The sequence below is a fragment of the Xiphophorus hellerii genome, chromosome 16 (genome assembly GCF_003331165.1).
Source record: "Xiphophorus hellerii strain 12219 chromosome 16, Xiphophorus_hellerii-4.1, whole genome shotgun sequence".
NCBI classification, from domain to species: Eukaryota; Metazoa; Chordata; class Actinopteri; order Cyprinodontiformes; family Poeciliidae; genus Xiphophorus; species Xiphophorus hellerii.
In genome coordinates, this window is record NC_045687.1 from 18,033,942 (window position 1) to 18,283,222 (window position 249,281).

General features: G+C 40.4%; 13 protein-coding genes and 1 long non-coding RNA gene across 26 annotated transcripts; 10 read left to right on the top strand and 4 right to left on the bottom strand.

Annotated features, from left to right (window-relative positions):
- Positions 1-5,467: 5,467 nt before the first annotated feature.
- On the bottom strand, positions 5,468-13,234 carry slc2a6 (solute carrier family 2 member 6). Its single transcript, XM_032586317.1, has 8 exons — positions 12,548-13,234; positions 11,053-11,324; positions 9,849-9,945; positions 9,495-9,594; positions 9,053-9,246; positions 8,435-8,610; positions 8,071-8,342; positions 5,468-7,168 (listed from the first exon to the last, which is right to left on the bottom strand). Exons 1-8 carry the CDS (start codon positions 12,599-12,601, stop codon positions 6,840-6,842), a joined length of 1,494 nt encoding a protein of 497 aa, XP_032442208.1. The 5' UTR covers positions 12,602-13,234; the 3' UTR covers positions 5,468-6,839.
- A 2,347-nt stretch (positions 13,235-15,581) lies between these two features.
- Positions 15,582-31,885, top strand: clcn7 (chloride channel 7). 6 transcript variants are annotated; one of them, XM_032587622.1, is made up of 25 exons: positions 15,582-15,844; positions 16,995-17,072; positions 19,567-19,635; positions 20,198-20,263; positions 20,360-20,492; positions 20,774-20,883; positions 21,087-21,167; positions 21,282-21,344; positions 21,464-21,547; positions 21,673-21,766; positions 22,582-22,646; positions 22,764-22,880; positions 22,977-23,031; positions 23,388-23,448; positions 24,941-25,082; positions 25,573-25,666; positions 26,689-26,861; positions 27,545-27,596; positions 27,686-27,813; positions 28,630-28,715; positions 29,101-29,233; positions 29,934-29,993; positions 30,079-30,255; positions 30,350-30,430; positions 30,714-31,885. In XM_032587622.1, exons 1-25 carry the CDS (start codon positions 15,731-15,733, stop codon positions 30,798-30,800), a joined length of 2,403 nt encoding a protein of 800 aa, XP_032443513.1. In that variant the 5' UTR covers positions 15,582-15,730; the 3' UTR covers positions 30,801-31,885. The 6 variants fall into 6 exon arrangements, with proteins under 6 accessions (XP_032443513.1, XP_032443514.1, XP_032443515.1 ...); XM_032587623.1 differs by having other exon boundaries at positions 19,570-19,635; XM_032587624.1 differs by having other exon boundaries at positions 17,022-17,072.
- A 4,083-nt stretch (positions 31,886-35,968) lies between these two features.
- arhgdig (Rho GDP dissociation inhibitor (GDI) gamma) lies at positions 35,969-57,335 on the top strand. Its single transcript, XM_032588078.1, has 6 exons — positions 35,969-36,500; positions 46,380-46,553; positions 47,913-47,996; positions 52,788-52,864; positions 54,213-54,276; positions 54,362-57,335. The coding sequence occupies exons 1-6, from the start codon at positions 36,428-36,430 to the stop codon at positions 54,556-54,558; spliced, it is 669 nt and encodes a 222-aa protein (XP_032443969.1). The 5' UTR covers positions 35,969-36,427; the 3' UTR covers positions 54,559-57,335.
- Positions 57,336-61,173: 3,838 nt separating this feature from the next.
- Positions 61,174-64,369, top strand: rpusd1 (RNA pseudouridine synthase domain containing 1). Of its 3 annotated transcripts, none has more exons than XM_032588701.1 (6): positions 61,174-61,279; positions 61,750-61,987; positions 62,067-62,190; positions 62,758-62,860; positions 62,961-63,062; positions 63,482-64,369. In XM_032588701.1, the coding sequence occupies exons 2-6, from the start codon at positions 61,800-61,802 to the stop codon at positions 63,877-63,879; spliced, it is 915 nt and encodes a 304-aa protein (XP_032444592.1). In that variant the 5' UTR covers positions 61,174-61,279; positions 61,750-61,799; the 3' UTR covers positions 63,880-64,369. The 3 variants fall into 3 exon arrangements, with proteins under 3 accessions (XP_032444592.1, XP_032444594.1, XP_032444593.1); XM_032588703.1 differs by having other exon boundaries at positions 61,753-61,987; XM_032588702.1 differs by having other exon boundaries at positions 61,181-61,279; positions 61,745-61,987.
- Positions 64,370-65,382: 1,013 nt separating this feature from the next.
- Positions 65,383-70,003, top strand: slc25a17 (solute carrier family 25 member 17). The gene is made up of 9 exons (XM_032587740.1): positions 65,383-65,562; positions 65,823-65,883; positions 65,972-66,038; positions 66,115-66,266; positions 66,395-66,511; positions 66,988-67,136; positions 67,235-67,330; positions 67,430-67,515; positions 68,792-70,003. The coding sequence occupies exons 1-9, from the start codon at positions 65,506-65,508 to the stop codon at positions 68,943-68,945; spliced, it is 939 nt and encodes a 312-aa protein (XP_032443631.1). The 5' UTR covers positions 65,383-65,505; the 3' UTR covers positions 68,946-70,003.
- A 782-nt stretch (positions 70,004-70,785) lies between these two features.
- Positions 70,786-83,142, top strand: znf598 (zinc finger protein 598). Of its 2 annotated transcripts, XM_032587739.1 has the most exons (13): positions 70,786-71,050; positions 72,169-72,281; positions 73,864-73,993; positions 74,153-74,364; positions 74,445-74,662; positions 74,740-74,833; positions 76,177-76,374; positions 76,456-76,586; positions 76,679-76,754; positions 76,843-77,702; positions 80,225-80,381; positions 80,726-80,873; positions 81,746-83,142. In XM_032587739.1, exons 1-13 carry the CDS (start codon positions 70,877-70,879, stop codon positions 82,118-82,120), a joined length of 2,886 nt encoding a protein of 961 aa, XP_032443630.1. In that variant the 5' UTR covers positions 70,786-70,876; the 3' UTR covers positions 82,121-83,142. The 2 variants fall into 2 exon arrangements, with proteins under 2 accessions (XP_032443630.1, XP_032443629.1); XM_032587738.1 differs by having other exon boundaries at positions 76,177-76,586.
- A 7,970-nt stretch (positions 83,143-91,112) lies between these two features.
- Positions 91,113-114,685, top strand: LOC116735265 (uncharacterized). The gene is made up of 4 exons (XR_004342362.1): positions 91,113-91,123; positions 92,549-92,555; positions 99,094-99,105; positions 114,588-114,685. It is a non-coding gene; the product is annotated as an uncharacterized LOC116735265 (long non-coding RNA).
- Positions 94,422-104,289, bottom strand: syngr3a (synaptogyrin 3a). 2 transcript variants are annotated; one of them, XM_032587017.1, is made up of 4 exons: positions 104,034-104,289; positions 101,645-101,879; positions 100,263-100,408; positions 94,422-98,634 (listed from the first exon to the last, which is right to left on the bottom strand). In XM_032587017.1, the coding sequence occupies exons 1-4, from the start codon at positions 104,133-104,135 to the stop codon at positions 98,425-98,427; spliced, it is 693 nt and encodes a 230-aa protein (XP_032442908.1). In that variant the 5' UTR covers positions 104,136-104,289; the 3' UTR covers positions 94,422-98,424. The 2 variants fall into 2 exon arrangements, with proteins under 2 accessions (XP_032442908.1, XP_032442910.1); XM_032587019.1 differs by lacking the exon at positions 104,034-104,289 and adding an exon at positions 103,918-104,027.
- On the bottom strand, positions 104,764-107,040 carry gfer (growth factor, augmenter of liver regeneration (ERV1 homolog, S. cerevisiae)). The gene is made up of 3 exons (XM_032587020.1): positions 106,591-107,040; positions 106,099-106,310; positions 104,764-105,067 (listed from the first exon to the last, which is right to left on the bottom strand). The coding sequence occupies exons 1-3, from the start codon at positions 106,789-106,791 to the stop codon at positions 104,905-104,907; spliced, it is 576 nt and encodes a 191-aa protein (XP_032442911.1). The 5' UTR covers positions 106,792-107,040; the 3' UTR covers positions 104,764-104,904.
- drg2 (developmentally regulated GTP binding protein 2) lies at positions 108,068-113,109 on the top strand. The gene is made up of 14 exons (XM_032587016.1): positions 108,068-108,191; positions 108,395-108,487; positions 109,646-109,806; positions 109,997-110,086; positions 110,191-110,251; positions 110,424-110,514; positions 110,591-110,663; positions 111,110-111,200; positions 111,312-111,409; positions 111,488-111,564; positions 111,643-111,731; positions 111,822-111,880; positions 111,979-112,032; positions 112,824-113,109. The coding sequence occupies exons 2-14, from the start codon at positions 108,424-108,426 to the stop codon at positions 112,908-112,910; spliced, it is 1,095 nt and encodes a 364-aa protein (XP_032442907.1). The 5' UTR covers positions 108,068-108,191; positions 108,395-108,423; the 3' UTR covers positions 112,911-113,109.
- Positions 114,686-122,865: 8,180 nt separating the features above from the next.
- On the top strand, positions 122,866-167,033 carry myo15aa (myosin XVAa). The gene is made up of 66 exons (XM_032587015.1): positions 122,866-128,319; positions 128,638-128,720; positions 128,836-128,899; positions 129,789-129,898; positions 130,238-130,312; positions 131,496-131,586; positions 131,725-131,730; positions 132,468-132,571; positions 132,662-132,725; positions 132,805-132,918; positions 133,006-133,170; positions 133,876-133,989; positions 136,023-136,081; positions 136,168-136,291; positions 137,041-137,136; positions 137,279-137,410; positions 137,490-137,615; positions 138,372-138,449; positions 138,545-138,705; positions 138,824-138,869; positions 138,949-139,073; positions 140,175-140,292; positions 140,439-140,614; positions 140,949-141,033; positions 141,215-141,268; positions 141,433-141,514; positions 141,785-141,915; positions 142,831-142,926; positions 143,013-143,248; positions 143,670-143,860; positions 144,303-144,375; positions 145,252-145,443; positions 145,530-145,648; positions 146,442-146,536; positions 147,763-147,889; positions 149,102-149,464; positions 149,701-149,765; positions 150,698-150,835; positions 150,910-150,967; positions 151,051-151,198; positions 151,471-151,564; positions 152,724-152,847; positions 152,968-153,083; positions 153,230-153,289; positions 154,068-154,143; positions 154,236-154,351; positions 154,456-154,574; positions 156,071-156,212; positions 156,447-156,558; positions 156,716-156,790; positions 157,046-157,248; positions 157,346-157,470; positions 157,583-157,646; positions 158,071-158,143; positions 158,576-158,649; positions 158,737-158,819; positions 158,899-159,029; positions 160,327-160,421; positions 162,391-162,468; positions 162,664-162,760; positions 162,863-163,023; positions 163,848-163,981; positions 164,163-164,296; positions 164,517-164,650; positions 166,022-166,162; positions 166,300-167,033. Exons 1-66 carry the CDS (start codon positions 122,866-122,868, stop codon positions 166,399-166,401), a joined length of 12,801 nt encoding a protein of 4,266 aa, XP_032442906.1. The 3' UTR covers positions 166,402-167,033.
- Positions 167,034-168,137: 1,104 nt separating this feature from the next.
- On the top strand, positions 168,138-206,646 carry llgl1 (LLGL scribble cell polarity complex component 1). 2 transcript variants are annotated; one of them, XM_032587508.1, is made up of 24 exons: positions 168,138-168,545; positions 172,467-172,564; positions 186,156-186,237; positions 186,328-186,488; positions 186,573-186,719; positions 189,912-190,074; positions 190,187-190,322; positions 190,529-190,583; positions 190,962-191,116; positions 191,929-192,149; positions 193,146-193,213; positions 194,644-194,809; positions 196,264-196,368; positions 197,151-197,443; positions 198,287-198,437; positions 198,510-198,648; positions 199,153-199,466; positions 199,542-199,733; positions 199,808-199,880; positions 200,014-200,128; positions 201,963-202,027; positions 203,328-203,463; positions 203,541-203,623; positions 205,308-206,646. In XM_032587508.1, exons 1-23 carry the CDS (start codon positions 168,465-168,467, stop codon positions 203,617-203,619), a joined length of 3,195 nt encoding a protein of 1,064 aa, XP_032443399.1. In that variant the 5' UTR covers positions 168,138-168,464; the 3' UTR covers positions 203,620-203,623; positions 205,308-206,646. The 2 variants fall into 2 exon arrangements, with proteins under 2 accessions (XP_032443399.1, XP_032443398.1); XM_032587507.1 differs by having other exon boundaries at positions 168,139-168,545; positions 205,357-206,646.
- An 858-nt stretch (positions 206,647-207,504) lies between these two features.
- On the bottom strand, positions 207,505-223,942 carry flii (FLII actin remodeling protein). Its single transcript, XM_032587751.1, has 31 exons — positions 223,803-223,942; positions 221,805-221,915; positions 219,731-219,802; positions 219,542-219,622; positions 219,213-219,460; positions 218,998-219,101; positions 217,633-217,808; positions 217,384-217,541; positions 217,221-217,305; positions 216,486-216,633; positions 216,231-216,361; positions 215,530-215,637; positions 215,290-215,394; positions 215,019-215,198; positions 214,836-214,918; positions 214,578-214,652; positions 214,287-214,370; positions 214,019-214,190; positions 213,818-213,925; positions 213,536-213,727; positions 212,513-212,611; positions 212,346-212,435; positions 212,128-212,267; positions 211,299-211,542; positions 211,058-211,212; positions 210,916-210,976; positions 210,710-210,838; positions 209,840-209,946; positions 209,633-209,738; positions 209,476-209,541; positions 207,505-208,769 (listed from the first exon to the last, which is right to left on the bottom strand). The coding sequence occupies exons 1-31, from the start codon at positions 223,863-223,865 to the stop codon at positions 208,635-208,637; spliced, it is 3,816 nt and encodes a 1,271-aa protein (XP_032443642.1). The 5' UTR covers positions 223,866-223,942; the 3' UTR covers positions 207,505-208,634.
- Positions 223,943-225,286: 1,344 nt separating this feature from the next.
- On the top strand, positions 225,287-232,004 carry desi1a (desumoylating isopeptidase 1a). 3 transcript variants are annotated; one of them, XR_004342427.1, is made up of 7 exons: positions 225,289-225,474; positions 225,727-225,748; positions 225,901-225,970; positions 227,275-227,384; positions 227,492-227,614; positions 229,048-229,624; positions 229,662-232,004. XR_004342427.1 is itself a non-coding variant. In XM_032587855.1 (6 exons), exons 1-6 carry the CDS (start codon positions 225,384-225,386, stop codon positions 229,136-229,138), a joined length of 501 nt encoding a protein of 166 aa, XP_032443746.1. In that variant the 5' UTR covers positions 225,287-225,383; the 3' UTR covers positions 229,139-232,004. The 3 variants fall into 3 exon arrangements, 2 of the variants coding, with proteins under 2 accessions (XP_032443746.1, XP_032443745.1); XM_032587855.1 differs by having other exon boundaries at positions 225,287-225,474; positions 227,275-227,378; positions 229,048-232,004; XM_032587854.1 differs by having other exon boundaries at positions 229,048-232,004.
- Positions 232,005-249,281: the final 17,277 nt, after the last annotated feature.

Genomic DNA, 249,281 nt, shown 5'->3' on the forward strand with positions numbered 1-249,281 from the left:
ATGGCGTCGCATGATTTAACGTAAAGAGATCAGAGTTGCCGATTCATTGTTGAGCTGTAATTCCACCCAAAGGCGACGGAGAAACCAAGTGACACACATCTGCATGCTTTTTTACTCAAGAATTCAGAGAATGTTCATGACTACAGGCAAACCCTTTCCACAAATTACATATTGAATTTTACAAGCTGTTGCAAAAACAAACAAACTGCTTTGGTTCCTTCTCATAAGTTGTACCAAATTTGTGGAACGGGATAAACTACATTTTCTTGTTGAAAATGAGGGAAACGTGCAATTTGTGCAGGCCTAAGGAGGAGCAGCAGTGCAGGGAAATGATAAATGATTAAAAACATCAAAATTAGTACTTGAGGTTTGATCAGGATAATAGAGTTTTACACCAGCTCCATCATGTGAACTTACCTGAAATTGTATAAATGAAAAGAAATATAATTGTAATTTCAAAAATACAAATCATGCACTGAAACAACAGGCGTGTTGTTTCAGTGCATACACAACCAAGAGACCTCATACGTAACTGCCTTCACTTGACTGCAGAAAGATGATATGCGGTGTCCAATCAACTCCTTAAAGAACATTTTGGCAATGAATTTAATATTACTGCAGCCTACATGGAAAAGGCCACTGGTTGGCCCAACATTAAAGGTGAAGATGCTAAAGCATTTAAAACATTTCTACATGTTCTCATATTGATGAGAACATGTTATGAGACCAAACAGCACCTGTGAGGTCTTTTGACACCCATTCAGCCGAAGGAAGTTGCCCAAGAAATCAGTGCAAAGCGTTAGTCAGCAGTGTCTCTCCATCAGCCTGTGTTCAGTCGCCATGGCAACCCCATGGTGATTAAGGCAGATCTGCCACTAAATGAGCCATGAACCTACATTAAAGTTTGTGGTCATAATGTCCAAAAATATGAAAAGCATTCATAGGTGGAATAACTGTACTTTGTGTATGGATTGTGATTCAGCAACAATAGCAAGCCCTTCATTATGTTGCCTGTGATTAATCACGGCACTCCGATCCGCCCAGCCACATCCCGCGTTAGTATGTGGCCCACAGAACCAAAGGTGTGTGGTTTCATGGAGCACTATGGGTAAATTATGTGTCAGATATAGGCATAATGCCACTGCTTTAAAACAATGGTGATGGTGAACCAAAGGACAGCTCTCCAAATATATCTTGTGTATCAAAAAATCTAAGATGTTGACTCTTTTACGCTTTAATTAGGTTCTGTGAAAACTGTTCCTTGGTTAATCTCAAGTGTAACAACAGTGAGTCAGATCTAAGCCATATTGTTCCCTTTGTCGACATACTGTCGGAGCATGGAAAAGAAGAAGATGTTCGCTAAAAAGAGAGCTATGAAAATGACTGCTTATACCTACATGCTGTTGGTGATGGCAACCAAATATTTTGTATGTTGAACTGTGACACCCACAATCCCACCTTGAGTGGCATCTTAGATCTAAACGCCTGGAAATCTCAAAGTTTCAACCCTCTGAAGTCTTAAGACCTAAAAACTCAACTGTCTTGTCATATATGACTGAGCAGGAAACTCCCCTTTTCAGATGAGAGGCAAAAATATCACCAGGAAACTCACTAAAGTGTCAACACTTTTATAAAACTGATTTGTGAAAGTAGTTCTCATGTCTGTAATTTGGTTTGTACAGTGTGTTAGCTTACATGATACTTGAGACGATTAGCGTCTCTTGGAAGCTGAAAGGACCAGGCCAGCTCTACCACATTTTTCATCCATTGGTCTCTGGATTATACATTATTGTTATTATTGCTGCCCTTAGACTGAATGTTTTTACTGCTCTAGCTTACAGGTGTGTTTAGAGAGACTGCATTTGATTTACGATAGTGTTACAGATTTAAAACTTTAACCTGGGAAAAGTGAAACAATATCTAGGTCACACAGCACAGCCACTGAACTGTACTGAAAAATGACACACAAATAAAATTTCAAAACCATTACAAGGTTTTTATATTATTTTTGTTTTAACAAAGTTCAGTCTTTTTACTTTCAAGTCCCAGTCCCAAAATTAGGATCAACGGTACAAATGAAAATTCAGACTTGGTGATATCTAGGAGTACAAAAGGGATTTCTTTGGCTTTGATGAAATCCTACTCCAACTGAGAATTAATTTTGAGCCTGAGCTCAACTTGGGTCGCGGCTCACAGTAAGCTTATTATATGGGGCCCACATGAACTGACTAAATAAAACCCATAAGCAACACCAGATGGGTGACTTATGCATCGCTTATGTCTCCAATGTGTATAAGGGAAATGAATTAAAACCGTGCAGGATTTCTCAAAGGGTTCCACTTTGACCTGCATTAACACAATAACAAATTAACACATGAACATTATGTGACAATATACAGTCAAATCTGGGGCCCAGTTTTCCAACCGTATTCAAACTAAATGGTTTCCAAATATGAACGTTGACTGGGAGGCAGGATGTTTGCTGATGTCTTCTTGGATACACACAGGGCTTTGCATGTTTGTCGTTACATTATTGCCACTCACTGCCACCCAGAAGCACTGAAATTAAGCCAATGAATTCTACGTAAGGTCAAAATGGCTATGCAGTTATGAAGGTAACATTGCAAGCATCTAGAGGAAAGTTCGGTGGAACCAAGTAAACACTACTCACACCCTTGGACACCATAACCGTGGTGAAACATGGTGGCAGTAGCGTCATGCTGTGGGGGTGCTTAACTTCAGCAGGAAGAGGCGAGCTGATGAGAAGATGAATGAAGCTAAATGTTGGACAAGAAAATATTTTTTAGGCTAGTTCAAAGACTTGGAGTTGTAAATGCTGCAAGTTGTGGTTCTGCAGAATATTAATATAGCAGGGTGAAATGGAAACGCAGGACACACTCTTTAGATTTTTATTGGTACACATTTTTCTTTTTTTTCTTTTACAAATAAGAACAACTATTTGCTTATTTATCACTGAAAATTCCAATAAAATAATTTGGAGGTTAGTGCTTGCACCATGAGTAATTATAAGAAGATTCAGAAAATACTTTTGTGCAACACCCTAAGCCAGGGGTCTCAAACTCCAGTCCTCGAGGGCCGCAGTCCTGCAACTTTTAGTTGCCTGAACAGAATAATTAGGTCATTAAGGCTCTGGAAAACTGATCTACACAAGGAGGAGGTCATTAAGTCATTTCATTCCAGTGTTTTGTACCTGTGGCACATCTAAAAACTGCAGGACTGCGGCCCTCGTTTGAGACCCCTGCTAAGCAGTCTAAGTTATATTAAATTTAGCATTCAATGTGGGGTTTTCTTTGTCTTCTATCTCTTCAAATCACTTTGTGGAGGATCTACAGTAAAGAGGTGGTGTTGGGTGTTGTCTCCTCGTGACGCTAACAGGGCGAGGTTTTGGTGACTTGTTTCGATGAGCCAGATGGACGACATTCCTCGACAAGCTAACCCCCATGTAAGTTTAACTTTTAGCTTTCAAGACACTGGTAGGTTATCAATAAAATCTTTAATTCACTCTTAGGCCCAAGTTTCAAATCCCAAACAAGCGGTAGTCTGTGTGCTGGAGGCAACAGCAGCCATTATGAAAGTAGGTGTCTTCTTCCTGTTGAGAGATTCCTTTTCTCTTGACTTCCTCAAATAACGAGTGGTATCAGTTTCATTGTTTCATGTGGTTACATACATTTTATTCTTTAACAGTCCCAGAACATTTTTTAAATTGAATTTATTTCAGTTCCAAATATGTTCTGGTGCTGTGTTGACAAGATAAAAAGGATCTATGACAACATTTATGTAAAACAAGTTCAATGCAAACCAGGGATACTCATAATCTCAGCATTCTTGAAAGACAGAACACATTTTCCTTCCCTACTTGACTTTTAACGCAGGTTTATCTGTGTGAACCCCAGCACATGCCCTGGAGACTGAAATCCTTAATTAGCTATATCATAATAGCTGGTTAGAGCATCAGGAGAGAAGATGAACAAAATGTTTTTAATTTAAGAACCCTGAAGGAAGTAATATGTATTGTATATATACTGTATATCAACATTGACAAATGTCGCTGCAGAAAATAATGCTGATGAATTAGAAACATCTGTTTACTATGAATATTTTGATCAGTATCTTGATCACAGTGGATTGTAAAAGTATTCCTCCTCTTTTTGTTACCACAAACCTTCAGTATATTTAATTAACATTTAATGTCAGTAGTACATAATTGTGAAACATGCAGTTCGTAAAAGGGTTGAGTCTTGTTGTTCTTCTGGAAAGACCCAGTCTCAATTCTTTTCCTGCTTCTTTTAGTTTTTCATCCAGAATTTCCCTCTGTAATTCCCATGTAAGGCACAGCAGAGTATCATCTGCATGGCATCAGACCAACATGGACTTTGTTGTGGGATGTTCTGTTTTTGTTAGATTGGGAGTGGCAGAGAACTGGTTGTTTTCTGCTGTTGTGAAGATGTGACGTCTTCACAACATTCTTACCTTCTCTGTAAGAGTTTACTGCTAACCGATTAGCCGATCTACTGGTTCACTGACAGTGAAGAAAATATTCCAAACTATCCTGTCACTTCCTTCATTTAGTGTTCTCAGACAGGAAGTGTGCATCATGCTCTTGGCATCAACCAGTAAGGACTGATAAAGGCACTGTCTTGGTGGAGGGAGATGCAGGTCGGTAGGTGTGGTCGGACGTATAAAACAGTCTTTGACTCAGCAGGTACTGCGAGAAAGGAAGTGTCAGTACTAATATCTCTTTGTCTATCTTCTATCAGCTTTGTTGGCATCTGTGCCATTCTTTCTCTCCATCTGTTTATCTACACAGTACGTCTGCAGAGGTACATTTCTCTAAGGTTTGAGATAACACTGAAGCTGAACATCTGACATGTTGCTACATTTTGCGACAATGAACTCAATATTTTTTAAATGTTTTTGCTTTACGGGATTGGCGGGGGGGAAAAAATTATGTTAATATCACTGTTACAACCAGTTTAGCTTCTTCTGGTCTGATGTTAAACTAACTCAAGGGTTTTGTGACATATTTCAAAGAGTTTGACTTGAACAGGTGACCTATAGAAGAGGGAAAAACAAAAAAGTCTCATAGAATAATCAACTTTCTAATATCGCATGTGTATCAAATGTGGTATTGCAATATGCATATTTTCTGCAGCACCAGTTTTCAGACTGGCATGCAGTACTGGATGTAATTATTCCAGGAACATGTCCTGTTTCTTCCATTGGAATGTGTTCCAAACAAAGATGCTGTAGTTAATTGATAACTTCCATCAGATATAATATGTTGTTGTTAGTGAATGTAATTACTTGACATCTGGCTACTATAAACCAACTCTTGTTCAACACTGATCCCAAAATATACCCTATAATTAAGTTTTTGCAAAACAACTTGATGAAGGGATGCAAACATTGAAGAAATTTGGATTTGCTGCAGTTATTAAACAACACATACAGTTGAAATTAGATATTTACTTCACAGAATAACAATTTAGATGACCTTTTTTTTCTTCATTTGAACATAAAATCTGATTAAACAGTTTTTTTATCTTTCAACCAAACTCGGTATTACTTCATATCATGCGTACATATTCCCTTTTAGTTGTCTAAATGTTTACAGCAGCCATTTATCAACTATATTTTCATGTAGACAAATTTAATTTTCAACATTTACTAAAGAACAGAAGCTGCTGTGATTGGTCAACATGATGATTATTCACAGAAGAGAAGTTATGAAGTCACCAGACAGACCTGGCCGGCCCAGATGATCCGGTTGGCTCAGTTGTTTAGGTTTCCAACTGTCATGGTTGGCATAGTAAATAAATATAACCGCAATTTATACTGCATTTTTAAAATTACTACAGTTTTGTTTTCTTTTTTAAAAATATTTGTACAGAGTTTTCTTTATGATTTTTATCAGTGTAGTAAAATGAAATATACAGACAGTCATTTTGTTTTACCACAAAACGTGATAATTGTTGCTCTGGCAAATCTACATCAAAACCTCTCAAGTGTTATATGTAACAATAATTGCACACAAAGACAAATTCTAGAGTAATGATGTAAAGCTGTAAAAGAATAGAAAGAAGTCAGTCATTTTCTCATGCAGCGCCACAAGTTTTCACTAGTAAGGCTGTATCTACTTCAGTTTTTATTTAGCTAACAAGGCCATGTTTTGCTGTTTTTGGCCTGAGTCAATGTAACTGTTTAAGTTCCCCTATAGAAATTAGATGCGTTGGTCCGGTATAAATGCTTTAATCTGTATGAAGGAGCTTCATCATCGAGTTCTTGTTTTTTGTCTGCCATCGATCTGAGCTCCGTCTCTTCGAGGCCGAAACTTGAACTTATTCACATTTTGTTTGCATTACTTACAACCCGCAAATCTGGCTTTGGTGGAATAGTGATGTGAAAACATAGCTATTTGTCACAAGCCATAGGTGACAACACAAACGTGTGGCGGACATCACAACTGAACTTTTCGGCCTAGAGAATGAGGGTTCTATGAAGTTTTAAACTAATAGTTTAACTGCAAACTTTAAGACTTAAAATTTTTTTTTTTAAATCCTGCACTATCTTGTGTTGGTTTTTCACATCAAATCCTAGTAGGATGCACTGAAGTTTGTGGTTGTACAGTGATGAAATGTGAAAACGTTCAAGGGAGATGATTACCTCTGCAAGGATTTGTAACAATGATTAGAAATTATATTTTAAAAACCCTAAAATTGCTATCTCAGGTTCTTAAACTGAAATGTGCCACATTACGCTTTTATTGCTTCGCTTTCAGAGCAAGAATGGCTCCTTTTGATCGGATTGACCTCGTATTTTCAGCTGGACACCACGCTGGGATGATTTTGCCTGATGGTGAACGTGCGTCCAGTCCTGAAATAGTTCTCTATTTCCTCCAACGAGCGCTTGCGAGTCTCTGGGATGCACACGGCGTTGAACAGCAGGCAGAAGACGCACACCACCGTGAACATCAGGTAGGGCGCGTACAGGCCGTAGGCGTCTACCAGGAGGGTGAAGGCGTGTGTGAGTGCGAAGGCCGTCACCCAGCTCACTGTGACACACAGGCCTGATGCCACGCCCCTGGCCACCAGCGGCAACACCTCTGACATCAGCAGCCAAGTGATTGGTCCCCATCCCATGGCGTATCCTAGGAGACAGCCAACAATGTGATGACAGAGCACAAAATATATGCACATAATGTTGTTTTTTTTTGTGTGTGTGTGTGTGTTGTTTCAATGAAATGGGTGTGACAACATGCTGAACAGTTTCTACCTGCCAGGGTTTAATGAGTTTGAGGATATGAATGTAGACAAATAAACAGTGAACTGCCAATTTAACCCGAGGAGCTAAACATAAAAGTTACAGTAAATGAGAAAAATTAACATGCTGGAGCAAGACATGCAGTCGCTAACATCGACACGTGACTGAACACAAGCAACGCGCCTCACATGAGTGAAGATGTCTGCAAAATAATCTATTGTATTTGCTGTATTTGGATACTCCAAATACGACACACTTCAATGCGTGGGTTGCAGGACATAGACCAACCAGATCAGAAGGACGTTGTTTGTAAGCATAAAGTTCCTGATGTAGCAACATTTCTTTTAATATTATTATTATTTTTTTTTTTAACTTTTTATATGTCTTTCCAAAGAGTTGCTTGCTTGATCTAAAACAACTCTGGATGTTTTTTCCTGCTTGTTTATCTGTGATAATTAGATGCACCTTTTCTCAGTGTTTGAGCCAAAAGAATTACATTGCTTGGTTTTTTAGTGCCAAATGGTAAACAGACTTACAGTTTTTGTAGTGTGACAGCGTCCTCAGAGTAGTTCTCACAGTGAAATTACTGTTGTATATTTAGCTCTCCCTGTCCTGTTCTTCCTTTCTGTTAAATTGGTTTTTAAACCTTGAGATTTTAAACTCACATTCAAGCTAGAAACTTTGTTTCCATTATGTTTTGGGGGTGGTTTGAGAGGACAAATTGTGTCACATTTCCACCTTGGCTCCTGTTTTTCGTGATGTTAGAGAACGCCTGCTGTCAAAACTCACCGAATATAAACACCACTGTACTGATGAGCGGGACGAAGCTCAAAGCCGTTTCCTGGCTGGCCTGTAACGTGTTGCCCAGCTCAGAGTTCGGAGCCGTAATATTTACAGCTGGGCAAGGTGTGGTGTGGGAGATCATGGTCAGCGTCAGAGAGGACAGGAACATCAGCATGCTTGACGTGTACAGCAGGGCTTTACGTCCTGCCTTGTCCATCAGGCTTGCTGCCACAGCGACAGAGAGGAGGCGGACTGCACCCACGATGGCAGCATCGTACCTGAAGGCCACAGAGTAGGACGGGATTCTGCTTTGAGTTGACAGAACAAGAGCAACATTTTTAACAGACTTGTTGTTCTACGATGTCCCAACCTGGGCTCCAGGGAGACATTGCTCTTAGCAAAGATCGGCTCCAGGTAAACCAGAATTGGCGTGATTCCCGTCATCTGTTGCAGGAAACGCATCCCAACTGAGATCAGGATTGGCCGGTAATAGATGGGCTTGCCCAGCTGAGCCCAGGTGATCTTAACCTGTGTGTTAATGCTGTGCTGTGGAAACAAAACAAGAGAAAAACGCAATAATTCCCTTAAACTTGAGCAGACAGTTTAGCTCAGAGTAAATATTACGTCCTTTGAAACCTAAACGAATCTCTCCCGGTTTAAAACAAAATTCCACATTTTCTTACGTTCTACTTTGAATCCCAAGAAGTAGAACCCATAAAAAAAAAAAAAATAATAATTCAGTTTTTATGCACCACAAATCTGGAACAAACTTCCAGAAAATTGTAAAGACGCTGAAACGTAGATCCTCTAAATCAAGGCTAAAAACCCATCTGTTTACAGCTGATTAAAAGTAAGTGGAACATTGATCAACAGGTTTGATGTGTATTTGCTTGACTTTGATGATGTAATGTTCACTGCTTGTTCTCATAATTCGTTGCCGTGTGATGTTTTTTGAAATGTGCTACACAAAGAAACTTGACTTGGCTACCTGTATGGCGTTGAGCTCTATGCTCGTGTTGTATTTGCTTCCTCTCAGCCAGCGGAGGGCTTTTTCCGCTTTCTGCTCTTGGCCGAGGGAGAGGAGTCTCCTCGGGGAGGAAGGCATGAACACCAGCAGGATGACCATCAGCACGGCTGGCACGGACCCCGCCACCGCCAGCCACCGCCACGGCACCACCAGACCTGCGCGTCACGTGTTAACAAAAGCAACGCATGAAGGAGTAACAAAAGCACGTAGCCGACATAGCTTTCTGACATGTCACTGAAAATGTCCCGGTGTGACTCAGCAAAAAAGAGAACAAGGAAAAGAACGCATCTTGCATGACCCGTATTGTGTCTTCTTCAGATTTCAAAGATGTTGCTCTTTTGATGGTTATCTCTTTATTGTTTATTCGCAAAAGCAGCTTAGTGTAAGTTTAGATATACGTTACCAAGGGCGTAGAGCGTCAGGGTGCCAAACACGGCTGTGATCTGGGGGCAGGAGCCCAGGGCCCCTCTGACTTTTTTGTGGGAGACCTCTGAGATGTAAACCTGTTGCATAAACACACAAAACACCTTATATGGTTTAGCGCACTAGGCATTGTTTTGTTGTTGTTATTCTGCAGTCTGTATGTAAACATTAAGATTTGAAATTTTATAAGTGGATTCCAACCCCACGACAGAAGCAGAAATTACTTCCTTCTGGTGTAGAAGGTTTTTTGGGAGCTACAAGAATGAGCCAGAGAGTTTTGCGATGGTACTGGTTCCGGTACCAGTAGGGAAACTGGAGGGACAGTTCAACCTACTGGAATTGAAGCAGCCGTCATCCCCCCGGCAACTCCGGTTAAGAATCGGCCCCCGTGGAGCATCGACAAGTTCACGGCTCCTCCCATCAGCGTGTATCTGAAAGACAAATATAAAACACCGTTATTACTGAAACACGGCGGGTTCAGAATCCTGCTCAGTTATAACTTTGGGGCGAATAAAAAAGAAAAAGAAAGACATCTTCCTGTCCAGTTTCAAGCACAGAAATGTTCCATTTTGACAATCATGAGTCAGAAAACTGTTGCAAACAGGCCTAAAAATGCAATTAGGCAAAGTCAACAGTCTTCATTATTCAATTGTTGCAGCAGTTTTGGTAACAATAGCGACTGGGTCAGACTGGACTAGATTTCAGAGTTTAAATAATTACTCGGTGGTGAGATCAGGGCTCGTTTGTTGGCACTTTAAAGTCTGACCTCTTCTTTTGTTGTTGAGACTGCTCACACAGTAAAACACCCTTCCTGTTGCTAAACACTTCTCCCACTGAGTTTCCTATTATAACCACATCTTTGTTGTTACGATGTAAAACTTCTTTAGACATAATAAGCTAAATTTCTTGTATCACAAGTTGTTGTTGTTTTTAACAGTCTCTTACCCATTCTTATACTCATTCAGATAGACTTGTATTCATATAGTTTAATTCCTTACATAAGATCCACAGATTCTGTAGGGTTTTAAAATAAATGTCAATGTTAGTCAAACCTTGCTAAATGCTGGTTAGCAGCTAAAACAATTTGATTGTTGTAATTTATAATAAGACCTTTCCACTGTTTATTAAGGAGGATTTGAATAATTTTCCATTTGGAAATTTACAATAAAATCTAAATACATATATAGATTTAAAAAATCTTCAAAAATCTTTAGCCATTTTACATTGTTTCATTATCTGTCAACAGATATTGATCTCATTTCCAATTAGAAACAAACTTCTAATGGATTGAAAATTATTTTTAAATATATCAGGTGTACGAATAATTTTGGGATTAACTGTGATGTGAAAGAAAACTGATCAATATTCTCCAAGAAACAAAATATCAGGAGTCAGATTTGCACGTTGGGCCAGTAAAAGGTTTGCTACTGAAATTAATTGCTTGTAAATTAAAGTTCATTGTTCCTATTTTTATGCATATTTCATAATACACATAAAAGCTGCATGTCAGTAACTTTTGGTTTCACAGTCGGACCCACCCAGCAGTCGAGGGAACCGCTGACATCATGATGCTCATCTTCCGTCCAATCAGGTCGTTGAGCAGCATCGCCCCGAGACCCCCGGCTGCTGCACCCAGGGAGTAGATGGACCCGAACCAGGCGGCCTGGTTCGGGTTCATCCGGAGCCGAGGGTCTGCATCGGGACTTGTGAGCTTCGGCAGGACGGGGGACGGATAGACCAGGGAGTAACCAAAGCTGAAGTTACCAAGAACTGCTGAGAACACGGCTAGATACAATCTGGAGTTACTGATCTGAAATAAAGGCAGGTGGAGAGGATAAAAACAACAACAACAAAAAATATTAAAACAAAAATTATATGATTATATGATTTTTTTGGTTTTCTATCTTATTGCACGATTCAAGCATAAAACTGTAACTACACGGTGTCTTTGATAAAACTGTTCCACAGTATCAATACAATGTTAAAAACAATACCAGTTTGTACTTCGCTTTATCTGAAAATCTAATGCTTAGAAAAATGTTAAAAGCTGCAAGAATACACTTTTAATCCTGTTTGTGTACACAGTTCACTGCACAGTGTCCTATAGATGATTTAGATCCCATGAACTTAGATGTTTTGTTTCAAGTTTCAACCACAAACTGCTTTTTGACAAAAATGGATTGTTCATTACTGGTTTCACAATTGGTGAAACAACCACTACTATACGACGGATGCTGATGAAGCTGAAGTAAACCGAGACTACTAAGAACTTTACTGTAGTGGCGATTGTTTGTCAAACCAAACATCCAATAAACGTTCCATCAGCCACTATAAGGCACTGGGGTCAAGATTCTTCACGCAGGCAAAAGAAGTTTAATGTCCAAACTTGTTGATTATCTTGGTTGCTTTTATTTTCCTTTTCAGCAAAATTTTACTACGTTCAAACTTTCCTTTGTTCTCCTGTCTACTTCTGTCGCTCTGGTAAAAACCATAGGCCCCAAACCCAAATGCCTGCTGGTCCTTACCAGGTCCCTACACTTATAGAAAGTGGATTGATCCACCTCACTTCCTGTCTTAGAAAACAAATAAATAAGAACAAATACTAAAACAAAAGATAAATAGAATCAACAATTATTAACCTGCAAATAAAGTCAGCAAATAATACAAAAACTAGAAATTTAAGAATAAACTAACAAAATTCAAATGGATAAAGAAATAAAGAATAAATAGCTCCAACATTTACAGATCTATTTACAATGGTGTGAACTCGTCAGTCTCTCTTTCTGACTATAGGCTGATGTTTGATTTTCTTCCTCTCGGTTTTTTTTTTATTATAGTCTGAAATGATGTCAGAACAATCTGACTTAAACCTGAAACATTAAAGTTGGAGATTGTGTCGTTGGATGGAGCCTCACATTTCTTCAGCAACCCAAACAAAGAGTTGCAGAGTCCACACAGCGACCAGTAAAGTTTGAAGCAAAGCATAACCTAAGTTATCGAAAGAAGAGTTAAAAATAAAAAAAAATGTCCAACCTCGGAGAGAGATGATGCAGTTCTTCGTAGCAGTGGCGTATTCTCGGAGTTCATGTCTGTCTCAGAAGCGGCTCGATGGATAAATTTAAAAAAAAAAGTGACCGTTTGATTTCTCTGGTCTGTTTTAGGATCTGTAACCTTACCTTCCTGTGAGAAAATGAGCTATTGCATAACTTTATTTTTTTTTTAAAAAAAAAGTTAAACTGAATTTCCTGATACTCGCACAATATCCCTGTTGTGCGCTTGGAAACTGACCAACGTTAGAAAAACAGCAGAAAGCAAAATAATAATAATAATAAAAAAGATAATATCTCCTTCCTGAAGCGCTTTAGTTCTTTTTGTGGTTCGCTTGCAGGTCATGAATGACTCAAACTAATGGCCCGAGGCAACGGGAGAGATCACAGATGGTCAAAACAAAACTGAAAGTTAAATTTTTTTTTTTTTAAATCACAAAAAATCTGTTTATGTAGGATTTTTGGATGGGAAGCTGAACTGACCACAGTCTTGCTCTTCTTCTGCAGTGGAAAAAAAAAAACGCACAAAATGTTACTGTTTAAAGCTGCCACCTGAAAGTATTTCATATATATTGCACTGAGCAGACTCAATAACTTAAAGAGCAGAATCGTCTACTTCCGCTTTGCGCATGTAAATCAAGTCACATCAGTGATCATAGATAGGAAGCAGCAGGGAGAGAGATCAGCTATGTGATTCCTAGATTGGGCCATTCAGAAAACAAAAAGCAGAAGAAGAAGAGTTCAGGATCCTCCTCTAACTGAACGAGAGGAGGAACAAGGAAAGTACACGCTGTTTCAGCCACGACTCACGTATCATGAGGTTTAGAAAACCCGCATCACGCCGTCAAAAAACAAACTCTGAGCGCTTTGCAAAATGATTCACTTTATCAACGTTATTATAATCTATTGCAAAATAGCTTAAGATGCGGTCAGACTGGATGGAGAAGGTGCATCTTCCACAGATTCGCAACTGTATTTAGATCTTAACTTTAAAAGTGCGCGCTACACTTTTCAGATCTAAAACTTAAACCTTGCAGTTATGAACAGCTTTGTGTTGGTTAAGCAAAAGACAGAATCGCTGTAAAAAGCATAGAGGTTTTTGATCTTAACGGGATGAAATCAGAATTTATTTATTTTTTAAGGGATATGAATAGTTTCGCATTGGAATTTTGAGCCAAATTCACACCATGAGTTATAACTACTGTAACATAGTAAAGTACTTTAAACTCACAAGAAGAAATTGTTAGGTGTTAAAACTCATGAAAGGTTAATATGTTCCGTGTAAGTTGATAATAACACACCAAAGTCGTGTGACCAGATAAAAAGTTTAAATACTAGTTCTCATTTACAATTTCAAGGGAAAACCTAGTATTGCCAAGACGATGGCAGAAAACTCCAGATTTTGTCATCTTATATTTTTAACTAAATTGCTGACATACGTCCCGATAGCTCCCAAATTAGGAAATGTTAACTATTGTGTGGTTGATTTCACTTGCGTTTCCCCTTCTTGATTGCAAAGAAGGTGGAGATATGATTGTGTTGCACAATCTTGAAAATAATTTATATTGTAATGTAATGTAATTAACCTGATTGGTTTCTGCATGTCGACTAGAAGTAATTGTGAAACAAAAACTAATCACAAAACTTAAATACTTTACAAAATCTCACAAGTTAGCTGCAGTCAGGAACTAATAGATTCTATTTTAATTGCTGACTTTTTATCCGCTATACAAGAGGAGAGTGAGAATTTGTGAAAGAAATGTCTAACAGACATCTGTGAATATTTGATTGTAGATTTTGTTGAATCTTTTAAACATTCTTCTTTCTTCTCTTGTTCATTCATCTTGAAAGGAAGACAAAGCGACTGCTGTTTTACACTTAGGCTGTGTAGCTAAAGAGCAGAAAGGACCCTTTGTTGTGCTATAAGACAAAAGAACAACTCTCCTCTAAACCAAACAGAAAAAAAACTTTAATATGAGTTGTACACATGTGTCTTGTTGGGTGCTTTAAAATTGCATTTGATGTGAACTGTGCTGGACAAACTAGCGAACTGAATTAGTCCCCTACCTACTCACACACACATGCAAAGTTGGTTTATTGAACAGAAGAGCTACAATAATACCAAACTGTTCGTATTGAACTTTGATAGAAGTTATAGGAGAAATGTACGCGGAAAACTAAAGTATTTGGGAAACAAACATAAATGCAAGACTGCAACAAAGACATGTTAAAGCCCTGATCTAAAAAAACCCAAAAAAACAACAACGATGCAATACTTTTCTATATATTGATTTATTTTGTCCATAGATCTTGGACCTGATATTTGCGGACTTTAGTCCATTAATAATAGTAATAATAAAAATAATTAATAAACTGATATCCACATTTATTAATCAAATTTAGATATGTAATCATTCTGTGTTTTTCTGCCCTTGTTTACTTTGGTAAAAAAATAAAATAAAATAAAATAAGCACAAGAAGAAGAAGAAGTGAGACAAGTCCTTTCACAGCTTTGTTGGGAATGCTGAAATTTGCAATTGATTTCAAATAAATAGACAATGTTTCCAAAACAATACTCCTTTCACAGAGGAAGATCTGTGGAAACAACTGACCATGAAACTCTGGTACGCTTTGTTAGAAATTTCTATTGGGTAAATAAATATCACCATTAATGGATTAAAAAAGCAGTTGACTTACTTTATTGCTAGCTATGTATCTATCTCTGATTGGCTGCCCCACAGCAACTCAAATGCAGTCCAATGTGTCCAAAAATTAATACTAGAAGACAAACGTCCCACTTTTTTTAAACCACTAATTATTTCCAATTGTATTTGATTTATTAAATATATATGGATGCTTATTCATAAAAAAAATATCACAATTTTTGGTGATATTTTCGAGACACAACTAGATATATGAGCAAAAAAACAACTGTCAACGCTGGCTTTTGTCGTAACACTACAGTTCCCGGCATGCAACGCAGAAAAACACTTATTTTTGACCCTGCACGCGATCCGTACAGAGCATCACGAGTTGTGAGAGTGATCATGAGAAGACGGGAAAGTAGCAGCAGCTAGCCCCGGTAGGAGCTGCGATTAGTTGGGTGGTGGGGGGGAAACAAAGTAGAATATCTGTTTACATTCCCAGTGGCGAGCTACCAGAGTCCAACATGGCTAACATCACCAAGAAAGTGTCCTGGTCCAGCCGAGGCGACGAGTCCGGAGCGGCCGGGGAGGAAACCCCGCTGCTGAACGGCTCCGAGCAGTCCAGACCCCTCAGACAGGTACAGCTACCCGGCGGCTAACAGCTGCTCCCACTATAAGCTACATCAGGTGCAAAGTGAATGAGCGCTGTAATCATGTTTTGAACGCTGCATGGGGGGAAAATGTCTGCTAGCAGGAAACGGAATGCATCAGCAAGAAACCTGTGATGTGTTGTGGCTTTGGTTGCGTTTGGATGCAATAACAAGCGACAATAAGCTGGAAACTAAGCAGATTAGCGCCGATTAAATTATGTTATTATGGTGCATAATTAGATGTAGTAACCAGGAAGTGGTTCATATGACAGGGTTTAGAAATGTTTGTCCTTGCTATTGCCCCTAAACTAAGATAGTTTAATGAAAATAAATGATTAAAACGTGAAGGTAATTAAAATTAGTCATATCGACCCTGAAAAAACATTTATGCTGATAGATAATAACTTCTAATGAAGCCAGTTCCAGTATCTAAATGCAATGGTTAACAAATAATAAAAAGCATTTAATAGTCACCAAAAAGGTAATTTATTTCAGTGGTCCACTTTAAAGACATATATAGTTTAATTACACTCGGTGTGAATTTACCCCAGCGTTTGTGTCTGTTCATTATGATGACTGTGGCAGGTGTTTCTAGGTATGTTAATCTAAAGTTTAGTGGAAGAAAAACATTCAGAACACAATCTCATTGTTTTTGTTTTAAAAAATACTTATATCAGAAACAGTTTTTAAAAAAAACTCAAAAGCCTCTTTTAAGTTAAAAGTAAATTTTATATTTTAATTAGAAATTAAAGTTTTAAAAGCTGAAAGTTGATGCTAAATCAAGCTGAGCTTAACGTCTCAGTGCTGAGCACATATACTGTACGGTACATAAATGGAATCAGCTTTTACACATTTTTACCACACTTTTTCCTTCTTCCACTTAACTTTCCACGAAACTACATGGCCACAATGGGCTTCTGTAGCGGTGCGCATCATCATTCTCGAGGGTGTCGACAACTGTGCTCTGTGTTTAATGAATCTATATCATTCATTAATTTTAAAAATGTTTGAATTGTGCTACTGAAATAGAGAAACTTTTCAACAATGTTCTAACTTAGCCAGCTGTATGTTGTCACTTCAGTTTCAAATTCGCACACAAAGCCATCACTCTGTCTGTTGCTGTATGTGGTGTGTGTAGATGTCAAGTGGAAGCACTGTATTTCAGATAGGCAGACTGAGCACGGTGGATTTGGAAGAGGAGATAACCACGGAAGAGGTAAAGTCTTGAGATCCGGTCGCCATTGCTTTTTTTTTCCCTTTTCCGTGTCTGTCGCTCCCATTCGTCAAGTCCCGGCTTCATCTTTACCACCTAAGAAGAAACTGATTGTGGTGTTAAGCAGGGAGCTCAGATAAATGGTGTAATTCACACAGATTATCGTTGGTCTCAGCTGCTTTCCACTGGATTTGGTTGGACTGAAACCTGGAACAGCTGACACCGTGGCGGCCCAGTGAGTCATCCTGCGCGCTTGAAGGGCACATGTGTGATGGTTTCCACTGTGGAGCTCCTTGAGTGATGAATTAATGCAAGGCATGTGTTTCTTACTGTGACCACCCAGAGATCCCAACAGATAAAGCCACTGAAATGGCCACTTCAAACAAGCTCCAGCTGAAAAAAAGGAAAAATGATCCCTCATTTTTTAATCTAACTGGTCACACACGATATCTAAGCATTTCAAGCTTGTTTTAGATAGTTTTATGTTGCAAGTTTTTCCCGTTGGCTTTGTATGGTGGCCCAGAAGGGTCAAACGAAGTAAATAAAGAACAGATTTGGTCCATTGAGAAAGCTACAGCTGTCGACTTCGCATAAATTCTGTTGTGGTTTTTTTCATTTTGTTGACTCTTCTGGGCCACTGTAGTTCTGCTACTTTGTTAGATTTCCAAAGGTGATTTTCTTTTTTTCTAACATCATATCAGCCAACTGATCAGTTTTTGTTTTGAGTAGGTCCGTGTGTATTTTTTCTCTTTTCGTATTCACGTCTTTTAATAAAAACCCTCCTTCGTAGATGTTTTGAAACAAATTTGTAGTTTATTGTATTAACTCCGATTTCAAAACGTTTGCCAACATTTCCCAATTCAAAATGTTTCATTGACACAGAGGTAAAAAGTTCAAAAGGATAAAAACAGAGCGTCTTTACTGAACTTTGTTCATCCTTCCTGTTAGCTTTTGAAAGTGTTGCTCTCTCTTGCTGTTTTGCAGCCTGAAATTATCCACCCTATCAACTGAAAAGCGCCAAGTTCACCTCTAAAAACAATTTCGTGATGCATCTGAGTCCACTTGGCCTCACCATGCATGCAGCTGCAGTAAAGCTTCTTTCGGCATCACTCCAGTCTATAAAAAACGAGAGGAAGCAGATGAAACATCACCCAGCAGTCAGGAAGAGAGAAGTTGTAGGATGAGTGCAGACGAATGTAAATAGATTTGTACCAGCTAAAGCTCTTCAAACTATCAGTGTCCTCTTAGTCTCGGTTTGCTCCAGCGTCATCAGCAACAAGTTATGGAAATGGTTATTGATTGATTTTGTTCCAGTTTAGTCATTATTAATAAGTCTAGAAATTAGACAAGTACGTTGACAATGCTGATTGAATTGTAAGAGGAATTGAGTTTAGGCGCATCAAGAATTGAGGGAAATTCTTGATGTCGTCGTTGGCCGTCTCCAACACAAACATGTTCGGTTGAACTCCTTGCAACTCACATGAGACTTGAAATCTTTACAATCTAATGGCTGCTTTTTCCAGCTAACCACCGCGGTTCTGGTGCCTGTTGTGATGTCATCGATCCAAGTAAACACTACGTAGAACTAGCAACGTTTTCTCTCTTTATTTTGTGAGATTCTGCAGCGGAAACCCACTCCTTATAACCAAAAGGTGCTCTTATTGTCCGTGCACATTTTTTAGGAGGGGAAAAAAAATATGCCACTGGATATTATCTTTAAACATTAAATGATTTGTTTTAAAATGATGTTCAACAAAGAGTTAAATTATTCCGTGAACACAAACAACACAAACATTTTCCACTAAAGTCAGCGTTTGGCTCGACGAGAGAGGAGGGGAAAAATGAAAACGATCAGGCATCAATCAGCAGTCACAGGACGTGTTTCCATCACATTAGTTTTTCTTTCATTTATTAGATGCCGTTCATTTTTCTGGCTGAATGCGACTCCAAGCACGTGATGTACTTCACTGTAAACAAAACATTATTTCCAGTGTGTTTTGTTTGTTCCTGTGAATGAATCCTTTGACTTGTTTGCTGAGGCCTGAGGGGCCAGCAGGCCCATGCATGTTAAATCTACATGTAGCTGTGACTGGCTTGTTCACATGCATGCAAGTTTCATTTAACAAACCAGCATTTCCTCCTTTTCAAAACCCATATATATGTATGTAAGTGGAGATCCAACATGGCTGTATAAATCTTCTCTTGCACGCGTAGCTTTTGTGATGTCTGAATATTTTCACACCAGACAGTTTGGAGGAAATGCTGCTTTTTGCACCGTCATCACTACAGTTTTCATCAGGCGGTATTTTCTACTAGAAGTGACTTTTAAGTGTTTAAAATGTCCGTTTTGTTTGTCTATGATGTGTTTTTCCTCTTGCAGCTTTTCTGTGTAGAGTATTTGATGTCAATTTTTCAGCTCTCGGTTCTGCATTCCCTTCCACAGGCCTCTCTGGTCAGAGGTCAGTGTTGATATGTTTTTTTTATTTGTCACATCCAGCAGGATTCAGCGAGAGGGCGACCCAAAGAGATCCCTCACAATGAGAAGCTGCTGTCACTTAAGTTTGAGGTAAAACGAAACGCTTTATAGCGGAAAACCAACAATGCACTGGTTGTCTTTTGATGGCTGATATCGGTTTCCGGCTTTTTATTTTATTTTTTTGAGCTCTAATCTGCCTGACTTGACCTATTTCAGATTTCCCTTCACTTGTCTAAACTTTGAAAAATTAACATAAATGGAGAAATGTGCTGCAAGTCTACGACTAGATTGCTTTTTTAAAAAATTTAATAGAAACTCGAGAGCATAGACAATCTTTTCTGTTTATATAGAAAAGATTGAGGAGCTGCTTTTAGTATGAAGCGTGCTTTATAAATAAAATTGATTGATTGATATTATTGAGAACAAATTATAATTTTTAACAATTTATACCTGTAAATTATTGTGAAAACCATGTCCTGTTTTCCTTCAACTTTGGTACTTTTTTTCTTGTCTTTCATATAAAATCCCAGTAAAACATTGAACTTTGTGATTTAAAGTGTAAACGTTTGGAAGCCATGCAAGGAGAAATTTGTACATCGTCGTGTGATTCATTGGGGTAAATTAGATTTTCTATTGTTTTCTCTATTTTTAGAGTCTCGACTATGATAACATTGAAAACCAGCTGTTTCTGGAGGAGGAGCGGAGGATGAGCTTCATGGTGAATGCAGAAGAATGGTTTCCTCTGCATGCTTGTTTCACCTCTGGTGTTGTGCCTCTGGTTCCTGACTTCTTTCGCTCCGTTTCGTGTCTTCAGGCTTTTCGCTGTCTGGAGATCAGCCGCTGGGTGATCTGCGGCCTGATCGGCTTCCTGACGGGCCTCATCGCCTGCTTTATAGACATCATGGTGGAACAGCTGGCTGGACTCAAATACAGATTGATTAAAGAAAGTATCCTGACTTGGTTTAGAAGTCAGGTGATGAGAAGGGAAGTAGCTAAATTGAGAAGTACAATAAACATTTTTATGCCTTGATTTTTGATTTTTTTCCCCCTCCTTCACCCTTTTGTTTATAATTCACGGTCGGTTGTGTTATGAATTTAATTTTATCACTTTAGTGAAACTGAAATGATTTTTGCATGTTTTTGATGTTTTTCTGTTTTTTTTTTACTTTGTTAATGTGTTGTTGATTAGAGCCAGCTTTTAGTTTCCTTGACTCAGAACCTTTTACAGATATTGTAAAGTTTACAGAAGCAGGTGGACTGTCCATCTCCCTCCTCCTCTGGGCTGCCCTTAACTCTTTCTGTGTCATGTTTGGGGCCATCATAGTCGCTTTCATTGAGGTAAAGCAGAAAATCATTAGAGAGTTCAGAAATAATTGAGATTTCTTACTGGATTCCTGAAGAGTGAAAATGAATTTTGAAGAAGTGCGTTTAAGTCAGGTTGTGCAACATGCTGACATGGGGAACCACATCATTTTTTTTTGTGGAAACTGAATATTTCCAAGTGATGAAAGCTGTACCTTATAGCTTTCTGTGTCTTGCAGCCCATCGCAGCAGGAAGTGGGATTCCTCAGATAAAATGTTTCCTAAATGGAGTCAAGATTCCCAGGGTGGTACGGCTAAAGGTACAAACACCTGAAACACACACGTGCACTTTATTGGCTGGAATAAGAGGGGCCTTGTGTATTAATGTGTTTTTGTTGTTATTTTTTTCCTGGGGTGTTGTTTGGGTTCTGCAGACTTTGGTGGTAAAAGTGGTGGGTGTAATCTTCTCCGTGGTCGGTGGTCTGGCAGTAGGAAAGGTAAACAGCTTCAGTCTTTCTTATTTCTTGAATATTTCGACCTGTTAATTTTTTTTTTTACATAATTTAATGCAGTTTCTGTAATACACCTGTCCTGTTGTTTACCCACAATCCTCTAGGAAGGCCCAATGATCCATTCTGGTGCCGTTTTAGCAGCTGGCGTCTCGCAGGGCAGAAGCACTTCCTTAAAAAAAGACTTTAAGGTCAGGACTTGTGGGATTCTCCAAGCTAATCCATTATAGTTGTGGAAAACACACCTTTTCTTTTCAGTTTATTTAGTCTCATGAACATCCCAGTTGATTTCTGATGGGCGTCTTTGCACTTGCAGATATTTGAATATTTCCGGAGAGACACAGAAAAAAGGGATTTTGTTTCCGCCGGAGCTGCTGCTGGAGTTTCTGCTGCGTTTGGAGCCCCAGTTGGTAAAAAAAAACACTCAGTACCCCAAACAGCACAAGGTTCAACATACTTTCTAATTAATCAGCTTTTTTCTCATTTGCTGTTATGAGTTAGAAAATAAGCTCCTGGTGTCTCATTGATTTCCTTCCCCTCTTTTTTTGTGTTGTTTTTTCTTTCCATTTTCTCCTTTTCTTTGTGTTCCTTATATCCTTCCTTTTTTAGGCCCTTCTTTCCATTTCATTTTTCTTTCCTTATGTACTTCATCCCTTGCTTCATTGTGCCCCAACCTTCCTCCTTTCATTCTTTATTTTACCCCACCTCCACTTCTTTTCTTTTTTATGTCCAGCCCTTTTGTCCTGCCTCTCCTGTCTTTCCTTATTTGTTGGCTTGGTTTTGTTTTTTTCATTCTTTCCCTGTTCCTGTTCATTCCTGTGTCCTGTTTTTCTTTTTCTTACTTCTCCCTTAGTAATGTATATTTCGCTTCATGTATATTTTGTCATGAAGTTTTACTTGCATTTTGATTTCTCAGTCTGTCTTGAAACATTTGCCTGCACTGTATAATCAAAATATGCTTATCCAAATAATTTAAGTAATTCAGTACAAAAAGTTGAATGTATTATATGTTGATTTATTTTATGTTTAGCTAACTGACTGCGTACTTTATACAGAAACATTCATTAAAAAGCTTCACCAGTCGGGTATCCAATTACTTTCCATCATCATGTGTAAAATATTGTGTTACTTGATGGAGTAAAATCAGCCATTAATTTTACTCAGACAGATGGTTTATGTATAGAGCTGATGTCATTTGACTGATTCCTCTGTTTCCCTTCAACAGGCGGCGTTTTGTTCTCTCTGGAGGAAGGAGCCTCTTTCTGGAATCAGATGTTGACATGGAGGATTGTAAGTCATGTGGTCGCTACATGTAGTTCCTACGATGCTTTCGAATAAATCACATCATTAGCTTTAGATTTAAAAAGAAATCTCCTTGGTTGGTGACTTTCTTCCTTTCGTCTGCAGTTTTTTGCCTCCATGATCTCCACCTTCACGCTGAACTTCTTCCTCAGTATCTATGACAACAAACCGGGAGACCTTTCCAATCCAGGTCTCATCAATTTTGGACGCTTTGAGAGCGAAGTGAGAAACTTTAATATTTTACTGTTTTTTTTGTTTGTTTTGTTTTGCTTTGTGCAAGTCTAAGTGTAAAATATTAAAACATTGTCTTGTTCACAGGCGATGGAGTATAACCTCTATGAGATTCCTTTGTTTATTGCTATGGGAGCTATAGGTGAGAAATGTTTGATGCAAAAAAATCGGTGTAAACACATTTTCATCAATAATCAGTTCAAATAATGGATTGATTTGAAATCTTTGAGTTATAGCAATTATAGACCAAGCACTTTTTTTAAATATTGCATTAAAAGAGATTTGTTTGTGACGAGAGGTAATTAATATTCTGAATAGTGGAGCAAGGAGGTGGAAGTGTGATGATATGGGATTGTATTAATACAAACTAAGGGAAAATTACTCTTGCTTATATTATTGTTGCATGAAAATCAACAAGAATGCTGAAAACTCTAAATCTATCGGTTTTGTTTAAGATTTTAAAATAACAAATCCGGTTGGACCTCCTTTGTCGTCTAGGTGGAGGTTTGGGAGCTTTCTTTAACTTTCTCAACTACTGGCTGACCATCTTCAGGATCAGGTATGGATGGAAGACGGATTCAACGCTCGGGTTAAACATGAAGCATCAAGCGGGATAACACGTGCAAGCTGGGAGGTTTTGTTGCATTATTTAAAAAAAAGAAAAAAAAGGGCGTGGGTTAAAGACGAAGTTTTGAATAGAGGACTTACAAGAGCTGCTCAGGATATCAACAACATCTTGTGACTGAAGCGAGTCAGAAATAACGTGTTCAAGCGAGTACAAGCTCCCAGTACAACACTTTCCTGGTACGAAGCTGGATGATGGTAACAGTTTAACAAGCTGAAGGATTTATTAGCTTAGAAGGTTTTAAATCATTGCAAATTAACTGATTATGAAAATGATGGCAGAGGTCATTTTTCTGTACTTTTGCCTTTGTGATTTTTTAGAATTGGGGGGTTTTAGTGAAAACCAGTTATTTAACCAACTTAAAAAAGGACAACTGAATTCATTAAATAGATGCACATCTTAATTTTAATCCACAGAAAACCTTCTATAGCATCTCTGCAATATAAATATAAATCCTTTGTCTTCCTTTGCCTGTCACATTCAGCAGGCTGCGTTAAAGCTCCCAGTCGGGGAAAACCCCAGATTTAGATCGGAGCCGCCACGACGATCTACCGTAACACACCACACACTACAGGATGATCGGTTTTGAAATGCAAGCGACAATCTTGGATCGACCAACGTTCTAAGATTGTCATAAGGGGAAAAGTAGGGGCAAAAAAATCGTGTAGTGTGAACTATTGCATCAGGTAGTGGATGTGCCCATTTTCTCTATTTAAATCTAATTATTACTGAAGGGCAACATGATATACAGACTTCATAATCTGCACTCTTTTGGTTGAATGCAGTATTTATTTCCACTTTGGCTTTATGTTGTTTAGTTTTTATTCTAGTACATTTTTTGTTAATGGAGACTGAGAATCCATTTTATTTTTGTTTTTGGATGTTTTGTTTATTTTGTTCATCAGTTCCAGTGTTTAGTGTTCTTTTGAAAATAAAGTGTATCTATTTTTGGCAGGAAATCGCATGCATTATTACTTCATTTCCATTAAATCAGTGTGCAAAGGTCTTCAAACAATATTATCGTTTATCGCAATAATTTTTGAGGCAATTAATCGCTCAGCAAAATTTGTTATCGTGACAGGCCCTTAGCAGAAATCCAAATATAATTTATCAATTGTCAATAGTGTCTTTGTTCTGTGTTGTCGCTGTAATGAGTGATTAATTATGTGTTTATTTTTAACCTGACTGGGTAAACCTGTTTCTAAAAATACCCTCTCCTCTCTGACGCAGTGACTGTAAGGAAGTGAGTTTCTCAGTGACTTTATCTAATAGACATTCCAGTGGATGCTCTGCCAGATCGCCTCCAGTCAAACTGCAGTCCAGCTTCGTTTTTTCTGCCAGCTACTCCTGACCCGGGAAAGTCCAAACTGGTGTGGGAACATTCCTAGAAGCCCGATTTACGTTTTAATTTCTGCGTCTCTGTCAGGTACGTCCATCGGCCATGTTTGCAAGTGATAGAGGCCATGCTGGTCGCCGCGGTGAACGCGACGGTGGCTTTCATCTTGATCTACTTCTCCACTGACTGTCAGCCTCTGGGGCCAGACCAAAGCGAGGAGTACCCACTGCAGGTACACACCCACGCCCACCCCACACACACGCACACACGCCCACACACCCACACACACACACGCACACGCGCACACACCCACACACACACACACACACTCACTGTTGGGGAGATGCAACACACAACCCTGTTTCAGCTTCCTGAGGATTTAAGAACATTAATTTCTATAACGCCTGACGACGGAGCAGACGTCGGTTCAGATGAGATTTGCTCCTGTCATAGTGAATCTCTGCAGTTTCCCTTTTTGTCAGTTTCATTTCATTAAGCTTCGTTGGCGGTGTTGTTACAAGAACAACGTCGGAGAAGGAACTGAAGAGTAAAGAGTTTTTCTCACATCTGCTGTCATCAAGTTAACTTTTTGATGTGGTAGATGTCTCGGCGATTTACAAATGTGGAGATTTAATGCCGTTTCCTTCCCCCATTTTCCTATTTATTTTTATTTTTTTCCCTATAGATTTTTTCTATATCAATTCTTTCATTTTCTTGTCTAGTTGTTCTGTGCAGATGGAGAATTTAATGCCATGGCCACAACCTTCTTCAACACTCCTGAGAAAAGCGTGCGGAGTCTCTTCCACAATCCAACAGGTGAAAACCACACCAGCTAGCTGCAGTGACCACAATACTGTAATACGTTTCCTCTTTTAGCCTTTAAGTTAGCTGTTGTTGAGGAAAAGCCTAATCTATACATGATTACATGGCGTTCAGCAGACTGCTAGTGGGAGTTGCATGTGTGTCTACCAGTTCATAAAGGGCAGGTATGTGGGGTGTGCACAACTAGCAGGTCCTTCCACTTGAGCTGTGGATCTCTGCAGCTCCTCCAGAGTTAGCATGTGGCACTTGGCTGCTTCTCTGGTTATCACACTCGTGGCTCGTCTAGTTTTTTTTAGGCAGGCGTGTCCCATTATGTGTTAGGGTTTACAGTTCTTCCGTCAATCGAACAGTTCTCCATGAGATGTTTGCTCCTTGGTAAAGGGGATACATACAAATGCATGCCACACTTTTCAGATTTATATATATATATACAGTATATATATATTGAGAACCTTGCATCATTTTTCTTCCCCTTCATAATTATCCACTACTTTAGTTGGTCACATAAAGTCTTGATAAAAATTCAACTTTATTAGTTGTAATTAGACGCTCTGGATGCTCTACATAGCAAAACCTTCAGCTAGATTCTTTAAAGTTAAAGTTTAATTGATTTTATATATATATATATATATATATATATATATATATATATATATATAATTTGAGCCAATGTGGGGTTTTTTCTTCCCTTTTGTAGTAATTAAATTTAAGTTTTTCATTGTCTTAAAATATTTTGACTCCTCTTTGTGAATATTGAATAATGCAAATGTGTGAATAATAATTAAAAAAGCAAACTCCAAGCTTCAAGTATTTGTTGAACCATGCAGTATATAAATGATGCAGCACGAAAACGTCGTTTACTTTCCAAATGGTCCATCGCTCTAAACTGCAGGTCAGAAAAACTGACCATCGTTCCCATGAGACTTAATGAACCATCATATAAAACAACTTTTTCTTCTATCTGGGTTGTTTGTGTGCTATTTAACCTATTGCCTCCTGGTTTCTTGGCTTTTAAGGAACCTACAACTCTCTGACGCTGGGTTTGTTCACTGTGACCTACTTCTTCCTGGCGTGTTGGACCTACGGCCTGGCGGTGTCTGCCGGGGTGTTCATCCCGTCTCTCCTGATCGGAGCTGCCTGGGGGAGGCTGTGTGGAATACTGCTGGCCTCCACTACTTCTACCGCCTCAGTTAGTGCTCAACACACCTCCTCTTTGTTTTCTGGAACAGTTAAAGCACAGCTTTTACAGTGGCAGCCATATTTATTGACAAATCTGATGAAGATGTTAAAAAAAAACAAAAAAAACTTTTGAATAAGTCATCTTTAATTGCAGCAGTGAATTCTGTCTTCTCCTTTAGTTTGAGTACTTTTATTAAAATGTTAAGAAAAAATACACAGTCGTAATAGTAGACACTCTAAAATCCTCAAAAATACACACTGCTTCTAGGAGCTTCTAACTTGGTAATCCATCAATTTCTGTTTCCCTTGGTATAAATTTGATGTGACACAGAGGTCTCTTTCTTTCAGCCACTTCTGGGCCGCAAGTCGCCCAGATTGATCTTGACAATAGGCACGGTGTGCACGATTTTAAAGAAAGTCTGGGGTCTGAAGTCTCCATGACAACCCTTAATCTGTCCTACTATCACAAACGTATAGTTTGCTAAGTTTTACTGGGACTTTTTGATGGTCTCTGCTTGTATCAAAGGTTGAATAAGTGGGGGGAAAACACTTATTTTTATTCTCTCTGAATAACTTTAGTCAAATTTTATAAATAAAATCTGTTTATTTTACACATCTTTACCATGGAGGCTGATGAGTCACTACAGGAGGAAGCTTGACTTGCTTCCTTGTTTTTTGTTTGTGTCTTTTCAGATGTGGGCTGACCCTGGTAAATATGCCCTGATTGGAGCTGCTGCCCAGTTAGGTGAGAAGCTCACTGTTTTATTTAGTTCTTCTTCTGTGGCATTCACAAATGAAATGAGTTAAAATGTAGTAACACGCTGCCGTCTGCAGGTGGCATCGTGAGAATGACCCTCAGCTTGACGGTCATCATGATGGAGGCGACGGGCAACGTCACGTACGGCCTTCCCATCATGCTTGTACTCATGACAGCCAAGATAGTCGGAGACTACTTCCAGGAAGTAAGGAAGGGACGCATGCCGATTAAAAAACTCAAATCAACAGTTTTCTAAGTCCACATGAGGCAGTGGGGGGTTTGATTGTCCTGAGTAAAATTTTGACTACATTTTAATCAGGAAAGCCATGTTTTTTTGTAATAAAACACATTAATTTTGCCATTTATTTATTTTCACACATGAAAAACTTTGTGACAACAGTTAAAGGTTGCATCTCCTCCATGTTCCCCCCCCCTCACCATCACTGTGTTTTTGAGTATGGAAATGTATGCAAAAGTCTCCACTTCTCTGTCTTGAAGGGAAAGATGTAAAACTTTTCCTTTAACCAGCTGACCAGACATGTGCAGCACCAATTGGGGAAGGGTTCCTTGCTCCATTATTTAAAAAAAACTGAGAAAATTGAGGTCATTCTGTCCCGTTCTTTGACTAGAAGGACCTTTAAATGAAAGATAAGATGGAAAAAATTGGCTTTGAAACCATAACTTTCTTAAATCTTGATATATGTTCATACTGAAAACATCTTGTTCTGTAGCACTACTCTTAAATTTTGGTCAGCTTTTGAAAATCCAAAACAATTAATTAAGTTGTCATTGAGCATGCTTGCATGGAGATATTTAGGTAAAATACACTTCAGAGGAACCTGAGATCCAATTAGAGTTCAACTGTTCCCTAGAAACTAGCTATAAAAATGTGCTGTTTGTCACATTCTCTGTCTGCTTGTGCTTTTTAAAGCAAATTCTTAGCTGGCAGCTTTCATGGCATCTTTTCCTGTTACCGCAAACCACTCAAGTGTGTTTTAAAACCACTGTGTGTGTGCTTCAGGGTTTATATGACCTCCACATCAAGCTGGGAAGCGTTCCCTTCCTGCACGGGGAGGCGCCTGCCACCTCCCACTGGCTCACCGCCAGGTAGGTCCAGTCTGACTTCTTGAAGGCTTGTTAACACATTGCTAATGAATGACTCTTCGCTGATCTGTTACACATCGAAGAATGCGAGATTTTCTCATCCTCCCTCCTTTTTATTCACGCTGCCTTGCAAATATTTTCATTCCTTCACGCCAAACCTTTCAGATTTTTCCCTCCACTTTTCTTTACTTTAATGCCACTTTCTGTTTGTATGTCGCCTAAAAATAATAAACAATAAAGTTTGAGGTTGTAGCGTGACTGACTAAAAACAGTTCCAAATGGACGAATGCTTTTGCCTGCACTGTATATTCGTTTAATTCTTTTCTCAGAGGAGCCTTTGTCCTCTTCTAATTTGTTTGTCTTTCTGTGTCCACCCCTTCACACCCAGGGAGGTGATGAGCTCACCGGTCACCTGCCTGAACAGAATAGAGAAGGTCGGAACAATCGTCGACACGCTCAGCAACACTTCCACCAATCACAACGGCTTCCCTGTCGTCGTGCAGGTTTCTGGTGATGACGAGGTATTGCTTGATCTGGCGATTGACGAAAATATCAGATGCATGGTGCACATCTGACACATCCTTAAAACATCTTATATTCCTGTATCTAAAATTAAGGTCTTAAAATGTCTTAAATTTATAATATAACCTAGCTAGCTGGCAAATATAAAGTATGATCCATTGGTTCTGGTTCTTGTAGTGGAAATGGAGGAAGGCAAAAAAAAAAAACTAGCTAGCTAAAAAAAATTAGCTGACTAAAAAAAAGGTGAACTAGCTAGCTAAAAACGGTGAACTAGTTAGCTAACAAAACAGTGAACTAGCTAGCTAGCAAAACAGTGAACTAGCTAGCTAACAAACAGTAGCTAGTTATAAAAGTGAACTAGCTAGTTATAAAAGTGAACTAGCTAGATAAAAAAACAGTGAGCAAGCAAGCTAGCTAGCTAGCTCAAAAAAAGTGAGGTAGCTATCTAGCTTTTTTTGTGTCCATTATGGTTTAAATGTTTGTTTTCACCAATTGATCACTTCTGTCGCTAATCCTTACAATGCTACATTCATTCTGTTCAAAAAAACCTGGCAGTGTGGGGGTAAAGACTGTTTCTTTTGTACATTTCTGACATGTCACAAATCTTATATTTTGTTCAGAATAATGTTAAAAAGTCTTAACCTTCAATTGTTGAAACCCTGAGAGGCTAAATTATAAGTTACAAATTGTGTCTTCCAGCCGGCTAAACTCTGCGGCCTCATACTCCGCTCTCAGCTCATCGTTCTCCTCAAGCACAAGGTAAAAGTCAGATACGCTTGTCGCTGTGCAGAGAATAAGGCGGAAGACGTCCTTTAAATTTCCTGTGATTCGTCTTTTGTGTCAGGTGTTTGTGGAGCTCGCCCGCTCCCGGCTCACTCAGAGGAAGCTCCAGCTGAAGGATTTCAGGGACGCCTACCCCAGGTTTCCCCCGATCCAGAGCATCCACGTCTCTCAGGACGAGAGAGAGTGCATGATGGACCTCACCGAGTTTATGAACCCAACTCCCTACACCGTTCCACAGGCGAGAAACACACCACTCTCATTCATCTTCTCAAGCTTATGTGCGTGTTTTATGCTCCGAATATGAATCCTAACTTGAAATCCTTCATTTGCAGGATACGTCACTTCCTCGCGTGTTCAAGCTGTTCAGAGCGCTCGGTCTCAGACATCTTGTGGTGGTGGATGATGATAACAGAGTAAGTGTGTTGAGTATTTTAATCTGAACCTTTTCACATCAGCATTTTATTGGGATTTTAGAGCAACACAAAGAATAAATGGTTATGGAACAGAAGGGAAATTATAATTTTTAAAGACTTTATATACATGTTAAAAAGAAGTATGCATGCTTTTGTGCTAAACACAGGAAGCCATGTCTTCACTACTCTGCACTACGTAGCGTTTCTCTGTCACATTAAATTGCATTTCAGTTGCTAAGATCAGTCGTTCAGATGCAACGTCTTGATTTTTATTGCTACACAGGTGGTCGGACTGGTGACCCGGAAGGACCTGGCCAGGTATCACGTGGGTAAACACGGACTGGAGGAGCTACTTTTGGCTCAGACATAGTACACACACACACACACACACACACACTGATGGACATGAACACACCTGATGCCTCAGAGGCCACCAGCCTACCTGCATGCCTGAGGGATGTGTTGTGCTTCAGCACAGCGATTTCTCTCTCCATGTGAAATAGGTGTAAACAAAATGATTGTGGTTTGTCGTTTAAGATTTTTAAAATTATTCACTTGTTTGTGGTTAGGTTTATTTCCCTTTGCCTAATTTTTTTTTTTTTTTTTTTACTTAAATCATCCTTTCTTTTATCATGCCGGGTAGCTCCAGGTCACACTAAATCGGAACAACCGCATCACTTCAAATCGAAGCTGTTTGTATAAAAGGCTTTATTTCTACTCCTCTCTGCTGAAATGTAACCAAACTCGTCGCTGGTCAGGGTTAGTTTGGCTAAAGGGGTAAATCATAAATCAGGTTTCTGTCTGTCTTGTGTTTCACTCCATCACTTTAACATCAATGGATCTCCTGCTGTTGAATCCCAGAGTTGAAATCCTTTTTTAAAAAAAATTTAAGTTCAGATTATTGTACCTGAATGATGTATTGCGTGTTTTGAACTGAGAGAATGATGTTATTTATTCATTAACTTAAAGAGAACAGTCTGGACTCATACAAAGTCGAAGGTCTTACAGTTTTATGTCCCATTATTGCCTCTTTTTTCTGTTTGACAAGCACAGATTACATTACTACTGAGAGCAAAAGCTAAAGGTATGAACTCGTCTTCTTTAAATCACCTCTGAAGATTTGCACTTTCACCTTTTTTCTGTGAAAGACATTTTAGTATGAAGACCCGCATCATGAAGCTTTATGTGAATGTTGTTTGGAAGAATATTGTCAGAACCAGAAAATTCAATGTTTGATTTTTTTTAATGTCAGTTTGTGCATTTCCTTAGTCTTTCAGTATTATTTTGTGTACTTCGCTGTAAAACCACTTTGTTTTTTCTTTAATGTATAGAACATGAAAATGTTTACTGAGCTCTATTTTATAACTACTTTAAAAAAATGCCTTTTGTGAGATAATAAAGTTGGAATCTATTCATTATAACAATAAATAATAATCATTCTTATAAATACGAAAATGGAGATATTAATGGTGTTTGTGAAGAATTATCTATTACCACCAGAGGGCGCACAAGAGCCACCTGTTGTCTTATCGTTTGAGAAACATAGAACTAAAGATTTTTCCATCGCCTTAACTTTCACATATTTGTTGAAGCTTCAGGTTATTTAATCTTTTTTTGGCTTTTTTTCTTTTCAAAATGAAAATATGACCATAAACATTAAATGTAGTTCTCAATAACAAACAATATAATATTGTGCGTTAAAGCAGGTGAGATTCCTAAATTTATATGGTTGAGCTCCTACATCAAACAGCTTGTTTATATTAAAGTTTTTACAAAACATGAATGGTTGAATTAATACAATAAAATGCCTAAATGAGATCAACCACTATGGAGGGATTTCATGCATGAGAGTTATATTTATGTTCATACTGCAGTGTCTGAATTAGATTTAAGTCCAGACTTTGGTTTGGCCACTCCAAAATGTCATTTAGCATTTTTTTTATTAAGTCTAATTTGGATCATTGCCCTCTTACATCAGCCAAGTTTAATGGATTTAAGGTTTTTCACTGTTTGCTGGTCATTTTCTGGTGAAGATCAAAATGTTTGATGCATTTCCTGGGTGGAGCCTTTGATTCGTCTTATTGATGAGTCGGGTTGTGCTTTCCACATAAACAAAGAAATGCATTTCCTCACTCTATATGCTCTTAGAAAACCATTAGGCCGCTGCTAATGGTTTTCTGGCTTACATTCTGCACCCCAGAATGTAAGCACCCCAAATTTATAGCTCACATTCTCATTGCGTGTGTGTGTGTGTGTGTGTTTGAGATAAAAAGCAATTACCGTAGCTCACGTAGAGCCTAATGGAAATACACCACACCAAATCAATGCAGATTAAACCTGCATGTGACATTGGTTTGTGAATCCACTTTCAGGTAGAGATCATGATGCAGGAGGCCTGAATTTCCTCAGTTTACTTACATTTCATTTAACTGCTGTTTGATCAAACGACAACTACTTCGTTTTGGATTTTCCAGAACCAAGGAGGAAAAAATTCAGCAAGTTTCCTTTAAGCCTTTTGCACAGCATATCTATATGGCTAAAATTAAAGCTGATTTTGGCTTTAAAAGGCTTTAACATCCTGACTCGCCACACTAATAACCAGCACAACATTTTATATTTTAAGACAATTTCAAAACTATTACTCTATACTGACCCAAATGAGGCCGTCTTATGAAGACAGCGGTCCATTAAATCCTCCAGCCGAGGGTTTCGTTTGAGTTTCCCCGTTTTAAAGAGAAATGTGGTTATGAATGATGAGCCCTGGGGGGCCCTTACACTAAGGCACTATTTATAGCACCGTCTGTAGTTGGCATGTTCAAGCACATGTTTTATAGATCTCAATAACCCGCTTCGGGGCCCCACGGGGTCGGCTGATTTACGTTTTCATAATGCAACATGAATGCAATCACTTTACAGCATCGGCTGCGTTTTCGCTCGCCAGGGAATCGAGCGGAGGAGGACGATCGCTATGTGGAAATGGAAACGTGTTAATTCAATTTGACTGAAATTATTGAGATTCAAAACTGCAATTTTATGTAGCAGTGAGGTGTGACATTACACGGGACAAAAATGTTTAATCCGAATGTAAATCTGTATAAGACAAATGAAGGATTTTGTCCAGTTTGACAATGAAATTCTCTACATCTGGCAAAAAAAATTGTGTATTTGTTTTGTTTTATGTGTGCACCCAGTGGTGAAGTAGTTCGTACCTGCTACCTTTATCCTGACCAATCCAACCTGAAAGTTTCTGTCGAGTTCAGGAGGAAACAAGCCAACAGGAAGCTGAACCAAGACACAGCATTTGGCTTTGCGCTGCATCATCAAGCCTCATTTGAGAACATTTTGACTCTGACATCAGGCAGCAACTCGCTTTGGGAAATGACAGGTAGGGGTAATGTCTCAGGCGACTGAGTTACCATGGCGATGCATTGAGGAGAGGAGCCTGCAGTGGTGATCTGAATAGATGAATTTTATTAAGAGAAATTCCCCCTGCTGACTTTCTCAGAACAAAGAGAAAAAGGGATTTCACATCTGGTTTGGTGTGTTGCTGATCTGAACAGTAAAGATTTTAACTGGTTGGCGTCATTTGTACATTTTCTGCAATATCCTGCAACAGGAAGTAGAAAAGGAGATATTTAAATTCCCTAAAGAACCACTGTTATACATATATATACATAAAAGCAGCTTATGGTCAAAGTAGGTTTTACATTTACGATCCAGTTATTGGTTCTGGCCCCGAGGCAACCATTTACGCAGATAGTAATTACCGTAAGTGTGTTTCTATTTTAGCGTTTCTGAAGAAATTGCTTTAATATTAATGACTATTTGTGACTATAGTAAAAGTTCCTTCTGCAATAGTGCAAGTATTATACTGTTCCCTGATTCTTTGTGCATCTACAAGATTGTTTATTTTTTATTTTTCTCAAACGATCAAGGTTTTGGAAAAGTATGGAAGAAAATATTGTAATTAGATTTGGGTATTTTGCAGCTCTAGATAAGTATGGGGAGAAAAAATTATGTTATTTCCACTTTTTCCATCCATCCATCCTTGCTTCCTTCCTTCCTTCCTTCCTTCCTTCCTTCCTTCCTTCCTTGCTTCCAGTACTTCTGGCACTAGTGGCTGTTATTCAACAAGCAGGAGGAAGAGAAGATGCGGCGTTCCTGTCCTCTCTATCGAGCTCTTTTAGGATGCAGTATATCAATTAACATCGTTAAATCAAACAGTTAAAACAAATCTGTTCATTAGAACAATAAGTTGCTTTTGTCAGAGGCAAAATCACATTAAAATCTGAATAACTAAACTAATATGTTCACACAGGTGTTTTCTGATGAGAAAGAAAAGCCCCTATCTTACATTACATTGTAAGATGACATTACATAAAATATTGAACCTTTTGAACTTCTAGCAGATCTTTGTTGAATTCCTCATGAAAACTGAGGCGGAGCTTCACCTTTAACCCCAAACACACAGACAGAACTGTGAGGGACTAGGATTATAACATATAATGATGACCCAGTCACGTGATCTTCACATCCAGTCTCACTGAACTTGCACAAAGAAAAAAATCTCAGCCAAGGGTTGCACCTGCAACTATACATCACACTTCTACATCATTTTTCTTGTATGTGTGGTTTTTTTTTTTTTGTGTGCAGTCACATAAAATAACGTCAAAAGTTTCTGGTTGTGTAGAGTGATGATACAGAGGAAAAAAGAAAAAGTTTTAAGGCGTACGCGCCAAGAGCTCGGCGTCTGACTGCTGTTTGCCAGAGCCTGAGTGAGACGGTGAATTTACCTGCATTGGCATCCTACATGACAGCTGGATCACCTCTGGATGGTGAATTAATGAGGCGGGGGTGTGCAGACGTGTGTGAAAAGGAGTGTGTCTGGGTGTCAACGAGGGGGGAGAGCGACCCCCATTTTATATTCAGCAGCACCGCAGCCTCTTAACGCTCCGACGGGGGCAGGAGGGGAGCTTAGGAAAGGAAGGAGAGCGGAATAAAAAGTCAGAGAAAGAAATTTGATGTTCAGAGTGGGGGGAAAAGGGACGGGGGGACTGGAGGGGAATAAAAATCAATGTGAGACAGTCGTAGATGTTGTCGGGGTGTGGTCACGGGAGACATGAGGGAGATGGAGAAGAGGAAATATAGAGATGCAATGATGGATGTAAGGAGGAGAGAGTGGATGGCATAAGAGAAGCAGTAAAAAAAACCAGATGTGCACAAAGGTATGACTTGGAGTGAAGTGGAGAAAGATGGGAAGCAATGCGAGGAGTGAACTAGGGAGTGGACAGCGAGAGAGAGAGAAGAGGAGGGGGGTAAAGGATGAGCTCATTGCAGTCGCTGGGCTGATGACACGGGGAGCGGAGGGAGGGATGCAGGAGGGGAGGGGTCGCTGCTTGTCTGCGAATCGATAGCCGGCGTCTGAGTGCAGCACACACACACACACACACACACACACACACAGCTGCAGACAGCTCTGCCGGCAAAACCAGCATCTGCCTTCCTGTCTTTCCTCCCAAGAAAAAATGTTCAAATAAACATAAAATGACACCTGATTGTGTTGAAGTGTCTCTTATTTCTCCACCTACTGAACTTCAGATGAAGCAGCAGAGAGAGCCAGCTGATTCTCATGTCTGCTGCCTCCTCCCTCTCTCCATCCCTCCATCCCTCCCTCCTTCCTCACTCTCTCCAACTCACCCCTCCACACCCACACCCAAGGATACCCTCACTGCTCCACCGCCGCTGTTTCCCACACTCAGTTTTTTTTTCTCTTATTTCCCCCCTTTTCTGCCTCCACCCTCTCCAACTACTAACACACACACACACATAATTTTTGTTTTTTAGTGCTCCCTCGGTGGAGGAAATGCTGGTCTGACCCTGTTGCTGAGACTTCTTCGGATTTCTCCGTCCTTTTCTCTCCTACTTTGCTGCTACCTGTGGAGGTTTCCGTCGGCTCTCCGGTCCAGCCGTCTGAACAGAGCGCAGAGAGAGGGAGCCATGCTGGGTCTGGACGTGTGTGAGTTCGGGGGTCAGGTGCTGGAGCTGCTCTGGTTGACCATGTGCTACAGAGGTGAGGCGATGGAATAAGTTATGGAACAAATTCAGGTATTTATTTATTTGCTTCCATAAGATCATCTTAAGGGTGTGGACAGCTAAATGTTTGCCAAAATTGCCTCTTTTTTTATTAATTTCTTTCCTCTCATTTTCTTCTATTTGAATTTTTTGAATATTATAATGAAACAACAACAAAAAAAACCGTGTGTGTAAGCATGCTGATGCAGCATGTGCAGTAGTCAAATGATGTCACCAACATCTGCTCTCACATCTAGCGGTTATCCCTCCTTCTGTGTCTGCAACACACTCAACACAAGGCAGCTGCGTGGGTGTGTGTGTGGGTGTGTCCGTGTGTGTGTTTGTGTGATATACTGCAGCAGTTCCTGATGGAGAAATAATGCTGGGGTTCCCCCCCTACATGTAACGTGACACACTGTGACATTTGCTCCTTTAAAGACATAAGAGAGAGAGAGCGAGACATAAAAAGTGGGCAGGGTGATCCAAAACCCATCTGAGGTAATCTGAAGAAAGATTACCTTTCTTCAGGGAGATTAGTGTAAGAGGGAATGAATTGGAAAATGAATGTCATGAACGATGAAGTTGAAATTCAATCAAAATTTCCTTTGATTGAATCTCAGCTCTCTTCTCCCCCAGCCACGGCAAACACCTGCCTTTTGTGCGATCACAGCGGGGGGTGAGGGTTGTCCGGTTCACTTGGTGATGGAAGGAGAGGGCCATGTTGTAGCGCCATCTGGTTTTTTCGGTGCACGCTTTGAACAGAACGCAGCTTAAGAACACCTAATTAAAGCCCGCATGCACTCACCATGAAATAACCTTAATCAATCATAACATTAAACATTTGGTGCACAAATCTCTATTTATTGGAAATTGTTCCCCAACTACCACCATCTCAAAGCTACACAAACAAGCTCAAATATTTGCATTGAACCCCGTTGATAGTTGGATAAATGTGTTTTGTTAGCTGAAGGTACATCACATGCTTTTTGTTGCCAGTTCTGGCTAAATATCTGACAACTCTTCTGTAAAAAGGGGTTTCCAGAATCTCAATACTTGCCTGTTTAGTTCTTTCCAAAAACCGGATTTAGTACATGATTGGCATCAACATCATGTTGGAACACTGAATTTGACCCAAACTGTCACCTTGTGTCAGGTGTGGAAATCGGCATTCATGAACGACGTAGCTGTTACTGAAACTCAACCCAATCATGAACTGTAAGGTGCTTGAGCACCAAGCATGGTGGTAGCAGCATAATGCTGGGGGCTGTTTCATTACCTGTGGTATGATTTCTACAAAAAAAAAAATGCTCAATTTAAAATAAATGCTCCTTACTTTATCTTCCTTTGTCAACTAAAAAACATCTAAAGACTTTGTGCAAGTAAAGTTGAAATTTTTTCTACACCTATTATTGTTGAAAATCACAATTTAGAGATACAATTGCTACAAAACTTAATGTACAAACATTGCAGCAATGAGCCAACTGTGTTTTTACTTAATCTCATATTATGCTATGCACACCCTCTGTATCTGCCCCCTGGTGAGGACTCACTCACATCGGCATGCCAAATGCTTGAAGAGGCTACAATGGGTCTCTGTTGACAATTGAAATTGTCACGACAGAAGAAACAAACTCTGGAAATTTTTATGACATTCATCCTCATGCACATACACAATAAGAAACAGGGGCGCATCATAAGTGACTTACGTTTCTCAAATTTCACTTCAGCTTTTTTCCACATGTAAAACAGGATTTTAGAAATCCAACCATTCGTTCTGAGAGCAGAAACAGATTGGCAGCAGCTTTAATCAGTTTATCTCTGGTGCAAAGGAATTCTGCCGTGACATACTTACAGATGAGTGCACAAACATTGCCCGCGGCAAGTCAATTGAGGAGTAGTGGAGATCTATTCATCTATTGATCACCAATGACGTGAAAAAAACAATCTAATGTTTTGTTGCTGTTTCAAATTCTTTTTCTCGCAGAAGGTGAAACGTATAGCTCCACAATCTTTGCAGTGTTTAAATTTTTTTTTTTGTAGATTTGAATCAGATAACATCATGGACACTTGGCAAGAGAAAAAAATTGGGGGAAAAACAGAGAGGGAGCAGTGGATTTTGATTTGAACGTAGGAGGTGATATCAGCTGAAGATAAATGACACGACTAGGAGGCGAAATAATGAAGCCAGGAGAGAATGAGGGGGCAGACAGAGCTCTAGAAAGGTTTGGTAACAACAACAACAAAAAGAATAACTGGTTATGAAAAAAGGAGAAAGAAAAAGTGGGCAAGAGGGAAACGTTGGACATTTGGCAGAGACAGAGGACTGAGTGTGTGCTGCCGGATGCTGTCAGTCGTCAAGCACGCCCTGAAAGCAGACCGAGTGACATCTTCTCCTGCCCAATTTCCCTTTTCCATTGTTCTCATCTTCCCTCTATTCTATTTGTCGCCTCTTTCTTCACTCATCTTCACGCCATTGTCCTGCCTCACATTACCAACATTTACACTGCCCCACTTTGGCTGTCAGACGTGTGTTTAAGAATCCGCTTCCCGTCTCCTCTCCGTTCCGTCAACCTGGTCGAGACAAATGAGGCTGAGTGGGTGAGCGGACACACATGAGACCAATCAAGTCAGTTAATTAGACAACCTGCTGTCTCATCAAGGCTGACGGAGCAGCTGAGGACATGCTGCAGGTTGTGTCTGCGGGAAGCAGTCGTTTCCTTCTTTAGCTCAGTGATGCCGCCGATTGAACACAAGGGCTCAGTTGCACCAACATGAACATGGGTATTTGCAGAAGACTGACATTGTCTTAAAATCAAAGCAGGCTGAGTGAATAGCAACATTAAATTCAGGGTTGTTAATGTTTGTTTGTTTTTAGCAGGTATTACATTCTAGTTTTGAGAAACATGGTGTTGTAGCTCAGGTAAAAGCTAGTCAGAACTGGGCTAATAAATTATTTAACTGTCCCGCAAACCACACGCAAAGTGTACACCAGCTCGCTTTGGTATCTGACGGTTGTTTCCTTAAATGATTTATTCTCTTTTTTTACATATTAAAAACCACTATCCATCTTGCTATGAATTATTGAACGCGCAGTGGCTCATCAAACTGGCCTTCTGCTCACCTGCTCCAGTCAGGAGATGTAGCAGCTGTGGACTGAGGATCTAGGAAATAAAATAAAATCTACCAAATATTTGTTCATCAAGAGTTGCCCAAATACATTCTGTACACACACAGCCTTGTTGGATACTGAACTCTGAGTTTGTTGGTGGTTTCTGACTTCACCAGACAGAATCCCGACTCCAGGGAGCGTTGTTGTTCCTCTAACTGGGAACTTGGAAAAATCCAAAGAGAAATGAGATGGGAAGAAGTGCCTTGAATTTAACTTCCACACTTTAGATTAGCACTTCCCTCTACAGTTTTAATAAACTAATTAGAAGCATTTTCTGACTTTTCATTATTCATTATAAGTAGATAATAACTAACCTTGCAAACTGTGGAAAGTCCAAAGTCACAGGAAAACTTTGAAAGACTACAAATGTATGGGTGCACAGCGGGTTGTTTTCTAAGTGATTTAAAGTTTTTGTGTCTATTTTGATATGTTAGTACACCTTACTTACAAAAACAAAATTTTTCACAGGTGTTGATGTTTTTTTTTATATTATTACAATAAAGACAGTAAAAGGTGTCCATATATATTTACATTTTAATCTGACAAACCATTGAACAGATTAGATCACTGCAGGAACCAATAAGTTCCTGAATGTGCCATTACTCTCCCACCAACATATTGTAAATATTTCAAACACTGAATATGCTCTTTTGCAAAGTATGTCTTCTTTACTACTTTACCAGTATTGAATCGGCTGCGGGACAAAAAGCAAACACTGGTTTCTCACCAGCATGCTATAAAATAAGATGCAAAAACGAGGCTATAAAAGCATTTTGCTTTACTGCCTTTCTTGGGGTGTAAAATTTCACCATATAGTTTTATATCATCATGTCTGAAAGCATGTTTACATTTTAATTGTATTCTTTTTCTCCCCCAAAATGATTATCACGCCATACATTGTACAGTTTCACTTAATCTCTAAAAGAAAATTCTCATTGCTCAGGTTGTAAAGCTTTTAGCTTACGCTAAATAGTTTAATTTCTCAAATTTGAAATGTTTTTTACATCGCAATTGACTCATGGAGAATTTTGGTGATTGCAGTTGAAAAGGAAAAAAAAAACATCTTACTGTGCTGTATCATTTTTGATACAATTGTGATGTTCCTGAAGCCTCTACGTCTATAAAAATACAAAATGCTAAATAAGCGCATCTGCATAAACAAATCTATCTGCTTTGGAAGCATGATTTCATGACTGCAAAAGCATTACATAGTGTTTATGATGCAAAATAACTTTCAAGAACCAAATATTTTTGCTTGTTTGTTTTGTTTTTGCATCCAAATAAACTGCTCAATTAAAAAAAAAAACCACACACACACAAAACAGAACTTATTTCTTGCATTAGCCTTTGAAGGGTTACAATTTATTCCAAAACAGCAATCAGCTAAGTGTGTCCTAAACCCGCCACTGTGTATAAATATAGTGAAAATGTCATCTCTTTACGTTCAGCGGTGTGGTGGTGGGCTTTAGCATCGACAGATTGAACATTTCCTCAGATGTGCTGCAGGTTACACATCAATTATAAAGTCGTTCTGGCCGCAAAACGTTTGTATTCTCCTGCAATGGCGAATGTTGCGTCCATCAGTCTTCCTTTACTGCCGTTTCGTTCATCGTAAAGTTTGATAATGGCTTTGCAGAGGCCTTAAAAGCCTCCTCTTTATCTTCCACTGTGTGCCCTTTTTGTGTACGAGCGCGCGTCTTTCCTTTTCTCGGAGGTCTCGTTAAAGCATTAGAGCAGAGCGGTGACAGCGAGACTCCCAGGACTATAAAAAAACAGTACATCAGTGCTCAAGGCACAAACACACATGCACACTCCCGCAGAGTCCCGACATGAAGGGGGGGGAAAAAAAAGGCATTTTTCTGAAACAGTAAACCTTATCTGGGTTAAGGTAGGAGGCGGCTGACGGAAAGCAATCACGAAAACAAAAAGATGAGGACTGCGGGGGCGAAAGGAGGCGTTTAAACTTTGTGAGCTGACAGAAGGATTCAACCTTTTGTTTATTAGGATGCCCCACGGATGTCAGAGTGATTTAAATGAGGACTATTTCCACTTTCTTTGCAAACTTTTTGATAAACACTAAGATCCATTTTGCCTCTCCTCGGTTCCGGATAGAAACTGTAAACGGAGTTCTTCCTAAAGACTTGTCCAAAAGCAACGCAGCTTTTCCAGCTGTGACAAGCAGGAGCTTGTTCCTGTAATCCCGTACTGATAAAACGGAAAGAAATGGGACTCATCCTGGCTTTGAGCTGTTGCCAGGCAACAAAATAAGAAAAAAAGAAGAGAGAGAGAGAGAGAGAGAGAGAAAGCAAGCAGGAAGTGATCCAAAAAAAGGCAATAATCAAGCATGTGAAATGCAAACAAATGCAGTGCATGTTGCACCTTTGCTGCAATGTAGGACTGGAGGAAGGGACAGATAATAAAGAGAGATACATTGGCTTTTTTTTTTTTTTTTTGCCCGTCTTCCCCACAAGTGCAACAGAGTCAGAAGTGGCAGAAATGTCTATAGTAGGATTTGAGCAAATCCATTTAAGACACTGTTTCACATCATGAAGTGGAAGCCACATTCTGCGATGACAACAGCGCTGAAGAAGAAAAAAAGATCTGTAGTGACGTTTCTAACAAATATCTAAAGTAATGTGGAGAAACATTTTCTTGGCTAATAGAAGGCCTTTTTATTTGCTATGTAGTTGAAGTTTAAGTTGCTTAATCAACATTTTTAAACGTGTTAATGAAATCCTCCTGGCGACAGATTTTTGAAGACAAATGCTTTTTGATTTAACTGCTAACTTTGATAAAGTAGATATCCTAAAATCTAAAATAAAAATAATACAGTGTCCATGAAACTAAAACCTAGGTGACAGCAACAGTGTAAACAGTTTGTACGTTCTTCTTGTGGTTTGTGTCTTATTGATCCCGTCACACACAGAGAGTCAGTGTGGACAACATTAATTATTCCTCTTGTGTTAGAGTGTAGAGTCATGTGGCTGTTAGCTTTAAGCAACTTAGTAGTCAGCTAGCTTGGTCACAGACAACAATAATGAACAAAATGACATTTTTCCCCCAGTTGCATTTAGAATATGGTTAACAAATCCAAGTTTTGACTTTAGAGGCAAATGAAAGCAGCCATGCGTAGTCAAACATTTCATCTCAGGTTTGTATTTTCTGTCAGTTTCTACTTGGAGGAGTTCTGAAAATAGCTTTTGATTTCTAAAGCAAAGATCAGCGCTGTTGAACTGGCTGTTTGGACTTATTAGCTCTACATTCAAGCATTTTGATCAGATCATGTTTGGCTGTGTGGAGTCCCTCAGGGCTCTTTACTCGGTCCTCTGCTGTTTTCTCAGTGTCTCCAGCCTCTTGGTTTGATTATTTTTAGGGAAACTCTTAAGTTTTGTACCCAATATGGCTGCCATGCTTTTTGATACTGAGCATAGAGAAGGTTGATAATATTACCTACTTATTAGCTCCTCTGTCATTTAAAACAGTAGCACACATAAAGATATTTCTTGAAATGTTCCTTTTCTGTTTAAAATGGGGAATTCTCGATATACGTTTCCCTTTTGATTACTATGTATTTGATTGTTGTGGGAAAAACATTCTCAGTTATAATGCAGCTGGTATTTAATATTTAAAAAAAAGAATAAAGATTCAAAAGAAGCTCAGAATGAGAAGAACTATTGTTTTTGTTCTAATGACTTGCTTAAGTCAGAGCTAGTTGAGATTTTAGCTGGGATGATCGTGTTGGAAAAGTGGTGAAATTCTAGCTTTTTACAGCTGAAATAACTGGCAAATATAAAACATTTCCTTTTAAAAGACCACTTTACAAAATAAGCCATGCCTTCGTTACACATCGGTTGAGTTGCTGTAGCTTTATGTGTTGGTGTTCAGTCAAATAAGGGTCGCTTATCTCGCCTTATTACCAATAATTACCTGCCACTCTACGGAGGCCAGAGACGGAGAAGTCAACTTGAATAATTCATTCCCAACCTGGATGCGGACGTTTTATCTTTGACTTCTAATCAGGAATCGCTTGAGAGATTCTGCATTTGTGTGAAATTTCCTGTTCTCAAGTGAGCAGTGCTTCCTCCTCTCTGCGACGTCCCCTGAAGCAGAACAGATTGCTGTGTTGATTTTTCCCTAAATGTATTGGTTTAGCTGCAAATATCAGCACATAGGTGAGTGTTGTTAAATCTAGCACAAAAGTGGTGCAAAAATTGCAGCTTAACGCCACCTTTTGTATACTAACGTGTGGGAGATAACATTCGCTTATGTAAAACTGGGAAGAGGGATAAACATAATCACTAATTTATTCTTTTAACTTTGATTGCAGCTAGAGGAAATAATAACATGGAAATAACCACATTCGGGGCACAACACTCATTTTAGGGGTATCGATGTCTTGATTTGTGAATACGATATAATTTCCCATGTGCTTTGAGACATTACTGGGTCCATTATCATAGAAACTGCTGACTTGATTTTTTTTACAAGTGTGCTGAGTGATGCAGTAGGTGGACTGGGAAGTTAAAGAAGTAATCAAATAGGTTTAGGCAAATTATTATCATATTAATAAGTGATTGAGTGTATTATCAAATCCCAAATTGGGGTTGAAATTGTTTCATTGCACTGAGTCCAGGTGAAAAACTTCATCTGCATTTTGCAACATTTGTCAACAATGTTCCCCAACGTGCAACCTTTGTTGTTATTTTTTTGTTTTGTCTTTTTTTTAATAATCGGTATCAATGCACTCAAAGAGACGACAGACTCTGCCTTTCAAAATGAGCGGCAATAGATTCTGCTCATTTTCAGGTAAGAAGCCTTGAGTTCAAAGAAGGAAAAAAAAACACACACTCTTACTGGTTTGAAGCATGCAGTGTGTGTAAATGTGAGCGTTTGCACACTGGAGCGGGGGAGGACTGCAGAGTTTGATATGTAAATACAGGCTCAGTGAATCATTTATGAAGTCATGTGCTTCCCATATCCAATTTGGAAGGTGGGTTTTTGTGTCTCTGCGTGTTTGTGATACTTGTAGTCTACATCTCTTTCTTTTTTTTTTTCTCTGAATGGACAATAAGTGGATTTGTGGTGCTAGTCTGTCAATTATGATGTAAGTTGATGTTTCCCAGAACGCGTGGCCTTGAATTGAGCTTAATTGTGCTTTCTTACTTTGGAGAGTTGTGCTTAATGTTGTGTTTTTGAACGTGTTGTTGCGTTCAGTGACTTGTTGCAGCGGTTCAGGGCCACCATAGCTAGATCACTAATAGAGACAGGAACAATGGCCATCGTTGTTTGTCGTTGTTCCAGTCTGTGTCGGTGAATGCAGGTATTTGTGACCGGATGGTTTATCTGTTGTAAAGCACAGAAGAGTTCACGAGACTTTTTTTTTTTGTCCTCCTCCAACTCATCAAATTACCTCTCTGCACAACTGTGGGGTGACTCACACAGTGGCACCTCATTATGAGCAACAAAACAGAACCGGAGGATGTGAAACGGGCCTGTTGGAGTGCAGTAAAACATCACAGCGAGCGTCTCGTGTTCTCCAGATAATTAGCTTCTGCACATGCAGCTGGAATCTCTAATGAACCATGATGTACGCACTCTGAGCTGACATCGCACCGTTTTGGTCAAAAGCAATTCATGTCGACCTAATTACGTTTCTGCAGGAACAACAGAATTTACCGGGCACGTTATGGTAGTTCTGCTGTCAGATCACATTTCTCTAACCTGCTCAGGCCCAAAAGGTGCAGGTAGGAGTTAAACGTTGAATTACAGTTGTAGCTTGCAGAGCACATGATCGGATGTCTGTGGTTATCAGCACTGGATCAGATTCCCAGATGAAATCAATCCCGTGTGGCTGGAGTTGGCTTGCGTCAAGTAATGCGTTGTGCAGATTCTGAGATGTCTTTCACTTGCTTCCAGAGTACCGAGCCGCTGAAATGCAGCAGGGTTTCTATTATTACATTTGTTTGTATTTTGAGGATCTGAGAACTTGGGGGCAGGCTTTGACATGATGTTTAAATTGGTTCTCGATTAAAAGGTTCTCCATACACTTTCTGTCAATGTCTTAAAGGTTTTCTGTGGCTGCTTTTCACTTAAAAAAACAAAACAAGAATCAACTCAAACATTCTGCACAGTGTGCTAAATCCTGGCAGAAGTATAAAAATGAGGCAAAGCAAGCATTCGGCCAACATCGCTTAGTACGGTCTGCTAAGGTAATGTCAAAATTTACTTTGTTCACTCACTTGCTGTAAAGATTGTCCTCTGGATTATACTATTATTATAAAAAAAACACTTTAAAACAATTTTTTTAAATCAATAATGTATTGAAATAACCCCAAATGAGTTTTTGTCAAATGCAATTATGTCAACAAATTGGTTTTAAATTCTGACAATTTTGGTTGCAATCTTTTAACTATGGAGGTTTTCCTGAACTATGTGGTGCATTTGGCAACATCTTTGAGAATTAAATTTCTTCTGGAAGCTATAAGCCAGCAAGGGGCCAACAATGTTTGCTTCTGTTGGGCCTGTTCAAGCTCTGAAGCTGAGACCAAATGTTTATTTACTTCTAGAGTTTCTGTCCTACTTTTTCTTTTTAAGTATCAGAAAAATAACAAAATGGAAGCACACGCGGATTCACTGATAATAATAAGTCAACTGTTAAAATATACGATGTATGATGCAAAATAATTTATCCTCCTGTCATCTTCAAAGGTTTACTGGCTGACAAGAGTAATTTGGCCATCGAGGAGGAAGACGAGGACAGGAACCTGAACTACAATCCGCCGACTCAGAAGTCGCTGCAGGAGATCCAGGAAATGGACAAAGATGATGAAAGTCTGGTGAAGTACAAGCAGACCCTGCTGGGACCAGAGGCGATGAGTCCAGGTTAGCGAGCCTCTTTGCGTACCAGTTGTTTACTCTGGTGTCCGGCTCTACTGCAGAGTTCATAAAAAATATTCCCTCACTACAGGGTAATTGCTCTGGGCATAACTCACACGCACACACAATGCAACGACAAACCTGCTCGCCTCAGCATCTCTAACCCGGGAGCCAGGCTGCGATAGCGGATCCTTACTGGCTGCAACACAAAACGGCCTCCTCCGCGCAGCTCTGCGTTCAGTCGGCGTTACTGTGAATCAGAGAAAGACAAAGATGAGCGGAGAAGTCAAGCTGTACATCTTCTCCCCAGAAAATGGGGGTATATTTGAACTTTTGGACCTCCACTCAATTAGACGTAGACACATTTGGTTTCCATAGAAACATCAGATTCTTGGATAAAAGCTGATTAAAAAGCATTTTAGCATCTTAGCTGAGCAGGAAGCATTTTGAGTTTGCGGCAAAAGGGTTACGGAAGTACGGAAGGACAGAAGTCAGTGACAAGGAACCTACATCTAAAAGACATTGTATGGAGCTCTGGTAGTGCCAAAACAATTTTTTACATTTCTGTGATTTCAATGTCATTTTTTTCCCAGTAAAATGTGAATACATTTGTTTTAATTTTTCTATATATTTTTTTACACTGGATTTCCAATACTTTCACTTCAATTGGAGTCAAATATAACAAGTTCTTATTGTTTTCTTATAATTAGATGATAAATAAAAATGAAAAACAAGCAATTTTAGACATGTAAAAATAAGTTTAATAAGTTGCCAACCTCTGCCAAAGGCAAAATGTTTTTTACTAAAACCTCTGCAAAATTGGCTTTATTTTACCTCAGCTGCATCGATCTTTGCACAGGGAATGTGGATCTATGGTCTACAAAGATTTGCAGCTTTCCTTGTGATATTTCTAACAGGTTTATTATACACTATATATAGGGACAACATTTTTTTTATTATTTCATGTTCCATATTCATGTTTTCTGAAACTACAACAGCTGCTGTGATAGATATGCTTCTGGTGGAAGAGTTAGCTTTATTTTGATACCAAGATTAATGAAAATGAATTAGATTTGGGTATGATATTTTAACATGTCCATTTCAGAAACCACCACTGGCATCACTGTAAATCAGAGAATGGAAAAAAAACAAAGAGAGGAGATGTCAAGCTGTAAATCTAGGGGTCTTTTCAGTCTTTGTACAAACACTACACATGTTGTAAACAAACTGATTTAAACGGTGACTGCTGAACATTAAAGCAAGAACGCCTTTTAAGCTGTTGTTGGTTAATTTAAAATTAAAGCATCATTTTCACTTGCGCCATCATCTTAACGTGTAACTGTTTTCTCCTTTTGTTTCTACCAGACCCGACTGAGCCCAACGTCAGAGTGACCAGACTCATCCTGTTGTGTGACGATGCTCCTGAACCAATCACCATGGACCTCACAGGTACCCCGCCCCCTCCTCATCTTCAGCTCTTTGGGTCGGATTGTTTTTTTTTTTGGCTCAATGATCTAAGCTTGTTCACAAGCCACACTGTCAAATGGCAAGGCAGAAACCGTTACAGCTGCACTCTTTCATGTGTTTTATTGAGATTTTATGAGCTAAAAAGACTCATACCTCCAAGTAGTTTACAAAGCATTTGTGTGTGTTTGCATTCTGCCTCCCAATTACAGCTGCAAACAAAATGATTATTTTTTTCTTTCATTTATGGTCATTGCCAACCCCAGTTTGAAGTCTTCTGCAGCTTTCCATACACATAGAGTTTGCTTTTATTTTAATTATGTTTTGCTTCAGAAGAGTCATCCCCACAGCATGATGCTACCACCACCATGCTTCCACATGTTGATGGTGGGTTTAGTGTTGTTTATTGTTGTGTTAGTTTTATGCCACACATCAAGTTTTGTACGTAAGCCACAAAGTTCAGCTTTGGTGTCATCTGACTAATGCGCCTTCTCCGACATGCTTGGGAGAAGGGGAATGAATACAAAGGTACACCACACTTTTCAGATTTATACATCTAATTCATTTTTTTTGCTTGAGTTAAATGATTGTTCAGCTGCAGCATAAAATCCTCCCCAGATCAGACTGACGTTGGGTTTGTGAGAATGAGCAGAGTTAAATGTTTGCTCAGCGGACAGCAGCAGTGACATTTCCCTCCTCCTGGACGATGCCTTGCAGGGATTCAGAGGAATGTTTCACTTTCTGTCTTCATCGGACTTAAGGAATCGTTTAATTAGGATTTGAGCACAGTTGGTGTCTGCACCTAAGTTAGCAAAAGGTGTTCAAGGTCATTTCTCCCAGAATTCATACTGGTGAAATTAACCTTTAATTCCTCTCAGAGATTCGCCTCTTCAAAATCGCAGCCACACATAAGCACACGTTCACACGTTCGCTCACAAACGACACAGGCTGCAGATGGGAAAGGTCAGCTGGTTGCTAGGCAATACGAAACACTCTGATGGTTTTTTTAAAAAAAATTTTCAAAAATCAAAACGCAGAGCGATAGATGGGAAATCTGTACTGTATGGAGGGAACACACTGCTCAGGCCAGACTTTTCCACAGCCCTAAGATCTCGACTACATCAGATAGAGGATGTGACAGGTGGTGAGCGATCAGCAGCAGATAGGTTTTAGTTTCAGATCAGATTTTTAAGTCTGGCTGAATCATATGGACCATCAGTCTTATTAGAGCTGAAGGAGCTTTCTTTGGAGATGAAAGGTGTCAGGAGTTTTGGTATAATATATACTGCATATCTTTTCAAAAACAAAACTCAAAGTCTTTGTGAAGAGGCTGGATGAAGCTGGTCAGGGAGTATCATTATCCACAGGGAAAGATGCACCAACATGGACTGAAATGCTACTCAGAGAAGAAGAAGACAAAAATCCTGACTACTTTTGACAAATTAATTTCCTGCCTGAAGTTAAATTTTGACCCTTGTTACTTTGGGAGGAGGTAAGGGGAAGCATTAAGTTATTGGGATGTTCTGCTGCAGGAGGGACTGATGCACTTAAAAGCACTAAGCAAACCATTTCATAAAGCTTGTCGAAAGATATTTGCATGTTTGAATCAAGCTACATTGCTTAAAAGTTAATTCTACCAAATGGTAAGTGGGAAAGTAATCAAATTAAGAGCCATTATTCTGCCATAAAGTCATTTAACATAATTTTAGTTTTCTCAACTGACCTTAAACAGAAAATTTTCAGTCTTATTTAAATTCAGAAAGTTACATAGTTACATTATTTACATAGATTATGTAAATAATCTATACTCAAGTACATATAAAAAACATATTGGTCTAAATTAAGCCCAAGTAGTGCTATTGACTTTTATAACATCCACATTGGACTTTTATGTATCTGCCGAATGACGCACCAATTATCGACTGAAACATAATACAACTTGATCTCGTACCGAGTTATGCACACACTCCATCTGCACTAATGAAGATTGACTCAACTCGACATGCCAAATTCTGTTTTTGGCTGCAGAGAAGAGACCTGCCCTTTAATTTGACTAATTCAGATTAGAATTATTTGACCACTTACATCCTGTGAAACAATCATTAAAACAAACATGCAGACAAATAACCCACATGGCTTTCAACATGCACTTTACAAATTATACTACATATTAGAAGCACTAAACAATTTATAGACAGAACATGACTTGACAAAATTTACATCTCTTGCATGTTTTTTTTAAATCATCTTTAACTCCGCTGTGATTTTCTGAGTGATGCTACGTGCCAGATCAAAGCTTAACACATCAGGCTGAGGCAGGATAAAGGAGAAGAGAGAGAGCACTTCTCAGGTATTTAATGATTACATGTCTGCAGCCTCTGCATGACGGTATTATCAGGCTGACAGCCGTCCTGATGTGAGGTACGTTCAGCCATCAGGACGGATCCTCTGACTGTTTTCCCATGCAAGGAAAACATCTGTATGTCAGGAAGCATGATTAGGCAAACGATGAATGAATAATTGTACTGTGGTACTCCTGTATGTTGGTGCAGGTCGCCTCAGATCTGAAGGAAATGTTTCCGAGGCATGGCAGAAAAATCCCCCTGTAAATTATGCAAAGCACACCATTTATGTCTGAATGACATAATAAAAACCTAAATGAAGATTTTGTAGATGGGAAGCTGCGGTGTCTTTTGCATGCTTGTTGTTGCTCAGAAAAATCCTCCCAACTAATTCAGCAAAGAAAAGTGGGTCAAAATCCCTCCACTGCGATCTAAAACACTCGTTGGCAGCAGTGGCACAGCCAGTTGTTAGCTTTTGAACTTTTAATGTGGCGATAATTTATACAGCACACATCACTGACGCTGCGCGAGTCATTATCCTTGGACTGTGATGCATTTTCAGCCTGCTGGTCCCCTGAGGCCCAGCGATGACTTTGTTGGGTTCTCGTATAGCAGGGGTCGTTTTGCTGAATAAGGACGTTGCTGCATATCGATGTGTCCCAAAGCTCCTGACGCCAAGCGGGCTGAATGTCAGTCAGGTTTCCTATCAGGTCAATGGTGCTTTTCTTTATGCTATGTTGAAAAAAACTAAAGATTCATCATATAATTCATCCAAATAAGGCGGATGTTAGTCTCATATGTTTCTGCCGGTAGAATAAAATACTTGTAAATACCAGGAGGACGAATGGACATGATGTTGGGCCTGACACTTTGTCTTACAACATGTTTGGAGATTATTTTTAGATGCGTTCATTGGAATGAAACTGCACAATTTTTTACACTGCTTAAAATAAATAGAATGAACAACTTTGCAAATGCTTTCGTTTTGGTGTCTGTAGTTATTTAGTTAAGTAGTTATTTTGGTTATGCGTGCTCCACAGCTCAGGCCGCCATCAGTAGGAATGTCTGCTCTCTGTTCTGACTGACAAATCCTGAAAGCTGTTTGATGGATAACCAGAGTTTCTCCTGCAAACACTCAGCTGTTCTTTGACTTCTTAACTGTCTCGTCGACGGGCCTTATGGGACCAAAATCAGCTCGTTTTTATTGCTGATGTTCAGAAAATATTTATTCCAGAGCTTTTTTGTTGTTGTTGTTGGTTTTAATTTGCGTTTCTCATGTTTTTTGGAAGTTAAGTTCTGTGTCATGTTTTACAAATGTTTTAATAAAATCAAATATCTGCTTTGGCTTCAAAAAGATTGAGATTTCCCCTCCTTCTTCCACCAGGCTTTTCACCGTGTATAAGATTTTTGCAATCCATTACTGTCTGGTGCAAAAATCAGTTCTGTTCAGCATCTGCGCTGTAGAATATCACCTCCACTATGCGCAGTCTTGAGGAAAGCAGGTAGACTGCTTTCCCGACTGACCTACTTTCCGCCCTCCAACGCTCACTAGGGGGGTCGGCGTTTTTTCCTCCACCGTCTCTCTCCTGAAGCCAAGGAAAGTGGAGGAGATGAATCAGAAAATGAGGAGAAGGGAGTTGGTTTCAGCTCTGCGGTTATTGGAGGGAGACGGGTAAAATAAAAGGAAACGGCAGTAGAGATGATGAAGTGATTAAACTCCAAATAGTCAGGAAAGTCTTGATAGAGTGATCTCATCAGGACTACAATGATGAGCTTTGTTGCTGGAGTATTTCATGTTTTGGTATGTGATTGGAAATGACTAATTCCACATCTGATCGTCTTGCAGAGGTAACTAAGTTTAGGCTGTCCTCACTAAAACTGCAGCTGCTAAAGTTGTGAAACCCAATATTTGCTCTGCCAGAATGTAAATGTCTGTGTATATATTTATGTTTTTGGCAGACGTCTTCAGCTGTAGTCATCCACCCTCTCTTTCTTCTTCCTCACTTCAGATCCCTGCTGCTTTTCTATCCCCTCGTTTCTTTATCTCTTCCTCCTCTCCTTCCTTTATCTCTCTCCATTAGGGAGCACTCCGGACTCGGGACTGGCTTTAAATTGAGATATAAAGTGATTAGATGGTGGATGCATTTCTGATTGTGGTGTGTATGTGTGTGTGTTTTTTTCCTCCAGTGGTCCATTATGCTTTTTTCTTTTCTTTTTTTTTTTGCTGCATCAGTATAAACGCACTAAACCCGACAAAAGTCAAATCTGACACAGTCGGAAAGGACTAAAAAAAACAGGGGAGGGAGGGAATCACTTCCATGTTAAAATTAATTTCTCTGGAGTTTGCTAAAAAAAGAAGAGAAAAATCACCAGCATTTACATTTTGTATTTAACACAGACTGTGTGGCGCTAGTAACTCTGCGTCTGTGTGCAGGAGAGCTGAGCGCTCTGAAAGAGACCAGCTTCACCTTACAGGAAGGAGCCAAATACAGGCTGAAGGTTTACTTCAAGGTAAGCTGGATTCTTCACATTTGTTTGTGCATGGATGGAAAAGAGGAGGTCGAGTGCTTATTAGTTGGAGAAAAACAAGTTTAAACAATGCAGATCAAATAAAAATATTTAGGATTTTCTTTTGGTTCAGTTGCATTCATCTTTGACCAAAATTACCTGAAATGATTAGCTCTTGTTGAAGTATAGTTTCACTATTAATATAAATTTTTTTTTTCTATTTTACTTGAGTTAAATGGAGGCACTTCTGTGCAATTATATTAATCAGCGGCTCAAAGACATTCTTTAAGCTACAAAAAATTGTAGATCTCCACATGTCCGGTGCATCTTTGAGTGTTATTTTTCAAAAGATTCACTTTCTTTATTTTGTGTCTTTATTATATTAATATCTCAAATTAAACCTGACTCGGTTTCACAAGGTCTGTCACCAGGAACGGGCAAGACGCCCGACAAACTATTGTGAGAAGCTTTTAGAAAAATGCTTGTCTCACACTATTTATGGATGTTTATTGACTGTCTGTTGATATTTTATGCTTAGCTCTCTCCTGGTCAGGTTTCAGTCAGGTTAGGTCTGGACTTTGGCTTGACCATTTGCAACTCATTGAATGGGTTGTTTACCACAGGGCCTGTGATGCCCTCTTTATGCCCGGGGTTAGGTTTGTAATGCCCAAACCTAACCCCAGTCACTTCCTGCTTCACTGGGGTCTTATGTGATAGATACCAAGTAAACTGTAAAACTGAAAGAAAATAATACAAGGGTTCCAAAATTAAAATCTGAAACATACGCGGGCACATTCATATTAAATATTGTGATTAAGTATTTTTGTAGTGTGCAGAAGCACACTGTGGCTGCAGGTTTTTGTTGGGGTTTTTGGCCTCTGCTTTGAGATAGTCCACAGAAATGTATTTTAATAACAATAACATTAAAGGGAAACGACTTTGAGGCTGTCGAAACAAAAACCCATGGTTTATGCATATGTGGGGGGGGGGGGGGGGGGGGTGTGCGTGTGTGTGTGTGTGTGTTGGGGGGGGGGGGGGGAGCACAGCTCAAATCAAAGAAAAACTGTGCTGTGGGGACCTCTGCTGGACAAATCCAGCCGCAGCCGCAGCCCTTTGCAAAAACCCATAACTGGATTCTCTGAATTTTACAAATTTTTTTAGAGCCAGTTTGGGATGGAGAAAATGTATTTAAAAAAGAAATAAATAACATAAATAAGATTTCAACTAGCTAATACCACCTAAATCTGTGTGTGTGTGTGTGTGTGTGTGTGCGTGGGTGGGTGTGCGTGTGTGTGTGCGTGTGTGTGTGGGGGTGTGTGTGTGTGTGTGTGTGTGTGTGTTATTTTTACAGGTGAACAGAGATATTGTGTCTGGCCTGAAGTATCGTCAAGTGACCTACAAGAAAGGAGTACGAAGTAGGTTCCGATTAGTTTGTCTTGTATATTGCAAATATATAGTTTTATCTTACAAACTCACATGTATTCTGTGTTTGCCCCACAGAGAACACCGCAGTGTGCATGATGGGAAGCTACGGCCCACGAGCAGAAGAGCAGGAGTTCCTGTGTCCCGCTGACGAGGCGCCTAAGGGGATCATGTCTCGAGGTCAATATGCGGTCAAGTCCTGCTTCACTGATGACGACAAGAATGTCTCCCTATCTTGGGAATGGATCCTCAACATCAGCAAGGATGGGAATTAACAGGGGGAGTGTGAGGATGATGATGCTGAATGCTTTCCCTTCTTCCTCTCCTGCTTTTTATTTGCCATATCCTGCCACTGTGTCATCTTCTTCCTTTCTATAATCGCGCTCGCTGAGACAGGAAGTTCTGTCTGCAGGTGTCTTCCCACATTTTCTTTACACTTTCTTCTTTTCTAGGTTATCTCCATAAATCCTAACGTGGTTTATGCTTTTTATTAACGAGATTGCGTTCTCCTTTCTGCCTTATCTTGTCATGTGGCCTATCACAGGAAGTCAGTTTAGTCAGTTTTAAGCACATAATGAAACATGGCAGAAGGATATTTAACATGGGATGGTGTATAACTATAGAAGCTGCGGGTACCTGCAAGATCTGTTTGTTCTGATTTACTGAAACATTGTTTTTGGGACAGTCAATGTAGTGCAAAACACTGACAGGAAGGCGAACACACTGCTTAAAACTGGGGAGCTGATCCAATGAAATCCTCTTGGACACTGAGGAGGAACTCTGGACAGTAATTAGTGTCCTGCCTCAGATGCTTGGACACAGCTCTTGGACTCAGTAAAACATCCACCTCAGATAATAACACCACCCCCGGTGCCAAACCCAAACGAGTGCACACAATGATTGCAGGAAAAAGACGTGCTCCTTTCAGCTGTTAATTGCTTTGTGAATCATCGACCCGTTTTACATTTAAATACGTTCAACCGCAAGAAAGAAAAGGAGTTACAGTGATATTTTCTGTGATCATGTTTCTTAACGTGTCTTTTAACTGGTGTACATAGAGTCTTTGATAGGGTTCGATTGGTGTGTCAAGAGTTATGGTCAAAAGAAAAAAGTTTGTATGAGTTATTTTGTTTGACTCCATGTTTTTTTTGATGTAAAAATAATGACGTCCAAATCTTTTCTTTTTTTTTTTTCTGCAGAGGGTCTGAGATATTCTCAGTGGCAACAAACGTTTCCTAGAAGAAGTGGTCTGATTTGAATGCAATAGTATAAAAAGATAACAGATGTACACTTTATATGCATGATGAACACACATTTTATGGTGGGAAATTACAAAGTGCGGCGCAAATGAAAATTAGAAACAGTGGGTGGGTTAATCAATTAATTAGAAATTAACTCATCTATAACTCATTTCCGCTGTGACTCAGTGGAACCGAACTAGTTAAAAGCGTGATAGAACCAGAGACTGGACATGGACATCTAACATAAACTGTTTCCGTAATCCTGGTACCCCACCCAGCACCTTTGTGGTAAATATGGAGATCAGCAGTGGTGGGGGGCAAATATGTTTTCTTTGCCAGGAGCTGGTAGAAGCACATACGCTCTACTCTAATTGTATTTTTCGACTGGATTTTAATTCGGACTGTCAGAGTAACCGGGGACGTTCTGAAATCTATCACGCTAAAACTTGAAAAGTTTCAAGGGGTGTAAATCGTTATCCAAGCATCTTCCATATAGTAAACATTATAGAAACTTAAAACCTTTATTTCCACCCTACAAAGACAAGTATTAGACTATTTCCAACTTCCTAAGTCATCTAACACTGAGCTAAACACTGTGAAGCTCCCCAACCCATACATGTGTGCTGCCATTAACACCAGAGCAAAGACAGCTGTGTTTAGACGCACTTTAATGACTTTTGAACACTTGTAGTTTCATAACTTTCCATCACTATTCCTTCTAAGCTTTTGTTGTCAAAAGAATATGATTAAAAAGCATATATGTTCTCAACCAATATGCTGAATTGCAGTTTAAAGGGCAAATATAATCATATTTCAGAACCAGAAAACATTTTAAAAATTACTTTACAATTGTTTTCAAATTTTAAAAAAACGAGTATACTGAACCAACTTTATGCCACCACTAAAACAGTTAATCCGTTACATTTGATGTTTCCTTCTTTCAGTACAAAACCTCTTCTGATCTGTGAGACTTAACAGGGAGAACAGCGAGACCTAAACAATGACTGCACGGCTCTGTGAAATAAAACGGAAATAAATTGTGTTTTGTGACAGACTTATTTGCAGGAAAGGGCTGATGAATGCTCATGTCAGAGTAACAATGCTAGTCACAAGAGAAGCTGATATATCTAAATGCTGCATAAAAAAGTTTTCCAGTTACAGTTGTTGTAAGAGTAAGTTAATAATCATTTTTGTTAAATTAAAGGTAAACTGAAAATATGATAGAGTGCTTTTAAATCCCTGTAGGGTGTTGGTTTGTTAAGTCTCCTAAGTGTTGCACTTAGACAACATTTCTCTTGACTCCCTCATCCTCACTTGATAAATTGCTATATAAATCGTCACTTTATAGAATGAATTGGAACAGGAGTCCTTGGAATCGTTACTTTGTGTTATGAAGTGATGCCAACAATCTGCATTTCAAACGTGGCATCGTCATTCTTTAGTATTTTCTGCTTTCTCTGTTGCTTTCTGCTTGTTTGTTCCCATATCTTTTCACATAATTCTCAATTTCAGACCTGAAAAGGAATTCAATCAGCATGTGCTATAAGCCTTAGGACAACTGAAGAGGAAAAATTATCAAAATGATGATAAATGCCTTCTAACTGCCGTGTTTAATGTTTGGTCTTCTGCAACCAGGCTAACAGGATGAATAGTTTCTTTCTAAAATTATCGTTTAGTTGTTTTCATTCCAATTTATCTTAGGGGGTGGGGGGTTTTGGCACTTTTTGAAAGAGCACACAGGTGAAAACCTGTACCTGAACTGTGTATACTGTAGAAAGAAATGCATGTAGGTCCTTTGATACTATTCACATAAAAAAAAAAAATCTGAACCAAATCCTCTTTTCTCTTGTAGGTATCATGGATGTGAGATGTAAATAAAGTTTTGCTTTGAGGCTATGAGATCTTTGGAGTACATGGACACCTCGTAGAATATGCGAAATAACACTTCTGTGCTGTGTTTGAGTATGCTGTTGTTATTGTAGGTGAACATATTTTAACTTACTGATAAATGAAACTCCGCTTGAGTGAACTGTTGTGGTCTGAGACTAATTGTAAATGTTGGCTTGTTGGGTTTTGCATGATTCAGCGAGATTTTTTATTTTATTTTATATATATATATACATACATATATATATATATATATATATATATATATATATATATATATATATATATATATATATATATATATATATATATATATACATACAGTACAGACTAAAAGTTTGGACACACCTTCTCATTGAATTCAATGAGAAAGTGTATCCAAACTTTTGGTCTGTTTTGAGTACAGACCAAAAGTTTGGACACACAGTTGTGGTCTGTACTGTATATATATATATATATATATATATATATATATATATATATATATATATATATATATATATATATATATATATATATTGATATATATATATAATGCTCTTAAGGACTTAAAGTCACACAAAAATTAAGGAGAAAAACATTTATTTATTGTGATGTCAGCGCCTGCTAATAGAAGCAGGCATAGTTGGTGCAAGGTTAGGTTGAAAGACACAGAAACCTGGAAACTCTTTGTATCTTTTTGCCTCCTGCAGCTAACGAGCAAGAGCTGCATTGCTGTCAAATTTCAGTATCATGTATTGTTTAATAAAGGTAATTTAAAACAGCTGCTAAGGTGTCTTGTTTATCCTTTCTGAATCAAGAATAGAGCAGAAATATCATTACATCACCATTCTTTCCTAAAGCCATTAAATGTAGTAATGTAATTAGAAATATAAGTCCTGGATGGCTGGATTAATTTGTTGTAATTTCGGCAAAGTCAACTTATATTTTCTTACACTTTCAAAAAATTGAAAGCCATGGTATAAAATCCTTGAGCGACTCTGCATGAGTTAGGCCAGAAACCCTCCACTAGAGGGCACTGTAAGGTGGAAAGGTTTATTTTGCAAAAACAACTGAAAGGATTTGTTGGAAAGTGTACACGAATGTTCACAGTAATGCACTAAGACGATATCTTAAATGTGATAATATGCTGCCGAAGTGGGTGTGGCCTTTGAACACAAGGCAGTTTAATATAAAATATGTATAAATTAAAAACAACTTTTTGGTTTAATGAGCACAGATTTCCTTGAAATATGCCTTACATTAATTAACCTGTATATATAATATGCTGCACCATAGTCTAGTTTGAAGTCCTCTGTTTTGAGCATAACAACATTGACGCTTTTGTTTTGTTTTTTCTTTTCTTATTTTATTCCTCTTATTAAATAACCAGAAGAGCACAGTGGAGGATCAAACAACAACATACAAAGACAAACTAACAGAAACAAATGTCACATTGCATGTATTGGGGGAAAAATACAGAAATGACTAATCTGTTCAGAGGGAAATAAAACCAAACCAGAACATCTGCCAAACCTTAGTGTGCCCATGCTTAAGGTAAAACATGTCTGTGATAAAAAAAAAAGTTTAGTCACACATCCGTGCATTTGTAGTGAATTTGTGAAAACTTAAGTACAAAGACCTTCCTCACATTTTCAGCTCAGGAAAATCAGTCCTAATGGGTTTTGTACCTCCATCACATGAAAGCTAGCTGACAAACAGAACTCTTATCTAAAAAAAAATCCTACTTGATCCAGGGGATGGTCACACGATAACAAAGAAGCTTGCAATTGTCCATTCACAAATAATGTGTCCTTGTCAATCCATGTACTCATTTCAGCGTCGCTACGGTGGTGTTGTTGCCACTGAGCGCCTGCTCCAGCAGGGCTCGCTGGGCCGCAGCAGGAAGGTACAGGAAGGAGTAGAGGAGCGCCAGCAGCAGCAGCGCCAGCAGCAGAGGGAGGCCCCAGTCCGATATCACGATGGGCTCATCGCAACGAGCCTGTAGGAATGACTTAGGCATGGTGAACTCTTACAAAGGCACGCCTTATTTACAAAGCTGCATCAAAAGATTCATCCAGCGAGTCCTGGATCCAAAGAGTGAAGCAAAAATGAAGTGTGTTGGTTTAGCAGGCTAAGAGTCTGCAACACCAACACCACCCAGGACTCTCCTTAGACAGCAAAGCAACAAAAAAATAAAAAATTTCTCACAAAAAGTTGTTCCAGTTCCAGTTGGTGTCTGAGATTTACACAACTTGAGTATCCCATTAAGGACTGAGGTAGGATTTAACTACATCCTCTGTGATTGAATAGGCATGGTGCGACGCCTGTCACCTTCTCCTCTTCTTCTGTCATCTAACTGAAACTTTTGTGATTTCTAGTAATGACGTAGGCCTGCCGAGTCACATGCAACTCTTTATTTCTGCGAGTGCAAAGCTTTGCTGCAGGTGCGTCCCCCAGACAAATGCGCCAGTGAAACATTACGCAACAGCAGACAAAACACTGATGGCAAAGAACTCAGTTCTGATGAATGTACACACACAAACACAGAAAACCAAATTGAGTTATGAAATATGGCTTATATAATAATTGATAATCATCTTAGCTGGAGAAACAGACCCATACCTGCAGCGTAATGGGATTACCCACAGGTGGAGTGTGCTGGATATTCTCTGGTGTTTCAGAACAGTCTGCCATGAGCTTTGGACCATGTGAGGTCATCGCTTGACATTGGAATTATGTTTTTTCCTGAGAGCTTACGTAAAAAAAACAAAAAAACACACACACACATATGGGATTTAGTGCAAACAGTCCCAACTGTCTGTGGATTATTTCCAGGTGTTTAATCTCTTGTGAGGTCATTCACACTATGACTAGGACTGAGATCACGTGAACTTTGTTTATCTTCTCTCTAGGCGACCACCTGCAGAGAAGATACTGGTAAGTGACACTGAGCCAAGAATTAACAAAGCGGTTTAGTTAATCTGTGATAATTATAACATTGAATTACTGAATCCTAAAATGATGGAAAATTCACCAGCATTGTGCACCATTAGTTGAAACCAATTTATAACCAGATTCATGATAGTGTCTGTGAAAAAAATAGGTTCTTTAAATTAAGAGCAAATGAATAGGAAACACTTGGAATGCTTTGAAAACTAATTTACAAATGCAGATTTGGGAAGTCCTTTACGAAGAACCTGACATTAATGTAGCACATAACGCTTTCACTTTATTTAAGACTTGAAAAGACAAAAACTGGCCAATAATTGAAAATAACAGTTGTCAAAAAGCACAGGGAGCTCCTGCATCAGGATGGGACAACAAAATGCTTAAGAAATTAATTGTACTAGAGATCTATCAAATATAAAAGTAAAATAATCAACATTCTAAGAACAAACAGAAAAGTATATCATAATCAAAATATCAGAATATAAAATTATGTCATATGAATTTATTTATTCTTTTATCTTCCTTTTTTATGTAGAACCTCACCACCCCCTCCCAAAAAACCCAAAACAAAACAAAACGATTAAAACAAATGGAGACGGTTGAATTGTATCATATGTTATTCTAATTCCATGTTCATTATTTATTCTTATTTATTAAACAAAGCTGGAGATAGTCACTATTCTATTTTATCATTTTTTGTGGATCCACAGAAATGATCAAATAGAGCGATGCGCACTATTTTTCTCCTCTTTTTTTTGTAGTTTTTACCATGACTGTTGTAGAGCTCCATGACCTGAAGGTGGCGACATAATCCCGACGGACTAACATAAACGAGAAAAGAAGAGCACGCGCCTGCGCACAAGTGATCCATGAGACGTGGTTTTGTTTACATATTTTGGAAATAAGCTATTCACGTTTAACCTCAATAGGAGCCAAGGTAAATAATTACTTAAAGCGATGTAACAACGTGTTTTATTGCCGGGCAAATGTCCATATTTGGCGTGCTTATAGCTGTGAATTGTTTAATAATTTAAAGGTGAAACAACAGCGCTAATATGCTAACTAAAACTTCACTGCATCTTGGTGGTGCCGTTGAAATGTATTTTTTTGTTTGAATTCATAAACCATACCACTAAGCTATTAGTTATTACATTATATTGGTGGTTTAACGTAGCTAAAAACATTCTTACTTATTTATTAAAGAATTGCTCACAATGAGAGGATAAACATTTTATTGAGTACTTATCTATTAACTCGACATTCAGACTGCTGCTACATGAGATTTGACACGAGTTTATGGAGGCAAAGTCTTAATGCAGCCAGAAATGAAAAACCTGGTATTAACTGTTAAGTAAAAACTTTAATTACTCAATATGGTTGTTTTTTTTCTTTTCTCCTTTGGGTCAGAAGTCCCGATCCAGTCTCTGCAGTTTTGGATTGACTGACAGCTGCGCAGGATGAGTTCGGAGCCAGCCAGCATTGAGAGCCTGCGTGTGTTGTACCGGAGCGATGACTACATCGTTGTGGACAAACACTGGGATATCCGTATAGACAGTAAAATGTGGTACGAAAAGCAGACCGTGCAGATGCAGCTTCAGCATCACTTCCCCCATCTGGCAGACCCCAGCACCTACTATGGGTTCAGGTTAGCAACCACATTAATTCATGCACCCAGTTTCGTTATGAATCATAAACATTATTTTAGCTTTTATTTCTTCCAACAGGTTTTGTCACCAGTTGGATTTTTCCACCAGCGGAGCTCTTTGTGTCGCTCTTAATAAGGCTGCTGCTGGAAGGGCTTACCGCTGCTTTAAGGACCGCACTGTCACTAAGGCCTACTTGTCTTTGGTAAGACACAAAAAACATATTTCCAAACTTTGTTCTATTGTTGGTTTATTGTTGATTAGGGAAATATCTGAATTTTGAACTATAATCCAACCATTCATGAAGTACAGCAACACCAAGCCCTTCTATCACTGAGTTTGATAATACAGTAGCTATTAACTATTTGTAAGTTTTATCAAGCTATGTTTTCTTCAACATGAAACAGCAACAAACCCACACGTCCTTCCTGGTAGGAGTGTAGGGTAAAGTTAAAAATTTTTTCTTCTTTTTTTTTTTTTTTCCAAAATGTATCACAGACATTTTACTGATGAAAACCAAATTGAGCATATTTAAAGATAATGTCACCTCCTCCCATCAAAGTGGTTGTTAGTTTTAATTCACATAAGATTAACTTGATAGATAATATTTATACATAAATGGAAAAAAAAAGATTATGCAGATAATGATCTAAAATTTATGGAAGAATCATGTTTGCTCTCTGAATAAACCATACCACTACAGCTTGGCCCACAAACGTTGCTGTCTGCTACTCCTTTCCTTTTGTCTCAGTGAGTTTCTTTTCCATCTCAGCTTCGTGGGTGGGTGGAAAATGAGACACAAACTCTGGACTTCGCTATTGGCAAGAACTCCATGGAGGGAAAAACTCACATGATGTGCATCGAAGGAACCGAAGGTACAGGAGCCTGATTTAGTTTGAAATCAGCTTTCATGAAATGTAAGGACGGCAGCTAGCTTTAAACGGTTTACAGCATTTTCTCATGTTCACTCAACAGGTTGTGAGAATCCAAAGCCTTCCCAAACTGAGCTGATGGTGTTAGAGTACGGGGTGTATGACGGCGACCCCGTCACTAAGGTTCTGCTGCAGCCGCTCACTGGTACCTGATCTAATTTCTTTTCTTTCATTTACAAAGCCTTGCAAAAGTATTCTTTTTGTTTGGTTGGTTTTTAAAAACTTTTTTACATTTTGTCACAATCCAACAAATCGATGTATTTTATTGGTATTTTATGTGATAGACCAACATAAAACAATGTGTAGTTTTGAGGTGAAGCAAAAAGGACGCATTGTTTAATAATATAAAAAGTGTATTGTGCATTCTCTTTCAGGTGTTTTTACTACAACTGTTGATGCTTTAGTAAGACAACGTATGTGGGTTAAATTCAAACAAAGTTGTTGCAGTTTGAAAAAGCAACTTGATGGGTTGCAGCAGAAAATTTTCACCTTGAGGATTTCAGTCAAATTCTGTGGTAAAGAAACTTACTCTCTGACTGTGTGCTTTGACCTTTGTTTTTTCAGGTCGAACCCACCAGCTGAGGGTCCACTGCAGCGAAATCGGCCACCCCATCGTCGGAGACTTCACTTACAGCTTGGGAGCAGATGACTCTCCGTATCGCATGATGCTACATGCCTATCTCCTCCAAATTCCCCTGGAGCCTCAGCAACTTCTCGTCACTGGTGGAGACCCCTTCATCCCAGCGGTGGACCCTAAATGGGTCCCGCAGCGCTCACTACGGACACTGGAGGCCACTGCTGAGGCCGTTTTAGAGCACAGCAAGACTAAGGAGAAGGAACGAGTGGTGGCGAGAAGTGAGGGGGAGAAGAGGAAGAAGAGCAAGCAACGAAGGACTGGGGAGGAGAGTGAGGAGCAGAGGAGGGTTTGTCAGGAGTGGCTGAGTGAATGGGCTGGAGACTGATGGGTTTTTATTGTTTTGGTTTAATTTATTTATGCAAAAAAAGCATGTTGAGCATGCTTAAAAATGAGGGACCACACACAGTGCTTAGAAGAGCATGAAACATTAATAAGTGTCGTTAAAAGGCATGTCAAAGGATATTTTATGCACTTAAAATAATCATTCTCAGATCTTTGCCAGGTCAACCATCAAGTCATAGTAACTTAATTACCTCACTGCAGCCAAAGATAACGTGCCTTCCCTCAGGATCATAACTTCCCATTTTAAAGAAGGTTTTATTTTACTTTTATGTTCAGCAATTAAAAAAAATAAATAAATCACTTCCTTCTTGTACATGTATTTTAGTTGCTGCTCCAGTCATGTAGGTTTGAAGTCATAGATGTTTCCTTGACTCATGTTTGTCGTCATATAATGTATCTTGTTAAGTAAATCCCAACTAAAAACCTACTGTTGTTAGATATCCTGTGTCTATTAAAAAAATATTAACACCCGTCTTGGTTGCTCTCATGTTTGAGAAAACCTGAAACCTGTACTATGAATAAATTTAGGCTAAACGTACCAGCAACTGTAAAGTTTCTTTGCAGAAGCTGCCCAACAAGAAACAAGATTGAAAACGTTTACTGACAGTATGAAGCAGTTACCACATCTTAACACAATGTCTAAACAAGCATTTGAATATTGTATTCATCACAATAAATGCCTAAAGAAGTTGCTGATGTGGCCGTCATGAAAACACTTACAGTGTCAGGCTGTTTTCATTTTTTCCAGTTTACTATGATTTCACCAAAAATACCCTCTCAAGACACTTTACACACCAATCAAGTCCAGTTTGTAAACAGTTATATTGAATCTAGTTCATTCCATCCCTATCCAATGATTTAGTCAGATCCATTTACTTACAGTCCAGTCCAATCTTAATGATAATACACAGTTCATTAGTTGCCCCATCTAAATTTGCCTGGCTATTTGCATTTAGTTGTTGACTTTGCAGCAGTTCCTAATCCTGAGCAAACAAGTGGAAGCAGTGCAGAGGAACCACTCTTTTAAAATGATAACAAGACAAGAAGAAACAGCTGGTTGTGTTTTTTGTGAATACAAAGTTATTGCCATTGTCCTGGAGTGAAATATTTCAAAACAAAGAAGCTTGGGGTCAGGAGCCACTTTACTGAGTGAGAAAACCCCACTGTAAACTGACGTGAAGGTAACAATTGTTAGTTCTGACTTTGTTTGAGTTAAAGACGTAAAAACAGAGAAGGACTTGACAAAGGAAAACAAAAAGCACAAAGTTACTGGCATCAAAAACTATAAAGGACATGAAATATAATTAAACAGATAAACACCGAGCGAGGAATACTTTGGGAAACGAAACAAAGTAATCTCTGCAAAGGAAGCTATTCATATAACACAGTGAGAGCTGTATATTTATGAATTGTCCAAATTAAACAGTGAGCATTGAAATTGGGCATGAAACTATCGTACCCATAATCCCGTTCTGTGAGCTTTGAGGAAGTGTGAAGGGAAAAAAAAAAAAAGAAAAACCGCGAGCCGCTGGGTAGCTGAGCGTGTTGACAGCTGTTTAGCGGAGTTTCTCATCATTTGAGCAGCTTGGAGTGAAGAGGACAGCTGAAAATGACCGCCGAGGTTTTCTCCTATGAGAGTTTGGTTCACGCTGTGTCAGGAGCCGTGGTAAGTTAGCTTCACTTTCACTGCTTCTTTTATTTACTATGAAAGAAGCTTTCTTTGTCAGTTACCTACAGCGATATCGAACCCAGCCGAATTAAAGTTCATTTGATGAATATGTAGATATTATTATGCCTTTGATTTTTGAGCTGGTGTTGCGCTATAGAAATCTGCGTCGCTTTAAATTTGTAATTTTCTTCGCTGAGTTCGGTGTTGTCATACAAGGTCAGTCTTGTGTTGAACGCTGACTTCGGCCTGTGTTTTAGGGAAGTGTGACTGCGATGACGGTATTCTTCCCTTTGGATACTGCCAGGTTACGGCTTCAAGGTAAGACGTGGACGTGTAGTTTTCTTCGCAGATTGAGTTTAAATGCTAGATATTGACAACAATTTTTTTTCTTTTTCTTTGAGTTCAGTGGATGAAAACAGGAAGGCCAAATCCACACCTGCTATTCTGGCTGACATTGTGAAAGAAGAAGGAGTGTGAGTGAAAGGATTTTAACAAATCACAACTGAATTATGAGAGAAATTAAACGGTATTTCTGCTGCCTCCCTGCAGACTAGCTCCCTACAGAGGATGGTTTCCTGTCATCTGTAGTCTTTGCTGCTCCAACTTTGTCTACTTCTACTGCTTCCACTGGATGAAAGCTAGCTGGCTGAAGAGCAGGCAGTCAACCCCCACCACTGACCTCATTGTCGGCATTGTTGCAGGTAAACCGATCTCCATCTATATCACAGAAAGCTTTCTTGTGTATGAGTAAGCCATTGGTTAATTAAAAAGCAATATAAACTACAGACAGTGAGGTTAGCTTTACATTTTTTATCGATATGTTTTTCAGGTGTTATAAACGTGCTACTGACCACTCCTCTGTGGGTGGTCAATACCCGGCTGAAGCTCCAAGGCTCCAAGTTTCGCAATTCAGACATCCGGCCCACAAACTACGCTGGTATCCTGGGTAAACGGATTTGCTTTTAGTTCACATTTCCATGGAGAATCAGTTATATTCTTGAACTTTTTCAGATTTTTGTTCAATTAGTACCACAAACTCTAGTGTATTTTGTTAAGATTTAAAGTGTTTTTATACTGTATAAATAAAAAAATTAAAAGTTTGGTATATTTCGCTGTATGTGCCAAGAATGATGTGCAGTAAGTTTGTATAAAGCCCCAAAATGTCTTTTTTTTCTTTTTGTCTAATCTGACCAGCGCACTTTCTTTTTCTTGAAATGTGCGTTATAATTTTTACATTTACATGTGTAAAAAAATGTCCTTTCAGTTCCCAATTACGCACACTACTACTTTGTATTGGTCCACCACATTAAATGCTTCGAAACAGCATTGATGTTTACGGTTGTAACGCGTGGAAAAATTTCAAGGAATAGAAATATTTTTGCTTAGCACCATTTGTTATAACCTTCTCCATAATTTCCGCAGATGCATTTAAGCAGATCGTCCGTAAAGAAGGTGTTGGCGCCCTCTGGAACGGCACCTTCCCATCCCTGCTGCTGGTGCTCAACCCCGCCATTCAGTTCATGATTTACGAAGGTCTGAAGCGGCAGCTGAGGAGAGGGGCTTCCAGAGAGGTGAGCTGGAAGGTGGTAGCAGGATTCTTACGTTATCTGGATGGAAAGAGGCATGGTAATAAAAAATGCAACCAATCTTTTCTTCCTTACCCTCTAAGCTTACATCTCTGGAGGTCTTCATTATCGGGGCGGTCGCCAAAGCCGTCGCCACCACTGTTACGTACCCACTGCAGACGATACAGTCCGTCCTCAGGGTGGGTCTCACTTTTATATCCATCATTATTAGTTCATCGAAAGAACCGGAGAACATTTTAGCTCCAACTGTATGTTTCTCCATACTTTCCTAACAACAGTTCGGTCAGGTCAACACACCGACAAAAAAGTCGAAGCTGCTGTCCAGCCTGCAGACCCTGAAGGGTCTACTGGTAAACAGAGCGAGGTGAGTTTTCACAAACAACGCACATCTAAGGTGATTACCGTACTGTGAAATCATTTTAGAAGGAAGAATTAATGTAATTATTTGTTGCATTATTTTGAGATGGAGCACATGTATGAACTTGCAAGGGAATTACCAGGATTTTCCAAGGAAAGGTGAAAAAGGTGGAACAACCAGTCCACAACTGGTTTTAGCACTTCAAGGTTACGATATATAGGAAGCAGGAATTTATGTCTCTTTTTGTTTTTTCACGTGAAGAGATTATAATCCTTCCCGCAGTAACTTTTTATTTGCCGCTCTTCAATAAAGACCAGATTTGTTTTGAGCATGACTAATACTTTTCCAGTCAACAGATGAGCTCACTTGATCTGTTGATTCAAATTGGTTTCACTGGATTTGATTTTAGGACTGTCCGAGTAAAGGGAGCTAAGAACATGTTTATATATATATATATATATATATATATATATACACAGTACAGACCAAAAGTTTGGACACACCTTTTAATTCAATGAGTTTCCTTTATTTTCATGACTATTGACATTGTAGATTCACACTGAAGGCATCAAAACTATGAATAACACATGTGGAAATATGCACTAAACAAAAAAGTGTAAAACAACTGAAAATACCCCTTATATTCTAGTTTCTTCAAAGTAGCAACCTTTTTCTGTGATTACTGCTTTGCACACACTCTGCATTTTCTTGATGAGCTTCAAGAGGTAGTCACCTGAAATGGTTTTCACTTCATAGGTGTGCCCTGTCAGGTTAATAAGTGGGATTTCTTGCCTTATAAATAGTCATGAAAATAAAGAAAACCCATTGAATTAGAAGGTGTGTCCAAACTTTTGGTCTGTACTGTATATATATATATATATGTGTGTGTGTGTGTGTGTATTTTGTATTACATTAAAGGTCGTGATTGTAGCACCACACAAAATATGCAAAAGTTTAAGAAGTATCAAGGATTTTGCGAAGCACCGTAATTGTTCGCCAAACAGACTAGCAGACAGACTGTTGTGTCAGTCATGAATTGCAGGCCAAAGATATCCTATCTTCACAATTTTTTTTAGTTTATTCTGTGAATGTTGAAATTAAATAAATAAATAATTGATTAAATTATTATTTGAAACATTTTTGTGTGCTAAATCGAGAAGAAATGTTTTTTTCACAACATTTTATATAGATTAAAAAGCATTTTGTTGTTTAGTTCTCTGTTAAACGGTCATTATCAGTCTTCAGTCCTGTTTTGTGTTTTCAACCGGCTTCTCTGCTGTAGGAAACACGGCGTATTGGGTCTGTTCAAAGGCCTGGAGGCCAAGCTGCTGCAGACCATCCTGACTGCTGCCCTCATGTTCCTTCTCTATGAGAAGATTGCCAGCAGTACCTTCAGAGTTATGGGACTGAGCAGTGGCCACTACAAGAGACGCTAACCAGCAACCAGAAATGCAACCCTGGACACTTAACAGAAATGCACTGATGACGATGACTGGACGGGACCTGATTTTTAAGAGTATTTCGCTAAACAAATGATAAACCACTACTGATGTTTTATGGTGATTTTCTAATGTTTTTATCTTAAAAGAAATTAATGATGATTTAAGAAGTGTGGTAATGTTGCACATCAGATCTCCTCCTATAAGTGTCTTTATACTCATTCAATTTTCCCCTCAGTATTAACAACATGTGTACCTGCTTTAGGTAATTGGTTTTCAGTCTTATTGACTTTTCATTGTCAAATTGATAATGTAGAAAGAAAGATCAGAGACAGTGAAATAAGGTGTTTCCATTGGTGGTCCTACAGTAAAAGTAACTGGTTCGAATTAGATTTTAAGGCTGATTGTCTATGTGGTTTATGAATTTTTTCAGCAGCTCTCATTAAGCCATTAAGCATTGATACTGACTTCGTAATATTTTTTATCTTTTTTTTATGTTTGAAACTTTATTAACTATTTTTTCAGTATCTTTTGATATTTAGACAAGGACTCTGTTGACAGTTATGTTGATAATCCCCTCTGAATAATCGGAGACTTCAAATGCGTCCAAAGGCTTTCAAAGGTTTAAAATGTGAAAATCAAAGTTATTTACCAACATCAGGAGGTCTAGAAATTGGATACATATTTATCCAAAACCATTCATATTCCCTCAGATTTTTCTCTTATTTCCTGTACTATTTCTCAACAACTGCCTGACAGTTCTACCTGGCACCTGTAGAGCAAATTGAGAGTTTTTATGTAGCATTTACCTGTCAGGCTGTCAAAGAAAATGTGACATTTAGTGTGAAAAACTATGAACAGCTTAAAGAGCATCTGATATAATTTTAAAGTAGTTAGTTCAGGTTTAAGCATTTATTACAATTTTTAATGAACTTCTGATTATCCATTTCTATCTCTGTCTAAATGTACACTATGCTGTAATTTCAATAATGCTGCTGTTAAACCCATGTAATTTCTCCATTGTTGGGACAATAAAGGATATTCCCAATCTATTATAAGGTAGAAAAATGAAAGAATCTTTAAAAAAAAAAAAAAGAAATTAGATTGCTTCACACTCACTGGCCTTTGGAAACCTTAGAAGCAATTAATATCTTTGGACAATAGATCAAATTAAAGATGTATTTCACTCAACGTAAACAGCAGTTATTGAAAATGAACCAAATATATTTTTTTCTGCCACCTGGTAGACTGATTACAGATTTTTATCATTTTCATCAATAATTATAAAGAAACATACTGTGCCGCTTCTTTTTCATACCCCTTTCGTTTATATGATGTAATATAAATATATATGTAGTGCATCTTGTAGGCGTGGACTCTTCTTGGTCTTGGACATGTCTCGTGGAATCACAGAGTTTGAAGAATAACACAAAACAGTTATTTTTTAAATTATTCTGTATTTAGAAATGTCAATCTCAGCAGCGTAGAAGAAAATTGCCAAACGTTAACTGTTTAAAATAGTGTGCTCTAAGGGGTCGACAAAAATTAGAAAGGTACTATATTATTAAATTCATATTTAGCTTCAGATTATTGTTGTTCCAGTAGTCTCGCAGAGTCCGGACGTTTTCCAGAACGGTCACTGAGGCTTGTGAAAGGTTTTTACGGAAGCCCAACCGTGCCGGTGAACACCACAGCACAACACGTGGATCAGCCATGACAGCATGCGCAGATCCCACATCTGAAAGAGTCGCAACTAACGCGCTGTGGTCCTGATCTCGGCCCATCCATATACTATATAGATCTGTGTCACTCCAACCGTTACGTGACGCTATAACCGGCAGTACTTCACACTTTCATGGTTACGTAAGCACTTCACTGTCGAGACGCTCCCAAACAGTTCTAAGCTTCAGCTCCTTTTTTCCATCAACATGAACTCAACAACCGTAAAAGAGTCTGAGAAGACGTGCGTCTTGTGCTGCCAGGATATCGACATCTTCGCTTTGGGTAAATGCGATCACCCGGTGTGCTACCGCTGCTCCACCAAGATGAGGGTACTCTGCGACCAGAAGTACTGCGCCGTTTGCCGCGAGGAGCTTGACAAGGTGCGGGTTATTCTACTACTCTGGCCGGGGGCTGGAGCTAGCTAGGCCTCAACGTCATTTTAGCCTCCCTAAGTATTAAAAGCTGCTTCCGTGTAAAAGTGTCTTAAGTGAATTTACAATAACTGTGACAGAAAATGATATAGCGTAGCTTTATTGTGTTTAAATTACATTTTGTTGCTGTCACTCGCCGAGCAAAGCAGGTAATGCTAACATCAGCACAGCAGTATGTGTCCTTTTATCAAGTTAGGTAGTATTACGTAACAAATTGGCTTCAGTGTTTATCAATGAATGAAGACATGCTAAAAATGTTATCCAATATTGGTAGCAATGTCTTAATTTAGCGTCACTTCACTAATATTGTAATTAACTTGCTAACTGCTAATGCCCGGCTAGTAAACATTTGCATTTTGGACAAATGTAAGGGAAACGTGAGAGATTTCAACCCATACTGATGTTAGGTTCAAACTGCAGCTGGGGACCCAAAAAAGTAGAAAAACGATAAACAATTCAAAACCATTTAAAACGCTAAACGCCAGTTTACACATCAAATAAATCACTAAACAATATAAAGGCATTAAATCTTCTCAAACTGTGATATTAAACAATTTGTATTTCATGATTTGTGACTTGATTTAACTTTAAAAATTTTAAATATATTCAAGTACGTCCTTTATTACAAGGTTGGACTACAAACTCTGCATTGTATTCCTCCACGGTTTCTAGGAATTACAGACAACCAAGACAGAACATCCACTTACTGGAAAATCTTTAAAAGTTTAGCCTGGAAAGGTATGAAACCTGATTTAGGATTTCTGGATTTAGTCAGGATATAGAGATAATCATTAGTATGGAAGTGCTGAAATTTTGTAAAAAGAAATCAACTCATCGCTGTCTCCAAACTCTCTCTGTGTGATTTAGCCTATTTTAAATTTTAAAATGCAAATGTCATGGCTGCAGTTCACCTAAGGAAAATTTTTTTTGAATCAATTATTTTCCGTATTGGTAGCATCATGAACATGAAGTTGTTAGTTAAGAGCTTTTTTCTTTTTCTTTTTTTTAAAGTAAAATGTTACTTTCTGGGTGTCATTAGTTTAGCATTTCCTGTCATGCTCTTCCAGGTGGTGTTTGTTAAAAAGCTGAAGACCTTTCAGTCTCTGCCTTATCAGCAGTTTCCCTTTGAGAAGAGATACGACATATATTTCGTTGACGAAATGACCCACTCTCAGTACAGGTATGGAAAGACTCTGCTCTTACTGTTTTTAATGCCTTGGGTTATTATAGTGTTTTAAAACATAAGATGCTAGGGTTTTGCATACCTGATAATTTAGTAACTAAGATTTTGAAAAAGTAGTTGTAACTGGGATAATTGAATGGGCGGGGAAACGGCTTCACTGATGTTTTAGTTTCTCCCACAGAAGAAAATGTTTCTTTTGTAGTAGTATCTGGATAGTTAGCACATCTGTATACATGCCAAACAGACAAACTATCAACATTTCTTAGTTTATTAAGCATTTTTTTCTTTTAAAAGTTGTTGGCTGTTGACTCAGAAAATGCAGCAGAAAATCTCTGTTTTCTAAAGTGTCCATGTTAGAATCAGCTGTGTTCGGCAGGTTTGTGGACTGGAGTTTGACACCCCTGGTCTATAGTCTGTTACCAAAAGTCAAACTAGAACTTTGACTTTTGGTTTTGCTTTCACTGGAAAAATGTAAATTATAGGCAAATGAAAATCAAAGTTTTGTCCTTCTTAACTCATGTAATGCTTCTGCTGGTTATGTTTATGTGCAGATCAGTTTGCTGAATGTCAAGGCTGGGATTAGTATGTGTACTATAAAATATTTCATAACCTTTGCATTTAGTTTTGAATGTCATATTATTTTAAGACCAGTGTTTCAGCTGCTCTCTGTTAAGCACTTCCTTCTAAGTCAAGGGCTTTTTCTTTGTGCAGTCAGGTCACATGACACACGAAGCAGCATCGGCAGTTTCTATTTCACTGTAAATGTAACTGGAAGAGGTTGAGTCATTGGATCAACTAACAGGCATGGCCTATTGCACAGTTTTGCAGACCATGCACACAAATATCTGTGCAAAATGCAGCTGTTGGTCTAACTGGAGCTGCAGCTGAAATAGTAACAGACTATAGACCAGGTGTGATAAACTCTAGTCCTCAAGGGCCGGTGTCCTGCAAGTTTTAGATGTGCCTCTGCTGCACCACACCTGAATAGAATAATTAGGTCATTAGCAAGGCTCTGGAGAACTGATCTACACAAGGAGGAGGTAATTAAGCCATTTCATTCCAGTGTTTTGTACCTGTGGCACATCTAAAAACTGCAGGACACTGGCCCTTGAGGACTGGAGTTTGACACCTGTGCTATAGACTGACCCTCATTTGATTGAATAAACTAAACTATAGTTAAAAATTACAAACAAAAGTTTTTAGAACGGTTTATGAGATGAAACAGTTTTTTCACAGCTCTTATTGGAACGATATAAGGTGCTATCTGTTAGAAATACCTTATTTCCAGAGGGACTAAAAGCTTGATGTAATGAAGAAGCTGGTTTATGTCCCATGCATTCTAGTAAGTGACTGTAATATGGCAGCTGGTGACTCTGTGGTCACAAGGTGGCGATGAGTTTGGCAAGCTGTGGATTCAGAGGCTAGAATCCCAAAGACAACACTGATTTTTTTAAAAATTATTATTATTAATTGCTACAGAAACGGTACTTAAATCTACTAAAATAATTTGGTTTTAGTGCTCAGAGTAGTTTTCTTTTAAGTTAGCTTTTTCTTGATGTGTTTTTTTGTTTATAATCAGGCGTCTGCTGCTGTCGGAGTGCGTCCGATGTCCAGAGCCTAAAGTTTTCTCCAGATTTGAGGAGCTGGAGCAGCACATGAGGAAGCAGCATGAGCTTTTCTGTTGCAAGCTCTGCTCAAAACATCTCAAGGTATTTGAGCTCCTCCCTGATCCAGAGAAATTCAGTATTTCTGTTGTAAAATCAGATCAGTGACTGTAGTAGACCTCTGTTGTTGGTTGTGAAAAGTTTATCCAGAAATCAAATGTATTAAAATGTTAACTGTGTTCTGAAAACCTGCCACCTCTCCAGATCTTCTCTTATGAGCGGAAGTGGTATAACCGTAAGGAACTGGCGCGGCACAGAGCGCACGGCGATCCGGACGACACGAGTCACCGAGGGCACCCGCTCTGCAAGTTCTGCGACGAGCGTTACCTCGACAACGATGAGCTGCTCAAGCACCTGCGCAGGGACCACTACTTCTGCCATTTCTGCGACGCGGACGGCTCACAGGAATACTACAGGTGTTCGCAGAGGAAGAAAATCCACCAGTGTGTTTCATCGGGTTCCCACTTGAGTTTCTTACTGACCCGTCTGTCCTCAGTGATTACCGGTATCTAAGCGAGCACTTCAGAGAGAGCCACTATCTGTGCGAGGAAGGACGTTGCGCCACGGAGCAGTTCACGCACGCGTTCCGCTCCGAGATCGACTACAAGGCCCACAAGGCTGCGGCGCACAGCAAGAACCGAGCAGAGGCCCGGCAGAACCGCCACATCGACCTGCAGTTCAACTACGCTCCGAGGCAGCAGAGGAGGAACGACGGTGGGTCGATGTGGTCTTGTCGAGCTAAAAAGACGTTCTTACTTGCGGTGAGCTTGAATAGTCGTCTTCTTCTTTAGGCATGGTTGGAGGCGAGGACTATGAGGAAACGCGACATAATCGAGGAGGACGGGCAAGACTGCAGATGGGCCAGAAGAGCTGGAGGTACTCCCGGTGAGTTTGCATGATTGGCCCTGGGATCCATTGAAAGCTCCCTTGAACTTCAGCAAATTTCAACCACAAACTTGGATCAAACTTGTGCTGCGTCTTATCAGCATTTCATATGATATACCAACACAAATCAGTGTGTAATGGGAGTAAAGCAGTACTGCAACTCTCTTTTGATTTAAGTTAGCTTCCCTCTCCAGTTGGTACAAAATGCTGCTGCATGATGGCACATACCACCAGTTTTAGCGTCTCTTTACTGGCTTCCAATTAAGTTTCAAATGGGTTTTTTTTTTCTTTATTTTTTTAAAAATCTCTTAATAATCTCCCCCCTTATTTGTCTGAGCTGCGTCAACCTTGCATACCATTGATTGGTCTTAGATCAGATGAAAAAATACTTTAAAAAAAAAAAAAAAAAAAAACATTTTTCCTCCATTGGCTTTTAGCCAATGTGAGTTATTATATGTGCCTTAATCTGTACTTAATTTTTTTTAATTTTATTTAAATTTTTCATTCAGTTGAGTCTAGGGATGAAAACAATTTATAAGAGTAAAATTAGTTCTAATCGATAAACTGATAACGTCCACTTATAGAACTTAGTGTTGTAGTTTGGCCGCCATCCAGAAGAGGGCGCCGCTGGTCATCCTGAAGCCGAGGCGGCTCTAGGATGTTGAAACAAATATGGCGGCCGGCCATTCCAAAACGGGAAAGAGAAACGGTCCAGAGTCCGACATGAGATGCAAAATGCACTTTATGCGGTTCTGTTTTGAAATATTGACACTCGACAAACTCCTTTAGTTTCACCTTAGTAACTGTTCATTCTGAGGGCTGTCGTGAGTTAATGCACTTCATCTAACCAAGTCTTAATATTCCTTCAAAAGCAACCACACACAGTACTTCTGTATGAATACCTCTCTGTTAATGAGGAATCAAGTGTTTCAAATATTTTATTGTCTTCATCATTTGGTTTTCTATTTGGCAACCTAAGAGATTCATGTTTTGTTGTATTTTATAATTATGTCTAAGTTTAATAATTTGAGAACCACAATTTACAGTTTATTCAGTCAGTGTTTAATACAGCACACACAAATAATGTTAAAATTTAACGTGTGTTTTTTAATTCGGCATATTATGAAAAATGTATCCCTTTTTCTCATGTTATGAAAAGACGGTCGACCCTCTTTTTCTTAGCAACTTAAGAATATGGCAACTTATAAATGAATCTTTAGTGGATGGATGAGTCAGCCAACTTTAATTCATTAATCGATAATTTGCATCCTATCTCAGCCTATCCTGTCTTCACATTTCACCTCCAAAGCTCCATTTCTAAACTGTTCATCTTATCTGTGCAGGGAAAGAGAAGAAGAGGACAGGCAGGTCGAAGCAGCTTTAAGAGCATCGATGGCGATGCAGAGGCAGACGGAGCGGGCTGCCATGCTAAGGCAAACGGAGCGACCGGTGATGCAAAGGCAAACGGAGCGACCGGTGACGCAAAGGCAAACGGAGCGACCGGTGACGCAAAGGCAAACGGAGCGACCGGTGACGCAAAGGCAAACGGAGCGACCGGTGACACAAAGGCAAACGGAGCGACCGGTGACGCAAAGGCAAACGGAGCGACCGGTGACGCAAAGGCAAATAGATCGGCCTGCGATGCAAGAGAGGAACACTTCAAAACACTGTAGAGACGAGAGGATAGAGAGAATAGAGCCTGAAGAGCCCAGACACCTGACTGGACCGATCAAACCAAGCAACAAGCCTCCAGGTAGAAAAATAAAATCACAGTAACTTTATCTTCTTCTTCAGATTACCAACTTTGTCTTCAATGTTTTTTGTGTTTTGTTGTTTTTTTAACAGTAAAAACAATGAAGAGCTCTAATCCAGGAGATGAAGACGACTTCCCCGCTTTAGGAGCCTCCGCCGTAGCACCAATGTAATCCTCAGTTCACCAAATTAACTCATCATCTCATGACAGTCAGTTGTTGTGCTGAATTGTCTCCCTTGTGTTCTCGTCTCTCCAGCGCGAAGCCGGGTCTGGCAGCACCTTCTGCTGCGGCGCTGAAGGAAGAGGAGTTCCCAAGTCTTTCCAGCACTGCGGTTTCCTCCCCGATGACTCCTGCTTATTCCGGACAGCCGAAAAAGAATTCCTCCTTCCAAGAGGAGGACTTCCCCGCTTTGGTGCCCAAAGTTCGTCTTCTCAAACCCGCAGCGAACGCCAACTCGGCGTGGTCCAACAGCACCCCTGTGGCCAAACCGAACCCTCAACTTCCTCCTTCCTCCAGAGCTCCGCCTCCTCTCTCAGCCGCTCCCTCCGGGCCTCAGCTCCTCTCTTCTTCAAACTCGTCATCCTCCCGCAAGAAGAAGAAAGTCGGGGAAAAAGAAAAGGCGACGCCTCCTTCTCTGTCTGACGACGACGACGGCGGAGGAATGACGCAGCAGGAGTTCCGCTCGGTGCCCACCATGCTGGATATCTCCTCCCTCCTCACCGTCAAAGGAGCCAACAGCAAGCCCTCCGCCACCCCATCCTCTGCAAATCCGCCCCCTAACACGGACCTCCCCTCCTCCAAAGCCGGCAAGAAGAAAAAGCAGAAAAACTCGGCTGCCTCCTCCGCGTCGGCGCCCTCTGTTTCGGGCACGACGGTGCCGGTGAACGCAAGCTCCGTTGAAACGGCTGCGCAGAAGGAAAACGTCCCTGAGAAAACTTGGAGCAAATCGCTGTCCAGCGCCGTCACGGCAACCAGCGTGTCGGCCAGCGGTCCCACTGACACGACATCGGCTGTTTGCAGAGAATCTCCGAGGGCAACGACACCGCCTGTTGTGGTTCCGGCGCCGGAGCCAGAGGAGGAATTCCCTGCTCTCATGACCAAGAAACCTCCTCCAGGTGAAACTTAGTAGCCTAGTTAAAGTCTTCTGTCTGCAAAACAAGCAACTATAAACTTCAATTCATGTTATCTGGATTTTAATTGTGTTTTATTTTAATTTATCCGTTGGTTTCACAAAAAATGAGATTTAGAATCTAAATTACTGACAGCAGTAATATACAAACCTAAACAACTATACAGTTTCTAAACATTAAAAGGTCACTAAAAACAGAATAGGCAACCAAAATGAGTCCAACGTTGATGCAACTCAAAGGAAGCAATCAAAGAATGTTTGAGTAATTGGAATATTTAAAAATTGGTTTTATTCGTCCACCGAGTCAAAGTATAAAGAGTGAAATCCATCAGTACCTAAAAATGTAGCTTTTTATGTTCAGCCTTGTTGTTTATGTTCAATAGTGACTCTTTCACCAGTATAACAAAAGATTTCTGTGACAGGCTCAGTTTTATTAGACGACATAAAGCAGCTTCATAAATCAAGGTTAGGTTGTTCAACAATTTAAGGTGTGAGGATCTGAAAATGTAAAGAGTTCAGGAAAAGACGTACCAAGACATGGCCGTCCATCTTAAATGACTGGTTGGCAAATGAGAGCTTTAATCAAAGAAGCAAAATTGAGAGCAGTGTTAACATTTTTGACATTCCAAATGCTGTGTGTGGCAGAAAACTCACCTGTACTGAGAAACATGGTCGTAGCAGCATCATGCTGTGGGGATGCTTTCCTTGAGAACAGGGAAATGGATGCGGCTAGATGCAGGGCAAAAACTTTAAAAACCAGTGTTTCTTTTTTCTCTTATGCTTCACAAATATCTTGAACTTTGGTGTACCAGAGCAAATCCCACCAAAATACAATAAAGTTTGTGTTTGCCATGTGACAAAATGTGAAACATTGGATAGAGTTTTAATGGATTTGCGAGGAATAAACAAAAATCAACCAGTCTTTACCGCTGTAATGGTTTCTCCGACCAGTTTTTTTTTTTATGCATTCAAGTACATCTCGTATACTTGGGATGTCTTGATATCAACTTATCGTCAAAGTGATGTTAAACCTTTATTTTATTCTCAAATGTGTGCACAGTGAATGTGTTTCCATTGTAGTTTTGCAAAATACACTAGCTTTGATAACAGCCAAAAAAACATGTCACCCAACTGCAAAAGGTTTTTATCAAAAACATTTTCTTTTTAATATAATTGCCTTGTTTGAATTAAGCAGATTTATTTTTGCAATTCCAATTTGCTCAGTTGACAATGCAGCAATTCACCATTTTCAACTTGCTTTATTGTTTTATCCATCCAGTCAGTGGCTATACCTGTTCGTCCTTGTTATACATATTTGTGTCATTTTGTCGTGAATCAATTTTTGTGTAGCGAAAGGCTTTAGAAGGGTAGCTAAAGGGATTTTTTAAAATCAAAGTTTGGATAATCAAAGTGATACAACTGCAAGTCTAGAGGGTGAAACCTCTGTGCTCTTCATAATCGTTTTCATTCACAAGTCAAAACTCATAAGACAGGCGGCTCTGAAGGAAGTTGTTCATCAGTATTGAGCTGTAAAGTAGCCCAGTGTTTGATCTTGACATTGTTTGCATGCATGCGGTCACATGCAGGGTTATCAGTCAAAACAGCCTGAAGCGCCATACAAATGTATAAAACCAAAGGAAGGCTTGTTCTGCTCCGATGAGTAATATTTGGAGTATGTTGTGGATCACAGCTGTAACCACACGGTTGGTCCTGGTTAACCATCGAATGTGAATAAATCTTGAGTACCGTATTTTCCGCACTATAAAGCGCACCTTCAATGAATGGCCTATTTTAAAACTTTTTTCATATATAAGGCGCACCGCCTTATAAGGCGCATAGAATAGACACTACAGTAGAGGCTGGGGTTACGTTATGCATCCATTAGATGGAACTGCGCTAAAGGGAATGTCAACAAAATAGTCAGATAGGTCAGTCAAACTTTATTAATAATTACAAACCAGCGTCCTGAAAACTCCGTTCATTCCCAAAATGAATAAACAGCTGTTTGATTATTTTCACCATTGATTCGTTCATGTTAAATTCTCTCGCTGCTGCTCTATTCCCGTGTTCTACTGCGTGACTTGAGCTTAAACTCTGCGTCGTAAGCGTGTCTCTTAATAGGAGCCATTTTGGGGTCTTTACACAAAACCCAGCGTGCACCGCACGCTTCTTCTACGGGGGAAAATGAAGTCGGCAGCTGCTTACCGTAGTTGCGAGACCTGTTGTGGCTCAATATTGGTCCATATATAAGGAGCACCGGATTATAAGGCGCACTCTCGGCTCTTGAGAAAATTGAAGGTTTTCTGCCTTATAGTGTGGAAAATACGGTACTTGGTGCCAACGTAGAATAGGTAAGCACGTCTCTATTTTGAGGACAGATGTCAACAGATGTGATCGAACACCATAAAACGTCGGCAGGCTGCTTAAACTATCTGGAAGCTTCAGATCTGACACCATCTCCTCAGGTGGTCCGAAGAGCTGCGACTGTAATCTGTGTTTATCTGACAGGGTTCAAGACCTCCTTCCCAGTGAAAACCACAGCTCCAAGCCCAGCCCCTGCGATGCCCCCGCCTCCGCCTGGACTGGGAAGCTCAGCCCCGAAGCCGCCCCCGGGCTTCACAGGAATCGCCCTCAACAGCAACGTGGTGGAGCCCACGGTCAGCCTGTGAGTAGTAGTTAGACATATTGACTCTGATTACCGTAATATCTGGACAATCGAGTGCACCTGAATATACGCTGCACCCGCTAACTGTAAAAAAAAGAAAAAGTACATGTATAGGTTGCACTTGTATACAAGTTGCAGCTGTCCATGCTGACAAAAGATATTCATGTAAAAAACAATTATTTTTTTTTAGCCTACTAGAAAGTCAATGACTGCTATCTTAATCTTTCTCCTGCGCAATAAAAACCATTAAACTTGTCTTCTTCAGTGTCATCGTTGAAAATCCTCAGAATTGCTTTCTGTTTTATCGTCTCATGTTCTGTTTTGTTTTGTCCTTCTTCTTTCAGTCCCCCCAAAATGCCGACTAATGGCTATTTGGTGCCGGACGACTTCCAGCAGAGAAACCTGGAGCTCATCAAGTCTATTAAAAAGCATCTCCACCATGACGAGTCCAGTTTCAACCAGTTCAAAAATTATTCGGCTCAGTTTAGACAGGTAACGTCGGCATCTTCCCCATTTTGTAATCAATAGATTATATAAGTGAAATGACTTGAGAAGTATTAACATTCTTCAAATTTTCCACCTTTTTCTCAGGAGACAGTAATTTGAATTAGTCTTATTGGGTTTTTGTGTGAATATTCCATGAGGAGTAACTACTTACATTTGCTCAGTTACATTTACTTGAATTTAACTGAGTAATACATTCACGTACCCCTAAACACCAATTAAACTGAAATACAGAGGCACGCCACACTTTTTAGATTTTTATTTGACAAAAAAAGAAAGAAGAAAATAATCCAACCTCACAACTATACCCTAATTATATTGATCTGTCTCATAAAAACATGACGTTTGTGTTTTCAGTGTCACAAAAACAAGACAATAAATGGTACAGTTCACTGCAAAAACACAAAAGTCTTGGCAAGTATTTTTAGTCTAATTTCTAGTGCAAATATCTCAGTGCTTCTGAAATGAGATAAAACTAATTTACAAGTAGCTTTACAGCAAGGTATAAGAGCATGTTTTAGATCAATAACTCCTTAATATTGATGGAAAAAGTACTTGTTCCACTGGCAGATTGTTTCACTTATAACATGGGAAAAATGTCTTATTAAAAGAAATAATCTACCAGTGGAACTTGAACTTTTTCATCAATGTTAACAAATTATTTACCTTAAACAATCTCCTGTATCTTGCTGCAAAGTTCCTTGTAAGTTAGTTTTATTTTTATTTTTAAGTGTACTACGAAACTAGAAACTAAAGGAAAAATTCTTGGCAATATTTTGTGTTTTTGCGGTGTCATAGGTTAGGAAACCCTCACCTGACTGCTTTCCTGTTTCCTTTAACCGTCTCCTGTCCGTTTCCAGAGCGTGATCTCAGCGGCCCAGTACCACCGCAGCTGCAAGGAGCTGCTGGGCGACGACTTCAACAGCATCTTCAACGAGCTGCTGGTCCTGCTGCCGGACACCGGGAAGCAGCAGGAGCTGCTGACCGCCCACGCTGACTGCAAGGCGCTGGAGAAGCAATCCGGCGCCAGCGGGGGGAAGAAGAACAAGAACAAGAAGAACGCCTGGCAGATGCCCGCCACGACGGCCAACACTGCAGCCGAGCTGGACTGCCAGGTGTGCCCCACCTGCCGACAGGTTCTGGCCCCAAAAGACTTCAACTCCCACAAGACCCTGCACATCACCGAAAGCGAGGAGTTCCCCTCCTTGCAGTCCATCAGCCGCATCATCAGCTAGCCCCACTCCCCCCTCGTCCCCCGTCTGTTTACCGTTGCCGGGCGACATTTCAGCTGCAGCTCCGTGAAGGCGTTGCAGATGCCAGCGTGCGACAGCAGCAGCCCGTTTGCCGTTTACGCAAACAGAGGGAGCCTCAGGCCCTCCTCTGATGCAGATTATATTGATGGGTTGGTCCAAATGGTTTTCCACTTGGACCCGCTTCCTTCGAGGATGTCTCCAGCTGGCACTCACTGAGAGTGTCTGTAATCAGAACTGTGACTATAATAATAATAATAATAATAATAATGGAGGAAGGGAGTTGCGGTCTAAGAGAGAAATTCAAATGATTGACTTTTTTTTTTTTTTTTTTACGTTGCTTTATTGCTTTCACTTAAACAGAAAACTGCACTTTGTCTTGGTAACATGAGTCAGTATGAGCATGGCAGCGACCTGCTTGGTTAAACAACTAAGCAATTCAGTTCCAGTAATTAGCACCATATTTATTTAAATATAACAGATTAATTGCTTAGTTTTTGCTGCTTAATCCAGAAGGTGGTCGGCCAGCTCATGGTGCAAGGATTTTCTTTTTGTCATGATGTGACAGAAAATAAGCTGCTTCTGATTTTGGAACAAATTTCTGTTCATATTTAAACTGTTATGATTATTATTATTTTTTTTTAACATTCACACTCATTCCGTTCGTATCCCCATCCGGTAATCTTGGCATGTTCGTCGATCATCACCGGGGCTGTTGTACTGTACAGGGTTTCAACGAAACAAACTCATCTTCAATCATTTATTTCTCCTTGAGAATCACTGGGAAATGAGACTGATGTCGCTTAATTTTAGTCCCAGCTTTAAATTATTGCACGTTTTACTATAATTTGTCTGACTGAAAGAACATAACCTCCATCGAAGCACCTTAACGTGTCGACACAAGTGCCAGCGCTTCTCTTTCTGTTTTGAGATTTCTGGTTTTGCCTGGAAATCGTACATTAGTGCACTGTTTTCCATCCACTTCCAATAAAGCTGATCGCATTGTACATCTCTGTCTCATCACTATTTCTAGTTCAGTCTGTCATATTCCAGCTGTATTGGACTGAACCAAAAAAAAAGAAAGATTAATTATAATAGAAAAAAGCCTGTAATAGAAAAAAAGTTTGTAGATTTAAATGTGTAATGTTATTTTTCCTTTTAAAGGGGCAGTATTATGTTTTCCAGGCACATTGTGCAATTTCAGTTGTTATAAAAACGCTGTATTAGAGGTGTGCCTATCGATCGGCCACCGATCATAATCGGCCGATTTCCGTGAAAAAATGTATGATCGGTGATCGCCGATCACTGTCTCTTGCTGCTGATCACCAAAACCGATCACATTTATCTCACTTCTCAGCCTGCGTGTGCAGCTCGTCTCCTCTTTCCTTCACACTGCGCAAGCGCGCAGCAACAACTCCTGAAATTACCTCTGGGGTGAAGCACGTCAAAATGCGTCAACACAACGACTCTAATATGGCATTTAAAAAACAAACACTTGACGGAGTTCGGCTATATCGATGCTTAATGCAGGAATAAAAGGACATCCGCAGCGGCTAGAAAGCAGGTAAAGCCGCGCACAGCTACCAACACTCACCCGGATTAGCATCACGGTCAGAAAGCTAAACAAATAGCCTGAAAAATAATTCAAGTCTTCGAGCTGGCGGTGTAAGACGCTGGTTCTGCTCTCGCTTTTGGACCGCCGCTACACGCTACTGGTAGTAATATTTCAGAGGGAGCGCCGCTCTACCTCCACCAGACAGTGAACTCTCACACTACGGTAACTAAAAAAAAAAAAAAAGATTTTAGATGTGTATTAAAATATGTATTATGTCTAAATTAGGTGAATTTATTGGCAGATATTTTTTTTTCCCATTTTGCCAGATATCATTTATACCTAAAGCGAAAAATTATTGATCGGCAGAGATCGGCCTCATGGATGATCGGTATCGGAATCGGCAGCAGAAAACCTGATCGGAGCATCCCTTTGCTGTGTACTGTAGTGTTAAATAAATTTGGAGTTTTACAGAATAGTGAATTTTTGTTAAACAAAAATCTTTCAGAGACTGCTATTTGAATAGCAAAATCAAATAAATCCATTTTTTTAAAGCAAAGTTGTGTATAAAACACTGTACTACAAGTTTAAAACTGAGTGCATAAACAACTGAAGCAGGCACGCTTTTAGTAAACTCTCTGCTAACTACTCGAAATTGCTGGTGGCAACTGGCCATTCACTCTAACCGTCAAATATATTAAGACAGAACAAGTCCCACAGTTCTTCAGTCTGAACGAACTCCACAGTTCTTCACGGAAATCTTCTTTTTTTTTTAGGACAGTAGAAAACCGTTAGGCACGTTAGCATACCGGAGCAAACAGTACAAAGCTACTTCTTCCGGTCTGACGTTTTTCATCCGTTTCTCTAACGAGCCGGCAAAGCTCAGGGCTCATCTACACACAGCTCCCTCTGGTGGTCATTATGAAGCCATGCTTTTCCACTCAGCTACATACTCCCCTGCTAAAAAAGTCAACGTCCTCGATGACTTAATATGTTTTCTTTCATTACACTTCTGGCCTATCTGAATTTTTAGCCAAGTATCCTGTATTATTTGTGCCAACATCTAGTACCAACGCTGCTGCTGCATTCTTGTGATTCTAAATAAATAACTACCACTAACTACAGAGTAAAATAGGCTACATTATCACCAAACGTACAGTAAACATGATGAATTCCTGTGCCTGAAGCATGCAGAGCTGAAAGATTTTATTTATTAAAATTTTTTTCAGTAAATCTCTACAATTGATTATTGAGATAAATTGGTTTGCAGAATCAGATAGTCAGCTGCAAAAAGAGAAAAACATCTTCAGCTAAAGTAACTTTTCTCATTACTTACTCTCTGAAGCCACTAAAGAGAGTCTACGAGTGTCTCAGGTGTAGGATCTGAAGCTATCTACGAAGACCCGGATGCATTACTGGTAAAAAAAAAAAAAAAGTAATTAGATGGAACTTCATTCCTTAAAATTTTTTAAATTTGGAGAAATGGTAACTTAGACATGTGTTTCAGTGATATTAACCCATCTGCTTCAGAGACTTCTAACCCTACTCAATCTGGAGAGACTCAGACGGAGAAAAGGGAAACAATTAGAAAAGTTTATTAACAGCATGAATTAAATCGTTGGCGCTCGGGCCCCAGCTGAGGACATTGATTATCGCAAACTTTGCGATGGGCTCGGATAAGCATTCCATATGCTGTTAGGAACGTCATCCCCTAAAAAGAGGTCAAGGCCAGGGCCGAGGCCAGAGAATCGGAGGCAGAAAGCGCTAAAGGAGACGAGGTGCGCTGATTTAGATTGCGAGGTTAGAACCGAACAGAAGGTGAAACGACAGCGACAGCATTCCATATGCTGATAGGAATGTCATCCCTCAAAAGAGGTCGAGGCCAGGGCCTATGCCGGGGGATAGGAGACTGGAAGGTAAAGAGAAGAGGAGCTGCGCTGACTTGGATAGCGAGGTTAGAACCAAACAGAAGGAGGTGACATGACAGCAACCGCATTCATATGCTGATAGGAACGTCATCCCCCAAAAGAGGTCGAGGCCGAGACCGAGGCCAGCGAATCCGAGACGGAAAGCGTTAAAGGAGAAGAGGTGCGCTAGCTTAGCTTGCGAGGTTAGGACCGAACTGAAGGAGGTGATGAGACAGTGATGGGCTTAGGTGAACATTCCAGTTGCTGCTAGGAATGACATCCCCCAAAATAAGGCCGAGGTCAGGTCAAGGCTGGAGGATAGATGACGTAAAAGTAAAGAGAGGAGTCGCTCTGACTTAGCTAGCGAGGCTAGAATCGGACAGAAGGAGGTGGCTTGACAGTGACAGGAGGGAAGAGTGGGAAAGAAAGGCAAAGATCAGCGGGGGACATAGCAAGCCAAGGGATGGTAGAATGCACAGAGCGCATGGCATAGGGTGCACAGAACGCAGGGCAGGGCATGGGAAGCAAAAAATGCAGTGCAGGGCATGGGATGCACGGAACGCAGGGCATGGGATGCACGGAACGCAGGGCATGGGATGCACGGAACGCAGGGCATGGGATGCACGGAACGCAGGGCATGGGATGCACAGAACGCAGGGGAGGGCATGGGATGCACAGAACACAGACTATGGGATGCACAGAACGCAGGCCATAGGGTGCACAGAACGCAGGCCATAGGGTGCACAGAACGCAGGGCAGGGCATGGGATGCATGGGTTGCACGGGACACAGGGCATGGGTTGCTGGTAGGGTTCCTGCGACAATGCAAGTGTGAATGCTGAATGCTTTTGTTGAAGATGCCAAAATGTTTGAAATCAACTGCTGAAGACTTGCAGAAATGCAAGAAATAGGCAGACGCACCAGAACAAATTATAATCCTGCAAAGTGCCTAAATGGGATTATTATAACAGAAAAACTGTTGAAGAGGAGTAAAAGCTTTTGAATAATGGGAAAATTCCACCTAAACAGTAATAGAAATTTCTGGAGAACAGTGGCTCCTAACCTAAACCGTAGGGTCACCGCAGTTTATTAGGTAAAATTATACAAAAGGCTAAAAGTAGCTAAAATACTAATGGTTGCATCTAGGCTTCCACTTGCATGTAGAGTTACAGTAATATATTCTATGCAATGTAAAAAAAACTCATGTAAAACCTAAAATTTGAAAAAAGAGAGAAACGTTCCCCTATTCCCTCTGATAAAAACGGTGGGTGAATGAAGTCCATACCTTTTATGGTTCCTGATATATCAACATTTATTTGGAGGCATCATTTAGCACAGTGACTACAAAAAACATGCCACATGCAGCACGAAAAAACCAATGTCAAAAGCTCAAATTATTCCCAGGTGTTAAACAGCATAAAAGCTGTTAGACTGCCCAAATTCAAAATGGCCGCTGCCTGGTTTCCTCCATGACAGCCCTGAAACTGCCATGGAGTGACAGTTTCATTGATTGATCAATGGGAATCAATCAATGATTGATTGCCATTGAAAGGCACGACCTAAAACATCCACTGTGAAACACAGCGGACATTTTATATTGTAATTCTCAATTCTGCCACTGGATGGAGCGGTTTCCCCCATGGGGCGAAAAATTCATAAAAAGCTGAATATTATAAAATGTATGAATGTTATGAATACCAAGAGATGTAGCCGGGATTAGGAGAGCAAGCTGAATAGTATAAAAGTTGAATGGTGAAAATAGCGCAAAGTATGCGGGAGAAGAAGCGCGGTGAAATTTACGGAGCAACCAGGAAAGTGGAACTTGATATTAAAAAAAATGTGTAGGGCAGTAAAGTGGAGGGACCAATGGTTCCCTGGCTCCCTCTGTTCCGGCGAAGCTGTGCAGGTCACTTCCAGTTCAGACTTGTGAGAAAAATGTATTTAGTGCCCACAGATTCTCTTTTCTTTTCATAGTGCATGCTCACTGTGTGCTATTATTATTCCTAGCAACAGTTGCCATGCTGATGACATCATTGTCAGCAGCATGACTTCTAAGGATGCCTCTGTGATGTCATAAAGGCCATCATATGACCAACTGATCAGTTAATTCTCTGGTCAGTCAACAGAAAATTCATTTGGACGTTTTGGACCGATGAAGATGGCTGACCAAAGCTCAGAGAGTGACGTTTACGTGAGACCCAAGGTTTCCTTTTGGAGTAAAGTTAAGAAGACTTGCTCAAATAAAGTTCATCCTGGCCACACAACGCCAGATTATCAGAAGAGGAAATTCCTTAGCGAACTTCTGTGGAAAATTATTGAGAAAGTGGCAGATGATGCCACAATGCATCTGGTCAGAGAGACATTTTGCGAACAACATCGCAAAGCTTTGCTTTTAATTTCAAGAAAGACAGGAAAACTAAATGTGGACGTTCTATCAGAAGTGTCAGAGGAGTTAAGTGAGAGAATTTTTCAGAGCATTACAAGAGATGCATTCCACTTCGCTTCTGAACTTAATTTGATCGCGCTTCTTGATTACCGAGAAGGACACGAATTTATGGCGGAAAAATTCAAACACCACCTGGAGAATCCTGTTCCTCCAAAGGAAATGTTTTCATCGACAAAGCGAAAGATTAGAAAGACATTTTTTCCCAGCGAAGACTTGTATTCTGCTGAAAACTGTCTGAGTGAGGATTACACTCAGACAGGCATAGATCCAGAACGATTTTTGAGGGACGCGAATGAGCTGGGTTTCAAACGGGGAACTGAAGAAGAAAGGAGACATATGGTATATTTAATTCTTTGGCGGATAATTTATAAGACGAGCTACAGGTCTACCTATGGGGCTTACAAAAGGAAGGACACTGAGCCTGTCCACGGAAGGCTTGCCCCTAGACTCTGGGAAGAGGTGAAGGATATAGATTTTGTCATTTTTGAGGATATGGAAAGAAAAATCTGCAATGACATCGTTCAACTTCTCAGCGGCAATGACGATGTAGTTAAAGAAATGCTGTTTAAAATGATAAAAAGTGACAACCCTATAGTTATTTACAAACTTGTACAGTGTTTCAGAACCACCCTCACAACTCCTAGAAAAGTTCATTTTCAGCAAGACTACCTCAGAAAGACTTGGAAATGGATTCAACATGCTGTCTGCTGTGGAGACGATTCGGACGTTGTTCAGACACAAGAACCCTTTTACAGAGGACCAGACGTAGAGCCAACCTCAGTGTTGGGACCGGCCTCAGAGTCAGGACCGGCCTCAGAGTCAGGACCGGCCTCAGAGTCAGGACCGGCCTCAGAGTCAGGACCGGACTCCGAGTCTGGACCGACCTCAGTGTCAGGACCGGCCTCAGAGTCTGGACCGGACTCTGAGTCAGGACCTGCCTCAGTGTCAGGACCGGATTCCGAGTCCGGACCGACCTCAGAGTCAGGGCCTGCCTCCGAGTCCGGACCGACCTCAGAGTCAGGACCGGCCTCAGAGTCAGGACCGACCTCAGAGTCAGGACCGGCCTCCGAGTCAGGACCGACCACTGAGTCAGGACCGGCCTCAGAGTCAGGACCGGCCTCAGAGTCAGGACCTGCCTCAGAGTCAGGACCGACCTCAGAGTCAGGACCTGCCTCAGAGTCAGGACCGACCTCAGAGTCAGGACCTGCCTCAGAGTCAGGACCTGCCTCCGAGTCAGGACCGGCCTCAGAGTCAGGACCTGCCTCAGAGTCAGGACCTGCCTCAGAGTCAGGACCGGCCTCAGAGTCAGGACCTGCCTCAGAGTCAGGACCGACCACTGAGTCGGGACCGGCCTCAGAGTCAGTACCGACCTCCGAGACAGGACCGACCTCAGAGTCTGGACCTGCCTCAGTGTCAGGACCGGACTCCGAGTCCGGATCGACCTCAGAGTCAGGGCCTGCCTCCGAGTCCGGACCGACCTCAGAGTCAGGACTGGCCTCAGAGTCAGGACCGACCACTGAGTCAGTTCCGACCTCTGAGTCGGGATCTGCCTCAGAGTCAGGACCGACCACTGAGTCAGGACCGACCTCAGAGTCCGGACCTGCCTCAGAGTCGGGACCTGCCTCAGAGTCGGGACCTGCCACCGAGTCGGGACCGGCTTCCGAGTCCGGAACAAGCTCCGAGTCAGGACCTGCCCCTGAGTCGGGACCTGCCTCTGATTCGGGACCAGCCTCTGAGTCAGGACCTGCCCCTGACTCGTAACCATCCTCTGAGTCGGGACCTGTATCTGAGTCCCTCTGTGTCTGGAACACATCTGACAAGGATCCGACAGAGACACAGGGTACACTAAATACACCAGAGTTTATCAGGGATCAAGACACTCCTGGGAACAATCAAATGGAGGACAGAACAGCACAGCGACTCAAAGACACAGAAACTCAATATAAACACACAACTCAAGAACTCAAATCACGACAGTACCCCCCCCCTCAAGGGTGGCTACAAGATGCCCAAAACAAATCTGAAACAGAAAACACAACAAGGGTGGGCGGAGGGGCGCTGGACGAGGGGGGGGGGGCAGAATCCAAAAATCAACACAAAACGACCCACCAGGGTGGCCGGAGGCAAGAGTCCAAACACAAAAACAGAAAGCAACCCAACAGTGTGGGCAGAGACGCAGGAGGCGGGCCGTCGTAGGATGTCCGGCAGCCGTCCGCTGCGCTGAGGCCGGTCGCTCGGAGGCAGTGGAGAGGAGTCTCTGGTGCCGCAAGGAAGCGGCGGAGAGGAGTCCCTGGTGCCGCTCGGAGGCGGCGGCGAGGAGTCTCTGGTGCCAGACGGACGCAGCACGGAGGAGTCTCTGGTGCCGCCCGGAGGCGGCAGGGAGGAGTCTCTGGTGCCGCAAGGAAGCAGCAGAGAGGAGTCTCTGGTGCTGCCCGGTGGCGGCGGCGAGGAGTCTCTGGTGCCAGACAGAGGCGGCGGCGAGGAGTCTCTGGTGCTGCCCGGATGCGGGGACTCGGGAGGAGCAACCACAGGCGAGGATTCGGGAGGAGCTCTAGGGGAAGACTCAGAGGGATCACTGGGACTTCTAGGGGATGACGAGGGAACACGGGGACCACTAGGGGGAAGAAACTCGGGAGAAACACTAAGAACACTAGAAGGAGACAAGTCAACACTTCGGGGAAACAAAGGATCACTAGACGGCGACGAAGGAACACTGGGAGCACTAGGGGACTCAGAGGAAGTACTAGGGGACGACGAAGGAACACAGGGACCACTAGGGGACAAGGGAACACTCGGGTGCGACAGCGACTGCGAGAGGTGTGGCTGGTCCTGGAGACGACAGAGCTGGGGACGGATGTAGCACCGGTCCCGGAGGTGCAGGAGGCGCGGACGCTGGCGCAGATCCAACGGATTGTTTCCTCTGATCTATCTATCTATATAGATACATATATCTACAGTTCTGTAGATATCTGTAAATATATATATATCTATATAGAGCTATCTATCTATCTATCCATCTAACTGTCTGTCTGTCTGTCTGTCTATCTATCTATCTAGATATATGGTGAACAATTTACATAAATTGTAAATTGTTCTTAAAAAGCCATATATGTGGGCGTGCCGTGGTGGCGTAGGGGTTAGCACGGCCCACATTTGGAGGCCTCAAGTCCTCGACGCGGCTGTCGCGGGTTCGATTCCCGGACCCGGCGACGTTTACCGCATGTCTTCCCCCCTCTCCTTCCCCCTTTCCTGTCAGCCTACTTCATGAAAAGGGACTCTAGAGCCCACAAAAAGACCCCCTGGAGGGGTTAAAAAAAAAAAAAAAAAAAAAAAAAAAGCCATATATGTAAAAGCCATACATATATATATAAACATATATAGAAATAAACAAATATATATATTTATATATATAAATCTATCTATCTATCTATCTATCTATCTATCTAGATAGATAGATCTATCTACTATATATCTAGATATATGATGAACAATTTACATAAATAGTAAATTGTTCTTAAAAAGCCATATATTAATCTATATAAATATATCTATCTATCAATCTATCTGTCTATCTATATGGTGAACAATTTACATTAATTGTAAATTGTTCTTAAAAAGCCATACATAAAATAAATATACATACATATATATATATATATATATATATATATATATATATATATATATATATATATATATATATATATATATATATATATATAAATCTATCTATTGATAGATCTATCTATCTATATGGTGAACAATTTACATACATTGTAAATTGTTCTTAAAAAGCCATACATATATATATATGCATATATATATATATATATATACAGTACAGACCAAAAGTTTGGACACACCTTTCTAATTCAATGGGTTTTCTTTATTTTCATGACTATTTATAAGGCAAGAAATCCCACTTATTAACCTGACAGGGCACACCTATGAAGTGAAAACCATTTCAGGTGACTACCTCTTGAAGCTCATCAAGAAAATGCAGAGTGTGTTCAAAGTAGTAATCACAGCAAAAGGTTGCCACTTTGAAGAAACTAGAATATAAGGGGTATTTTCAGTTGTTTTACATTTTTTGTTTAGTGCATATTTCCGCATGTGTTATTCATAGTTTTGATGCCTTCAGTGTGAATCTACAATGTCAATAGTCATGAAAATAAAGGAAACTCATTGAATTAAAAGGTGTGTCCAAACTTTTGGTCTGTACCAAAAGTTTATATATATATATATATATATATATATATATATATATATATATATATATATATATATATATATATATATGACATATTTCCTGTTACCAGAATCTGTACAAGCAAACAGAATCTCAAACATTGCTATGGAATTTAAGAAACAACAAGGCATGCACCATGCAATCAGATCATTTTTCAGAAAATATCTTTCAGAAATTATAAAATAATGTTTCAAAAAGCACACATTGCATTTTAGTCAGCACGTTAAAACAAAACAACTGTAAAATAAAAATACTTTTAGTGAAAATGTGTTAAGGATACAGTTTAACTTCCTGTCACCTAAAAACGAAATTGAAGTAAAAACAAGGTCATTTGTGACAATTTAACTTCACTGTAATGCTGCTAGTTTTATTTTTTTCATTGCTTTGATTGTCACAGGTTAAGCTTGAACAAATACAACTTTTCATCCTTTGAGTCAGATCCAATTCATCCTAAATGAAGCTGCCAGGATTCTGACTAGCAGCAGGAAATTGGACCATAAGAAAAAGTTTTTAATTTACTGCTTTTTCTTACTGTTTGTAAGATCTTGTAAAACTTTTGAGTTGTATTAATAATTAGTTTTAAAACTATCTCATCAGGTATGAGCCGTGTGGACACCAGGCACCATGAGAGATCAGAGTCAACTTCCTGAAAACGTGAGATGTACAGAAACTGTTTATAAACCTTTATTTAATTGTTATTTTCATAGTTGACATTTTAATGTAGCCTGGTAAAATGAGGGAACCAGACACAAACTTATAAATGGGGTTTTATTTCTCGAATACTCTAATAAAGGGAGAGTACGTATATAAAATATGACTTAAAAGAAATTTGACTTTGATATTAAATCCCTTGAAATTGGGCCTCTGTCTCTTTAAAAAACTCCATCTCTTTCTGAAGCTCCGCCTTCCGGAAGTCATTACCACATCGCTCCTCTTTTAACCCTTTACCAACCCTTTTCCGATCGTTTCACTGAGACGTAGCTCGTATATTAAGCTCAGCAAACCGTAGTTCCACTTTGCTTTTTGCCACATATAGGCCTATTAGTTTAACACCATTAAAAACATTTTAATATCAGACAAAGATAGCTTGAGTTACATTTTTAGGGGGGAAAATGGCATTCCAAGCTAACCTAATTCTGTTTGGAAACAGTAACTCCTGTCGGCCATCGGATTTGCCTTAGATGATAACTTAGGTACATTAATGTTGCAAACTGATGCTAGAGAGGAGAATTTATGATTTCATTCAATTTGCCAAGTCATTCAGATCCTGAAGAAGCAAAGCGGCTCCATACCATTGTAGTACCACCACCATGTTTGCCTGCTGGTATAATATTATTTATTTCTAATGCAAAATAATATACACCGGTCAATAGTGTGTAAAAGTGGTTTCAGAATGATTCTGAAAAACTATCAGTTGTTTTTCCCCACGAAGATTTATTTTACATACCAAAATCTAGTTTGTTTGTTTTTTTATGTTTATTTTCCTTGAACTTGCATCTTTGTGTAGTCGTCCGTTTTGAAGGGACACAATCTTTAGAGTTCCTTGAAATACTTTATCTAAAATGGTATGTCAGATACATAATTGTGAGCTATAAGTAAGATATAAAGTGATTCTCAAAAATTACAGTCACAATTTTAGTTGTGCTATTCAATAATCGTGTCTCCTTTCAAATAAATTGCTCTGTCTGCAGAAGAATGTGCTCCAGCCAGATTAAACCTGAATAGCATTGCTTCCCCTTAACACAGCATGCTAACGCTCAGACATGGTGGTGGAAGCATCATGCTGTGGGGATGCTTTTTATTCAGCTGGGACAAAGAAGTTGCAGCATTGATAACTTAAGCAGCCAAGAAACCCACGGTAACTCTGGAGGGGCTTCAGTTGACACGACAACTATTGGTTGTGTCAATACTTAGTGTTCAGCATCATGGTGTGGAGACACTCACACCACATTTTTCAGAAATGTATTCTCAAGAAGAAAAAAAAAAGTGTCCTAATTACATCCAATTAGGATGTAATTAGGACACTAATTACATCCTAATTGTAATCAATTGACAAAATGTTTCTCTGCTGCTAACTCCACATCCTCTGAGTGTAGCCACCGCTGAAATAATGACAGAAACAGGCAGCCCAAAAGCGATTTTTGTCTTTTATTGGCGTGATGGTCAGACTGCAGTCCAGGTAACAGACAGTGACACACATCTCTGTACACAGCGAGTTTACACTGAAGAGACCATACAGCTTCAGAACAGGAGAAAACAACTTAGAAACATGTTAAAGGGCTGGCCCGCTACAAAAACCATCACCGCTTCGTCAGTCAGTGAGAATCCTTGTATTATTTATAGATTTATTTTAAAGGGGAGGGGCTGTAGGGACGGGTGTATTGTAAAATCCATGCAATGTATTGTTCTGGTACCACAGATGGCGCCAGCTGAACTACATCTAACAGCCTTTTCATCACTTCAGCTTCACAAAACAACAGAACGATGGCGTAAAACATCAACGTCGGCCCTGTTTAACGAGTTCTCCACAAAGTATTTGCAAAAAGGAGTGCAGTCTAGGTAATAAATAACTCTTATTGATAATATTTTCTTATTTTCAGGAGCACAGGACAAACCGGACCCCGGACAGCAACACACAAGAGTTCCATTTACTTCATGAACATACTGAGGTTTTTTTTTTTTTTAGACTTTATTTCGATTTTTTTTTTTTTTTCACAATCAACCAATACCACAATAGTGTACATAGGGCAGAGCACAAAACACAGAGAATGCTTGTATCAATTATTATTATTAGAATTATTAATAATCATCATCATCTACCACACTGACTGAATAAGAGACTGAAGCACTGAGAACGATAAAATAATCCTGACCTGACAGCAACCCAAATTCATTACATTAACCCAAAAAGGACTTAAAGCAAAAACAATTATGCTTTTTTTTTTTTCTCCCTCTTAAGTAATATCATTATGATCATTTCCCACCACAAGTAACAGGTGAATTTCTCTTGGGAGTGATCAGAAAGATAAATGTGTGTAAATGCATTCACCTCACTTTTTAAAGTTTAAATTCATTGAATTGGGCCAAACGCACCAGGCGGCCGGTCGCTGTAAACACGGTGAGAGTCAAGTCAGACAACCACTAGGGGGAGTAGTCGGGTTCAGATGTGCAACATAAATGAGCTGTTCACATGATCAGACGTTTGTTTTGATTCTGTGCATTGTTTGATAAATAGTTTTTCCTCATCGGAATTTAGAAATTAAAAATAAATGAAAAGTGATTTATTACTTTTATGAAAACATAAAATATTAAACTGAAGAACAAGCTGTTTTTTTGGGGGGTTTTTTTAAATCCAAAATGGACATTTAAATTTGTTTGAGTTTTTTTTCACTCGGCTTTCATTTCTAGCTACCTGCTGATGTTCCCTGATGCAGAAGTATCAGCAACCTGAAACTGTTTTACACAATTTAACACTCATTCAGCTATCTGTGTAAATTACATGAGTGATCACCAGGATCACAGTGATGGGAAAAACACTGAGCGAAGAGCCAAGAGTTTTGCTTTTTGGGGAGTTGGGGCATATTTTTTAACTCTACTGCCTGCTGGCAAAGCGCTGCAAAACGCCTCGGAGCCAACTTAAAAATGACTTAATTTTCTATATTTAATGAACTCTATACAAAAAGTTTAAGTGTTATTAAGTCCAACTTGCCAAGCTGACTTTTGAGAAAATATTAGTGTCAGAATATAGTTGAGCTTAAAGTTACATCTTGTATTGTAAGCCCACTGTTAAAAAAATTATAATAATAAATAGTTGAAATAACCGATTAGATGAGACTTCTGAGAAGAGCCTTCACATTTGGTGCTGCTTATTGAAAACAAACAAACCTCTCGACTTCATGCTTTGGACTTCGGATAACTTCAGTACAATTTAGGATGAATTATAAACAATCCAAGTTAGAGCAAAACTAAAACTGTCACAAAAACATGCGGAGGAAAAAAAAAAGGTCTATGTGGCAAAAACTCACACATCAGTTATTCTAATCCTGCATGCTAATCTCTGTGTGCACGCGCTCAGTTGCTCTCATGTGAACCCCTGATTACAATGACAATGACAATGACAGATCGACAAATGGCAAGTGTGTGTGTGTGCGTGTGTGTGTGTGTGTGTGAACCACAGCACAGAAGTGGTGGTACTATATACATCGGAGCAAACGGTGACCCACATCCTCCCGACATCAATCCATGTCACAATTAACCCACTCAGATCTAAACGCGGGGTTGGAGGATTGACGGATCAGACATCAACTTTAGATTCATTCTTCTTTCTTTTGTCTGAGACTTGACCCGACATTAATAAAAGCTCACCTGTATTCTAAAGAAAATGCTATGAACACTAACAGAGCAATAGCAACACAGGACAGTTTGGCAGCTTTAAAAAAATAAATGGAAACATAAAAGGACCCAATTTCTCCTACACACCTCATCTTACACTCGTACAATAGGATGCTGTCTCAGATTACACACCTCGTTTGCATTCTCAGCCACTGCGGATGGATTATGAGACTTTTTGCTCACATACTCCGAAGGCAGAAACTGACACAAAAGTTGCTTCAACAAAGTGTCTCTTCTTGGGTCTTCTTTTTGTTCATCCATGTTGTTGCAGCTTTTGGTTTTTCCTTCAACATATAGCATATGTGTAGGTCTTTCACTTGAATATTTAGAGGATTATGTCATTATCTTTTTTGATAATGTGAAAAATTAAGCATTTGGACAGCTGTGTGTACCAACTAGAAATGTCAGATGTTTATAGTTTTATCGTTTCTTCACTGTATGTAAAAATAAGAACAAAATCAATGAATATTAAATTGATGAAAATGATTAAAATGAGCACTTAACCAGAAATGTGGTCATCCAAAGCACAATACATCACAAAATAAAATTAATTTATAATTGGTTCATTAATTATCTGTATAATAAGAGGTGAATGCAAAAATGCAAAACAAACAAACAAAAAAAACTTGAGGGTTCCCCTAAAGAAAATTCTGACCATGGCCTAATTCAGATTTTGCTCGGCTCTGCAGAAAAGTAAAACACTGCGTTTATGAATTGAGCTATCGTTGTAATCAAACTTAACTACCTACATGAATGAAATAAAGTCTCATAATTCATCTACGGGGATAAAGCAGAGAAGAAATATTCTCCGTTGCGATGCTATTTTCATCTCTGAGGATTCCTAGAAAGACCCTAATTCTGGGAATGATCATTTCAATTTTGACAGCTGCTCATTTGTTATGCATGTTTGTATTAGAAACTTTCCAGGGTAAGGATTTTACAGGAATTTCAGAAGTATGTTATTTGAGGCAGAACCTAAAGTTGACCTGCCTTGACTATGACCTCTCTACCTCCAGTACAGTACAGTGTGTGCCTACCCTACAGTACATAAGAATGCGAGATATTGCACTCGGCCTCAAAACATTGCCGTCGTGTACACCATGAGGAAAACCAACTAAACTAAGTCACTTTCCGAACAATATGGCACTTAGTTGATCTCTACATCTGGAAACGTACAGATCCAGTGCAGATGATCACCAGCTGGGAGCTCAGGAGGAGTTATCAGTGCATTTTTTAAAAAAATATAGAAAAAGAAAGAAAACAAGAGCATTCCCTTTTTTTTGCAAGAAAAGGGGACACCTGAACGAATGAAAGCAACAAGATCAAGGTGCTGCAAGAGAGCGCCTTTAAAACGGCTTTGTTGTGGGGGAACTTGTTCAGCACTTCATCTCTTTCTTTGACAAAATGGTGTTGGAAACACTTTACTCGCGACCCGCTTCTGTTTTCCCTCCTCTGGTTTTGATTTCGATTTATCTGCGTTGATGCAGGAGGAAAGTCCTTTCTGCAGGTCTAGAAAAAAGGCAGATAAAGCTGGAATGTTCAGGAGGGGGCAGGAAACGAGAGGAGGAAACAAAGAAGCAGACGCCTGACTATTTTCTTTTCTTTTTTTTTTTTCTTTTGCTTTTTCTAACAGCGACTGAAAACTGCGCCCCGGATCAACTCATAAACAGCTTCACTTGAAACAGAAATCACAGAAAGCTATTTCCTCTCATCTGCAATTCTTCCACCGTCACGTCCGTCTGTCCTAGTAAATGGGAACCTGGTATGTGGGGGCCGTGTTGTTCTCGGTGAAGGGCGGGCTCTGGTAGGCTTCTGTGGTCTCGGCCGGGACGCCGCCTGGCGAACTGGACGGGTACGGCTGGGTGGGCGCGGCGCCGTCCATGTGCTCAGTGGTGAACAGGGTCATGTCTGTACCCAGAAGATACTTCTGGACTGCACGCACTGTTAGGCCAGCCTGCAAAGGGCAGCGGAGGGGGCAGGGACATTACAGTAAAGTAAATTATTCAAGATGCTGCACAGTCAGAGTGAGCTCATCAAAATCAATAGCCAGGATTTCATCCACATAAGAAAATCCATTAAACACGACTGGCTTAGCTAAATCATGCCGAATATGAAATATAAACAAACTGGTGTCTTCCTTGCAGTTTCTTTGAAATAATATGTCTTATTAAGAAATGATAAGTATTACTGTCTTGTCGTACCCAAGCATGGGCCTTGAACAGGCGCTTTAGCTAGCTAGTCATCTTAGGCAAGAAAACAAGTTAGCTTAGTGTTTAAGCTAAGCTGACTTAGCTTTGCTTAAATTAATTTCATCTGGGGTCTGTCCAAAATCCACGCAATAACTCAAACACTGTCAGCATAGAGAAACATGGTCCTAGTACTTAAAGTCACTCACATACTAAAGAAAAAAAAGTTTAGCATTTTGGTTTAATTTACTAGCACAGCCAATGCTAATCAATTAGCTTTAGCCTGGCTGCTAACCGGAAGATTGTCTGTTTGCAGTAGAGATTGAGATGTCTGAACTTTTTTTTGTACCCTGCCAGGGGTCTTTTTTTGTGGGCTCTAGTGTCCCTTATTTTTTGGAAGCAGGCTGACAGGAAAGGGGGAAGAAGAGAGGGGAAGAAATGCGGCAAATGTTGCCGGGTCCGGGAGTTGAACCCTCGACGGCCACATCGTCGAGGACTCAAGGCCTCCAAACATGGGTCGCGCTATTCCCCGCGCCACCACGGCACGCCCAGATGTCTGAACGTTTTAGCAAAATTATCAACCTTGACCACAAAAACATAGATTTTCGTTTTTTATTAAAAAGAATTTTAAAAATCAAAAGCATGCTTATTGATATTTGTTTTTGTTTTAAATAATAGGCTACATAAGCATTAAACCAGCTGATGTCAGAATCACTGTTTTCAAACAGTGGGACGTCAGGTATAAAAAGACGTCCTGCTTTATTTCAAGAGCACCGCTCTGATTTGCAAATCCTGACTGCCAAACGTTCCCAACCGACACCCCAGAGGGTAGGCTGATCTGGAAACAGGAAATGACTAAAATTCCCCAAAGCTGATGTGCAAGACTGATTAAAACCCACTAGAAACATTTTTGATTCATTTCTGGTGCTCAAGCAAGTCGAAGTTGCTATGAAAGTTGCTCTCATTTCACTGTTGTTACACGTTAAGTGTACCGAGTAGAGTTGCTTTTAATGTTGGCTGAGGCAGAAACTGATCCATAACTTGGAGGAAGTAGTCCACCATTTTCCAATTGATTTTAAAAACCCAGCAGGACCACATCATCTGCAAAAAGCCAAACCAGGCATCATCCTTTCCAAGACTTCACCTTGAGATCTTGTCAATCAACACCACTAATAGAATCAGTGAAAAGGAGCACCACCTGTTGGCGAACACTTTCGATTTTGTGCTGAGCAAATGGACACGGCTCTTGCTTTGGTTGTACAAGGACTTGAAGACGTGATAAAGGTCAGGAAACAGTCAGCACTGCTCCAAACCCTGTTTATAGAGCCAATTTGATCAATTTCAAAACCATTTTTTGGCATTTTCTTCTGGTGTGTGCGTGGTTTCATAGCCTTACCCATGTGATTATGGAGAAGAAGGAGAAGGCGATTGCTGCCCGTGCTGCATCTGCTCCCTGGTTGAGAGGCAGATCATCGACTTTGGTCCGAGACCACTGATTGGCTAGGAAGCAGAAACTTACAAAGTACAGAAAGGTCCAAACACCTACAGGAAACCAGCAGAACAAAGAAATGTTATTTCCAAGGAAACTCGTTTGATGCTCCTGACAGGAGCGACCTGTGGTCTATTATTTCTCATTTCCCACTTCCTTGAAGTGAGAATAAATATTTTAGGAATTAAAAAAGCTCTCATTTCTCTAACGGATGCAACCAGATTACAGTTTCATTTCTCCAAATGTATTGTTTTACATGATGTTTCAGCATTAGTAAGGTTTCATAAATTCTCATTGAATTTGTATAATGCTCACCTCTGTTTTCAGAGAAAAGCAACACCTATTACTGTCTTTTACACTGACTTAGGAAGGATTAATATCTCTTGAAATCTTTTTTATTTAGTTGCACTACAGCTGCAAACATAAATGTGTCAGGATCTGTGTTTTCTGTGTTCATTTAGAGTTTTTTGTGTCCTTGAGTCTCTTCGTTGTCCTGTCCTCCCCTTGATTGTTCCCAGGTGTGTCTCATTCTGTCATTACCCTCCCATGTATTTAACTCCACCTGTGTTCCTTGTCGGGTCCTCCTCAATGTCTAGTCTATTCGTGGTCAGTGTGTCGATGTGCCTGCTTCTCGTTGTTTGGACTGTGTTCCCGTCATTAAATACACCATTTACCTTACCTGGGTCTGCTGCGTCTGCCTCACCAACCCTCACCACACCGATTCATGACAAAATGTTTATTCTTCTTACCTTATGTAACAAAACGTGGTAACGTTTGTTTGTGAAACTGAAAAATTATACATGGGTTATATTTTTTTTACACACACATATATATATATATGTATAAATCTCTGGGGTTATGTCTTTACTGGGTTTGCATTTTTCTGTCCATTCTTCTTTGCAAAATAACTCAACCTCAGATTGGGTGTAAAGCCTCTATGAGTATCAATTTTAATGTCTTACCACAGATTCTCAATTGGACTTCAGTCTGGACTTTGACTGGGCCATCGAAAGACGTGAAGGTGAATCGCTGTCATAGTCTCAAATATTTTGCTAACTCTAACAGGTTTTCTTCTTCTGTGGTTCGGGTTAGTGACCCACAACACACCGCAGAGGACGATAAATTCAAGATAATGTGCAGTATTTGTTTTCCACCCGAAAACAAATATTGTTTTCGGGTGTTTTCGAGTTGCCAATGTTCAGCATGGCTTTGATCTTTCTTCCACACGTGTGTCCTGTCCCCTACATGGCTTGTGGTGAACTGTAATGTTTGATTTGACTTCTTCTCACCTGAGAAGCCAATCTCCAGCATCACAGCCTTCTTCCTGTCTTTGACCGAGCTGATGGAGGAGAACTTGTAGTCGAGAAGGAAGAAAAAGGAGCATGCCAGCAGGCCCACCAGGCCCACAAACACGCCGTAGTTGCAGGCGTCACCGTTCCTGTTGAAGACGCAGTGAAGGCGCTCACTGCCCAGGTTGACATAACCCTCGTTCACGATGGAAGCGAAGACCACCAGGGAGAATATCTGTAGGCAGGAAGAACAGGAGGTGGATGAGTTAAACATGCAAATTACATAAGAAATATCAGTATTATAGGATTAAAATTCTCTTGTTATGCTTAAAAACGTTTTTTTTTTCAGGCACATTGAAAGCACCATGCTCTAAATGCCCCTCTTTGGCATTAGCCTAATTTCTGCTTAGGCTTTTTTTTCTTTCTTCTTCTTCTCTGACTGACTGAAGATGAGGACGCTTCACTTCCTCTACAGAATTAAACTCCCCTGAATACCAAACACCGAAACAGAAGTGTGCCATCGGCTGCTGTGGCTACTGCCACCAAGTTGTTGTGTTCGTCTCACAGCGTTGAGTTAAGGCTTTTTACCATGAGGCACCTTTTTCCTCATCCAGCCTCTTCTCTTAGTTCAGAACCTAAACGCCAACATGCATCAGCTGACCAGCAGTCTTCAGCTTAATAAGGCCATGTGACACACCAACACAGAGAGAAAAATGCACTCGTACCGAGGGGGTCTGGGTCATATGATGAAGAAAGGACACACAATGGGATAATGTCGGGCCCACATTCTAACCTAATCACATGAGCGGACGTAATCTGAGCAGATAGACGTGCAGGAGCTCTGGGTGAATCAGTGGGATGAAGCGGCATTTAGCGTCACCGTGATGCGTCATTGAAGTTCAAAACAGTAGTTTTCTCAAGTTTCCTGTCCTTTCCACTTAAATATTATCTTTTTTTTTTTTTTTTAGAAAAGCTTTCACATATTTCAAAAAGCAACAAAAGTGAAAATCCTTGGCAAAAAATGAAACAGATTTATTCTGTTTTTGCTTCTTCTTTTTATTTTAAGCTGCACTTGAATGCTTCAGATTTTGAAAGAAATTCTGATATTATACAAACATGACCTGAGTAAATGGAAAAAATTAATTTTTGAATGGGGATTTCTTTTATCGAGGAATAAAAAAAAAACCCTACGCAAACAGACATGGAACAATGTGAAAATGCAATCCTCTTGCTAAATTATGAACTTATCAAATTATTTTTTTACTAGCCTTATCCGTTCCTGCAGAATCAAATAAAATAAAATAAATAAAAAATACTTAAACAGAACCTGTCTGACAAAATAAGCTACTATATCTCAAAAAGCAGTAAAGCTTCTGTAAAATAAAATAAAACAAAAATAATACCACAAAAAAATATTGTTGGCACACTTGTTCATTTAAACCAACTATGATAAACACACAACACAAAAATCTTTGCTGGACCCCCAAATTAAACTCTGCCCGGGGCTCCAGTCAGCCTTTTGCAGGCTCTGGATTCAGTATATTTCCATCTTGACTGATCTTCAGTATATCTGCTGAAAATATGTGTATTTTTGCTGTGTTACAAGGATCTAAATGAAAATGTTACGGTCCATCTATAAAAACACAAACACACACACACGACACTGTGTTGTCAGAAGACGTAAGATAATGAAACGTACTGCACGCACTTCATTGTTCCACAAACCATTGCGCCGCTAAAGACGAGCTCCTTCGCGGAACCCAAACGTCAGACCACGACGCATCTCCGTGGTCCTGCGTGCGTAATGATGCTGGCGGACCAATCACAGGTGAGATGGTGAACGACAACCGTGTAGGGTAAATCAGTAAAACCATCAGCTTTAAATTACATCGCAAATAAAGAAAAAAAATGGAAATAGCGTTTAACTATGAGAGAATCCAAAATAATAACATCTAGTGTGTAAGTAAGTTGGTTAATTTGATGGATAATTAGCCTGAATGTCTGATTCTCTGATCCGATCTTCTGGGTGGGGGTGTGCGTGCGTGTGCGTGTGCGTGTGTTGTGCTGTGTTTCTAAAGCGGTGCCCGGTGAGGTGTAACCTGGAAATAACAGCACCGGGCAACAATAGGTCAGTTTGTACCCCGGAAAGCATCTGTAGAGGAAGCAGTTGTGGACGGTGTCAACCAAACAGCAGGCCTGGTAACACCCTGCACCAGATTTCTTGAACACACACATACACACACACACACACACATGCACACACAGCAATTCACCTTCATTTTTTACGTTTCTATCCGCACATCCCGCTGACCAGCTTTTTCCCACACGCGCACGAATAGCCACACTAATAGCAGGCTGAAATGCAGAACGCAAACGGAACATCTCTCACCCAGGAGAGCACTCTCAGGATGGTCTGCGGCTGCTTGGCGAACGTGATCGGGTCCACAGCGGTCCCGGTTCGGCCCGCTCCGAACGATCCCACTCCGTCCATCTTCTGTCTCTCGCTCTCTTTCTCTCCCTCTTTCTCCCTCTCTCTCGGTGTGTGCGCTCGGTGCGGCTCCACGATCACCCGGCTCCGCGGCAGGATGGATGGATGCGCTGCTGAAGGGACGGGTCCTGCGCGCTCCCAGTGGCGCGGGGACGAGCAGGGGGGGGGGGGGGGAGAGAGAGAGAGAGAGCTGCCAGATGTAAATTTATTAATTTGTGTTTAAATTAGTGTAGCTTTAAAAATTGTTTGACTTCTTTTTTGTAAAGTATGATTCTGTAGGGAGGTTTTGAGCAGTTAGTATGTTAATTAATATCAGTAGCACATCCAACATTTTTTGCTTGGATAAGGAGAAAGTTATCCAAGTTGGGATGTGAGGGAATGAGGGAAGCTTTATGAGGCTTTCCGTACCAAAGAGTTAGTCCAATTAACTTTCTATTTTCTGTTCAACCAACCTGCAGATAAGACACTGACTGTTCATACCTTATTCCAGGTAACCAACCTAAACAAATCTGAACCGTGTTCTTCAAGTAAAATATTCAGACACCACTGTCATAGATGAGAAGAATGGGTTACAAAGAACCCAAATGTATATTTTGTTTTTCAAAAAATTTAAATACGTCTTTCATCGTTTTTTTTATTTTAGAATTACACTTGTCACACAAACTAAACATAAAACAACAAAGATGTAGAATTGATCATTCACTGTTCTTTTATATTAGCGTCTTTGCAAGTCTCCCGCTGAGGCTTGACGTCACGTCTGTCACACACGCGCTCAGTCACACGAGCCGTCCTTCCAGCCGTCTTTCCACCTCTCGTCCACCAGCGAGCAGTCGAACTCGGGCTTCCCCAGCCGAACGTTGACGTGGTTGTGAAGGCGGCAGAGCCACTGCGAGAGAGCGTGGCGGCTGCTCGTATCCGGACGGTTGGTCTTCAGTCTGCAGGGAGGAAATGGGGTTTGATTAGAGCCGTCATTGGTTTTACACTTTATGCTCTCATGATGGACATCATGACGCCGCCGAGTGTGTCGATAGATGTAATATTCAATGATCCCAGCCACACAGCTAAGCTGACCTTAAGAATGGATAAGGAAGGTAAACATTAAGCTTCTGGGATGACCCCAACGGAAACTCATTTAAAGAGGGAGCATTATGTGTTTTCTAGCCACAGAGTGTTGTTTTATAGCACAATCAAGTAACCATGTTGACTTCAGTTGTTATAAAGAATACTATAAGTGTGTATAATACAACTTACAAGAAATTTGACTTTGTAACTTAACGCCTTGAAATTGAGCCTCTGTCTCTTTAAAAACTCCTGCTCTTTCTGAAACGCCGCCTTCAGGAAGTCATCACAAAATGGCTCCTCTATTAACCCTTTAGCAACACTTTTAACCAGCGTTTCACTGAGAAGTAGCTCACTCAGCAGATGCGTAGTTTCGCCAGGTGTTTGCTAATTGCTGCAGGCTAGTCTAGAGGGGTTGACTGTGGGAGTTGCTAGAAACTGCAGCTGCGAGGAGGAGCTGCGTCTCAAAGGCGGAGCTCGGTCCACCCGCTCGTTTTGCACAGCTGAATGGTTGCCACGGGAGACAAAAAGATTTCTCTAACATGGTATGTTTTTGACTAGGGAATACCTTAATAATGTGATGTGAGGCTCAAAGCTATTTTACATAATTTTGCCCCATTAAACAAACCAGCTATGCCAAGAGCAAAGTTAAAAATCCAGATGAAGTTTTGCCATAATCTTGTAGATGACAAGAAGTTTGTGGTTTCTCTGCAAATTGCAACGTGTCTGATTGTGAAATCTAGACTGGATAAGAATAGACACACAAATTCGAGACTGTGTACCCAACTTATGTTATTTACATCCTTCAACGAAGCTTTAATAGCGCCAGATTTAGATGATATTCTTGTCCAGGATGAGAGTATGTAAACTCCCCTGGGCCTTTGACGGTAGTGATCCGTGGTCTGACCTGCTCCTGAGATCTTCAGCACATTCTTCACAGGGGTAGAACTTGGAGAAGAGGTTGATTAACTGCCCCATGTCTTGCTGCTGGATGGAAGACGGATGATCGGGATAGTACGCTGCCATGGTGTGCAGAAACGACCAAGTGCTCCGTCCCAACTCCTCTCTGTCCAGTGGGCACTGAGGATCTGGCTGCTCTGTTTCTGAACCGTGCTTCTGCTGCAGAAGAAGAGAGACAGTAAAACCCAGATAAGTCACTTAGTTACAAAACTTAGCAGGAATTATACGTGGATGAAGCAATGCTCTAAGGTCAACAACTCATGATAAGAGATAGTGGTAGTATGGGCTGGTTGTACGATTCTTCAGCAGGAAAAGTAAAGTATAGTGAAGTCCTGCAATATTGATCCACCGGTCAGTCACTAAAGAGTAATCGGTGCATCTCTCCCAAGACGACTCCACTCAAAACTAAAACCCCTACTACCTACACCCTTTTACCCACCTGTGCAGCAGCTGCTGTGCTCTGCTGCAGTTTCATCCAGGACTTAAAGTCCGTACAGGCTCTACACGGCTTCTTTTTGACCTCCGCACTTTGCTCATGTCCTTTCCCGGAGCTGTCCTGCTGAGGTACCGGGAAGGGAAAACCTTCAAACCCAGGCGGACTGGCGGATGACGGTCCTTTGCTTGCTGGCTCCTCGGCCATATTTGCGTTAGTTAAGACCTCTGACAGAGCTGCTGGATCGATAAATAACAAGGATGACTGTTGGACAAAACTAAGGTAGTTATGACTGGAGACATCGCTGGTTGCTAGTTTTCTCTGCGCGGTGAGTACATCGTTACGGTTAAGCCGGCGACTAATGCAATTCCGTGTAATGTATGAAGCGGTCAGGTTTTGTAATCGCGAGTTTCCTTGTTTCTACCGGACGTTTTACAGGAACGGAACTGTTTCCTGGTGTTGTGTCGAGTAGGAGGTTCCCCGACAAAATGAGTTTACCCACCAGATGCGCTTATACACGAGTTTTTACGGCCGCTTTTTAAACTTGACGGTGCATTCAAGCCAAACCTCCGACAGTTGATATTTTCAAGTAACTCAAAGGAATCAAGTTACGTTTATTCCTGAACTCACAACAGTCTAAAGATATGAATGATAATATGATAATGATCATTCATTTATTATAACATTTCTAAGCACTCTTAATTAAACTCTGCGAAGATGAAATGCCTAACTAGGTAAAGTTTTTTTGCACATCAGCTACTATTGTCAATATTTACAGTACAGACCAAAAGTTTGGACACACCTTTTAATTCAATGAGTTTCCTTTATTTTCATGACTATTGACATTGTAGATTCACACTGAAGGCATCAAAACTATGAATAACACATGTGGAAATATGCACTAAACAAAAAAGTGTAAAATAACTGAAAATACCCCTTATATTCTAGTTTCTTCAAAGTAGCAACCTTTTGCTGTGATTACTGCTTTGCACACACTCTGCATTTTCTTGATGAGCTTCAAGAAGTAGTCACCTGAAATGGTTTTCACTTCATAGGTGTGCCCTGTCAGGTTAATAAGTGGGATTTCTTGCCTTATAAATAGTCATGAAAATAAAGAAAACCCATTGAATTAGAAGGTGTGTCCAAATTTTTGGTCTGTACTGTATATAAATGTTTTACTTTAATTTATGTATTACTGATTAATTTTATTTGTGTCTACATGCTTTCTACGTCCCAGCCGAACAAGAATAATAAGACAGGAAATTGAATAAATATTTCTCAATCTCAAACATTTGTTTTGTTTTTTTATATAACATTATTGTATGCCTCAAGCTTTTAAAAAAGTTACTTATATAAAAGCGACATTGATTATATTTGATAATAACACTTGTTTTTCTCGGAAAATGTTATTTTACTTATTTTAGTAAAAATGATGTAGTATACGATGTGTACCTAAACGCACTATTAGAATTTTGTACGTCGCCGTAAACCTCAGTGTAGACGCGCAATGACTTGACAGGTCGGGGATACATTTTGATGGTGGAACTTTGCTCCTCACCCCACCGGCCAGCAGTGTGTGTATGCTGCTGAGTCCACCCTCTGTTAAAGTAAATTCCTCCTTTAATTTAACTTTGTAAATCACTGACAATATGGGGTTTTTTTTTAGTCATATGTTTGTTTACGTTTATACCCGTCTAAGGAGTGCTTTTAATGCTGTTTCTCAGCTGCTACCAGTTTGTGGTTAGCCCCGGCTGGCTAGCAAAGTTGACACGTTTCTCTTGTGATTTTTTTCCCCTCCTCTCCCCGACAGATTGGCTGCTCAACGCCTGGATTGCTGCAATGGGTATTTTGGAGAAAATCGCGGAAATAGAGAAAGAAATTTCTCGGACACAGAAAAACAAAGGTAACAGAAGGGCGAGGGGGGGAGCAGGGCTGCTAGCTGCTAGCCGCACAACAGACGTACACAGAGCCAGCTGCAGGTGTGGGTTTCTGTCCAAGGTTATACCGAGGTCCAGGAACTACAAGAGTACTGTGCTAATGAGGACCGGCAGCTTTCTGGAAAGCAAAAATGCGCTTTACGTGCTTAGGATCATGACTTGATGTTAATGTTAGTGTAGGAATGCCAGGTTTGCCCACGAACAGATTAATAGTGTTATGTCTCAGCTGTTAATGTGAACAGTCACGCACACTTATAGCTAATTTAGACACATCAATTAACCTAACAGCGATCGCCTTGGACTGTGGGAGTAAGCCATTTATCAGATTTAGCTCAAATGATGTAACTCGTGTACTTTATCAATGAGTTACAATATTATATATGTATTGCAAAAACACAAAATCTTGCCAAGTAGTTTTGGTCTAGTTTCTAGTACAAATATCAAAGACAAAACTGACTTGCAAGTAACTTCAGCAAGATATATAGGCTTGTTTTAATTAAATAATTAATATTGATGAAAAAGTACTAGTTCCATTGGCAGATAAATTTACTTATAACATGGGAAATATGTCTTGTTGTAAGTGAAATAATCTGCCAATTGAACAAATACTTTTTCATCAACTTAAAATAAGCCTCTATAACTTGTCAAAAAGTTACTTGTGAGTTTGTCTCATTTCAAGTTTACTAAGATATTTGCTCTAGAAACTAGACCAAAAATACTTTGTAAGATTTTGTTTCTGCAGTGTGTGTGTGTGTGTGTGTTCTTTCTTCAAATCATCAGGATTCAATAGGATAGCAAAGGCCAGATCATGTCCTAGTTTAACGATTCTGTATAAAATTTGTATTTAAATATTTATTTTTATGTAACACTCACGTTTTCTTAGGGACTGAAATTAATTATTTTAAAAGACAAAGTTAGAAACCATTTCATTAATGTGCTTCTCTACGCAGCCTCTGACAATAAACATTTGCAAAATTATTTTTTATTATTTTAAGTTGCATTTCAAAGCACTTCCACTGAATCCGGCGTAAACCTTTAATCTCGTCGCACCAAGCAAACAATTAGCTTCGTGGGAGCACGATTTGTATTTTACTAAATGCTTTTTATTCCTTTCATCTCTGCAGCCACAGAGTACCATCTGGGTTTGCTAAAGGCCAAGCTAGCCAAATACAGAGCTCAGCTCCTGGAGCCCTCCAAATCTGCGGGGCCCAAAGGCGAGGGCTTCGATGTCATGAAATCAGGAGATGCTCGTGTTGCGCTCATCGGGTTCCCTTCAGTCGGTAAGGTAGGTGGATGTAACCTGGTTTGGGAGCTGCTTTAGATGCTTATCGCAGCAACAATCTTCCTAAAATCATTCATCAAAGCATCAAAATCATCATCAGAAGTTAGCGAGTTAAGGGCAATGAGAGATACATTTGAAGATTTATTATTTCTTTTTAATCCCTAAAATGTTAACATTGATCTTCTCTGGGCAGTCCACCTTCCTCAGCTTGATGACGTCGACAGAGAGCGAAGCTGCGTCCTACGAGTTCACCACCCTCACCTGCATACCGGGCGTCATCGAGGTAACCTCCAGGAAACGTAACTTTGTTTTAAATGGTGTAATTTGTCAAAGTTACAAAGTGTTACTTTGCTTTCTTGTCTTCTGCTGTTAATTCTTGCTCTTCAGTACAAAGGCGCCAACATCCAGCTGCTCGACCTGCCAGGAATCATAGAGGGAGCCGCTCAAGGTGCAATAAGTTTCACAGTGAATCAGAAAAAGATTCAAATAAGAAAGAAATATTGAGTTAAGAAACTCAACCGAACCAGATGTCATTATTTTTTATTAGTTATCAGATTTTAGGCACGAGAAGGTCCTAATTTTTGTCAGAGATGTTGTACTGACGGGTAACTTTGTCGCAGGAAAGGGTCGAGGCCGACAAGTCATCGCTGTCGCCAGGACAGCAGACGTTGTCATCATGATGCTGGACGCCACAAAAGGAGAAGTTCAGAGGTGTGTGTTTTTGTATATGTGTGTAAAAAATGTGTGGAAGACGGTCATCGCTGACTTTGTGTTTTTTGTTTCGCAGAGAACTACTAGAAAAGGAGCTGGAGTCAGTGGGCATCAGACTTAACAGGATGAAGCCAAATATTTATTTCAAGGTATCACTTCCATTTACTCAGATCGACTCAACAGAGTTATTTAGCTTTTAAGATGAAAATAGGCTGATCTGTTGTTTAGGATTAATTAGCAAAATTGTTGAGTCCGTTTATTTAACTGATGCATTCAGCTTAATGAAACCATTTTAGCAATTTGCACGGTCAAAGATGACAAACACAGATGTGAAATGTCTATCGACATCTTCCAATGCTCCGAGGATGGAGGTTCTCCTTCCATCCTTGCTCTTTTTGATTTTACATTAAAATCTCGCCCACTGTAGAAAGAACAGCCATAAATTCATGATGAACTGTCGTATGTTCTATATTTTACAAGGATTTAAAGAACTAAAAGTTGGGAAAAATGAAAACTTGTAGAAGCGATTCGTTGTGTTAGTTTTGTGTTGCCAGATTAAAAATGTTATTTTCTCTCTCCCTCTCTCTCGTTGCAGCCTAAGAAAGGTGGCGGCCTCTCTTACAACTCCACCGTTCCTCTCACTCAGTGCTCGGAGAAGCTCGTCCAGCTCATTCTCCACGAGTACAGTATCCTTCGAGAGACGACGAGCAGAAAACAAAAGCCGTGCAACACGTATCAAACTTCCGAACTCACTTCATTCACTTCACCCGGTTTACGTCCTTAACTTCCCGTTTCAGAAATCTTTAACGCGGAAGTGCTCTTCAGGGAGGACTGCACGCCAGACGAGTTCATCGACGTCATCGTCGGGAACAGAGTTTACATGCCGTGCCTTTACGTACGGCAGATCTTCTTCACTCGAAATTAGAACGCAACTGTGAGACGCGAGTTCCCTGATGTTTTTCTGTGCCGTCAGGTGTACAATAAGGTGGATCAGATCTCCATCGAGGAGGTGGACCGCCTGGCACGCAGACCTCACAGTGTTGTCATCAGGTCAGACACCTCTCTTCCATCATCGTATGTGTTCATATATTTGTGAATCTCATCTCTGTCGCCATGGTTTTGTCCCAGCTGTGGAATGAAGCTGAATTTGGATTATCTTCTGGAGACGTTGTGGGAGTACTTGGCACTTATTTGCATTTATACAAAGAAAAGAGGAGGTATTCTGGTTGATTTAGACAGTTTCTGCTTTGCTTTGGATATACAGTAGATCCCTAAACAAACCTCCTTATTCTTCCCCTCCGCGTTAGAGCGACCCGACTTTGGTGACGCCATCATCATGAGAAGAGGAGCTTCAGTAGAGCATGTGGTCAGTATACATTTCCTCAAGGCAGCTGGAACATTTACACCTGTTGTAATAAGTAGTGAGAAAAGCGATTTCATGTGTTTTTATTTTGTAACCTGCAGTGCCACAGAATCCACAGAACTTTAGCCAGCCAGTTCAAATATGCCTTGGTGTGGGTAAGTCTGCTTTACTTTTTCCTTTTTTTCCAATAAACGTTATTGATTTTGTGGGGCTAACTTAGAAATATTTGCGTTTCTGTATGACGGTAAATGTGACTTTTTGTTACTCGCCACATCGATCACAGTTGTGTATTTCCACAACAAACTGGAGGGACCGATTGACGTAATTTGACAGTAAACAGATAAAAAGTGTTTTGTTTTGATTTGATTGATAAACTGATATTTAAGCACAACGATTTTCTTGAAGGTTTAATTTGTGTGTCACTCTTGAGTCTTGGGGCCCACATTAGAAGCTATGGTGGGCCAGATTTGGCCCCTGGGTTTTGAGTTTGACATGTGTGCTGTAACATGACCTTAAACATGCCGTTCATGCTGACAAGCACTCCAATGGGGCTTAATTAATGCAGTGCCACATTGCCTTGGATATGTTGTTCCCTTAAATGTGGCAAATGATAAATTTGTTCAATGATCTAAAACGTTCTGCGATGAACTGGCGACCTGTCCGGGGTGTACCTCGCCTCTCGCCCGAAATGTCTTGCTGGAGATAGACACCAGCACCTCTCCCGACAATACTAGGGACAAGGGTGTAAGAAAATGAATGAATGGATCTAAAATGTTTAGGTGTGATGAAAAAGATCAGGAGCAAAGATAAATTAGCAAATACTCTCTCACCCCCTGCACACTTCCTCTCTTCCTGTGTTTTATCAGATCTGTTGAGAATAAGAGTCTTTTTTTCTTCTCCTTGCCGTCACCTTTCACTCAGAGTCCGCTTTCTCTCGTCGTTTCAGGGAACCAGCACCAAGTACAGTCCTCAGAGGGTGGGCCTAACGCACATCATGGAGCACGAAGACGTCATCCAGATCGTTAAGAAGTAAAGCCGCTTCTGACTGAACAGAAAACGAACTGCGTAACAGCTATACAGCAAAGACGAGTAGCTAGCCTTCCTATTTTATATATGAAACCTAACAGCGAATGGAAGAAGAAGGGGGGAGAAGTGTCGAGCAGATTCTGGTCACAACATGTAAGATAAGGAGACAGATCGATGGAAATAAAGTCCATAAAACATTTTAGAAAGTTGGCGTGTTTGCTTTATTTCTTATACTTCCTCTAAGCGAGTCACCTGGACGGTCATGATGTGGTTTTGCTCAAGTTGTTAAAGATCCCTTTCGGTGCTCATCATGTAGAACATGATGCCCGGTCCTCTTTGACCCCCCACACACCCACCGTCCCTGCCGCCCTGCTGTTGGAGCTCCGCGGCAGGCTCGCCACTTTTCTGTCAAAGAATATGGGCTCCCATTGACTCGCGTGCACACACAAACACAATGGCGCCTTTAAATATTAACGAGCAGGTCTTCGGTCCAGGAGAGGGGGGCTGAGTGGGAGGCTTCGTCGGAAGAGGGAACGAGCGGACGCAAAGATGTCTTGAAGATGTCTCTTCTGTCCGTCCTGTGGATGAAGAGATGGTGTATTGATATAACCTGAAGCGGAAAGAAGAGATGGAATATTCTGGAGCCTGACAGCAAGCAAAGGTAGCGTTAACTGGGCGTGTATTGTGCAGAGCAGGCATGACACTTGATGCTGCTTGGCTCCATATGGCGTGGCCAAGCAGCAGCCTGTGCGGTCGGGTTTAAGAAAGGAGGAAAAACGTTCATCTTTATGAACAATAATTGCTTCCTGTAGAGCTTCAGGGTGGGATCTGTTTTTCTTAAACCAGTTCTAGCGCCTTGGGAAAGTGTTATATTGGCATATTCTAAGTGTGTGTCAAACTTCAGGCCCGGGGGACAAATCCAGCCTGGCATAGCTTTTTATGTGGCTCCCTAGAGTCTATGACTGTCAAAAATAACAGTGGTATGCTTAAATATTACTTGATCAATCAAATAAAAGCAGTTTTTGTGTACTGCCAAATTACATAATTTTGAAAAGATGTTCAGTGTCATTCAATTTATGCACTAGTTGAATTTAGAGACAGCTATTTATTACCGTATTTTTCGGACTATAAGCTGCTACTTTTCCCCCACGCTTTGAACCAGGCGGCTTATAGCCCGGTGCGGCTTTTCTGTGGATTTTTCTTCAACCGCTAGGGGGCGCTTTAGCAGGAAGTGAATCATTGGAAGTCAAACTTGGGAATCAAAGAAGAAAGTGCTAATTTTCATTTAGAACAAGCACATGCTAGCAGCAGGCATGACTGAGAACTGTTTTTAAACTCATACCCTCTCATCATGGAAACCACACGAAGAAGTTCATATGATGCAGCTTTTAAGGTGAAGGATATCGATCTGGCAGTACAGCTCGATCTGGCAGTACAGATCGATCTGGCAGTACAGATCGATAGCCGCTGCACGGAAACTCGGTGTGAACGAAACCATGGTTCGGCTTTGAAGACGGAGGGCTGCGTCCTTGTGGAAAACCGAGAGCAGCGGAGATGCCAACGGCTTATAGTCCGGTACGGCTTATATATGTACGTTTCCAGTTTAAAAAAAAAAAAAAAACCTGTGGGTGCGGCTTATAGTGAGGTGCGTTCTATAGTCCGGAAAATACTGTATATTTGTTAGCTTAAAAAATAGGTAGTTTTATCAATATAATCTGCCACAATCGGCCCTTTGAGGACATTCGTGATTTGATATGCCCCAAAATGAAAATGAGTTCGACATCCATGTCTTAGAAGGAAAACCGTAAAGGTTTTAGAAACATTTTTACTACAACAAAAAGCTGAAAAGTATAGCTCTGTCGAGCCCCCTGAATCAAAACTTTAAGGAATCCCTTTCAGCTGCAACAGACGATGTGTTTCTCTTCAAACTTTACCCACCCATTCTTTGCAAGATGGCTTACTTTCAGTCAAATTGGATGGGAAGTATCTGTGAAATAAATTTTTCAGCTAAAGACTAGCTATCAGTTTGATTTAAATCTGGACTTTAGGTCATTCAAACACATGATTAATGTTTTTCCTGTCAATATTGAACAGTTTTCTTGTTCCTGCTGAAGAAAAGCATTCCCGCTGCACGATGCTGCCACCACCGTGTTTCACTGTGCGGATGGTGTGTTCAGGGACATGTGCAGTGTCAGATTACTGCTGCGTGATGTGTTTCAGATGTAAACAAAACAGTTTAGTTTCTGCTTCTTTGGAGCGCCTGATGTTTCAATTTTACTCCCATGTGTGAGAAAATAGCTGCATCAAAAGTTTTCAATACCCAAAAGTAAAATAAAAAAATTACATTATATGATTTTTTTTTATGTGGTTGACAGCGGACCAAGTAATAGTATACATAGATTCAGATCCTTAAAAACGATTTGTATGTTTTTCTTGGTAAGAGAAAGGCATCCATGTTGCAAACTCTTTTGAACTTGTCCAGTCTAAAATGGGTTCTTTAGTGACTTGGAGACCTTTTTTTGTTTCACAACTTGTACTAATGTGTCCTAAATTAGATTATAACTACAAATTAAATGTGTAACAGGAAGTTTTAAGAGTCGGTCAAGGAGAATGAACACAAGAATGATCATAATATGAAAAATATAGCAATCATTTTGTACTGGTTAAACTATTAGAAAATCTAATGCTTTAACATACTATTAAGTATTATTATAATAATAATTACAGATTTTTTTAACTAATTACCCAAAATGTCTTAGAAAAGTGGATGAGAATAATAAAATGATCTGACAACAACTCAGTACCTCAAAATGTTTGTCTCTTCCGCCCCCTTGTGGCTCCTTCTGATCATCACATGGGGCTGCAGTTCCCACATTCAGCACTCTGGTCAGATACTTTACTTTAAGCAAGTCTCTGAAAAATAGACAAAGGGAAGTGAACAGTTTTCTAAATGCTTTATATATTTTCCTGGGCAAATACTGAAGATGTGACACTCATAATGTAAATTAGTCGGTGTACAGCTGTGGAAAGTGTAAATTTGCTCTCTCCTCAAAATAACTAATTCAACAAGATAGTTTTTTTTTCACTTCATAGCTTTTTTTGTTTTGTTTTGTTTTAACTAAATGTGTTACGTTTGGAGGTTAGTTTTTCCACAGAAATGTGTAAAATCACTAAACTTTCCTTAGGCAGATTTGACCAGATAAAAATATGCAGAGCAACAGTATTTAGATACTCAGCATGGATTCAATACAAACCATTAGTCAATACAAGAGCAGCAATCTTTTTGTTGTAAAGATGGAGAACGACTGGACTGAATTTCCTTTATGTTATACTAATGCAGCTTTAACTGGTAGGTTTTTGTGCTTACATTGCTCTGTACATTGTGTACATCCATCAGATGCTGTGGATTTCTGTGCAAAGTATATTTTGTCCCTTTAAAGGCACAGCGTGCAGCAGAAAAAAAAAAACATCTTGTAAAGACACACAGCTGTGACCCATATCGTAATTCTCCAGAGCAGATGGTTATTGCTGAGGAAACCAACTAGAAGATGATTTTTAGAAGAAAAAAATATCCCTCTTATATATAAAAAGTAAAGAATTTTTATGGAACTTTATATTTCCAAAAGCAACTATTTAGGATTTAACATGTCGGTTCCCTTGTTAGTGTTTTACCCAACCAAAAGTGGCTTTTAGGCTTTCGTTTAAACATGAATCCAAGATGCGCTGAATCTCCATTTAATCTGAAATCATTTAGACTTTTTTCAGGCCAAACCAGGAGTAGCAAACAGTGTGAAAATAAATCTCAGTCCTCCAGATGGAGCCCCCTACAGGCTGAAGATCACAATGCTATCGGAGAACAAGATGAGCACTTCACTTAAATCGAACCCCCCGTCGAGACAAAAACTGTTAGACACTACAAGGATTTGGCATACACTGAACGCATTGTAGCTTTTAACCCAAATATGCGCATAACTGAAGCAAAAAATAATCAATTAAAAATAAATAAATATAAAAGTATCAGGTAACAATAAAATAATTAAATTTAACCACAAATATTTATCTCATCATTAAAAAACCCTTTGCCTACTAGGCTTTACACATGCACACCTTACAACTGTACGTGTGTGTGTGTGTACCAGGTTTTCATATCCTTATGGGAACCTATTTCTGTCTACAATGTGGGGTTATGGGGACCATTGCTCCTTGTGGGGACATTTTCTTGGTCCCCATGAGGAAAATTGTTTTGAGTCAGTGGTTAGGTCTGTGATGGTTAGGTTTAGGGTAAATGTTAAGGTAAGGGTTAGGTATGTAATGGTTGGGGTTAGGGTTGGGATTATGGTAAGGGTGAGGCTGTAGAAATAAATGGAAGTCAATGTGAAGTTCCCCCAAGTGATGAAAACACGACTGTGTGTGTGTTTGAGCTGCACTGATAAGGTACACAAATGCCTCTCCAATCATTGTAAATCCAGGCCCTTTATAATAAATCCCTCTTTTGGGCTCTGACGTGCAGAGACAAGTGTTCCACGTTGATAGCACAATGCGTCTGTTTTTGTGCACATGAAATCCTGCCATTAATGCACAATAGGTACGTGAAATTGTTTGCTAGCGCTGCACAGATATAAAGAAGTGCAAGATGTTTTCTTAGTAACCCAATCTCTGCTACACTGATGCACGGATTGATTTGCAAACAGCTCAATATTGCACATTTGTTTAGATAGATAAACAAATGTTGAGTCCTTGTGAGGGGAGGAGGTATCTGTACTATTTGTGGGTCCATTGTGTGTGCAGATGCTTGTAATTGTGCTTGGTGTTCACATGAAGCATTAGAGGCAGAGTACAGAGAAGGACTAGAGGTCAGAGGAGCTGCACACCGGACCGTGTTGATCTGAGAGCTTTGATTTTTACCTTAAACAGGCGGTTGTCATGTTTTCATGAATGATAAATCTCTAAGTGTTGATCATAAAAGAATAAGGTAAGCAATTAAAGAGCTGATTTCTCATTGAGAGTTTTTAATCTGCCATATGCATATAGTTGACATTGTTCACATGAGAGCTAACTTGTCAGAAATAAAATATTTTAATAATTGATCAGTGCAGAGATACAGAAAATTGAATGTGATTACAATTGTTTTGTTGCAATGTCTTGCTTAAAACAGTGTCAAAACCAAAGTGCTTCCAAACAGCAGCTATATGTTTATACATATATATATACATTAAACTTTAGGTCTGTTTGCATATTAAGCAAGAATAATATGCATTTTACGTATGCTAAGGAGTATGGTTAGTGATATGAGTAAAACTGTAAATTTGTCAGCAGTTTTCTGTTGAAGATATACTTGCTATCATTAATATCATTAATATGATTTTATGTAAATATTTATATGTATTTTAATGCAATCTCAGCTTGGTGTGTTCAAAGCAGAGAGCTGTTGTGGATGAATCTTCATTCCTTATTTAAATTTTGCAAATATAGACACTGGGCATGTGTACTACCGTTGTGTTTCTTTGTGGCAAACAGTTTGAATCTGGCATGCTATTCATAAAATGTAATTGAAACCAGGTGATTTATAGTATTTTTTCAGTGACGGTGGAACTTTGCTGAGTTAACGGGATAAAGTTCTTTATTCTAGCTGGCTATTAATCTGAACACCCTCATAAACTCTAGCATCAGCGACATTGGCGCATTTTGGCGAACATGGCAACCAGCCATCAATTACATCATGTCCTAAGTGGATGTTTTTAATCCATTTTCCTTTAGATCAGATGTGTGTCAATTTGCTTTGGCAAATTTTGAATCAAGTTCTCAAATATTCAAGCAGGTTCTGAATCGTTTCCACCAAACGTCTGTGTATTTCGTGACATTAAAACCAATGTGAAGCCAGAGCTGTGTTTGAAGTCCAAGGCAGCTCTTTGATATATTAACAGCTTAAGAGCTGGTGCGTCTCCATTATCAAGTCACAGGATAATCTGAGAGTGAAGGTTAAGACCTGAATGGAGCGTAAAGGCTTTTAGGAAACCTGAGTGAAGCCTACTGTCTCATGTTCTGTCTTAAGGTTGACCTCTATCAGCCACATCACTCTTTCTTTCTTCCTCCTTTTCTACGTCAGTCATCTTTCTCCTCACATTTGCACAATTCACAATCAAAGTGATGCTCTGAAATATCAATTATTTTTTCTGTAACATTGCCTGATTTCTGTAGTTTTTATAGAAATATTTTGTGGACCTTAATTGCAGTGAAACTATTCAAAAGGCTCAATATCTTATTGACATGCAAAGTGTGAACAACTGATTCTTGGAATATATCAGCATTCTAGATAGTCTTGTGATATTAATATTACTTGCACTGATATTCGCAATTTTTTCTTCTGTCCTATTCTATTCTGTGCAGTGAGTATTTAAAAATGACATAAATTTTCCGTGTTTCTTATTTGGTATTTGTGCTTCAGTCTGTAAATTTAAATCTAAATAAATAAATAAATGTAATACCTTACATTCTTACAAGTGCAGTTATCAATATTCTTATGTTATATGATCTCATGCTCATGCATGGGGTTAAGGTTAGGGTTAGGTTAGCATGCTCACACATGCTTAGTATTTTTTGCCTCTGATAGACTGCAAAGGGCAAAAGTTCATTTTAATTTTGTTGAGTCACCTCTGGTGATTGACATCATTTATTCTTCATCCTAGGCAGTCTTCATTACATGCCTGAATCTTCATGTTGTGTGCTTGTTATTGATTGGCATAAAGAGGCAGAATCTCTTGGCTACACTCTCACTACCTAACTTTACTCCATATTAACAGAAAATCACAGTTTTAGTCGATCTGAAACAACTACTGGCCATCATCTTTGTGCAGATGCTTCATTTATTTCTCTTTTTTGATGTAACTTCTTCTGAGTACCTTCTTTTTGCCATTGTCTCCATTTCTCCTATCTCTGCCATTGACCTGGTCAGCACCAGTTCACTCATTCATCCAACCATAACCAGAAGATGCTTATCAAACATTCCCTATAGTGTACATGTGGTGCTTTACATGTTTGTTGAATAATACTACTCAGTATATCAGATGTGGGCTGAGGAACTTTTGAACTTTTCCCTGTACCTACTTGCCATGAATATCCCCTTATCTATTGTATGTCTGTAGATAAATGATACCAATGTCTGCTACCTTTACATGCCCATCCTGTAGGATATGTAGCGGATTGTTGTGGTCACTGCTCCCGGGAAATGTGATGCAGACGTCAGCTCAGTAATTATTAGAGGTCAAAAATGTTTCTTGCCACGTCTAGCTTTTTGTATTTTCACATAACAACCAAAGACGTAAAGGTTTTAAGGGGATTTATGTGAAGGTGACATGTATAACCCAAAGTGAAGGATGAGGAAAAGCGTGGTATGAATTTGGATTCGACACTCTTCGCTCAATTAGGCCTCAATAAAACCATGCAGTGAATCACATCTGTGCTCGAATGCATCAGATGTTTGGTTCACTGCTGTCACACTATTACTGCGGGACAATGCTTTCATTTTGACAGTAGTGGAAAACATGGTGCCATAGGAAAACTGTTCTCCAACATTGTCTTCCTTTGCATTTAAAACAATGCACAGTGTGATTAGCAAATTATCCAGCCCTCCACAGTGTCTTTGGACATGAGTTGAGTAACTGCATCAGTGTGCACCGCTGACTTAAACATCACAACCATGATCCAGTTACAACTCATAAAATTGCATGCAACTCAATGGCAATACCTGCAAAGGCTAGTTTCTTCAAAGCTATAGTGGAACCCTAGGGACTGCTGGGGGGTATTCATAGAACATTTAATAATTAGAAGGTCAGTTTAACCTTTAAAGGAAAAACAATAATAATAAAACCAAGTGGTGATGTCATGGAAAAGAATGGTACCTGGTCCTGAGATGGTGGAACACTGTGAATTATGCCCATTGTTCACTGTGATGAATCATGCATGGCACACATTCTTCAAAGACATTACAGGATTTCATGTTCCACAAAATCACTTTCAGACTCTTCAATTTTCTTGTGCTTCATAATTAATACACAACATACTTTTGTTGATCTATTACATGAAATCCCAATAAAACAAATTCAGGATTGTCGTCATAAACTGATATTTAAAGGTGGCAAAAAGAGGTCTGGTATGGATTGCACTGTGTGAAGGATGATGATGTAAAATAAAAATGTCACTTTCACCTGCTCTTTAGCCCCTGGCTGCCAACCTTTGACTTAAATCGTTTCTGTTTATTCCTATTTGTGCACAAGAAGGCCAGGGTTGGGTTGACCTGGGTTGTGATATATTTAGAGGAGCCTGTGATGAATGTTTCATCCTGTCTGCGTAGGAGGAACACAGGGCACCCATTAAACATTCATTTCTGCCACTGAGATGACCTTGTGGAATATCAACCCATCATCGATGAATGAGCCCCAAACCTCCTTATCACTACACTAACGCCCAGCTGTACTCAAAATCAGTTCCCAACCCCATGTTACACCCTGAAGTTCAGCCAGAGAAAGGCATACATTTATTTATGTTTTTAAAGCACATAACCTACTAGAAAAGTTGATATTGTTTTATAGTTTATTCTTTCTAGAAACGTTATAGATTAGCAACTATTAACAACTACATGCAACATGATGTGTCCATGAAATCCACTGACTAAAGCTTCTAGGGTGTTACATTTGCAGTTGTGCATGTTATATGATTATATTTCAAAGTAAGAATATTTTTTATACAATGCCATACTAATTTCTTGTTTTTGCATAGCCAATTTATTATATGAATCCTTTTTATCTTCATGCGTGACAGTTGTGGCCTCTACATGCATTATTGGTGTAAGCTGATAGCGTTGGATGGATGAGTGTTGTATCATACATCATCATTCCCAGCTGTGATCTGTCCTGCTACTGATGGGCATCTTTTGGCTCCGAGTACCTTTGCCGCTCAGACACAGTTTAGCAACAGCTCAGCCAGCGTGCATTATTCATACACAAGTGAACCAGTAGATATGGTTACACCAAGATAGTACACCTGCTATATTAAGGTGCCCTTTGCGGCTTTAAAAGGTAATGCTCACTCAGATTGCACATGCAGGTGAAGGCAAACAGGACATGGGCTCGTTTCTGATTGCAGATGCATCAAAAAAAATACGACAAGATGTCAAACCTGACAGAAACGTTAGAATGAGGGCTTCAGTAACCAGAGAGAGACACAGAGGGTTGCAGGAGGTCACAAAGGCAAGCTGACGTGGATGTGGGAGGATACAGCCACAGATAAAACACACATGGACACTCAGTCTAAAACAAAGAGGACACCGAGGCTCACACCATTGCACTCACGCTTGCTCTCCTTGTCAGAGGGACTTGCTGCCAAAGTTGGTGCGGCCGCCACGATGAGGATTCCCTGCCGGGCTTACGGACCGGATTTACAATGAACATTAGACAAAGGACTACACTGACTCTGTCATTGGAATGACAGGATAATTTATTTATTGTGTGACCCTGGGAGGTTGCTTACAAATACATAAAAGAACAGGATCTTACATTGGATACTACTTTTGTTTTTGAAAAAGAGATGCACTTTGCACTTCAAACCACAAATGGATTAAACTAGTGACTCCTCTGGATGAATTTCTTCCTTGTTAAACTTATACAACAGCTCTTTTTTTGACAACTGAAGGAGAACCGTAACACGAGTGAGCACAGATGGCTGAGATTTCGACTCCATTACTAGATCGTGTTTTAACATAAAGTGGCTGGGGTTTGTCTGAGGGTACTTTACAGAGCAACTGACCTGGGAGAGAGGGCATTTCAAAGGTTTTCAAACTTGTGATAGACTGAGAAGCAAATGGAAGGATGTTAATTCTGTTAAAACATATTGACTTTTTTATACTCACTTGCTTTTGCAGTACTTTTGGGAACTTCATCTAACTTGGAAGAATCTGAGAAGGTACCATGGCACCAAAGAAAGGTGACTCAAAATCAGCTGCTAAGAAAGGCAAATCAGATGAGCCAAAGAAGGGAGGAAAAGAAGACAAGAAGGGAACAAAAGATGACAAAAAAGGTGGCAAAAAGGCTGAGGAGCCACCGGCAAAGGGTAAGGGGAAAGATGAAGGGAAGAAGGGAAAAGGAAAGAAACCTGTCAGTGAGTCAGAAGAAGGTTCAGAGGAAGAAGAAGAGGAGGTTATGTCTGAGGAACAGGAAAGTGGTGACAGTGAAGAAGAGGTGGTAACCAAGAAGGCAGCCAAGGGAGATAAGGGAAAAGGCAAGGCTGCTCTAAAAGGAGCATCCAAAGCTATGGCTATGAAACCTAAACGCGGTTCCCCTGATGATGAGGAAGATGAAGGCGATCCAAAGAGAAAACCACAAGTGAAAAAAGGCATGGATGCAGTAAATCTAAAGCAGATGAGTGATCTCAAAGGAGCTTCTAAGAGCATGATTGGCTTGGCTGCAGAGGGGCAAAAGAAGAACTTAGTTAAAAAAGTAGATGCAACATCTCACCTTAAAGGAGCCTCCAAAGCCCTATCAAGTATTGCTGGAAAGTCCTCTCCTTTTAGCTTGCCTTCTAAACAAGCTGAAAAAGCAAAACCAAAGAGAAACCTTAAAAGTACTTCTCGCCTCTTTCTACGACTTTCCAAAAAAAAGAAACCCTCTTCTGGAGGTAAACCTCTTCTTGGTAACAGCAAGCTTTTTGCTGGCTTTGGGGGGAAATCTGGGTCTGCTGACAAAAAACCTGGTCTGTCTGGTTTCAGTTTGTTTAACAAAAAAGACGACGCCTCTAAAGAAACCACATCTAAAAAAACACTGAATCTATCCAACTTAGGAAATAAGGGTAATAAAATGGCATCTGAGGCAAAGGGTTTAGGAGGGAAGTTCAAAGGAATGTTTGGAAAAAAGAAAGCAGGACAGGGATTTAAGAGTAAAAGCTGGATGGTTGGTAGGATGGCCGCAACAACTAACTGGTTGACGGGCAGGTTCCTGTCTTCTATGGGTCATGGCCGGCATGGGGGGCGGGCAGGGCGACGGGGAAAAAAGAACCTATCCTTTGCTAGCAGGGATACCAGAGGGGGACACACACATTATTACAATGGAGCCTATGAATATGATGATAATTATGGATATGAAGAAGACTACCATAACAGGTGGGGACCACAAAGCTTTGAAAGACAACCATTTAACTATGACCCAACTGATCCCTATGAAGAGCAATTATACTATGATGATGATGAGTGGGAGGATGAGTATGGTTATTATGATGATGAGGGCAACTTTTATTATGATGATGATCTTTACTATGATGATGATGTAGATAACTCTGGTTACCCATATGGTTATTATGATGATGAATATGAAGACTACAATGGCCATGATGGGGAAGAGTATTACTATGGAGAAGATGGATTTTTGTACTCTGTAGAGCCAGACCCATATAGTTATTATGATGATACCATGTATGGGTTTCATGACTCATTTTACCCTGAACAATATGTGGATTACTTTGACCACAACATGGCTTCTAACTATGGTATGCCAAACTCATATGGGATAATGAGCGGCATCTATGATACAGTCCCAGGAATATATAATGACCCAATGCTTGCATATGCGCAAAGTGCTCAAATGTACAACCCTTATCAGCAACAGGTCACTATGAATCCTGGACTTAATCTGGCTGAGACAGGACAGCTATTTGGACAGGAACAATTTTTCTCCCCTGTATCTGAACCATTTCTATCTGAACAGTTCAGAGTCCCTAGGCCCCAAGTCATGTTGTTTGGAAAAGAGAGACTAGAGGTTGAAACTTTGCCACCACCTTCTCTTCATACTCAACCCTCTCCCCAAATGTTTCCTTCTACCAATCCATCCTTGGTTCTCAATAATCAGGAAATTCTGTCAGATGTACAATTTGAACAACCCATCCCAGCATACCTTTCTACACAGTCTCCTTTGCCCATTGACATCAATCAGCAACTTCCCGCCATTCCTTTTGGAGATCCTATCTTTCCAACAGCTGTGATCAATCATCAAGAGTACCTTCCTTCTCCTCAGCTAACTAATGTCACTTTTACTGTTCCTCCCAACTACGTGTCCCCGTCTCCCTTACCCCCTCAATTTTCTTCCCAGGTTTATCAAGCACCTCTACCACAGGACTCACAAATGTTTCAGTTGGGGCAAATTTCACCAGGAGCCCTGCAAATGCAGCAACCAGTGTATTCACCACTTCATTCACCAATGGTCTCCCCGGTGCCAGTCCGAAAAATGAGTCCCCTTCTCTCTCCACAGATGTCGTTAAGACCGGGATCACAAAGGGTACAAGGGCCTCCTTCACCTCACTTCTCACCACATCCAATGGACTTCAAATCAGGCTTTCAGTCAGACCCTTACATTTCTCCTCGCCTACATAGACACACTCACCGGGCCTCAATGGTAAGTCAACGGCCCACAACCCCAGTTGAATGGCAGAGAACATCAAGCCCCCCTTCTTCTCCACCGTACTATAGGAGAGGGATGTCAGTAAGAGCTCAACCATCCTTGAAACAAGGAAGAAGGGGAATTGGGTTACACAGGGGTCCCTCCACTGTCAGACCCCATTCCCCACTTTCTAGTCCTCTGGCTTCACCACGAGCATCACTAAGAAAAAGACAAAGTCCACCTTCTTCCCCAAGATTGTCTTTCAGGCAGCAACCTCCTCCAGATGCAGTTCATCTGCCCCCTGTGAGACCACATTTGTTTAAAGGAAGAAAACAAACATCTATGATGAGGGGTTCTCCTTCTCCACCTCTTCCTTCTCCACAAAGGCGGAGCCCAATTCAGCCTGAAGCATCCCGTTCTCCACCAAAGTCTTTCCGGCCCACTTCTCCCCATCATGCCCCCTCCCCTTCACCTTCACGGGTCTCTGCTCGACCCCTTCCAACCCGCTCCTCTACCCGCAGGCTGAGAGGAAGTCCTGGAGTGAGAAGCCATGTCCCTATGGGAGCTGTGAAACCCTCACCAGCTAATCCCTATTTACAAAGACGCAGTAGACCTGGACCCCCTGTAACTCAGCAAGTAGCCCCTTTTAGGTCATCTATACATAGAGGCCCTGCCTCTCCTTCAGGAGAAATGGGTTCTGGAACAACCATGCTAGCTAGGTCAAGCTCTCGGCCTGCAGGTTTAAGGGAAACCAAACGAGCTGGTAGTGTCCAAGGAGCCTTCCACAGACCTGTAGGTCGTGGACAGCCTTTAGTACGAATGCCCAGAAACCAACCATCTCTTCAATCAAGGCAGTCATTCAGAGCTTCTCCAGCAGTGCCCCCACTATCTCCCCAGCCATCTTTAAAACAGAGTGGTCCTGTTTCTCCACAGCCATCGATCCGAAGGCTCCAGAGTAGACCCCAATCTCCACAGCCCCTGCCACATAGATCTCCTCTGCCCTCCCGCGCTGCTTCTCCCATGTACCATATGTCTCACCCAGCTTCTCCCTTACCTCATCGATTAGTAAGACCCCACAGTCTGGGGCCAGCTTCCTTTCAACCTCTTGTACCTCAGTCTAATCTTACTCATGGTGTCCACCTACCATCACAGGGGATTACTCAGCATAACTACACACTAATGGACCCAGGTCCATCTCCCATGCTTACCAACGCCTTACCAGGTTCTCAGGTTCTCCCTCAACAACTACCACCATCCCCTAATTTGGGGCATACACTCCATAATCCTTATTTGCAAAATGCTAGCTTTACAACACCTTTGCAAAGGGTCCCTTCTCCCATACCAGGAATGCAGGGGGATGAATCAATCATTGCACAAGAGACCCAGATGGTAAACCCATATGGGCCTCAGGGTTTATCCACTGCTTTGATGCAAAATTCCCGCTTACGCACCGCCTCATTTTCATCCCCTCTACAGCACAGTGCCAATCTCCATACAACTGTTCTGCCTCCCTCACATCCTCATCAAACAGCAGCACCTCTACCCTCTTCTTCTCTTACCTCTCCACACTTGTCCTCCGCTTTGCTTACCTCTCAGCTACGTAATGCTTCCTTTGCATCTCCTTTTCAGCAACACCTATCTCCAGCTTCAGCATCACCAGCTCCAGCTTCCATCACGCCTCCACAAGGAAGTGTTAGAGGTAGCTCCCCACTTTTCTCTGGAGGACTGCGAACTTCCCAGATTCAAGGGTCAATGTTCAAGCTTCCAAGTGGTACTTTGGCAATGTCTAAGGGTCCTATAGAAGTTACAAATACAAATGACCTTGGAGTTGGTGCTGGTAACGGAAGGCTTTCCCCCTCGGTGCTCTCCAATGCTCTTCAGAACCCACATCTACGTCAAGCCACATACAGACTACCTGATGGCTCATTGGTTACCAGAAATGAACCTGTTGAACTTGCTCCAGGTCCTTCCCCCATGTCTTCCTCCATGTTGTCCTCTGCCCTGTTAAACTCTAATGTGCGTAAAGCTACATATAGGTTGCCAGATGGTACTTTGGTCACTAGAAATGAGCCAGCCCCTGTGTCTTCCTCCCCCATGCTCTCCTCAGCCATTCTTAATTCAAATGTCCGAAAGGCCTCTTATCGACTACCAGATGGATCATTTCTTACACGTCCAGGAGAGAATGTGGAGACTGCTGAGAATGCATCCTCTTCACTTGGGCTGTCCAGTGCTCTGATGAACACAAACCTCCGCAAAGCAAAGTTTCAACTACCAGAAGGATCATCTCTGTTTTCAAAAAATCAGCCTCAAAGTCCTTCAAGTCCGCTCCTTTCTGGTGCTTTGCTAAATAGCAACATCCGTGGTGCTTCATACAATCTCCCAGACACATCATTATTGAGGCAACGTGGTACTGCTAATACTCCTGAGCAACGTTCACTTGATCTCTCTAATGCTCTCCGCAACCAGAACCTCCGATCTTCTTCCTACCGCTTGCCAGATGGAACACTCATGACACGCTCCCAGGCTGCTTCTTCACCTCAATCGCTTGACCTGTCAAAGGCATTATCAAAGAACCCAAACCTTCGTGGAGCAAATTATCGTCTCCCTGAAGGTAATATCATGACACGGCTTGGAGCCCCCAGAGCTCCACAACCCCTTAACCTTTCTGGTGCTTTACGGAAATCTCACCTACAGGGGGCTTCTTTTCGGCTTCCTTCATATGCTGTAGTATCACCACATGTCCAAGGAGCTGGACCCGAACAGCACTGGGCACAAGGTTCAGGAGCGGACGTCATGCAAGAAGATCTAGATGTTTGGGGGGCAGAGAGGGTTCTCCCTCATGGGACAGTGGAGAACCTCAACAAGTGGTCAATGTACGGAGATGGAGAATTTCCTGAACACACCCGGAGTCTAATGAGACAAAGACCTGAAGGGGAGGGACCAGGGCAGTGGAATCTAAACAGAGAGGGGGAACCTCAGGGGCAATGGTATGACAAGGTAATAATCTAGAATGGTATAACAAATGCTGCCATACTATAATTACATTAGACAGCAATTATTTCCTGCATGATATCAATGAAGCAGAAAGATAAGCAATGGTTGAAGGGTTTGTTGAAGATAACAATAAAATGTAAGGAAGCATTTGCAAACAAGGTTGCAAATAAGTCTAACATTACGGATGGGTGGTAAACCACAAGTCAGAAGAAAAAAGTAAATTAAAATTTTTCTCTAAAGCAACTTGTCCATGTTTGTCAAATGCAGGCCTGTGTTGTTACTTGATGTCCTGATTTATGTCTGTATACACTTGAATTATAGATGTACTCAATCAGAAGCATGCCCACAATCACTCATCGGGACTTCAGGGAGGAAGACGGTGTGGAAGACATGACTCAGTTAGAGTAAGTTTTCACTCAGATGGCAAAAATGTAAAAACCTTCCACTCTGATATTAAGCAGCGTCAAACAACAAATACTGAGGAAACTTAAAAGACAAACCTGCTTTCTGTTTTTTTAGTGAGATGCATGAGGGAGCTGTTTTGCTGAATTTAAGGAGAAGGTTTGACAGACAGCTTATTTACGTAAGTACTGACTAAAAAGTGCTATAAAAAATTATTTGACTCCATAAAGATTTACATTTTTTTGCTTGTTTTGCATTTTCTTTTACATGTTTCTAGGCCTGTCACAATAATCAATAAGTCAATTAATCACATGACGAAATAAAACAAATTCAATCATTTCCAATCTCATGATTTATTGTTTTTCTCTTTCTACCAAAAACTGGAAGATAAAAGTTTTCAGTCTGGAGTTTTGGTCTCAACTAAACCTTTTTTTGGAGACCTTATAATTAATTTTATTTGTTGTTTCTGTTGTTTTGTTGATTTATTTTGGATATTTAAAATGTATTAATTTCCTGTGTTAAATGCCAATTAGAATTTAAAGTTTATTGATCTTTGAGAATGTGTTCTTGCATTATTATGCCATTATTGCCATGATATTACTGGCAAATTGTCTCAAAACAACATTATTGTTTATCGCAATAACTTTTGGGACAATTAATCATCAAGAAACATTAGTTATTGTGACAGGCCTACATTTTCAGGTCATCAATAACCAGAGTAAGCACTCTGATTGGAAAAAAGAAATCATGCAAACCTGGTTATATAGGAAAAAGTAATTAACATAATAATTGGTTAGACAACAGCTTTCATGCAGAATTTGAAAGAACTGGTAATGAGCCTATGCAATTATTATTACTGCATAGGCCCAGTTTGGTTTGAATAATCTTATTTAAATCATTTAAAAACCACATTTTGTATTTTCTTAAATTTTATTTAATTAATGACGTGACAAGACAAAAAAAAAAGAAATCTGTAAAGGGCCTCGTCCACTCTTTTATTCATAGGACTATTTAAATATTTGTTTGCTTCACTTCCATTACTTATGTCACTCTTGACTCATCTCATCCAGACATACATAGGTAGCATACTGGTGTCTGTGAATCCCTACAAGATGTACAACATTTATGGAACTGACGTTGTGCTGCTGTACAAGGGTCGTGCTCTGGGAGAACACCCTCCGTAAGTAAAGTTTGCTCATAGCAAGCATGCAAAACAAAACAAAGAGGCAAGGATTTTCCAGTATACTTACAGTACAGATTCTGACTGTAACAAGAGCAAACAATTTATTTAAAATGTACTACAAAAACATATTGGAACATAATGGGAATCTGATCTCTGCATATAGCTAAAAGTGCGTACAGGAGTCATCTCCCATGTTCCTCCTTAATGCAGTTGAGTTGAAGAAGCTACTGGCTGAAAACATAAAAAAAGAAGAAATAATCTGGTGCTTTTTGTTTATTTGTGATTTCACATGTTCTCAGTTAGTTGACATTTTTACCTCTGCTTTTTGTCTCGCAGGCATTTGTTTGCCATAGCAAATGCTGCTTACTCCAAAATGATGGATGCCAAAGAAAACCAGGTCATAATAATCAGGTAGGAAATGTGTTCACGTTCTCTTTAAATGAGGATATTCACTTTAAATGAATTAATGGTCCTTTGTGTAGTAGAATGACCTAAATCTAATTAAGAGTCTGTGGCAAAGCTTGAAAATCGTTCCGTATACAAACTTTCTATAGGGCTACGTTTTCAGATTTTTTATGTAAAAAAATGTTAACAAATATGGAACCTTTTGCTCCCACTTCACAATTATACACCTATTTGTGTTGATAAAAATAATCCCAATAAAATGCATTCATAATGTGACACAATATAAAAAAAGTTTAACATTTGCCAAGGCAAATCTCGTTTAGAAACATTGGGGATGCTTGGATAGATAAGGGTTTGTGTTTGTGTAGAAATGAGCAGAAATTGGCACCTGACATAAAAAGACCTCTCACACGACTCGAACACTTTAGCCATATTTGGAAGGAGACACCTGTAAGGGAAGCCCAGCAAGGTCTGGTCCAGGAGCAGATTGTCTTTCAGAGGTCTGAATCTTTGTGTGTGGACCATCGGTTTGTGTGTGCGCGTGTGTCAGCGAGTGCTTGTCAAGGGCTAACTGAGGTCTAGTGTTCAGTGACCATTAATGGCCTGATTCTTAGCCAAGCAGGCTGCAAGCTGAAACTTTATGCTGGAAAGTTGCGAAGGTGCCATAGTCCCTTAAACACACAAAACACACACCGTTCTACCGTCTGCTGGCGTGGCCTGCGTAATGGTGGTACTTAGTGCTAATCCCTTGGCAGTGGCACAGCACTGGATATTTGTGTGTTGGCCTAGCTGCATGTGAGAGACTGTTTTGGATACTTTAATTTAAAAGTGGAATTGAGTCTTTGCCTAATGTGAGCTGAAGTGAAGTGTTCATGTAACTTAGTCAATTAAGTCAAACACTTAACGAGCACCAACAGGGTGATAATGAGAATCAAATAACTGAGGTCTTTAAGTAAAGAAAAAGCTCTTTGTGTTTTGGGGCGATTTGTGTTTTATACCGCAAGGATAGCAGGATTACTATTGGGGGTCTCAGTTTGATGACCACTAATTAGTTACCTTGCTAACTAAATATTTAGTGTTAAGTTTAGTCTTTATTTGCCTGTTAAGCATATGTTATACACCTATTAAGGAGTCTTTAAAAAGTTAATGGGTGGTGGATTGTCAGTAACAGAGTTTTAATGTGTTTTAGTGGGGAGAGTGGGTCTGGAAAAACAGAGGCTACCAAACTTGTGCTTCGCTACCTGGCTGCAATAGATCACAATTCAAATCCTGTGCAACAGGTATGAACACACATCCTGACCTGTACAAACTGATACTGATATACTTTGATAAACCAAATTATGTGGATTTGTAATCCCTCTCTCCATGTGTTTGTCTCCTCTTTTATTTTAATCTATGATTGCTTTTCATGAGGAAAGATTGAGGTAGTCGTCCTTTCTGAGTGTATACGCCTTTTACCACTCATCTTATATTCTGTTAATTAGCATTTAAATGTGATGTGTTGTTAGTGTCCTTGTTTTAGTAATCCTACTTGAACACTAACAACATTTTGAGTGATTGTTACTGTGGCTTGTGTTTAGTTTTCTTGTCTTGATGCACATCTTGTTGAGATTTTTTCTTTCCCTTTGCTTTGTTTAACCCTAAGGCCTCTTCTTAATTTCTGGGTAGTTTGATAACCTCAAATGTAAAAACTCTAGGACATTTTTACAAATTTAAGACTTTTGGGATAGTTTTTCAGATTGATTTGTAGTTTCTGCATTTTTGTAAACAAACTCACTGGACTTCTGGACTTCTCTGAGTAATCTTTATTAGATCTTCATAAAAGTTTGACTTCTCTTTCTTCACATTCTCTTGATAATCAATTGTAAAAAAGACCAGTCCTTACCGCTCTTATATATACATAATATGTGCTAGTGCTGCTGCATTTACACAACTGCTTATCAATATTGGTTAATATTGACCCCAATCAATATTAATACTTCTTAGTCTCCGACAAGTGACGGACGTGTTTGATTTAGAACGGTTTGTTCTGGATGGATGTGTAAAAATGTTAGCTGACAGAGTTTCAGTGTCCGTGTGTGTGTGTGTGTGTGTTTCTGTGTGCCTTCGTGGTTCCTGTGATCAAAGTGTGTGACTTGCTTTGTGTTTGAACACCTGGTAGATCCTTGAGGCGGCGCCTCTGCTGGAATCCTTTGGAAATGCCAAAACTGTGCGAAACAATAATTCTAGCCGCTTTGGGAAATACATAGAGGTCTACCTGGAGGAGTGAGTACGGAAGAGAAATTTTGATTCTTCAACTCCTTTGTAATCCTACTTATGTGTTATCTTTTTTCCCCCTTGTATTTGTTTGTCTAGTGGTATAATCAGTGGTGCCATAACCTCTCAGTATCTGCTGGAAAAGTCCCGCATTGTCTTTCAGGTAGCTTCTGATACAGCTACAGCATGATGTTTTTATGTAGTTAGCTGTCTGTGGAATGATCTGCTGATGTCTGCTTCAGGCCAAAGATGAGAGGAACTATCACATCTTCTACGAGATGCTGGCAGGTCTTCCTTCTCAGCAGAAACAGGCTTTCTACCTGCAAGATGCTGAAACCTACTATTACCTCAACCAGGTATAAGACAGCGAGCGACACAGTGTCTTCCTCGCAGATCGTTTCATCCAGCTCGCTCTTCGGTTTAAACTCTGTCTCTGAATAAAGGGAGGGGACTATTTGATAAGAGGAAAGAGTGATGCAGACGATTTCCAACGTCTGCTCTCTGCCATGGAAATCCTTCACTTCACCCCCGAGGACCAGTCGGCCATCTTTAGAGTCCTCGCGTCCATACTGCACCTGGGCAATGTTTACTTTCAGAAACATGAGGTAGTATTCTAGGCTGATTACCTATTTTGCAGTTATCACCCTCTCTGCATTTTGTATCTACTTACTTTTTAAAGTACTCTGAGTTAAAAACAATTACACTATCCAAATGAGTCTATTAGAAATAATTGTATTTCAGCTTTGTTTCTGTGTATGATACATGGGTTTAACTCTTGCTACTGTTATCAATAGAACATTGATTGGAAAGATGTTGCGCCCATTAAGCTGACATTGAGCTGCCAGTCCGATATTGAATCTTTTTATCAAACACTTTGACAATACTGCATTCAATTTCCCTCTAGTAGAAACTGGTAATGAAGTCACACCTGAGTTGAGTGTTTTCTACATGAAGGGCAGAAAACCAAAGGGATTTGCCAACTGTTGTGACGCTAACTACTGTCAGTAATTGGTATTTGTCACAAAAAGTACCATCCCGCTACACAATAAGTGTAACTATGGTGACAAATGGAGGAATATCAGTGAAAGTAAGTGCTAAACATGATTATTAAAATATGACACAACACAGGCAATAACTGGGTGTTTATTTAAGTCTTACCGTTGGAATGACTTGCAGAAATAAATTTTATTTACTGAGGTGCACTTCCCAGCTCATCTTAAACTGAGATGAGATCAACCACATTAAGGTTGATTTCCCTACAGCGATTTCTCAACAGATTGAACACATTTTCCCTTTTCCTTGCTGCGCTGGAGGCTGATGGCCAGGAGGTGGCGTCAGTGGTGAGCGCGCAGGAGATCAGGGTGGTGGCAGAACTGCTGCAGATCTCACCAGAAGGACTACAGAAAGCCATTACGTACAAAGTCACGGTCAGTGTCAAACCAGGTTGAATTTTCTGTTTAAGAAGTCTATATTTTATTTCCGGATGTGTTAGAGATGACATGTTCTTCTCCTTTCCTTATAGTTTTGTTATCACTGCTTAACTTTCGACATCTTGACTCCTCTGAAGTAGATTGACTGGTTCATGTGGCAGCCTTGTTGTCTTGCTTACACAGGTGTGGGGACAATGAAAGCATTGTATTGGCCCCAGTGTCCTTTACATAGACACAATTAGATGCATGTGTGTCAACACACACACCCCTACACACCTACACACACACGGAAAATAGACAACAAAAAATAAGTGCTGTCACTGATCCACTCCCATTGTTGTCCGCCTGGTTTTCTTTGTTCTATTTTTTCAGCATTTTCACAATTAACTTGTTTGCTTTTCACAAACAAGTGCATAATTGTGAAGAGAGAAATTTATTTTGTAATTTAAAAAAAAAAGATGTCTGAAAAGATTGGGTTTTATTTGTGCTCTGTATTCCCTGGACAGGACTTTATTTGGTATGTCTCGACTAATTTAGAGACATCTTTCTTTTTCAATTCTTCTCTGCAAAGTAGCTCAAGCAAAGTCAGATTACCTGTGAACGTCAACTATTAAATCTTGCTCCAGATCCACAGCTGGATTATGTCTGGACTTTGACTGGGCCATTTTACCACATCACATTACTTTGATCTAAACCAGGGGTCTGAAACTCCAGTCCTCAAGGGCCACAGTCCTGCAAGTTTTAGATGTGCCTTTGCTGCACCACCAGAATAATTAGGTCATTAAGACTCTGGAGAACTGATCTACACAAGGAGAAGGTAATTAAGTCATTTCATTCCAATGTTTTGTACCTGTGGCACATCTAAAAACTGCAGGACAGCGGCCCTCGAGGACTGGAGTTTGACACCCCTGATCTAAACGGTGCTGCTGTAGCTGAAATGTTTTACATTTCATTGATGCGCCTCACCTGCACATTCTGAATCAAAACAGATACCAAGCGACCACTCATCCTCCTCCGCCTCCTGAAACACAAACAGCAACAAGATGCCAATAAATAGATCTATAAATAGACACTTAAGCCTTCTAATGAGATTTTGTCAAAACTTTTTTTATGCCTCATCCATAACCACGAGCAAAACATGGAAGAAAAGTCACATTTTTTCTTTCACTTAAGTCTTTCTAAGTGCTTCTCTGAGAAATTTGAAGTCCACTCATGTCAAATTTCCACAGATAGTTTCAGATAATAGGAAGAAGTCTGATTTTGTCTCCTTTGCAGTAAAGTAAAAGTTAATAAAACTTTTCTTCTTTGCTCCAGATAGATCCTGAAGTAGAAGCTTGCACCTTCTTCAGATCTTCATCACTGTGGAGCCAAACAAAAGTTATAGTTATGAGGCAAACTCTCCCATCCGCTTATGCTTATAAAACAGACGTCACAGGGGAAATCCATGCTTTTATCCTTTGTTTTTCACTTGCACATTGGATTGATGAGCCAAATCATGTGGAAAAAATAGAAATGTTTAGTCAAAAATAAAGGCTTTCCCACAAGCCAGCCTAGTTTATCCAATCCGATCGACTTGTAATCCTCCAAGAAGGAAGTGATGGTGGCGAGAGAGAGAAATCTTATGTCTGCCACCTGCTTATATACACAACACAAGAGCCTTTTGCATTATTCAAACTCTGATTACAAAGGTGCGCATGTAACGGGAGAGGGGTCAGTGCTACCAGCTCTTTCCTCTGGCTGGATTTGTGCGCGCATTGAGAGTCTGTATGTGCTGGTCAAGTGGATTTTGGCAAAGGAAGCTCTCGAATCTCAAAGCGCTCTTTATCTGCCGAGTCGATGAGGTGGCGAGTAGAAGTGAGGCGGAAGAGCTGACAGGAAGCAAAGCATGTGATGGAGATGAGGAGGAGGGAATACAAAAAAAAAAGAGGGAGAATAAATGCAGTAAAATAGTGTCCGCAAAATGTTTAAGTTAACTGAAATGCATCAACCCAATCCCTAAATGGGTATTATTGCTCGGTTTTCTCCCACAGGAGACAATGAGGGACAAAATCTACAGCCCTTTGAGTGTGGAAAATGCTGTTGATGCCAGGTGAGAGAAAATAGGTGACAAGACCCAACCCTAGTGGTTCACACATAAGCCCCTCCTGATTGTAGAAATTCATTTTGACTTTTTAGAGATGCTGTTGCCAAGATTCTGTACTCGCTTATCTTCCATTGGTTAACCGAGAGGATCAACGCTCAGGTGTACCCTCGCCAACACAGCCTCTCCATCTCTGTTCTGGACATTTATGGATTTGAGGTAGGCGAGTGTTGCAGATTTTGTATTCTGTCAGGGAGAATTAAATAAAAAATGTCGGGAGTTTTGCCTAATTTTCCTTTGCCGAGAGCGGCTACACAGATTTCATGGGAAAAACCCCCAACGTGATGACTCTGATCACAGGAAGTAGCAGCCTGAATTTAGCACAATAGGTTGCTTGTTTTGGATCCCGTTATCACACCAGGCAGACAGTTTCCAGAAGCCATAAATTCAGGGCAGGCTGTGCATAACTCCCAGGTCTAAATGACCTGGGAATATTTTGTCCCATCAGACACAATATCATTAAAAATACTAAACTAAAGAATTACTACAAAGATCTTTGACTTATGTATTTATTCTGTCATCATAGCTCACTGATATATATTAAAAAAATAGCCACACGGGTTAAGAAATCAAGGCTCTGCTAACAATTAGGATATTTTTTTAAAGTAAAAATCTCATGTGTTGTAAATAAAGGTTTTTAGACAAGTTGTACAGTGTAGATTATATTACTTGACTAAATTTGCTTATTCTAAAGTGATCTCAATGTGAAATAAATAATATATATATGACGGTATAAGGGTTTAGTCGAGTTTTGGGAAACCTGCAGCTCATTCAGCACACCGGTCTGCGGAACCACGAACCGCTCTCTAACTTTCCTGTGCTCAACTTTAGAGATCAGATCCTGAATAATCGTCCGATCGGAAGATCACACGTGAAGAATCACCTGCTGTGTGTGTTTGTGGCGACAGGATCTGGCCTTCAACAGCTTCGAGCAGCTCTGCATTAATTATGCAAACGAATACCTGCAATTCTTCTTCAACAGGATCGTGTTCAGGGAGGAACTGGTGAGTCGGCGTCACGCCTGCAGGGTGGCTCGATTTCACACACACACAGACTTCCTGAGAAACTCAGGTCTCGCAGAAAGCAGCGACTGCATGTGCAGAGATGTAAAACGGATCCCGTCTGAAACATGTGATCCCGCTGCAGGAGGAGTACAGCAGAGAGCAGATCCCATGGCAGGACATCACATTTAACGACAACCAGCCCTGCATCGACATCATCGCCGCTAAGCCTCATGGGATACTGAGGGTTCTGGACGACCAGAGCTGTTTCCCTCAGGTGAGGATTGTCGCACCGTGTGCAACATGTGCAAAATATATAAATGATCAAAGTGTGAGTCGTGCTAATTTGTTGCCAGGCGACAGACCACACTTTCCTGCAAAAGTGTCACTATCACCATGGCCACAATCCACTGTATGTGAAGCCAAAGATGCCGCTCCCAGAGTTCACCATCAAGCACTTTGCTGGTCGGGTCACCTACCAGGTACTCAGCTGCTCATAGCTCATCATTTAGATATTTCAAACCATCCATCCATTTTCTAACACCGTTGTCCCTCGTGGGGTCAGGAGGGGTACTGGTGCCTATCTCCAGCTAACTATTTCAAACCAAAATTATGTATTTCAAAAAACCTTCAGCAGTCAAACCACTTGAGCTTTTTTTTTTGTCAACTCCAGACATTTTTGTTGCTTTCAACTGAACAATAACTTTCTTATAACACAAAATAAGTCATTTATAAAAATTTTATTATACATTTATTTCACTGTTTCGTAAAGTTGAACAGTGTTTTGGTGCATTTGTTTTCAGATCTTAGGGTCAATGCCTTAAAAGTACCTTTTATTGCATTTACAGCTAAAAATCTTGTATGAAGGCCAAAAAGCTTTATTTTTTCTGAACCGGGCCGGGCTCTACTTACCAGGTAGAGGAGATATTAAGACATTTGGTTGCACTAGATTGTATTTGGGAGTATTTGAGTAAAGAGGGCTGAATACTAATACAAATTCTATCTTTTAGATTCATGTCATTTTGTAAAAATACCATGAACCGTGTTTTTCTTTACAAAATAACTGCATTAATGCCCTACTTTGTGTTGGTTTATCACCTTTAAAAAAACATTAAAGTTTGAGGTTGTAGCACGAAAACGACTGGAAATGTGCAGGGGGCATGAATACTTTTCCAAGTCACAAAATGTGGGTCTGTTTATATTTTATCATTTGATGATGCCAGATGTCTCTGACCCAGGTTTATAAGTTCCTTGATAAGAACTACGATCAGGTTCGGCAGGAAGTGTTGGACCTGTTCATTCAGAGCAGAAACAAGGTAAGTCCAAAAATGACATTTAATTAAAAAGTACACTCAAAGGTCAGTTACTGATAAGTTGCATAAAAGCCGTGTGTTTGTGTGTGTGTTTGTAGATGGTGTCAAACCTGTTCTTGGCTCACGCAGACGCCATGGCTCAGCAGAGAGGAGGAGGCCACATGAGGAAGAGCAGCTCAGTCACCAGGAAGTACCAGCCGCCCACCGTCAGCAGCAAGTTCCAGCAATCGCTGCTGGAGCTCGTGGAAAAGATGGAGAGGTGAAGCGGACCTGCTACTAAAAATGTCAAGGGTCAAATTAACCAAATTAGCTTTAGATTAAAAAGAAAACATGTGTGTGTGTGATATCTTTATAATCTATTCATTCTTTCATTTCAGGTGCAACCCTTTTTTTGTTCGCTGCATTAAGCCAAATAATATGAAGGTACACCATCTACGTTCTGTACGTTTGAGCTCTTGGCGGATTCACGTGTGAATCGGTGCATTTGTCCAACTGTGAACAGCGGCCAGCCGTGTTTGAGGACGAGCTGGTCAGCAGCCAGCTGCGACACTCCGGGGTCCTGGAGACCATCAGGATCCGCAGAGAGGGCTACCCGGTCAGAATGCCATTCTACGTCTTTCTCTTCAGGTACCAAGGCCTGGATGCGAAGAACCACTGAGATCTGCCTTCAGTAGCACAGAGGAGACATTTTAGCTAAATTATTTGCAAAACGTAAATGTAAGAACTAACTGATGCAAAGTCATAAAACTCTGATTGCCAAAAATGACGACGTTAGACTTTTACGACGTCAGAAACATCTCATAGAAGATGTGCAGTAGAAAAAGTTGGAATTACTCCTGATTCAAAGTGTAGTGGACAACAAAAAATTAGTACAAAAAAACCGCTGACGTGACTTCTGCTGTGTTCCATTCCCAGATGAAATGAGATGTTACTATAAACTGAAAAAAACTAAATGGAAAAAAAAACATGTCCTTTTTATTCTCACTGTCTAAATCTAATCAGAATACGCAAGATTAACTTTTGGTAGCTTCTAATTAATTCATTTGAGTGGATTTGAGGGACAGCAGTGGATTTATTTTAAGGCGGCTCCTCACATGCCGCTTCTTTCTGTGGCATAATGATAAAAATAAATTAGCCAAGATATCTGGAAGGGAATTGCAGGGATCTTGTTTATTCTTGGGAATAATTTCCAGATGCCAGATAATTCCACATTTATCAGATCAAGCAATTATATGCATATAGAGCTCTGGAAAAAAAATTAAGAGACCACTTACAATGATCAGTTTATCTGATTTCGCTTTCTATCTGTATATGTTTGAGTAAAATGAACTCCGTTCTTTTATTCTACAAACTACTGACAACATGTCTCCAAAATTCCAAGCAAAGATTTATTAGCAAAAAATGAGAAATGGTCAAAATTACGAAAAAAAGATGCAGTGCTTTCAGATGTCAAAGAATGCAAAGAAAACAAGTTCATACTCATTTAGAAACAACAATACTAATGTTTTAACTCTGGAAGAGTTCAGAAATCAGTATTCGGTGGAGTAGCCAGGAGGTTTTCAGTGGGGTTCAGTGCAGTGGGCTCTTCATTTTTTCCCAGAGCTGTATAATTAGCATGAATGAGAAGGTCCAATAATCACACCGGTTGATATTAAAAACCCTCACCAGGGGTTCTACATTAAATTAAGCTTTTTTTTTTTTCTCAAACTGGTGAATTTTCTCTCTCAGGTATAAATCTCTGGTTGGACTTAAACAGCCGCCTCCAGCAAACGGAGAAAACTGTGTGATCATGCTGAGCAAGCTGTGTCCCCTCCGACCCGGGGCCTTCCACATTGGGGTCACGAAGGTGAGAGACGTCACCTCGACAGAGACAACAACCTGGTGCAACCGTGTTCTTCTACTGCACATAATGTCTTCATTGTGTCCATCCTTTTTGTTGTAAGTTTATGGATTGCATTTGAAGGTGACCTTTTTCGTGTGTGTAAATGGCAGCTGTTTCTGAAAGAGGACGTCTACCAGCTGTTGGAGTGCAAACGAGAGCGATGCCGAGAGCTCGCCGCGCTCACTCTGCAGCGCTACGCCCGCATGTTCTTCGTCAGGAAGCGATTTGTCGAATTTCGCAACAAGATCATCGGGTTTCAGGCGCACAGCCGGGGCTTTCTTCTCAGGTGAGATGTGACTTAAACATGCTAGCAGCCCCGGCTAAAGACGAGTTTAACAGGGGAAACTGGGGAGCAAAATGAATACATAGAAATAATAATATTACTCAAGTAAAAGAAAAAGGCACAGTGCAGTAAAACTACTCATATAAGTACCTTTTTTCCAAAAAAGTTACTCAATGTAACGAGTACTACCCACTTTTGATTTACTTTGGTTTATTTACAATTTTGTATGAAAATGTGTTAATATATCAGGAAGGTGAGGAGGCAACTGGAAAGGTTTGTTCATTTTTATTAATTAGATCAGTTTTACTATGACGTAAATTGTCATTTTCCTCTGTAGGAAGCGCTACGTGAAAATGAGGGAGAGTCTGGTCCGGTTCCGCTCTTATGTGCGAATGTATGTCAACCGCAAACAATACATAAAGGTGCATCCACTCTCTTTTCCCATGCAGTGTCATTTGCTTTTTATTTGTTTGGCAAAAACAGAAAGCATTTTTTTTTTAGAAAACAAATGCAAAAGATTTATTTTCATTTTTTGTTTGTTTTTTTACATCCGATTGTCATAAATGGAAATAAAAAAGTGTGATTTTTGCGATCTGTTTCCAGATGAAGTTTGAAGCCAAGAGGAAAGTTGAAGAAGAGAGGAGGAAGAGAGAGATGGTAGGATGGATGCTCCCCTAGAACTTACATTACATCTAAATAATATTCTGTAAATATTAATAAACATGTTTTTCCCAAATATGTGTTGTAGTGTGCAGGGTTAATCAGTTCTGTTCACTTTAATTTTTGCACACACAAAAAAAAACCCTGAACCACTCTTTTAGGAGCTGACGAAGCGCGAAGTGGTGAATGTAACCCATCTTGTGATTCCTGCAGAACTTGGCGCTCTCCTGCAGACGGCAGCAGGTGGGTAGATGTTCATCCTTCACATTAAGTGTTCATCACATGATGAACCTACTCATAATTTATGCTCTGAGACTCTGACAGCTCGTTAAAGGTGCGTGATCAAGCTGGGTAGGAGCGATAGTAGTTACTAAATAAAACAAAAAGGTGAAAAATACGGACTTTAATGGCGTCTTCGAAGAAGCTCAAAATAACCTGTCTGGTCAGCATCCTGATGGTGCACGGAGTGTGAACTAATCTTTTTGGCTCTCTGCTGCCTCTGCGTCACCTCAGTCAGGAGGGAGCTGCACGCAGACTGCTTGGCCTTGCTGCAGGCTCCTCACATCCAGGAAGAAGCTCAGCTCACTTTGCCTCTGGACATCAACAACCATCCTTTTTACCGCTACGTACAGGTCCACTTCAGGGTAAGATGTTGATAAACCTTCTCACAAAATGGCAGCCTGATTATTAACCACAGACTGTAGTCCTGCGCTACTCAAGGTCTGTCACGCTCCAGCCACAAACATCAGTGCGTTTCGGGATACGGAGATTTTAAATCAACAGACACAAAGTAGTGCATAACTCGGCCATAAAAGCACATGAATATGGATTCCTTTAAACTTTTCTGCTGTAGCTCTGACTGTGTGTCCAGGCGTGTTTTCATGACATTTTATGTGCTTAATTACCCTGTAATTAAGCACAATCTTGAACATGATAAAATATAAATATATTTAATTCACTATCAAAATATGAATATTAAATATTACTGATTAAAAATCATATGTACTATTTAAAACCCCCTCGCCCTGCCTTACCAGGATTACTCGAACCTAAAAAAGAAAAAATTCATCATGCCAACATCCAAAGAAATTCAGAAACAAATAAGTGAGTTCTTGATGATGACATACCTTTGACCTGTGTGCTTTGTTCTTTGGTCCTCAGTATGTTCGTTGGTTTGTTCACTAATGTTTTTCAACAAATGTATGCAGTCAGAAACAAAACAGCTTCAAAATAATGAGATTAAATTAAACTCAGTTGGACTTTATTTATTGAATTTGCGACTGTGGAAGGCAACTTTTTTTATTTAGAGATATAAGATTAAAATGGGCTAAAAATAATTTTAATTTGTAAAGAATGCTGATAAAGCACATTTTTGTATCTGTAAAGAGACAAAGAAAAAGTCAAAAGGGTGAGGTTTTATGAATATTTCTAAAGTTGGGTCTGGTATCAAGACAATACTGGTGGAAATTCTCTCCTTTTAAGGATAAAAACTCTTTTGGATTAGTCAGAGTAGCAGATTCAGTTCAGAGTTATAAAACTTTAACGATTTGTTGTTGCAGGAGCCAAAATTTGGGATGCTAATGGTTCCTCTGGAGTTACCTCTAACCAAAGTGGAGGACGACCTCAAGAGAGAGGCTCTGGAGCTTTTCAACATGGTATTCTGACCAAAAAGAAAAAGAAAAATGCTTTACTATCAGAAACCCACCTGTTTATCATTTTGACTTTGTCCTGGCTTCTTCAGGTTTTGCGGTTTATGGGGGACCCTCACCTGAATGGGGCTCAGGAAAACCTGTTTGGGAATTATGTCATCCAAAGGGGGCTGACGTCTCCGGGTTTACGAGACGAGATCCTGGCTCAGGTCGTCAATCAGGTGTGGAGAAACACGAACCTCGAAAACGCGGAGAGGGGCTGGCTGCTGCTGCTGGCGTGTGCTTCCAGCTTCGCCCCTTCGCCCAAGATGGAGAAACATCTGCTGAAGTGAGAAAGCAAACCCAATAAAGTTTTATTTTCAAATAAAATGTTAAAATGAAATAAAATGTAAAATTACATTTTAAAAAAAAATAAATAAAAAATTCTAAATTTTTACATTTAAAGTAAAAAAAAAAAAAAAATTAGGTTATCATATTATGGAGAGCCATTTCAGCTAAAACTAAATACAGAAATAAATAGGGAAAATAAATAAATAAATGAGTAACACAAATAAATAATTGAGAAATTTACATTTTTATTCCCATTTATATTTATTCATTTATTTATTCACGGATTCATTTATTTCCCCTTTGAAAATGAAAAGGGAAAATTGAAAAATAGGTCAATGAAAAAAAAAAAATATATATATATATAAAGTTAAAGCCACTGTAACAGGTTTTTTACCTTAATTTTGTAAATCGTTTCTCAGGTTTGTGTCAGATCATGCCCCTGCTGGTTGCCAGGCGCTACTGCAGCACAGACTCATCCAAGCCAATCAGAAGATGCAGCAAAGCCTCGGCTCCTTCCCCGAAGCTGCGCGGACCTATCCGCTGTCTCTGCTGGAGTGGACAGCCAATAGGAAGAAGGCAAACATGGTGCTTCAGGTGCACTGCTTTGATGGTGAGACACAAACAAAAAACATTTATATTTCTTCTCAAGAAAACACAAAAACTCTGCGCGAAAGTCTAAAAGGTGAATAGTAAATCAAATGCATTGTTAGAAATGTGCTTCCGTATATCTACTTTGAAAATTTAAAATGTATTTTTAAAGCAAATACTCTTAACAGCTGGTTTGAATGCAGCTTGTTATCAATTAATTGAAAGGCCATGCTCAAAGAAAAGAAGACATATCCACCAGCATCACTATTATACAGCGAGATCAGTTACAGCCTCATTATCCCACCATTGATTATTCATCACCAGGTCATATCAGGTGGCTTGAACTCCGCTGGCTTTTAAATGAAGGCATTATCCTGTCTCTACAGAGCTGAAAGTATTTTTAAGAAGAGAAATAAATAAAATAAGGCCACAGCTTTGTTAATATTACTGCCATTCTTCTGCAGGAGGATCCTTCCTGTGTCCCGTTCATTCTTGGACCAGCGGGGAGGATTTAGCGGGACATATCCTGCGTCACAGGTGCTAATGGACTTAGCTAATTTGTGTTTTAGGCATTCTTTCAGAAAAACAATGTGCTTCATGTTTATTAAATGTATGCTTTCCCCTGTAGTAAAGATGTGAATTAATCTTCACTTGCAGTAGCAAAACATGACAAAAAAATAAATAAATTCAGACCTTTGTTGAAGACTGGTGAGATAAATTTGCTTCTCTGTCACACCGTGCTTACAACAGGAAGTTCCTACACACAATCATGAATGTTACAAAGTGAAGCCTTTATAGAAATTTTTTATTCAATGTTTGTGTTTCATTATACTAATTATTTCAACAATGTTAAAATGTATATTCAATATTTTTTTAGCATTGCAGGATATACTCGTGTATTTCTCTCTAATTCCAAATCCAGATTTTGTGATTTTCACAATTTTACAGAAAATTAAACATGTTCAAATACCAAAAAGGATGTATATTCATACAAGACAGGGTCCTGATCAACAACAAATTGTAACATATATTAATGTTTTAACTTACGAAGAGTCCAGAATCCACTATTTTGTGAAATATCCCAGTTTTAACGGACCTTGAAATCCTCTCCACCAGTTGTTCTTGTTGCTTTTGGGCTCAGGTAACAACGTAACTATTTCCTCATGTTGATGCTTGCTTTAATTGAACAGACACAGGAGGGAATGACTATCTGACTACTTTTTTAAAACATATTGTTGCATATAACAAAAAATCTATTGAAATAACTTCATAAGATGTGTTTTCTTTTACCCTCCTCTGAGTAAAGGTACTGAAAAGGTCGGTTTATTTCTTATTTTTTTTACAGGGATGCTAATTAATGTGGAGGATGCTGTAGATAACAGTCGGGCATCCCGCATTGTTTTGGTTTTGCAGAGGAGTGTCCGACTGGTGGAGGGGGAGTTCGGTTCTGATGAAGGAGCAGAGCCAGTGGGTGGAGTTAGCCGGCCATGACTACGTGCTGGACCTGATAGCGGACTTGGAGCTTCCTGTGGACTTTCCCAAGCAGAAGAGTTACTTTATCATCAGCACTGATAACCCAGCTAGAGTCAGAGCTAATACCAGCCTGTCAGTCTGCAGAATACACTCAGTAACATCAAATCCAGTAAAGAGAACCTCTGGCATAAGGTGGATTGTTCCCTCTCTTTTCCCAGCACCTTGTTGGGCAGCGGCTTTGACTCAGACGAGGAGCTTCCATCTTCCTTTCCTCTCAGCAGCAGCGGCAGCAGACCGGCCTACAGCCTGCCTGACTCTGATGGTTACTACAGTCACGGTGCACAAACACACACTGGGTAGTTCACAGAACGGGGATAAAAAGACGTTTATAGAGAAGACTCGACCTACAGGAGGCTCTATACACAACTGCAGAAACGAATCGTCATCACAGTGAAACTTCTTGTCTTTTACTAGTACGAAATATGTTTTAGGTAAAAGTAAGGATGATGATTACACTTTCTCCTTTTTACTTACATATATTTCCATGTTCAGAGTTGACAAATACTGTAATGTAAAAAAATAAAAAATCTGAGCACAAGCGAGTTACCAAGTTTCCAGCTCAAGATAGAGGTTCCTTTGTGGCGATGAAACGTCCTAATAGACTGCCACCCTAACCTGTGATTTACTGTGCTCACTCAGCATAAAGTAGTACACCTAACTAGATTTGTCAAAAAAAAGAAAAAAACTTTAGTTTTTATTCAAAATCAATATTTTCTATGGGATTCTACACTACAAAATACGATACATGTTGCTGTATATCGCCAACTTGTTGATTTCATGCCTAGAAAACTTTATGTTTTCCTTAAAAATTATAGCGGTCATACACAATACTAGATCCAGGCGTTTTCGTTTCAAGGTGCATTCAGTTTTTTGCCTCAGCTAATCAGAGTAAAACTGCAGCTTTTGTGATCTCAGTTCTATTATTAACTTTGTTTTCATGTTCTGGTTGTCTGTGAAACTCAACCTTGTGAAAACTTTGGAAATTGTTCTCATGCTCATTGAGATGCTGATTAAAATCTTTTCAAAGGGGGTTTCACCCTTTATTATCCTGCCTGGTTTTCTGTATCCAGCAGAGTCAGACACGTTCAGCGACGGTCAGACTCAGAGAGGAATGGACCGCTACCTGGACAGCCTGTTTGACCCGGTTCTATCAGACGATGGCGTGGTGAGTGTTCACACTGACGACCTGCAAGCGACACAAATAAATCCACTTTCTTCATTGGAGCCTTGATGTCATTTCCTGCAGATTCAAAAGTTTTTGCAACATAACTTTTACACTTATCGTTTTCCTTCCACTTCGCAATGATGAACTACATTTTGTTGATTCTTTCACACAAAATCCCAGTAAAACAGGTTGAAGTTGCTAGTGGTGGCTAAATATTGAACAGTTTGCAGGCTGTAAATACTCTTGAAAGGCACTGGCAAGAAGCTGCAGCTGCATTTTCAATAGATTTACGGATTTATCAGTAAAAAAAAAAGATCCTCAAAAACCAAAATGAGAACGCATCATCAGTTTAACCTTACAGGCTGAACAAGTAGCCAGCTAAAGTCCTGAGAGTGAATGGAAACGAGTGCTGATGGACGGGTGGAACATGTGACCTAGCGTCTCTGTTTGTGTATGAACGGGGCAGACAATGAGGATGATTAGGTTTCTGAAGGACTTACCGTATATGATCGCAACAGCGGGCAGAGAACGTTAACATGCAGGTGAACGATTCTCTTCTCACCACGGATTATTGTGTGTAATGAAAAAGAAAAGAAAGGGACACCAGGCAGATTTTTCCTACGTATTTTCATATGTGGCAGCTTGCTAGCTTAGAACATCTTGATTGGGGGAATCTCCAAACTAGAGAATCTGCAAACCAAAGTTATTTTTGCACTAAAAAAAACAACCTTAAAGCTTGAGATGTGTTGCAGAAGTGTATATTTTGTGTCCTAACAAGTGTGTTCCTGTGTGTGGTTGAGCATCTCCTACAGTGTGTGTGGTTGAGCATCTCCTGCAGTGTGTGTGGTTGAGCATCTCCTGCAGTGTGTGTGGTTGAGCATCTCCTACAGTGTGTGTGGTTGAGCATCTCCTGCAGTGTGTGTGGTTGAGCATCACCTGCAGTGTGTGTGGTTGAGCATCTCCTGCAGTGTGTGTGGTTGAGTATCACCTACAGTGTGTGTGGTTGAGCATCTCCTGCAGTGTGTGTGGTAGTACCTGGAGAGTATTCAGTTCCTGCGGCTCCACTCGCTCTCTCAGCGAGGGTCTGAATCATGCAGCACTCTACGTCTCGTGGTCTCTTTGCTTTTAATCCCGTTCTCTCTGTCGTTTAAACTCCAGTTTTTCACCGTCTGCAAACATTTTTTGTTGTTGCTCTGCCCGATCCAAATGACCTTTCTGTCGGCAAGAACATGGAAAAGGCCGCCTTGTCTACCAGAATGAAGGGAGGAGGAGGCGTGGGCGTCGCAGGGGAAGGCCGTGGAGAGGGGCAAGCGACTCCCACCCGGCCTTATCCGCCGGGGATTCGTCCTGGAGGTGAAACTCTGAACCTTCCCTCTAATTTCTGTGTAGTTTCTGTTCCGACTGCAGGCTACTTCTTTAATTTGTATTTCCTCTGCATTTATTTTATATTTTTTTACATTTCTGTCCATAACTCTTCTTTTATGTTGACAGTGTTTATCTTGGTGTGAATCCTTGAGACTTTAGTAAGATTCCTCACTATGAATGCTTCAAACTAATTAGTTCAAAATGCGCTGAGTTGATTTCTCTAAGTTTCATGCAAAGGAAATTATATAATACACTATAGTGATTTTGTTTTTCTTGTAAAGATTGATAAACTCTGTAGGGCTGTTTAAAGATTCAGGTCCTCGGATCAACACTCCTAATCTGGCGATTAGGAGCCACAATGAGCACCAACCTCATTCATAATGCATCAATAGTCATCCACTGCAACAACAGGTGTTTTTAAATGACATGGCTATTGTTTCACTCCTAGTTTCCACATTTTTATTAAGAAAATAATTTTATTCCTATTAGGGCTACTATCTTTACTCTTCTCATTTGTGTCTACGTCTTTGTCATTGCAACTTATAACTCATTCACGAGTCATCTTGTATAATTATTGGATAATTGGTGGTCAGAAGATGCAGAAAGTGAAGAAAACTGAATATATTATCAACTTAAAGTATAACTAGGGTTAACAAGTGATTGCTGTCTCTGTGTGGGGATTAATTGTGCCCTGCAAAAGTATTTAGTAGTACACAGTTGGGAAATTTTATGCTCTAAACATACAACCAGAGCAGCAATTGGCTGGTTTAGACTGAAACATCTTTATGGGTGGAAAAATGGGCTAGGCTAACATCCAAATAAGGATTTGTGGCAAAATTAACTTTCACATCCAACCAGCTTGACTTCTGAAGAAGAATAAACAACAATTCACTTTGGATAGACGGGCAAACTGGATTTAAATCACCAATTCAGTTCAGTTCAATTCAGTTTGTAAAGCATCTATTCCCAATACATGCCAAAGCAGCACCATCAGTTGTTCACTCTTTTATAAGTTGGTGTTGGAACATTTTTTTTGTTTATAGGAATATTTAAATCTCTGTCATGTCTCTAAAATGTAGATTGATTATTTTACTGCGAATTAAGGCACTGAATACCTGTAACTATCCACCAGTGCTCCAAAGCTGCAGTAGAAAACATTCACTTGACTCTGATCTTGTTCTCTACCCGGTGCTCTTGAAGCTGTCCCAGTGCTCCCAGTGGCCGGAGGAATGATGCCCCCCAGGCCAGTCCCCTCCCACCACCATCGCCAAGAACGACACCAGCAACAAGAGGAAGAGCCGCAGCAGCCTGAGTACCATCAATACAACCGCCCCCAACAGCCCTACCCTCCACCCGCCTCCCCCACTCCCACTCCTGCCACTCGCGTAGCGCCCACTCCTTTGCCCACTCGCGCCCCTGCTTCAGTGCCCACAGCTGCCCAAGCAGCTGCGAGGGAAACGGATGCGTCGTCTTATATCGGGGGCGTCCCGGGCCTGCCGGGGATGCCTGCTCTCCCGACGGTGCCCGCAGTCCCAGGCTTACCTGTGATGACAGGTGTGCCAGGTATAAGGAGAACGAGGCGTGTGGCTTTCCAGCATGTGTGGCCTAAAACGAGTGGGCATGGTGGACTTCACCTCCGGCTCCGAATGAAAGCTTTAGTCACAATTCCTGCCTTTCTAAAGCAGTTCCAAACTTCCAGTGTGTTTTGTTGCAGTGAAATAAATGCACGCTCTGCATTTTACTTTGATATCATTGCATCGTTGTTGTTTCACCGTAGATTTCTTCCTCGTTTTCCTCAGGATCGGAGCAGGTGGTGCTGACGCAGCAGCAACAAGCCATCATCAACCAGCAAGCTATCATTCTGGTGGGAATCATTTAATGTTGCTGTTAATTCCCATACTGCGGTTACACAAAGTGAATAATTATAACATTTATTAAGAAAAAAAAAAAGGTTTTGCAAAAAATATGGCCAGACTCAGCCAGGGAACCAATGGAAGATGGAACAGGAAAAGAAGAAATGTTTTTTTTGTGTGTTTTTCTAGTAAGAAAACTGTAAATAAGGCAAATTAATTATGATAAATGTCAAGCAAAAATGATTAAATGAAGCAGAAATGTCTGCATAATACCCAACATAAAGCAGAAAATTTACTGCAGCATCCTATAGAAATAAATTACCACTCAATCTATAACTCACAGGTGTAAATTAATATCCCGGACGAGCCCCAACAATTGCCATAATACTGAGGAATTTCATTAAATTTGCTGTAAATGTGTTATTGTTATGATAAAAACGTTGGACAAGTTGCAAAACTGACAAACCCAGATCATTATTCAAAATGAATGAGATATCTTCATCTAAAGCAGTGGTCCCCAACCTTTTAATTACTGCGGACTGGTCAAGACTTGGCAATTTCGCTGCGGCCCGGGCAGCGGGGCAACAGATGATGTATGTTGGTGTTCCCGCTGAAGCCTTTTTTTTTTTTTTGCCCCGATTTTCCCTTTATGACAATCTTACAATGTCCTTCAGTGTGTGGTGTGTTGAATATGCCCGATCTAAAATGGGGCATATCAGGCTTGACGTGTTGCTTTTTGAGATATTTTAGCCTACTTCATGTTGTCAGACGGTTTCTATCTTGGTGATTTCTTCATATTGATGGCGAAGAAGTAATTGAGCCTCAGCCAGTAAAAACTGATTTAACATCTAGGTGCAATTGAAAAGAAAAAAACAAAATGAACTTTACATTTCACTTCCTACAAAACAGCAAACCCGTAATTCCTAATGTCAATCTGGTGCAGGCGCAGCAGATGACCATGCAGGCCATGGCGATCCAGCAGCAGATGTTGTCGTCCTTCCCTCCTGTTGCTCCAGCCCCCAAGACGCCACCACCGCACCACCACGTAAACCCGCCGCAGCGCTCACACACACCGAGCCCTGTGAGTAAACACATCCCATTATATGCTGATTTCATCAACTTTCAAATATCATCTTGGTTCTTGTTTGTCTGCAGTCCAAAGAGAGCAGTGAGTCGCACAAGTCCAGTCCTGCTGCCGTCCAGCGGAAAACAAGTAGGTCTAGTTGTTATTATATTCTGCAAATATAGACGGTAAGCCTTTTTGGTATTTTTTCATTTTGTTGGTGTATTTTCCAGGTACGACACGTGGGCCGCCTCCTGAGGATGTCGTCCGGTCCAGTGTGAGCAACACGGAGCGAATCGACCCGAGCCACGACATCAAAGACATAATCAAGCAGCACCAGCCTGCAGGCACAACATCCTCAGCTGGGTCTCCAACTCAAAGGTAGCGCACTGGGTTATGCCAACCCAGATATCCTTATTAAATGAAATTTTTCTCATCCTTACATGCTTCAAGAATGCTGAGGAGGAATCGGTTAACGCATTGTTATACTTTCGTTTCTTGGGATTTTCTTTCAATCAGATTTAAATTTATTTTTTATTCACCTGAATCTGTGAGATCTAAAAACAGTGTTTAGTTGAGGGATTTTTTAGTATATATAAAGAAAGTGTATGATAATCTGGTATGTACTCATCGTTATTTTCTTGTGCGGGCAGAAAAAGTGACGGGAAGAAGTTTGCCAAGAAACCTGACCCCCATGATGAAGCTATGGAGATCCTGAAAGATCAAATGGCAAATCCCCCGCAACCGGTAAATCGCAACCCCTAGAACATTTTGTACAAGGTTAACTCTACAGTAAGGTATTAAAAGTTAGCAAGAACATGGATGATCTCTGGAGCTTATTGATGACATCTTTGGGGTTCCATATTAGGGTGTGACAGTTCCAGGGCAGCTTTATCGTCATGGTGTCGGCACATCAGAGTCCTGGGTGGTGCATATTTACCCTGCGGGGTTAGCATGCATCTCCCTGGCTTGGTCGCAAGAGAATATATTGCAGGACTAGCTACATGCTTTCAGATGTCTAACTCCTTTTTTGCAACGTCCTGGGCATTGCGTTGGGCATCTGGTTCGACTACAACATGAACGATCTCACCAGGTAGCTACAACAGATATCAGTGCTTGTCAAACCAAAAAAATGTCCTTTGCCCATAAAAATGGGAGCATCCTAGACTTCCAGTAGGCGAAATTCACTCACGCCTCCAAATTGCACATGGGCTTGGTTGTACCAAAGAAAGTTGTGAGTTTTTCAGGATGTAGTTTAAATACAAAAATTGCCCTGTTTACCATATAAAATGCTGCTGGCAACATATGGGGTTTATAGTGTTATATTTGATCAAAAATAAAAACAAAATTCAGCTTTAAAAGCCTAGCTGTGTTTTGGTTTCAGTGATCAGCAAACAGAAACAGATTTACGGGCTTTTGCGTACCTGATACTTTCTGACAGCAGTACCCTATAGCTACAGCTAGCTCAGGACCGCATGCGTAGTGGTACAGATTTCTCTACACAGAATCTTCTTTCAACTGCGTGCTGATGGTAGATGAAAGCAATGATGGCATTTCCTCCCCAGCAGTCAGGAGGAGAGTGGATGTGCAGAATCCTCCATAGAGAAAGCTATAGATTGTAACAAGTGTAAGGAAACATTAATGCAGATGTGGCACCTGTGGTTGTATACGACCTGTGGGAGGATACAGAATAAACGACGGCGGGAAAAAATATTTGGAATTGTCAAGTACTAAGAGTAAGAGTGTGGCAGTATTATGATTGTCACTGAAAGAGATTTTCCAACTTTGCTGCGGTTGAGCAAAGTTAGAATGATTGTAGAAGTTTTGGGAACCATAATCTGGTGTGAAGGGGGCCTAATCTACTTGAACACCAACTAGCTGCTGCTTGTCATTTCCTGATGCTCAGTCACAAAAGAAGCCTCCGCCCTCCCAACCTAAGGAAGAGGAAAAAGTAAAAGCTGTCAAGGTTGCCAAGCCTCAACCTGCAGAGTCTGCAGCCAGCTCCATCATGATCCCGTCCCATCCTCCAGGTGAGCTTTTCCAAAAACTAGACATTGAAATAAACAGAAAAATATGCTGCACATTTTACGCTCGCAGAGTCTAACGTAAAGAGGAAGTCTGGTTGGACTTTCATTAATGTGTCTCTCCAGTCTCTAGAGATTTACCAGTGGAAGAGGAGAATATTCAGACTCAACTCCATAGCAGAACCAGTGATGAATATTACACCTACTCTAATGTCCCCTGGAAACTCTTCATGAGGAAGGAGGTGGCTTCGAGATCTTTTCTCCTCTCAATTTATTTGCATTGCGACTGAATGCTTTGAGAGATGGGAATAATGAACACTTAATACCACATTTAGTATCTCTGTGATATTTACTTGTCTTGCTGTCATTATTTTTTGTCTTGATGCAGGTTTTCTACCCCAAAGAGACCTTGAATAACCCTCTGATCCTGGACCTAATTTTCAGACAGGTTGGCCAAAGGAATTTGTGAACATTAACAGACAGTGTGTCAGTTTTTTGTCACAATATATCTGTGTAATTGTTTAAGTTTAATTTCAAATTGAAACAGGCTCGTGTGATACTTTAATGAGATGTGGGATATTGAAGAATTACAAATTATTAATAATAAATAACCAGAGATGGAGCAGTGGTTAGTCCTGTTCCCTTGCAGAAAGAAGGTTCTGCGTCCAAATCCATGGCCGTGTCTTTTTCTGCCTGGAGTTTGCATGCTCTCCCTGTGCATGCATGAGTTTTCTCCAGGTACTCTTATTTATTCCCAAAGTCCAAATGGGTACTCCAAATTGCTATTGGGTATAATTTAGTGTTTGTTGTTTTTTTGTCATGCGTGTTTCTGCATTGCTCTGTGATGGACCCGTGCAGAAAGTTCTCCATTCTCTGGACCGATGACCGCTGGAGATCGGCTTTAAGCTGCCTCCTTGACACTGCAACAATAAACTCTTGCCGATGATGGATTTGTTGATTTTTAAGTAACTGCTCAGATCGGGGATGAAGTTGTGCAGGATTAGTTCTAAAATAGCAAAAGAGTATTATTTAATCCAGTACCTGAGAGTATTTGACAGTTTGACACAACCTTTGTAGTGGACACCACAAACATGTCAAAGAAGGTGATATCATCATAACTAAGCTTTAGACCTACATGTGGAAGAAAACAAACACTGTCTCTGCAGCGAAACATGCTGATGGCGGCATCTTGCAAGGTAATGCATGTTTTTGTCTCTTTTTTGCAGATCGTACACGATACCTTTTCCGAAGCCTGCGTCCGCATCACTCAGGAAGAGAGACAGAAGATGAAAGACCTTTTCGGTAAAAAAAAAAACCTAACAAAGTAAAGCTCAAACACATATCAAACATTTCTCTTTGGATAAAACTTTGAAGAGCCCATCTTCTTTTAACAGCAGAGGACAAAGTGGATCAGGCTTCAGGAACGCATGACGAAAGCGTGAAGAAAAAAGTGGTGGCCATGGCCAAAGACTCTTGGGAGATCTACTTCTCCCGCCTCTTCCCCGCCTCTGTGAGTTCCCCAAGTCTGCGTTCCTCCTTCTTTTGCCCCATACGAGTATCGGACCACAGTTGCATGTATTCAGGCTGCGGTTCATGCGTGTGTGTGCTTTTCAGGGCAGCGTGGGAACGGGAGTGCAGGTCTTGTCCGTGTCGCATAAAGGCATCAAGCTGCTGAAGCTGGTGAAGAGCGGCTCGACCGCTTCAGACTACTTCAGGGTGTTGAGGCCTTACAGGTGAAGTAAAATTTTGGATTAGTGATTGAAATTTGCAAAGGTTTGCAAGAAACATCTGTTGCATTAAAGCATCAGCCACACCTAAGTTGTAAATTACAGTATTATCCAACCAATGCTGCTAACACTGCAGGTCATGCCCTCGTTTTTACCTATAAATTCCAGATGTTACGAGTGTATTGCGAAAATCTATGGTCCTTATGATTCTGGAGGACAGCTGGAAGGAAATAATGTGGGTCAGAACAAACTGATCTTCTATCCTAAGGGACAGTTGGGTGGTTCCTAAGTTAAAGTATTGCAGGGAATGTTCTTCTGCAAGTTTTCAGGATTTAGTGAAAAAGAAAAACACATAATTTTTCCAATTCTAGGATTTTTCCCATCAATGCACAATAAAACTTACTTGTTTTTTTTCCAAGTGCAAAAACTATTCAAAAATAAGCTGTATGCACACAGATTTGTGTACAAACACACAAACCTGATTCTAAACTATTATTATTCACTCACTAAATGTACAAACTGTGATTTAGCACCTTGTCGAAACTCCTTCATCAGGAATATTTTAGGTTTTTTTTGTAAGTCTTCATCAATTTCTCATATGGTCAAGGAGTTTTTTAACATAACATTTCTTTGTTCGTTTTGAATGTAAGAAGATTTCACTATTAGCAGGGTGTGTTTGGGCTAGGGCTTCAGCAATCAGACCGATGTTTGACTCTGGAGCCTTTTGCACAATAACTGCATGTTTCCCAAATCTTGTTGCTGTAAAATATAAAATCATTGCATTGCCACCATTGTGTTTGATGATTAATGCCTGTCTGCTCCAAATTAATGTATTTGGTTTTCACCAAACATGGTCAAATATCTCTATTTTGGTCTCACCTGTCCAAAAAGCATTGTTGCAGAAGTCTGGTAGTTCATTGAGATGCAACTCTTTACGTAAGACACAACCATAAAACATCATATATATAATTATCACTGCAAAACAAGGTAAATCACAATCTGTAAAATAGAATAATATTGGCAAAACAGTGCAAATAAAATTTTTTATTGAGACAGGCTGTCTTTCAGACAAAGCCTTATAAACATTCCCAGATTAATAACCTGCAACGGTTGGTACTTTAATGTCATTTCTGTTGTCTTTTCCTCTTGACATTGTGTGCCTTTAGGCTCTAGACCCAGAAACTACCAACGCTACTGTTTTTATAAACATGCTGTCACCTTCTGATTATAAATCAATGCATTTATTAGCAGCACTTCCACACTGAAGATCTATGAATGCGTGTACTTGCCATTCTGGCTTCTTCAATAATAAACAGTTGAAATAATTTCAGTACCTGGTCTTCACTAGATCATGTTTACTGTATCAAGAGTTTTCCTACGGCGTACTACAGATATGCTGGAAGCAGTTCTAAGCAATGAAATAGAAAAATTAGACCACTTAAGAAGAATCTTGACCTGCTTTGACGTTAACCTGACTTCCTGACCTTTGGCTCCCTGTGCAGCTACTCGGACATCTTGTTTGTGTCTATCCCGTCGAAGAACATGCTGGAGTTCAACTTGACCAATGAGAAACTGATTCTGTTCTCTGCCAAAGCGCCGCAGGTCAAACATATGATCGACTACTTCCTCACGGAGCTCAAGAAGGTCAGAGAGACATTTTTCACCGCTCACTGCATGTCTGTCTTTTGAGTTTGCATTCTTTCTCTCTTTGAACTAGTAGCGCTATTTCCGATGGTCTGACATGGTAGTTCAATGTTTTTATTGCTAGTGCATAATTGTAAAGCGGAAGGATTTTCAAATATCAAATACATTCTTACTCAACCCCTCACCTCTCTGAAGTAACCTAATTAGCAAATCTAACCGTGTGCAATTTCTCAGGACTCAGAGTACATGGTGGCGGTGAGGAATTACATCACTGAGAACAGGAATCACCTCAGCTTCCATAAAGGAGACATCATCCGGCTGCAGCACATGGATGGGCTGGAATCTGGTGAGAAACTTGGTGTAGACATAAGAACAAATATAAAAAAGTCTGGTTGTATTGCATGTTCTTTGTGCTTTTTTTTAACCTGATATATCATTTCTATTTAATTCTGTTTGCAACAAAATGTGTCGTCATCATTGTTTGTGTGTGGATTTGTGTGCAGGAAAACAATATGGCTGCATTGTGAGGAAAACTGTCATGCTTCTGGAGGAGCTGAAGAGGGACACACCAGAGTTTGGTGGGTGTGGCATAACTTTGTCTTTCCTGTGTGTGTTTGGTGAATATATTTTCGGCTATCATATGACCTGTTTTGCTCTTCTAGTTTTCTATTTCAAAAATTTTTAAAATCAAATTTATAATATTTTTTCCTAAAAGTAAAAAAAGCAAAAATAATATATTTCCAGTTCTTTCCTGTTCCTTTTGCTCATTTGATGTGACCCTTTTTGTTTTGGGGAGACTTTAAATATATATTTCATGTTTCTGAATGAAACAGGTTGGCGTTTCGGGGCTGTTTTTGGAAGGTCCGGTGTGTTTCCCAGCGATTACGTCCATCCTGTAGCTGCTCCTGACTTCCTGTTTCTGCCAGCGGAGCGTGCGGAGCCCCGCGACAGGCACGGACGGGTTGCCGCATCAGCTGCCGTTGCTGTGGCGATGGGCTCGGCTGTAGCCGCCCATGAGCTCGAGCTCTCCACAGAGGTGCAGACTAGGATTCTGTCCTCAGATTATACTCCCAAATTGCAGTGCACAAATACACTTTTGGGTTAAAATTCTGATTCATTTTTGTGTGTGTCAGGTCGTGAACGAGATGTATGGGGACAGCTGGAGTGTGGAAATGGATGATCTGCCTCTGCACAGCAATCAGTATTTAATGACTGAGTTTGCCAAGAAGTACTTCAGAGAAGCCCAGAGGAGCAGGAGGTCAGGCAGATGCACTCCAACACATGTTCAGCCAAAATAGAGCCAGAATCAAGCCCCAATTTTACATCTGATAAATAAACATGGCCAACTGTTCTGCTGTTTATCCTCACAGTGATCAGAAAGCCAAAAAAGGGAAGGAGGCCAGAGATCCTGCTGATATGGTCAGATTCTCCAAGGTGATTCTACTGACCCTGTTCAAGCTCACACTTATGTTTAAACTTGTGCAGTTTGTTGCATTATATCATAAAGATCAGGAAGGAAAAAGATCATCCATTGGTCCTGCATGACTGGTTGAAGGATGTGGCTGATTATGCACTCCATTTTTACTCAGAAGGTAAAATAAAGTCCAAGTTTTACCCAGCTACCCCAATCGCAAAATTCAACATGGCCTCCCTTTTTACAAAACATGGTTTATTTGCACTTCCTACATTATGTATCTCATGAAATCAGTCATAAACACCGTACTCTACAGGTTGTCCCAGTGAAGATGTTGCCACAGTGTTTGAAGGTTCAAAATACACAAAAATATATATTGGTTATTATTAGCTTGTACTGCTAATAGTAGTTGATCATCGGCACATTTCTTCGTTTTGTTTTTAGTCTCCAATCCATGAGTCTCTGATTGACTTCTCTGACAGCGGGATGAACAGAGTGGCTGCTGATATCTCTATAGGTAAGAACAGAACTGACTGGAATGATAGAAATCTGTTGGGAACCTTGGCATAAACTTTAAATTATGATTAAAGTTGAGATACACATGTTTAGCGTCTCTAGTTCATTTGTGTTTTTACAGTTTCAAGACTATTCCCAGGATTACATCCCCTGTCACATCGTAAATTTGAAATAATTATTAATGTTTTTGTTTCATTATGTTTGTGTTACTGCGATTATGTTACATGTCTTAGCAAAACCATTCACAGCGCCGCTGCCAGGCGTCTGACAAAATCATCCAAGCGTGGTTGGATGATCACGCTTGGATGGGGCCTGGGAATCGCTTGGAATCAGTCCTGATGCAACCACACTATTTGTGAAGCAGTTTAGATTATTTTTATTATTTTTCTCACAAGTGCTTTGTAAATGAAGTTTTATTAATTTTTTTCCCCAGCTATTATGAAGTTTATGGGAGATTTTCCAATGAAAGGCCAGACTGAGCAGGACCTGGTGGCTACTACTCTAAAGGTGTCGTTTTTGTTGTAATAAATTCTCAATAAACTGCATTTAGGAGCGTTTTCTGAGCATCATTTATATATTCATTGATCACTGCAGTTAAGTAGCGACCACGGTCTGACAAAGGACGAAGCCTACTGCCAAGTGATGAAGCAGGTCACTAACAACACCAGTTCCAAACAGTAAGACCTCCAGTCCTCACCGGTTACCCTCAGAGATGGGGTGATTGAGTAGCTATAAGTATGTGTGTGTTTCCTGCAGGGATAGTTGCCAGAGAGGATGGAGGCTGCTGTACATCCTAACAGCTTTTCATCGCTGCTCCGACGTCATGAAGCCATTTCTGCTGAGGTTCCTGCAGGATGCCTGCGACAGCCCTGGGATGCCATACCAAGGTGCGCAACCGATTAATTCATGTTCCATCACATCAGACTAAAAGACTGCACTAAGATGCTAAAGATTTACCACAACATGGACGATCTCCGTAGAACCTTGATAGCTGGTATGAACTAAGGATACAGTAGACTCCATTTCCATGAAAACGGCCAGACTTTTTCGACAATTAAAGCATCTCTCTGCTGTAATATGCTTGTGGCGGCTCATTACATGGATGACAGAATATCAGTACCACAGACGACCACATGTAAAAGTACATTTTACATGTGATTGGGGTGAACCTCCATGGTTGGCCATCCAAACATCTGGAGAATGCTTGTCTACATGCCAACCTCACTGACCCAACTGACAGTCCTCCAAGAACTTTATTGAAATGTTTTTTGCAAAGATAAAAACAAGTCCAGTTCTGCCTCCGCTCCAGGTGCAGCCAAAGGGATCTAGCCAAACAACTAAAACACAGAATTCACAACCTCAATATAAAAAGGCGCAGTGCCTTGCACATAGAGATTGGAATGCGTTGGCTTCTACCGGGGAGACGCACACACCCTTAATTGCAGAGAGACCAAGAAAAGTAATTATTTTTTTTCAAGCTGGGGAGCCAATGCGAAATGATTTTATCACATTGACAAATCATATTAAGGGCTGAACAGGGATGAGGAAAAGGAAAGAAGAGGATCATAGGGCTAATGATGCATGTGATCAGCCCAGGGTGATTAAAGGATGTGGAGGTTGAGCCACTGTTTTTTTCTTACTGTATTCTCTGAAAAATGCACACAGAGCACTACACCATTTTGAAATTATTGCACAGAATGGCATTCTCTGGAAAGAAACACCAGTCACCTGATGATGCAAAAATAAGCTGAAGAAAGTCCTTGTTATGTCCGTCCTCTCATAGTGAGACAGAAACTGACGATGGGGGCTGCAGAAACCTCCCGTTTAAAAAAGAAAAACATAGATAGTTGCACAGAGCAGATGCTATACAAACATGTTACCTGTGGTGAAGGAATTCTGGACACAGTCCTGGAAAAGCAGAGGAAAAACATTTTTTTGACTTGCTTAATGAGCTCAGTAGGGTCATACCTGGCGTCCCACTGCAACAGAGTTTTCCAGCTTGGCTACGATCCAGCAGCCTTTGAAGGATCACAGCGGTCCAGGAGACCTGGACTTTATAGGTTCTTCTTTATAGGTTGTGAACCATTCCCAGTGTTGTCATTGGAATCAGTTCTTCGCCAACAGACTGGGGTTCGTCATAGTTCTGTATTAAAGTGTTTACTACCTGCTGGTTTAATTTGACAGGTATCGCCAAGGCTTGTCAGGAGAATCTGAAGAGGACATTCCAATATGGAGGACGCATTCAGTATCCTAACAGCATGGAGATCAAGGCAATACTGGTGAGTTGTTTTATTTCCTTGTCAATTATCCTTGGATCTATATATATATTGCTATATTATTAGACTGAGGAAAGTAGCACTGAGATAAAAAGAAAACAGCTGACACACATAATATGGCTGCATAAATTAAAATAGAAATAACTCAAATTTGAAGTTATGTTTTATACAAAATAGCAATAGTTGTTAGTACATGGGCTTTTTTGCTATATAGTTTTGTACTATAATGACACAGAAGTTATCTTATTATTTTTGGATTGACCAACACAAAGTAGCACATATCTGTAAAGTGGAAATAAGTGATTCTTCTTTACCTACTTAGCTCACCAGCTTTCCCACCACTGCTGACCAAAAAGGATCCCCATAGTGTCATACTTCCACCACCGTGTTTTACTATAGGAGTTCAAGACAATCTGTAGATTGTGTCATTTGCCAAACATACCAACCATTGTGTGGGTTGAGGTCAAAAAGTTGCTGATTAGTGGTCCATTGCCCAGCCTACCAGATTAGGTGGAAGGATATATCTTAGTATGTTTGATCTATATTCTTTCACCTTCCAGAAGACGGATTGAATAAAGCTGCATGAGATATGTAAAGTTTGGGAGGGTAATGTTTCATGTTGTATTAAGAGCCAAGTGTAGAGAGGCCAGTGGCAGACAGAGTCGGTGGGATTTGACAAATAAAATGACTTACGAAAACAAAGGAAATGAACTCAACACTGTAAAGCAAATGCAGAGCTGGCAGCCGGCAAGAATAGAGCTAGCATTGAAGAGAAAGGCAATGGCAAACAGACTACAATAAACAAAGAAACTGGCAGGGAGGTAAGGAAACGAAGAGACTTTAAACTACTGGGAGAGTTCATGAGTGGCATGGGAATCAGGTGTGACTAATCAGAGGAGCGCAGCGCAGCTGAAGAAGAAACAGATCAGGGAAAACCGAACAACTTTAATCACGATAATAAACAACCCAAAAGCAATCCAAATGCAAATACAAGTGAGAACCAAAAAATACAAACACCTGTGGATTTTTAGATAACTACTTTAAGCTTTGAGACTGGCCTGTATGCTGTGCTTCATGATGCTGCTCGTTCACTAGTGTTTTCTAACAAACCTCTGAGACCTTCACAGAGCAACTGGATTTATACTGAGAATAAACTGAAGAAAAGTTTAATCTATTTACGAATTACATTAATTCTAAAGGCAGTAGGTTTGCACTTCATTTTTATTGATGTAAAAATGTTCAATATAAATGCACACTTATGTTTTTGTGAAGATATAGTTTATTCCTCTTCACAATTTGCTACTTTGTCTTAGTCTAGCACATAAAAACCCAACAAAATATATCGATATCTTTGGTTTTGATATTTCTATTTGCCTTGAATGTATATTTTGACAGTTATTTGACATTTAAAGTGTACGTACACTCAAAGAAACAAAGTCATAGATCAATTAACAAACATGCTCCATGATGTTATTAAAAAAAGACCAATTTTTCTGATTTGAAAACAATGTATGATTATTTTATTGTTTGTAAAGATTTAAAGATGACTGATTTGGTGAGCTACTCAAACCTTTCCAACTTGTTGGAAACAAAAACATTGCTTTAGGCCATGCAGATGTGTCACAGTTCATTCTCTTCCAAATAAAATGGTATCAGTGAAACTGATACCCCGTCTTGAAGAAGGGCCTGTCTGAATTTGCTGAGCGTTAAGCAACAGAAACTCGCAGTCAAACAATTTGCACACTGTCTGCAGTAATACACAGCACAATCAGAAAATGTGAACGCTGTTTGGGAAGGCTTGTTTTGACAGATTTGTTCTAATCCTGTATGGAAAAGTTCATATTTGTAGTTTTAAGTGCTTTGTTTAAATACAGGACAGAGAGCTATCAAGGGCTCACTCATGACAGTAATGTTGTTTGGTTATATGGATGGGTTCTCTGATTTTTCTTTTTTCTTTTGGCTGTATGTGTAGGCTGGGCGCAGCTCAAAGAGACAACTTTTCCTGCTTCCGGGTGGGATTGAAAGGCACTTGAAAATCAAAACATGCTCTGTAAGTGTAACTCAGATTCAAAGAGGACCAGTAACACTAGCTGTAATGAACTATAAATATTAAACACTACGACTGCATGCAGCCTACTCGGACCAAGTGAAAAATAGTTGTGGCTGGTGTAAAAGTAGGAAAAAAAACAACACGCGTGCTAAATCTGTGAGGAAGGATGGATGTTAACAAACTTATTTATGTCAGGTCGCGTTGGATGCGATAGAGGAGCTCTGCTCAGAAATGGGACTACAAAGACTGGAGGCGTTGGATGAATATGCGGTCTTTCTGGTAACACATAGAGGTAAAGTGTGGAGGTTTTGCTGTAAGGGAACTTTAAATTCTCAACCCTTGTTGCATTATGTAGCTACATAAGATCTGATAACTGTGCTGCTCTCTTGTGTAGGTCAGAATGTGCGTCCCCTGAACAAGCGTGAGTACATCTTGGACATCGCCACAGAGGCCGAGCCAGTGGATGCCAACTACAGTCTGTGGTTTAGAAGGGTCGTATGGAGTCTGGCTCTTAAACTTGACAACGAGCTTTATGTCACCATGCACTACAACCAGGTACAGCACTGTCTTTTAAGCTGAGCAATGGCTAAACATCCCTCTAGCCATCTGGTCACAAAGTTACAAGTTACCCAGAGAAGTTTTCTCTCCTGAGTAATCCTCTCCAGCTCAAGGAGTTTTAGAAGGGATGCATAGATACCCAAACCAGTTTAAATGACTGGAGGAGCAGCAGCACTATTGCAAAATCCCTTAGTCTTCCTTTAGGAGGACAGTGGAGGAAACTGGTTTCTGCCTCTTGTTTCGGTCAGGATTTATGTCTCATGACCATTAGTTGGGGGCAGGAATGTAGACAAACTGGTAAATCTTAGCTTTCTGGCTCAGCATTGCTGCAGACAAGGCCCCATTCTATCTATTTGTCTCACCCGGTTTCTGTTTAAACAAGTACGAATGAATGAAACACCAAACATAAATGTCTGATGGACTGAAAGAAAAGTTAGAAACTATCTAGCAATGGCTTCATTTGCTTGCTCCTCTCTGTCGTACCTATAAAACCAGAGCTGGCCTTTCTCCCTGCCTTCTGCAGGCTCATACAAGGTAACAACTGAACCAGGGTGGAGTCAGAACGAAGCAGAATCTATTATTCTTCACTTTAAAGGGAGGATGAAAGCACATATAACAAGTGCTCACAAAGGGGCATCTGCATTTTATTGGAAACTGTTCATGTACGCAGCAGTTACTGATGCCTGGGAGATAAAGCTCCTTACCTGAAAATCAACAAACACCAGTTTATTAATATGCTTCATGTAGCACAATATTGACAGTAGATAATATTTCTGTACCTTGTGGAGACTGCCTTCCACCCAGTTCTGTCATTTTTCCAGGTCTTACCAGACTACCTGAAGGCTTTGCTGGGTGTAGTTCCTCAAGGTAAGCCCAGTGACCAGCATATGCAACAAATTGCCAGGCTGGGCTCCCTACAGCATCGTGCCAAGGACGCCATCTACCTGCCCACGCTGTAAATATATTCTCCTGATTTTGTTTTCAAGCATGAATCATTTTCTTCTGCATAAACTAAAGAATAAAAATAAGCAAACTAATGCACAGCATCATGTTATCCCTACGCTGTCTTCACATATCCAGACACAGTAGCACATGTAACCTAATAAAACCCACTGAATGTTTTTGTGTGTTTCTAGCCGCGAGGTGCAGGAATGCGTCCCCTCACAGTTCTACAGCAAACAGGGTTCCCAACAATGGCTGAACATGGTAACGCAGCACATGCAGTACGTCCAGCCTTTAAACCCGCACCAGGCCCGCGCACAGTTCCTCGGTAAGACTTTGTTAATGTGTCCAACATTTTTAACGTTAAGATGAATGCCTAAGAGACAGTTGTACGTAGATAGGCTCTTATATTGTTGACTATTTCTTCTTAGATCAGAAACTAATTCAATAGTTGAAATGCACATCAGATTGATTTTTTATAAGAGGATTAATATAATTTTTTATGTGGCTGGTTGTATAAAGGGATTTGTTTGTGTGTTTCTCTTCAGGTCTGGTCAGTGCCTTCCCCATGTTTGGCTCCTCTTTCTTCTACATACAGAGTTTGAGCTCTTCATCTATCCAGGCGCCCTGCATCCTGGCTGTGAACCTGAACGGACTGCACTTTCTTAACAAGGACACCCACGTGAGTAAACGGCTAGCACATCCACAATGTCAGTCAGACATCCACAAAATCAAAATTCATGCTTTACATTACAAAATTGGGTGAGTGTAGCAATGTGATGACTGCTTATTAGAGCTTTTAAGGAGTTAATACTTTTTTTTTTTTACCAAGTTACTTTAAAACAAGTCAAATAGCCTCCTCCGCTGGTGAAGTTGTGTACTTGTTTGCTTGTGTTTATTTTGTATGGAGTCCAAATGGTGCCAGATGTTTAACTAAAGTAGGCCAGGGAAACCTATTCCTAGTTTTAAAATACCATATGACCTGATTTGTTAATTAACATCTGACAAGTCAATGAGACAAATTTTTGCCACTAAGAATAAGGGTTCTTGTGCATTATTATCATTATTATAATTGAGTTTTTACATTTAAAAATGTCAGCCAGAATTGTAGCAGAACCTTTTTTTATGGCTACAAAATACATGTGGCTCTTTTGTTTCTTGCTAAATGTAAAACCCAATTTGTGTAATTACTGAAACTGTTCATTGTACAATCAGTCTACCCAGAAAATGTGTTCAAATAAATCCTAAAATTAAAAGCTCAAAATAAATATAACATTCATGCTGATGATGATTCTATGTAAACTTTCAATCAGACCACACCACTTTTCCTAAATCAGTGATCAAGGTTTAATATGGCAAGGTTGTCAAGAAGCACCAGGTTGAGGCAGAGCCGAGGCACGGATAGGTACTCAAATTATGTATTTTAACAGGTTTGATGATTAAATAAAATGTTACAGATTGTGCATAAACAAAAGTGAACATGGAGCATGGACTGAGGTGCATGAAAACAGAAGAAACTGACAGGCAACATGATTGCTGAACAAGAAATAGGAGGTTGATTAATAAAGGGGTGCAGCTGTGAGGGAAGGCAAAGCAGGCAGACTGAGGGACGTGACTAATCAACAAAGAATAAGCTGAACTGATTCAATTAAGGAACATGAGAAACATCCTGACAATAATCTAAGAAAAATACATGGAACACAAAGAAAAACTTTGGAAATAAAGATTAAGGAATAAACTAATATGGCAACACCTTGACAACAATAACAAATATGGAGAATGGAATGGAGTATGGCAAGACTGGTAAAACATAAATAACCCACAAGGAATTGAACACAAACAAAAACCGAACCAAAACATCCAAGGAATGTGACGGAGGGAACACTGTTTCCCTAAAAATTGTTTTCAAGTCCAACTCCTGGCACTTGCTGAGCTTTATGTGTGCCATCTGGAGACAGTAAACCACATGCAAAAAGAAACAAAAACCAGTTGAGAAACGTTTATATTTGTTTGTTATGCTCACTTGTGAGCATGTTTGCGTGTGTGCGATTAGGACGCCATGGTACGTTTCCCGCTGAAGGAGGTACAGTCGACCCGCACCCAGAGACCAACTTCAGGCTCCAGTTATCCGTACGTGGAGATCATGATCGGAGACCTGCTCAACCAGCGAATCACGCAGCTGCAGCTGGAGCAGGTGTGTAACTGTCCTCATAAAAGACGTAGCAATGACCAGTACGCAAACATTACATTGCATAATGCACAAGTAAATCTGCTTTCACTTTAACGGGTTGTCTTAAGTTCCATATCAATCTGTGTTTGTATGTTTCCCAGGGCCTGGAGCTGTGCCGAGTCATTGCCATGCACATGGAGAACATGCTGTCATTCAGAGAGAAGAGACTCACCTTGCCACCAAGTGAAATCACTCTGCTATAGCACAGAAATGACCATGGATGGACACGAAAATCCTTCTTTAGTGCCCCATGAGGGCACTGTATCTACCTCTAAAATGTTTGAATATTTTGATATTTTTATACTCTCATTTTATTTGAGCTAAGATGAAATGTGCATTTATTGAAATTAGATGTGAGTTTGCGCTCAGCAAAACGAAGAAGTTCCTCTTGTAGGTGTGCAAAGTGTTTTCCTGGTAGTTTACCGTTCTACTAAAACAGATATGCAAATTGAATAACCTACATGTTTAGCCTTGCCTTGCATTAGCAAATGATCATGGTTTCACATGATGCACTGTCTTTCATTAGACTTGAATATGCATTCAAATTCAGCCTCATAAATCAGAGATAAGGTGTTCTCCTTGTTTATGTGCAGATAGAAGCTGGAGAATGCAACCAACTCAATTCTTTTTCTCCTCTTTGCCATGTAAACAAAGGCAAATATCTAATCAGATAGCACTAAATAGGACCAGATTTTGGTGAATAAAGTTTGAAGCCACATTAATAAACAGTATGCACTGAATAAATTTCTTTTAGTACAATGAATATTTTATAAAAATGTCTACAATTAATGTATTTGACTAATGCTGGACATTAAAGTTTGTAATATAATCTCTGTGTGTTCGAATTACCGTATATTTTTCATGGTGCCTTTAAAAAGTCTCCTTGCCCCTTTAACTTAAACCTCAATGTGTTTTATGCAGGCAATCATAAATTACTTTTAAATTAAGTGAAATGAAAATTGTTTCCAACATTATTATTATTATTATTTTACAAATGTTTAATTACAACCGCACAATGATTCAGCTTTCAGAGTTTTTTAACACAACGGTTATTCGACATTTAAAGACACATTGAAACACAACACAAATTGAACCGACAGAATTGTGAAGAATACGTTGTGTGTGGTAGGGAAAATAAAAAGTTTTGAATAGTGACAGTTCTTTCAAACAGTGGAAATAATTTGCTTGCTGACTCAATCTTAACCACCTTCAAAAATTTTGCAACTAAATTTAGCTTGTTTTTTTCCAACATGTAAAATTTGGTTTTGTGGTCAAATAAATCTGGATTTGAAAATCTACCCATTAAGACTAAATAATCTGAAAATCCTCTTATTTATTCTAAATAAAAGAGCCAAATCGTTGGTCTCGTTTTCCTGAAATACTCAGATAACTGCTTTAAACTTCATCTTGTTCATTAACTAATGAACAAGTTGAAATTTAGTTAAATAAACTCGAGGTTTAGTTAAATAAACCTCATTCAGAACCTTGAATTCCGAATAAGGTTCACTGTAAATTGTTAACCTTGCGAGAAATAGGAAAAATATACCTTTCATCGTTTGAATAATCTCCTAAACTTTTAAGAATATTATTCTGACTTGGAGAAAGATTTTTCTATAATATAATTTTGATAAATTCGTTTGTGATTTCGTATCAGTAATACAACATTTTTAGGTGGAGCAGTCTCAGTTCAGTTGTAATATTTGAGTATCTAATTTAACCATTGATTTTTCAACCGCTTGTGCTGCTTTTGTAAATTATTTCAGTGTTTTTTTTTTTTGTTTGTTTTGATTTTAAACTCTCATTGGCTACTTATCCGGGGTTTGCTTAGTTTTGTTGTTTTCAACGTACCTTTTACTGTCTCCAATACGCGCTTGTAGCGGCGCCGCTGAGTCGGTGTACTCCGTGTTACAGAACGAGCACTCCTCCCCAAATTTCTCGGGCGCGTGGGTGTTTCTGACTGGTTTCTTGCCGATTTCTTTGCCGTCATTGGTGAAGAATGACGAGTTTCGTGTGAACCGGGAAAGGGAGGGGGTTGTGGTCAAACCCACAGCGACCTAAACAGCCCCGGGAGGAGAGGAGGATAGAGAAGAGTTGTCTCAGCAGCAGCAGCTACAGCTGTAGCCCCGCGTTTAAAGCCTGCATGGGCTAGTCCGTTAGCTAGCTTAGCATAGTCCGCTGCGCCGCTGATAACTCCGGGCTCGCTTGCTACGCGTTTTCCCTTCCGTCCCACCGGGTCGAGCCTGCTCCCCCATTACCCTCTTCGAAGATGATGAAGTTCAGGTTTCGTCGGCAGGGCACCGACCCGCAAAGAGAAAAGATAAAACAGGAGCTCTTCGCTTTTAACAAGGTAAAGTAACGGGACAAGGAGGGGAGGCAGGCAGGCGTTCCTCATCTTCTGCAGATCTGCCACCCCCCCAAAAAAGCAGCTGAACGGGTCTGTTTTATTAGAAACAGGGTGCGTTTTAGATGGAGATCACGCTGCAGCATTTAAACTAGCTGCTCGTCTCTGTGTTGCTGTTATCGTGCAGTGATTCCCACACGGAGAGACATTACCGCTTCTGATTGATGGGGCTGAGTGCAGACGGGACTCGGACGGGCTTTGTTGATGACTGTGGGGTGGTTTCATGTGACCTCCTATCAAAGTTTACAGCAAAATCAGTTTGGAACTTTAAAAAACTCTTGTGGTGTTAATTACATACCTTTTGTGATCACTGATGGGGATTATCCGCGATTACAGATAAAGGAGATTGAGCAGTTTCAACAGTTTGATCCAGAAATCATATGTTAATGATTTAATCTAGATGGGGACAGCGTCTCTCTCTCTCTCTCTCTCTCTCACACACACACACACACACACTCACAAGTGATATTTAAACTCAAACAGCCCCATGCTTCTGTCAGTCTCAGGGCGAAACTATGAATATGAAGTTCAACTTCATTTTCTTAAACTGTCTCGTTTTGAATAATTTTCACTAACAGAGGTAAAGCAACATTAAAACACGGCTGTGTAATGAAGTGTGGATTTTACTGCAGGATTGCAAAGAATACCCTAGTTTGAAAAAGGCAGCTGAAGGAGGACAAAAGCAGTTTCTGCTTTGTGTGTTTGAATCGATGACTTCATTAGAGAACCAAGCTGACCTGCTGCTCTTAACATTACACCGTATGAGTGAGTTTGGTAGATTTTGACATGGATCATGAAGGATTTGAGTTGAAAGTCTTTTGCGCTTGAGACAGATTCACTCAGATGTCCTCCGGTCATGATGGATTCTCTTTTAGATGGCGAAGTTGAAGCAAACTGTGGTGTTAATAGTGATCACATCAAGAACTTTAACCAGCGCTGATTTGTTCCTGTGCAAATTCATAACGTGTAAAATAAATTATTGTGTAATGTTTTTTGTCTCAAATGTAGAAAACGGCAGATCTACGCTACTTGAAGAAATATTTTCACCTAGTTTAAAACGATAACACACGACACTTTTAAGGGATTTTAACACCGGGACTCAAAGGAAAATAAATAAATAATTCACCTGAAACTACATATTACTTCTTAGACGATGACATTGAGTAATTCCAGTTTTCCATCGGAAACTATTGGTTGTTGCCAAATTTCCCTTAAATCCTGAAATCTATGGCTCATTCGCACATACTGTTGAAACTTTTTACTTAATTTTATTCAGTAAAAATATATATTTTTACTGTAATACTGTAAAGTTTTCGCATGCAAGCATGAAAATACAAGGTAAAAGAAAAGGTGCAACTGGCAAAATTATTGAGGATAATGAACAGTTGAAATGCGATTGTGTAGATTAGCAAGTGATTATTAGAATAAAAAAACTGAAAAAAGACTTTGCAGGAGATGATAAATAGCTTGAGCACTGCTGTGAAACTTGTGGTGTCCGTAAAAGGATTTTGCAACAGATCTTTATTTAATTTGGGTTCAGGGAGATGATGTATTGATTAATTTTTGGAGGTTCTGCAGCTTGGCCAACAGAATCTCTGAACTGTACTCGTGTACTGTGCAGAAATGAGCCAAACTTTCAGTGTTGTGGCCTTGAACTCATGTTAGGTGAGACTGAAAGTGTTCCAGAGAGCGTCCCTATCCAAACATTTCATGTTGAAAGACTCATTTAATCAATACCGGCTCTCCCGAATGGAGCCAGATAAACGCGTAGATCACTACTGTCATTTAAAATAAACTCAATGCAATTTATATGAGAAAGAAAACTTGAGGAAATACAACATAATTTGATTTTGGCACGTTCTTTCTCATTTTCAGCATCAAAACAATTAGTCACAGTTGGGAAAGCTCTTATGCACTCCATTTGTTTTTCATTACGCTCCCCGACCTCCTCTTCTTTGGCCGCCTGCCTCAGTGTATGAAGTTACCTTTGTGTTTCTATTCTGCTTTCAAATTTGTCCTTTAAATGTGAAAATATGAGCACTACACCCTTTGCAAGTAAAATCAAATTCACATCGGAATGTTAATCCAAAGTTTCTTTAGTTGTCTTAACCTTCCTGTTTATCTCTATGTGGGATTAACCCGGTGAAATACTGCGCATCCTGTATTTCTGTCGAGAGGAGTAATCCCCTTTTTAAAGACTGGGTTTGGTGAAACATCTTGATTAGTTCATTACAACACCGACGATTGCCTGGCAACCGTTTTTTTACATGCAAAAATCGTAACAGTCATAGTGCCTTCCTTGCAAATGATTCACATATTTTCACCTATTTCCAGATTGTTTTGACAACTGCAAACTTTTTTTTTTTTTAAATCATAAGATTTTTGAGAACCACGTATCATATTTGTTCCAACTTTTGTTTTCTTTTATATTAACTCCCTTTTTAGAAATTTGTGATTGTAATGCTAAAATATTACAAAAGTTAAAGGTATAGGAAAACTTTCACAAGACACTTCACATGCGCATCATAAAGGTGACGTTTTTATGTAAACCTATGTGCACATCTATTCCTTTTTCCTTCAAATTCTCTTCAGCATTAGAGCTGCACAATATATCGAACTGGAACTGCTATGGCGATATTGGTGCACTCAATACCTGAAAAGACTGCGTGGACACAATATTTGGATGAAGACAGTATTTAGAGTGTCATGCATTCCTGCTTTGCATATTGATTATTTGACTAGTTGGGAGGACTTTAACTGCCCTTAATGTGCATGTCTAATGGATGTGTTTAGTGGCAGAAGTGCCCATTCCTACACAGAGGCGGTGAATGAGAGTAAAGCACATTTTGATGCACATCCAGCTTTAGCAAGCATGTCTGAACAGCAGCTGAAGAGAAAAGTTAACACAGGATTTTTCCCACATTATCCAGATAATCTTTGTAAGCTTCAGAAAAGCTGATGTTGCTAATTTTTCAAAGGAAGACCAGCTAATAGTGATGGGGTCTTAAGTGTCTTTTATGTTTTATTGTATTGAGGCAAACAGATGTTTTAGATTTTAGCCTAAAACTGCTCTTCTTCTTGAGTGTCTCTTCACATTTCTGAATATTCTTGTTGTTTTTTTAAACTTTATTGCATTCCTTCGTCTTGTTGGACTCTATTGAATATCCATGGATGCCGGTCTGTTCATCTAAACAAGATGTCTGCAGAGACACCCTCTAAGTAAATGCCTTTGATAGTGGTTGTGTGTGTGTGGGTGGTGAGGCACCTCAGTGCCGTGTAGAGTCAGCTCGTCTGAATGGTGTATCGTGTTTAAAGTCCACGGACTGTTTGTTTTGTTGGAACAGCACGCTTGTTTTACTGTTCGGTACCAGCTGCTGCGACTGTCACAGAGGTGGTCTGTCCACGGGAGGCGTACTTTGATGTGGCTGTATTTGTGTGCAGTCGGCTAACGGCAGAAAGCATCGACGCTTTTACTTCACGTCACTTCCAAGAGGAAGACCTGGGAAGGTCTTTTACTCTTTCCAGAATCTGCTCACTTTTTCTCTGCAGCTCTAAGTGCATTCCCAGCTGTCTGCCATTCCGTGCCACGGGCACAAGGGGAAAATAAGCCTGTGAATTGATGTTAATCCCAGTTAACAAGGTCTGCAGAACATGGCTATAAAGTGTCGAGGGCTGCCATTCAGTGGCCTTTTTAAAAAGTTTCCTCTGACTTTATTAAAGTGGTCCTCCCTTTTAGACGCCTTGCTGATGAAAAAGTCTAACTTGGAAAAAGAGGTGGACGTGTTTTAGGCGGGTTTATACGGTGTATTTTGTCTTTGCTGTGTCATCCTGTCATTTTTTTCCTCTCCTCTGTCTTCCTCCTCCCAGACTGTGGAGCATGGGTTCCCCCATCAGCCCAGTGCCCTGGCCTTTGACCCCAAGCTGCAGCTGATGGCCATTGGCACAAAGTCAGGAGCCATTAAAATGTATCCTTTATCGCTGGTGAGCTTCTGTTTCTGTGTTTACCTTTTTTTTTTTTTTTGATTATCGCTACTCCTCAGCTGAAACCTTCCAAGGTGCAAAAGTATTCAGGCCACTTTTTTATACGTTTTGTCATTTCAATGTGGTAGACCATCACAATGTAGGGTATTGTTGTGAAGTGGAATGACGGTGTCAACATCTTATTAAGTCTGCAAGACTTATTAACTAAGTGTCTTTCAGCTTTACACAACTACAGACTAAGTTTCTTTGAAAATGTTATTTATCAAGCCGTTTCAGGCCTTCAGAGTACAACTGTGTTATTATTCCCAATCTGGATGGTTTGCTAATTCTGAAGCCACGTCTTTACACTGGATCTTATTTTGTGGTGTCACTTTATAGGGGCTGAACACCAAGGCAACATTTTCAATTCTAAAACAAAGCATAATGCATCCTTTTATTTCCTCTTCACAAGTTATGTTTCTGTCTAACTATCATGCAAACTCTTGTGGTGTCAAAAAGACAAAAAAAAAAGGAAAATGCGAATTAGGCTTGTTTCCATGTAATGTACATGGCAGGCTACCCAGGGCGTAATTTCATCAGATGTTGACGTTATGCATAGCTGTGATAAAGAAGATGTAGAGGTTTCAAACAAGCACGGACCACACATCTCAGAAAAATGGAGACGGTTCTTGTGTCCGAGCTGGAGGTTTGAACTTAGAAATTTCTCCGGGTTTCTTGCGTCCAGCGACACCCATCAGCTGTTTTTAATGCGATACTTCAAAATTAAAATATTGATGGAAACACGGCTACAGTTGTGCAATGTGTTCTATTACGTAAAACCCATTGAAGGTTTTGGTTATAATGGGACTGAAAGGGTATTAATACTTCTGTAAAGCAATGCAAGTTATTTTTATTTGAATCCTTGAGCTATCAGAGTCTCCCAATCGCACACGTGTCAATTTATTAAGTACTAGAATCCTCAAAGTTAATGAGAGAAATGTTATTGAGAATATAAAATTATATTTTGGGGTCAAACCATCCAGGAAAGTTAAATATTTCAGGCTTGGGACCATAAACAAAAACCCCAGACTGAGTGCGGAAGCTGATTTCCTTCTTTTGCTGTCAGTTTGCATCCCTTTAGCAGGCTGTCTCTTATCTCCACATCAGCTCTGCGAAGCAGCCAGAGACCTGTGTTCAGCTGTATGCTATCAAGTGCTGACCTATTGAGCCATAAGATGTTTTCTTTATTTACCATTTATGTTGAAGGGAATGCTGCTTACAGTCTGAGATGGATGATGCTTCACTGCTTAGTTTTTTTTTTCTTTGAAACTGTGAGGAAATGCTGATCAGTTGTGATTGTAGAAGTGCAGTTTATGTAACATTGGTCTGGTGGAGCGCTGAGACGCTGTGTGTGTGTGATCTCTGTGGGAAGTTGCACTGTCTGCACCACTGAAGTGAGGAGAATGGGACTGATCTGTCACTGTTTACTAAAGTTGTTGAAGCATTTAGCCGTGTTTCCTGATTATACATGTGAAACTCCGCTCCAGGGATGTGCATATTAACCAATCCGAGGATCCCCTCTCTTAAATTCGTAAAGAAATGCAATAGTGTTAAGATTGTTTCTCCACAAAAGCACTTCCTTTTTCTTCTGGGTTATCCTACCTGCAGCTGTTCCACAGGACGCCACCGGATTCTGATCCATCTGAGCAGCACAAGATAATTAGGAGCACTGAGTGAAGCTGCACTGAGAAAACCTCTGGTTTGGCTCATCACATGCATTGCACCAAAACTATAATTTGGCCCAGGCTTTCAGTTATGTCAGAAATGCTAACAGCTCACAGACTCGTGCACTTGGTGATGTTGTCTCCCTTGTTATCTCTGCTGCAGTCAACCCTGTCAGGGCTTCAGCAACACTTCCAGGGCGAGATCCGATGTGGTTTTATGGAAGGGTTCGTTTCTGATTAGCGCGGGACGATCCTACCTCATAAAACTCTTGAATGTTTTGAGGCTCATATATAAAGTTGTAGCGTGTAGTTTGTATATGTGAACATCTGATATGCAGAGTTGAGGAGAAGTGTTTCGATTTGCATTCATAGTAGCTGGTTATGGATCTATAGTCGGTATGTCCACATTTATCCATGTGTGAAAGGAGGCTGCAGCCTGCGCTTCCAGATGCATTAGAGTGGAGAATGGACTCTTTGAGGCAGAGCTTTAAGAGAGAACGGGAGGCTGGTGGTACCAGGCTCTCGCACCCCAGAGACGGATGGAGATAAACAGAGGCTGTAAGGACGGGGGAGGAGGAAAGAGGAGAAATGGCTCTACTGTAAAGCTACACCTATGTTCAATTAAAGCCATAAAACACAATACTGACTTCTCACCCTGTCTCTAATGAGGTTTCAGCTCTGTTGGGGTTGTGGGAAAGTTGTCCACACAGAACCGGGACTTTTACAACCCAGGAAGATATTATAGAGCATTGTAGCATAACTAATGACGTGGTTTTCAGAAGCTAATACATAATGATGTGAATACTGTATGTGTACTATGTGTAAGGTTTTAAATAACCCGGTACAAGTAATGTTGAAGATTTATAATTTTAAAAAAATCAACTGCAAAATTTGGAAATATTCTTGGTGAAAAGCTAATAATTTCTTTTAATATATTAATTTGCGTAATAACACTAAATAACAGGAAATGCAGTAAAAAAACCCACAAATTAATCATTTAAATGATGAACCCTGTGAAATGTTTTTTATTATCCAAAATAGAACAAATTTCAAAAATTAATTTTATATGTAAAACCATGTAGTGGTTAGAGTAATTATTTTATTAGATAATGTTTTTGGCAGCATATCCTGTACTATTTATTTCATCCGTCCCCCTGACTCTGAACCTGTGGGCCTAAACCAGTGACCACGCTATTGACCGAGTGATTGGTCTGCAATTAAATTTTGTACAAAGCACAGACTTTAAATATATTGTTTTCCAAAGCTTTGGAAATCATTCACTTTTGTACAAATGACATGTGTGTAAGCACAAAAAAGATTAATCCAGTAATACTCTTGTTATAAAATGCTTTTAAACAAAAATACAGTGTAAAACACAGTGTAATAGTGTAATACAGTGTATTTTATTTTTGTTTTGTGCGGCACCAATGATGCATTCAAAGCACATAAATCCCACACTTTACTTTGGGTTTCTTCACTTTTTTTTCAAAGATAAATCAACTTCTCTCTCTTGCAAAGGGAGGTTATCATGAGAAGTTAGATGGTTCCAGCTAGTTGTTACCAAGCCTCTGCTCACTGAAGCTTTAACTAGAGCATTGTGCTCTCTGTAATTAACCCCACGGTGCTATTGTCTGGGAAGTTGATGTGTGGTTGCAAAGCATGCTGTTGCGGTGGAAGCTGTAATTTTCTGAGACTGTGCAGGTAAAGATAGACTTTGGGTTCCTACACAGTCTTGAAAGGTCTGGAAACGTATGTAGTTTTCCAGGGTGGAAAATGTTTTCATTTTTCCATATTTTCTTTGTTTCTTTCTCTTTCTAAAGGACAAAACTCTTATAAGGGGATAGTTTTCGCAAAACTTTGTGTAAGTTGACATGCTTGACCTTTAATTTGCAACATCACAACTTCATTTCTACATTTTATTCATTAATTATGATGTGTCTTACTGACTTCTCAGTCAAAACATAATTTCGTTCACTTCACTTCTGTTTGATCTTTTGCCAACTTTAAATTTAGGTTGGACTAGGCTTGCTGCTCTTAAACTTGGTCTAAAAACTTAAAACTAAGCTGAAAAACTTCTATTTGGAATTTTTTTTTTTTTTGCTGAATTTGTTAAAAAAATATTGCAATAGCTTTTATTTGTAGAATAATTATTAGATTTATACTAAAAACGTGTAAAAGTACCTTTTTAGTTTGATTTTTGCATAGCTTTTTTTGGAATATCAACCTTTTAATGTATTTCAAAACAATTTCAGAAAAACATTTTTCTTATTGCATTAATGCTCTGGATATTAAACAACGTAATAATTAGTGTTTCAGCTGCAAGAGCAATCACAGATGAGTGCAACATCTAAAGCAGTTCACGAACTGCAACAGCCAATATAGTCTCTCTTTCAGACATGAAAACAGGCAGCTGACATTTTGACCTCATGGCTTATTAGCTGACAGTATCGCAGAAAGCAGACCAAGTTATCAGGAGTTTCATCAGTGGTCTTTCATCACGAGGTCTTGTGTTTGTTCTTTGTCAACATTGTCTTGTCTGAAAAACAGATGTTGGTTTTTCACATAACATCCTTTAAGTATTTAGTGCCAATCATAAGGTGGTACGCCTGCCACTGATGCAAAGCAGCAACTTTCTGGCTGCTTTGCAGATCCAGAAAGTTAATTGACTTATAGATATTATATACTTCTACTGCATGTCTGAGTTTATGGTCTTTGTTTAGTGTGAACCTCTGTTCTCTATCCATGTTGTTTTCCGCTCTTATCATTTTGCTCACTTGCGTTGTCTTCCACAAGTTTCTACTTCGTTCTTTCCCTTTCTTCTCCTCTCACTGTCAGCATTTATGTCCTGAGAGGTACTGCTTTGACCACAGATTGGGGTTCAACTGAGGGGAAGGGACAACATATTGTTTTTCTTTTTGATTCCACCCCTTTCATCCCCCTGTGTGTATGTGTGTGTGAGTGTGTGTGTTGAATGAGATCGTGTGCGGGGGTGGATGGGCGATCTTAAGCAGTCTGTCTTCTGTCCTGGAATGCATGTTGCACTGCCCTGCATTAACCCCCCACCGCACCCCACTTTGTGTGGGTGTGTGTGTGTGTGTGGGTGTGTGTGTGTGGATGAGGAGAGTAAGAGCTTTGTTGCTGAGTCTAGTCTTAATAAAGGGAGCATTTAAAATGGTTTCCAAGACAACCGGGGCAGTTGCCTAGGATGAGGAGTGCTTGCAGCCGGGAGGATTTCAAAAGTCTGCACCTCAGCAAGTCAGATACCAGCTCTTTTTCTTTTTTTTTTTTTAGGTTAAAAATGATCACATGATACAAGTTCGGCTCTTGGTGAATCAGACTGAAACTGTGACCGTGAATCCTCAGCATCAGCTAAACATGAGCCAATATTTACACCCATGCAGCAGAGCTTTGGTGCATGCTGTTTAAAGATTGCTGTGGTGCTTTCTGTTATCTTGTTGGTCGTACACAGCTGTTTGTGATCGGCCTGTTTTGGTTGCATGTGCTGAATCTTAATTGTCCAACTTGGTGAAATGTATTTGTTCCAGATTTGTATTGGAGCTTTGTAACTTTGTTTCTCTTCTACTTCTACTTCTACTCTTTGTTTCTCTTCTACTAAAGTGTCCTGTTTCCAGTTTTACTGTGACTGTGGTTACCACGGTTTGTTGATCTGAAACGGTTTGTGTTTAAATACCAAATTTCCAAGAAAAGGAGTTCTTTCAGACTATGATTCATGCAACGTCATGCAGCCGACTAATGTTCAGTGAAAAAAGTACAGTCGTCTTCTCGTTTTCTTAGTTCAGCTGTTTTAGTTTTGGGCCTTATGAGGATTGACTTAGTTTATTCTTCCAGTAGATTTCTTCTTTGTTTGTTTTCAATATTAAATTTTTCCCCTTTAACTTGTTAAAATTCAAGAAAACGTTAGTACATGTCATGTGCTAAGTTGGTGTGTTCAATATTTGGTGAATGAATTTCCTTTACTATATGCTGTTGGTCACTAATAGCAACTTTATGGTGTAGTACTGAGTTCCTTTGACTGTTGGTTTACTGTTAGTTACACTAATGATGGTGAACCAAGTAGACGATTGGGACTTTTATGAAGAAGTGAAAGTTAAAGAAAAAGTTTCTGTGGCTCTACGTGCAAAGTGATATTCTCCTGTACTCATAACTGGCTCTTGACAGATATATTTGTCATTTTTCAGCCTAGTGACTGGCGATGCATTTTCTATATCAATGGAGGAATTTTCGTCCATTCCTCTTTGTAATTTGTTTTTTTTTTTTAATTCAGCCTCACTGGACAGTTTTCATGCATCAACTTCCTGTTTGATTTCATGCAACTTCATGTCAATCTGGACGTTCACAGAAACTGTCCAAATCCGTTCAGCGGCAGACATGATGGCGTGCTGCACTCGAACATTAAGACCAGAAACTTATGAGCGGATATTCTATCTCAAAATGTCCTGTGGTGACCAGACCTGATGGTTCCAGCCTAAACTCTTTTGTTGTTTCTTGTTCTTTTTATATTTTTACTGTCTACTCACTTTCTACAAACTCAAGTTAGTTTTTGTTGCAGTTTAGCTCTTAATATTTCACTTTTTTCTCTGCCACTTGGCCCCTTTCTTAATTTACATTCCTCATAATACAAAGACCCTTGAAATCCTGGTCTTTCCCAAGCTTTTGTGTCGTAACCTTTTGCACATTCTTGTGTATTTGGTTTGTGTCGGGCTCCTAACCCACATGCCCTCATAAATAAATGGCCGCACACGTACAAACACTTGGCAACAAACTGGAGGGGCCTGCTTTTACAGAAAAAGGGATGTGTGATGTCCCCCGATTTGAACCCAGTTGCCGCTGAATGAGTGAGTTGTTGCGTGAAAAAGAAAACATTTATTTGAACTGACAAATCAAAGTGTCCGAAAACAATCAAATGAGAAAAAGTGGAGTGGACAAATGTGGATGTTTATGGCTGCTAACTTGCTGCCTACCTTTTTCTTTACTCTCTGGATTAATATTGAGGAACATTACTGCCAGCAGTTTTGCTATTGTATGTTTCATTGAAGATATTGCTTTTTTTGATGTGTCACTGTTTGATGAAATTCAGTTTTAATCAAACTATTAGTAGAGTAAAAAAATGTTTATTTTAAAGCTTATTCTTTACATCATGTCATGTTATTCCCTCATGAACAACATAACATACGGAGGAACGCTGTGATATGTCGAAGGCGGAGTGTTGGAAGGAGTCGGAACTTTTTAAAGAGACAGAGACCCAATTTCAAAACGCCAAATTTCTGTCATGTCATGTTTTATTTATATATATATATTTTTTTCTTTTGAATATTTGAGATGGGTTGTATGAAAAACAAAAAAAGAATGATTAGTCGGATCTTCCGTGAATAATTTGGAGTTGCGCCTCAGAAAAATCCATGACTCAACAAATACTGAGCTGCGACTAGGTGGGGATCCACTGTACCGTGAAACTGATTTTACTTCTTTTTTTAAAAGGTTTGATTGGCTCTGGTGGTCTATTTGAGAGTGGTTACACAGGAAAGTAGGTAATGAGAGAGAGGACAGACATGCTGCAACCGTCATCAGGCTGGGACTCGAACCTGTGACAGCCACGTCATGGACTGAGTGCTTTACCCCTACCCCCCCGCAGCATCTTCACTTCTTCTTTTTTTTTTAAACAATTTGAACATTTTACCTACATCTGTATTTACTGTTTGTAGTTTGTAGTGCGTTCAATGGTTGAAAATGCATGTAGCTTTAGGGAAAATGGAAAAATGCTTGACAAATGTCTTTGTAATGCGTCTATAGTGCTTTTCATAAAGCTGATAAAAGTTTTGCTTGTGTTTAACGAAATCTCCAGAAGAGATGGGTTTGTTTCTGCAGTTGGTGGGTGTAGATGTTTGGCCTGTCTGACCAACATGATTCTTTTGTTTTCTAAGAAATGCTCAGTGAAACTCAGATCTTCACTTTGAACTTTCCAGACGCCCCTGAAACTCTTCTCCACACTCGCTTGAAGCTAAATTGTCCTTCTGTGTGTGGTCAGCTTGTACACTAACTCTTAGATCCCGGGGGGTTGTCCTCTCTTCCTCTCCGTCTCGATATTCCACCACATTTCTGTGTGTGTTCGAGGGTGTTGGCTGAGAGTCCAAAAGGGGGACAATGCCCTCTGTTTGTCTGTATTCAGACCGTGAAATCGCTTTATCCCTGTTCTCTCTCTGCATCACCGAGCCAACTGCACTTGTCTTTGTTTGTTTTTAAGATAATGTAGAAGATCATAATTGTGCCCCCTAATGGTACAAAGTGAGTTGTTTACTTTTTAACACCTAGTTTTAATAGTTTCTGGATAAGTCATGGGTAAGGAGTGCGGATTAAGACCTTGCTAGGTCTGGGTGACGGATTAGGGGACACACTGTGTCATTGGCATGTTTGCATGGGGATAAAGTTTGGAGTCTGAGTGGGAGAGACTGCATTGTTGACTCATATGTTGCAGGGTCCCTTGTCACATTGGGTACATAATAATCTTAAATCTTGATGCAGCCAATTGAATGTCCACCTAGTTTAGGGTATTTCTAGCAGAGGTGTGACCAAGTCACTGTGTTGCAAGTCTCAAGTAAGTCTCAAGTCTCTGTCCTCAAGTCCGAGTCAAGTCTCAAGTAAAGACAGGCAAAGTCGAGTCAAGTCTCAAGTCAGGAACCTTTAATTTCAAGTCATTTCGAGTCGTTTTTTTTTTTTTTTAATAATTTGCAATTATACATAAAATTCAAATATTAGACCATTTGTTCTTTTTAAAATATGTATTTGAGGTTCATTTGTGATCCTCTTATTCATCTGGTATTCTTCAAATCTGTCAGAAGTAAACAGATGTCAGAAAATAAATTACAGCCTTTCATGAATTACATTTGACTTCAGTTTACTCCTTCTATTCATAAATAAACATCAACACTACAACAATCATAGTTTTCAAAAAATGAAATAAGTATAAATGAAGTTATCACAAGTAAACTCAGGAAGGTCTGGTGAATTTATTTTTCTGCTTTTATTTCTAAGTATGTTAGTTTCAGTCCTCCGTAAATATGGGACAGATATTCTAAACACAAAATTTATTTGGGACAGTCACTGTATTTGGTCTTTTTTTTTTTTTCCAGCAAAGCTATACTACTTGGAAATGGGTTCTGTGCCACATGTGACAGTCACGCCGGTCAGTGCATTAAGTCAAAAACAGTTGACTTAATGCACTGACTGCAGTAAACAATATATTGTCAATATAATTTTCCAACGTAGATGTCTTCAAATACACCAACCATCCTTAGATGATACTAGACCCGGCTCATCATCATGATGGGACAGAGAGACTCTGTTCCCTGTGTTCAGGTCCAGAATCTGCTTTCTGTTCCGGAGCCCCGCTCACTATCCACCGGCTTCCTGAGCTAACACGGTGCACATTATTTGTGGAGGCATTTGAAGGACCGGATTTATGGTAAATCATCACCAATTTAACCCGGAGTACACATGCTAACACGAAGTTAGCTAAAGTCAACTATCTTACAGCAAAAGAAAAGTGCCACCTACCGATCTTTGTGAAGCTTCAAATGCCGGACAAAGTTGGACGTCGTGGCATCTCCATCCGATATTCTCTTCTTGCATGTTTTACAAGTTGCAGTTCGTTTTTTAGTCGAAAGTTCATAACCTACGTAGCCAAAAGAAATTACTCGCGTAAGCATATTCGAGCGGTTATTTCGTATTTCGTTCCCTGAGCTCTGTAGCTTTGCTGCGTTTTTTTAAACGTCCAAATCCTGTTAATTTGATTGGTTGTGCTGCAGCTACGTACACATACATACATAAGGAGAGAGGAAAACCATAGTGACGGTCTGCGCATATTGATACGGAATGAGTGAAATTAATTAATGACGCCACTTTATAAATAATGTGTTTTAAATTTTAAGACTTTGAGTAAAAAATATCAAGTCTTTTCAAGTAAACAGCTTCAAGTCGAGTCAAGTCCCAAGTCAATGGCATGAAAGTCAAAGTCAAGTCCGAGTCTTTGAGCATTTTTTCAAGTCAAGTCTCAAGTCGTGATTTTAACGACTCGAGTCTGACTCGAGTCCAAGTCATGTGACTCGAGTCCCCACCTCTGATTTCTAGGTCTTTGTACCATTCTCTATTTGTAATTTGACACTTTTTTTGTCTTGTTTGTTAGGATTTCTGTGAAATGCCTCAACTTTTAATAGTTTTGTATTGCTAAATATTGCTAATATAGATAATTATTTACTTTAATTGTCTTATCTAAAAACATGACCTACATTTTAGCCCAAAGCTAAAGATTTCAAAGGCAATAATTGATCACAGATTTGTGGAGACTAGTCTAACTTGTAAATCTAGATCGCATCAAGATGACAAACGGAGGCGAAGTGTCAACACCGAGGATTTGTAATACTGACCAATAAGCACAGCTGTTGGTGGGGGAAGGAGCTTAAATGAGACAAACTGAACCATTTAATAAGGTGTTAGAGCAACAGAGGCCTAATCGTTGTGAGGAAGTGCTGACATCATGGCTGGAATCCCTCCACCAGCTGTTCTCTGACACAATGCAACCAGGAAGCCGATGAAGTACGCGTGTGTGTGTCCCAGAGCCGTGAATCATGTGTCACACTTCAGCTTTCATGTTTCTCTGACTGGCAGTAAAAATATCTCATTATCTTTACCGCCACCTCCCTGCCAGAGGTTTTTTTTTTGTGAGATATGAAGACGATTGGAAGCGGAGATCCTAGCAGTTTTGGTCCTGCCAGCGGTGCCACAGGGCGGCTAAAAGTCAAGGCTGTGACAGACTCCCAAATAGTCATTAGTGGTCCTCACTCCCCCGCCCCCTGCCTTCATTCCAGTCTAATGTGAGCTGGGAGCCGTATAGATTTGTGATGAGTGAGCTGTGGCCAACATAACTTTGCTGCAGTACAAACCAACCAGCGAGGACCATCTGCTTTCTGTCAAGCTATCTGATAAATAAAAAAACCTCAACTTTCTTGGTTTTTGCTTTGTTCTCATTGGCATACCACAAATACAAATCTTATTCATTGATTCCAGCTGATATGAAGTGGTTTGACTAAAATGAATAGATGGGGGGATATTTTAAAAACATATCTTCACAGGACAAACCTTTTGAAGCAGTTTCTCTCAGTTTTTAAGATGGTTATGAATGCCAGACGGTGGAATTTGCCATTTGTGGAAATACAGTGTCTCGTTAAAGTTTTCCCTTTGACCATTTCAATGCATTGGAGCAAGTGAAAGTATACTGGGTTTTTTTTTAACAATTACAAACGTAAAATCTCTGGCATCGGTTTTCAGAGTCGAAATTTATTGTCACACTGATAGTTTTTCATTATTTTTTTTCTGTGTACTCCAGTAGCCTAGCAACGACATTTCTTTGCCAAATTCACAGTTGTGTCTTTGTGCAATGACAATAAAGTAAGTCTAAGTCTTTTGCTGCAATTATAGCTGCTGGTTATTTTTGTGGTTTGTTTTTATTAGCTTTGCATATTTTACTGACAAATTGGCTCAAGCTGGGTGTGTTTGAATGGAGAATCCCTATAATATTTAGTTTTCAATTCAAATCAGACTTATAGAGTCTGATTTGAATTGAATTTGGACTTTGACTGGTCCAATCTATCGTATGTCTTGTGTAAACTAATTGAAGTACTTTTAGAAAACGACGTATTAAAATAATGGCTTACTTAATTTCTATCAGTTACCCTTTTGTGTTTCTTTTTTTGTCTCGAGCCACGGTTCATGACCCGAACGTTCCTCCGACACCTCGACTTCCAGCTGTTTGAGGCATGTGTTATTGTGGTGAATAAAACACAGAGCCAGGAAGTGACAACACTCAGGAATGCCAGTATAACACTCTGATTGGCCTCCAGGGGATCAGCAGTGGGTCGTAGCGAAATAGGTGGGGATTTAATTTAAAAGTAAAACCAAGCTGGTGGAGATGAGGTGGAAACTAAGGGGTTACTACGAATGAGAATAGGAGCCGATAAAGAAGGTCTCACCACAAACCCTAGTGGGCCCCCACTTTCTTTTGACTAGAAAGCAGTAAGACAGTAGTAAGGTAAGAGTTAAAACACTGGGAATGGTGGTAACAGCTTTTAGTTTATGGGTATCACACAAAATGGAGGGAAGAAGGGGAACTAATGAGGAAAATGGAGGTTGATTTCTATCTGAATGCACAAAATAGGAGCAGAAAAGAAGGACTCTTAACACATCGCCTTTTTCCTAAACAATTCAGAATGGCTTATAAACAGTAATACGATTGTGTGCAAAAACAAAAATGAGTAACTTATGTTTGCTCAGATTCCCACAGCTTTGTGTAAGCATTGGGTTTAAGTGTGTAAGTACTAGAGCTACACACATCTCTTAAAGTGTGTAGCTCTAGTTTTTGAGTGTAGTCCAAAGTTGATCAACTCTGCTTTACTTGGTGCGCTAAGAAAAAGAGGACTGTTAAAATCCCTGTTAATTACACACACTCTCAAGCATACAGACGAGTGGGTTCAGGCACGTGCGTCATCTAGTGCTGATAATTGCTATGATCTTTGTTTATAGTGCTCTACTTTCTCCCCCGTTATGGCACTGAGACGCTGCGTCTTCAAGTTTACAGGTTAGGATCGTAACCTCCAATATGTGGCTGTTTTATTTTGTTTCTATTTTTGTTTTTAAGGAGCCTTAAAAATGTTTCCAGATATTTTCTACGTTGTCATGCGTAGAAATTATGTGGAGAGTATAATTATATTAACGAAATGCGTAGGATAGTGTGCAGTTTTTGTATTTGTGCATTGTCACCTTAGTAATGTTCTCCATCAAAGGTTTTAAATGTCAAATCCATTTAGATCCAAATTTTCACGTAATTTTGTAACTATTGTGAGCTTAGCTTTGTGAGAGATGTCATCACAATGACTTGGATTATAAACACAGATAATTACCATCGTATTAAATGTCTTATCGTCAATGACAGTGTCGTGCACTATGATGCATTAACATGCAACTGAAAGGAAAAAGAAAATGTGCTGGAGGTCAGAAATGAACAAAAATGTAGGTGCTATGCCGTATTAAAACTTCATGCTTATAAACTTATTCCTGCAGTTTCTGCACACATTTCAATACATTTCTGCATTCAGTTGAAACTTCCTACCTACCACATAAAATTATGGGTTTTCTATTGAACGCAACTTTTAAAACGGTCCATCCCAATTTCAGGTAACTTACTATTTTGGCTAATTTGATTGGATTATAATGGGTATTAAGAAACATGACTTGTCATACAGAAACATATTTAAAAGAAGAAAATCTTAGGGTCACTGCGCGTAACGGAAACCCTGTAAATTCTAGACACTAACAGGTACCATAGGTACATAACAGGCACAAAAATCCGTGAGAGACGACGGAGTCCCTGCTCGAAATTTAGTGAAAAAGGTGTACGGAGCCTCGTGCTGGAAACCCGTTGAAAGGCTGTTTACTTCGTTTTAAACTGTGTGATTGTGAGTGGGAATAAAAATACCAATAGGTATTTTGTTCCATATACCACAGTAGGAGTGTAACCGGTAAACCTTTTATGGATGCAAAAGCAAGAACCCCCCGCTTGATGACTTTGTGTTTCTGTGTTTGATATGATGTAAAGCACTTTGAAATGCCTTGCTGCTGAAATGTGCTATACAAATAAAATTTGATTGATTGATTAGCTCTCTCATTAGAAAGCATGAAGCTTCTAGTGTCATTTCAAGACACCAGAAGAGCAGATTTTTGTTTAATTTTTCTGCCTTATCGTAAGTAAATAGACACAGAAATGCTTCATGAGTTGTGGATTTCCTTGACCAGAACCTTTCAGCTACGGGGCTCCTGGAGTCGAGTTCACAGGGCTACACAAAGATACCACCGCTGTAACTCAGATCCACTTCCTACCTGGTCAGGTGAGGGTTAAAAAAAAAAACATCATCTTGCTTTCTGTTTGTAATATTCTTCTTTCAAATTAATTTCATGGAGTTATTTCCGTGTCTTAGGGTCGTCTCCTGTCGCTGCTGGATGACAACACAATTTATCTTTGGGAACTGGTGGTAGGGCCCCACAGAGAAGTGGGCGGGGCAAAGAAAGAGGGCGGAGTCTGTCTTAAACAAGTGGATAATTACACTCTGCCTGGAAGGCCTGGGATTGAGAGCTGCAGGTAGGAGGAGAAAAACCATGCAGGACTGTAGCTTCTGATTTTTTTAAACCTTTTTAATTTTTTATTTTTTTTGCTCTATGTCAGCGCTACGCATGTGACTGTCCTCCTCTTGCTAAAGTCATGTGACCTGCTCTGCGTCGGAACAGAAGGAGGAGGCGTTTACTTTGTGGAGTTGCCCCGCCTTGAGTTAAAGGAGAGCCAGACGCTGCTGCAGGACCAGGTCACGCAGAGGTGAGACAGTCTCAGAAATGAAAAGCAGGTTCTGTACATAAATTAAGCTCAATATAAAAAGAGACATATGAACATCATATTCAGATTTAGGTTTGAAGCAAAACATGAGTGTCGGCTACATTATTCTACATTAGTATATGCCTGAGAAGTGAATTTAAATAGTGAAATGCATAATTTCTAGATTATTTTACACACGCAGTGGAATATTGAAAGTGTTTACTTCTGCTTATGTAATATAGAAATATTAGCATACTGAAAAGTATGTCCATTCTCTGTACAGTACATGCACTCAATACTTGGTTGGGCTTCTTTTGCATGAATTTAAAATAAATTTTTAACTGAAAGAGGACCTTGAACCACAGAGCAACAGTCCAGTCCTTTTTTCTTTTGACATCTCTGAAGAATGGTTTAATAAAACAAATGTGGCATTTGTAGCCAATGTCCTCAATACGTGTAAATATCTCTTTAAGGTTAGACTCTTGAGCTTCACTTGTTTCTGTTGCTTTTCCTCCCACTAAACATGTTATCCATATGCTTAATCCAGTAGTCTGCCAAATTTTTAATTTTATAAAAATAAATGACTGAAATGTTTGTTTATTTCAATGACATTCTTATTTGATTTGGCATGCCTCGAAGTGATGCTTAAGTTCTTGACATTGCAGAAAACCTAAATAATATGTAGCTGTTGAAACAACCTATCCAATCTTTCCTTGTTTTCTCTTATTGTCTGTCACAGTATGGTTTCTATTAAACTCTAAACAGTCCAATCTCTTTTGCTCGTGTCCAGCTGAGTAGATCACACACACACACACACACACACACATCTGCTGATCCAGATATTTGTGTTGTACCTCTCAGCAGCAGGCAGATCAGGTTTAAAAGGTTCATGGTGTTTGGTGGAGCACAGACAGACATTCTGCCTCTTTTTCCTAAACTTGTTTTTACCTTATTTGACCAAGAATGTAAAACTCAGGTAAAAAATATTAAATAAAATTGTAGTCATACGTTAACAGATGAGCGTGTGGATGAGATGCGGATGATGTCTCTGTCAGAGTCAGGTTTTGGTTTGTCGATAACGCCCGACAGTAATTTCATCTGAGCTCGTCATAAAATAATTTAGGATACCTTTTAAAAAAATTGTTGCTTAGCCATCCCTCATTAACGTAGGCTGGCAGAGAGGAGCCAGCAGGACTGAGACGTAATGAAGGCCTTGATAAGCTCTGTGTGTGTTTGTGTGTGTGTAGGTGCAAACGAATGGAGATTTCAGACAGTGACGCTTTGTACCAGCTGCCAAAACTCGGTGTTCCGGTCGGGGAAGGGTTTCAGCTGAATATCCAAAAGCGCACATGCAGAGGGAAGCGAGTGCATACAAATCCAAAAACACACATACACAGAGGTCTATGGCGCATCACCAGGATTCTGCAACAGGATGCTGGATTCCCTAAAAATACTTGTGAGCACACAGACAGAGACAATGGCATGTTATGTTAGGAATGTTTCTGCCTCTCTGCGTCCGGAGAGGATCTTCCTCAGCGAGCTCCATCCCAGCAGTCAGATGTTTTGTCTGTGTGTCGGGTGTGGGAGGAGGGGATGGGCTGGCTTTGCTTCATCAATACTGAAGAGTCCAGAAAACCTCAGTGGTTTGGTTTTCTTCCCCTCTCTGCTGCTTTTTTTCCCCCTTCCTTCTTCTTCTATCTTTTTCCTTGGCCGAGGGAATCCTCTGACATCTCGAGGGTGTGTCCTGCTCCACATTCCTCCGCTGCCTCAGAAGAATGTCTGTCTGATCCACAAGCTGCAACTCTGCTTCATCTCGATGTTGACAGGCTGCGCTGTAGCCTTATCTCTCACAGATGGCTTCTGCTCTTTGATTATTTCATACAAGTTTGAACTGTTTTCTGGAAATTGGAGTAAAGTGAGAAGCTCTGCTGTTTTTATCACCTCTAAGAGTTTATACCCTCTATAATATTTCCCTTTCTGTGGAGTTGTTGTTGCTGCATCCTGTTCTGATCATGGATGTTGTGGTAATTTGGATTTTTTAATGATTTATTTACATTATGTATTGGGCCTTTAAGGATGATATGAGCTTCAATTTGTCCAAACACTAATATAAATATAAATACTTATTCCTGAAATTTACAAACAGTTTCCTTCATATTTTTGTGGATATGTACACACTTGCTGTCCTAGTCAAACCAGGATATTATAATGTATATTATAATTGATTCTGTAATTGGTTAAGATAATATTTGGAATATTTGTCTGTCAGGATCAGTTGGGCTTTTCTAGAAGCTAAATGTCTTTTATAAAACCCAAATTTTATTCAATCAATCTTTATTAAACACAGCTAAACATAAGGAGGTGGAGAAAAATGTTGGGTTTGAAGGAGTTGAACAGGTTTTATTGATGTAAAAGCGACATGAAATGAAAGTAAAAGTATTAAAGGGTGTAGAGTCTGAAATCCTGAGTAAGGTATTAAAAAGTTTAGGTGATAATAACTGATAAATAAAACAAGGCTGAAACGGTACACAGAGAAATCTGTATTACATCAAATAAATACAGCAATTGAATATTGAATTTTGTAAAGAAAACAATTTAAAGTAAACCTTTTAGCGGTCGATTTGAGGTGACGCAGAGAGGTTGTATCTGACGGTTATATGTTTTTATTCAAGTAGTTCAAACTCTGACACAATAAGTTGTTTCGTCAAAGCTGGTCTTGGATTGGATGAAGCATCACATTAAGTCAAACATCAAACCTATGTTTAAGAAGCTTCCCTGCACATTGCTTTGAAACATTTATCCTAATTTAACTATATGCGAGACTATGTGTATAATAACTCTGCTTATAAAAGTCATGTTCTATTGTATAGTGATCAGAGAACAGCTCAAATAAATCGAGAAAAACCTAAAAATTTATTCTGTTTACGCCTAAGTTGGCTTGTAAGTTGTTTAAATCTTCAGGTTTTCCCTTTATTTCATTGATGACTCTGTTTGCTGGTCCAAATAGCATTTTCAAATTAAAACGGTCAAACACAAAAGCAAAATGTGACCAAATATATAGAAAATATGCCGCATTAAACGGGTTGCTGAAGTAATCAGAGTTCATAATTTCCTGGGCTGCTTTCAAATCCCACCGTTTTCTGGCAAAAGTTAACAGATGTTTTCCTTTTTTCTTTTTTTTTTTCCCCTCCACAGCCTGCCAGATGAGTACAGATGTGGGAAGTCGTTGGGGCCGGTTGAATCCCTCCAAGAGCATCCTCAGCAGCCAGGGAAGATTCTGATTGGCTACAGCCGCGGCTTGGTGGTCCTGTGGGATCTGGGCGCTCGCCACGCTGACCAGCTGTTCCTCGGCAAGCAGGTACTTAAAACTCAAAGCTGGGTCACATTATTATTATTATTATTATTTTTATTTTTCCTCCTTGTGTGTTCATGTCTGGTGGTTGTGTGTGTTTGTGGTAACCTTCCTGCAGCAGCTGGAGAGCCTGGTGTGGGAGCGCTCTGGAAGCCTGTTCGTCAGTTCCCATAACGATGGAGGATACGCTGTGTGGCCCGTTACCAGTGGCAACGCTTGCACTCACCAGCCAGGGTCATCCACCATCCCATATGGTGAGAAATGTATACACAGACTCGAAGGCTACGTCATTTATTAGTTCAGTCGTGTTTTGTGGAAGTTCTAGATTTAAATTTGACTTAATGGTGTTTTGTTTTTGTTTTTTAATGAGATTTTTTTGTTGTTTGGACTAAAACATGCGAGGGATATTAGTTTGAGTTAAGCCAGTCCTGTTCTCACAGTTGCAGCGTTTTTCTCACAGGTCCGTTTCCTTGCAAAGCCATCAACAAAATCCTCTGGAGGACTTCACAGACAGGGTGAGTGTTTTAGTTTTAGTTCATTTGTTGGATGTTGAAACCGTCTCAAATTTCTGGCATAATTAAGCACAAAGAGTTGGCGTTTTAAAGTCTGTTTTGTGGTCAGGGATTTTTGTACTTGAAACAAAACTGCTTCTAATTGAAACAATCGTTTTAAATTACGGAAACCCTTTTTGTTTATAAAAGGGAGTTGAAACCCGTGGATCTTTTTGAAGTAAATTTATCCACAATCAAACTGCTCCATTCTCTTTAGGACCATGGAAATGCATCAAAACTCTACTTTCCAGATTGTCTCTATTTATCTTCTCCTGTCCTGAGAGTAACTTGTAGTAAAATCACTGTCAGCCAGGTAATATTCGCTACAATTTTGTGTCTCAGTCCTCCAGTGCTGCTGTACAGCGGGGGGATGCCCAGAGCCAGCTACGGAGACCGCCACTGTCTGACCATCCAGCAGGACAAAGAGCACGTCACTCTGGACTTCACATCCCGGGTCATCGACTTCTTCACCATCCACAACATGGAGCCGGACAAAGGTGACGGTCCGACCCTCATTAGAGAATTTACAATGCCATTTACTTGAATTTATTCACTAATTTTAAAAGTGAAGCTCTCATTTTACGCTGGTCAACAGCCAGTTGTGGTTATATTGTGGTTTTTGGATGAGCAATATTAACGAAAATTAACTGACAACATCACAAAAATGTAACCAATTTAGTCAGAAGATTGGATTTCTCTAAATCAAATTAGAATAAAAGCTTGACCTGATTGAGAAAAATGAATGTCATTTTTAGATTGAAAATAGTCCTAATTCAGTGGAAAAAAAACAGACAACGTCCAAAAAAAAATGTTGTAACCCAGTATTATTTATAAACAGAATGATATTTTTATTCGTTTAAAAATGTATGTAAATTTTCTCAGAACATTTAAATATTATCTGAGGCCATACAAAAAACATCACCACCAGACGGTCGTTAACATCTTCCATAAGCTGGCTAAGCAACAACAATTTTATTTGTATAGAAGCTGTTTCAAGTTCTAGAACACAATTATTGATGGAAAGTTTAGTGGAAGGAAAAAACATGTACGTGTGTTTAAAAAAAAAAAAAAACATGTACTAGCAATTGGTGTATCTTGGTGAAGAAAGGCCATTAGAGAGTTTGGAGGAAGATTAAGGTGTGAAGTGCAGCTGTCATTAGTGCTTCATGACCCACCACACACACACGCACACTCCTGAAGCAGACACTGCATCACTTTTCATTAAGCTTCTATTTTATCTGTTATCTGTTAAGATGTGTTTTATTCCCCTTCCCTCTTTAATCAGTTTTTCCTCTCTTCCCCCTCCCAGAGTGCGATGACCCGTCGGCCTTAGTGGTGCTGCTGGAAGAGGAACTGGTTGTGATCGATCTGCAGACCCCGGGGTGGCCCACCCTGCCGACACCCTACCTCGCGCCCCTCCACTCATCAGCCATCACCTGCTCCTGCCACATCTCCAGTGTGCCTCCTAAACTCTGGGAGAGGTTAATCAACGCGGGCAAGGCGCAGCGAAGCCGGCAGCACACACACATGGTGAGGAGCCGCTGGAGGAAAAAGGTCTTTTCTTCAAACCCAGCAGGCTTAAAGGAAGATTTATCTGTTGGCAAGTCGCTGTAAACATCAGGGTTGGTTTTTAAAGTGGGTTAGATGTGTAATCCGGATAATCAGTTTGTGGGAATCCGAGGTAAACGGCTTAACCTGACATGTTGGAATGGAGCATGGTTAACTCTCTATGTTCGGGTTTATTTTAAGGTTCAAAAGAAATCTGAATAAAGAGAAACAGGTGTGTTGGATCACATTGAAACCCCTAAAAGTTAAATTTAACAAATGTTGCTAGACGACAAATTGTTCCAGAAGTTATTGCGATAAACAATAATGTTGTTTTGAGGCCATTTTCAAGTAATATATTAGCAATGGCACAGTAATGCAAGAGCTCATTCATCAATAAAATTCTAACGAATGTTTTACTGGGACAAAATAAACAAAACAGAAACTACAAATAAAATGAATTATGAAAATTGTCCTTCAAACAAGTGACTAGTTTAGACCAACGTACCAGACTGAAGACTTTTGTCGTCCAATTTTTGGTAGAACGAGAGAGAGAAGATAAAAACAAATCATGCAAATGTGAATTATTAAGTGATTTATTACTTATTGCAACAGGCCTAGTCCCTAGCTTAAATAGCAGGTGTTAGCCGTTAGTCTTTTAGCTGGGATCAGCTGTTTGATCGGTGGCAGATTAGACTCATGCAGACGGACACAAACAGCTGCCGGTGCTGTGTTGGTAAATCGCTGCTCTTTGTTGGTCTGCGTGCGGCAAAACCAGAGAGACTTTAGGCAGCAGAAGAGCAGAGAATATGTTCACCGCAGTAAATGTTCGAGCTGGCGTCACGACGACATGGAAAACAAAGCAAAAGCATTTATTTGTTCGGGGCAATTTAGTAAGCGAACAATTACTGCTGCTTTTTTTAGGGTCCTAATTTGCCCCAACTCCTTTTCCTTTCTTTTTTTTCTCCCCTGTTTGTGCAGAGCTGGCCCATATGTGGAGGAAAGAATCTGGCGCCTCCACCCAAACAGCAAGAGCTGCTTTTGACCGGGTTTGTGCTTTAACACACTTACTAAGCCTCAGTTTTACACGCAGTATAAGAAGAGCATGTTTTTCACGCCATTTCTGATGGTAAAGAGGAGGAACACTACAAGAACAGCCAGAACCTTGAGCTGGAGCCGACGCTGATCTGACTGTCAGGACGGTTAAACCTGCGACTTCTGCCAGGAGTTAGACTTGGTCTGGTACTAGATTTTCGTGGAATGATGAATTTAATCAGAAACCAGACTGTGAAACAGCATTTACGCTGCCATTCAACACAAAAAACAGTCCCTGCTGCTGCTGAAATAGTCCAGATTTCTGCTTTAATTTTATCTGTAAAATGTATTTTTTAATTTTGATTCTGATGCATTGACATGGCAGTCCATGGCAGTTTGTGTTTTCTGGTAACAGCTTTGTTTCAGCCAGCTGTCTGGCAGTGCACAGCAGCAGAATTGGCAGAAAGGCAGTGTTACTTTTGTCCTGTAAAAGTCGGGGAAAGCCCCGGCCGCTTTGGCTCGTTCTTTCTACTGCATCTCATTGGAAGGACTTTAAACTAAACCACAGGAACGTTGGGATATTTCAGTTGTTTTCAAACGGCAGCTTTACAGCTTTGGTAATTATTGAGACTGATAACCAGCCCATGCATACTGGAAGTCCTGAATTTTTGACTTTTACATGTTCCATGCACTAGTTTCATAATTCCACTATTAAGAAAGTAAAAACTGAGCAGATTGAATATGAAATTTTGTTAAATATTTTGTGCTGTTGTGGTTATTTGTGCAGAAGGAAATCTGATTGGTCAGTGTTACTATTTTAGTTAAGCTACAAATTAAGGCTGCCAAGCATATTGTGAATATATTGTTTATGCAATATCGGTGTGTGCAATATTAGGATTGTTGGAGTTCAGTAGTTGTTTTCTGATGTATTCAAAGTGTTATAAACTTGTGTTTTTAGTGCTAGTGTAATGTTTATTCAGGTAGACAGTGTCTCAGCTGCACATGAGATTGTCCACAATGCAAAAAGTCACAAAATGCTGGAAGCACATATGAGAGGGAGAGAGAGAGGATATCATCATTGCAATATTTACCCAACATTTATCAACATCGTAAGGTCTTCTGATATTTTGGAACTTTTTTTTTTTTTTTTTTACAAATGGACAATAGAAGATTCAGCCTCTATGCTGGAAATGTGCATTTCTTTTTGGGAAGAACAAAGAAATAAAATGCAAAATTCAGCTAGAAAAGCTATCACCACAAAATGATCAAAGACAAAACATTTGAAACATTTTCGTCTTAAAAAAAGGCGGCGTAAAAGAGTTGGAAATTGTCTTATTTTAGAAAAGTCCCCCCTCTGATGTGCTAAGCTACACTCATCGGTGTAAACGGCATCAGTCATGACTTTGTTTGATTTCCTCTGATTTTATTTATCTCGCGTTTCCAGGCACGAGGACGGGACGGTGCGCTTCTGGGACGCGTCGGGCGTCGCCCTCACGCCGCTCTACAAGCTCGGCACGGCCAACGTCTTCCACACCGACTGCGACGAGCCGCCCGACTCCAGCAACGACACCGACATGCAGCAGGAGGAGGAATGGCCCCCTTTCAGGAAGGTATGGACTGAAAGAACGACTCCAACCAAGGTCTCCTCTTCAGGGTTCACACGCCGGGTTCAATTTTACCAGCTGTGGGAACTAACTCAGTCCCTGAACGCTACGTCTGTGGCCTCTTTTTCCCATCGGATGCTTTTCATGTGTTTGGATGCCAGCTCTTGTAGTTAAAACTTTGGCTTTGAACAGGTTGCAGTCTGATTGTGGTTTAAATAAGCTGATTTATATTTGGAGTGTGAGTAATTTCAGGAGTTAGGAAGTAAAAGATTGGAGATGAGTCACCACACGACAGCGAGCGAGTATCGGTGTGTCAGCAGGATTAGCTCACATCATCTGGTATTTCAAGTGAAACAAAGATTAGAAGATAGTGAAAATACAGGCTTGAACACTTTAAAGAAGGGTTTTTGTTTATTTTTCCCTTTTGCATTGTTTCGTCTTTCCAACTCGCTACACTCGCATTTCTCCTCTTGGGGCTCATGGTAACAGAGCTGCATGTTGAGGAATGTGGCCCTCATATGGGATGAAGAGACCTTCCCTCTTTTCTCAGCTGTAATAAAAACCAGACCTATGGGCTCTCTCTCTTTCTTTCTCTTTCTCCTTGTGTGCATGTCTGCGTGTGTTTGCCATCAGCTTCTCCAGCATTTTGTTTTGCAGAGACTCTGCCTCCATGTGAGCAAAGATTCTGTAGGAATTCCTGCCGTCTCTGTGTGGGAGAGCGACAGATTAATGTGCATGTTTGCATGTTCAGTAAGGGTGGAGGGTCTGCTAATAAACAAGGAAGAAAGGAGGCTCAGGTTGCAGCTGAAATCGGATTGAGATGACTTGGTACTTGTCCTAGTTTGCATCAAAAGTCCTCGACTTTTCATGCTAATTTGAAGATTGTGTGTCACAAATTGTTAGATGGCAATAAACCACTATTAAAAAAAAACGACAAAACTGTGTAGGGCTGAAACGATTAATCGTGATTAATCAGTTATTGAAATAATCGTCAACTAATTTAGTAAATTATTAATAGTTAACTGGAGTCAACAGACTTTAAAAAGGCAATATGGTGAAAAAAACGAACATATTCAGAGCAGTAATTAAGCCAAGACTGTAGAAAAATATATATATTTTGCATTTAAGATAAAAACACCTTAGACTGTAAATATGTTCTAGGCAAAACTCCTCAAGTGGTTTTAGCTTCACTGAAAGCATTTCATGCAATAAAAAGTTTTTTCTTTTCTAAAAGTAATTGGATTATTTGTATATTTGCATCCTGAAATACTGCATAAAAAGGCTTAAGTGCTTAAATGTAAGATCTGTAGAACGTGCATTTAAAAAAAAAAAGATTAATCATCAGAATAATCGAGGAGTTAATAAAATAATTGTTAGTTGCAGCCCTAAAAATTTAGTGTTTTTTTGTTGTTGTTTTTTTCAGGAATGAATGACAGTAATTTTCATTTTTGCCTGTGTAGGTGGGCTGCTTTGACCCGTACAGCGACGATCCCAGACTCGGCATCCAGAAAATCAGTCTGTGCAAGTACAGCAACAAGCTGGTGGTGGCTGGAACAGCCGGCCAGGTGAGCATCCGCTTTTTCACCTCACTTTGCCAACTTTTTCTAAGGCACTGTAAGTCTGCAAAACAAAAATCAGTAAATGCAGTTTTCAACAGAGCATGTTCAGTACACTGCACCGTCAAAAAGCTTCATGCTGTGTAACTACAACGTCAGCTTCACTTAGAGAGTCTCCTATTGTTTCAAGTTTGACACTCTTTGGGGAAAAAAAAAGTCTCGCACTGTTTGCTTTGTTTACAACACACATTCCCTGTGGCTTCATATTTGCTAAGTTTGTCGCATCTATTTTCAAAGTTGGAAAAAATGTTGAAGTCCTCTGCGTCATTGTCATCTGGAAATGTTTTCCTACGCTCCCCTTCTCACGGAATGAACTAAAGTAGAAGCTGCTGGCAAAGGAAAACACTGATGGAATGAGATCTGGCCGTCAGTTTTTGTCATGTAGACAGGTAGACTTGTGTTTCCAGCTAATGGAGTTGCTGAATTCTAACCAGAAGACCCTTAGCGTGATGGAAATGACAGTTTATCTGCTGTGATGCTCTGACCTCTGTGAGGCTGGATAAATGTGGAGCCATCACATTACCTTTTATTGCACCTTTGAAGCTTTTGTCCTTTATGCTCCGGAGCAAAACGACAAGGTACAACAATCAGAAAATGAGTAAAAACGTCGAACCTCAAAAGAAAACCTTGAAAATACAGTTTAGACTAATTGAAAGTGTGGCTCACGGGACATGTTGACTTCATGCAGAGTAAACCGTTTGCCCTAGAATAATAAAGCCGTCTCTCCACAGGTGATCGTCCTGGCTCTTAACGACGAGCTGTCGGACCACTCGGTGGACGTGTCGGTGGTGGACCTGCTGCAGGACAGGGAGGGCTTCACCTGGAAAGGCCACGACAGGCTGGAGGCGCGTCTCAAACCCGCGCCCTTCCCGCCGGGCTTCCAGCCGCAGGTGCTGGTCCAGTGTCTGCCGCCTGCGTCGGTCACGGCGGTGGCGCTGCACACGGAGTGGAACCTGATCGCCTTCGGGACGAGTCACGGGTTCGGCCTGTTTGACTACCACCGGCGAAACACGGTGCTGGCGAGGTGAGGAAGAGGACGTTTGGGGGATCACCGGGTTCATAATGGTGCTTGAAGTCCTTGAAAATGCTTGAATTTCCAATGTTTGGAAAATACTTAATTTCTGTATAAAGTCATTGAAGATGCTTGATATTCAGATTGAGCAGTTTTGGAAAACGTTACGTTGAAACCAGAAGACACTTTTTTTTTCTCACTATCTGAAGTTAAACCAAACCAAAAATGTCTTTTTTTTTTTTAAATCACTTATCATAACCAAAATTATTTCTATTTACTGAATACCAGAAGGCTTGGAGAATGTTTTCTAACTTTCTTTGTATATTTAATTTGAGCAGGAATGTTATTTATGTTAACAAGATTTGTCTGGATTGTTTTAATGTAATAAATATTTATTATTCCTAATGGCTTAATGACCTGAATTAATCTGTGTAATTGAAAGAAAGGCTCATTTATATTTTTACGTTAAGCAAGGTTATCGAAGTTGTGAGAGTTTTTGTTAAATTAGTGTTTTGTTCTCTGACCAGTCGGGTGTGTATTGTGTGTGAGACATGTTTTAAATTTTGTTTTATTTTAGATGACCTTGTCACTGCTGTAGAACATTGAATACTATAGCAATGCATTATTCAGAACAGTAAAAAAATATTATAGTAGTGAATTTTTTTTCATGTGTATTGTTTGTATCTCCAAAGTGTACTGCTAGAAGAGTTGGAAAATGTGCTTTGAAATTGTATAAATGCACAAATCCTGGGATAAACGGCTCACTCTACTTCTTTTATCATCCTTGTCTACGTTATTGTTTGACTCGTAAATATTGAATAGTTTAATCGATGGCTGCTCCTCACTTTCTCTCAGGTGCACTCTGCATCCTAACGACTCGCTGGCGATGGAGGGTCCACTGTCCAGAGTCAAGTCCTTAAAGAAATCCCTTCGACAAAGCTTCAGACGCATCCGGAAAAGCAGGGTGTCTGGAAAGAAACGTGCCATCACCACTCCTACCAGCAAGGTGAGACACATCCTCCTGTGACATGTGGACCGAGCCGGGCTCTGCAGACCGCTAACGACGTCTCTGGTGTAGGTTCAAGAGGCCAACGCGGCTTTGGCAGAGCAGGAGGAAGTAGCTCCTGTGCAGCGACGGATCGAGCCTCGGTCAGCGGACGACTCATTGTCAGGAGTGGTCAGATGTCTCTGCTTCGCTGACACATTTCTGCGTGATGGTTTGTCTTGCTTACTCTAAAAATATAGTTTCAGTATTTATTTTTCTGCATTTGGTTGATGAGCGTCTTGGAAACTACTTATCCCTTGAACCTATTCACATTTTATCCCATCAAAACCTCAATGTTTTACAGAAATGGTTTAAAAATATAAAAACTAGTAAGTTTCTATTCAGCTGATACTCAGTAGAACCAACTTTCGCTGGATTTACAGCAACAAGTCTCTTGGGGATTGTTGATACCAGTTTTGCACGTCTTTGAGACTGAAATTTTTATTCCCCTTTTCTTGCTAAATTGCTCAGGCTGAGTCTGATTGGAAGAAGAGTGATTGTGAACAGCAAGTTTTCAAATCTTGATCCATATTGTCGATGGGATTTGATGCATCATTTAACATTTCGTGTTGATCATTGTTAACATGACAAGTTTTTGGGGTAGGAATGGTTTTTAATTTTGCTGTATTTAGATATTTATCACTCTCAACCCGGTGTGTGTGTGTGTGTGGGTCAGGTACACACCACGGCCCCACGCTTTGGGCCGGCACCAACTCGGGCAGCGTGTACGCCTACGCTCTGGAGGTCCCCGGCGTGGGATCGGGCCGCGCGTGTGAGCGGGGAGGAGCGAGCGAGAGCGGCACGTGCGTGGAGGCGGTGCTGGGGAAGGAGATCCAGCTGATGCACAGAGCGCCCGTGGTGTCCATCAGCGTCCTGGACGGGCGAGGGAAACCACTACCGGATCCGTACGAAGCCTCACAGGACCTCGCCATCGCTCCGGACATGACCAACGCTCACTCTGTCCTCATCGCCTCAGAGGAGCAGCTCAAGGTACAGCCAGGAAGACGAGTTGAGCTCTTGTTTATTTCTCCCAGGGTTACAGTTTTTACCATCTTCCTCCTGCAGGTGTTCTCTCTCCCTAAAGTGAGCGCTAAGACCAAGTTCAAGTTGACGGCACACGAAGGCTGCCGGGTGAGGAAAGTGGCCTTAGTTCTTTTCAACTCTGCTGCTCAGGAAGACTACAGCGAACACACACTCGTCTGCCTCACCAACCTCGGAGACATGCACCTCTTTACCATACCCACCCTCCGACCTCAGGTAGAAGCAGGACGACGCGTCCCACCCACTGAGAGTTCACCATGTGCTTCTAATTGTGCATTGCGTGTGTTCAGGTGCGATACGACTGCATCCGCAAGGAGGACATCAGTGGCATTGCATCTTGTGTCTTCACCAAAAGCGGGCAGGGTGAGCCTTCGAAAGATCCTTCGTCGGTTAACAATCAGACACGTTTACATCCAAGAGGCACAGAGAGCGAGTTGGTCTGGCCGAATCCTCCTTCCTCCCTAAAGGTTGACGTGCGTTTTGTTGTTTTCCGCAGGGTTTTACCTGATCTCCCCTTCAGAATATGAAAGGTTTTCCCTTTCTGCCAAGGTGCTAACAGAACCGCTCTGCTCTGTTCAGCTGGACCGACCACTAGAGCCCACAGCCATCAGGTAACACACTCTGAAAATGTGCAACTTTTAAACTTTTGGCTGATAAACTTTTAATCAATCAATCAATAATACAAGAAACATTTACTTATCTGCTGGAATAATTCTTCATATATTTGGAAGGATCATAGCAAGTTTAGAAATAACAAAATAAACTAAGGGGATGCTGGAAACGACTATTGTTCTGCCAGAAGGAGTTGGCCTAATAGGGTAGCTATTATAGCCTGAAATACCAACTTAATGCTAAACATGTTGCAGCAGCAGCAGCACAGTGTCCTCAGTTCACATTTTTAAACTGTTTTTTTTCTTCAAAAATGAAGGTTAAAAATGAATGATCCTGGATCCCCGAAACACTTGGAAGCACTTTGCACTAATCTGAATAAGACTAAGATCAATAAATATATTTGTTGTTCATTTCATATTTCTATTTATTCAACCCTGTGGCAGCAAAAGGATTTTTGAATTAAAAATGTTTTTGGCGATGTGTGGTTTTTGATTCAAATGCGTTTATTTACAGACGCTGAAACTAACTCAATTAAAACATTTTCAGTCCCACCACTAAACTCAATATTTGTTTGTCAGGAAATCAACCTAACTGACTCCAGTCACAGGCCAACTTATCTAAAACTTGTCTACCAGCTCGTTTCTGTTGTTCTTTTTATTTAAGTTGAGAGAGAGAGGGCGCATGACTTTCAGCAGATAACAGGAAGGCTTAATGTATTATAGCAAATATGCAGTGTAATTGTAATGACCTGCTTTCTGAAAAACATACAGTGCTGTTCTTCTAATCTTTACTAATAGTGTCGTATAAGAGGCTAAAGAGGTTAAAAATTGAACTATTTGTTTTGTGATGAAACAAATCGGCTCTTTAAATATGAATCATTATCCATAACCAGAAGATTCAAGTAGGCTGATGGTCACTATCAGTAGTCAAGAGTTCAAAACCAGCGAATCCACCAACAGGTTATTTGGTGTTCAACATTTTTTGCTTTTTGTTTTTTCTTCTTAATATTCTAAGTTCTCTGCTCTGTCAGTATCTATAATAAAGTACAAAAAGAAAACAAAACAAAAAACAGTCTTTCTTAATGATATCTAAAGACCAAGATATGAACCACTAATGGTTGCCAATGCTCCTTGTGGTGGAGAGTTACTGAGCCGTAATAGTTTCTCATATTCAGGCTGCTGAGCAGCTGAAGTCATGCATTCAGCAGCAGTGAAGACGAATTCCTCTTGCAAAACAGAAACAATTACTTTGCTCACTTCCCAAACGATAAAAACTGTAATTAACATGAGTGCTGTTACACAACAGAAACCAATCCTCTTTCCCAACTTTGAGGCCGAGTTGCTTGCTTTGGATTCTAGACGAATCCATGTTCCTCTGAGGACTGAAAATATTTACTTCTGTTCGTCTAAAGGATTAATTACATCCCTGTAGTGTTGACAGGTCTCATCCAGGCTGATCACAGAAATGATTTTGCAATGTAGAGACTCGATCTCAGTGATCGAGAAGCGTAAGTGACGCTGAAAATTGTTTGTTTTCTTTTCTGTGTTTTTCAAATTTCAATCCAGTTTCAGAACAGGCAGGTTGCTCTGTCCTTATCCTAATAAAACACCTTGTGAAGGTTAACGACATGTTCCATTCAGAAACGTCTTTTTGCTTCTGTTGATCTCTAATAGTTTTCTTACCTCTGGTGTCGGTAAAATCTGCTAAGCGTGCCGTTTTCTTTATGCTTTGCAACCAAATAAAAACTAAACTCACTGAGCCTTACTACTGTATTAGCTGCCAAACTAAGTGTTGTGTGTGTGTGTGTGTGTGTGCGTGCGTGTGTGTCCACAGTGATGGTACAACAATGCACCCGCAGGCCAACGGGACCCACAGAAACCAAACGGGTCAGGCTGAGGGTACGTCTGATCGCACCCTCTCTTGTTCTCTTTCCGCCCCCTCGCTCTTTCCTATCTATTATCACATTTTTATTTTTAAATAACTCTCTGAAGCTACCAAAACCCTGACCATGCCTCTCAGGGGGGCCTTGTCCTGTCCAGTCTCCATGGTAACCATTGAGCATGCCCCAGTTGCCTCTCCCATCTCTGGCAGGGAGCACTGGTTGTTGTGGAAACGGCTCAGTTTCTTTTATTTTCTGTTTTTAACCCTGCACTTTCTCGTTATTTAGCAATTTTGCAGCAGTTTATTAATGTTTAAATTTTTATCCGAGCTAGCTTTCTAAATGCTTGAGTGTAGTGATGTTTTTAGCCATTTAGCCAAAATTCATCATCATAATTAATGCTTTCTATATAGATAAATGTTTTTAAAAAACATAGCTGCTTTAAAGTGCAGCAAAATAACAAACTAAATGCAACACATAACTTTATTATCTGTTTTTAAACATACAGCTGAGGCTACATTTTTACAAAAGACATATAAAAAACTGTTTAGGTCAGTTATGATGACTAAAATTATTTTCTTGTTTGCTAAATGAACAGAATAATGAAAAAGATCTATTAGAATTACTTTTTTTAAAGTTCAAACTTAGAAGTTTATAAACTTTTAGCAGACTAGCAGAGGTATTGTTTTTTTCCCTGTTTGTTTTGCAAATGAAATATTAGTCGTGTTTCTATAAGGTGTTGCCTTAAAATGAAGACCTACAAGAAGTTTGAAAAGTTAAAATTAGCTTAGTCTGGTTTAGCATCACTCAGCAACTTTCAGATTGCGTCCTTAGCTGCATTTCCATTAATCTTAAAATTGTGCAATTATACATTTCGAAAATAAATTTGCTTAATGGAAACACGGCAAATAATTTTTTTTTCTAAAAAAATACTTGTTTTCGATATAAAGTTTTCGCTCTAGGATGAAGTGTGTTTTTAGCTTTATCACAGCGCTGCAGTAGAAACTTTTTTCACATCACACTAGTCATGTGATCAACAACCGGATGTTACTACCGGCAGAAAAAATAAAGCCGACAACAGGAAGTGGTAGGAGAATGATGGCGCGGATTTTTTTTATTATTATTATTTTTAAACTCAACGTGTGATTTTAATTGTGACATTGCGTCCCCTCCCCCGACTTTAGCAGAATATCAACAGAATTTAGCGCACATTTGTAATGGAAACGCACCTTTACACCCAACATGCAACACACCACGATCAGCAGCCCGGATGTAAAGTTAATCATTTGCTCCACGATGTGTGGATTCCTCCCTCTCAGGGCGAACGGAGGAGTCTCCCTGCACCCTGTCTTCTCCCATCCTGGAGACGCCGCTGGACTCCCCCCTCAGCTGCGCCGACCTCACCCTGGACACCACCGGGGAGATCACCGTGGAGGACGTCAGGGACTTCCTAACGTAAGCACCGGACCAAAAGTCTCCGCTCGTGTTTCTTTGGGAGGCCCCAAACCAATCGGGAGCGCTTTGTGTTTCAGGACCGTGGACGAGGCCGAGAATAACCTGAGGAACATGAAGGAGGAAGAGGGACGCTCCGCTGGCATCCTCATCAACTGAAGAGGTGAAGAGTAGCTGCTTCTTACACAAACTGAAGCTGTGGATTAGCTTTTGTTGACGGACGCGTCAGACTGGAGGTTTTCTTTGCGCTCCGTGCGGCGCACGCACCTGTTTGTGATTGAGCCGGTCCGGCTTGTTCGAACTTCCAAGAGCAGTTCTGTCTGAGCGTCGCATTCCTGCGCTGCGTTTCCATCCAGGCAGACGCTGTCAGCGGTTTGCTCAGAGGCTCTCTCTCACACACGTTCCCATATTTCCATCCAGAACTGTGTTTTAGGACAGGCATAAACAAAATAAACATTTTTGGTTCTCTACTGCCCCCTGGTGGTCAGACTAAAATCTCACAAACCGCAGAGGCATTCTAAGCTGAATGATGTTTTTTGAAAGTATTTTTATCACCTCTTGTGTTTCAAGATTGTCAACCTCCAAAAACGATTTTTAACTTCTTTTCTCTAACAAATAGAAATCTGAAATGTGTGGTGTGCATGTGTTATCAGCCTCCCTGAGTCGATCCTTCACTGAAACAAAACACTGATGCAATTGTAGTCATTTCGGGCATGAATCTATTAGCTTTACTAATTTTTCCTTGTTAGATTTGATGGAAAATAAAAAGATTTAAGTGTCTCTCATCTAGGGCTGCTGTAAACAAATATTTTAGTAATCGAGTAATCTATCGATTATTCTTATGATTAATCGAGTAATCGGATAAAAAAATGTATAAAATAAAATATTGGTAAATCTGGCATAATACCAGTGTTACTATCAGATATCAATATCAGTCCAATTTTTCATTTTTGAGCATCCCCAGGGGATGAAAGTAAGAACGGGGGGAGCAAGTTCAGACCGGGATGATATGAAATTTATTGTGCGGTTCGTCCGTAAAGCTGCACTTACACTGTAACCATCAACTACTCAGCCTCCCGCCTTGTTCAGTCCATCCGCTCACCTGTATAAATAATCCCGCAGCGCTCTTCCCGCCGTTCGCTTTGAACCAGCAGCTCCCGGAGGAGAAAGGCTGCCGTACTCCAGGCATCGCGCCAGTCATTTAAGGATGTCTATTGGTCCCCCAAAAACGATGAAAACCCGGGCAATATCATTAATCAATAAAATCCCCACGGGCCAAACTTGAAAATTGGACGTTATGCCGCTAACACTTAGCATTCGTCAACAACTCGGAGGCGGAAGTCAGAGCTCCGCGCAACGCAAATAATATTCTAGCCGGAACACGGCGCATTAAATATTAAAACATAAATTAACGAAGCTTCGAGGCAGGTAAATTTTCCTCGAGGAATTTTGATAATCAAGGTACTCGAATCATTCGAGGAATCGTTTCAGCCCCACTCATCCCTAGTGAGTTGTTTTTACATCTGGACTTTGACTAGGCCACTCTAATACACAAACATATTTGATCTAAACTATTCTACTGCAGTTGTATATGTTGAAGCTCTTCCTCAAGTCTTTGCTGACCCTTTCAGATTTTCCTCCAGGAAACAGATGGACTGTGTTAACTAGTTGCATGTCTTCTGAGTTGCACTTTATTTAGGGGTGTCAGAGTAACGCTGGTCACAAGCTGGTTTTGAGCAGCCATTTTGTTGTTAAGGAGGTGGTCTAATAGGATTATTAGGAACGGTAATAATAACACCGGTCTCTCTTCTGAAGCGTCACGAATCTGTTCATTGTCTTTTCTTCAGCTGCAGCCCGTTGATGTTCACTCATGATTTCTCTCTGGTTTCGTTGAAGAGCTTCCCGGAGCAACTCGAGTGGTTTCCTCTGGATTTCAGTGCTGGACCACAAACATCTGAAATGGAGCCACCGAGGATCTGTCCCTCTATCCCTTATTGACCTGGCACAAGCAGGGAAGGAAGTTTTCTCGATTCCTCCTGCTGGACGAACAAACTGTTTACCCATAACCACTTTGGAAACGCGACAGTCCCCCGCTCCACACATGCAGACACAGAAGGCCCAGCGTAGGTAGCATCATGAACGGACACGTCCTCCTCTGCGCTCTGAATGTGACTCGGCTGACTTTGTGAGGTTTCTGCACGGTTGGAGCCGGACGCTGTGCTCTGTCGCTAAACGTGCCACTCGATGGGATGGAATCGCAGTACAACAGAAGGTTCGAGGTTTTAAGTGTGGTAAATTTAAAACAAAAAAAGGCAAATGAAGTATTTTTTGGGGGGGGGGGAAGTTGTAGCATCTCCATTCCTCTGGATTCCAACAAAAACTGCTGATTTCTTTTTTTTTGAGGCTATCTAGGATATGAGTAGGTTTATGTTGGCATTGAAGAAACGAGTACTGGAACAATATAGGTGTTTTATACAGTGAAGATTGTTGCTCTATTGAATGTTTTTATGCTTATATGAGAAAAGTCTAGATATTTTAATAACAAATAGTTTGGGGGGTAAAGAGGAATATTCCACACTGATTTAAAAGGGAACCAGCTGGAGAAACTATTAGGAATCATTGGGAACCAACACAAGATGATGTTTACCGTTTATGTAGCAAATAAAGTTAAACTTTTTATCATCTGCTCAAGTTGAAAACTAGGATTTAAATAAAATGTTTTTTTTCATATAGAAAATGGGAATAAAATTTGGAAAAAGGTGAGGGAAATGTAAGTGGTTCAATAAGTTTGTAAAGTGTAAAATGGTGCATTGTGGGTCATGTAGCCGGTGACCTTCCATCTGCAGTGTTTTTAAACCCTTTTAATGTTTTACAACCTCTCTGCGGGGTCAACGAGGTCGGAACCCTAAAAACAAACAAAAGCTAGGTGTAAAACCTGGAGTACAACTTCACTAATGTAGCTCAGCTGGTAGGATCATTGAATCACCTTTTTGTTTTGTTTTGTTTTTTTATGTGTCCTGAATGGGACAGTCATTAACCTTTTCATGCTACATGCAGCACAGCTTAGAATTTTAATCCCACCACTGAGATGAGTTGTTCAGTTCCATTTGTAGGAATTAATGAAGCTGTTTAGCATTTTGGTTGATGAACAATTGTGAATGTTAATAAAATGTATTTACTCTGAAACCCTCCGTTTGTTTGTAGTAATTTAACTGCGAAAATGCAAAATTGAGAGACGCTCTGATTACACAAATGTTCAGCATTGAACGGATTGTCTGGTCCTGCCATGAATCGACAATATATAAATATATAGGGAGCAGAGTCACTTCAAAATGGAGTTCATTCTTTAAAACCGTTCCTGTCCGACTTTACTTTTACCGGTACTTAAAATGTCAAGCAGTAACTAAATTATATAATTTCTGCAACCGGTATGTAAAGTAAATAAACTCAATAGAGCCTACCTGGCTGTATCTAACCACTAGAGGGTGTCAAAGCTCTAATTAGATCCTTGTATCAAGCTAGTTAGCATAGCCACCGATGACGACAGATAAAGTTTTTCTTTAACGGTAAGTTGCTTCCCCGCCATTGGCTCATTAAATAGCGCGTGAAGAGGCATTGTAAGACACGCCTCCTGGCTCTGATTGGCTGATTTCAATCTGGCTGTGTCTTTCTAGAGGGCAGTAGAACCGCAGGCAGAAACGGCAGAGCTCGATTCTCCCCCATATAATCCGTTTCAAATTATACTGTCAGGACAGTTTTAACATGTAAAACATTTTTAGTAGAAGTTAACTACTCTGTTAAAGCTCTTACTCTTCTCTTCCCATGTACTCAGAGATTTGAGAATATAATTTTTTTGATAGCTTGAGCAAAGTTTATTCCAACCCTTAAAAATGTAAAACAATGGCTGAGACTGTATTGGTCGCTGCAGCATCTATTCTCGGAGTGTCAAAACATTTTTTTAAGATTTAAAATGCGTCAGAGAGAGAAAATTGCAGCCTGGTCTGTATTCTAACTTGATGCTTCACAAGGACCAGAAACACAAAGTTGATGTGACGTTTTTATTTTATATAAAATACATAAATAAAGCATCTGCAGGTGGCATCAGGAGCGTGCGCGCGCATTTAGAGACACGGATATGTGCAGGAATCACACGCCAACAGGCATATAAATCACCTCATAAAAATATAAAGAAGTATGAGACATATTGCAGTCGGCTGATCCCTTCCCCGGACCAATACCTGCACTCTACACAGGTCGCACGATCACAAGATAAACTACAGTCATCTGGTGAACTTGATTCGACTCCTCGGAGCCAGAAGTCCCTCTTTACACGGAGACGCGTGTGATATGATGAAAACACTCTGGTCTTCTGAAGATCTGAGCCTGGTTGCTGTAAAACGCCTCCAACAGAAGAATACAGTAAGGTCATTTAGTTTCAGCCTCTCCCAGGCTTTACTGATTGCACATTGAAACAAACAAACAAAAAAAACGTAATCTTGCAGTCTGACCTCTAGAAAACGTCTTTGGCCAAATAGATGTAAAACTAGATTTTCACAACTAAACAGCAACAAACAAAATCACCCACAGCAAAGAGCTGTTTTGCATTCAGAATCAGTGGGAAATTAATACGATAAAAGTGACAAAACTAAAGAGAAGAGCGCTTTAAAATGAAAAAGGGGGGGGAAGAAGCGTAAAAACATGTAATAAGTATTAGGCTGACATTCCTCAATTAATCCCTCAAAGTTGAAAAATATCAACAAAAAAGTAAATTTGTGCCTTAAAACTGCTTGGATAAGCTGAGCGAACGGCACCTCGTCCCCTGGAAACCAGTCAAAGCAGCACAATAAGAGACGATATGTCAGGTGAAAAACCTTCCCTTAGATTTCATAAATCCCTCTGTACATTTTAAAAGATAATTCTCTTATTTGACAGTAATATTCAAGCTTGTGTAAATAAAAATTCATAGAAAAAAAATTGCATTATTTTTGCCATCATTCTCAGACTTTAAGCATCCAGGATTTTTTTTTTTTCCTCTGGAAGATTTGGGGATGTTGGGTTAAAATCCTGGTGGGTTTTGGCTGCAGGATGGAGGGAAAAACAGGAGCCTCAGATTACTGGTTTAAGCAAAACCCCTACGTGGCAGCGGATTGGCTGGGTGGATGTGTGTGTTCGGCCTATGAGGGAGGGGCTTTGAAGGGCCCCCAGGCGTGAAAGCAGCGGGTGAAGCAGTGAGGCTCGTTTCCCTTCCGTACCAGGCGCAGCTTCCGCGGATGTTCAGAGTCTTTAGCGCGCATGTGCTGGATGTAAACCTGGAGAGCGGGAGAAACGTTTACACACACTCGTGGACATGACTTTTAGAAATCAGGTAAAAATATCAGGTTACACGAGTTCCAGGGTCATTTAAATTAAAACTAGGGCTGTGTAATTTGATTGATTCTAAGATATTTATAAAAAAATAATTCTCAGAAAGTATTCATTTTTTATCCACGAGCATTGATATATTAAATCCTACTTTGAGTTTCATGTCAAATCCACATGAATCAGCTGGCAGCTATCACACATGACATTTTTTACCCAGTTGCACATGTACTTTAAAAATTATATGTAATGAAATAAGCAGTTACAATTAAATAGCGAAAGGAAATGGATAAATTACATTATCTAATATAAGTGAATAAGACAAAAAAAAAAAAGGTTCCTTTTCTGCATAACCAAATACACAAAGTCACAATTAACAACATTAATAACACCATTTATCACACCATCAATTCAATTAATTCAATCCAAGAGTATGGAACAGTCACAAAATGTCACCAAAATCACTCTGTCCCTCTATAAACATTTATCAAACCATATCAAATAGTATCGTTTGCTGAATATTGTGATATGTATTGTATTATGAGCACAATATCGAGTATCGTATTGTGACATTAGTGTAGCGCTACAGCCCTAATTAAAACTAGAAAACATTAAAGTTTGGGGAAAAGCGGAAGGATCCGGGAGGCTGCTGCTCACCTGACAGGCTTTCAGACTCAGTTTTATCTCCACCTGGCTGGTCTGAGTGCCGACCCACATGTAAACCTGCAGAGGAATGGAAAAACCCAAAGATGCTTAGGGAAACGTCTGAAGCAATCGATCTGACGACGTTGCGTTGTGGGCCGAGCTCGCTCACCTCCTTGCCGTTGTCCAGCAGCATGATGTCGTCGTCGGCCAGGTCGTCCTGGCAGAAGTCGGAGCACTTCTCCGACACGGAGAAATAACCCTTCTCGTTTGAGCACCTGGGGGGGGGGAGAAAAGTCGTAGAATAGGTCGGTGCTCACTGAGAGGTTTCTGTTTGACTGTAGAGGAAGTGAGGCGGCTGCTGCTGCGCTCCTCTCACCTGAAGAGCCGTGCGTATTTCATGTACTCTGCGTCTTCGTCGTACTCTTTCTGAGATCCGATCCCGACCCAGAAGAAGTTCTCCGGCTCCTCGCCCTCGTTGATAACCTACCAGATGATTTTACGGTTTTTAATTCGACAAATTAAAAAAGATTTTAAACTCAAATACAAAAACAGGCCATCACACAAAAGACTGTAACGACAAGGTTTCTGCCAATTTCTTCTGTTTTCTATAAAGTATGGAGGGCCAAAAGCGACAAAATTATCTAAATACATCATTAAATGATGAATTGTGTGTACCATGAAATAAATAAATGTTTAATAAAATGCGTAAGTAATTTATCTAAATATTAAATGCAAACTTATAATAGCTGATACGTAAAGTTAATTCAATGTGTTTTTAGTTTGTTTTTTTTAATTTATTTCAACCATATTCACATTCAAATACCATAATATATATTTTTTCTGTAACCATCTGTTTGCTGAGGACTTAGAAAGAAGCATAAAATTATTTATTCCTTTTCTTTTACGTCTTACTTTTTAAACTTTAAACTGTAAGAATGGAAAAATCAAATGGACGGACGAACGGACGGGTTGATTTTGCTTTTTGAATATGCAAATGATTCGTAGCTTCCCACCTGTCGTGCAACAACACACATCTCACATTAGCTAACAAGAATTTAAGGAAGCACAATAACTCTAGAGCACCATAACCAAGGAAAATGATAATCAAATCATTTTCTTATTCCATACTTGTCCAGACTTTGAAAATACTTTGAATCCAGGAGCCCTATAAAGACGTAATAGGCTGAAAATGTTCATTTAAATACATAAATTACAATGTGTAATAGACATGGAGCCTCTGTTTAACCTGTTTGCTGTAGGTGTCGTCAAACATGGAGTTCATGATGTCCTCGGCCAGCTTGGCCTCGTCGGGGTCGGCGGCCCGGCCCACCCAGGTGTAAACGATGCCCTGGTTATCCGTGCTTTCGAATGGCACCTGAAGAAAACAATCATTCAGTTTCCTTCAACTTCAACTGGAATCAAACGTTTATTTTTTTAAATCTCAAAGCAAACCTTGAGTATGAAGCAGAACTCGGAGTTGAGATTGCTGGAGTCGGTACCGATCTGGATGGTCCTGAGCGACGGAGAGGAAAACAAACATATAAGTGGGAGGGGGGGACAAAAACCAACAGGAAGTCAGGTGATGGAAGCGCACCTGGTGCAGAGCGCGCTGCCGTTGGTGCGGATGTGATAGAGGGACGGCTGGACTGAGTCGGTGTTTTGTTTCCGCTTCCCTTTGTGGATGATAAACTTCCTCTTGAAGTGCGACAGGAATTTGAGGTTCTCCTGCTGCTGGGTCATACGCACCACCTAGAACCGCGAGAACAAGATGAGAGCTCAGAGCCCGGTTTGGAACCGGAACTAGAACCGAACTGGGATCGTCCAATCCTTCTTGCCTTGAGTTTCCCGGGGAACAGACTCTCAAACTTCTTCTGCAGGGAGAAGGTGAAGGTGAGCCAGCCCATGTTGGACGCCTGCCGGCCCTGCCAGAAGTACACCACGCACTGGAAGTCTTCCTCAGGCTGTTTGTCCTCCTCATCCTCATCCCCCTTGCCTCCTCCTCCTCTGCCTTTGCTGGCCTCTCCGTCCTTCTTCTCTTTCTCCTCGTCCTCGTCCTCGTACTCCACGGGAACCCAGTATCTGAAACGGCCCGGTCAGATAAGAGTCAAACTCAATGTCCGGGGGACCAAATCTGGCCCCCCATAGCTTCTTGTGTGGCCCTCAAGACTGCAGGTGCCAAATTATATCAACCTGTGCTCCAGTTTCCTGTGGTTGTGGAAATTCAGGTAAAAAAAAATCTGCAGATTACCACATTTCTCACTTTGCATAGCTGCAAATTTTCTACAAAAATGGTCAAAACCATTGGGTTTAACTGACCACTAACTCCCACCTGTAGGTGGCAGTATTTTGTACTTTTACAACACAGCTGCCTCAGGCTTATTTGATGTCAAGTTATTAGTTCCTGATCGATTAAGAAAGTCACAATTAATGTCACCTATAGGCGTAAATATTGCAAAGTGATTTTATTGCCCCCCCCCAAAAAAATTGCAAAATCCTTGAGAGACCGAACAATGTGGAAAGATGTTAAATTTTAGGAACTACTTAAACTGCAAAGACAGCTACTTCTTAATACTTAATACTTTCGTTTGGCCCAAAACGAAAATGAGTTTGACACCCTTGGATTAGAGCGACGCGGGAATGAAAAAGCAGATAAGGGTGGAGTACCTGCACAGGAAGACGTAGCAGTCCTGGGTGTAGAAGTGACCGAACTCCTCCTCGGGAAGGCGGGTGAACTTCTTCCCCTCCAGGACGAAGCCCTCCATGCCGTCCAGATCCTCGTTCCACTCCTCCATCAGCTGCTCCGCCTAGAAACGGGAGGAGCTTGTAGCCGTCATCTTTACACAGTAGTCAGAGCAGTAGCCTGGCAACCGCGAGGCGTTTACCTCGGTGAGGGGCATGGCGGGCTGCCGGGGGAGGAACAGCGCCGTGAGGTCAGCCTTCATCTGGTCCTTCTGCTCCGCGTCCTTCTTCACCTGAGAGGAAACGCACGGAACGCGTTAAAAATTGGGTCTTGTCTGTATTAAACTAAAAAAAACCAGTGATGACTCACTTTGCCCTGCAGGTTATCCTTTTGCTGCACAGTCTCAGCGGCTCTGGTGTAGTCCACCTTCAAAACATCGTCCCAGTTCTTAAACTTGGATTTAAACACCTAAAAAAACGAGAAAGAGGAGAATTAAAACACACAGAGGGTTGAAAGTCACATTAATCATTAATTCAGGGCTGGGCGATTAATCACATTTTTGAAAGATTTGAGTTTTTTTTCTACCAATGCATTTTCATAGTTCAGGGTCATTTCAACACGACCAAGGCGGCCATCTTGTTTAGTAAGCTTGTTTTACAGCTTCTCTTTATTTGGACATTGAATTCATGTCAACTCCACAATGGAGTATCAGGGCCAGGTTAAGATTTTTATTTGTTTTTATTAGGAGAATAAAGTTATAGTAATATAAAAATACAGCCGTACGACGGAATCAAAATAATACAAGACTAAAGACATTTTAGGAGAACTCCAACATAAAAAATGGGGAAAGTTAACCATCTTGTGAAATTATACTTTGGCAGAAGTTTTACAGAAAATACTTTATATAAATACTTTAGAATCAAATTATTATCATTAGCAGAACTTTGAAAGAATTGTGCAAACAACCGTCTGTTTAAAAGAAAGAACTAAGCTGCTGATGGCAGATCCTGATAACTCTAATCGAAGCTTTTTTCTCATTAAAACCTTTTTCTTGCAATTTTAAGACGTTTTTTTCGGGTAAATTTGTGTCCTTTTTTTTCTGCTAATATGACAATATTCTTGTAACTAAACAAAAATTCTTGTAACCCTGATACTCCGGGGTACAACTCCCAGGAGGAATGAGTCAAATAAAAGCCAATTTCCTCTTTTTTTAAGAAAAGAAAGCAAAAAAATAAAAATAAAACCCCAACAAAGATTAAAACCGGTATTGGGATCTGGAATGAAAGAATAAAACAAAAAAATAAAAAATGTATAAAAATTGGACATTTTATTTTTAAGCTGTATCGCCCGGCCCTAAATCAAATAGTTAGAAACAATCAGGTAGATGTTCACCTGGCACTCCGTGCCCTCCAGGTTGCGGGTCACGCAGGCGTGTTTGGGTCTGTGCAGCATGGAGCAGACCTCCTGACCCAGCTTCAGGGCGGCGGCCCGGACCAGACGCGGAGACTTCCTGCCGATCCAGATGAAGACGTCCGACCAGCAGTCCAGGATGTAAACGCCTTTCGTGTCCAGCAGGGACTGAACCTGAGCCGGAGGGATTCGGGGAAAGTTTGTCATTTACAGACCGGGTTTGTTCTCCTCCTGTCCCGCCGCTGACTCAGCAGATGAACTCACCAGTCTGAGCTCAGGCAGGGTGTCCAGCTTGATTTTGTGATCTTTGTGCTCCACAGACAGCTTGTAGTTAATCTGAGGCAGCTCCAGGTAGCCGAGACCAAGGCCGACCTGCAGGAGAGAGGAGTCTGTTAAAGCTACGTTACCCACGCTAAAAAAAAAAAAAAAACATTTCCTGAGTTTGGAGGTGACTGAATCAGTTACTTTGTACAGTTTGGGTCTGATGGGGGAGAAATCGTCTGGAACGTGTTTCCTGATCTCCTCTGGTTGTCCTCCCAGCGCCTCCCAGAACCCCGGAGGCTCCTGGTTCTGCATCAGGGTCATGATCTCCGCCTTCCCTTTCCGCTCGTTCTTGTTGATCTTTTCAGCAAACAGCCTGGCGGATTTGAGCACCACAAATCTCTGCGTTGGTACACAGAAGTACTATTTTTTTTTTTCTTGTGAGTTACCTTCTTCTGACTCGTTATCTCACCTGGCCTTCGTGGTGCCGCCGAGCGTGGCGTTGGCTCCTCTCCAGATGAAGATCTCCAGCCCCGTGTCCAACAGGAACACAAAGCTGCAAAAACAGATATTAGAGTTTCAGTTAGAGGCGCAACACTCTTCGTTGTTGGATACCGTCAGTGTAGGAAGAAAACTGCAAGATTGCCTCCCATTCCTACGCCTGTTGCTAATCACTAACTGAAGACGTAAAAGCCATTTTAAAAGTTCCCTCTTCCATCAGTTTGCGTTTGTTTTGAAATAATAACGACGATGCGTCTCTCACCGAGGGTCGAGGGAGGAGCCCTTCGCCGGCACCGACTCCAGTTTGATGTTCTTTTTGCCGTAAACTCGATACAACCTGACAAAAAAACAAGAGATTAAACATCAGGGCAAAGTCAGACTGAGTAGCTCTTCACTTCACATCTACTGGTTAGAAACTCAGATCAACTTTCTGAATTTTCTTTTTTCTAAAAGAGTTGCCAGTAAAATTTTAAACTGGAAGAATAAAATAAATAATAAAAAAAAACAGCTTCAGACCCACCTAATGGTGTAGTGTGTGTCCTCCACAGTGTAAAACCCACTGGCTGTTCCTCCCTCGATGTAGGAGATCTCATTATTAAATACCTGCACCCAACAGGAATCATCTCAACACCATGTAGCGGCTATGCTAACGGAGTAGTTTTTAGCTTAAATGTGCTCGTGTCGGCTTTCTGGTTCTACGTACAGCGCTGAACTCCTCGCTCTCGTCTCCCATCTCCTCTCGGATGGTCCTGCACTCGGCTCCCAGGAAGTTCCTCAGGTTGACGGCGTGGATGGCCGAGCCGGCCTTCTTGTCCAGCGTTGCCTCCTGACCGATCCAGTAGTAGATGTGCCAGTTCAACGCTCCGTTGTCGTCCAGGAAGGTCTGCGTCAGCAGGGAGAGAAAACCCCAAACGGAAATCACCTTCAAGCCGTTCGTCTTCCTTTTTAACGGGACAACAGACGCCAACTGTTACCTTGAGGACGATGTAGCAGTCCGCCTCGTAGAACTTGCCGTGGAAAGCTTCGTCCACCTGTAGGGGAATGAAGTTCTCGATCTGATACACAGACACTCCGGGAATCTGGGGAAGACAAAACAGGAAAGGAAGATTATTGCACAAAACGCAGCTAAAATAATTCTGTTTTTCCTCACCTGCAGCTTTTGTTTGAGGCCATTTTCTAAAAAAACAAAACTTAAAAAAAAAAAAGAATCTCACCTGCCCCACGTCTTCCATGAAGAACTCGGAGTAATCCAGCTGAGGTTTCTCCAGGCTCTTGTCCCAGCGGCGGACTTTTAGGTCGCCATATTTCAAGTCTCCGTTTTCCTACAAAATACAAACATTTCTTTATAAGCATCTTTTTTTTTAGTCAAACATGTACGCAATGAGTCAGCAGTACTAATAATATGTTAAATTGATAATACAAACCTTTTTTTGTGTAAAGTTATGTACATTAAAAAGTCAGTGCTGTCGGTAAAATAAAACTTTTTATAAACAGAAAAAATGGTTTTAGATTCTTCAGTTTGCAAACCTTGAAACTGAAAACGAACTACAAAATGGTTCGAGCTAAGAAAAACATACAGAACTATATAAATAAATTACAATGTCACTTATCTTAATTGTGAAAAAAAAAAATAAAAATCAATGTGAAATAGATTTTAATATGCTGAGAAACTGAACTGTTGGGTTGTTATTACATAAATTAACAGGAATAAACACTTGAAATACGCCACTGTGAGCATTGAACGCAAACATGTTTTGTTTTTTTTTAAATCGAATTACTTAAATGAACTTTTAAACAATATTGTAATTTATGAAGATTCACTTTACCTTGCAGCTTTGCAGAATTATTCAAACATATTAGAATGAGGTGAAGGTTTTGTTTTTCACAGACGCAGTCGTCTGACAGTTTTTCTTACCTCCATGTTCTTCTTCTCCTGAGCGACGTCGCTCATGCCTTTCAGGACCTGCTTCGCCTGATCGTCCTGCGACGAGTCTTTCTTCCTCCTCAGCCTCATCTTCCTCGCCAGGTGATCTCTGGGGCTGGCGCCTGAACTCAAACGGATATGGATTTAAGATTTCCAACACATAAACAACCTTAACGTACAAAGAAAAAAACAAAAAACAAAACCACAAACTTTGTTAGAGTTTGAGTCGGAGACAAAGTCACACACCTCCTCCTGCAGCGGCTACAACGGCAGGAGAAGCTCCGGCCAGACGCAGCTGGTTCTGGAGGGAGAAGTCGATGTTGTACCACTCTGCTGCTCGGTCCGCCGGCTTTGGGGGCATCACCAGGTTGGGGTTCTCCCGCACGTCTAAGACCTACGGCAAGAGAAATGTCTTACTGTCAGCACTGAGAGTTGGTCTCGTTTTGTGGTAAACGTGAGCAAGATGCTCTAAAATAGATGCATCTCGAACGGAGAAATAAATCATTTGTGAGAGACGAAAAACCCCTGAAAAATTCAGATGTTGACATTTTTTGCAGCGTTTGCATTAAATTAAAGAGAAAACCAGTTAAAATATATTTTTAAAAAGAAAGAAAGATTATCAGTTTTATATTATTTTTGGCAGACATTATTAAGGGTCGCGTATTGCTAAGAAGCAATATGCAAAACGAGGTTCTACACACTAATAACATTAAAAAAAATAAAAAAACAAGTGTCATAAGTGAGTTGAATAAAAACAGATTTCTTCACTAAATATACAAAGTAAAATTAAACAATAAATTTTTCTGTTTTAGTAGACAGAAGTTGGTTTACAAGCATAATGTCCAAATTTATTTTTTGCTTTCTCCAGTCATAAAAGAGCATTTATGAAGTGTCACAGTTTAACTTCATATCAAACCCAAATTAATGTGGTCAACAGTAATAGAAACACCATTAATGTGGTCATTTATAACGGCAGTGTACCTCCAACTCGGTTAAGAAGTGGATGGTTTCCGGCAGCGTCACCAGCCGGTTCTTATTCAGCACCAACTTCTTCAGTTTGTCGCACCTAAACGACACAAAACCAAACATTCAGAGAGCGTTCCAACATTTCTGAGACGACACCGTGTTTGCGTCTACGCCGCACCTGCAGAGGCCCTCTGGGATGAGCTCCAGGTTGTTGTTGGCAGCCATGAACTCCGTCAGGCTGCAGAGTTTGCTCACGCCCGGCGGAAGCCCGTCGAAGTCCAGTTTGTTCGAATTCACGTACAGCTTCTTCAGCTTGGACAGCTTGCAGATCGCAGACTGACGGGAGACACAAAGGCAAGCGTTTCACCACCGTTCGGTTTGGGCTCTGGAGCGTAAAAAACGAGGAGCCGGGTGCGGCGGTCCTCACGGGCAGCGAGGTGAGCTGGTTTCGGCTCAGGTTCAGCGTCTCCAGCTGGGTCCACTGGTCGATGCACAACGACAGCTCAGAGATCTGGTTGCTGCTCAGGTTGAGTCTCTTCAGGCTGCTCAGGGAATACAGGCACTCTGGGACCCGGGTCAGGTCGTTACAGGACAGGTCCACGTCTGGTTCGACGAAGGTGAGGAAAAACGGCAAACGTTTATCCAACGGTACAAATGTGACGTCTAAAGTTGCTTGTCCAGAACGCGACCCGGAATGTTTTTCCTCCCGGGATCTTTGCGGTGTTTTCTGTGCGTTTCCACAGCAGAGAGCAATGAAGCTAAAGTCTCTGTAAACCTAAAGGAAACTGGTAACTGTCACAAAACTAAAACTAGTTTCAGGGTTTTTTGGTGTGTTTTTTGTCTTTTTTTTTTTTTTTTTTGTCCAAAGCGAGTGGACTGAAATTTCCTGACTTTATTTTTTGTTTTTCAGGAAGGAAGCAGGAAGAAGAGGGAAAGCTGAATTTTATGGATAGCCTGATTTCCCTTTGGGATCAATAAAGTGCTTTTGAATGTGAAATGAATCTGAAGAGTGACGACGGATGTAAAGATGGAGCCTTTAGATAACATAAGAAACAAAATGCGGAAGCTCGTGGATTTGTTTGCTCTCCATTTTCTTTTTTCTGAACTCATCCAGATCTGGGAAACTGACATCAAATCCTGGACTTTTCCAGGAGTTGCAGGAACACCAGAAATAACTTCGAAATGGCAACACTCTGAAACAAGAGTAAACTCCCTCCTAAATCTGAAAAGTTAAACTCTTAAAATATCTGGTGGCACAATTTTCCTGTCCTCCCCTCACAGTTATAAATAGTAATTGCTTTTCTTGGATTTTTTTATATAATATTAGGTAAATTAGAGCGCTGCATTTGGCATTTTCTTTTTGCATCAACAAGGAAAACAAAACCTCAGGACGCTTAACTGGTGGTTTTATATATAAAAAGAAAATTGATATTGGCCAAAATCTGAATCTACAAGTCGGGTTTTCTAAAGATCAGTCGTCAGCCTGAAAGCTGCACCTCTAGTTGAAAAGCTGTGCTTGCAATCAAAAATACTAATTACTTCTATCTTATAAAGTTAGCAGAAACTAGATAAGAGTTTAAACTAAGACGGCTGAAATAAATATTCAACCAATAGGGAATGCTTAGGATCCTTCCACCACAAAACTCCCTGTATAGTTCAAAGCTACACCCAAAACTACGACCTCCCTACCAGGTTGTTTCCTAGATTCTACCCTGGAAATCTGATTTTGCCCCCTGTTCCAGCAGCTGAAACAACCCGGGGTAAAACACTGGCTCCAGAAAAGCTTCGTTACCTGCCAAATTAGTCAGTCCCTCCAAACTGGTGGGCATGTTGCTCTGCGTTCTCTGCGTGTTCCTCAGGTGAAGCGTCTGTAACGCCACCATGGCCGGCAGCTGACTGCTCAGAAACACACAACAGGCCAGCTTGCAGTTTAGCTTAAAAAGCTCCACACACACACTGAATCCGTAACACCAGAGAATTAAAGGTGTGTGTGTGTGTGTGTTTTACCGCAGCTGTGCGTGCATGAGCGGGTTGTTGTTCAGAGTGAGCGTCTGCAGGTGCACCAGGCGCCTCATCTGGGGCGGCAGGCTGTCCAGCTTGTTGTCGCTCAGGTCCAGGTACAGCAGGTCCGTGAGGTTGATGAACAGCTGGTTGGGAATGGAGTCGATGCTGTTGTGGCTCAGATTCAACACCAGCATGTTCCTGCTGTTCTCCAGGTCCCTGGGGATCTCCGTCAGCTGGTTGTAACTCAGATCCTGTAAAAAAAAAATAAAAAAATTAAGTGATATTTTCACTCGTACATGTTAACTAACCAATAACGTGTTGTGGTTTCGCACCAGGACGGAAAGGTCCTCGAGCTGAAAAATGTCATCTGGGACTCCAGAGTTCTTCAGGCTGTTGGCTCTGGCCACCACGGCCTGAACAGGGACGAGACGTGAGACTCCACACAGGAGCAAACAGAAAACAGGGCAAATGCACAAGACTAGTTTCTACAATGTGTGTGTGTGTGTGTGTGTGTTAGTTACCCGTAGGTTTGGTAAGCTGGAAAGTTCTCCATGTAAGGTGGTCAGGCTGTTGTGACTCACTGAAAGATGTTCCTGAAGATTGGAGAATAAAAAGGTTGCACTCATTAATAAATAGTTCTCTATCCAACGTTGGCTCAGCCCACAGGTTCCCCTCTGAAGTTGTACGTGTCTCTGATGTGCGCTGAACGGGCTTGTCGTTTACAAAATTAGTAATGGCCAACATGGTTATAAGGAGGTCCTTTTGAAGGAGGAGAGAGACAGGGAGGCTAAATGTTGTCGTAAAGCTTAAATGCTTTATTCTTTGAAGCTTGATCCTCCGTTTGTTTTCAAACATGTAGAATTTCAGCATTTAAGAAATCTGTAAATGTAAGGATCTACTTTCTCTAGGGAATAAACACAGACTGTCTTTGTAAACTACTAATTTTAGAAGCTAAAAAAAAAGTTTAAAATATAAACAATTGGTTGGAAAAATTAAGAAACATGATTCTGGTCAAAGACAAAATCATGGTTATTTGTCACAACGACTCATTGAGTATGAAAACTCATTTTATTCACAGACTTTTCTCCTTTTCTTTCAAAAGTGTCTAATCATAAGGCTGATATAACATTAAGTTAGGGGGAAAAAAACATCACAGCATTTAACACCTCGCAAAAATAAACAACATTTATCTTTTTCTTGTGGAATGCTCTGTTTAAAAATCTTGCCATAATTCATTTACAAATATGCTATTATTTTAGAATAAAAGTAGCTCAAACGTGTTTCACGTTAAGGTGTGACCCCAGGCAGAGTGGGCCACGTTACATCAACAGACCAGAAGCTGCAGCGACCAATACGGCCTCTCACAAGGCCCAAATCATCTGATCACAAATTTCATTATATTTAGAGTTTTACAGGGACTTCTGCTATTTACGTTTACATATCCTGAGAGTAACAGAGGAAGTGATGTTTAGTATTTTATAAAAATTTTGACCTTTTTCGAAAATCAAAATAATCACAAATTTGATTAATTGCACCTCGATATGCTGAGCTGTAACTAAACAATTATGAGACAGTTAAATAAGGAAGGACACAAAATATAGTGATATTTTAACTAAACAATTATCAAAGTGACAAAACTAAACCGTCTCAGAAATCCAGGGATCGTTTCTGTTAAACAGAAATAAAGTTTTTAGTATTTTCTGAAAGTATGCAATAAAATTTCTCTGGCATGTTTACAGTGACTTGTCTCAAATAGCCACATACAAATGAAATTTAATTCTTTCTTATGATTCACTATGATGGAACATGGACATTGCAACAGTCAAGAACCAAACATTTAAAGACATATTTCATTTGAGGGGCTATAAGGCTCCAGGAGAGACTGTGTGTTCAAGAGAAATGATTCGCCCTCGCATAGAGTCCTGTTCTTTGGTTACGACGAGACAAAACGGGATCAATTTCGAGGACTGCAAAGACTTTCGATCGAGCAACATGGAAACCGACGTCGACACTTTGATCAGAAAGAAAAACGAACCTGTCCGCCTAACTGGATCGGTAGAGCACTCAAGCGCTCTTCAATAAACACGAGGCATTAAATGTTTAATGCAGCGTCCCTCCAGAAACGCTCACAGCGCCCATTAGGAATAAAATAACTGCATTAAGCTACAAGAGCAAAAGCTTTTAAAGTGGGAGGAAAGAGCTCCCAATTGTTTCAGCTCAGCTTTGAACAATAAAATAAAAACAAGTTGAAATAATTTGCTCTGTTTGGAGCAATTCTGTTAAAAAGGTGGTTAATAATTTTTTATTTATCACTTCTTTGTTTTGGGAAAACAATCTATTTAGTAAAAATAGCCAACTTCTTAACCCACAGGCCCTTTGTTTCCCAAAGATGAGGCTGCAGATAATCTAGTCTAGTGATTTTCCAGCCACTTCTGTCCTGACTGTTTAGGATGTTTTCTGCTTCCACAACCTGGTACTCTGCCATCAACTGAAAGACCGAGAGATCATAGCGTCAACACGGTGATACCGCATTAAAAAAAAAAACATGCTATAAATATTTGGGGTGATTAAACAAAATCAGTTGAAATAACTCACCAGCTTCTGAAGAGAGGCCAGCTCCTCTGGGAGGTAACAAAGTCCCGTCCTGTTCAGCTTCAGCCATCGCAGGCTGCTCATACACTTGACGTGTTCAGGGAAGTATCCTCCCTGCAGGGACAGACACAAAGAGAGAGATGGGAGGGTAGTTGGGGAGAAAAAACACTGGAAACACAATTAAGACAAGAACTGACTTGAAAACAATAAACCAAACTGGAGATGTGGAGTGTAAGTTTCTATAAGGCCAGAGAAACTTTTCAAACCTGATCAGACAGAATGAATGAAAGCAGCAAGTTGAACACCTGGCTTAATCTGTGACGACTTCTTGATATTACAGAGGTCAAATCTGTGCATCGTTGAAACAATAACTGCGTATGTAACCCAAAAATAAACACTGCTGATCTGTGGAGTGTATTTATAGTCTGTTACAGAGAAGCAAGAGAACACAGATGACGTAACCTGGCTTACTTGCAAGAAAATGAACTGTGTTTTTGTTTTAATAGTGATTTTATTATTTTAATGACTAATCAAAATCTGAAATAAAGCCTATTACATACAATTAATAGATTTACATTTTCAGGTACAACAAAATTCAGAAAGTAAACTGCCAGTACAGCAGCGAGAGGTAAGTGTAGGTTTCTCAGTTTATATCTTCAGCCCACTTCTGAGATTTTCCATAGCTCTGAGTTCTGGAGGCTGGTTCGTTCATCATCATAACCCCTGCATGACCCAACTTCAAGGTTCTGGTTCAGGGATGCTGAGACATTATTTACATAAAAGTGGTAAAGTTGTCCCGTTCCAAAAAAAAAAAAGAACCCCACAGCATGAAATTTCTACTTCCTTGTTTGACTCTAGGAAATGAAGTTCTTTCTCTTCTTCCAAACAATTTAGGTTGATCCCAAGGAGCTCAAACTTGGCCTCGTCTGACCGCAGTACTTTCAAAAGTTTTATCTTTTTTTTACTGTCTAACTTATGCCAGACATGCACAAATGATTCTGGATGTGTGTGCTGCAATATTTCAATCCGTGTTGCTTTAAGGGTCTGTGTCCTGCAACTTTTTGTTGTGTCCCTGTGGTACCACCGGACTTCAAATCACTCCAGAGTGCAGCTGATAAATTCCCTCTCCTTGTTATAATCCTCTCTCTACAAGCCCACCTCTTAATGGCTTGAAAGAATGAGAGCCTTGGAGTGACCTAGTCAAAGTCCAGACTTGACAACATGCTGCTGATTGACCTGAAACAGAGCGTTCAAGCTCAAAAGCCCTTAAATGTGCCTGAATTAGTGGGCCAAAATCTCTCTGCTGTGATGGAAAAAGAGTCACTACCAGATGTCAAAACCGCCTCATTGCAATTGTTGTTGTCATCAATACGGTCCCTCTCAATTAATTAGTACACAGAATGAGGTCAAGTTATGACATTTTGGCCAATCATTGAGCAAACAAAGGCTGTCAGGACATACGGTAGTCATGACAACACTGGTTGATTTCAATCTCTCAACATGCTCTGACGGGTTCAACAAACTGCACTATGTTATCTAACGTAAACTGCAGAACCGGTCCATATCTGGCCTAGATTGTGACAACAGTAAAAAAAAAATTAAAAAATGTATCGACGCATTCATTACAAGCGACCCTGGAGCAACACGGCTAAAGTTAGCTAAAAGTAAAGCTAAATTAGCAGGGTGACGTGAAGGTGGAAGTGGCTACTTTGACCCAAACTATACTTAATTGCTGAATAAGTGACAGACTTGAGAGAAAGCTCGTCACAATTTTCCTTCAATGTACAATTTAGCAGGGAAAAATAAAGAGGTCAACAGTAGCGGACATGAATGCTACTTTGTCATTTTGACAACTGGCTAACGCCCAATGCTCCTAATGTTAAGCTACGCCTCTGTTTCAGCCATTTGTTGCCGATTCTAACACTTGAATTAGCTTCAGCTAAAGCAGCGGGTAAACAAACACTGGTATAAAACTAGGCAAAGTCAACCAAACATCCTTACTTTAAAGTCGTTTCCACTGAGGTCTACCCCCCTAATGAAGGGAAGAACTCCGGTAGCAGCCATTTCTGACTAGTTGATGTCAGCTCCTCCACCCTTAACTGTCTATTTTGGTCCGAAAGGAAGGAGGGTTGTGGCTGTTCTTCTTTCTGGTTTTGACAACGTCTGAACACCACACGTTCGAGCACATTACTGCCCCCCTCTGGTTCAGAATGTTGTGGATTCCAAGACGTGGGCGCGCCCCCCAGTGGTGAACAGCGAACATTACGCATTCTCCTCACAAACAAATCATCAAAAATAAAAAGTATGAAAAGCGTGCCACTCCCAACGCAATTTAGTATAATACTAAATTTAATTAAAATTAAATTAACTAAATTAAAGCAGCCTGTTGACTTAATAATGCAATTAGAAAATTGGGTCTAACGATGAACGAAGCTTTATTAATTTTATAATAAGCAAGGAACACAGCAAACAGGTCAGGCATAAAGTTGTGGAGCCACACAGATGAATTATGTTATCTATTTCATGTTGAGTATTACCCAAATACTAATCTATCATAAATGAGTGTGTAGCTAAACCAGGAGTAAGCAACTTTTATAGAAAATGAAATGAACAAGATAAAAACATAAGCAACAAAAAAGTAGCACCATTTGCTTTTGCATTTCAAATAACTGTTACAACCGGGTTTTTTTTGTTTTTTAATATTTACTTTTATTCTTTAAGAAAGATGTACATGATTTTGGGCAAAAGTTGTTAAAATAGACAGGTAAGAAAAGTACAGAATTAGTTAAAGACACTACCAGTAGCCCCATAGTAACCTTAGAGGAGCTGCGGAGATTCACAGCTCAAGTAAAACACAGTGGTGGCAGCATCATGCTGTTGACTTTTCTTCAGCAGGGACATGGAAGTGGGTCAGGGTTGATTGTAAGGCTGGAGCAGGGTTCACCTTCCACCATCCATTTATCCTTTTTCTCCTACTTCAAAATCATGCAACCCTTTGTGATGATCTATCACATAACATCCCAATGACAAGTTTAACAATGATAAAGATGAAACAACAACAGCATATTGTTTTAGAAAACAGAACAATCTTTGAAATGGGAATGTTTCTTTTACACAAATAGTTTTCTATCTAAATTGAGATTGCATTTTCTATTCTTTTTAAGCAGTGATTTAATTAAAAATAATTTAGATAAAAGCCATCGTCTGTCAGCTGAGAATATCGATTATTATTATCTTTTTTTTTTTTTTTTACTTTACAATCATGTGACCATCTTTGAGCCCTAATCGTGCTGTTAGGCTGAAAATAGTGTGAAGTCACAAAAAAAACAACTGTTAAAGTAAAACAGAAAAATGTGTCATTGACCTTCAACGTAAAACTACATGTTCTTTTAAAAACGAATCTCGATGTAACGTCTCCTCTTTCTCTGTAGCGATTAGTTTTATTTTGACAGCAACTAAAGCGGAAGTCAGCAGACGTAATGACATCACCCTTCTGCTAACTCCTCCCCGTCATCTGTACCGTTTAAGGGTCCGCAGTACAGCTAACCGAGATAAAAAAACAGATAATTTAGAGTTGAAGTAATGGATAAAAATATACCTCGGTACAATGTTCAACTGTATATTTACGACCTGTCAAGAGGAATGGCTCGTAGCCTTAGTCCTATCATGTTGGGTAAGTTGTTATTAAATAATTATAATAAAAAAAATAGCGGAGGCAGAATGGCCGAAAGGGGACAATATGTGAATAATATATTTTTACTTTACAGGCCTAAGTATTATTTTCCCAGTTTATTAAAATCCTGACTGTTAGTAGTATATTATATCATGGGAACAGGGATGTCATTGGTTTAAACGGGCTCTCCAGAACCAGTTAAAATGGGTCTGCTGTCTCCTGTCGTCACTAATCGTCTCCTTGTTGTTGCAGGTAAACAGCTGGACGGTATATGGTGAGTCTGACTTCCGGAATCGTTCAAATACTGTATGCTCTGAAGTATTAACTACAACATGTAGGGCAGTAACTTAAAGAGCATTGCAAAATCTGGATAGATTGCTACAACGTTTCTGCAGTCTGTAACTTGGATTTACTTATTTCTTGCAGGCACACAGCTATAGTGGCATATGGTGATGAGTTCTTCTTTGGAGGGGAGGGCATCTCCAGCTGTTCACCGGTAAGATAGATTTGCAGCTTCTACCAGTGAGCTTCAGAGACTTTTTGCCCTCCCTTTTAGTCACCCTGCTCACTGTGTGCTGTGGCAAGATAAACCCGAGCCCTTTCTGTTCACAGCTTGGCTTATCGTAAACTTTCAACTTACTGCTCTCGCTGTAGATATGAACAAGTGTCTAATTTCCTGACTAATGAAGACCAACACACATCTGCCTTACCAAAATGGCATGTTCTCTTGTCTTTGTTATTTTTAAAAAATAGCTAAGAGAAATGTTATACAGTAAAGAAATAATTGAATTCCTTGACAATTCAGTTATTAACTATTATAAAATAAATATAAATTTCTTTAACGTACATTTTTTTTCCCCCCCCACCGAATTCAAATTTTTTAAAATAATTTTTGCAGCTGAAGTTATTTGAAGGGTTTTTACCCAGGAAGCAAATAAATGCCGCTAAGCAACAATATCAGTCCTTGTTTACATGTGGAAGAAAGAAGATGGCTTACTTTCGGCCGAGCCTTTGTAATTAAGATTTAGAGGTGCAACAGCTTATGTTTAATTGCACATGTTAAACTTGAACATCAAAATTTTAAATGTCATTTTGCATAACTGTGGCTGTTTTGAAACAAATGCCATGACCTCTTGCTTGCTGTGCATTGTTTTTGTTTTTCTTACCATCACAATGAGATTAATTTTAAATAACGTTTTTCTCTTGGTTTTTGTTTTACTGTTTTTCACTCAGTTAAAGTGTTTTCTTGAGAGTAAATCTGTAAATCTTCTGCTTTTTATATTAATGGGAAAAAAGCTACTTTTTGACAGCTTTTTAAAAACACTGCACAAATAATATAATTAATCAATTAATGCTTTTTTGTGCTTCTAAAAAAAATTTAATTACCATGCGGAGTCTAAATGCTACCAATAAAATCCAACTTTCATAGATATGACATGGAAAACATGATTGAAGCTGATAATGTCATTAGTTGTAATAAAAAAAAATGTAGATGCATAAAATCCAATGGCAACATTTAAAAGAGCTCAGAAAGACGAGACCCATAGGGGCAGAGTGAAATGAATGAGAAAAAAAAAAATTCTGTTCACACGACATTAACACTTTACAGTTGTTTATGTTTATGGTTGTGATAAGTACCGTCTTCCCCGCTGTACTAATTATTGATGTGTTTACACAACCAACAAAGTAGCTTTTAGTTTTGCCCTGAGGAAAAAAAACTAAAATAAAAATAAATGAGTGGAGTGTTGTTCCCGTGGTATTTCAGTTTCAAAACACTTTTCTCTGTGTGGTTTATGTCAGGGAGGGACGATGCTGGGGCCTCCGGACACGGTGGTGGAGCTGGGCGAGACCGAAGTGACAGAGGAGATCTTTATGGACTACCTCTCCTCTCTCGGAGAAACAACGTACAGGTCCTGGGGGCTTCTGTCCTCTTTTGCAGTGAAGCTATTTTTGGTTCAGTCGTGACTACAGCGTCAAGAGGATAAATCTCAAACCTTTTCTTTGTTTGTTTGTTCAGAGGCGACAGGTATCGTCTGTTTGAGCACAACTGCAACACGTTCACCAACGAGGTGGCCCAGTTCCTGACAGGCAGGACCATCCCGTCGTACATCACAGACCTGCCGTCAGAGGTCCTCTCCACGTGAGTGACCGGGTTCCAAAGAAGCGAGACTCAGGCGTGATGACGATTTCCATAAGACTGGAGCAAGCAAACAGTTTTGAATTATGATAAGCAGACCTGATTTATTTTCCTGGAATGACATGGCGGTTTGAGGGGAGTTTTGTTGTCATTAATAGTTAAACTTGTGACACAGTTTTGGTTCAGTCACAAGTCACAGCTGAGACGCAGGTTTTACCACAGATTCAGTGTGATCTGCTTCCAGCTACGGACAGGACCCGAAGCTTCTCTTACAGGGTTAAAAAAGCCAATTATATGTAACTGTTTATATGTAACACACTATTTTACACATATTGTATATTGTCACCTTCCTAAAATAACAGCTTGTGAAATTTTTTTTTGCCAAATTTTTTATTCTTTTTGCCCAAAACATCTTTTGGAAAAAAAGTGGTGATTTTTTTTTTTTTTGGTCGCCAAAATCACTTTTGGCAAATTGACTTGGGCCATTATTTTAGGAAAGTTACGATACGTAAAATGTTTACAAGACAGTATTAGTACATCTGCAACTTGTTTAAATCTGTTTAGATTTTTCTTAAATTCACTTTATAGAACAGGAGCAATTGGTATTTTTGTTTAGCAAAAGACAGCATTCAAACCAGGCAAACAAACATAATTCAGATAAGCTGAGTATAGAGAGTCTATTCTAAAACATTCATTAAACCAACTAACCCAAGTTGGAATATTTTTAAAATGAAGTAAATAAGGAGCTCAATTCCACGTTCAGCGCCTTTAAAGGTGAGGAAAGTAAACATGTCAAAGATATATTTAGGGATTTCCATTGGTAATGTTTTCGTAAATGTTGTAGCATACATTTTCCAAAAGCCTAAATTAAATCAACTTGGAAGTTGGATCCCTGGTTCGATTCCGAGCACAGATTCTTTTTGCATGATGTGTCCATGTTCTTTCTGGTCCTGTAGATAGATACCAGCCACCCTTTGACCCTCCAGAGATAAGCAGTGTAGATAATGAATCAATGAATGGGTGTGTGTGGGTGTGTGTGTGTGTGGTAAATGTCCATTTGAGACACATAAATGCAGGTTTTAATCTTCAAACGTGTAAATGTAAAACAAATCTCAAATTTCAGTCAATTTAAAGTGTCTCAGGATGTGATCGTTGTGAAATAATAGGAGTTATGGGTTGAAATCCAAACAGTTTCTATTTATCTCTCTCTGTCTCTCTTTCTAGACTTTCCGTCACTTAAAATCAGTAAACAGAGAGTCTGGATTTCTTAAAATTTACTGCAACTTAATCACAAGACATTTAAATGGGCTCTGGTATGATTAACCACGAATTATAAAGCTTAATTTCTGTGACGGAGTCATTGATCTTAGTTTGTTACAGAAAATGATTTATTATTATTATTGTTTCAAATAAATTCTCTTTTGTCCCATCTCCAGACCGTTCGGCCAAATCCTTCGACCAATCCTCGACTCCATTCACATCGCCCCGCCCGGAGGCAACGTCATCAACGGTGGAAGAAACATCTAACCGCCTGACGGAGCTGCCCGGTGTTCTGCAGGTCTCTTTCAATGTTGCTGATCTCTTTTAATTCTTTGTTTCCTGCCTTTGTTTCTCATTCTTTCTGCATAATAAGTGACCACCGACTTCAGAGGGCAATATTTTTCACATCCGAGATTTTACAGCGTACCGGTGATTTGACAGTAGAGGCAACGCATCTTGTTTTTGGTCTTTGTGCGATTTGTGAAATTGAAACAGACAAAAACACAGCATTTAATCAATGCTATTCAATTTTCACATAAAACCAGCTTGGTTTGGATAACCTTTTTTTTCCCCTCAATAAATACAATTTTCATTTGGAAACTGTATTTTTTAAAGTTCGCCTAAGTTGTCATTGTCTGATATGAAAATGAGAAAAAATTAGAATGTACAGTATATTTAATCAGTTAATGTAGGAAACAGATTCTGATATTTACTCTCAGAAAAAAATGAAGAATAACATAATAAAGTCTTCATGTCTTTGTAACAGATAAATTAATCAAAATCCCTGAAGGTTTTTCCTCTGAAACAAATTTTCCATTGAAAATTAAGTGTTAAATTACACTTGACTATGTTCTTCATCGCTGGAGTTTATTCTTTAAATGTATTTATAATATTTGGTAAAGTCATTATGACTTTAAGTCGGTCACCTTTCTATATTTGCACCTTGTTCGTGTTTGTTAGCCTTTTAGTTTATGTCCAATCAACATTTTTTTGTATGTCTGTAATCTCTTTTGATTTATATTTTCATTTTGTTGACACACAATAGGTTGTTTAGGAATAATAATAACAGCTGACCTAAACATTTTCCTCTATATGAATGACTCCATATTTTTCAATTTTTTTGTGTTCAGTACATTATAAGAGTTTTCTTTAAAATGACATCCTGCTCTCTCAACAATAACCTGCTTGAGTCACCAGAGTGTGTTTGAACTCCAGCACACCTCTGTGCCTTCATCCCTCTCTGCCTAACTACAGTCTAGACTCTCAGACTCCATAAGGCTGTTTAAAGTTGACATAGTACTTGTATAACAAATAGGATATAATAATATGAATCCCACATCTAGTGCACAGAGCAACACCCTCTACAATCTTATTGTATAACACACAGGATGAACACAGTGCCCGTCCACACATTTATCGCCACCCCAGGTAAAATGACAGGAAGTAAATTAATCTTTTATTGAGGCAGAAATATTCCCAAACTCAAAAGAATTTGAGAAATCGATTGGGAATTGGGAGTTTTTAGCAAAAACCCATTAGCCACTCTTGACCCCTATGTTTGAAGAACCCTTTTGGGGTAATTGGACAGAGTTCCATCCTATCCTCTTTGCCCCACAATTTAGTTTTTTATTTGTATTTTATAGGATTTACGTCTCAGGACTGAGATGGCCTTGGAAGAAAGATGATTTTGTTTCCCATCAACCCTTTCTGTGGCCAAATTCTCTTCATCATCATTCTGCACAACTATCCAATGTTAGCTCAATTTCAGTTTTCTGCCAAAAAAGTCACCAGGTTTTCAATTCAAATCTTCTGATATTTCAGATTGTCCAATAGTCCGACCCATTGCACCACAGTGGGCATGTAGTGCCTATCCAAATATTCATCCACCAGGAGTTTTTGTCTTCACCATTTAGTTAATCTTTAATCACAATCCCATCTGAACTAAATTCGCCACAGCGTCGTGCAAACTCCACATCTTTACGTTTGTAAAGGTTGGAAGCCATTTTCCTGGGATGCCTCCAAGGCGACTGATTGGCATGTAGATCACGACTTATGGTTGCTAAGGAAACGTGGCAACAGCCTTCTTTCAACTCCCTTACCATATTTCTCACTGAGCCATGGCAAGTCTTCGTCCCGTTGTTTTTACCTTTTTAATTGTTGCTTTAGCAGAGAAAACCTAAACTCTGTTATTTACAAACTTTTCAAGGTCTGCCTTTCTTAAACCTGCTCTCTTTGCCTTTCCCATTTTGAAGAGAATTTGGCCTTTGTCATGTTGTGGTAGTTAAAGTTCCTGATTTACAAATAGCTAAGGGATATTTCTAAATGTTCTACACTGAATAAATGTACTAAAACTAAAGGGCACATTTCCAGTGTAAAATTATTCTGCTGCGATTAAAGATGAATCCGTTTCTAGTCTTTTTAAATATCCTTAGCAGGGGTGCCAACTAGTGCGGGAGGGGCGTTGTACACTCATTAGACGGCAGGCTTTAGGGTCTTTTCAGAACCTTTTTCTGCATGAACACAAACAACGAGCACAGCATCGAGAAGCAAGAATCTCAGAGGGTCTAAACCAGCATTAAGCTTCATGTTCTCGTGCAATAAACAAACCTTCCACTCTCGCTGTCCCAGCAGCCACTGGGGTCGGCCCTTCTAGTCTTGCTCTCCTGCATCAGGATGCAAATGGTCCAGGAGAACTTGAGAGTTCCCCACCTTCTCTCCAGCTTACTGACACACCAACCCGACCGCTGAAATGTATCACTGAACAAGTCGCCCTTTATCCCGCCGGTGTACGTTGTTGCTTGCTGCTATCCGTCCTGTGAAATTGCAGATTGCACCAGATATTTATAGGTATTGTTTACCAATTTATTTAAGAAAAAACAGTGTTATATATTCCTGCACTTTGTATTGTTTGTGTAATGTGGTTTTGGTTTTCCTTGGTATTTCTTTGTAACTCTATTTATGAGTTAAGGTCGTTGAAACTCCTTTTGTGGTGTTTCTTGTCAAATGCAGCGATTCTCAGTAGATTTTAAACGCCGATTCACAAGTACTTTGATGAATTAAGATAATCCATCAAATGAAATGATGCATATTTTCTTGTGTGTGTTTACCAATAAACATTTTACATCACTGTGGAGAAAATTTAGCTTGTTTTTCTTTGCCAGATTTTTAATGTAGCCACAACTCTCCACTCTTTTGAGTGGAAAGTTTAAGATTACAGCACAACATATCAATACGATTTAAGTCATAACTTTAACTAGGCCTCTCCAAATCCTTGGTTTTGTTTGTTTCTTTGTGTTGCAAATAGTTTTGTACGTTTATAACCTGGTAGATGTCAAATGTCTTGAATGTCTTCAAATCAAAAACATTGTGTTTGTTTAGTCTACTTCATGTTGTCATGCATGCATAGAGAAGGTACATAAACACACACACAAATGTTGAGATTATTTCACATAAGGTGTTGTAAAATGAAAGACTTTCTAGCCCACTTGTGTTGTTAGTTGTCAATGTTTTATCTGTCCACCAGGTGGCAGGGTTCACCTTCTGTTCAGTTAATAACTCCAAGCTGCTGCAAGGTGTCCCACAAAATACAAACAGAAAAACATCCTTGATCTGTTTTTTCCCCCTGACAGTTAGAGGTTAAACAGACAATCCTAAGAGATATGTTACCAATGGATCTCGCTTTATTTCACTTGGGGAAGCGTAATCTCGTCTTTCTATTGTCTGTCGAACCTGCTGTGGTGCGGGGAAGTAGCCATTAGAGGAGCCTGATGCTGAAACGCGAGGAGCTGCACACAGGAGAGTTTCTTCTGTAGTTCAGAGACTGGAGCTGCTTGTGGACCTGAGGGGAGATTTAATGAAGCTGGATGTTTCCTGCATTGGTTCAGATGTTACTCCTATAGAGATGGAATCCAGCTCACTCCACTATATCTCCTTCAAAGAAAAAAAAACAAAACCCAAAGGTTTTGTTTCAATTTATTCCATTTATTTAGCACTGGTTCACATTGAATTTCATCTTCTAGGACTTAATGCTGCAGCATGTATATTTGATCAAAATATGTATTTTACCTATTTGTTAAAGGTGTCACTGTGGCGTATAAGACAGAAAATGTGTGGAAAAAATGGAGCTCTTCTGCCAGAGCTCTCAGCACTAACTGCAGAAATGCACCATTTTGTCAGAAACAACCAATCAGAGCCAGGAGGAGGGTCAATCCTGTTGTCAATCATGCTTGTGTGCAGTGCTCACAGCCTCCCACTTGCTCACTGCTGCAGGTGGCTATGATGAGGGTAGTTAGCATAGCCACCGATGACAGTGGATATACGATTATGCTGTAACGGTGAGTTACTTCTCCACCATTAGCATATTTAGCAGCGCATACATGTGTCAGGATCTGTGTTTTTCTGTGTTTATTTAGAGTTTTCTGTATCCTTAAGTCTCTTCGTTGTCCTGTCCTCCCCTTGATTGTTCCCAGGTGTGTCTCGTTCTGTGATTACCCTCCCGTGTATTTAACTCCACCTGTGTTCCTTGTTCCTCGTCGGGTCCTCGTCAATGTTAGCTTCTGTGTCGTCAGTGTTTCCATGTGCCTGCTGTTCGTAGTTTTGCCTGGTTTTCTTCATTAAATCATCATATTCATCATTCCTGGGTCCGCTGCATCTGCTTCACCACACCGCTTCGTGACAGAAGGACCCGACCAAACCGAATGGTGATAGAGCAGCACGACCAAGAGGCATGGTTCCAGCAGCAGTTGGAGTTGGCTCAGCGGGATCTCTACAAGGACGTAGAGATCCTGCCATCTCCGCTGCTGCTGGAGGAGCTGGGACTGGATTCGGACTACACCCTGGCGATCAGAAAACGTCAGATCCCACCAGTCACCGCCCCAAAGCCCTCCGGATTCGGCCCCCGCAGTAACCTACGCCGGGGAAGACAGCGACGTGAGCCGCCGGTGAACCCGGCCCCTCGTCGCTTTCCGGAGCCGCCACCTCCACGGTTGGCCCGGAGACAGCGACGTGAGCCGCCGGTGGACCCGGCCCCTCGTCGCCTTCCGGAGCTGTCACCTCCGCTGCCAGCTCGGAGACAGCGACGTGAGCCGCCGGCAGACCCGGCCCCTCGTCGCTTTCCGGAGCCGCAGCCAGTCCCAAGGCTTCGCTCCGGCTCACCTCCGCAGCCGGTTCCCAGGCTTCGCTGCGGTTCGCCTCCGCAGCCGGTTCCCAGGCTTCGCTGCGGCTCGCCCCCGCAGCCGGTTCCAAGGCTTCGCTGCGGCTCGCCCCCGCAGCCGGTTCCAAGGCTTCGCTGCGGCTCGCCTCCGCAGCCGGTTCCGAGGCTCCGCTCCGGCTCACCTCCAGCCGGCGCACCCGAGGCCGAATCAACCGGCGTTCCAGCCGGCGCACCGGAGGCCGAATCAGCCGGCGTTCCAGCCGGCGCACCGGAGGCCGAATCAGCCGGCGTTCCAGCCGGCGCACCGGAGGCCGAATCAGCCGGCGTTCCAGCCGGTGTTCCTTCCGAGACCCAGACTCCCTGCGTTCCTTCCGAGACCCTGACCCTCTGCGCTCCTTCCGAGACCCAGACTCCCTGCGTTCCTTCCGAGACCCTGACCCTCTGCGTTCCTCCAGAGACTCCCTGTGTTCCTCCAGAGACTCCCTGCGTTCCGACTCTGACCCTCTGCGTTTCCCCTGAGACCCTGGCCCTCTGCGTTCCACCCGAGACCCTGACCCTCTGCGTTCCACCCGAGACCCTGACCCTCTGCGTTCCACCCGAGACCCTGACCCTCTGCGTTCCACCCGAGACCGAGACCCCCAGTGTTCCACCCGAGACCGAGACCCCCTGTGCTCCGACCGAGACCCCCTGTGCTCCGACTGAGACCCCCTGCGCTCCGACCGAGACCCAGTCCCTATCTGTTCCTCCCGAGACCCAGACCCCCTGTGTTCCAACTGAGACCCCCTGTTCTCCACCAGAGACCCTGCCTCGGGGGGCTCGTCGTCGCCGTCTGTGGGCGGCCCCCGGGGCTCATCATCGCCACCTCCAGGGCCGCGGACGGCCGCTGGACCGCCTCCTGGGGTCCCGCCTCCGGGGTTCCCGCCTCCAGGGTTCCCGCCTCCAGCGCCGCGGACGGCCGCCGGACCGCCTCCGTGGTTCCCGCCTCCGGGGTTTCCGCCTCCAGCGCCGCGGACCGCCGCCGGACCGCCTCCGTGGTTCCCGCCTCCAGCGCCGCGGACGGCCGCCGGACCGCCTCCGTGGTTCCCGCCTTCAGCGCCACGGACGGCCGCCGGACCGCCTCCGTGGTTCCCGCCTCCAGCGCCGCGGACGGCCGCCGGACCGCCTCCGTGGTTCCCGCCGCCGTGGACGACCGCCAGACCACCTCCGTGGTTCCCGCCTCCTTTGCCTCCGCCCACCCTGTGGGTAGTTTTTTGTTTGTTTATGGACTCTTGGCCCTTCTTGTGTTTCCGCCCGTGATGGTGGGTTGTTTTTTGTTTCTCTGGGCTCTGGCCCCCTGTCCAGCGCCCCTCCGCCCACCCTTGTTGTGTTTTTTTTTGTTTTTTTTGGGGGGCGTCTGGTAGCCGCCCTTGAGGGGGGGGGTACTGTCAGGATCTGTGTTTTTCTGTGTTTATTTAGAGTTTTCTGTATCCTTAAGTCTCTTCGTTGTCCTGTCCTCCCCTTGATTGTTCCCAGGTGTGTCTCGTTCTGTGATTACCCTCCCGTGTATTTAACTCCACCTGTGTTCCTTGTTCCTCGTCGGGTCCTCGTCAATGTTAGCTTCTGTGTCGTCAGTGTTTCCATGTGCCTGCTGTTCGTAGTTTTGCCTGGTTTTCTTCATTAAATCATCATATTCATCATTCCTGGGTCCGCTGCATCTGCTTCACCACACCGCTTCGTGACAACATGAGGTTGTTTGACAACGCTAAGACACTTCTCCTGGCTCTGATTGGCAAACATTGGCCGTTGTTTGAGAGGAACCACTTTCTTTTAACAGGAAGAACTCTTGAACAGAACCTGGTTTAGGATGAGTGGTGAGTGCGACAGTGTGTGAGTGGGCAGGAAGGAAAGACAGAAGAAAAACACAGAACTACTGGGACAGGAGGACATTCAATGGGACACAAAGTTAAAGGCAGTAACAGCCTTGCCAATGGATTCATACAGAAAAGATGAACAGTAAGCCTACTTTCATTGCAAACACAAAACAAAGAGAGTATACCCTTAATTTGAGCAGGAATTGCTAATAATATATACATGGAGAGTAGTAGGAGAAAAATAGTACAGACAGGAAAAGCCACACTAGCTATAGACTTCATCACAGGTTAAGGTAGAGTCTTACAACTAAACGATCTGGCCCTTAGGAGCACCAGAAAACCTGCATTCATAAAGCAAAGTGCTCTGTGGGGAACAACTGACTTATTGATTATTCAGGATTTTAAGTGTAAATTTAATTATCTTTTTTATTATTAAGATGCAAATGGAGAAGCACAATTTCTCTTTTGACTTTCCTCTTTACCTTCTTCTATCCACTGAGGTAATTTTGTATTTCTGTCATAAAAGTCTGATTATTAAAATGGGTATTGAGCTTTAACAGTTCTCATTATGACACGGGGTAATCCCCTTTATATACACTATTATTAGTAGGACACAATAAACCACTTCAGGGACAACAAGGCAAAAATTTGCCTGTGAGCTTTTGTTGCACCTGGCAGTAGTTTCACTTTTATAATTTCCCCAGAAACCGTCCACCTGCAAACGAGCAGCAAAATAATAAGTGCCAAAACTGATTTTTTGATTTACGAGAAAAGAAAACCTATAAAACATATTTACCATTTTCAGATTTAAGATCACAAAACGGATGTATAGCATTGCTCCAAACTTATATCTGTAAATAAACTTCAGAAGATGGTTTATTTCTTCTGCCTGTTTGCGTGGATTTGGTTTTTCATTGCCTCAAACCACTCTGCTGTTTTACCCACAATATAAGGGGAAATAAACATACGTTCTGACATAACAGGATTTAGATCTACATTGCTACGAATAAATAATATGTGTATTTAGATTTCACACTAAGCATACTTTAGAAAAGGTGGACTTCCCATCATGGAAAAAAAAACAGATATGGACAATTTGATCCATCCCAAAAAGAAGGAAAGAAAGAATGCATACAGGCCTACATTGGCCTTGCTCCTCGTGACGAAGTTGATTTAATTCACCTAGTTGGAAAATCACGGTTGTCCTTGCAGGACTTGACAAATGTTGCCATTCTCTCCTATTTCGAGAATACTGTCAGGCCGGGTCAGAGCTGTTAGCATTGGACCTTTCTCTCCTGCTGCGAAGACACATGCTTCAGTGACACGTAGGGGTGACTTCTTTGTTTCTTTTAGCCTCTTGCAACTGTACAGTTCATTTCTAGTGTATTAGAATAAACTGGTTTGCATAGTGGGCTGCACAGTGGCGCAGTTGGTAGCACTGTTGCCTTGCAGCAAGAAGGTCCTGGGTTCGATTCCCGGGGTTTTTCCTTGATTGCATGTTCTCCCTGAGCATGTGTGGGTTTTCTCCGGGTTCTCCAGCTTCCCCCCACCCCTGAGTCAAAAAACATGACTGTCCGGTTAATTGGTCTTTCTAAATTCTCCCTAGGTGTGTGTTTGAATGGTTGTTTGTCCTGTTTGTCTCTGTGTTGCCCTGCGACAGACTGGCGATCTGTCCAGGGTGAACCCCGCCTCTCGCCCGGAAAGTCACTTTACCAGCACCCCTCCGAACCCCATTAGGGACAAGGGTGTTAGAAAATGGATGGATGGATGTTTTGCCTAGTTAAGAGCTCTCAACTCTATTGAAAAACGTCTGACCCAAAACATATTGCCCATGCCAAAAACTGCGAGAAGACTTTACTCTCCACTTATTGCATAACAGGAACCGTGAGCACAAGACTGGTAAGCTCTGAGCCCCATCTTAAAAGCACAACAGACTTTATTCATCCCAAAGGGAAATTAAATAAAATAAAATGTACTGCTGCCTGGAGATACTTTTGTCTGCACGGTAATAGATTTTTTGCATCCCGTCTCTCTGAGTTTAAACTATGTGTATAATGCAATGCAGACCTCAGGAAGTACAGCTTTTATTCTGTATTTCAGTGTAAAGTTCCAGCAAAGATCTTTGTTTTAGTATTTCTTCCACACCGCTGACATGCTCAGCATCACTCAGGGACTTTCTTCAAGTGAAACACTTTTTTTTGGAGCGACGTATGGGAAAACAGAATCGCTGTTGGAGCCAAAGTGACTGTTACTCCACTTTGAAAGGGACTGAGGCGGCAAAACCATGAAGCAAAAACATTAGTAAAGTAAAACGACTTTACTGTTTTATTGCTGGTGTTTGCACCCATTTCATTCAATTTCTTAAGCATTACCAGTGAAAAGGTAGAGATGTTTGTTTTTGTCTTTTGACTTAGAAATAATAATTATTGCAGCCAAACTTTGTGTGATTAATAATATCATTATTTCTGAATTGCATGCAACTAATTTGATTGGTTGATAAATGTTAATTTTATGTGCCGGTATATCTAGAGTCACCTCACATTAACATTATTTCAAATAGCAAATTAATCCTTATATAAGATTCAAAAATAAGTTTTGTTTCTGCTTGTATCACAGGAGTTTTGATTAACATTAGTTTAATATTTAAAGAAAAGAAAGGACATTCTTTCCAGGAAAGGACTTAGTGTGAGCTCTCCTGAAAGTTTTATTCATGGAACAGCTTCCTTGTCGTTTAGCATTTAAATCCGTAATTAACAGATTGATGTACCGTTATTGAAGCTTGCCCCGTCATTTTAAGAAAGGAATAATTAACTTTGCGCAGGATCTGGGTCAAGTTCACTTTGAGGTGACTGTGGAAGTCTGACTCTGAAGCGTGGCATGCTGAAATAAACCAGTCCAAATGGTTCGGAATTGCATAACCCTACTAAATTATCCAGAGCTAAACCAGATTTCTGGGCACGCATTTTGTCGAGAGAGAGAAACATATTTGTTCAAATATTACGCAGAAACACGCGCACACGCACTTTCTGAGTAACAGGCTCTTTCTTGTGCTGTCACAATGCTTGTCTCTACATCTAATTAGGTTCGGTCTCAGAGGAGTCTGGCTAAATGTTCGAAGCTACATCAGTAAGTGTGATGATTATTCTTGTCCAGTCATGCTTGCTCCGACATGGACTTATCTCTGCTGCGTCAGTTTGAATGAGTGTCAATTTGTTGCAGTAGGCTTTTTGCGTTTTATCTCTTCTTTTCTCTCGACAGCTCATCTCCATTTAGATCTTTTGCCTTCCTATATAAATATCCGTTGCCATTCAGCCTCTCTTGCCTCAGTCTTGCCAAGCATGCTTCTATTTTTTCCCCTCCATTCATCTCTTTCCTGCTTTTCCCCTGAATATCATGCCACTCCTTTCCTCTGAGTGATTTGCTCCCTTCTCTTCTTTTTCTCGGCATTCTTGATTGCCTGTGGTGGTTTTTTTCATATAAGCTGCAAGCTCTGTTGCTTTTCAAACCTCCTTATCCGACTTCTTTACCTCTGATCGTATTCATATCGTACTAACTACACGGAGCTTCTCTGACGAAAATACAAAAAGCATTTAAAGAACAAATCCCACCACTTGTGTCCCAGTAAAACATGATGGTAATTTCTGACCTTGGATTAGGTCAGATTATCTAGTGTGTGAAAAATTAAAATGGGGAGATATTTTGCAGTCGCAAGGTTGTGGGTTTGATTCCTTGAGGAGCTACGTATTCGTGTATGTTTAGTGATTGTGACTGTAGTGTAAAATGTTTTGATTAATCAGTATAAATAGAAAATTCAGTCAATTTACAATTTAGTCAAAGAAATATGTCAGAAACAAATGGGCTAGGGTTTTCAGCAGTAAAATTGTGATTCATTTTTTTCTGTGTATCGCACAGCCCTAATTTTTCCCCCTTTGTTTAACTCAGCAAAAGAAAATGGTATGCATGTAAAAATGTCAGACCAAGCATTGTCATCAGATTTCATTCTGTTTGGGAAAAGAATGTCACAATAAAATATTCAAAGAGCCAAATGTGTGAACATAATAATAATAAAATGATAATTGAAAAAAACCTGAAGCAGATGAACAAATGCATAAAACTTTTAGATATGCGTAATGTGATTCGTCCTTGCTCCTCTTGGTATGTGAACAAACACTGAACCTGTGTTTGGTTTTCTATTCTATCTTGGTGTCAGTTTTGCAGGACTGTTATAATAAAATATTTTTTATCCACATTTTCATTTTGCTTCAATGTTTAGGAAAGGAAAACAAAATTCCCCGGTTGTATTACTCATTCTGTTTTCATCTTTTCTGATGCTGATCGCCCCGCCCTTTCATTGAACACCTCTGCACGCCTTCCTGTCTTTTTTTTTCTTCTTCTACATCCCAACTTGTCATCTGCCTCCACGGGTAACCAGCTAAAGATAAAACCACCAGCTGTCCGGGTCAGCTGTACCTCTGCACCGCGTGTCTGAGTCGGGACAAGTGTCACGTCCGTGCATAAAATACACGGATGCATAAATACACAGTGACATGTGAACTGTCTTCAGGAACTTCTGCCACATCACTCACTATTTCCACATGCATGGCCTGACCTTGGCTTGGGCCATCTGGATGAAGTGTGTGCACTGGAGAGGACATGTATGTACCTGGAAATTTGCCTGCGTGGAGGAGCTCTTTGTGTGCTGGACTGGTGCAATGCTTGACCTCAATTGGTCAATCAAAAGTTTATTTCAAAGGTGCAACTGTACGGGTAGGCGACATGTACTTAAAGTTTTATCACAATATTTGGCGGTACTATTATGATAGCAATGAAAGTGACGATAAGTGCTATTTACCGTATTTTTCGGACTATAAGCCACTACTTTTTTTTACCATGCTTTGAACTATGCGGCTTACAGCCCGGTGCGGCTTTTCTATGCACGTTCCCACTTTTGGAAAAAAAAAAAATGTAGATGCGGTTTGTAGTAAGGTGCGTTCTATAGTCCGGGAAATACGTTATTACTTCTTTTTTTTTAGGTAACTGTATTGGCTATGATTGTGTGTCACAGCAATTCCAGCCCCACAAACACCAGTTCTGCTCCTGAAAAACATTCCCATTTGTATCACTAATCTGTGCACAGTAACTACATTTTCCAATGTGTTGGTTTTTACTGATGCTTACTGTCAACAAACAGTGAAGAAAATAGTAAAATGATGAATCGTGACAATATGAACACTTTTGGGGGGTTTTGAACATTGTTAATTGAAATTGACAATGTCAGCAATAAATCAAAATTAATATTATAGGAAATGTATCACGATAACTGATAATAGGATGCGAAACAATAAATGCCCACCCCTAGTGCGATACCATATTTATTCATTTTACTTTTCTTTTTCCAATATAATCATGATATTATGATTATTCCTAGTTACCTTCTATGTGCCTTCAACAAAAATATAACATATCCCATTTACAACAGCTGTCTTTCATTCTTTCTTTCTTTTTTACTTCACAGCTTTCATAAAAACTACCATATTCCTTTAGCAAGGGTTCTGGTAGCAGATTCTGTCACCTTCTCCTCTGTCTGACATGGATGCTGTTGAGTGGGTTTGAAAAGATCTCTTTGTGCGGATAAAAACTGTAAGAACAAATTTCAGACCTGGTAAAATGGTGTGACACGCCAAGCATTGAATGCATGACGAGGAGCACACACAGGAGAGTTAGCTGCGAAGAGACTTTATTTGTTAAGAGAAGAAGTGCTGTGACAGTAGAAATTGTTCCGTTAAAAGATGATGTGCTCTTCCGGGAACGTGAGGCCAAAGTGACAAAAATAAAAACAAAACAAAAAAAAAATCTGGAACAATGATAAAAGCTATTACGACAGAGCTCTTCCTAGTCAGTTTAAAATCCACCCAGCCGTTTTTGATTGTCGCTCCAGGCAGAACGACTCCGGGCCGGATTCAAGGCAGCAGCAGTACCGTTTGTGCCAACGTGGAGCCCTCTGGTTAAAATGTCCAGTGAAATAAATCTAAATCAGTATTATATCTAAGAGTAGCGGAATAATTGAATGAATCATCAATAAAGCGAACAGCCATGTAGCATTATGCTATAACTTTGATTTTACATGCATACATACACTACGTACTATATCAAGCTGAGTCATCATAACTTTGTGTTCAAAACTAACATGAATTTCAGAAGGTCTGCATTTTGTACCAGAGAGTTTGACATATCAATTATCTAGGAAAATGCTAGCTTGCATTATTTTAGGTCTTGGTTAGCATTTTTAGCTAACACTGGAAATGACAGGATGGTTTTCCTACTTTAAATCTGTACCAGAAGCTTATCCATTTCAACTGCAAAGCATAGATTTTAGAAGTCAAAAAATACTAACACAGATGGTCACACATCCTCTACTGCGAATTAAAAATAGTAGGAATGTGACCCATAACTCCTGCAGCACCTCCCACATGCACAGACAGATTCACACAATCTATTCTGAGATGTTAAGTAAAAGAAATAATTGTTTGTGTTTCTTATAGATTTTTTTTTTAATTCAGTGTCCCAAATGATGGAGACTCCACACCAACACTGATGCACACACAAAATGTGACAGAGGGGTTTGTCCGCTTTGACAGACAAACTCTCCATTGATGACACACACACATGATTTCCCCAGATGGCCAGAGTTTTAAAAAGATGAGGCCAAGGTGACACACTGATACGTGGGTCCCTGGCAGTTGCTGTCCACACACCCCACAGATTAAAAGTGCGCTATCTGACTGTTCGGGCAAGCTGCGTTGTTTGACCTTTAGGAAAAGATTCCAACAGCGACTTTAGCTGTCAAGTTGAAAGTTAAGAGTCTACGAAACAAAACTGTAATGCATTAGAACGGTGGAGAAGAGAAGGGGGTGAAAGACAAATTTAACGGACTTGGAAATAATTTCAAATGAAATGCTTAAAAATGTCACGTGTTTGGAGATTTACAAACATTAGAGTAAAAGTGTCCACAGAAATAGAGAACGAGTGGAAAAGTTATCGTGCCCCTTTTCAATATTCTACAGTTACTGGAGACTGCTTCAATGTCAACCCAAAGTCGTGTTTCTCCACCAGAACTGCAAATTGTCACAAGTCAAATGCTCTTAGGAGGTAAGATGCAGTACCCTTCCTTTGCAGGAATCAAGGTGGTTTTTGCTTTAAAGGTTTTAGAAATACACTGCTCAAAAAAATAAAGGGAACACTCAAATAACACATCCTAGATCTGAATGAAAGAAATATTCTCATTGAATACTTTGTTCTGTACAAAGTTGAATGTGCTGACAATAAAATCACACAAAAATCATCAATGGAAATCAAATTTATTAACCAATGGAGGCCTGGATTTGGAGCCACACACAAAATTAAAGTGAAATAACACTACACGCTGATCCAACTTTAATGTAATTTCCTTAAAACTAGTCAAAATGAGGCTCAGTATTGTGTGTGGCCTCCACGTGCCTGTATGACCTCCCTACAACGCCTGGGCATGCTCCTGATGAGGTGGCGGATGGTCTCCTGAGGGATCTCCTCCCAGACCTGGACTAAAGCATCCGCCAACTCCTGGACAGTCTGTGGTGCAACGTGACGTTGGTGGATGGAGCGAGACATGATGTCCCAGATGTGCTCAATTGGATTCAGGTCTGGGGAACGGGCTGGCTAGTCCATAGCGTCAATGCCTTCATCTTGCAGGAACTGCTGACACACTCCAGCCACATGAGGTCTAGCATTGTCCTGCATTAGGAGGAACCCAGGGCCAACCGCACCAGCATATGGTCTCACAAGGGGTCTGAGGATCTCATCTCGGTACCTAATGGCAGTCAGGCTACCTCTGGCGAGCACATGGAGGGCTGTGCGGCCCTCCAAAGAAATGCCACCCCACACCATTACTGACCCACTGCCAAACCGGTCATGCTGAAGGATGTTGCAGGCAGCAGACCGCTCTCCACGGCGTCTCCAGACTCTGTCACGTCTGTCACATGTGCTCAGTGTGAACCTGCTTTCATCTGTGAAGAGCACAAGGCGCCAAGGTGCCAATCCTGGTGTTCTCTGGCAAATGCCAAGCGTCCTGCACGGTGTTGGGCTGTGAGCACAACCCCCATCTGTGGACGTCGGGCCCTCATACCATCCTCATGGAGTCGGTTTCTAACCGTTTGTGCAGACACATGCACATTTGTGGCCTGCTGGAGGTCATTTTGCAGGGCTCTGGCAGTGCTCCTCCTGTTCCTTCTTGCACAAAGGCGGAGGTAGTGGTCCTGCTGCTGGGTTGTTGCCCTCCTACGGCCTCCTCCATGTCTCCTGGTGTACTGGCCTGTCTCCTGGTAGCGCCTCCAGCCTCTGGACACTACACTGACAGACACAGCAAACCTTCTTGCCACAGCTCGCATTGATGTGCCATCCTGGATGAGCTGCACTACCTGAGCCACTTGTGTGGGTTGTGGAGTCCGTCTCATGCTACCACGAGTGTGAAAGCACCACCAACATTCAAAACTGACCAAAACATCAGCCAGACAGCATAGGTACTGAGAAGTGGTCTGTGGTCCCAACTGCAGAACCACTCCTTTATTGAGTGTGTCTTACTAATTGCCAATAATTTCCACCTGTTGTCTATTCCATTTGCACAACAGCAGGTGAAATTGATTGTCAATCAGTGTTGCTTCCTAAGTGGACAGTTTGATTTCACAGAAGTTTGATTTACTTGGAGTTATATTGTGTTGTTTAAGTGTTCCCTTTATTTTTTTGAGCAGTGTAGGTTGTGTTTCTTTACAGCAGTTTTTGTTTTTACATAGACAGTTTCTGTCCCTTCATGCTCAACTTGTTTTGATTATGAAGAGGATCCATTTGCCCCCACAATAAGGCTGTTTTGTTCCGGCAGTCCAGAGGAAGTTTCATACTTCATCAAGCAAATGTATTTTCTTACAATCTACTCCTAGTAGTAAGGAAATGTAGTTTTATGTGCTTAATAAGTTATACAGAGTGACTCTAAGGTCAAAACACAAGCCATAAATCCATGACTAATGTTATAATTATTTACTAACAGATTTTATAAACAAAAAAACATTTATCACAAAGTAAAATAAACTATTAAGCAGTATTTATGGGAATGACATTGCTATGCTTGGTTGTAAAACTGATCCAATGACACTGATGACAAAAATATGTATTCTAAAAAGGAAACTAAAGACATTTCACTGACGCTGCCTGTAAAATGCCGATTAAAGCACAAGTGAAGTATGGATTTCCACTCCAGCTTCTTATAGACAAGGTTTTTTAAAAAGCGTGCTTAGAAACAACAACTAAATCCAGATGGAGTGTGCTCTGACTACTGATGTTAAACCAGGCAGTCAGATTTGGACTTGGACTATTCCACAGGGATACTCTTATTTATTTATTCACAGCAACACACACATACTGACTGACACTTTACATAATTACTATAGATCTTTAATGATGAAATCCAGTCTGCCCTAATCCTCTACACCAGTTTCCTAAAACTTTCTTTTACTGTTGATGACACATTTTGTAAAAATGACAACACATTACACCATTTAGGCTGTTTTTTTTTACTAATTCTGGGAACACACACACGAAAAACAAACAAATCTTATATCGTTCACCACTTCAAACTAGAATTAAACAATTTGCTAACACTTGAAGACAGGACTCAGATAGGATTTATACCCAGTTTATAAATTAGTTGGTTAAGCTTTATGTAGAAGCAATAAGAGAAGGCAGTTAATAAGGCACTTTTTATCTGGCACTAAACTTATTAAGCACTGTTGACTAAAGTAAATTAAAAGTCTTTACAGTTCAGTTATGAACTGCGTGACCAATAGAGAGCTGTAAACGATTAAAGGGTATTGGAATAACCCCCTATTATTTCACACAATGAAAGAGATCCCAGATTGACACTTTCCCATCCATAAATTCTGTTTTGGTCTCGCCCTACATCTTCTCTTCAACTCCTTTGGGGATTCGAGTTTTTCTCCGACGCAATAGTCGGGGGCTGGCAAACTCAACTGGCTGCTACTCCACGTAAACAACTCTCCCACTGGCATGATTACTCATCCTACCAGACGATGAAAAGGCCCCGAACGTCCCAGCAGATATCAGTTAGTCAACACGCCATTTGAAACCAGCGTGGAAAAGGCAAGAAGTTCTGCCTCAGGGACAGGTTGTAATACCAAAAGCAGTCAAAAACATTTTGGCGCTGATCTTAGGAATGAAAAATTCACTGCAAAACTGAGCTGGAGTTTATTCTGTAATTAGTTTCTCATTCATGTTGATCCAAAGCTACTTTTGTGATCCATAAACATGTAACTGTTTTAGTCCATATTCAAATTCAAAAAATACTTTATGGAGCCCAAGGGGAAATGAAATATATGGTGTTAGTCTGCTAACATAAACAAATAGAAAAGGCAGAAAAGAACTGCCAGTGTCAACACAAGCTTAAAAAGAACATTTTTTATATTCCTAAATGCACATTAGTTAGATTTACTCCTACTTTAAGTCTCAGTTTATAACCCCTAATTTATTTCATGTACAATATATTGTTTCTCTAAAAATTTATCAGAGTTCTTAAAATGGCACTTTTGCCGACTAAACAAAAAATGAAGGTCCTACTGAAGACAGAAAGGAGTTTAACCCAGTACAAGCGAGGCATGTCCTATAAAGCAGTGAGTGTGAGTTGATATGAAATCAGAAACACACTCGCTCAACATGCATCATATACAGTATGTTTCACAAAAACAGCTTTGTGTGAAGAAAGTTTATCGCTGGTGAAGTTGGCGTGAGTTGAGGACCCTGCTGACAAAAACCTACATGAGACCCCCTTTCGTGCTCGACACTAATCTACGACCCAGCAATCCTTGTTCACTGCAGTGGAGTTGGAAACAGCTCTGATAGCTTAATAACAGGCAAAATTGTAGCGCAGTTGTTTCAAGTGGATAAATTTAGCAGCATGGGTGCATGAGAAGTTTGCATATCTTCTCAGATGTGAGCAAAGAGCCAGGGAACTACAAAGAGCTGAGCCTTTGCTGAGCAGTTGATTTTTACTTATGAGCTGAAAAGCCTTGAGCGACTCAGTGACAACACACTGAGCAAAAGATACAGAGAGGCACACAGAAGAAGAAGAAAGAAAAAAAAAACGAGAGATGAGTCAAGAGAACGAGAGGACGGGGACACAAACAGAACACACAAGGAAACAGACCTAGGGGGACGGATACTCACATACATAAATAAACACATCAAGTATAGAAGAGATCCAGAACTTTGCACTGTGCTTTCAACCCATCGCCGACCCCCTTTCTATTGTTCCACACATTTTTTCACACTTATTCGTCGTTTTGCGGCATTCTCCGCTGCCATTCGTCACACCATTTTTGGAGCCGTAAACAACCTGCGTGATTTCACGCTTCTTCTTGCAGAGAGACAAGGGGCGTGTGGGGGAAGAAAAACAAAGAGAATCTGATTCGGCGACACTGTGAGCTGCAAGTATCTCCGACTTTGTATTCCGCAGCTGTCAAGTGTTGTTGTTTTAATTGGAGCCCAACTCGGCTCGTTGCAGCAGTCGGATCCTCTCAACCCGACCTCAAAAAACAACAGCCACTCAGCCTCTCAGTTTATCCGACCGCACACTCTGGCGCGCAGAAGGAGAAAGACATCTGCAGGGAGGGATGCAATGAATCTTTGCGGTGCACAAATACACAGACCGAAGAGTTGAGTGAATTGGTTAAAAGACTGCGCCATGGTGCCGAAATTCTGAAATCTCGCAGGTGGGAAAAGTAAAATTTTCTCGCAGTGATTCTTCACCTTCTTTCAACTCGCAGTCTCCATAGTTTTCTTTCATTATGTGCATTATGGGAAACACTTTCACCAATACACATCTTAGATAATTTCCTTTCTATCCTGGATGAGAATGTAGTGAACCACTAATCCTGCGATGTGTACGTCTATACAAGCGGTTGTTTGCTCAGCAGAATAACGCTGAAGCTCATTTCAAGCCCCCATGTTTGTCTGGAACCATCTTTAGGATTCCAAGACTCCTGGGTAAAAAAACAAGCTGAGAATTCAATTAAATATATTTCACTGTATTTCTCTTAGTGTTAGAAATCTGTCCCTCTTTGGCTGGCTTTGTGGTACGGTAGCACTGATGATTGGGAGGAATCCCTCTCTAAGATGTAGCTGGGGTAGCTGGCCTATTGGTTGAATCTTTATGTAGGCAGATAGATGATAAAAAGACAGGTGGCTATCTTGCAAAATAGGAAGCCATTTGTTAGTTACACCACCATGCATGAGACTGATGCATTAGAAGCCCTGATTTATGAGCATGTAATGACTATCTGGACAAAGCGTCCACCAGACTTTCTCTGCACTGTCAGGTCTGGTGTCTTTCATCTTCCTCTTTGCAATGTTCTAAAAGTTCTTTATGGGTTTAGGTCAGTGCAACTTGCTGTCCAATTAATTGATTTATTGCCTTGGTCAATAAATCAGACATTTGTATCTGTACTTTTGGCAGTGTGGCAGTAATACAATTTCCTGGTAACTTTGATAAAACAAGGTGGACCAACAGCAGCTGAAATGATCAGTGACTATAATATCTTCACACTGGACCTCAAACAACTTGGATTCTGGATCTCTACACTCTCCCTTACTATTTACCGTGTCACTGCTGTCGTTGGATGTATGCTTTTCACTTGTGTAATGTGCGAAAATTGCCGCTTAGAAAGGTGACATCCACACCTAGTGTACCAGAGCCTAGTAGAGAAGAAAAGTTTGCATTTCTTCAGGGCATTTGAAGAATAATTATACTGCCATCCTGCTTTATTGTCTTTTTGCCTCAGATCAAGATCACCCCATCATGTTGATCAATTCATGACAAAATACAAGCGAATGGTAGATTCACGAGTTTGATTTCCGCAACTGCCCTCCGCCAAAGAAACTGCACTGTCAACATTAATAAATAAGTGCCTACAGCTGCATTAGCGTTGGTGCCGAGTTTAATTTCCAAGTAGAAACTCAGCACTCATTTCTATGATCTAGGTCTCTGATTTCTCTTGAGGGAGACATTCAATAATAATCATTGATTGATCGATTGTTGAATGCATAGCAATTTGTGTAGGGGATTGAGAGGGATGAATAAAGTATACTAAAATATTATAATGTTCATTTACCTTTTTTCATTTATGTAGGTAGCTTTAATGAAATATTTGAAATACCAAGAGTGTTGATACGTTGCAGCAATGTTAACATACAGTATGTGCCGAATTTCATCCCTTGCCATCTTACACACACACAGCTCTATTTATATTTTTGGTCTCCAGCGTCTCTTGAGTGGAATGTCTCGTGTGTAGGGTTATCATCATATCATTAT

What these genes read in the sequence shown, in the direction of transcription:
- clcn7 (XM_032587622.1), top strand. Translation starts at nt 15,731, where the DNA reads ATGGCTAACATCACCAAGAAAGTGTCCTGGTCCAGCCGAGGCGACGAG. An exon ending in AGTCCAGACCCCTCAGACAG is followed by an intron (nt 15,845 to 16,994) that starts GTACAGCTACCC and finishes TGGTGTGTGTAG; the next exon opens with ATGTCAAGTGGAAGCACTGT. An exon ending in AGGTTTCTGGTGATGACGAG is followed by an intron (nt 29,234 to 29,933) that starts GTATTGCTTGAT and finishes TGTGTCTTCCAG; the next exon opens with CCGGCTAAACTCTGCGGCCT.
- slc25a17 (XM_032587740.1), top strand. Translation starts at nt 65,506, where the DNA reads ATGACCGCCGAGGTTTTCTCCTATGAGAGTTTGGTTCACGCTGTGTCA. An exon ending in ACGCTGTGTCAGGAGCCGTG is followed by an intron (nt 65,563 to 65,822) that starts GTAAGTTAGCTT and finishes CCTGTGTTTTAG; the next exon opens with GGAAGTGTGACTGCGATGAC. An exon ending in CGATACAGTCCGTCCTCAGG is followed by an intron (nt 67,331 to 67,429) that starts GTGGGTCTCACT and finishes TCCTAACAACAG; the next exon opens with TTCGGTCAGGTCAACACACC.
- arhgdig (XM_032588078.1), top strand. Translation starts at nt 36,428, where the DNA reads ATGCTGGGTCTGGACGTGTGTGAGTTCGGGGGTCAGGTGCTGGAGCTG. An exon ending in GGCTGAAGGTTTACTTCAAG is followed by an intron (nt 52,865 to 54,212) that starts GTAAGCTGGATT and finishes TTATTTTTACAG; the next exon opens with GTGAACAGAGATATTGTGTC. An exon ending in CTACAAGAAAGGAGTACGAA is followed by an intron (nt 54,277 to 54,361) that starts GTAGGTTCCGAT and finishes TTTGCCCCACAG; the next exon opens with AGAACACCGCAGTGTGCATG.
- znf598 (XM_032587738.1), top strand. Translation starts at nt 70,877, where the DNA reads ATGAACTCAACAACCGTAAAAGAGTCTGAGAAGACGTGCGTCTTGTGC. An exon ending in GCCGCGAGGAGCTTGACAAG is followed by an intron (nt 71,051 to 72,168) that starts GTGCGGGTTATT and finishes ATGCTCTTCCAG; the next exon opens with GTGGTGTTTGTTAAAAAGCT. An exon ending in TCTGCTCAAAACATCTCAAG is followed by an intron (nt 73,994 to 74,152) that starts GTATTTGAGCTC and finishes CCACCTCTCCAG; the next exon opens with ATCTTCTCTTATGAGCGGAA.
- myo15aa (XM_032587015.1), top strand. Translation starts at nt 122,866, where the DNA reads ATGGCACCAAAGAAAGGTGACTCAAAATCAGCTGCTAAGAAAGGCAAA. An exon ending in AGGGTGTTGAGGCCTTACAG is followed by an intron (nt 154,575 to 156,070) that starts GTGAAGTAAAAT and finishes CTCCCTGTGCAG; the next exon opens with CTACTCGGACATCTTGTTTG. An exon ending in CCCTGGGATGCCATACCAAG is followed by an intron (nt 159,030 to 160,326) that starts GTGCGCAACCGA and finishes TTAATTTGACAG; the next exon opens with GTATCGCCAAGGCTTGTCAG.
- slc2a6 (XM_032586317.1), bottom strand. Translation starts at nt 12,601, where the DNA reads ATGAACTCCGAGAATACGCCACTGCTACGAAGAACTGCATCATCTCTC. An exon ending in CTGCATCATCTCTCTCCGAG is followed by an intron (nt 11,325 to 12,547) that starts GTTGGACATTTT and finishes CCTTTATTTCAG; the next exon opens with ATCAGTAACTCCAGATTGTA. An exon ending in CCTGACGCTCTACGCCCTTG is followed by an intron (nt 9,247 to 9,494) that starts GTAACGTATATC and finishes CGTGACGCGCAG; the next exon opens with GTCTGGTGGTGCCGTGGCGG.
- desi1a (XM_032587854.1), top strand. Translation starts at nt 225,384, where the DNA reads ATGGATAAAAATATACCTCGGTACAATGTTCAACTGTATATTTACGAC. An exon ending in AAACAGCTGGACGGTATATG is followed by an intron (nt 225,749 to 225,900) that starts GTGAGTCTGACT and finishes TATTTCTTGCAG; the next exon opens with GCACACAGCTATAGTGGCAT. An exon ending in CCGTCAGAGGTCCTCTCCAC is followed by an intron (nt 227,615 to 229,047) that starts GTGAGTGACCGG and finishes TCCCATCTCCAG; the next exon opens with ACCGTTCGGCCAAATCCTTC.
- rpusd1 (XM_032588701.1), top strand. Translation starts at nt 61,800, where the DNA reads ATGAGTTCGGAGCCAGCCAGCATTGAGAGCCTGCGTGTGTTGTACCGG. An exon ending in CTAAGGCCTACTTGTCTTTG is followed by an intron (nt 62,191 to 62,757) that starts GTAAGACACAAA and finishes TTTCCATCTCAG; the next exon opens with CTTCGTGGGTGGGTGGAAAA. An exon ending in GTGCATCGAAGGAACCGAAG is followed by an intron (nt 62,861 to 62,960) that starts GTACAGGAGCCT and finishes TTCACTCAACAG; the next exon opens with GTTGTGAGAATCCAAAGCCT.
- gfer (XM_032587020.1), bottom strand. Translation starts at nt 106,791, where the DNA reads ATGGCCGAGGAGCCAGCAAGCAAAGGACCGTCATCCGCCAGTCCGCCT. An exon ending in GCACAGCAGCTGCTGCACAG is followed by an intron (nt 106,311 to 106,590) that starts GTGGGTAAAAGG and finishes CTTCTTCTGCAG; the next exon opens with CAGAAGCACGGTTCAGAAAC. An exon ending in GCTGAAGATCTCAGGAGCAG is followed by an intron (nt 105,068 to 106,098) that starts GTCAGACCACGG and finishes TCCTCCCTGCAG; the next exon opens with ACTGAAGACCAACCGTCCGG.
- llgl1 (XM_032587508.1), top strand. Translation starts at nt 168,465, where the DNA reads ATGATGAAGTTCAGGTTTCGTCGGCAGGGCACCGACCCGCAAAGAGAA. An exon ending in GTCATCCACCATCCCATATG is followed by an intron (nt 190,323 to 190,528) that starts GTGAGAAATGTA and finishes TTTTTCTCACAG; the next exon opens with GTCCGTTTCCTTGCAAAGCC. An exon ending in GACGTCAGGGACTTCCTAAC is followed by an intron (nt 203,464 to 203,540) that starts GTAAGCACCGGA and finishes TTTGTGTTTCAG; the next exon opens with GACCGTGGACGAGGCCGAGA.
- drg2 (XM_032587016.1), top strand. Translation starts at nt 108,424, where the DNA reads ATGGGTATTTTGGAGAAAATCGCGGAAATAGAGAAAGAAATTTCTCGG. An exon ending in AGCCAAATATTTATTTCAAG is followed by an intron (nt 110,664 to 111,109) that starts GTATCACTTCCA and finishes CTCTCGTTGCAG; the next exon opens with CCTAAGAAAGGTGGCGGCCT. An exon ending in CCTCACAGTGTTGTCATCAG is followed by an intron (nt 111,565 to 111,642) that starts GTCAGACACCTC and finishes GTTTTGTCCCAG; the next exon opens with CTGTGGAATGAAGCTGAATT.
- syngr3a (XM_032587017.1), bottom strand. Translation starts at nt 104,135, where the DNA reads ATGGACGGAGTGGGATCGTTCGGAGCGGGCCGAACCGGGACCGCTGTG. An exon ending in TCCTGAGAGTGCTCTCCTGG is followed by an intron (nt 101,880 to 104,033) that starts GTGAGAGATGTT and finishes TCCTGCCTACAG; the next exon opens with ATATTCTCCCTGGTGGTCTT. An exon ending in TCTTCTCCATAATCACATGG is followed by an intron (nt 98,635 to 100,262) that starts GTAAGGCTATGA and finishes TGCCCTTTGCAG; the next exon opens with GCTGGCCTAACAGTGCGTGC.
- flii (XM_032587751.1), bottom strand. Translation starts at nt 223,865, where the DNA reads ATGGCTGCTACCGGAGTTCTTCCCTTCATTAGGGGGGTAGACCTCAGT. An exon ending in CCAGCTTACCAAACCTACGG is followed by an intron (nt 219,623 to 219,730) that starts GTAACTAACACA and finishes GTCCCTGTTCAG; the next exon opens with GCCGTGGTGGCCAGAGCCAA. An exon ending in TCATGGAAGACGTGGGGCAG is followed by an intron (nt 215,395 to 215,529) that starts GTGAGATTCTTT and finishes TGTCTTCCCCAG; the next exon opens with ATTCCCGGAGTGTCTGTGTA.